Source organism: Anser anser (assembly GCF_964211835.1).
Source record: "Anser anser genome assembly, chromosome: 4".
NCBI lineage: Eukaryota > Metazoa > Chordata > Aves > Anseriformes > Anatidae > Anser > Anser anser.
Genome location: NC_139724.1, coordinates 78,080,069 through 78,350,068, shown reverse-complemented (window position 1 = coordinate 78,350,068; position 270,000 = coordinate 78,080,069). Strand labels below are relative to the sequence as shown.

The 270,000-nt window shown below is 60.0% G+C and overlaps 9 protein-coding genes and 1 long non-coding RNA gene across 38 annotated transcripts; 8 read left to right on the top strand and 2 right to left on the bottom strand.

The window, feature by feature from the left end:
- Window positions 1–4,417: 4,417 nt before the first annotated feature.
- On the top strand, window positions 4,418–21,070 carry SIGLEC1 (sialic acid binding Ig like lectin 1). The gene is made up of 23 exons (XM_083832791.1): window positions 4,418–4,676; window positions 6,182–6,311; window positions 6,769–7,125; window positions 7,206–7,502; window positions 7,858–8,121; window positions 8,429–8,628; window positions 8,710–8,764; window positions 9,328–9,627; window positions 10,486–10,737; window positions 11,221–11,523; window positions 12,342–12,596; window positions 13,238–13,537; window positions 14,227–14,487; window positions 15,130–15,432; window positions 15,986–16,240; window positions 17,094–17,381; window positions 17,502–17,753; window positions 18,149–18,442; window positions 18,531–18,785; window positions 18,975–19,271; window positions 19,989–20,088; window positions 20,171–20,243; window positions 20,674–21,070. Exons 2-23 carry the CDS (start codon window positions 6,251–6,253, stop codon window positions 20,689–20,691), a joined length of 5,040 nt encoding a protein of 1,679 aa, XP_083688917.1. The 5' UTR covers window positions 4,418–4,676; window positions 6,182–6,250; the 3' UTR covers window positions 20,692–21,070.
- Window positions 21,071–28,775: 7,705 nt separating this feature from the next.
- ATP6V1B1 (ATPase H+ transporting V1 subunit B1) lies at window positions 28,776–69,263 on the top strand. 10 transcript variants are annotated; one of them, XM_083832824.1, is made up of 15 exons: window positions 28,776–28,793; window positions 52,780–52,970; window positions 60,431–60,486; window positions 61,752–61,850; window positions 63,675–63,768; window positions 65,138–65,215; window positions 65,428–65,567; window positions 66,578–66,679; window positions 66,801–66,898; window positions 67,046–67,169; window positions 67,287–67,437; window positions 67,912–67,994; window positions 68,152–68,256; window positions 68,772–68,901; window positions 68,976–69,263. In XM_083832824.1, the coding sequence occupies exons 2-15, from the start codon at window positions 52,892–52,894 to the stop codon at window positions 69,140–69,142; spliced, it is 1,506 nt and encodes a 501-aa protein (XP_083688950.1). In that variant the 5' UTR covers window positions 28,776–28,793; window positions 52,780–52,891; the 3' UTR covers window positions 69,143–69,263. The 10 variants fall into 10 exon arrangements, with proteins under 10 accessions (XP_083688950.1, XP_083688942.1, XP_083688944.1 ...); XM_083832816.1 differs by lacking the exon at window positions 28,776–28,793 and adding an exon at window positions 52,455–52,693 and having other exon boundaries at window positions 52,765–52,970; XM_083832818.1 differs by lacking the exon at window positions 28,776–28,793 and adding an exon at window positions 52,465–52,711.
- Window positions 31,681–52,155, top strand: VAX2 (ventral anterior homeobox 2). Of its 3 annotated transcripts, XM_083832836.1 has the most exons (4): window positions 31,681–32,317; window positions 37,202–37,389; window positions 47,875–47,904; window positions 48,651–52,155. In XM_083832836.1, exons 1-4 carry the CDS (start codon window positions 32,038–32,040, stop codon window positions 49,149–49,151), a joined length of 999 nt encoding a protein of 332 aa, XP_083688962.1. In that variant the 5' UTR covers window positions 31,681–32,037; the 3' UTR covers window positions 49,152–52,155. The 3 variants fall into 3 exon arrangements, with proteins under 3 accessions (XP_083688962.1, XP_083688963.1, XP_083688964.1); XM_083832837.1 differs by lacking the exon at window positions 47,875–47,904; XM_083832838.1 differs by lacking the exon at window positions 48,651–52,155 and having other exon boundaries at window positions 47,875–48,642.
- Window positions 69,264–69,409: 146 nt separating the features above from the next.
- On the top strand, window positions 69,410–78,044 carry LOC310898216 (shootin-1-like). Its single transcript, XM_083832810.1, has 16 exons — window positions 69,410–69,997; window positions 71,414–71,532; window positions 71,750–71,801; window positions 72,086–72,180; window positions 72,754–72,889; window positions 73,496–73,593; window positions 73,875–73,956; window positions 74,188–74,282; window positions 74,555–74,701; window positions 74,899–75,052; window positions 75,167–75,272; window positions 75,667–75,716; window positions 75,966–76,075; window positions 76,461–76,508; window positions 76,669–76,840; window positions 77,021–78,044. The coding sequence occupies exons 1-16, from the start codon at window positions 69,961–69,963 to the stop codon at window positions 77,260–77,262; spliced, it is 1,743 nt and encodes a 580-aa protein (XP_083688936.1). The 5' UTR covers window positions 69,410–69,960; the 3' UTR covers window positions 77,263–78,044.
- A 2,846-nt stretch (window positions 78,045–80,890) lies between these two features.
- TEX261 (testis expressed 261) lies at window positions 80,891–86,459 on the bottom strand. Its single transcript, XM_083832790.1, has 6 exons — window positions 86,272–86,459; window positions 85,704–85,783; window positions 85,238–85,391; window positions 83,233–83,300; window positions 82,209–82,311; window positions 80,891–81,838 (listed from the first exon to the last, which is right to left on the bottom strand). The coding sequence occupies exons 1-6, from the start codon at window positions 86,339–86,341 to the stop codon at window positions 81,723–81,725; spliced, it is 591 nt and encodes a 196-aa protein (XP_083688916.1). The 5' UTR covers window positions 86,342–86,459; the 3' UTR covers window positions 80,891–81,722.
- Window positions 86,460–96,207: 9,748 nt separating this feature from the next.
- Window positions 96,208–99,131, top strand: NAGK (N-acetylglucosamine kinase). 2 transcript variants are annotated; one of them, XM_083832788.1, is made up of 10 exons: window positions 96,208–96,277; window positions 96,691–96,775; window positions 96,925–97,023; window positions 97,095–97,236; window positions 97,343–97,453; window positions 97,540–97,652; window positions 97,763–97,850; window positions 98,156–98,253; window positions 98,538–98,616; window positions 98,831–99,131. In XM_083832788.1, exons 1-10 carry the CDS (start codon window positions 96,249–96,251, stop codon window positions 99,016–99,018), a joined length of 1,032 nt encoding a protein of 343 aa, XP_083688914.1. In that variant the 5' UTR covers window positions 96,208–96,248; the 3' UTR covers window positions 99,019–99,131. The 2 variants fall into 2 exon arrangements, with proteins under 2 accessions (XP_083688914.1, XP_083688915.1); XM_083832789.1 differs by lacking the exon at window positions 97,095–97,236 and having other exon boundaries at window positions 96,230–96,278.
- Window positions 99,132–100,758: 1,627 nt separating this feature from the next.
- Window positions 100,759–111,677, bottom strand: PAIP2B (poly(A) binding protein interacting protein 2B). The gene is made up of 4 exons (XM_083832787.1): window positions 111,582–111,677; window positions 105,843–105,997; window positions 103,290–103,466; window positions 100,759–102,527 (listed from the first exon to the last, which is right to left on the bottom strand). Exons 2-4 carry the CDS (start codon window positions 105,987–105,989, stop codon window positions 102,471–102,473), a joined length of 381 nt encoding a protein of 126 aa, XP_083688913.1. The 5' UTR covers window positions 105,990–105,997; window positions 111,582–111,677; the 3' UTR covers window positions 100,759–102,470.
- A 650-nt stretch (window positions 111,678–112,327) lies between these two features.
- Window positions 112,328–167,004, top strand: ZNF638 (zinc finger protein 638). 3 transcript variants are annotated; one of them, XM_083835011.1, is made up of 26 exons: window positions 112,328–112,491; window positions 126,149–127,766; window positions 133,702–133,763; window positions 134,044–134,082; window positions 136,591–136,895; window positions 138,343–138,683; window positions 139,688–139,834; window positions 140,205–140,336; window positions 140,639–140,697; window positions 140,865–140,908; window positions 142,080–142,151; window positions 142,953–143,129; window positions 143,222–143,293; window positions 144,278–144,330; window positions 145,056–145,187; window positions 145,348–145,476; window positions 145,799–145,840; window positions 147,538–147,678; window positions 148,749–148,874; window positions 152,848–152,897; window positions 156,802–158,221; window positions 158,850–158,915; window positions 161,462–162,461; window positions 164,920–165,012; window positions 165,781–165,899; window positions 166,696–167,004. In XM_083835011.1, exons 1-26 carry the CDS (start codon window positions 112,385–112,387, stop codon window positions 166,753–166,755), a joined length of 6,606 nt encoding a protein of 2,201 aa, XP_083691137.1. In that variant the 5' UTR covers window positions 112,328–112,384; the 3' UTR covers window positions 166,756–167,004. The 3 variants fall into 3 exon arrangements, with proteins under 3 accessions (XP_083691137.1, XP_083691136.1, XP_083691135.1); XM_083835010.1 differs by lacking the exon at window positions 112,328–112,491 and adding an exon at window positions 115,571–118,539 and having other exon boundaries at window positions 138,484–138,683; XM_083835009.1 differs by lacking the exon at window positions 112,328–112,491 and adding an exon at window positions 115,571–118,539.
- On the top strand, window positions 121,629–126,142 carry LOC310899064. Of its 2 annotated transcripts, XR_014583959.1 has the most exons (4): window positions 121,629–124,337; window positions 124,469–124,625; window positions 124,762–124,817; window positions 124,952–126,142. It is a non-coding gene; the product is annotated as an uncharacterized lncRNA (long non-coding RNA). The 2 variants fall into 2 exon arrangements; XR_014583960.1 differs by having other exon boundaries at window positions 124,762–126,142.
- A 2,845-nt stretch (window positions 167,005–169,849) lies between the features above and the next one.
- Window positions 169,850–264,391, top strand: DYSF (dysferlin). 14 transcript variants are annotated; one of them, XM_083832785.1, is made up of 57 exons: window positions 169,850–169,984; window positions 175,950–176,005; window positions 176,474–176,565; window positions 178,003–178,108; window positions 178,560–178,674; window positions 178,771–178,964; window positions 179,134–179,262; window positions 179,550–179,612; window positions 179,736–179,786; window positions 179,883–179,913; window positions 181,061–181,176; window positions 181,350–181,476; window positions 181,648–181,751; window positions 182,671–182,739; window positions 182,823–182,866; window positions 183,091–183,173; window positions 184,314–184,355; window positions 184,868–184,983; window positions 185,269–185,382; window positions 185,840–186,017; window positions 186,568–186,692; window positions 187,373–187,479; window positions 189,880–190,072; window positions 190,474–190,629; window positions 191,559–191,690; window positions 192,098–192,264; window positions 192,566–192,680; window positions 192,960–193,065; window positions 193,555–193,697; window positions 194,673–194,846; window positions 198,728–198,821; window positions 199,048–199,125; window positions 203,572–203,753; window positions 204,841–204,981; window positions 206,214–206,243; window positions 206,803–206,829; window positions 207,658–207,699; window positions 210,675–210,776; window positions 211,350–211,511; window positions 211,679–211,844; window positions 212,167–212,240; window positions 218,418–218,480; window positions 226,515–226,613; window positions 227,332–227,460; window positions 228,188–228,343; window positions 230,600–230,691; window positions 232,767–232,937; window positions 233,509–233,651; window positions 236,091–236,230; window positions 238,209–238,297; window positions 238,568–238,663; window positions 242,261–242,402; window positions 252,343–252,442; window positions 254,243–254,421; window positions 255,110–255,219; window positions 255,569–255,716; window positions 261,371–264,391. In XM_083832785.1, the coding sequence occupies exons 1-57, from the start codon at window positions 169,897–169,899 to the stop codon at window positions 261,407–261,409; spliced, it is 6,330 nt and encodes a 2,109-aa protein (XP_083688911.1). In that variant the 5' UTR covers window positions 169,850–169,896; the 3' UTR covers window positions 261,410–264,391. The 14 variants fall into 14 exon arrangements, with proteins under 14 accessions (XP_083688911.1, XP_083688912.1, XP_083688910.1 ...); XM_083832782.1 differs by lacking the exon at window positions 169,850–169,984 and adding an exon at window positions 173,502–173,877; XM_083832786.1 differs by lacking the exon at window positions 184,314–184,355.
- Window positions 264,392–270,000: the final 5,609 nt, after the last annotated feature.

Genomic DNA, 270,000 nt, shown 5'->3' with positions numbered 1-270,000 from the left:
ACGTTTCGTTGCCAACAGTTTTGGCAGAAACTGCCTCCTCGCCTCCAGAAATCCGAAAGAATCCCCAGATCGGAGTGTTTCAGTGCAAAGCTGCTGATGTTCACAGAACCCCACGTGCACAGGGAGCAGCTCCTCGCCCACCGGGGCTCTCAGCAGGCACAAGCCCCCTCTGGGGGTCTCACCTGCTCCTGCGCAGCCCCCTTGGGCTGCAGTTTTGGGGCTGACACGGGGCGCCGAGTTTCCTCGGTGCGTTTTGGGCAGCGGTGCTGGCAGGGGGGCCTGGAGTGAGCCTGCTGCGTGCCGAGTGCTGCTCCCCGGGAGCCACGGCTGGGGCAGGGCTCGGAGCAAAGCCCCCCGGCAGCCCCTCGCCGTGTGGGCTCCGTGCCGCGGCCCCGCTCCCCGAGGAAGGAGACTTTTGGAGTCACGTGCGCGGCAGCCCGGGGACGAGGCTGCGGTTCCCTCTTCCCCTTTCCGCCCTCCCCCCTGCCACCCACTCGTCCCCCCCCAGCCCTGTCCCCTGCAGACTGTCCCCTCCGCCCCCTGCGATGCCGCAGCTCCCCGTGAGCGGGGCTCAGCACCCTGCTGCCAGCACCAACGCTTCTGGCCCGGGGAAATCGTGGTTGCGGGTGCCTCGGCAGGGCCGTCCCTTCGGGCTGGGACAGGCTCGGTTTGCAGCGACACCGTCCCTCCCTCTGCCACAGAAGGTGCTGCCAGACCTCAGGGCAAGGGCTGGCGGTCCCCACGCATGGGGAACAAGCTCCTGGTCCTCAGGGCTCTGCCCGGGGCCTGTCCCGGTGTCACCTGGGGCTCCTCCAGCGCTGCCTCCGTGCCGGTGACCAGCCCGGCAGGGTCCGGTGCTTTTGGGCACCTCCTCAGCCCCACCACAGCCTGGCAGCAGAGCGGTGCCAGCAGGCAAGGACCCCTGTCCCCGTTACCACCCCCGTGTGCACAAACCCCACGTTTTGGCCCCGGTTTTAGGCTGAGCCAGGCTTTGGGTCCGCCCCAGGAGGGGCTGTGTTGGTGACCTGCGCTCCCCAGCCACCCCTCGCCTGGCCCGGCGGCGGCGGGGACGAGCGAGGTGCCGGCAGAGCTCCCGCAGCGCAGCGCGTGCCACATCACATCGCGTCGGACTTGATTGCTCCTCGTGTCGCAGGAATTATTTAAGTCTTTTTTCTCGTCTGTTTCTGCAGCAGCCCTGTCTGGCGCTCGAGCTAATGAAGCTTCTGGGATCGGTGACTCGCAGCGCCGAAACCGCTTCAGCCCGGCGTCTCCAAAATGTACAAGTTGGATTTGTGCATTCGAAATTGATTTTGCACTTGAAAGCCTGCTTTGCTTCTACATGTGTGCACGTCCAGATCTCCTGGAATCCAAACCCAAACACTTCTGCTCCGACAAGCCCAGCTCCCAGGGCCGGCCGAGCAGCACGCTGCTTTCAGCAGGCTGCGTGCGCCCCTAAGCAGGGGCGCATGGGGGGGCTGCTCTGCCTGCAGGGGGGCTCCCAGCCCCGCAGCAGCCCCGGTCCTCACCCCCACACACACTGTGCAGGGTCCGTCCTGCCCCTCCCCACCTCTACCCTGGCCCTGGGTCCCTTCGTCCCCAGCTCCGCAGCCCTGTCGCTGTCCCTCCCAGGGCCCCTGCACCCGCCTCCGGCTGGGGGCTCGCATCCCCCCTCCCCAGGACTGCTCAGCAGAGCCTGGCCCAGAGCCTGGGGGCCGCTGAGGGCCCCGAGCCGTCGCACCCACCCTGCTGCCAAGGAAAGCACGTCCCCGTGGGGCCCCCAGTGTCCCTGTGGGGCGCCCAGTGCCCCTCTGGCTGCAGGGGGAGGGCAGGGTCCTGGAGCTGCCCCGGCCCCCCCAGAAGGCAGCCCCATGCCCCCAGCAGCCCCGGCCCCCCGCTCTCCCTCCCCCAGGACAAACAGTGCCTGCTGACTCAGGTGCCAGCACCGTGCCGGCTGTGCCCGTGCTGCAGCCTGTCCCCCGTGGCAGAGCTGGTTGGTGTCTGTGCTCTGAGCCACTTGGGTTTTTTTGTGTTTTTCTTCCCATTTCTCCCCCCAGGACGTTCAGCGTGACTCCCGGGGGGCTCGCAGCGGGCCTTGAGCCCGTCCTGCCTGCGCTGCCTCCTCTCCCCCTGCTCCCCAAGCACCCAGCAATGGCCTGCGGGCAGACGGGCACAAGGCACATTTTTCGTGGGGAATTTCTCCCCCCCCCATTCCCAACACTGCCAGCGGGGGCTGCAGCCCCCCCCGCACGTCACTGCTGCTGATTTATGCTCGTTCTTCCCCGGTGTTTTCCTCTCTCCCTCCCGACACCTCACACCCCAAATTCCTGGGATGCCCCTGGGCAGCCCCTTATCGCTCTGGTATGCCGGCCCGTCCCGCATTCCTCTGGGGAGTAGGAGCGGGCTGCCTCCGGCCGCCCATTTCCAGGCTCCCCCTCACTTTTTGCCTGGGCAGCTTTAGGGAGCACCCAGCCCGCAGCCCAACCCTTCCCCGGGGCTGTGCACCCTCCGTCTGCACAGGGTTTGGGGTGCAGCGTCCAGCACCGTGGGAGCCCTGCTCCCCTGCAGCGTGTGAAGCAGGGACGGGGGCTCCCCCATGCCCTGTGCCCACCCTGACCCCCCACGAGCCCACGGCCAGTGGCAGGGGCAAGGAGCTGGTGCTGAGCATGGTGCCCCTTGCCCCAGCCACTTGTCCCCAGCCCTGCACCCCTAGGAGAGCACCCGCCTGGGTGCTGGTCCCCAGGCCACCACCGCTGCTCCTCTGCCCCTGTGCGCGGGGCACGGCTTTGCTGGCACAGTGCAGACTTTCACTCATTGCCTTCATTTGTTTCGGTTTCCCCTGGAGGTTCCCCTTTCCAGACGGACACCACCCTCGGGGAACATGTCTTGGGACCTGGAAAGAGGAACCGGAGGGGCTCCGGCCTGGATGCTGCCCGCTGCCCACATGAAGGCTCGGTGCCGAGCGCTCCCGCAGGCAGGCACCCTCTGCGTGCCCAGCGCCGCGCGGGGAAATCGAGCCCCGCTGCTGGGACACGGCTCAGGGGGAGCCCCTGGGTACCTGCGGCCCGGGGGGGGTCCGAAATGTCCAGAAAGGAGCCATCTCCGCTGGGGCAGGGGGATCGCAGCGCTGGGCAGCTGGGGAGGCCTTGCTCAGCCGTGGGGATGGGTTTAGGATGAGGCTGCGGCGCGGCGAGGGGCGCATCCAGCCCCAGCACTGCCCAGAGCCGGGCGAGTGGAGCCGTGGTGTGTGGGGGCTGCAGAGCCCCAGCAGAAGTGGTGAGGGAGGGCAGCAGAGGTGCAAGGAGCCCACACAGAGGGGCTGGAGCTGGGGCTGTGTGGGGGCCGCGTGGTCAGGGCTGGCTCCTCACAGAGCTCCTGGCGCTGGCTGGCCCCAGCCCAGGCGCCCCTGGCTGCGTTTGCCCAAGTCAGGGACCATGGCTCAAACCCGGCTGGAAACACACGGTGCCCGATGCAGGGAGGTCCCTGCAGGTCCCTGGGGGCAGCAGCCCCGCTCCCTGCCTGCCTGCCCCCTCGGGAGCCATTTCCCCAGGGCGTTTTGGCAGGGGGCTGTGCAGCTGTGGCGCCGGCTCTGCACCCGCACCGTGCTGAGCCCAGCCTGGCACCGGCACGGGGCCGCTGTGCGGGGTGCTATGGGGTGCTGCGGGGTGCTGCAGGGAGCTGCGGGGAGCTGTGGGGTGCTGCAGGGCGCTGCAGGGCGCAGTGGGGAGCTGTAGGGAGCTGTGGGGAGCTGTAGGGAGCTGTGGGGAGCTGTAGGGAGCTGTGGGGAGCTGTGGTGTGCGGCACGGTGAACGCAGAACCCAGGGCTCGGTGGGCAGCTCGGTGGGCAGCTTACAGTTCTCGCGTTCCCAGCCCTTTTGCACAAAATCAAGCCTCGACTCTGAGTCCTCAAGCCCCAGTTTCACCCGGTGCACAGAGTGCCCGTGTTCCCTTAGATCCAGGCACCTGCAGCAGAGGCCGGACCTGGGCCCTATCCCGGAGCAGCCCAGGACCAGGTCCCCACGTGCTGCAGCACTGGCACAGGCAGCGAACGGCCGCGCTGATTTCTTTGGGACACTGCCTGTGCGGGGCCCCAGGTTGGCTCTGGGGGCGGCTGGCCCCCAAAAGCTGGCACGGGGAGCCCAGGGTTGTAGGGAGGCTGCGCCTGCCCCAGGGGCTCTTCGTCAGGCTCGCCCCACTGCGGGGTCAGCAGCACAGAGCAGGGGCACCCAGTGGGGCCCTTAAACTGGAGCCCATCGGGGCAGTGCCCAGTGGGTTGGTGCCTCCTGTGCCCTAATTTGGGCTGGGAACAGCACAAGGATGACGAAGGGGTGCAAAAGCATTCACCCCCCCCCAAATAGGACTGGGGGCCTGGACCCCTGCAAAATCCTCCCATGCGGACCACCTTAGCGCCCGCCCCAAAAGAACCCCCGTTAGTAAAAGGCAAGAAATAGCTGACAGTGTCAGCCACTTCCCAAAACCGGAGGCAGGGACAAACCCCTAAACGGGGAAGTGATGTGAATTTTGGCTCCTTACTCCCGCAGCAGATAAATAGCTCGCCCCCAGCCACACGGGGCAGGCGCTGTTGTGGAGGCACAGCCGGGTGCCCGCTGGGGGACACGGGGACCGCCAGGGGACACGGGGACCACCAGGGGAACACAGACCGTCCCTGCCACGCCGAGGTAATGCTGCTGCCCCCGAGGTGCGGAGGGTCTGGGAAGGGGACGCTGGGGGCCGAGGTTTGCCATGGGGGTGCTGCCGTGGGTGCTCCGCGGCCTCCTGGGCTGGGGCAGGACCAGTACCGGGGGGTGCTGAGCAGTTTCCCCGTGCCCCTCCTGGTGCTCAGCCCCACGGGTGAGTTCCACCAGCACCTGAAGGAGCTGGCGATCTGTCTGGCATTGCCTGCGTGCATGGGAGCCCCCGTAGGGATTTTGGAGGCTGTCCTGCAGAGACAGGTTCGTGTGGGTGCAGAGAACACGGTTACAGGCTCCTTCCCCAGGCAGTCACCCCATTTTCCCTTTTTCCAGCGCCATCCAGGTACTGTCCTGTCGGTGTCAGGGTGGCGACGCACAGCCCTGCTGCTCCGTCCCACACCTCCCCGTGTCGCACGTGTGCGCGCACACAGCTTATCGATGGCAGCTGAACACATCCGAGCTTTGGGTTTGCGGAGCTGCCGTGCCCCAGGCTCCCCCCGTGCCCCCACTCGTCTGCTCACGGGACCCCGGCCCCGCCGCCAGAAAACGAAACTGGGAGGGGAGGCAGAGAAACGAAACCGGGCGGCGAGCAGGGGCCGCGGCGCTTCCTTCCCCTCGATTAATAAATCCCAGCCCGTAGAGAACAAAATACTGATGGAAGGAGCACAAAAAGGGGGAAGTGCTGCTGCTGTTTAATCCCGACCGCTGCCGGCGCGCCGGGGCTGTGCGGTGGCTGCTGGGGACAGCAGCGGGCTGGCCGTGTGGGGTCACCTCGTGGTGACCCCACAGCGCCGGGTGAGGAGGTGATGGGACCAGAAGATGACGAGGTGACATGTCCTGCTCAGCAGAGAGGGGACACCTGGCTGCTGTGCCGTGCGTCCCTCTGTCCTTTGTCCCCACGTCACCAGCATTCGCACCACTCTGTGCCCACGCCATGCACGGTCCCCATGTCCGTATTACTTCATTATTCACTTGCTCCCCGCATTGCACAACGCAGGGAGCCCGTGAATAAACCTGTCCACCTCTCACTGTGTGACCTGCACTTGGTCCTTGACCTCCCCAGGGTCCTTGACCTCCCCAGCTCACTGTGGGTAACGCTGGGGCAGTGAGCGCCCAGGAGGAGCCTTCGGCAGGGCCAGGGCTCTCCCTCACCGTCCTCCTCCTCCCCAGCCCCAAGAAGCGCCTGCGCCCGTTGCTCCACGTCGGTGACCGTGCCGCTGCCATGAGGCAGCCACCTGCAGCCGGAGCGGTGCTGCCGGAGGCAGGATTTGTGCCGCGTGGCTCCACCAACATGTTCTGCTGACAGTGCATGACGGGCACGAGCTGGGACATGGCCTTCCCCGCTCAGTCCCCCTGCAGGAGGGATCGCTTTTGGCCAAACACCTGCGGGATGCCTTGGCTGGCAGAGCCCTGGGGGCGGTGTGATGCAGGGTGAAGCGGGGCTGGGTGGATTAACGTGGTTCTGGGGCCTTTGGCCACCTTCCTGCCATCAGGGGCTGCTGCACAACCACCAGCCACCTCCTGCCAGTGTGTGCCCGAGCCTGCCCTCTGCTGCCTGCCCCATGGCTGTGGCCACATCCCAGCTGCAGTGGCTCGTCCTCCTGGCCAGCCTTGTCCCCCCAGGTAAGGTGCCACCACACCAGCCCGCTGCCCCCTGCATCCCCCCAGCCCATGGACCAGGATGGGATGGGGTGGGATGGCGGTGGGACAGCCAGGGCATGGAGAAAGGACAAGGAGACAGGGAGAGGGGCAAGGAAACGAGCTCCCGAAGGGCTCAGAGGGCAAATCTCCCCTTTTCTTACTGGTGATTTAGGCCTTTGCTCTTTGAGTCCAGCTGGTGCTTTTTGCCGGCTGGAAGCCCAGCTGGGAGCATTGCCCCCGCCCGGACTCTTCCCTATTTATCTCCACCTCCATGCTTTCTCCTGGAGGGTTTAGCTCGCCTCTCCCAAACCCTCCCTGCCCACCGTGGCCCTGGCTGGATGGGTAGAGGAGCAGTGGCACAGGGCTCACAGGATGGTGCAGGGGAGCTGGGCACCAGCGGCCACCCCCCATGACCCAGACCTTGCCTTCCCTCTGACAGCCCACGGCTCCTGGGGTGTCACCTACCCCCGTGAGCTGTGGAGCATCACGGGCTCCTGCGTGGTGTTTCCCTGCATGCTGAGCTTCCCCGACAGCATCTCGGCCAGCAAAGGCATCGTGGCCATCTGGTACAAGGACTTCAGCACCCAAAAGACCGTGGTGTACCACTCGGAGGGCCAGGAGGTGGACGCCAGGTTCTTGGGCCGAACCCAGCTCCTGGGGGACCCGACTGCTCACAACTGCACCCTGCTGCTGCGGGGGGTGACGCCGGAGGACAGCGGGTCCTATAAGTTCCGCTTCGAGATCGTCGATGGAGACCGGTGGTCGGCTGAGCAGGACGTGGTGCTGAGCGTTTCGGGTGGGTACGGCGGCGATCCCCCCCGGTCCCGCGCTCTCCCGTCCCGTGGGGACGTCCCACCCTCGGCTCTCCATCCCCAGATGTCCTGGAGCGCCCCAACATTGCCGCCAGCGAGGAGGTGTCCGAGGGGACGGAGGTCACCTTCCAGTGCTCCACGCCCTACGTCTGCCCGCTGAGCGACGCGGCCCTGCGCTGGGCGGGCTACGATGAGCGCGTCTCCTCCGTGTCCGGCCGCGTCCAGCTGGACACCAGCGGGGTCGGCCGCCACCTGAGCCTCGTCACCTCCTTCTCCTGGAAGGACCACTCCAGGGCGCTCTTCTGCGAAGTTCTCCACGGCTCCCAGAAGGCGAGCGGGGAGCTGGTCCTGCGGGTGAGACGTACGTGGGGCGGCTCGGAGCACGGCACGGGGACACCTCTCCCGCTGCCGGGCCACCCCCGAGGTCCCTCGCAGAAAGCCAGGGCAGAGTGTCCCCAGCTCCTCCCTCCCTGCTCCTCCACGGCTCTCGTGGCCAGGGCCCGTGCAGGTCCCACAAACATCCTGCGGTGCTCCTCCCTGCCCTCTCTGCCGCCACTGTCACAGCTTTGTCCCCTTTTCCCTGCTCCTTTCCTCTGGGCAGAGCCTCTCAGGGCTCCCTTCCCTGCCATACAACCAGCAGGAAGCTCTGCGGCAGCGCCCCCAGGGCCCTGCCCGGCTTCCCCTCCGCCACCACATCTGTCTGTCCCCCCCTGCAGACGCCCCGAAAGGCACCAGGGTGTCGATCACCCCCTCGACGCAGAACATCCGCGTGGGGGACACGGTGTCCCTCAGCTGCCTGGTGAACAGCAGCTACCCGCCGGTCTCCGCGTACCAGTGGTACAAGGACGGCGCCGCCGTGGGCAGCGAGCCCACCCTGACCCTGCGGGGCGTGCGGCGGGCGGACCACGGGCAGTACCGCTGCGAAGCCCACAACGCCCTCGGGGCCGGCGCGGCGCCCGCCGTGATGCTCTATGTCTTCTGTAAGTGCCGGGGGGCTGTGCCCTGGGATGGTGCTGGCTGGGAGGGGGGCACCCAGTCTGAAACGGGCAATTCCCCAAGGGATCCAGGCTGGCTGTGATGGGACCGGGTGGGAAAGCATCTCCCCTGGGCTGGGGCACCTTGGGCGGGCTCTGCGTGTACCCGAGCACAGGTCCTAGTGACACGGGGCGCTGCTGCACAAGCATAGGATTTTGCCCCGGGGAATATTGCATTAAATTCAGAAACTGCCCCCTGGCCAGCCTCCTGGGGGTCTCCTGCCCGCCCTGAGCGTGCTCCCGTCTCCGCCAGCCGCCGAGATCTCCGTGAGCCCTGCGGCCGAGGTGCAGGAGGGGACGAGCGCCGAGCTGTCCTGTGACGTGCCCAGCAGGGAGGGCCAGGACCTGAACTACACGTGGTACAAGAACAGCGCCTGGCTGCAGGACGGCCCCGCGCACACCCTGCTCTTCCACCGCCTGGCCGCCAGCGACGCCGGCTTCTACTCCTGCAAGGTGAGGTTGGACTCGGTGATCTCGGAGGTCTCTTCCAACTTGGATGACCCTGTGATTCTGTGATTCTGTGATTCTGTGAAGGTGACCAACGACCGGGGCAGCACCGCGTCCCAGCCCGTCAGCCTGAGCGTGACATGTGAGTGCTCGTGGCCCTGGCCATCACCCTGCGGGGACGGGGGGGTCCCCACGGGCGAGCTCCCTTGGTGCCAGGGGCCGTGCAAGCCCCAGGCTGCCCCAGGCACTATCAGTCTGGCTGGGAAGGGGGGTTCAGCCTCGCCGGGTGAGACCCAGGCAGGAGATGCTGCAGAAGCAGCAGTTCCTGGCCGTGAGCCCCGTGAAGGCGGCAGTGGGTGAGCTCCCCGCACCAGGCGCCCGTCCGCTCACTTCAGCACCTCCCGCCCCTCCGATGCACGCCATAAACTCCGCTCGGAGGTTACTAACCCAGGAGCCAGCGGTGATAATAACAGCTCAAGAGCTTTTGCAAGTCAGGGGAAAAATAAAATAGCCCTGGGTTTGGCTCTGACATTTCTGTTCATAAATATAACCCGCTTACGTCAGTGGGAAAGCAGCTCCGAGGAGCAGCTGTGCTCGCTGGCAGGGCCGGCTGGACGTGACGTGTGTGCGGCCGCCCAGGTACGGCCGTGATGCCGGGGCCTCCCGGGGCCAGCACGGCCGCTGACCCCTCTCCCCGTGCCGCAGACCCCCCAAGGACCCCCTCCCTGACGCTGCTGCAGGAGCCGCAGGGCGGCGGGCTGGCTGTCGTGCACTGCACGGTGGACAGCATCCCGCCGGCCACCCTGGCGCTGTACCGCGACGGCGACCTCGTGGCCACCAGCGGCTCGCAGGCGGCCCCCAGCCAGCGGCTCGCCGTCACCGCCACCCGCAACGCCCTGCGCCTGGAGATCCGCGGCGTGCGGCCGCAGGACGGCGGGCAGTACCGCTGCACCGCCACCAACGCCCTGGGGAATGCCAGCGCCACGCAGCCCTTCGTCACCCACAGTGAGTCCTGCCGTGCCCTGCCTGCTCCTGTCCCCGGGGCCGGGGGCGCGGCACCTCCTCCAGCACGGACCCGGGGGTGTCGGGGGGTTTCTGTGTGGCTGTGGGTCCTGCCATGTTCCCGGGTACCGGGGTTGGTGCTCGTGGTGCCGTCCCCTGTGGCCCTTCCCCACCCCAGGAGGTTTCACAGCTGGAGGTGGTTTGGAGCTTTGCAATTCAAAGTCTGCAGCAGAGCTTGTCCAAGCCCGTTCCTCCCGGTGCAGGTAGCGTGGGGCGGGAGCAGCACCCGGGCATGGAGGGGGTCCCCTGCTCCTCTCATCACACCCTGCCGCTCCCCCCGCTTTGGAGAGCTGGGGTGGAAGGGAAGCAGCAATGAAAGGGGAGGAGGGGAAAGCCCCCAAAAACACATCCAGGGGAATCCTTAGGACGTCGAAAGAAACCAGGCTGGACCTCAGGGTTCCAAAGGAAATAACGCTGCTCTGGGTGGCGCTGTTAGCTGGGCTTGTTTCCGAGAGCCTGAGGTGGCTCCATCCGAGCCCCTCACCTCCTCCCCAGCCCCTTTCCTGGCCCAGTTCCTCTCACCAAACACGGGGGCCTGGTGGGAGCAAAGTGAATTCTCCAGAAGGCACCCGTGGGTGCTGGTGGCAGAGGAGTGGTGAGAATGGCTGGGGACATCCCGGGTGGCTGCCAGCTCCCTCGAGCGTCCCCCCAGCTCCGCGAGCCCTTGGCTGGGGGCTGCCCGGATCCGTGCGCTGGAGGGCGGTGGTGTGGGGGGATTTGAACAGGCGGATCCACTGCGAGGGCAAAGGTTTAGCAGCAGAGGTTTCCCTGACAGCCCAGCCTCTCCTTTCCCTCCTCCAGCTGCCAGAGTCCTGATCCAGCCCTCGGCGGAGGTGCGGGAGGGGGAAGCCGTCACCCTGAGCTGCGAGGTGCTGGGCGACGCGGGGCCGGCCACGTTCACCTGGTACAGGAACGGCCGGTGGCTGCGGGAGGGCGCGGAGCCGGCGCTGAGCTTCCCGGCCGTCCGCAGCGCCGACGCCGGCGCCTTCCAGTGCCTGGCACAGGGCAGTGGCCACAGGCACACCTCGGCGGCCGTCCCGCTCCGCGTGCTCTGTGAGTGCCGTGGGTGAACCATTCCGGGGGGGGGGGGGAAGTCCAGAAAAGCCCCTAATTCCCAGGAAACAAAGGACTTGAAAACATCCCGTGATATTAATTTATATTTCTCAGAGCACGAAATGAGCCCAAGTTGCCCTGTGAAAAATATATCCCGGTTTGATTTCGCCTTCCAAATATTTCGTGCTGGGAAAAAATAAAAATAAAAATCTTCCCTGATAGCAAACAACGGAAACGCAACTGGGAAGGCTCAGTGCTGAGGAAGGCGTGGGTTTTTGTAGTCGTGGTAGGGAATGTGCCTCACCCCAGGGCAGAGCAGTGCCCTCGGAGGTGCTGGGGACACGCAGGTCCCTTGTGGAGAGCGGGTGGACGTGGGACCCTCTGCCCTGGGTGAATGCAGGCAGGAGGGCAGGGATCCCCCAGCTTCAGGGGGTCCCCTAACCCCACGGTCCCGTTCTCACCCACGCTGCTTTGTCCCTGCAGTCCCACCCCGGCAGCCGGTGATGAGCTCCCTCCTGGAGACCCAGGGCGGGCAGCTGGGCATCATCCAGTGCACCGTCGAGAGCGACCCGGAGGCCAACCTGACCCTGTGGAGAGGAGACGAGGCACTGGCTTGCACGCAGGGCTGCCCCCCGGCCCCCAGCCCCCGGCTGCAGGCGACGGCCTCGTACAACAGCCTGAGGCTGGAGCTGCGGGACGTGGTGCTGGAGGACGAGGGCACCTACGTGTGCCGGGCTGGGAACACTCAGGGCAACGCCAGCACCTCCATGGCCTTCAGTGCCGAGAGTGAGTGTGGTGCTGGGGGGGTGGGAGGGTGCCCGGGGCCTGAGCCCCCAGGGTCTGAGCGCTGGGGAAGTCCTGGGACAAGGGAGGGTGGAGAGGGGCGCCGGAGCAGGAGGAGCTGGGTACTGCTTGTGTAAAGGCAGAGCCAGCGTCGGTAGCAGACGTGCACACGAAACCCAGAGCATCAGGGTAGCAAACAGCATCGGTCTCAAAATGTGTGCACAGGGTGCTGGGGTGGGCCACGAGCAGGATTACAGTGGGTGCTGCAATGGGAGGGTGCAGCCACCGGCCCTTCCCGACCCTCCTGGGCTCCCAGCAGGGCTCACCGCTCGTCCTGTGCGGGACCTGGGTGCTGGGCACACCGTGCAGAGTCCCAGGGGGCAGTCTGAGAAGCCTTCTGGCTCCAGTTCTGGCACTGTGAGCGAGCTAGGAAAATCAGACCTGGCTTCCCACGAGTGGGAGAAACAGCAAATATTTTGGGTGTCACACGTGGTGGCAGCGGGGAGCAGGGGGGCTGCCGGCTGGAGAGCCAGCGTGGGGTGACACCCGGCGTGGGGTGACAGCGTGGGGTGACACCCGGCGTGGGGTGACAGCCTGGGCTGCTGCCTTGCAGCCCCAGTAGGGTTTTGCACGCTAGTGCTGTGCACGCTGCGTTGCCTTCTGGTGCCATACCTGCAGAGGTGCCTGCAGGCTCCCTCCCGCAGCGGTGCCACTCACGGCGTGGTGGTGCAGGGCCAGGCATCCTGCCTTGCAGCCCCACAGCCCCCCCTGAGGCTCTGGGCGCTGCAGCTGAGCCCCTCCTGCCTCCGCCCTGCCCTCAGCTGCCCGTGCCGTGGTGTCCCCGTCCTCCCGCGTGCTGGAAGGCAGCGCCGCCAACCTGACCTGCCAGGTGAGCAGTGACTCCCGGACCCTGCCCAACGTCACCTGGTACAGGAACGGGCAGCGGCTCCCCCAGGGCCCCGACGCATCCCTGGTGCTTCTGCGGGTGGCGAGCGGGGACGCGGGGCTCTACCACTGCACCGCCGCCACCGAGAGGAGCAGCCGGAGCTCTGCTGCCGTCCTGCTGGATGTGCTGTGTGAGTGCGGGGTGCTGGGCATGTTGGGGTGCTGGGGATGTTGGGGTGCTGGGCATGTTTGGGGTGCTGGGCATGTTTTGGGGGCTGTCAGGTGCTGCAGGAGCAGCTTTTTGGCTGCCCCTGCTCTTCTCTGGGCAGGGGCTGCCCTTGGGCTGGTGCAGGGGGTCCGTGCCATTGCACACAAGGGTGGGCACACGGCACATCTGTGTGCGGCTGCATACGGAGATGTGAACGCAAACCACTTTGTTGTCATCTTGGGGTTGGTAGCCTTACACGTAGCCTACATCCAGGTGTGCACGCTTCTGCTCAGACACGTGGCCCCCATGGGCATGCCCGTGGGCAATCCAGCGTGGGTGCAGGTGCACGTGTTTGAATGCCTCTGTGTGCCCTGGTGCCTCCTCCCATGGGGATCTGTCCCCCTGTGCCACCCGGAGGTCACACTGGCAGCCCGTGGAGGTGTGCTCCAGCTGCAGCCCCATGCACCAATGCCCCTGAACGTGAGCTGGGCTGGTCGGGCAGTGTCTGCAGGAGCACAGCCAGCAGCTTCCCTTCCCATCCTGTCCTGTCCCGTCCCATCCTGCCCCTTCCCGAGGTGGAGCTGGGGACAGGTAGCCGTGCAATGGCTGTGCTGTCCCACGCAGACCCCCCGAGGGACCCGCAGCTCACCGCCTTCCTGGAGACCCAGCGGGGCCGGCTGGCCATCTTCGAGGGCTCGGTGGCGAGCAACCCGCCCGCCCAGCTGGCCCTGTACAGGGGCGAGGAGCTGGTGGCCTCCAGCAGCGCAGGGCACAGCACCAACCCGAGGGTCAGCGCCACGGCCGCCCCCAACGCCCTCCGGGTGGAGGTCCGGGACGTCACGCTGGCAGATGAGGGCACCTACCGCCTCGCCGCCACCAACGCGCATGGCACCGTGTCCCAGCACCTCTACTTCCGTGTGCAGGGTGAGCACGGGCGTGCAGCACGGGCGTTGTGTGTGTCCTGCATGGGCTGGTCCCGGTGGGTGGGAATCGCCGTGGGTTGGGGCTGGGTGAGAGCCAGCGCAGGCTGTGACCTTTTCTGCATTGCTCCTGCCTCTGCACGGCCGTCTGATGGGAAGAGATAATGGTCCCGGCTGTCCCATGGGGACAGCGGGGCAGAGAAATGTCACTGAGCATCTCAGGCTGTGGCCAGACAGCAGAACGCGGCCGAGCTTCTGCAGGGGCTGTGCTTCTGCTCCCCCCAGGGCGCAGCAGGAAGAGCTGTTTGTGCTAAAACCCCGTGCGCAGCAGCAGCTGGGCAGGGCCTGGCATGGGTTGCTCCCCAGCTCAGCCCCCGGTGCTCAGGACCGGTCACTTCTGTGGGGAAAGGCCAGAGCATCCCCCTGGGGACGGTGCTGGGTCCCTCCTGGGCTCTGGCTGCTGCTCCGCAGGTCCCGGCTCACGTCACCCACCCTGCATGGGCCGCATTTGAACAGCTCAGCTCCAGCACTGGTGAACACAACCAGAGGAGCCCCGCGGGTGTTTCAGCTAAGGGAAGCAGGGAGCAATGCGTTGTCCTTCATATAAGCACCGAGCACCAGCCTCGGGCTGCAGCAGGAGCATCAACGCGATGCGAGGCGTTGTGTCCACCACGCGCTGTTCTCCTCCCTCAGCCGCCCGCGTCCTCGTCACGCCATCGGCGGAGGTGCTGGAAGGGGACGACGTCTCCCTGACGTGCGAGGTGCTGGGGGAGCTGCAGGCAGACGCCGTCTTCTCCTGGTACAAGGACAGCAAGCACGTGCAGGACAGCCCCGGCCGCGTCCTCGAGTTGCCGCACGTCACCAGCGATGCCGCGGGCTCCTACCACTGCAAAGCCCACGGCCCCGCGGGGACCGGTGCCAGCGTCTCCCCGGCCGTCAGCCTGCGCGTCCTCTGTGAGTGGGGCGAGGGGACAGCGTCCCTGGGGACACGTAGTGGCAGTGGGGACATGGCACGTGGGGTGGGACGTGGCACGGGGCCACAGCTGGCGCACAGCGGGGCACGGCACGGCCCCTGCTGCCGGCACCGTCCCCGGATGGCCCCCGTGCAGAGAGAGGCTGGGGTTTAACAACAGCTCCGCACGTTCACTAAAGGAGCATGGTCTGCCCTGAGAAAAGGCCAGAATGTTAAAAGCAGGGTGTTGGTGGGAACGTAGCTCCTCGATAAGGCCATACAGAAGCCACCTCACCCGCAGGCGTCCCCGTTCAGGCAGGGCTGTCTGGTGGAAGCGCTGTGGCCACCCCGGGGACCCCGCTGCCTGCTCTCAGTTAAAAAAGGGGGGAGAAATGCAATAACCAGTGCTTTGGTTCTGTTAAACCAACACATTTTGACTGACCTAATTACTTACACTTTTCAAGACTTGAGTTTTGGAGAAATGTCGTCCTTCTGGGACAGAGGGGGAAACTCCTGGCAAGGAAAAAGCTGCCGGTGCTTTGCTGCAAGTGTGCTGTGCCACCATGCGGGTGCTCCCTGAGGGGTACCCAAAAAGCTCCCGAAGGCACAGCCTTGCTCACACCCGGCCACATCTCGCCCTGCAGATCCCCCCCGGGTGCCGGTGCTCAGCTCCTTCCTGGAGACGCCAGGGGGGCGGCGGGGCGTGCTGCAGTGCCGGGTGGACAGCAGCCCCCCGGCGCAGCTGGAGCTCTTCAAGGATGGCGCGTTGGTGGCCTCCAGCGCGCTGCCAGCACCCGCCACCTCCCTGCGGCTCAGCGTCACCGCGGCCACCAACAGCCTGCGGGTGAGCATCGGCGACGTGCTGCTGGAGGACGAGGGCGAGTACGTGTGCGCCGCCAGCAACGCCTACGGCAACGAGAGCACCGCGGCGAACTTCACGGCAGGGAGTGAGTGCGGTGGGCACGGGGTGGGCATGGGGTGGGCACGGCGCTCAGACAGGCACCAGCTGTGTGCCACCAGGAGGGATGGGTGCTGGGGGCTGCGGTGGAGGTGTGGGTGGAGGCAGACACGAGCTGGAGGATGCCCATGGAGAAAGGAGGCGGGGAGAGAGGTAGAATAAAATGGGCAGCACAGAAACGGGGAATAAATGGTGGAAACTGCAGGTTTATGGGGATGGAGGGTTACTGGGGGGAGTGCGCACATGGAGCAGGAGCTGCAGCTCCCTCTCCAAGGGGACGTGTCGCTGTAGGAAGCTCCCATGGCATCTGTCCACAGCTCTGTCGTGGCTGGGCTTGCCCAGCTGCCATCACCCTGCGCTGTGCTGCTGCAGGGCAGGGAGAGGAATTAGTGGTGGCTGAAGTGTCTCCATCACTTCTTGCCTGGAACTGCAGGGAGGGAGCCCAGAGAACAGTCCCAGGTGGTAGAGCCATAAGCACAGAACCATAACGTGCTGGAGCCCAGAGTTCATTTCCCTGACCGTCTCTTCTCCCCCCATCGCAGCTGCCCGGGTCTGGATCTCGCCCTCCCCGGACGTCCGTGAAGGGGACGCCGTGACCCTGACCTGTGCGGTGGACAGTGCCGCCCAGGAGGCTCTGACCTACACCTGGTACAAGAACAAGGTCTGGCTCAGCAGCGGCACGGCCCCGCACATCGTCTTCCCCAGCGTGGTGGCCGCCGACGCCGCCTCCTACCACTGCGCCGTGCAGAGCCCCGCCGGCACCCGCAGCGTGGCCCCCAGCACCCTCAGCGTCCTCTGTGAGTTCGGGGGGCTTCGGAGCCCCCATCCCTTTCCCTGGGCTGGAAAACCCCCTGGGCATGGCCTGCAGTGCCCAGGGGGTTTTCCAGTTTTTCCAAGTTTTTTTTTTCAAGTTTTCTTTACATTTTGAACCAAAACTGAAACAGAGAAATTTTTGGCTTTTGGGGAAGATCACAGGATATTTTTTTTTTCTTTCCTGCTTTGGCAAATTGAAACCAGACTTTGTTTAAAAAACGATGCGCAAAAACCGTAGCTGCAAGTCAGAATAGATTTTCCTTTTTAGTAGAAAAAGATGGCTTTAACTTATAAGTCTGCTGCGAGGAGTGACTGCCGAGGGGCTCTCCTGGAAATGTCCTCCACAGAGCCTCAAAAATGTGTCACGTCTCTCCCTGCTCCCGGTTTTGGATGGGGAATGCGGGATGGGTGCTGCTAACACCACCTTGGCGTCCTGGGCCTGAATTACAGCCCAGGTTTTTGCTGCCGTTTCGCCAGCCCTGGTGTTTCCAGCAGAGGGGAGTTTGCTGGGCAGGGTGCGAGCGGAGACTCAGGGGCCAAGCTGTGAGCAGGCTGCAGGTGGGAACGGGCTCCGAGCGTCGCTTTGTGGTGTGCTGAGCTGTGCTTTGGTTCGAGCACGGCGCAGGGAATCCAGGCAGCGCTGCCAGGCAGAGCAGCTGCTGCAGGCGGTGCAGCAGGTCCTGGCCGGAGGCATCGCCGCTCAGCTCACGGCGTGGTGGAGGCGAGAGATCACCGGTGAAGACGGAGCATCGCTGGCGTGGGAGCTGCCCCTCGGCAGCCGTTTCCCTCCCGGTGAGATGGCGCTCGGCCCACAGCCCCCTCCCCTCTCGTTTCCAGACCCCCCCCGGAACATGCAGCTGAAGGCCTTCGCGGAGAGCGGCGGGGGGAGAGCCGTCATCCTGCTCTGCACCGTCGAGAGCATCCCCCCGGCCGAGGTCAGCCTGCACAGGGAGGGGCAGCTGGTGGCCTCCAGCGTGGCTGCGGCCGCCGGCCACCGCTCGCCCTCTCCCAACGCGCTGCGCCTGGAGCTGCCGGCCGCCGCGGCGCAGGACGAGGGCGAATATGAGTGCCGGGCACGCAGCCCCCTCGGCAGCACCCGCACATCCCTGCCTCTCCGCGTGCAAGGTGAGCGTGGCACAGGGGGGCTCGGGGCTCGGTGCCCCCTCCGAGCCTCGCCGTGGGCACGGAGGGGGGGTCCCGCGGCCCTGCCACCCACCGGCACCCCCATCCCCGTGTCTCTGGCAGCCGTCAGGGTGGTGGTGCGGCCGGGCACCGAGGTGCACGAGGGCACGGCGGTGACGCTGAGCTGCGAGGACGCGGGGGCCCAGCCGGGCACCGTCTACACCTGGTTCAAGAACGGGCGCTGGGTGCAGGAGGGCCCCGGCGCCGCGCTCCTGCTCCACGCCGCGCGCAGCAGCGACGCGGGCGCCTACAGCTGCCAGGCGCGCACGGGGGCGCGCAGCCGCCGGGCCCCCCCCGCAGCCCTGCGGGTGCTGTGTGAGTGCGGGGGGGGCTGCGGGGGCTGCCCCGCAGCGGGGCGAGCTGCCGGGGAGGGAAGCGCGGGCTGTGTCGCCATCTGGTGACCGCCGGTCCCCTCCCGAGGGTGTCCGAGCCGCTGTTCCAAAGGGGGGGTTGGAAGGAGAAAATTTGGTGTTAAAACGGTTTAAAACCCCGTGGGGCGGTGCAGGGGAAGGGCTGCAGTGGAGAGCACGCTGCTCTCCTACCGGGGGGGCGCTTGCTTTGGCCGATGGATGCTTCCCCACCCTCACCGTGCCCCATCTCCCCAGCCTGAGCCAGCAACAAACGCATAAAACCCCCCAGGCCAGAGGGGGGACGTGTTCCCCCGAGGCCAGCCGGAGCCAGGAGGCGAAGTGCTGTCCTTGTCGTTGCAGACGCGCCCCGGGACCTGTCCTTCGTGTCCCTGGTGGAGCCGTGGGGCGGGCGGCAGGCCGAGCTGCTCTGCACGGTGGACAGCCACCCGCCCGCCGACATCGCGCTGCTGCGGGGTCTCACGCTCCTCGCCTCCACCCGGGGCCCCTCCGACCCCCGCGTCTCCTTCCAGGCCGAGCCCAACGCCCTGCGGGTGCGGATGGCGGCGCTGGGCCCGGGGGACGCGGGGCTCTACGTCTGCTCGGCCAACAACAGCTTCGGCACCGCGACCGCCTCCCTGCTCCTCGCGGCGAGCGGTGAGCGCCGTGCTGCCCGGAGCTGGCCGTGGGGCGTCCCCGTGTGCCTCGTGCCGCGCCGGCTGCACGGCCCTTTCCTCCTCCTCAGGCGTCCGAGTCACGGTGGAGCCCTCGCCAGAAGTCCCCGAAGGTGCCACGGCCACCATGAACTGCTCGGCGGTGCCCTGGGTGGGCGACGAGGCCAACTACACGTGGTACAAGAACAGCCGGTGGCTGCGGGAGGGACCGGCCAGCGCCCTCATCCTCGGACCCGTCTCCAGCACCGACGCCGGCTTCTACCACTGCCGGGCGAGCGGCGTGCGGGGCAGCGCGGCCTCGGCCCCGCTCAGCCTCAGCGTGCTCTGTGAGTGTCCCCCAGCCCCGCGGGGACAGGGCAGGCTGCCACACGTGTCCCGTCTGCACGGTCCTGCCGCAGGGGACGTGGCCCTTCCTCCTCCTCTTCTTCCCCCTCTCCCTGCCCCGCTCCTCTCCCTGTAGCCCGGGAAGGGGTTCCCTGCGCCACGGCCCACCCAGCCCCCTTCCCTCCATGCAGACGCCCCGCGGGCCGTGGCCGTCAGCACCTTCCTGGAGAACCGCAGCGGGCGCGTGGGCATCGTGCTGTGCGCGGCCGATAGCCACCCGCCCGCCGCCCTCGCCCTGTACCGCCGCGGCCACCTCCTGGCCTCCAGCCTGGCCACAGCCTCCGCCCCGGGGCTGCGTGCAGCCGCCTCCCGCAACGCGCTGCGCCTGGAGATCGCGGCCGTGGGGCCCGAGGACTCGGCCGAGTACAGCTGCGTGGCCAGCAACGCGCTGGGCAACGCCACGGCCAGCGCCTACTTCGACACCCGCAGTGAGTGGGGCCGGACCCCGCGGGGATGCTCTGCCCGGGGCGGGGGCCGTGGGATTTCAGGTTTTAGGGTGGTGGGGGATGACCGGCAGAAGTTTGAGTTTTTTGGTGGAAAGGCGAAGAGGGTTTCACTGCCAAAGCATGCGTTTTGTTCTTGAATTCGATATTTTGTTCCAAGGAGCTTTTCTCCTGCAGCATCCCAGGCTGGGGGCGGAAGGATGCTTTGTAAGGGCTACAACACCCCCCACAAGCAGAAAATTGAGTTGAATGCTAAAGCTTGATCAAAAAAGTGAGCAGAAATGGGCTAGGGCAGGGTTCAGTGGAAGGCAAAGCATGCTCATGCTGTCTGCTGCTGTGCGTGGCCCCCAGCCCCACGTGTTGGCAAAGGGTATGGGGGGGCAGGACAGCACCCAGCGGGGGGGCACACAGTGATGTGCCAGCCTGTCCCACCTGGGTGCAGGGGCAGCGACACGGGCAGGGGCACACCAGCACCAGTGTCCCCGTGAGGTCCCCGCCGTGCTGTGCCGCACTGCGCCCCCCCACCCGTGGCACATCTGTGATCCACTGGATCCCACGGGGGGCGAGGCACAGACCCCACGCCATGGCCATGCTGCGGCTGCAGGCACAGGGAAGGGGCCTGGAGGAGGAGGCTCCCCAAAGCCCCTCCAGCCCGGCCCCAGCCCCTGGCACCGATGGGACCCCCCCCTCCTGTTCCCGCAGCGCTCTCCCACCTCCTGGTGTTCACCATCCTGGCCGGGCTGCTCCTCGCCCTGCTCTGCGTGGCTCTCCTGGCCCTCCTGGCCATGAGGCTGTGGCCCAGGTAACGTCCCCTGGCTGGGACGGGGACGTGGGGACACGTGGGCAGGGGGCAGCGGGTGGCAGCTGCCTCTCCTTCTGCCCAGGCTGCGGAAGATTTGGGGCTTGCCGCGGGCTGAGGACACCTTCGAGCTGAGCAGGAAGCAGGAGCAGCTGCAGGTAGGAGTCAGGGGTGCTGGGGCTGGCTTCGAGGACCCTGCCCCGAGCTCCCATCATCGGGTGTCCGTGGGGAGCAGCGTGCTGGAGCACCCACGGGCTCCCTGCAACCTGCCCTTGCCTGCCCACAGCCCTCTTCCCCCATTTTCTCTCTGCTCCACCAACTCTGAGGGGTCCTGAATGTCCCCAGCCCCACCAAGGCCATGGGGCACGGTGCTGGGGGATGGCTGGGGTCGGGGTCTGGCTCTCATGGGGGTCTGGGCGGATGGGCACTGGGGGTCCGGGCTGCAGCCCAGCACCCCCTGAAGGGCCTCGTGAGGGTCAGGTTCATTCCCGCAGGCTGCTCCTGGGGGGGTTTCACGTGGGTGCTCCCCGGGGCGCGGTGGGTGCTGCCCTGGGCAGTGCCTCTCCAGCCAGCCCTGAACCTTTGCAGGTGGATGGAGCATCCTAAGCCGCTGGCTCTTTGGCCCAGGAGCGACTGTAGCAGCTGGAAACCGCACAGCCCCGGAGAGGGGGGCCCAGAGCCACCCTGGGGCAGCCCAGCCCCATCCTGACAGCCCCTCCAAGCCCCCCCTGCCTCCCTCCCTCCCCTGCTGCACGTGGGCACAGCTCTGTGCTGGGCACAGTGCCCGTGGTGCTCCGGCTGCGCGCGGTGCGCCGCAGTCTGTGGCTGCTCAGAGCTGCCGAAAGCCCAAGATCCCCCCCCCGGGGGGGGTGCGAGCCTGGTGTCGGCCTCTCCAGCACCACCATCCTCCCCCCCCTGACTGAGCCACTGCCCCCGGGGGGCTGCGTGCTACTCACCTGTCTGGAAATAAAGCACGGAGCAGCGAGCAGCGCGTGTCTGTGCGGGGGGCTGGGACGGTGCTCAGCACCCTGGGGGGCTGCTTTGAGAACTGGGGGAGCTCAGAGGGAGCTGGGGGGCAGGCAGGGCTGGTTCCCACAGGGCCCCCCGTGCTGCTGGGTGCTGCTCTCTCCTGCTTTATCCCCTGTGGTTTGCCTGTGGCCACCACGGAGCAGCCGGTGACCGCCTGTCCTGCGGACGTGGCTCCGAGGCGCACACAACATCGGGGACGCGATGCTCGGGGCCAGCCCCACGGTCACAGCACCCCATTTGCCCGGCACAGCAGGCCGGTGGCTCTGTCAGGGGCTCACCGGGGGGGTTTGCTTGCAGCACCTCGTGCCCTGTCCCCTCCCGGCTCGCCGCCGTTAGATGTCACCCTGAGGCCACCCGTGCCGGAGCCGGCTCTGCTGTGGGTGCCCACGCGTTGGGGTGGCGGCGGCGGGGGCGATGCCCGCCCACGTGGGCGCTTAATCCTGCGTTATCCGGCTGCTTTGCTGCTCTTGTTTATTTACTGCGGGAGCGTGCTGCGGCTGGCGCAGGGCATGGGGCAGCGCCCACCCCCCCCATCTGATCCCATTGCCTCTCCTGCCTTTCCCGAGCATCCCTCTGCCCCACCGCCTCTCCACACCCAAACCCCGTAGGATCATCGCATGGTTTGGGTTGGAAGGGGCCTTAAAGATTGGCTGTTTCCAACATTTCTAGCTAATCTGCTCGCCCAGCTGGCACACACAGACCCACGTCCCCGTGCCAGCGCTCAGGCTGTCCCCACAGCACCTATCCGCTCTGGGACCCCCGGTGCCACAAACTGGAGCTAGCGGCGGTCCCCGAGGGCAGCACAGTGACAGGAGCAAAGGACACAAGTCACAGAAATAGCAAGTCTGATTTGATAAAGCAGAATTAATCCTTCACTATGGGACAGATTAAGGAGGGAGCCAGGGTCTGTAGGTGCTGTGGGAATCCCCGGAGAGAGGCACGCTTGGCAGGACAAGGGCCTGGGCAAGCTGGTGGGGCTTTGGGGTCTGCTCTTGGTGCAGAGGTGGGGGCTGAGACCTGTTGTGGGGGACACACACAGTGACCGGGGGGGCCCTGAGCTCCCCAAGCGAGGGGCTGGCTTTGCTCCCATGGCTGCAGGTTGTGTCTGTGAGTGCTGAGGGAGGGATGCGACGGGAGCAGAGCGGAGCCTGTGGGGGCAGCAGGGACCCCCCCAGCCTCCTGCTGAGACCCCCCCCGCATCCAGCAGCGGCGAGGTTAAACCTCCGTCGTCTGCTAAGCTGCATGCCCAGGCAGACGAGTCCAGGTGGAGCTGGGGTGACTTGGGCAGGTCCCCCCCTCCGGCTGGACATCACCTTTTCAAGGCATCTCCGTGCCAGAGCCCTCTCTGTCCTCCCCAAGCACCCGCTCGCCGCGCTGCTCCCGACAGAGCCCCGGGCTCCGAGGAGGGGCCCCGTGCTCTTCAGCTGCCTCCCTCCGCATCTCACAAGGCTGAAGTTCATTAATTCTCGCCCGAAGCCCCCCCGGGTGGCCCAGCTGCTCCAGCTGGCCCCTGCTGCCCACCGTGCCCAGCCGCTCGCTGGGGGGCCGGGGCAGATGCTGGCGGGTGCTCGTGGCAGCTGCGGACCCTTCCCAGCACCGCGACCGCTGCAGCCTGCTCCGGGGGGGCACCGGGAGGTGGCAGCTGCTGAGGGACCCTCAGAGGGGCTGCGGGCACGGGGTGGCACCGTGGGAGAGCTGAGTGCTTGCTGTGGTTGTGCCGAAGCTCTGCTAAAAGCCTGCACAGGGCGGGCAGGGAGACCCGGGGAGCTGCAGGGCTTGGGAGAGGACCGGGGTGCGCTCCCTGCTTAATCCAGAGCCGGCGCTACGGGAGCCAGCGATTACCTCCGGTCCCTCTGAGCTCCTTCTCCTCCTTTCCTTCTGGAGCGACACACGTTAAGCCAAATCCTCCCGTCACATGGTTTAAAGGCAGAGCAAGGGAATAAGGGCAGGTCAGAAGGTGAACTGGAGGCCACGGATTTGCCATCAGGCAGAGGACCTTGCAGAAATGTGCGAGGCATTTCTCCTCGGATAAATTAGCGCACGCTTTGATTTGTTGTTTGCAATAATCCTCGGGCCGGCTGAAGCGCGCACGGCGCTCGTTCCGGGGGTGATCTGGGGGCACGCGGAGGGCTCGGCTCGCTCACGTCGCTTTGTGCTCGGGGAGCTGTCCACAAGTGTCACCCAGCCGTGCCTCGGTGCACCAGTGACGCTGATGACTGCTGCAATTATCGTCGCTGGCCTGCCGGGCTCAGAGGCGTAAGGAGGCCCCGCTCGGCCAGGAAATGAGCCCCGTGGGAGCAGAGGCGTGACGGCCCCGTGCAGATGTGTCCCTCGCCCTGCCCTCTGCCCTGCTGCCCGGCGGGGGGGCTTTGAGCTGCACAAACCGGCGGCTCGGTGCAGGCCTGGCGGGGCGATGGGCGCTGCCGCGTGTCCACAAGGGCGAGAGGTGCGGGGCGACGCCGTGCTGCCTCCCCTGCGCTCTGTGCCCCCAGGATTTACCCCTCAGCCCACAATAAACCACCAGCAGCACCCCCCCGCTGCCTCCCCAGCCCGGGCTCGGGCTGCTCTGCTCCAGCTCCGGTCCTGTCTGCGGTCACCTCTCCTCCATCCCAGCGCTGGCGCCTGTCACGTCCTCCTCCACCCCTCTGCGCCCTCGGTAACATCTGCTGAGCCCGTCCCGCTTCTTCCTCCCCTTCGTCATCAATTATCTGCAGGTCACCCATAGCATAGGGGGCCAGGTGGCGGCTGGGGGGGGGCAAGGAGCTCTGGTGGGGTGGGGGGGTTGTGGGACACCCCCTGCCCCTGTCCCAATGCAGCCCCCAGCCCTGGGTTTCCAGCACGTGGCTGCACCTCATGGCAGCTCATGTGGGGGCTGGAGGGGGTGGCAGGATTGTGCTCCCCAGCTCTTGTTGAGCCCCACGGGGGTGGCTTCCCTTAACCCCCACCAACACCCATCCCTGTTCCCGGCCCCGCATGCTGTGAAATCCCTGAAGCTCATGGGCAGTAGCTCAGCACCAAGCTCTGCACCTCCGTGGCCCTGGGCACCTCCGTGGCTGCTCCATAAACCCACGGGACACCATGGGCGCTGCAGGAGCATCCCCGGTACAGAGCCCCCGTGCCGGCCTCAGGGGACCTCGCTGCTCCTGCTGCCCACAGAGGGGCTTATTGGGATTTGTTGGGGCCCTCCTGGTACCCCAGGATCACCAAGGCCACTGCCGAAACCCACGTGCCCGGCAGCACCCTCGGGCTCCACGGATGAGGAGTGACAAGGCCCCCCCACCCCGTTAATTTGATGCTCATTAACTGGAATTGCCTCTGCGTGGCAGTGATGGGTGCCTGCAGAAGGCACCGTGCTTTGGAGCCATTTCGGCCCCCTGAGGAAGCAGCCCATGGGGGGGGGGGCACAGGGGGCTGCCCGCTGCAGAGCCCAGGGCTGGCTGCAGAGCCCAGGCAGTGGGAGGGGGGGGGCAATATAGGGGGGTGCAGGAGGACAGGGTCCCAAGCAGAGCAGGGGGGCTGGAAAATGGGAAAGGTGGAGACAATGAGAGGGTGGCTCCTCACACCTGGTAGCATGGGGTGCGAGCAGCCGCCTGTCACCCCCAGGTCACCCCAGCCCAGCACCGGTGTGCGGCCCTGGGGACGCTCGGGATGTGCAGGGAGAAACATCGGCCAGAGGCCAGCCTGCGAAACGCAGGGCGGCTTCTTCCAGGGCAAAACAACCCGCGAGGGGCTTCGGCAAGCTGAGCCCTGAGGTTTGTGCACGCTCCTTCCCCCTGCCCCGTGGCGGGCTGGGGTCCCCGTGCCCAGGTGCCTCTTCACAGCTGCTGTCACCGTGTCCCCTGCCGTGGGTATTTGTGGGGATGTGCACATCTGGAGAGGGGAAACTGAGGCACCGTTAACACAGCCCCTGTGTGTGGGGGGTTGTTGGGTTTGGGGACAGAGCCAAGCATTGCACAGCACCGGGCCAGCACCGGGCTAGACCCAAGCCATGGTCTGGGGGCTCACCCTGCCCCGTGGGGACATGGGGGGCCGTGGGGACCTGCTGCGTGTGTGCGTGTTTGTGGCAGGGCTGCACTCTGCCCCAAGTCCCTCGGCTTTTCTGCCACCCCCTCCCAGGGACTGTTTTTGCAGTTGTCTGGATCCGGAGCTCTGGTGTGTCACGGAGCGGGCTGGGGGCGGACAGGTCTCTGCGGGGACACCGCACCCCAGTGCTGGGGGGATGTGTGGGGGGGCAATGGGATTGCCCGGACCCCAGGCAGAGATCCCAGCAGTGAGGGACCAGGAACCCATGGAGCGGGGACCCCAGAAGCGGGGGTTCCCAGAACCAGGGTGCGGGGGGAGAGGACGCCCGGGGCGGGTCCCAGCAGCGGGGGGGGGACCTGGGCACCCCGGACCCCACCGCTGCCCGGCTCGGGGCGGCCCCACCGCCGAGGACTCGTTTGGGACGCGGAGCCCCGCAGCTGCCCGGGCCGGGATGGGCGCACGGGGAGCCCCGGGGCAGGGGCTCGGCGGTGCGGGGCCGGGAGCCGCCGGGGCGGGGACGGCTGCGGCAGCGGGCTCCGTGATTTCGTTTGATTTCCACTGATTTCGTTTCACCGGGGCCGGGCGGTCGGGCCGGGCCGGGCCGGGCCGGGGCAACGCGTCCCGCCCGCGGGGCTGCGGGGCGGCGGGGCCCGGCGGGGAACGGCCCGGGCCGGACAGGGGGCTCCCCCCGCCCCGAAAACCCCGGGGCCGCCCCGGTTGCCCGGGGCCGGCGGGGTCCCGCAAACGAAATAAGCTCTGCCGGGGTGCCGGGGTGGGGGGCGCGGCGGGGCTGGGCACCGCGCAGCGGGCCCCGGGACGGGGGCGACGTCGGGGGGGCCCCGGGGGTCCCAGCGCCCCCACCCGCTCCTGGGCGCTGCCCCCGGGGCAGAAACCGGGGCCCGTGCGGGCGGAGCCGCCGAGGCCTCCCGGGACTTTCCCGTACCGGGCAGTGGCACCGACCCCGGGGGTGGCCCCGGGGCTGCGACCCCCGTCCGGCTGCGGAGAAAGTGCCCGGCACCGGGCGGGCGGCACGGGAAGCGCCCCCCGCCTCCCCGTGGGCACGCACCGCCGCCTGGGACCTCGCCCGCTGGGCCCCCACCGTGGCACCGCGCACCGGCACCTCTCTGCTCCGGGCACACGCGGTCCGTGCACGCTGCCCCGCCCGGGCACGGGCACGCTGGGTGCCGCCCGTCCGCCGTGTGTGCGCGCCCGCCGCGTGTCCTGAAAAACAACCCCAGAAATCAACGAAAGCACCGAACGAAAAGCGGCCCCCGGCAGCAGGCACGCACCCGGCCGAACCAATTCCCGAACAAACAAAAGCAAAAAAGGAAAAGAACGAGAGAAAAAGGAGAAAGCCCCCAGCACCAGCCAGCGGGGAGCGGTGCGCAGCTGCACAGCACCCACCCACGCGCGGCCGCCCCGTGTCCGTGCCGAGCGGCGCCGTGCCCGTGCAGCTCCCCGTGGCCGTGCCCAGCCGTGCCCAGCCGTGCCCAGCCGTGCCCAGCCGTGCCCAGCCACCCGCCCCGTGCACACTCACGGCGTCTCCGTGCAGTCGCCTCGAGTCGCTGTGAAGCCCTGCGCACTCACACCTTGCACACTCACCCCGTGTCCGTGCACGCTTACAGCGACAGTGCACACCGGCACCGTGTCCGTGCACGCTTACAGGGTGTCCGTGCACACCGGCACCGTGCCCCTGCACACTTACACCGTGTCTTTTCACACTTACACTGCCCGTGCACACCGACATCGTGCCCGTGCACTGAGCCCGTGTCCGTTTACCCCGTGCAGTTGCCCCGTGTCGTGCACGCTCCCAGCGTGTCCGTGCACGCTCACACCGTGTCCTTGCACGTTTCCCGTGCCCATCCACTGTTCGCACAGTCACCGGGGACCGGGCACACCGACGCCGTGGCCGTGCACAGCCGCAGCACACGCGCGTCCCCCGGATTTCCCCCGTGTCCCCCCGCGGCCAGGCACGCTTTCTGTCCGGGCACGTTTACCCGGTGGCCGTGCACATTTGTCGCGTGGCCGTGCACCTTCCCCCGTGTTCGTGCTCGGTTCCCTCGTGTTCGTGCACATTTTCCCATGTCCGTGCGCGGTGTCCGTGTCCGTGCACAGTTCCCCAGTGGCCGTGCAAGGCCCCCGTGGTCGTGCACGTTTTCCCCGTGTTCGTGCACGGTCCCCATATTCATGCACAGTTCCCCCGTGTCCGTGCAGAGTTCCCCCGTGCCTGTGCCCGGTCCCCGTGTTTGTGCAGTTTCCACGTGTCCATGCACGGTTCCCATGCCCGTGCACAGTTCTCCCGTGTTTGTGCACGGTTCCCTCGTATCCGTGCACGGTCCCCGTTTTTGTGCACGGTTCCCTCGGGTCTGTGCACAGTCCCCGGGGCCGTGCACCCATTCCCCGCTTCCGTGCACAGTTCTCCCGTACCCGTGCACGATCCCCGTGTTTGTGCACAGTTCCGCCGTGTCCATGGACGGTCCCCGTGTTCACGCACAGTTCCTCCATGTCCAAGCACATTTATTCCGGGGCCATGCACGCTTCCCCCGTGTCTGTGAACGGTCCCCGCGTTCATGCACAGTTTCCCCGTGTCCGTGCACCTTTCCCCCGTGTCCGTGCACGGTCCCCGTATTCATACACAGTTTCCCCGTGTCCGTGCACGGTCCTCGTGTCCACGCACAGTTCCCCCGTGTCCATGCACAGTTCCCCCATCCATGTCCACGCACAGTTCCCCCATGTCCAAGCACATTTATTCCGGGGCCGTGCACCTTTCCCCCTTGCACGTGTCCGATCTCCTTATTTTTGCACAGTTCCCTCACGTCCGTGCCCGGTCCCCGTGTCCATGTACAATTCCCCCATGCACTGCACAGTTCCCCCACGTCCACGCACATTTATTCCGGGGCCGTGCACGATCCCCGTGTCCGTGCACCTTTCCCCCGTGTCCAAGCACATTTATTCCGGGGCCGAGCACCTTTTCCCTGTGTCCATGCCCGGTCCTCGTGTCCATGCACAGTTCCCCCATCCACGTCCATGTACAATTCCTCCATGCACTGCACAATTCCCCCATGTCCACGCACATTTATTTCGGGGCCGTGCACGATCCCCGTGTCCGTGAACCTTTCCCCCGTGTCCGTGCACGGTCCCCGTGTCCATGCAGTTCCCCCGTGTCCATGCCCAGTTCCCCCATCCACGTCCATGCACGGTTCCCCCATGTCCAAGCACATTTATTCCGGGGCTGTGCACCTTTCCCCCCTGCCCTCCCGCCGCCCCCCGCCCGCGCCCCGCTCCCTGGCTGCCTCCGGCCGCGATTTCGTTCCCCCGGCCCCGAGCACGGCGCGGGGGTGCTGGGGACCCGGGGCTGTGCTCGGGGTGCCCCGGAGCCCCCAGCCGCCTCCCGGCCCCGCGGTTCCCGAGGGGATCGGGCCGGGCTTCTTCCCGGGAGAGAGCCTTTGTTTACGGGGAGGGGACGGGGAAGGGCCCCCCCTGTTTCCCGGCCAGACCCGGCGGCTCCCCGACAAAGCCGGACCGGGGGGACCGGGGGTCCGCGGGGCTCCGATCCCCGGCAGCATCCACACCCGTAGGCCGCCCGCGCGGGCAGTGGGCCCGGAGAAGCGCGGCCACGCCGAGCCAAGCCTTGCCGTGCCGAGCCGAGCCGGGCCGTGCCGAGCCGTGCCGTGCCGAGCCGGGCCCGCAAGAAGCGGCCGTGCCCGCCGCCGGCTCCGCGTTACCTTCATTTCCAGCGGGGCCGGGGCTGCGCCGTTCCCGCAGCCCCCCGGGCCTGGCGAGCTGCGGGCGGGAGGCCGGGCACCTCCGCCGAGCTGTAAAACGGAAAACCGAGGGAATTTTTCCCCCCTTCCCGGAGCGGCTCGGGGGAGCCCCGGGGCCGCAGCGCGGAGCAGCCGGGCTCGGCGGCCCCTCGGCGGGGTGGGAGCCGGCGGGGGCCGAGCGGAGCCGCCCGGCACGGCCCTGCCCCGGGCTCGGTCCCGGTTCCCGAGCGAGCCGTGAAGCAGCGGGCGCGGCGATAACAATACCGGCACCGCCGGCAGCAATCAGGCGGTGAAACTAAACCGGCAAGAGCAACGATCTAATAATAATGATACTCCGCATAGTTTATTATAATGGGAACTGCTGTTATTTATGATTACGAGCCGGAGCAGCCCCGCGCTCGCCGCGGCTCCTCTCAGCCCTGCGCAGCCCGCGGAGCGGAGCGGATCCGCTCGCCTCCTGCGCCCGGGAACGGCGGAGCCGGCTCGGCTCCAGGCGGGTATTTCCCTTCCTCGGCTGCTCCGCGCACCGTGACCGAGGCAGAGCAAACGCCGGGCGGTTCGTGCGAGCGATAGCAACGGCAACCCCGATAAGAGCAGCAGCAAGGGCGAGGGTGGGCGGCGGGGCTGCGCCGGGGGTGTTTTCCGTGGGGGCTGCGCGGCCCCGAACTGCCTCTGGCTCGGCCCGGGGCTCGGTGCGGTGCCGGGGCTCGGTGCGGAGCCGGGGCTCGGTGCTGGCGGCTCTGCCCTCCGCGCTCCCCGGTGGGAACGGGCCCGGAGCCCTCCCCACGCATCTCCCCCGGGAGCGGCCGGGGCAGGGCGGAGGGACCGGGGTGGCGGCTGTTTCCCTGCGTTTCGTTAGGGTTTGCTTGTGGGGGTTTTGTTTGCTTTTTATTTGTTTGTTTTATTTTTTTTTTCCGCTCGGCCCCGGCACGACGCGAGCCCCCTCGCCAGCCGGGCCCGGCGGCGGGGACAGGGGAGCGCGGCCCCGGCCCGGCCTTGCCGCAGCGCCGGGACCTGGAACGGGCAACCGGGAGCCGGGAGCTGAGCACCGCGGGCAGCTCCGGCCGCCGGCTCCGTCCCGCCGCGATGCCCCGTTTGCCCCCCCCGGCCCCTCCGAGCCGAGGTGCGGAGCGGGGCGCAGCGGCCCTCCCTGCGCGCCTGCCTCCTTCGCGCGCCGCGCTTTGCCTTTTTCTTTTTATTTCTTTCTATTTTCTTTATTTTTAATTTTCTCTTTCCTTTCTCTTCCCCTCAATCCGTTTCTATTCGCTCCGCGCCGTCTCCGCCGGTTCCCGTTATTCGGGGGCCGGACGCAGGTTGCCGCAGACACCGAGCGGCGGCTCGGGGCCCACCGCAGCCCGGCGGCACATTTGGAGGCCTCGCACTCCCCGTCCCCGGGGAATCCCGGAGCTCCCGCCCCGGCCGTGCCCAGGCCCCTCGGCGGCCACGATTGCCGCAGCCCCGGGGGACGCCCGGTGCCGGGCTGCGGAGCCCCGCTGCGGCGTCGGGGGGCACGGAGCCCTCGCGGTGTCCTTCGCCGGGGATTGAGCTCTCGGGGATGCTGGGCTCCCGGCAATTGGATTAACAGCTAATTTATTTATTTTTAATCCACCGTCATTACAACCGCTTCGATTTGAGGGGATTCAGTGCGCGGCGAAGAGGGGTCCCGCTCGCAGCCCGTCCTGCGGGCAGCGGCAGGAGGTGAAGCAGCGCCGGGTCCCGCTTGCCCACGGGTTTTGCCCCGCCGCAGGGAGCTCCAAACGGAGCCGTGGGTGGGGGGCAGCTGCCCGGGACCCCCGGCCCGGAGGCCCCGGCCGGGCTCGGTGCGAGCCGCTCGGGGCGGGCACGAGGCTGCGCTCGCCTCGGGGCTGGCAGAGGCCGCGCCGGGCCCCGGGGTTTCAGCGGGGACCAACGCGAGGTCTCGGGGAGGCGGCGGGGGTGTCTCCGGTGGCACCGGGAAGCCTCCGTTACCGGCCACCGGCCCGGGGCTGCCGGGCGGAGCCGCCACCGGGGGAAGGAGCGGAGCGGCCCCGAGCCCCCCGACCCGAAACCGGGCAGGCGGGGGGGCAGAGCCTGGTCGGGGCCCGCTTCTCGCTTTATTCCTTCCACCCCGGAGCGCTTCGCCGCCGCTGCATCCCGGCCCGGAGGGGGGGGGGGGGGGTGCGGCTGGACCCGGCCCTGCCGCCGCTCCCCCCGCGTTCCCGGGGCCGGGCAGCGGCCGCCGAGGGGCTCTTTGTTTGCCCACCGCTCTCACGGGCCGGGAGGGCAGGAAATTGCGTGCGTGCCGGGCAGCCGGCTTAAAACCGCTGCTTCTCTCCCCGCGCCTCCCCCGCGCCGCCGCCGCCGCCGCCGCGGGGCCGGGGATGCGCAGCGCAGAGCGGCGGCGCGGGGGAGGGCCGGGCCGGAGCAGCAGCGCCCGTCCTCCCGCCGCCACCCCGCCCGCTTCCTCCGCAGCTCCCTCCCCGCCGCCTCCCCTTCCCCTCCGTGCCCCCCAGCCGCCCCCCTCCCGGTATTGACTTCCCCGCACGCGGATCGGCGGCCGGTGCCCGGCGCGGCGCGGCCCCGCCGCCTCCGCCGCCGCCTCCGCCGCCGCCCCCCCCCCGCCGCCGCCGCCGCCGGTCCTCGGCGGGGCCGGGCCGGGAGCTCCATGGGCGGGCAGCGCGGCGCCGGGGGCAGCCGGAGCGCCTGAAGTTTGCCCGGAGCGAGGTGCCGCGGGAGGTGGAGCTGGGGAGGGCGCGGGGGGGGGACACCCGGGGGGCGGCGGGGGGGGGGGGGGGGCTGTCAAAGTTTGTAACTCCCGTTCGGCCCCGGAACCCCCCCCCCCGTGGGGTGCCCTGCCGGGGGTGGGGGGCACCCCGCCGTCCCCGTCTCCGTCCCCCCCCGGAGCGGGGAGGGGGCGAGCTTTAAATGCCAGCCCCGGGGCCGGCTCCGCCGCCCGCAGGCGGGAGGGCGACGGCCGCCGGCGGGCCGCGGCCATGGGGGCGAGCGGGGCGCCGAGCCCCCGGCTCTGCCAGGGCGCCGAGCCCCGGGGGGGCCGGGAGGGGCGGGGAGGGGCAGGGGTCTGGGGAGGGGGGGCTGCCCTCCCCCCGCCTAGTCTTGCCTCCTCTCTCCCTCTCTCCGTCTCTCTCTCTCCCTCCTGATGTTTGATCCCGCCGCGGCGCCCGCAGGGATGAGCGATGGAGGGGCCGAGCCTGGCAGGAGCCCCGTGCTGCTGGCCGAGCCCGGAGCCGCCGGCCGGGCCCGAGAGAAGGCACCGACCCGGGCGGAGCTGGAGAGCGCGCTGCGCGGCGGCGGCGGCTTCAAGGACATCCCGGGAACGTCGGCGGTCGGCCCCGGCTCCTCCAAGGAGTGCGCCCCGGACACCGAGAGCCCGTCGGGACCCGGCGAGGCGGACTACTGCCGCCGCATCCTGGTGCGAGGTACGGCCCCGGCCCCGGTACCCCCCCGGCAGCGCTTCCCCGCTCCTGCCCGCGGCTCCGGCTGCCAGCGGCGGGCGGCGCGCACCCGCCCGGCCCCGCTCCCGGTGCTCCCGGTGCGGCCCCGCCGCCGGCCGGCCGCGGGCTCCGGCCTCCCGGCCCCGCCGCCGCTGCCCCCGGTTCGGCTCCGCGCGGCGGGCACGGGGCCGCTCTCCCCGCGGTCCCGGGAGCGGGGCCGGGGCCGCAGCAGGGCTCTGCCCGGCCGGGGCGGGGGGTGCAGCGGGGGTCCACGACCCCTGCCCGGCCCTGCCCCGCTCGGGGGACGCGCACGCAGCGGGAGAAGGGCGAGCGGAGCAGCTTCGCTTTTAAACCGGTGTCGCAGGAGAAAAGCGTCACGGAGCGGCGGCGAGTTAGGGGCTATTTCTTTTTTTTTTTTTTTTTTTCCCTTTATAATATCACTCGCCCGGCTGGGGCTGGGGGCGCGCGGCGGGCTCGGCTCGGCTCTGCCCGGGCAGCGGGCGGCGGGCAGCAGGCAGCGGGCAGCCGAGCATCCCTCCCCGCCGCCGGCCCGCGGCTCCCGGCACCGGCCGGAGGCGAACCCCGAAAGTTTGGGGCTCCGGGGCGGGCGGTGCCCGGCGCTCGGCGGCCCCGTGCTCCCGGCCGGCAGCGCCGCGTCCTCCCGGGCTGCGGGCACCGCGACCCCGCCGCCGGGAGCCGGGGCTCGGAGGCCGCTGGGCGAGCAGGGCCGGGGCCGCCCGGGCTCTGCCCCGGTCCCTTCCCCGGTCCCTTCCCCAGCGCTCGGGGCGCGGCGGCAGCCGGAGCCCCGGTCCCGGCACGGCCGCGTCCCCTTCCCGGCTTTAGCCGCGTCTCCGCTGGCTCCCAGGAGCGGGCCCGGCTCGGCGCGGCTCGGCTCGAGCAGCCGTGGCCCGGCGGAGGCTCGGTGGCGCTTGGCAGCCGTGAGCCGCGGATGCTCCGCGGGACGCGCCCGGGCTGCAGGGAGCCGCGCTCGGGGCTCGCCGCGCAGCGAGGCCCTTCCCGCATGTCGCGATAGGCGCCTGTCGGGAGACCTCTCCCGGGGCAGCCCGAGCCCCCCCCGGCGGCCCCGGTGCCCCGGGTGGGAGCGGGTGGGAGCCCGGGGCCGGTGGCTGCGGGACGCGCCCGGGGCACCCCCGGTTGGCCGCCGAGGCCGGCGGGGGTCAGGCCGGGGTCAGGCCCGGCTCTGCCCGGGCTCGGCCGCGGTCCCGGCGGGGCCGGGCTGGGAGCGGCCCGGGGGCGGCCCGGGGCTCGGGGGGGTGCCCCCGGTTCTCCCCGGCCCCGGTTCTCCCCGGGCAGCGGCCGGTCGCACCATCTTGCTGCAGCCGCCATGGCGCGGACAAAATGGTGGCGGGGAGGAAGGGCGCAAACCGGCGGAGTTCAGCGGGCAGCGAGCGGGGCCCTGGCGGGGAGCCCCCGGCCCTGAGGAACGGCCCCGGGGGCACCTGCGGCGGCGGGGCCGGCCCGGGACCCGCTCCCGGTGAAGGGCTCGGTGCCAAGCACCGGGCAGCGCCAGGGAAGCCGCTCGGCGTTGATTTCCCAGAAAGTGATTTTGTTTTCCCCTCTGCTCCAGCTCCCTCCCGGTGTTTTACTTCCCCCACACCAGGGATGGATCGCGGCGGGGTGCACCCGGGCCCGCTGTCCCCCACCTCGCCCCCATCCTCCAGCCGTGTCCCCAGGCCTGGGCGGGGGATCCCAGCAGCGCTTTGCTGTTTCAGGGCTGGGCATGGAGGGGCTGCAACGTCCTGGGGGAACGAGGCCGCATCTCCCCGTGTGCTGCTCCCAGCACGGGCCCTGTTCCCGACCTGGGGGCTCACGTTCCCCCTGGCTGGGGGCTGTGCACTCCGGGAGCCCCGGCGGCTCGGCCAGGCTGAGCCCATGCACTGGGACCTGCGCCGTACCGGAGCCAGCAGACGCCGCTGTGCCCACGGGTGCGGCTGCCCGGGGTGCTCCCCGCTTCTCCCGTTCTCCTCTTCCTGGGGCATGGGGGGCTGCAGCAGCCCCGTGCGCGTACTGGGGGCTGGCGAGGCGCTGTGAGCCCCAGGGGTGTCCCGGCAGCTGTGTCAGTGCACATGGGTGTGCGCGGTGTGAGCTGGTGTGTACCGGGGGAGTGCCCCGCACGCCCGCTGTGTGTGCGGTGTCCCCGAGGCTGGGTCTGGCACTGCTGTGTTGCAGTGCGTGATGTGTCCCTTATGTGCCGGGGGAGCCCATGTGTGATGCGCTGCACAGCGTGTGCTTGCTGTAAAATCGCTGTTTGCCAGCGCCGAGGTCGGCTGCCCAAAGCTGCTGCCTGCTCTCCGTTCCCTCCTACTGCCAGCCCTGTCTGGCTGTAGGGCCTCATCGTGTTTAGCCGCCAAGGCAGAGGACCAGTCCCTTTGGCACCAGCCCTCTTTCCAGGGATTTCAGTCCCAAATTTTGTCTTGGATGTGCTGCCATCAGCGCTCCCGGTCCCCAAGAGCAGACCGACTCACTACAACCGCACCAGGGAGGCTGCAAAGCTGCCGTGGCAGGACCTGGGGGCTCTTTGGGGTCTGTAATCCCCTAGTGGGATTTCTGCCCTTCCTGGCACCGGGGGCTGGCTGCAGGCCCCCCAGACCTGTGCGGGTGGGCACCTCGCAGCCCTGCTGTGAGCGCTGCAGGGCTGGGGCACGGGGCCCTGCCGAGCTGGCGCGGCGTGCTGCGGCTCTGCACGCATCGCACCCAGCCCGCTCCCCCTCCCTGCACCCAGCTGGCGGGGGAAATAACAATTAATAATACCGCTAATAATGCCAGCAGGGCCGTGCGGAGCGGCGAGGGCGGAGGGGCACGTTGTTGCAGCTGCGGCTGGGCAGCGTGGAGGTCTCTGCTGGCTGCTCCTTGCTTACAGCCCCGGCTGTTGTTGTGCTGGGGGACCTCGGCGTGGCTGTGGAGTGCGGACGTGGTCTGGGCGCCATCCCAGCTAATGCTCTGCCCCTTGCAAAACGGTTCCCAGACCAGCGTCCTAATCCTGCTGGAGATACCCTGAGGCAGAGGGCACCTTCCCTGCCTGGCCAGAGGCTCCTTGCCTCCCCCAGACCGTCTTTTCCCCCCCGGCCCTCCCCATGCGCTCTGCGGTCCCAGCGCCTCCTGCAGTGCCGTGCTTCATCCTGGGTCGGGCTCCGGCCGCCAGGATGGTGCCGCTGCCACGCACCACGGCTTGATGGTAGGAAAACAGCTTCAGGACTTGGGTACCCCTCCCAAGCCCGTGCTTGCTCCCCGCTCCCGTCGTCCCCCTGCCAGCTCCATCGCCCCCTCCCTGTCTCCTCCTCGCTGTTTCCCCCTTCCTGCCCCAGCAGCTTTATAATCCTTTCACGCCTGAGTCAGCCAGAAAGAGAAAGCAACTTACCTCCAGCCGGGGCTGCTGGAGCCCTTGGGTCCCGCGGGGCCGGGGAGCCCTGAAGCCAGGGGCTGGGAAGCGGGCTGCCTGCAGCGGCCTCGCCGTGGTTTCCGCGAGTGGTTTTTACCCTGCACGTTGCAGGAAAGGTGCTTGGCAGAACCGGGGGCTTTTGCAGCCAGGCTTTGCTTCAACGGGGCTCTACCAGTGTTGCTGGTGATTAGCGCTGTGCCTGTGGTGTTTAAGGAAAGGCAGCGCAAAGGACGGCAAGCACGAGGGGTTTGTGCTCTGGGAGTGCTGGAGGAACCCAGCAGGGAGTTTGCAAGGGCAATTTTTAATGCCCAGACCCCTCGGTAGCTAGCAGGGCGAGCACCCCGTCAGTGCAAAGTAATGCTGGGGCTCCTTGGGACGGGCTGCAGGCAGCATCCTGCAGCATGGAAGGGGCCGGTGTGGGTAACGTGGGAGCCGAATCCCCCTGTGTTTCCCCGAGGAAGGCTTTGGGCAGCAGCAGTCCCAGCCTGGTGCAATCTGCAGCCTCTGCAGCGGGGCAGCTGGGAACCCCCCCCGGCTGCAAAGCCGCTGCGGGTCTCGTTGCTCTCCACGTGCAACAGTTTTTTTCTTAACAAAAGCCTCCTTTACCCTGGAGTATTCAAACGCAGCCCTGAGACCCCCCAGTTGCTCCAGTGTGACTGGTCGTGGTGGTTTTGCCCCATGGTGAAGCATTCAGAAGGTGCAGGCGCTGCGCAGCCGGTGGGGCCGGGCACGCTGGGGCTGGCAGCGCTCGGTGGTGCCGTGCCGTTTTGGTCCCAGCCCTGTCCCACCAGCACCCCCCGAGCCTGTCCTCCGGGGCTCGGGAGCATCCCGAGGCACACAGCACATCCAGAAGGGGCTCAATGAGAGAGAACTGCCCCAGAAGTGGGGGCTGCTGGCTTGTAATGAGAGTATTCCTGCAGTGAGAATACCTTTATGAAAAGGGAATTTCAACAGGGATTTTTTCCCCCCAATATCCTAAAGGCAGGACATAAACAAAAAATGAAATTTCTTTTTAATTAAAATTCAGTTTAATTTGAACTCTTTCTTGGTATACAACTCTCTTCTGCTTCTGGCTTTCAGATACTGTTTTATCTGTGACCAAACGCTTCGTTTTCCTTAAGGAGTTTTTTGGTTTCTATTTTCCATTTTGAAAAAAAAATGCCTGTTTTCATGAAGAACTGTTAACACTCCCTGGAGACTTATAAATGCGTAGCATTTGGGGCCGGAGGGGACAATTGAACTATGCGGTGTCACCTCTCCTAGCCACGGCTCGGGCGATTTCTCAGAGTTACTCCTGCATTGAACCCAGGAACAAAACCGCCCCCCGGCCCTCGTTGTGCAGCCCTATTTAAGGAAGATTTTCCTCCCCCTGTAGCGGGTGCTTCGGACCAGTTCCCCCAGACCCCAGCCAAGCTTTTTCCCCCCGCGGAGGCTCCCCCCCTGACGGCCCCTCTCCCCGTTCCCCCTAGATGCCAAAGGGACGATTCGGGAGATCGTCCTCCCCAAGGGCCTGGACCTGGACCGGCCCAAGCGCACGCGGACGTCCTTCACGGCGGAGCAGCTCTACCGCCTGGAGCTGGAGTTCCAGCGCTGCCAGTACGTGGTGGGCCGCGAGCGGACCGAGCTAGCGCGGCAGCTCAACCTCTCCGAGACGCAGGTAAGGGGCCAGCCGCCGTCCTGCTGCCATCCCCGGCTCCCCTGGGCCTCCCCGGGGACGTGGGGAGGGGGAAGGTGGGCGCAGGGGAGGGGGAGAGCTGTCCCGGTGCAGAGCCTGCGGCTGACCCCAGCCCACAGCTCCAGCCCCCAAGGAGGGGCTCGGTGCGTGCCGGGGTGGCCGGGTGCTCGCTCGCGTTTCGGTCTGGAGCTGGGAGAAGCGTGCACGGTGCTGTGTGCATGGTGCTGTGTGCGAGGTGCCCTCGCCCTATTTCTTTTTGAGCCAAGGAGTGGTCAGTTTGCCCGTTAAGGGGGGGCCGAGCACCCACGTGGGGTCTGCAGGGAGCATCCCCGGTGCCGTGGCGCTGCCCCAAAACTCTCGGTGCTGCCCCAAAACGCTCACGGCAGTGCCCGCGGCACAGCGTGGTCGGGCAGGAGCGCACGGTGCTGCCGGGAGCAGGCTGCATGCGGGCGGTCCAGGTCTGCTCTGTGGTGGTTAACCCACGCCATAAACCCAGGGCGTGCACGCACCCTGCCCCGGCACAGCTCTGCCGAGGTCTGCGGGGCGCGGGGAGAGCTGCGCTGGGCTGCGCGGTCCGGGCGAGCGGAGGTGGGAGTTTGTGCCGTGCTCAGGGGGTTGTGGTGACGTCTGCTAAGCAGGAGTGCGTCTGCTGGGGTTGCAGTGGTTTTGGTTCGAAAATAAATGCAAAAATAATTGTAACAATAAATTTAATGAAGACGCCAGTGCCAAACAGCACAGCTGGGAACTACCAAAATAACTCCGCCTGCTCCGTCTGGCCGGTAAGGCACGTTTGGAGACAGCTACGAGTTCTCCCACATTCAGATTGGAAATAATCTCATTTTTTCCTAAATTATCACAGAACAAAATTTCCCTTGCTGCCAGCATCCCGGCCCCTGGCTTCAGGCTCCTGCCGCGTGCCGTGCTGGGGGTCTGGCTGCGGGGAGACCCCCACGGCATCCCCCTTCTGGCCGCTGCGCTGCCCTGCGAGGGGAGCAGGAGGAGCAGAGCCCCCCCACACAACCCCAACACCCCCTCGCCCTGCCGGTGGCAGGGAGCAGGTTTCTGACCGCGGGACGCATCCCGGGAGCTGCTGGCGGCACGGCTGAGCGCGGTGAGGAGCGAAGTACCCCGGGTCCTGCGCTCGGGGTCTGCTCCCCGCGGTGCCAGCCCTGGGGACGCAGCCGGTGCCAGCAGCACGGCGCTGGCGGGGCCGTGCTGGGGACGAGCAGGGGAGGGCAGCGGGGCCGGGCGGGCGCTGGCTGCCGCAGCCCGGGGCTGGCAGGAGGGGAGGCGCAGCCTTCGTGTCGGGGCCCAGCGTCTGGTTGCTTGGTGCCTCGGTGCTGCGTTCGTCGCTCGGTGAGAAAATTCACACCCTGTAGGCCACGGCTGTCTCTTCTCCTCTTCTCTTCTCCTTCCCGCATCCTCTTTTCCCCATCGCTCTCCTTCATCTCTGTCTTCTTAAATCCCCTTCTGTGCTTTTCACGGCCTTTCTTCCCCTGCAGCCAGTTCCCAGTGGCAGCTCCATGCCCCCCGCCGTCCCTCCCCGGCCCCGCTCTCGCTGGCGAGGTGGGGGCCCCTGGGTCGGCGCCGCGGGCTCTCTGCACACCCAGGCGTTGCTGTCTGTGGTGGGGAGGTTTTGTGGCAGCAGCTTGGTGATGCCCCCCTGGCTGGGGGACGTATCCGTGCTGCACGGCCCACGCTCCACGCTTCCCCCCCTGAGATGTGGCCCAGAGCTGGGGGTTCGGCACCAGCCACTCCTGTCCCACGGGGCTCCCCTGTGCCCATTGCCTCAGGCAGGGAAAATCCAATTTTTGCAATAATTACTGCATTTCTCATGCTTTGGGTGGTTTCCGTCCCAGTGAGCTATCCAGCCCCCAGGACCCAGGGCAGTCCGTGGGGTGACTGCTCCATCCGATGTTTTGTGCAGTTTCCAGCCACCAGCGTCCTGTGGCTCGCTCTTGGTCGAATTCGGCATTGTGCCAGTGACTGGGACCGTGGGGCAGACCCTTTGCGCTCCCTCCTTGATTTCACCTCGAATTGCACCCGTGGCGGGACCCCCCATGTCGCCCCACGCACACAGGGCCAGCACTGCCCGGGTGGGCTCTGCCCCTGCCAGCAGTCGGGGAGGGAAGGATCCGTCCCTGCGTAAGGAGAGGGCGCAGGCAGCGTGACGAGGTGGGAAGGGACACGGCGGCGTCACAGCTGGGGGGCCGCAGCCAGGCTGCCCCTCGGTGTGGCCCCGAGGGATCCTGACTCAGAAAACAGGCGTCTTTGGGGTCCTGTTTTACTTCCCCAGCATCTGGTCCTGCTTTTCGGTGGTCCTGGAGGAAGGAGGCAACTGCAGCGCATTGCAGGGAAGCCGGAGCAGCTCACCTCTGTTTTGGGCAGCCGGGATCTTCTGGGTTTCTCCTCTCTGGCCCCAGCCCTGGGGTGGGGGCTCACCGAGGATGGGGGAGCACCCAGGACACCGCCACCGGTGTCTCCCCTTGCTCCAGGCCACCTTGCACCCCCCTGTGCCTTGTCCCCATGTCCGTCTGCTGGGCTGGGCCGGCTCTGCCTTCCCCAGGGGAGTTGGGGGACTGCTGGGCACCGGGCGAGGGCCGGGGGGGCACCTCCAGGCAGGAGGCCCAGCGCCTGCTCTGCCTGCCGGCCGCTGCGCTGGCCCCAGCCCAGTGCCGTTTGCGTTCTTTCTTTCTAATTAATCCGTGGAAATGGCAGTTTAGTGCTAAGCGAGTTTAATTAGCCCGGAGAGTGCTTCCATTAGCTTGTAAAGCAGAGGCTTGGAAATGCATCCCTGCCCTCTGGGATGTCCTGGTGGGCTCCCTCGTCCCCAGTGGGACATCCCGGTGGGCTCCCATGTCCCATCTTGGCACGGGGACATCCCCGTGGGCTCCCTCATCCCATCTCAGCATGGGGACATCCCGGTGGGTTCCCTCATCTTGTCCTGGCACGGGGACATCCCAGTGGGCTCTCTCATCCCATTTCATCCCGGGGCGGTGCGTGGGGGCTGCCCGAGCCCCCCCAGCAGCAGCCCCTCTCCCCGCACCAGGCTGTCTCCAGGCAGCGCATCCCTACCCCAAGGCGTTAGGGCAAGGTGCCCCTTCTTAGGGTTGTTCCGGGATGGAAAAGCCAAGCAGCGAGGCGGCGGCGAGGCAGAACGACCCCAGGGGGATGTCGCGGGGAGGATAATTCCTACAAATCCCCAGGCGGGAGGCGAGGAGGGGTGGGCTGGCTGGGGGGATTTGCCTGGGCCAGGAGGCTTTGCTTTCTGGGTCAGGAGTTCAATGCCAGGCTCAGGTTCAAGTGACCCGCTGCCTTTGCCAGCTCTTCCTATGTCATGGGGGTGAGGACAGAGGTGGCACACGTTCACCCCAGGTTCCTTTTGCGTGCGGGGCACCCGGGATGCCCGAGGGGCTGAGGACCGGGCTTGCTGTGCCGGATGCTCTCCGTGCGGTGCCCAGCTCCAAGCCCGCTCCCTCCTCCAAACGCAGGAGCCCCCTTGGGGGACGGGGGTGGCCGTGGGGGGCGAGGCCGTGTCCTGGAGCACTGCTGGCGGGCCTCGGACCGTGCACCTCCGGGGAGACCTCAGTGAGCTTTTGGGCTCCCCTGTAGCATCTGGACACCCCCTGTAGAGCGATGGTGGGGCGCGGAGAGGAGAGGTCCCAGCACCACGCTGCGTGCCCCGCAGCGGGTCCGGCTGGCAGAGCCTGCTCAGGACAGGGTCCTGGGCCATGCTCAGCCCCACAGCCCGACCCCCGAGCATCCTCCGTGGTGGGGGGTACCCCCCGCACAAGGCTTCCAGGACTTTTCCCCCTGACTCCGAGCAAAACAGACGTGAGAAAGCAGCCGAGCCAGGGGAGGGGCGGGCAGGTCTATTTATAGCACGACAATTAAGATGACGCTGTTAAAAATTAATCGCACCTCCAGTCATTAACAACTATCGGCCCCTGCATCGAGAGAACAATGAAACAACGGTCTGCTGGCCTCTTGCGTGGAGAACCACAGGAAAGCTGCGGTCCGGAGGGGGTGAGAGCCATCCAGAGCCCCAGGTGGGATCTGTGGGTCAGAGCCACCCCGAAGCGTAAGGGGCAGGTAGGGCCACCAGGCTGGGCCTCGTGCCATGGGGCAGAGCACTCGTCGTCCTTGGGGTCTCTGCAGTCCTCAGCATGTGGGGAAGACAAATTTCCAAAGCTTTGTTGGAAATCCCTTTTCCCGACCATGCAGAATAGATAGTTGTCAGAGCCAAGTACGTTCTTTCCTGAGGAGGCATCCACCCATCCATCCATCCTCCTGTCCATCCTCCCATCCATCCACCCATCCATCTTCCCGTCCATCCTCCCACCCATCCACCACCCAAAATTCACCTATTTTTGGAGTTTTTGTGAGACAGCTGCTCTAGAGATGGTTTAGGGGGTAATCCAAAAGGCTTGGGTGCTCCTATAGTCCCCCAAACTCAGCTGGCGCTAAGCAAAATGGTCAGTGTAAATAAAGGTGGAAAATTTAACTGAGGTTCGTATCATTGGGCACTTCCAATTGCAAATGGAAGATAATCCCAGAGTTTGTGACTGAAGGCTGTGGTTCTGAAATGTGAGAGGGCGCTGGGTGTTCTCCGAACAAGCTCCACTGATCGCAGTGGGTGCAATTATGGGGAAGGAGTTTCCTAAAAGTGCCGCTTTCTGATGGAAAGCGGTTCTGATGGGAGTTCCGGGGGCCGGCTCTGATGCCACCCCATTTTCTGGTGCCGCTGGCGCAGGGAACCCCAACCCTGCAGCCCGAACCCGGGTGCTGCCTGGGGCTCCCACCACACAGCTCCCCGCCCACCTCCAGGCCTGTCTCCTCCCACGCAGCACTTTTGGGAACCCGGAGAATTTTATAGATGGGGAAAACGTCCCACAGCCTTGCCGGAGCCTCAGAGGAGACTTGAGGTCGTCCCCACCTGGTTTCGGCACTCGCTGGCTGTCTGCCCCCTGCGAGAGACGGCGGGGCCGGGTGGAGGAGGGCGCTGCTCCCACCCAGCCGTGCCCAGCCCCGTCTCACACAGCCCTGCCGGGGCGTTACAGCATCCTGCGCTGCTCTTGGCAAGCTGGAATGGTCCTGAGCTGCAGGGCACAGGGAGGCTGAGGGCTGGTGTCTGCCTTCCGCCCGGCAGCAGTGCCGGGGCAGAGAGGGGCTCGGAGCACAGTGTGGTGGGGAGGGCTCCCAGTGCTTGTTGCAGACGCGCTCTGTCGTGTGTTGTAGGCACAGCCATGGCCCGGAGCACGTCCATCCCGGGCATTTCGGAGGGCTCGGTGTGGGTGCTGCACCACGGCACTCTCGGGGCTGGGGGTGGGTGCTCAGCGCCAGCTCCCATCACCGCTGGGGCTGGCGAGAAGGCAGCGTCTGCGCGGCCACCGCGCGGTTACAAAACCTCTTGGGCAGGCAGCCCGCCGGCTTACGCAACGCGCGAGGGCTCTGCCGGCTGTGGTGCAAGGAGGAGGAGGAAGAGGAGGAGGAAGGGCAGCCGGGTGCGCTTGGAGCTGGGACTGCGGCAGGCTGCCTTCCACCTTCCCCGCGCCACGGTGGGCGCAGCGGCGGGGAGCTAACCCCGGGCGGCCAGCACCGGTGGCGAAATGGCCTCGTTTGGCGCTGCGAAGCGCCCGGCTGCCCGGTGCGACGGAGGCGCACGGCGCGGAGCGCGTCACAGCACCGGGGTCACTGCCGGGGCAGGGCTGTTAAATAACAAACGGCGTTAAAAAAAAACAGGCGAGCCCCCCCCCCCGCCCGGCCCACACCCAGCCCCGCGTCCCCCACGTGGCGAGGCCCAAGGGCTCCAGCGCCAGGGGATGGGGAGCTCCAAACCGTGGGGCGCGGAGGTGCCGGTGGGCTGGGGAGGTTCGGTGCCTTCCCAACGGGGAGCGCGGAGAAGGGCAGGGCGGCTGGGAGGAGATGGCGAGGGCGAGCGTGCGCGTCTGCGCGAGTGTGTGCGCGCCGGCACGGCTTAGTGAGCAGGGCTGAGGGCACGCGACCTGGGTGGGCAGCGGCGGCGGCTTCGGGCTCTGCTCGGCTCCTCCAGTGAACTGTGACCACACGGAGAAATGTCGTGCCACCGCTCAGCCTCCTGCCGGTGCCACGCGTTTGCTGGGTGCCCTGTGACATGGAAAATGGGTGTGCAGGGAGGAGGGCAGTGCCCAGGGGCCGTATCCGGCTAGGTGGGGACCAGCGTGGGGAGGGAAATGTTGTGGGACCTTTCGCAGGGCCTGGGGCAGCGACGGGCGAGCGGAGCAGGGGGGGACTGCAGCCAAAACGCTTCGTTGGGCTCCGAGATGCTCCAAATGCCCCAGGGCGATGCGGGCTCCTGCCCTGCAATGTGGGCTCCCTCCCCGTGGTTTGGGCTTCCTCCCCGTGGTTTGGGCTCCCTCCCCACAATTTGGGCTCCCTCCCCACCATGTGGGCTCCCTCCCCACCCCAGCCACGGGCTCCGTCCACCTTCCCACCCCGGAGTGGCACGGGGAGCTTGGCCCGCCGGCTGGGGGCCTTAATCGGGGTTAATCATTTGGAAATCGTTTCTTTTGTAGCTGAGAGGTGTCGGGCGGAAGGCAGGGATCCGAGCAGGGTCCCGGCGGCCGCTCCCAGCACTGCAGCCCCGGCTCAGCCACGGAAGGAGGCGGCGGGGGGCAAAGGCTTTGGGGACCAACTCCCCCCCTGCAGGGCTCGTGTGGGCTCCTGCTCCTGGTGCCCCACGCTGCCCGCAGCCGTGTGAGAGCCGTGCTCATGGCACAGGGCCCTGTGCCCGTTCCTGACGCTGCAGCAGCTCGGGCTCAGCCAGGAGGAGCCTGCCCAGGGCTGCCCGCACGTGCTGCAGCCGCTGCTCCGTGCAGCAGCATCCCCGCTGCCCGGCCTTGTTCCCCCGGGGGGGCCGTGCCCCCAGCCCTGCTTCTACCCTCGGGGGAGACGTGGCCCCATGGCTGGCTGCGAGCAGGATGCTGCCGAGGGTGCGAGCGTGCGCACGTGGTGCAGCCCGTGCCAGCGCACACGTGTGGGCAGGAGCGCGCGTGGATCACAGCACGCGCGTGTGCGCAGTGTGTGGGCGCGCGGGGCCGTGCCAGAAGGCAGCCGCTGTGCACAGCTCCCTGCAGGGGACCCCTGGGGGGGCTCCTGGTGCCCTCCTCCTGCCCCAGCCCCCCCAGTCCCCTGGTGGTTTTGCGCACCCCAAATCCTGGCTGCCCCTCGGGCGGCTTTTCCACTGGCAGTGCAGAGAAGTGGGTGCAGTGACTGTTTGGTTTGGGGGATGCTTTAAAGCACTCGGTGTTGCTGGCACATGCTGGTGAAGTCTCTCGTGTAGAATCTTCCCACCCAGATGCGGGCACTTGCGCCTTGCTGGGCAGCCTGCGCATGGGGAGAGCCCATGTGTCCGTCCCACTGCTTGGCAGGCGGACAGACGGACAGAGTGACTTCTCGGAGCATCCCCACAGCGGAGCCCTGGGAAGCTCCGGTGCTCGGTGGCATTTTGAGTCGTTCTCCCAGTGCAGGGGAGCTGGTGGCACCGAGCACGCGGCTCTGCTGCTCGGCTGCCAAGCGGGGAGCCGGGGGGGGCGGTCGGAGACGTCGCTGCTGTGACGTATGGGGGGACAGGGGGGCTGGTGGTGCTCAGCCTGGCCTCGGAGGTGGGCTGGAGGGGGATGGGGGGACAGGGGGACAGTGTTTGGCAGCAGCTTTGCTCAGAGAGGAAGGGAATCGGCCACTCTCCACCTCAGGGCACTGCCCCATTGGGCTCACCCCGCTCCTCCCAGTGACCCTTTTCCCCCATCAGAGCAGGATGGAGGCAGGAATCCAGCCTCCTCCAGCCCGAGGAATCTTTAATTCCTCTCCCTGCAGCCCCCATGCGCTGCAGGATGCTGGGGGGGGGGGGGGGGCAGCACCAGCACAGGGTGCGGCGCGAGGGGGCCCATGGAGAAACCATGAGACAACGTGGGGGCTGCCAGGGGGTCCCGGGGGGCCTCTGGCAGTGAGCTCGCAGGGGACGAACCCTTCCCCATGTGAGGGAAGCCTCGTGCAGGGAAATGCCCAGCAGCTGGGTGCTCCTGGCTGTGCCCCTGCCGGTCTGGCTGCTCGCTTTGGCACAGGGCAGGCACTGGGCGGGTGTGCATTTAAAGGAAAGTAAACAAAAATATTAATATATAAAATTAATATGTTAAACTAACTAATAAAATAAAATAAAACCATTAAGTTGAATTAAATGAAGCTGGCTGCCCAAGCCCCGCAGACGTGGGGAGCTCACATGCTGCCTCCGGCGCGGCACGTCCCAGCTCCCGGGCGTGCGGTTTCGGGGCTGGCTGTGACCCTGGGGACCTCCCGCAGCAGCAGGAGCTGCTTGGGAGGGGAGGGAATCGCAGCCCTGTCTTCACGCGGCGCTCAGCGCTCCTCCTGCGCTTCCCTTACCCTTCTGCTGGGAGCGGCTCTGCTCGTTCTGGTGCAGGCAGGGGTGGGAAGCGCGTGCCCGCGTCCCAGCTGGGCACCCTTGGACCTGGCCGTGTGGCGCGGTAACTGCCTGTCCCCAGCACCAGGACTCCTCCAAACGCTCGCAGATTTGTAAGCCTCAGCCCGTGCCTGTCCTCACACCTGCAGCACCACGCCGAGAGCTCTTGCCAGGCTTCTTGGGAGCCGTATCCCCTCGGGCTCACCTCTGTGCCACCCGCCTCCTCTGTGCCGGCACCCGGGGGGGCAGGAGGCGGCTTTTTGCCAGGACAAAATGAAGGCGCTGCCTCCGGATAAGACCTTGGCAAAGCTCTGGCTGCGGCGAGAACCGTATGAGAGGGGAGGTGGGGACGGATACTGCTGGAAGACGAAGGGCTGGAGGGGAATTACTCATGGACTCATCGAGGACCGGGTCTGGCTGAGCTTATTTACATCTCCGGCGAGAGAGACGCAGCCCTTGATCGTAATGGAGGATGAAAAGGACATGGATCTACTAATTAGCAACAAGCTGGGTATGAACTTTAGCCACGAGGGCAAATGTGATCCTGCTCATCGGGTACGGCACCCGCGCAGACGGGAGGAGCCCCTGCCGGGCAGGGGGCGCGAGGACGAGGAGCCCAGCGCTGGGCTGGGGCGCAGGGTGCAGAGGGCAGCGGCGCAGGTGCCGACCCAAGCCCCGACCTGGAAACCCCCCTTGGTGCCTCTTGGTTCTCGTCTTAGGAAAAATACCGGTGAGGGGACGCCGTCCGCCTCGCCTGCCCCCGCTGTGCTGCTGTGGGTGCGCTGCACGGGCCTCGTCCCCTGGGGCTCGCTCGTCCCACGTGCAGGACACGCTGGTGCCTTTTGTCCTTCTCTGCGCGCGGTGACGGGGCTGTGCCTCCACTCAGGTGCTTGCTCCAAAGTCCCTCAGCACAGTAATGCCCTGCCCTGGCTGGTGCTGCTCAGCACGGCATCCCACCCTGCTGGGATCCGGGGTACTTTGCAATGCAATGAGCTCCTCAGGGGCTGTCCGTGCCTCGGTTTCCCTTTGCACCAAAAGCTGATGGGTCTGTGAGACCCCCCCGGCACTCCAGGGCACGGGGAGGTGACGTGCTCAGACTGGGAGAGCACGGACAGGGGTGAAAACTGGTGCTGGGGATGTGGGGCTGAAGGAAACAGATGGGGCTGGGCTCGAAGCACATGGGCTGGAGCTGCGCATTTCTGCCTGGCTGCTGTCCCCGAGCAGCCCCCGGAGCAGCAGCAGGACCCGTGCTGGCCTGGGAACTGTCCTCCCCGGCCCTCTTCTCGCAGCGCTGCTGCTGGGCATCCCAAGGAGGACCAGGTTAAGCCGGTGGCTCACTGCCCCCTCCCCGGAGAACGGGGCCGCCCTGCGGAGTGCCCACCAAAAGAGCCGGGGGCTGCGAACCCCGTGGTGGGATGCTGTGCCCCAGGATGCAGGGCGGTGGAGGTGTGTGGCCTGTCCTGCTCACCGATGTGGAGGGAGGGATGGGGGCAGTGAGAAGGGGACATCAGCTTTGGGGACCCCAGTGGCAAGGAGGGACCCAGGGCCCCTTGGGGTGGAGGTGGGCGGTCATGCAGGGCCCCCCCCTTGGGAACGGGTGTGGGCAGGACGTGGGCTGGCGCTGGCGCGTGGTCCAGCAGGCTCAGGTGCTGGATGTTGGTCCTGGTGTCCCTGCTCCTCCCCGAGCAGCCCCAGCCCGCGGCCGGCTTCGCGCAGACATCTGCGTTGTTATTCCCCCGGAAAGGGGCCGGGGGCTGCGACCTCCTCCAGCCCATGGTCCATTAGCTTTGCACTGTGGGTCTATTGTGCCGGGGGACGCGCGAGGGCTGTGCCGCTCGGTGGCCGTCCTGGGGTGATGCTGCAGCGGCCCCAAGGGTGCCAGTCCCTCCTGCCAGGCGCTAACACGAATGTCTTCCCACCCGTCTCCTTCCCTCACCTGCCTCTGCCTGTCCGTCTGTCCCTCCTTCCCCTCTCTGTCTCTTTCTGCTTCTCCTACCCCTCTGCTCTGCCAGGGAGGGACAGAAGCGTGGCGATGCCACCAGGTTAGGGGTGCCGGGGCAGCCCCAACCCGCAGGCTGAGCCCTGAGCCGGCCCCAGCACGGAGGGCGGCCGTGGGACAAGGGACATGCGGGGCAGGGGGCCGGGGGCTCGTCCCACCCGGGCACTCAGGTGCTCGAGCTCCAGTTTTGGAGTTCCTGCGGGCCGGAGGATGGATGGAGGGGCTGGAGCAGGGATTGCTCGAGGCAGCCTGGGGAGGGGATGCCTGCCCCGTTCCCTGTGGCTTCACGCCTGGAAGCGGCTCTGCCTTCAGATGTTCAGGGCCACCAGAGCCGTGCTGTCCCCGAAGGTGACCCCAGCACCGTAGCACGGCTGGGGACACCCCTGCTGCTTGGGCAGGGCGGCAGAGCCTCAGCTGGGGTTTAGGGGCACCACAGGGGATGCCCAGCGCCCGTAGCTCAGCTGCCCCAGGAGAGCACCCGTGGGCACGGGCAGCACCATGGGAAGCAGGCCCTGGCCCCGCGTCCCCCTCGCAGGCACAGAGCTTTGCTGTTTCAGAGCTTTGCTGTTCCAGAAATTTGCTGTTTCTCTGGAAATGGCAGCGGGCTGGGCTCCCCGCAGCCCCTCTGCGGGGGCACGGGGCTCGGGCGTTTGTTTTAACACGTCTGTCTCTCTCGCATCTCTCACTCTCTCCTGGTTCTTGTCTCTCTGTCCCTGCCCTCCCCGTGCTGTCTTTCTGTCCGTGCCTTTCTGTCCCCCCCCTGCCCCGTCCCCCCGCTCCCCTCCCCAGGTCAAGGTCTGGTTCCAGAACCGGCGCACCAAGCAGAAGAAGGACCAGAGCAGGGACTCTGAGAAACGCTCCACCTCCACCTCCGAGTCCTTCGCCACCTGCAACATCCTCCGGCTGCTGGAGCAAGGCCGGCTCCTCTCCGTCCCGGCCCCCCCCAGCCTCCTGTCCCCCACCTCCCACCCCGTCGGGAGTCCTGCGGGCAGCGGGTCTGGCGTGGCCACCCCGGGAACCACCTCACCGGGGCTGGGCGGCCGCAGCAGCCCCCCCGGCACCGGAGCCTTCAGCCTGCAGGTCCCTGCCCTCGCCGCCTCCTCCTCCTCATCCTCCTCCTCCTCTTCCTCGGCCAGGCTGCCCGCGGCCCCGCTGTGCTTCGGGGCGCCGCTGCTGGGCAGCCTGCACGACCTCCCGAGCGCTTACGGACTGGGCAGCTCCGCTTTTGAGCCTTACACGCGGCTGGAAAGGAAAGACAATTCTATACCCAGCAAGAAGCCGAGCCCTTAAATGAAAACGAGTGTCAAAAGGCGTCCTGCCCCCCCCTCCGTCCCCACGCACCCTGCGCCCCACACGGGGCTTGTTTCGCGAGTGGGGTTTGAAAGACTTTACCAAATGTCCGGTTGCTGTGCGTGTGTGTGTGCGTGCACGCCCGGCCCCCTCCCTAGGAACTAAGATCCCACCGAGGACTACACCGCCCACCTCCTCTCGCTAGGGCTGACACCGAGCCTGGTCACCACTGCCTGGGTTCCCGGGTGTCCCGTGTCACCGGCACCGCCGCGTCCCCTTCCCACGCCGCTGGATCCACCGGGGCCACCTCCCCTTCCAGGTACCCCTGGGCAGGGCTTGCAGGACGATGCTGTGGTCTCTGCCGTGGGAGAGGAGCAGCCCCCGGGGGTGGGCAGGGGGTGCTGATGCCCTGTGGACGTCTCCTGCTGTTTGCTCACGTGCCACGGAGCGGCACGGGTGAAACCGCAGAGCCCTGGTCCCTGCGGGCTGTCACCCGAAGTGCTGGGGTCACCATGTCCCTGGGGCTGGGGACAGGCGGGAGGGCAACCCGAAAGGGAGAGCGCAGGGCAGGACCAGGCCGTGTCTCTGCCTGTTCTTGGGCAAGCGTCTGGGCCTCAGTTTCCCCACCTGCTAAGGGCTTTGAGCGCTGGCTGAGGTTCTCTTGAAGCGTCCCGGTGGCCATAGGGTCCCGGTGCCAGTCCTGCTCCCGCTGCTGGGCAGGAGCAGGGCTCAGCCCCGGCAGTGGTGGGGATGGCGGCTTCCCGCTGGGCAGGACTCAGCCTGTGTGCGGTGCTGGGGCTGCTCCTGGGCGGCACCGTGCGGGCAGGATCCTGGGCTGGCACCTCCTGGGCAGGATGCTCCGGTGGCATCCCCTTGGCAGGACACCCTGGGGAGGCATCGCCCTGGCAGGACGCCCTGCAGTGGCATTATTCCCCATCAGGATGCCCTGCAGTGGCATTATTCCCGGCAGGATGCCCTGCAGTGGCATTATTCCCCATCAGGACGCCCTGCAGTGGCATTATTCCCCATCAGGATGCCCTGCAGTGGCATTATTCCCGGCAGGACGCCCTGCAGTGGCATTATTCCCATCAGGACGCCCTGCAGTGGCATTATTCCCAGCAGGACGCCCTGCAGTGGCATTATTCCCATCAGGACGCCCTGCAGTGGCATTATTCCCAGCAGGACGCCCTGCAGAGCGCCCCTGGCTCGCCCTGCGGACGGGGCCGTGCGTTCGGGTGCAGAGGCTTCCTGGGAAGCCCATGGCGAAACCCCGCGGGCTGCTCTGCTCCGCAGGGGTTGCAGGGACCAAACCACTCACACCCAACGTCTGCTGCGGGTGGGGGAAGCTCTGCAGATTTCTGCCCGGGAAAAGGAAAAGAGGAAAAGCAGGAGCTGGAACTAGAGCCAGCCTTGTAAGCACTGAGCGAAAGCCAGCTTTAAGAGTCTCACATTCTGCTTTTTCCAACAGAACTAATGTGTTTGGGGAAGAGAGGCAGAAAGAAGTTCGAAATAACACCAGAAACCTCCTAGCAAAGGTCCCTGCCCAGGGTAAAGCAAATCCCTGAGGGTGTGTGCAGGCAGACGTGGGACCCCGCGTCCTCCGCTGCCCGTGCAGCTCGGTGCCGGGAGCAGGAACCGCAGGCAGCGGTGCCCGAGCCTGCCCCTGCTGCGGGAGGACGCGGCCCCAGCCACAGTGCAGGGAAATATTTAAAAGAAATGATTTTATGGAAAGGTCCCAGTGACTATTTTTCCTTTAAATCAAGCGTTTCTATGACACAGCAGTTGTCGGTCACTCACACCTGGAGCACTTTATGGGAGCTGCTCAGGAGGGGTCCGTGCCCAGAGCGTGGGTGGGGAAACTGAGGCAGGACGGGGGCTGGCAGGAGGCAGGGACAGAGCTGGGGGCACAGAGGATGCTCCCCGCTCCTGCTCGGCTCAGACCACAGCTCACTGCCCTACCGGGGCTGCAGGCAGATGCCCTTGTTCCCAAGTGTGGCACGTGCTCGCGGTGGCCCCGGTGCCCACTCCTGCCCCCCTGTCCTCCCTCCCCTCCCGTCCGCACCAGCACCCGCTGCCGCGCTCCAAACATCGACGTCGCGATGCTGTGTTTGACTGAGGTTTTGGATGTCGGCAGGACGAGGACCTTCCCCCTCCCCACGCCACTTAATTTATATTTATATCGCCGTTCTTCATCCTCCCCGGTCTGCAGACTCGGTATTTAAGAGCGAGCGGCGGGCTGGCAGCGGGCTGGCGCTGGGTCCCGCAGGCAGGACCTGCTGACGGATCCGGGGCTTGCCCGGTTTTGCTTCTCCCTCTTCCCCAAGCAGCCACCTCCCCGGGGGAGCTGTGCCCCCAGCGTTTCCTGAGAGTTTCAGCCTGGTTCCTCCCCTCCTGGCTGAACCGGGAGGAAACTCGGGGCAGCTTGGTACAGAAGTGACCCCCTCGCCCTGACACGGTCGGGGATGTTTGGGCTCACTTCGGAGAGAGCCAGGCCCAGGTTTGGTTCCCAAAGAGTCCCCGAAGCCTGGGATGCTCCAAGGACGCCCCGTGGGACCCCTGCTCCTGCTGCTCGGCGGCGAGGGCGGCAGGGAAGGCGGAGGCTGCCCCGCAGCGTAACGGCGAGCACCTTCGGCAGGCTAAACCCGGGTAAAGCTTCCACAAACCCGCCCCAAGCTGCTGCTGCCCCAAAACCAAGCCGGGGGGCTCAGGAGGGTCCCGCTCACGGGGCGCTCGCCCCAGCCCTGCTCGTCGCCAGCCGCTCGCCCTGACCTGTGAAGTTGGAACAAAAGAAAAAGAAAAATGTACTGGATGTAAAACTTTAATCAATAACGTGGTTTCTTATGGTTTCTAACGGTTAATAAAAGTTACGTCCCGCCGCCCGCCTGCCGCCTCCTCCTTCGCCCTCGGTGGCCAAGCTGCCCTCCCGGCTACACTACCCTTCCCCTACACCGCCCCGTCCTTACCCCGACCCCGACCCTGACCCTCTCCCTTCCCTTACCCTTACCCCTACCCCCACCCCAAGCCCCCTGGTTACCCCAGCCCCCTGCCAAAATGCCCCCCACCTGACCCCAGCGCTGCCCTCAGCCCTCCCCACGTCCCTAACGCTCCTGATGTACCTGACCTTCACTCCAAACCCGAAATCCACTTTTACCCCGAGCCTCCCCCGACCCAACCCCCACCCTTACCTATCACCCCCCTGCCCCTACCCCTACCCCTGCCCCTGCCCTTGCCCCACTGCCCCTGGGTTTCCCCACCCCACTCCCCGCCCCTGCCTCCCCTCTGTTTACAGCCAACACAGGGCAGTGTTGCTGCAGGCGGGGCAGCCGTGCCGTGCCCAGCCGTGCCGTGCCGAGCCGAGCCGAGCCGAGCCGAGCCGAGCCGTGCCGTGCCGAGCCGTGCCGTGCCGAGCCGAGCCGAGCCGAGCCGAGCCGAGCCGAGCCGTGCCGAGCCGTGCCGTGCCGAGCCGTGCCGAGCCGTGCCGAGCCGAGCCGAGCCGTGCCGAGCCGAGCCGTGCCGTGCCGTGCCGTGCCCAGCCGAGCCGAGCCGAGCCGAGCCGAGCCGTGCCGTGCCCAGCCGAGCCGAGCCGAGCCGAGCCGTGCCGTGCCGTGCCCAGCCGAGCCGAGCCGAGCCGAGCCGTACAAAGCCGTGCCGAGCCGAGCCGTGCCGTACCGAGCCGTGCCGAGCCGTACCGTGCCGTGCCCAGCCGTGCCGTGCCGTGCCGAGGGTCCAAGTCCCGGTCCATGGCGGTCCAGGTGCAGGCAGCAGCCCGGGAGCACGCCCTCGCCGTCACCCGCGACTTCAGCAGCAGCCCCCGGCTGAGTGAGTGCGGGGCAGGGCTCGGGGGGGGCTCCGGGGGCTGGGGCTGGGGGGGCTCCGCCACCCTGCGGGGTGCCTGCAGGGGCCGGTGTCGCGGCCACCCCCCTGCCAAGGTCAGGTGCAGCCGTGCTGGGGGGCGCGGGGGCTCCTCCAGGGGATGGAGCCGGGGTGGCCCACTGTAATGGTGGGCTCTGCCCCCCCCCAGGACAACGTGCCGGAGCGCGGCACCCACTCGTGTCACTGCTCCCAGACCCTCCCGGCCCCAAAACTGCCGGGTGCGGGCGCAGCCCTGCCGGGGGGCCCTGGGCTCACCGTGCATGAGCCGGGCAGGGAGACCCCGCACACCTCCGGGGGGCCAGGGGCAGCCGGGGCCGTCACCGTGCCTCCCCCTGCCCGGGCTCGGTGGGGTCGGAGGCGTCAAGGGCGTTGGAGGCCGTCGGAGGCCCGCGGGGGGCCGGGAGGGCTGCGTGCCGCCGGCTCTGCCCGGTGTTTGCTGTCAACACGGGGCAGGAGCAGCACCCGCCGGGGCCCGGCTGCGGGCGGCTTCTCCCCGGTTGGCGCTGGGTGAGGGCAGCCTTTGGCCTCAGGAGGGGCAGGGAGGGCAGCGAGGGCAGTGCGAGGGGCTGAGGCTGTGCCTCCTCCCGCTGGAGGCAGCTCCTGCCCTCCCCGGAGAGCCCCAGACGGATCCTGCAGGCACCAGCTCTCGCCGCCGTGGCGTTGTGCACCCATGGGTGACGGTTTGATGGAACGGGGCAGCAGCCCCCCCGTCCAGCAGCCCCCGTGATGCACGAGGCAAGGAGTGCAGGGGTGCAGCGGGGTGGTGGCGATGCTTGTAGGAACAAGGACACGTTGCCCTGGGGGGCTGCGTTGGCTCTGGGGGCCGTGTGTCAGGGAATGTTCCCAGCCTCACATGGGCACGAGCGAGCCTTGCGCCTTCCCCCACTGCTGTGGGGAGGACTCGGAGAGGAGGGTCCTGGAGCTGGGGAGCCCTTGGGACCCCCAGAATGGGGGTGGTAGGAAGGGGAGGGTGGGAGCAGGGCGGGAGGCTGGTGCTGTCCCTGTAGGGCGCACCTGAGAGTGGCGTTTGGAAGGGTTGGGGGGACTTTTATGAGGGTCCCCTGCATGCGAGGCTGAGCACAGTGGAGTGCCGCTTCTGGACGGTCCTGTGGGCGCTGCCTGGCAGCTCCGGGTTTGTGCACGGGGTCTCCAACACGTGGGACCCCATCAGCTGCCAGCCCCACGGCTGGGTGGCAGTGGCACGGGGTGCCCAGCGGTGGGGGGTCCCTACGGGGCGCTGCCTGTGGGAGCAGCCACGCGGCCCCAGCTTCAGCCTGGCACTGGGCTGTCACCCGGAGCCGTCCCCCTCAGGGACACGTCCCCGGCGCTGGCTGGCGGAGAGGACTGAGCCTGCCCTGCCCGCGCGGCTCTGCTGGGGCCGGCTCTCCTGAGAGCCAGGAGGTATTAGCAGCTGCTGGCGAGCGCTGCGAATCCATTAGCACAAGCGGGTGGCAGAAGCACTTATCACCTCCTGGCCTTTGGCTTGACCCATCTTTACGAAAAACAACATGGCGAGCGATGCTGCCACCCGCACGTGGACCCGGGGCTGCCCGTGCAACGCGCAGCGCCCAGCCCTGCCCTGCAAACGCTGCCTGGAGGGGGCCCGAGGGCTGCAAGGGGGTGGGGGGTGCAGGGGGGGGGAAGGCAGTGAGCCTGGTGGCTGGGTTATGTGGCAGCATCGGGTTGTCCCTGTCCCCCTGCTTGGTGCCAGGGGGACGCAGAGCTGGGGCTGGGGCTCTGTCCCACGGGATGCAGCCGGGGGGTGCAGGCTGCCCCGCGCACCCCGAGCACCGGTCCTCGTCCCCCCCAGCCTGGGCGGCAGCTGGGGTCGTGCAGGAGAGTCGGGGGGAGAAGCAAGGAGCTCGGGGGGCTCTGCTCGGAGCAGGGAGGAGGCACGTTGCCTTGCCTGGCCTCTGATTTACACCGCCCTGACTAATCGCTGCCGTGCCCGGCGACTTGCAATCAGCGTAAGACCTGAGAGAGCTCGCTGGGAGCGTGACACTGAGTCACAGCCAGCCAGAGGCACGGAGCAGGAATCCAAATTTAGCTACCTGAAAGCCTCGCGGAGAATTCCCGGGAGCTGTGGCCGTGCGGTGACGGCGGCCACGGCAGAGCTGCGGGCGTGCGAGCCCCTGGCGCCCCTTCCTACACGAATTTGGGCAGCCGTCGGCACGTGGTGGGACCTCCCCTGCTCGCTGGGGAGGTGGGGGCAAGCAGAAAGCCCAGAGCACCGGGTGCTGCCTGGGAGGGGACCCGGTGCTCGAGGTGGGCACCGCTGCACTGTGCCTCCACGGGGCCGGGCTGTCCCTGGGCACTGGGGGGCTGCTGGTGACGGGGAGCTGGCGTCCTGCTCCTGCTGCCGCTGCCCAGCTCCTGCCTGCCCGGCCCTTGGGGTGCCTTTGCTGCTGCAGGCGGGGGGGCGCGGGTGGTGCTTGGGGGCCTGGAGAGGTGCCGGAGCAGCAGGGCTGAGCCCGGAAAGGGGAGCCCACAAAGGGGTCTTGTTTCAGAGCGGTGAGAAAAGGATTTGGGGGGGGGTTAAGGAAAGCTGCCTGGGTGCAGAGCCCATCCCGAGCCCCTCTGCCATGCCCGGAGCGCCCACTCCGCGCCCGCGAGCGGGCACCAGCACCCCCGGAGGGGTTACCAGCAGCTTGCGGGCAGGCAGGGATGCCTCTTGCATCTCAGCCCCGCAGTCCTGCGAGGGCACTTGGCCCAGCTGGTGCCTGCTCTGCCCCCCCGGGACGGGGTCCTGCAGCCCCGCTCCTGCCTCCACCCCCAGCCCTGTTTTGTCTGATAGAAATGTGACAGCAAGCCCAGCGCTTTTTTTTTTCCTTTTTTTTTTTTCTTTCTCTCCGGGCTGGTTGTTTGGTTCACGCTTGGCTGGTGCTGCCATTCTTTGCCCTCCCTCACATGACCGTGCAGGTGTGTATGGGAACCCTCGGCCGGCGGCCCTAATTAGTGGCATAGTGTGTGACCCCCCGCCGGGCTTTTCACGGGCTCCGCTGGGCTTGGGCAGCCCCGCGCGTTTGACAGCGCTGCACAAACTGACACATCGCACAATGGGCAGGTTGCGAGGGGGAGAGCGGTCACTTAGGGACTGTCGGAAAAGTTTGAGGAGCGGCCGCGGGGCTCGGCACGCGCGGCTCGGGGCGGCCAAGGCACGGGCAGGGCCAGGGCTTGGTGCCGAAAGCCGCCGTCGGGGCACCAGCACGGATCCGTGCCCCGGCTTGGGACCTGTGCCGTGCCCAGCATCGGCCTCGCTAGGAGTTTTGGTTAAAATTCGGGTGTGAAACCATCAGGTGGGGAGGTCAGCACGGGGCTGGGTGGGTGCCCTCGGCTCCGTGCGGGGTGACCCCGGCTCCGTCCCCTCGCTCCCTGTGCTCGGGGCCGGGAGCAGGGCTGGGCGCGTTGTAGGGCTGTTTGCTGGGCACCTGCCCTGTCTGCGCCAGCTCCTGCTCGCTTTCCCTGCCCCAGCGCTTCGCTTCACGCCTGGGGCCGGAGGTGTTGGGAGGCTCAGGGGGCACCGAGAGCTGCAGTCGGTGCTCGGGGAGGTGGCTGGGGGCCGTGGGACCCCCCCCGGGCAGCGCTGAGCCTCACACGAGTCCTGGGCACCAACCCAGCTGCTGCGGCAGCCCTTCACAGCTTTGTCACCCAAATCAGCCCGAACCCGGCCTCGACCCAGCCTCCGGTGAGCCCGTCACCCAGGGGTGTCTGTGCCAGCCTCTGCCCCGCGTCCAGGGCCCCGTGGAGCGGGACGAGCAGCGGCACGGGGACACCTCCGCCACCTCCAGCGCCAGGCTCAGCCGAGGCGCAGGATGCGGCCCCCCCCCGGCAGCAGGATGAGGATGAGGATGAGGAAGAGGAGGGCCAGGCAGCGAGGCTCTTTGGAGCAGAGCCCTAAGCTGTCCGGCCGAGCAGCCACCCAGCGCTGCCGGGGCAGGGGCCGAGGGCCGGAGGGCAGGGCGGCTGAGCGGCACCAATTAGCGGGGTGGGGGCCGCTTTGGCAGCGGGCCGTGCCTGCGCCCCCCCCTCCACCCCGGCCGCCCTCCGCCGCTGGAGTTAATAGTGCGTGAGCGGCCGGCTAACGGAGATGGCATCTGACAGCGGCTGTGAATTTGGGGAGGGGGCGTGCAAGGGCCAGGTTGCCAGACTTTGCTTTCCCAGTCCCGCTCTGCCTGCAGGTTGGGCCCCCCCTGGCCCCTCTCCCCCCCCTCCCCACCCCCCCGCCCAGCCCACCCACCCCGCCGCTCCGGGGCTGGGTTTTTCATAACGGCTCAACGTCTTAATTATCTGAATTAGTGCTTTCCGGTAGCGGGGGCTCTCCCCCCCGACCTCCGCCCCGCTCCGGCACTCCCCCACCTTCCTCCTCCCCCTGCTCTCGGCGGTTTCCCTTCCTCCCCGCTCGCCCCCAACCCCGTCACGGCATCGCCCCGCGCCTGCCGAGCGGCCGTCGGTGCTGTCGCGATATGTCGCGATATGCTCTTACGTCGAGGTAGGGCCCAGAGAGCACCGGCTGGGAGCTGCCCCCGTCCCCTGGTGTGACACACGTAGGGGCAGGTGCCCCAGCTGGGGGTGTCCCTGAATTCTGGGGGGAACGTCCCCGCGTGGTGACTCTCGGGTGCCTCGTGGCTTGCAGCAAGCTGAGCTGCGCTCCCAGGAGCGTTCCTGCTCCCATTCACTCCTTGCGTTGAAGGAAATGAGGAATTTTGCAGGAGAATCCCTCGCGGGTGATTAAGGTTTCCGTAAGGTCGGCCCCAGCAGGGGCAGGCCGGGTGAACCCCCAGAAACCCCCCCAGGACGAGGCGAGCTCCCTCGGAGGGTTTTGTGCCGGGCTTTTCAGCGGAACCGGTGAAGAGCAGCGACGTGCGAGCGAGGCCTTCACCCGCACGAAGCACCCCTGCGCCTTTCTCCAGACCCGTGGTCGGGTCTGTCTGTCAGTCCGTCCTCCTGCCCACCTATCTCTGGGGGCCCAGCCCCCCCGATCTCCTCCTGGGCACTGCAGAAGCTGCCCGGGGAGGCTCCCCATGGGCTCCCCACCCCGGCTCCAGGTGACCCGGTGGCCCCAGCGGTCCCTGCCCGCATTGGTGGTGCCGCGATGCTGAGAGCAAGCCCGGGGTGATGCTGTGGGGCCCTGTGTGGCCGAGCCCTGGGGCTGGGTGCCTCCATCTGCCCCGCGTCCCTCGGGAACACCTCCATCAGCCTCCTGCCTGCGCCCTCCGGAGGGCATGGAGATGTTTGGGTTGTGTGAAGGCGGCGGGCAGGCGGGGAGCTTGGCGGGCAAGGGGGGGACCGAGCGGTGCAGCCGGCGGCTCTGATGCCCTCGGTGGGCGAGGATGTCCTGGAGGGGCCGGCGGGCGGGGGGGAGCCTGCAGACCACCGTGGGGTGGGGAGAAGGCCGAGCCCGTGGGGTGCCCCCACGTGGGTGGCTCCGGTGGCGGAGGGAAGCGGGAGAGAAGAAAAGAGCCCAACAAAACCTCCCGAGGGAAGGGAAGCGGGTGGATATTTGTGACGGGGCTGGAAGGGGAAATAAAAGGCAGAATGGTCACTTTGGGAATAAAGGAGACAAAAGCGGGGAGATTGGCGGCTGGGTCCCCCGGCGCGCCAGCCCCCCAGGCTGCTGAATGGGCGGCGGGGCTGCCGGGCAGGAGCGGGGCGTAATTGGGTAACGAGGAGACGGCTAATTGCAAAAGTGGCTGGAATTAACACCGGGGTGCGAGGGTGGGCGCACGGAGAGGGCCCAGGAGGGACGGGGCAGCTCCCCGTGCCCCACTCGGCTCTGGGGCCAGATCCTGCCCACGCACGTGCCGTGGTGATGCCGGCACCGGGCAGCCCTGGCTGCGGGGACGCTGCGGCGAGGGTCCCCCGTCCCCTGCAGACCACCCATCCCCGCAGCTGGAGGGAGGGAGGGAGGGGGCCGCGAGCTCGCCAGCTGGCCCGGCCTCTCCAATCCTATTAGGATCACGAGTAAATCAGAGAGCCCGGTGTGAGAGGAGAGGGCAGGGGGCTGAAAGGGCCCTGCGGGGTCAGCAAAGCCAGGCCCCGCCATGGCAGGCGTTCCGGCGTTTGACACATCGGGGAAATGATCAAGGAGCAGCTTAGAGCCGGATCAGTTCCCCAGCACCTGCACCCGCCTGGGAGCCGCTCCCGGCCCCGCTCCCCCTTCCTCGGGCACCGTCCCCCTCTTGCGGGGTTTGGGAACCCATGTGTACCCACTGCGGTCCCTGCGCTCAGCCCCACGGGTGCTCCCTGCCTTTGGGTCACTTTGGAGAGGTCCTGTCCCCTGGGACCCCCGCCTCGTCCCGAGCCACCCCCTGCTGGCCGTGCCCCCGGGTCCTCTCCTCACCCTGCACCTCCTGGAGCCAAGGGGTGCAGAGCCCCAGCCCCACAGGGTGCTGGCACCTCCGGTGGCCCCCGGAGCCGGTCCCATGCTTGGTGGGATCCAGCTCCCGCTGCCCATCCCGGGGGATTTGCTGGGGCAATCTGTGACCCCCGGGTTGTGGCAGGGGCTTGGGCAGCAGAGGACCCGCTGGGAGCCAGGTCCCACCGGGGTCCCCCCTGCAGCAAGGCCCAAAAACAGGCTCAGAGCTGGGTGCTTGGAGGGGGCTGCGTCCCCAAATGGGGCTGGGGACTCAGGCTTGCCCCAGGGCCCCCCCCATTGCAGGACCCCGCGATGCTGGGGTGCGGGGGCACCTCTGGGGGGCGAGGCTGTCAGCGTGCGTGATGGCAGCGAAGCCGCTGTGGAGCCACCGCCATCCCTTGGGGGGCATGGGCCCCATCCTGCCCGCGTTACCCTTCCCTGGTCCAAGGAGCTCCTGTGGGTTGTTTCTGTGTTTATTTCCGCCAGCGGGTTCCGTGTTGCCTTTTCTCAAGCCCCGGCCTCGGTGTAATGCAAACCTGCCCTTGGAAAACATCGACTCGCACAAAAGCTTTCCGTTTGCTGGCAAGAGGTGCTGGAGCGAAAGCTCCCGGCCGGGTCGGGGCAGGCTGTCGGCGCTGACTCACTTCGGGCTCTAAATGTCGTTTTGTTTCCATTCTCTGCTGCGTGCCGGGGCGCACCGCGAGCGGCCCGCTGCAGAAGCGCTCCAGTGACAGCTTCGGCGTCCGTTTGGCTGCGCACGCAGCGTATTTGGAGGCTGCCGATTGCCTCTCTTTCTGCGAATTATATTCTATTTAAATATTTTAACGCGAACTGAGATGAAACTCACTGGGTGAAAGGGATGTTTCCTATGGGCTGTTTCCAGCAGCCGAGGTCAAAGCTGGCACCCGGGGCACAGCAGGGCCGTGTCGGTGTCCTGGGACCCCTCTCTGCCATGCCCGCGGTGCCCCTGGGCTGGGGGTGGCGATGCGGGGAGCGGGCTGGGAGCACCCCCGTGGTCCCCGGGTACTGACTGTGTGTCCTTGTCCCACAGCCTACCGGACGGTGTGCGGCGTCAACGGGCCCCTCGTGGTGCTGGACAATGTGAAGGTAAGAGCCCCCTCCTCGGTCCCAAGGGGCTGGAAGGGGGACAGCATCGTCCCACCATGGCATGGATGTCCCCAGCAGAGGTGTCACCTTTCGTGGGGACACACGGCCCCGGCACGCCTTTGGCCACCCGCTCACGTGCTGGCCGTGCCAGTGGTGGGAGAGAGCCTCCTTTGCCAAGTGGTGACCCCCTCGGCCGTGTCACTTGGGGCTGGGGGGGACCACCGTGCTGTCCCCACCTTGGCCTGGCTGCCAGCCCCCTCTTGGGGCAGGGAGTGGGCAATGGGGCAGTGTGACCCCCGTCCCCTGGGCTGCCCCCTGTCCCTGGGGCTGTCCCCTGCTCTGGGGGTCCGTGAGCCGTCCCTGAGCTCCCTCCTCTGGACGCAGCCAGCAGCAGAGCCCGGCGAGCAGCCGTGGCTGGGGGTGTGAGCGTGCACACGTGTGTGTGTGCGCAGCACGTGCTCTCCGCATGCAGACGGGTGACCGGGTGCACGCTCTGCCCGGCTCCTGCAGGCGCCCCAAGTCCTGTGCCAGCCGCCTGCCCCGATGGCACCACGCACCCCGTCCCCAGCACCGGGCCGGGGGCACCCCGGTGGTGTCCCTGCTCCTGCGGCCGGGTTTGGGTGGGCGCAGCCGGGTGTCACAGCATCCCCCAGCTGGGAGCCCACGAGGGTCCTGTGGGGCCGGGATGCGTGGTCGAGGCTTTGTTGGCTCCTTTCTATGGCCCCTTTCACGCCGATCCTGGCAGGATGGAAATTAATAAGCTCAATTAAAGAGCTAGGCTGCGGCGGGTGTTTCCTTCGCTTTGTTGTTGTCCTTTATGCAAAGGTCTTTGCAGGAGAATTAAAGTCCAAAGTTCGCAGCGGCGGAGCCAGCCCCGGCGGCTGAGCACGAGCTGGGGATTCATGGGGAGGAGGAGGAGGAGGAGGAGGAAGAGCAGGAGGAAAAAGGGGAGAGGAGAGAGCAGGGCTGGGCAGGCTCTCATGGAGTGAACCCCCTCGGGCGTTGTCCCCAGAGCAGGACATGGCTTGGCTTCCCCTCCCGGGGGGCACAGGGGCTGCGGCACAGCCTGGAGAAGCTGAGGGCAGTGCTGCACCCGGGCACGCTCTAGGATGGGGCTGGCGAGGCAGCACCTTCCCCTCGCTCTTCCTCCTCCTCCTCCTCCCTGGACCCCTGGGCAGGAGGGCGATGTGTGGGGAGGCGCGGGGGGCTGCGACGTGTTCCCTGCCGTCCCACCCTGACCTCCTGCCTCTGCTTGTCCCCCCCAGTTCGCCCAGTATGCCGAGATCGTGAACTTCACGCTGCCCAACGGCACCAGCCGCAGCGGGCAGGTGCTGGAGGTGGTGGGCTCCAAAGCCATCGTCCAGGTGAGCGCGGCGCGGCGGGCAGGGACTGCACGGCACCGCACGGCACCGCACGGCACGGCCCGGGGCTCTGTCCTGGGGCTCTGTCCCCCTCCAGTGGCTGCTGTCCCAGCCCGCAGGGCGCTGGTGGCCGCGGCTCCGTGTCCCCGGACACGCAGCAGCTGCGGTGCTGGCCCACGGCCCAGCAGCTTGAGCGTGGGGTCGCATTGTGGCACGTGTGGGGCCGGGGCCGGCACCCAGCTGGCTGACAGCAGCGGCGTCTGGGTGCCAAATTCCAAACAGGAAAATCTGCAGAAGTTCAGCAGGATGCAGGGGGCAGGCGTGGGCACAGCCCCACAATTGGCCTCTGGTCCTCGTGTGTCCCCCTGTCCCCTCTCTCAGCCGTCACCCGCTGTCCCCGCTGGGGCAAGCTGGCCGAGTGATGCCACAGCCACCTCAGGACCCCTGTCCCTTGTCCCCATGTCCTCCTGTTCCCTCCCTGCTCTGCCTTCCTGCGCATCCTGGCAGGAACATTGTGACCCCCCCCCGCTGTCACCCCACGGCCACCAGCCCTCTGCCCTGATCCACCCCACGGGCAGGTGGTTGGGACTGGGGGCTCCCAAGAGCCGGGGGGGGGGGCGGTTCTCCATGAGCATCGGGGCCCTCTGTAGGCAAAGGGACCATCCTGCCCAGGTGGCCCCAGTCCTTGCTCACCACCACCATCACCATCATCATCGTCACCAAGCCAGCGCAGTCTGTGGCTTGGTTTGGCGAACCGAGGTGGCTGTGGGGGCGACCTGTGCGGGACCTCGCTGGCGAGCTGCCGAACTTCGCCCCTCTAATGCTGCCCAGACCTTTGCAGCGCCCTCTTAATCCTATTAGGGAGTCAGCCTCAAAAGGGAAAAAAAAAAGAAAAAAAGGGAAAAAAGAAAAAAAAAAAAAGGCTCCTCTGGCAGGAGCAGCTCAGTGCTTTGGCAGGCAGACCCGCGGGCACGCACCCGCAGGCACCGCGCCGTCACCCAGCTGCGTGCCCCGGCTTTCCCAAGGCAGCCCTTCTCTGAGGGGGCCCCCGGCTCTAATTAAAGCAGCGGCCTGGAGGTTAATTAATACAAATGGTGTCAAATATTATACGGATGAAAGTGCCTTGGGTTTCCCTTCCCTGCTAGGGGCAGCGCCGCGATGGGGTCTCGCTGTGGGGCTGCTGCACTCCCTGCTGTAACGAGCACCTCGTCCCCCCCGGGGGTGCTTCGGCAGCCACCCAGGGGCCTGAAAGCACAGGGTGCCTCTGCAGGCCCCTAGCACTTATTTACTGCGTGTGAGCAGGAGCTGGCGCCACCAGTTTGGGGATTTGTTGCAGTGATGCTTTACAGGTGGGGAAATATTTACCCAGGCGCACCAACGTGAACGCAGCCGTGCACGCCTTCATGCGTGCCAGTTTAGGGACAGCTGCCGTGCAGTGTGACCCAGGGAATGCCCAGAGCCAGTGCTGGGTGCCAGCACCCCTCCTGCACCTCCCTGCGTCCCCAGGGATGCCTTTAAGGGCACCTCGTGTGTCCCGAGCCCGTGCTCCCCGAGGGAAGGCGCAGCTGGGGCTGGCAGCGGGAGCGATGACCTGGAGCATCGCCGCTGCTGCGCTCTGAGCCAGCGCCTCTCGGGGCAGACCTCTTAACCCTGGGATTTCTCCCTCTCTTTTATCACCTCTCCCTGGTGCATTTTTCCCATGAGGGCAAATCGAGTAACCTCGCTGATGAAACCCAGCCCCACGGTGCGCTTGAGTCCCCCTGCCCCTCTCTGCCCGCTAGTCCCTGCCAACTGCCGCTAGCTGGACTCTTGCCCCGCTCCCTGCAGGTGTTTGAAGGAACGTCGGGCATCGATGCCAAGAAAACCTCCTGCGAGTTTACCGGGGACATCCTGCGGACGCCGGTGTCTGAGGACATGCTCGGTAAGCCCGGCTCGGCCGAGCCCTGGCTCGTCTCAGTGCCCGGCTGGCCCAGGACCCGGAGCCTGGCATGGACCAGAAGGGTTTTCCCACCAGAACAGCCCAGCTCCGGCCCCAGGTCCTATTATTGTCAGCACAATCTCCTGACCCCGACCAGGGTTGCATGGGGTGAAGGGATGCAGGGCACCGCTCCCCACTCGTGGCTGCCTGTCTCCTGCCATCTCCTTCCCAGCTCGCGGGGAGCGGGGCCAGCGCCCTGCCTGCAAAGGGCAGCGGTAAAGGGCAGGGGGCGCGGTGCTGAGCGCCACGGCTGCGTGCGGTGCTGGCCGCACGGGTCCCGGCCGGGGTCTCCCCATCCCCTGCAGGGTGTGGGCAGGGGGGGTGCAGGGTCTGTCCCCCCCCCCGTGGTGCTCTTCAGGTGCTTTGCTTTATTGACCTTGGTGCCACCGGGACCGGCGGCGGTGAGGGAAATGGTCAATAAAGCAAAACAAAGGGAAAAGCGCTCAATAAAGCAAAGCAAAGGGAAAAATGGTCAATAAAGCAAAGCTCCCCCGCCTCTCCTCGTGCTCCAGCAATGAATCAGACGGCCCCGTGCCACCGCTGCCTGCGTGCCCAGCCAGCACCAAGCCTGCTGACCTTTCATGCTCCGCGCTCCCTCGCCCCGTTCCCATCCCCGCCGTGATCTTTATGTGCTCTGACACCCGCAATGCTGCCCTGGCCCCTATAGTCCTATAGGGGCGGCAGGTGGGGGGGGGACCGGAGACACGCTGGCTTTGGAGCTATCGATCCCCGGCGGAGCCGCTCGATGAGGAGGCTGAGCACGAGCTGAAGTGCAGGAGCTGTTCGGGAGCCCTCTGGCACCCCCCGGAGCCAGTTTGGGGATGCGGGGTGCCTCGGTGTCACCCAAGCCTGGGGACCCCACAGAGAAGGTGGCGTGGGTGGCATCAGGAGGGCTGCGGGGACCTGGCCCCGCGTCCTGGCGTCTTGCTGCCGGGGTGCCGTGGGGTTGTGCATGTCACCCAGCCCTCGCGTGCCTTGCTCCCTGCCCACACCCCGTCGCACCCTTGGGTGCTCCCCATTTCCGTTTCCACGCCCAGCAGCGTCGCAGAGCCTTGAGCTGCCGCCTGGGGCAGACGTTTCAATGCTTCGCGCTGGGAATGGCCCCGCAGGGGTTGGGGCTGGGTGCACCCTCTGGGCACCCAAAGCGCTGCTTTTCCACGAAGGCGCAGCTCGGCCTCAGCGGCCTCTCACCCCGGTGCCCGAATGCACCTGGCAGCGCTGCCGGGGGCTGGGGGGGCGCAGCCAGACCCGTCCCCTCCTGTCCCCGGGGCCGTGCAGCTGCCCGTGGGCACCAGCAGCCCTCTCCTTGCAGGTCGTGTCTTCAACGGCTCCGCCAAGCCCATCGACAGCGGCCCCCCGGTGATGGCCGAGGACTTTCTGGACATCAACGGTAACGGGCGCGGGCACCGGGGCTGGGGTGGGGCTGCTGAGCCCAGGCCCCCCACCCACTGTGGGGCTGGGTGGCCGCACGGGTCCGAAGAGGGCTTCTTATTAGTTATTCTGTACTATATTAATTATTACAGTTATTATTCTATTAGTGTTTTGCATCATCTGGGGCATCCCCACCACTTCGGGGTGCCCCATCGGCCTCTCCTCCTCCAGGCCAGCCCATCAACCCCCACGGGCGCATCTACCCCGAGGAGATGATCCAGACCGGCATCTCGCCCATCGACGTGATGAACAGCATCGCCCGCGGCCAGAAGATTCCCATCTTCTCCGCCGCCGGCCTCCCCCACAACGAGGTGGGTGCCTTCGTGCCCGCGGGGCAGAGTGGGACCGCGAGCCCTCAACACGAGGACGCGAGGGGGATTTAGGATCCTGGCTCCTGCCTGCGTCTGCTCCTTGCCCCCTGCTCTGGCTCTGCGTGGTGCTGGGCTCTGCCACATCCACGCCGTGCAGGGTGGGTGCCAGGCGCACCGCTGGGGTGCACGCGGGGAGGGCGTTACCCCGTGCCTCAGTTTCCCCATCTGCAGTTCCCCCTCTGCTACCCCATTATGCCAAGAGCCGCACCGGGGGCAGAGATTTTGGAGGTTAAGAAGCGTTTGGACCGTGCACTGAGTCACATGGTCTGAATTTTTGGGTAGTGCCAGGAGTTGGACTCGATGATCCTCGTGGGTCCCTTCCAGCTCGGGATATTCTGTGATTCTCTATAAGATGAGATGTGGGGTTTTCTGATGAGGGGTGCCCCAAATGTGGGGTGCCCCGAGCACGGGGTGGGGACTGCAGTGCCCCCCCAGTGTCCCCTGAGTCACGGGCGCCGCACCAAAACCACCAAGCTCGGGTGGCTGGGGACAGGGATGGGGACAGGGATGGGGACAGGGACAGGGTCAGGGAGCGCAGCCCCTCGCTCCCCCGGCAGCAGCGGCACGGCGCAGCGCCAGACGGTGATGCAGTGGGACAGAAAAACGTCCCTGATGGATCGGGAGTGACAGGGGAGAGTTCACGCGGCCGAGCCGGGGCTCGGTGCGAAGGGCACGGCGGCACGGCCATGGGGCACAGCTGCCTGTCCACCCCCTGGCCCCTCGGGTCCCAACCTCTGCGGGGCACCTGGGGACAGCGGGGACGGCCGCGGGGTGGGCGGCTGGGGATGCTGGTGCCCGGGGATGCTTCCTCCTTCGCTGTCTGTGCCCTGGAGGCACCCCCTGCCCCTCGCTGGGGTCTGGCCGTGCCGTGGGGCCGTGGTGTGGTCCCGGCGTGGTCGTGGCCCCTGCGGCACGGCCCCGCGCTGCACGCCTGCCCCGTCCCGCTGCAGATCGCCGCGCAGATCTGCCGGCAGGCCGGCCTGGTGAAGAAGTCCAAGGACGTGATGGACTACCACGAGGACAACTTCGCCATCGTCTTCGCGGCCATGGGGGTGAGTCGGGCCCGGGAGGGGACCTCGGCAAAGCCAAACTGCGTGGGGCACGCCGCTCTCCTGCCTCTGCCTCCCCGTGCACGGAGCCGCCACGTGCCCGCTGAGCGGCCTCACCCCGCAGGTGAACATGGAGACGGCTCGCTTCTTCAAGTCGGACTTCGAGGAGAATGGCTCCATGGAGAACGTCTGCCTCTTCCTCAACCTGGCCAACGACCCCACGTGAGTCACCCGGGGGCTCCGGCACACAGCTCTCCTCCTCCTCCTCCTCCTCCTCCTCCTCCTCCTCCTCCTCCTCCTGGGAGGCTCTGCAGGCGCTGGGCGCTTCCCGCTGCAGCCCCCCGGCAGCGCCAGCCCCTCTCCCCGCAGGATCGAGCGCATCATCACCCCGCGCCTGGCGCTGACCACGGCCGAGTTCCTGGCGTACCAGTGTGAGAAGCACGTGCTGGTCATCCTGACGGACATGAGCTCCTATGCCGAGGCCCTGCGGGAGGTCGGTGCCGCCCGCAGCCCCCACCCAGCTCCCCATCCCCATGTCCCCACGTCCCCAGGCCCCCTCTGCTCGCCCCGCTGCCCCCTCCAGCACCGACTGCACCCCCCCGTCCCGCAGGTGTCGGCAGCCAGGGAGGAGGTGCCCGGGCGCCGCGGCTTCCCCGGCTACATGTACACCGACCTGGCCACCATCTACGAGCGGGCCGGGCGCGTGGAGGGCAGGAACGGCTCCATCACGCAGATCCCCATCCTCACCATGCCCAACGACGGTGAGCGTCGCCCCGGGGTGCGTGGGGACACCAGGGCAGGGGAAACCACAGGGCTGGGAAATGCCAAACTCTTTTATTCAAACGGGCGTGGGGGAGCTTGTAGGATCTGCCATGGCTTTGTTCAAGGCGCTTTGTAGCAAAACTTGCTCGGTTTCTTTTTCGTTCTCTTTTTTTCCCCAGTGTCCCCCTGCGCCTCCCCAGGCAGAGCAGTACGGAGGCGCATGGCGTCACACTCCTGCCAGAGCGTGGTTGGGGTGGGCACGGGACTGGGGGTGCACGTGTGCATGGGGAACCCCTGGGGGTGTGCACACACACATAGGTCTACACCTGGTGCTTGCTTGCCCTGTGGTGTGGGACCCGCTTTCGCTCCCAGCTGCGTCCTCCAGTGGCACTGCTCCATCTGCCCTGGGCTGGTGGCCGGTGCTGTGCCCGTGCCCACGGAGCAGCCGTGCTCACGCCACCTGCTTTCCCCAGACATCACCCACCCCATCCCCGACCTGACGGGCTTCATCACCGAGGGGCAGATCTACGTGGACCGGCAGCTCCACAACCGGCAGGTTTGTTCCTGGCACCGCCCCGGGGATGGATCCGGATCCACGCCTGTGGGCTGGGGAGCACAGCGATGCCGAGTGCACCAAGGCTTGTGGGGGGAACTGGGGGGCCAAGGGCAGTCACTGGGGCTGGCAGTGTGGGACCGTGCCTGTCTCCCCGCAGATCTACCCCCCCATCAACGTGCTGCCCTCCCTCTCCCGCCTGATGAAGTCGGCCATCGGGGAGGGCATGACCAGGAAGGACCACGGCGATGTCTCCAACCAGCTGGTAAGGGCTGGGTGGGAGGGAAGCGGCACCGTTTGTCGCTGCAGCCCCCTCCTCCCCTGGCTGTGGGCTGAGATCTTGCTCATCGTGGGCTGGAGCCCTTAGTTTCGGCACCCAGCCTCTCCTGGAGGTGAGGAGGAGCTGGGGTGTCTGGCCTGGGAAGCTGGAAGTCCCGGGGGCGCAAAGTCCCAGCGGGGCACAGGGGATGCACGGCTGTGGCTTGCCCTGCTGCAGGAGCGAGACGCAGCCAGCGGGACGTTGGTCACGCAGCACTAATTGGTGGTTGTTGGTGCTGCAGGGTCCTGGGGGGGTCAAAAAACGCCCACAAGTTCCAGCTGCCCAGCCCCAACGCAGGCGCACAGGCCCTGCTCGGGGTGTCCCCAGGCATGCCACGAGCAGGGGGCAGGCAGCCAAGCCCAGGCTGGCATTTTCCCGAGCCGGGCAGCCGCCAGCTGCGCTGCTCCTGCCGGGGCCGCACGGGGGGTCCGGCTGTCCTGAGGGCACCCCCTGCCCCGCAGTACGCCTGCTACGCCATCGGCAAGGACGTGCAGGCGATGAAGGCGGTGGTTGGGGAGGAGGCGCTGTCGGCCGACGACCTGCTGTACCTGGAGTTCCTGCAGAAGTTCGAGAAGCAGTTCATCACCCAGGGTAGGGCTGCGTGGGACGGGGCAGAGCCCGGCGCCACCCAGCCCCTGCACTGCCCTCGCCTGCTTCTCCCCCAGGCCCCTACGAGAACCGGAGCATCTTCGAGTCGCTGGACATCGGCTGGCAGCTGCTGCGCATCTTCCCCAAGCAGCTGCTGAAGCGCATCCCCGAGACCATCCTGGCCGAGTACTACCCGCGCGAGGCCAAGGCTGCGGGCCAGCAGACGGCCAGCACGGCGCTGTGAACACCCCGGGGGGGTCGGCACCGGGCTGCTGCTGCCCAGAAACCTCCGTTTCCAACCCAAATGAAAAGGAAAGTGCAAGAAACCTCCGACCCTTGCTCAATAAAGCAGTGCGACCTCTAAACCCGGGCTGTGCGCTGGTGCTTCCCACCCCGGCTCTGAGCTCCTCCTGCCCCGTGCCTCCCCACGGCACTGCCCCGTGGCAGCCTGGCGCTGCTGTCCCACCTTGTCCCCCCCCAGGGACGTGGGCCAGGCCCTGCCCCATGCTGCCGCTGCCCCGCAGCCAGCCCCACGGGCCCCAGCAGCCAGCCCGGCTCTGTGCTTGGCTGCAGAAAGCTGCCCGGGCTGTGCACAGCTGGCGTCTCGTTAAACTACGGCTCCTTTTCTTTTTTGAGAGGACCCAGGGGGCTTAAAGCCCCCGAGAAGGTGTCTTTGTTGCAAATCTGCACGGAGAAGGCGCAGCCCTGAGGGAACTGGGACTTGCAGCTGGGGCAGAGCGAGTTTCGGTTCCCGCTGCCTTTTTGCAGCAGCGCATCTCCCCGGCACGTTCCCGCTGCAAAAAGCCCTGCTGCCGGGGCTCCCGCCGTGCTCCCCGCCACGTCCCCCCCGAACCAGCACCCCCAGGGCTGCAGCAGCAGCAGGAAAATCCCCGCCGGGATGCGGGTGCTCGGCCCCGAGCTGCTGCTGCTGCACACCGAGGGGCGGCCGCTGGGCCCGCACCGGGGTTTCACTTCCCTGCGGCGGGCGGGCGAGCGCCGGGGCGTTGGGAGCAGGCGGCCCCAGCACCCGGGGGACCGGGGGACACCGGCACCGCTGCCGCCATGGACTGGGCTGGGGAAGGCGCCGGGCAGCTGGCAGGTGAGGCTCGGGGGGGGGTCTGGGGTCCCGGTCCCTTCCCGGAGGCTCAGGGGTAGCCGGGGGTGCCGGCACGTCCCGAGGGAAGGGTGGTGGGGCCGTGCCCGCGGCCGTCCCCATGGTTTCTGGGTGCCCTGGGCTCCCCGAGGTGCTCTGCAGGGCAGAGCCAGCCCCTGGGGGCTGCAGGGGGGGGGTCTGTGCAGCGCAGCCCTGTGTAGGGGAGGGAGGGATGATGTGGGGCTGCATTTAGATGCGTCCGCCAGACCCCAGACGTGGGGGGGGTGTCTGTGTGTCTGTCCGCTTGTCTCTCTGTCCATCCTCTGTCCGTCCGTCTGGGCCGTGGGAGGCACACCGCAAAATCTGCCCAAATCTGTGCGCTCTGACGGCGTGGGGTGGGTCAAAGAGCAAAACCGGGAGCGATGAGGTGCAGCGGGGTGGCTTGCGAGCACAGCTGGCGCGGGTCCCGTGGGACCACCGGCCCCTGCAGGTGGCTGCGGGTCCTGGTGGCGGAGGGTGGATTAAAAAGGGGGGATTTGGATTCCGGAGCACATTCCCCACCAGATTAGGGCTGTTATGAAAAGGGTCAGAGGCAGGTGCCGGATTCCTGCCCCGCAGCCCGTGACGCACCGCGGCCCCTGCCTGCTTTGGGAGCTGGTCCAGGGAGGGGCTGATGCAGGAAAATGGGGGCGCACGGGGGTCCTGGGTCCCCCCCGGGAGCCCAGCTCGCCCCCCTGCCACTTGCTGCCTCGAGGGGTCCCCCCAGGACCCTCCATGGTGCCCAGCCAGCCGGGGACAGCAGCGGCTCCATCCCTGGAGCTGCGGTCGGTGTCGGCCTCCCGCCGTGCTCCTGCTTTCCCCAGGGACCCCTCCCCGAGCACCCCCTTTGCTCCAGGGTCTCTCTGGTCCCATGGCCGAGCTGCCTCCCCTAAGAAACTTGTTGGTGTTGGCTCTGGCTTTTGCAACCTGTTCCTCGATCCTTTTTTTGTCACCTCACTGCCTTCTTCATGAAGCCATGGCTGCAGCAGCGCCTGGCAGCCGTGGCCCACCCGTATCCCGTGGTTTTATGGGGCAGGGAGGGCAGTGCGTTTCTCAGGGGTCTCCGGGCTGTCCCTGTGCAAGGTTTGGCGAGCAGGGAGGAAACCGGGGACCAGTGGGAAACTGGTCATGCTGAAATCGGGACGGGTGAGCGCGGGGTGCTGGCGCCTTCACTGATTTTCAGCAGCAAAATTCGGCTCCGCCGCCGGCCCTGCTGCAGGTCCCTGTCCCCAGCCCGACCACCCCGGTCCCCCGGGGCTGAGCACCCGCAGCCCTACTCCTGGTGCCTGGGGGGGCTGCTGAGCACCGAGCCACAGGGGTGGCAGCGCAAACACCTTCCCACCTGCGCTGGTAACCTCCGGCCCTGTTTCGCTTCCCCTGCAGCCATCGTGGAGTCAGACAGCAATGAGGAGGAGGAGGAGAAAGAGAAGGAGGAGGAAGAGGAGGAAGAGGAGGAAGAGGAGGACGAAGACGAGGAGGAAGAAGAGGCAGCCATGGTCCAGGTATCACTCATGGGCTCATTCTCTGCTTTATTTCCATCTTCCCCATGCAATCCAGAGGGGACAAGAGGGTCCCCTGCCCGCTGGCCCTGCTGTGCCCCGGGGACCCCGGGACGCCGCCGCCGGGCTGTTCCCATCCCAGCGGCCCCATGGAATTGGGGGCTTGGGGCTCACGCGGGGGGGAGCATGGCGCTGAGCGCTGCCTTGCCCCCCCCCCCAGACCCTCACCGAGGAAGACGAAGCGAGAGCGTGGCTGGACGACTTCCAGCAGGGTGAGTGCAGCGGCCGCATCCTGCCGAGCATCGCTGGTACCACGCCGTGACCCCGGGCTGGGGCTGGGGGCTGCTCGCCCCCATCTCCAAGCACCTCGATGGGGATGGAGGAGGTGGGATCGGCCCGGGAAGGGCAGCCCAAACGCACGTCCCGGTGCGGACCCTGGCCCACTTTCTCCGCAGCACCCCAAGCACTGGGGTGGGCGCGGGGTGCCAGGAGGAGGGCAGGGACCGCGGGCAGATGTGGCCGTGCTGGTGCTGAGCCCCGGTCCCCGTCCCGGCAGCCTCACAGGCGCTGCTGGCCGAGCTCTCAGCGCTGGAGGCAGAGTGTGAGATCGAGAGGACGTGCCGCCAGCAAGCCGAGGCGTACGCGGCACAGGTAGGGACCCCGCGCCCGCGGGAGCGGGGCGGTGCTGGGCACCCCTCTGCCGTCCCTCTGGCTTCGTTTTTGGGCTGGTTTCAGGGAAACGGGCAGCGCTGTGGGCACAGCTCCCTCCTGGGCTGTGTCCCCTGCCACTGCCCGAAGCCAGGCGCTGCAAGGTGGCATCACGGGGGGGTGGCAGCAGCAGGGACACGGGTCACAGCAGGAGCAGGGGCAGGGCTGCCGTGCCCCCCGGGGACGTCAGCAGCAGTGCCGTGCAGAAAGGCTTCAATTTCTGGCCCCTGACTGGGGCTGGAGTTGGCATTTTTGCTGTGCAGGGAAACAAATAGGAAAACGGGGCAAATTCCCACCATTTCCGACGATGTTTCCTGCAATGGGAGAAGCCCCCTCTGTTCTGTGCCCCCGGCCGGCTGCACCTGGCGGGGGGGTCAGGATTTACCAGCGGGGCCAGGACCCTGCTGGCACCCTGCTGGCACCCTGCTGGCACCCTGCCTGCCCTGGGGACCCACGGAGCAGCCCCGGGCAGGGCTCCAGCAGCGACCCCCGGCCCCGGCCCCGGCCTCTCCGCAGGTGCAGAAGGAGAACACGAAGCTGAAGCGGCTCAGCCTGGCCCTGCCGCCCGGTGTGGGCGCAGGGGACGGGGACCTGCCCGAGGAGGGGGACGCCAGCCCCGACCCTGCCCAGCGCCACGGGCAGGAGCTCAAGGGTGAGCCGGGCCCCTCTATTTTTGCCTCTCCCCGCATTGCTCCCACGGCACCCAGGGGTGAATTCTGCCCCAGCTGCGCTCGCTCCTGGTGCGAGCCACAGACCCCGGCCGTTCCCGTAGTGGTGTTCTCAAAATTAGCTAATTAGCGGCAAGCACGTCGTACCCCAAAGTCGCATTAATTGGTGCTGAGCCCACGGGTCCCTGTCCCCTGCCCGGCTGCATCCCTCGGTGCCACCCACGCGGTGTTTGTCCTGCGGCTCTCCCTCGTGCCTCATTCCGGGAAAGGACGAGGGAGCGCTGCTGGGACAAGTGAAAAAGGCGAAACGAAAACGCTGCAGCCCCGCTTCCTCCTCCTCCCTTCTGTTTTCCCATGCTCGAGATTTCGGTTGCGTTTGTGGCCTGGAGCTTGTTTCGCCTGCCCGTGCTGGGGGGCGGGGGGGGTGGGGATGCTGTGCTTAGGGGTGCTGTGCTCAGGGGTGCTGTGCTCAGGGGTGCTGCGCTCCAGCCTCCAGCGGGGTCATTGGTGACGCAGCCAGGACGGGTGCCACCTGGGGAGGGGGCTGCTGTCCCCTTGGCCACCCCGTGCCCCCCCCCTTTTCGCTCCAGGTCTGCAGGAGAAGCTCTCCTGGCTGCTGGTGGAGAAGAAGGAGCTCAGCATCCAGGTCCAGGAGCTGCAGAGGCAGAACCGGGACCTGCAGGAGCAGGTACGGGGGCAGCCCCCCTCCCACCCGGCCGTGCCCCCTCCCCAGGTGCCCCTCGGCCCCCCCCGATGTGCTCAGAGCCCCCTCAGCACCTTCCCTTTTCCCCACCTTCCCCAGCTCCTGCTCGTCCTTGCAGCTCCTTGCTGAGCTGGGGATGGGCTTTGGGGGGGGGCTGAAGGACCCCTCCATGTGCAGCCCCTCTCCCTGACGCTGGGGGGGGGGGGCAGGCTGGGGGCAGCAGGACCCAAGCCCGGGGTGCCAACGAGGGGCTTGTCCTGCTGCAGCTGGAGAAGGAGAAGCTGGAGAGGCAGAGCCTGCGGGCGGCCCTGGATTCATCCCAGCGGACGCTCAAATCCTTCAAGAGAGGTGAGGGGGGTGCTGGGCCCCCCCGGCACCGCTCCCGGCCCCGCTGCACCCCACCAGGGAGGTGCCGGCTGGCTCCCCAGTGCCACCAGTGCCCCCAGCGCCACCAGCCCGGTGACCCAGCTGAGGGGAGCCAGCGGGAACCAGAGGCGATGCCGCAGCCCCAGCGCGGGGATTTGGGCGTCCCGAGGGGGTTTGTGCCCCCCGCCCCAAGCTGAGCCCCCGCTGTGGCAGTGTCCCAGGTCGTCACCCAGGACTACTGCGAGGCGCTGCAGAAGCTGGAGCTGGAGCAGGACCTGCGCCTGCACGCCGAGGCCTTTGCCCACAAGGTGCGGGCGGGCTGGGGGGGGGCACCCTGGGGTCCTGGGGGGGGTGCAGGTGCCCTACGGGACATTGGGGGGCAGGGGCGTCAGCGCCCCTCAGTGCACTGCTGGCTTCGCCCCAAATCCCAAGGGGAAGCGGCGGCTCCCCGGTGCCCATCGCAGCACCCGCGGATGCTGCCCCGCAGGGCACAGTTTGGTTTTTGGGATTTTTGGCCGCGGCACGGCGAGGGGCTGAGCGCCAGCCTCCGCCCCTCCCCGACCCCCGGCCCCTCGGGCAGATGCTGGTGGCGAAGAAGGAGGCGAGCAGGCAGAGCAGCATCCTGCTGCAGAGCGCGGGGCCCAGCGCCCAGCTGCTGCGGGCGCTGCAGGAGGTGGGAAGCCTCACCCGGGCGCTGGAGGAGGCGCGGCAGCAGCACCAGCAGCAGGTGAGAGCCGCGGGGTACGGCACTGGGTGGCTCCAGACCTCCGCATCCCTCGCCGCGCACCGCCTGCTGTCGCCCGGAGAGGGTTTCCCTCCGTGGATTTCCACCGCCACGCTGTGGAAGCCCGGGGAGGGCTCCCGGGGCTGGGCTGGCGCTTGGTGGGACCCCCCCTGCCCTGCCCCACGCGTGTCCGCCCGCAGGTGAAGGAGCTGGAGGAGCAGCTGGGCGCGAGGCCGCGGCAGGAGGAGCTGGAGCTGGCCCGGGCTGCGCTGGCTGCGGCCGAGGAGGGGAGGCAGGAGCTGAGGGCGCAGCTGCAGGAGGCGCGCGGGCGGCTGGTGGAGCTGGAGGTGGCCGGTGGGTGCCTCGCCCCGACCCCCGGCCTGGGGGCTTCGGCTCAGTGGGGGGAACCAGCCCCAGAACGGGCACCCCCCCACCCCACCCCGAGCCCTAAATGTGGCCCCACCGCAGCGCGGTCGCAGCAGGAGAAGCAGGAGGGGGACCTGGCACGGAGCGAGCCCGCGCCGCCACCGCCACCGCCGCCGCTGCCACCGCCTGCGCCCGCCGTCCCCTTGGAGTAAGTGGCACGGCACCAGGGGACTTCAGGCCTGTGTGGGCCGCGGGGACCCGAACCCTTCTCCGTCCCACACGGGCTGCTTGTCCTGTGGGGCTGTGCCTTGTCCCCGGGCTGTCCCCGGGGTGCTGTGGGTGCCAGGAGGGCAGGGAGCAGACGGGGCGCGGTGCCGGGGGGCCCTGGCTGGGCACTGGGGTGGGTGAGGCAGGGACGGCGCTGAGCAGGGACCTGGGGGGGTCTGGCCGGGTCCTGACCAGGGCTGCGGGTGGAGCAGGGGATGCGGGCAGGCCGGGCTGTGCGTTTGGCCGCTCGCTGCTTTTTGCTGTGTTTGCAGCAGGGAGCGGGGAGCAGGGAGCAGCTCCGGCAGGCTCTCAGCCCCGCTCCCCCCCCCCCGCAGCCCCCTCTTGGCGCTCAGGCAGAGGAAGGGGCAGGCAAACCCGCAGCACCGTAAGTCCGAGAGCGTGGCCCCAAGCTCCTGCCCTCCCCTCCTGCGCCTCCCCCTGCGCGGGGGCACCCTGGCACCCCCCAATTCCCAGGGGAGTGCCGGCGATGCTCCCGACATGGACGGAGCGCCTGCCCTGCGTGGGGGGGGCGAGCACCCCCCAGCCAGGCACGGGACGTCCCGTGGTGGGGCTGGAGGGGGCAGCTCCCCGCTGCCGCGGTGCGTGGGGTCCCAGCAGGGTGCTCCCCGCGCAGGCAAGCCAGGAGCCAGCGATGCCAAAGCCCAGGCCGTGCAGGAGATGATGGAGCGGATAAAGAACGGGGTGGTGCTGAGGCCCGCGAAGGAGCGGGTGCCCCTGGGCCAGGTAGGAGATGTGGGGCTGGTCGCCTCCGGACCCTGTCCCGTGGGGGAATGGCCCCGGGGCTGGCACTCGGGGTGCCTTTGGGGAGCACCAGCTCCTGCGCGCCTCTGCTGGGTGCACACAAAAGGGAACGTGAAAGGGGGCCGGGGCCCCCTGGGCCAGGTCTGTGGGACCGCTGCTCCCGAGCCAGGGCAGCACTGATGGGGACAGGCAGGGGAGCCGGAGCCTTACCCCGAGGGTACCTGCCTGGCCTGGCCTGTCCCTTCCTGAGAAACCCTGGGCTCCCCAGCCCCAGTGCCTGCGTCGCCCTGGGGACCATGGGCACGGGGGGGCTGCGGGGCCGAGGGGACAGTGGGACGTGGTCCCATCTCCTCCCGTCCTCCCGCAGTCAGCCAGCAAGCGGCGGAGCAGGGCGCTGGAGCTGCGGGGCATCCTGGTGAGCAGCTCTGTCCCCAGCGGGGGGGGGGAAACCCCTTCCCAGGGTGCAGGGAGGTGGCAGCACGGGGTGACCCAGCTGGAGCTGGGGAGCGCCCCGTGGGTCCCCCCCCCCCGGGGGCTGTTCCCGTAGCTCCCCGGCTCGGCGCGCTCTCTCCTAGGGCGCCATGCGCAGGGCGAGCAGGAGGGCGAGCGGGCGCAGGAGCAGCGTGCGGGGCCAGGACAGCCAGCTGGAGGCCATCCTGCAGCGGCGCCGCCGGGCGATCGATGCCCCCGCGTCCCCCCCGCAGCCGGACAGCACCGGCCCCGGGGCTGGGGGCAGGACGGAGCCTGGTAAGGGCCGGGGCTGGGCGCAGAGGGGCTGCGGGGCTTGGTTCAGGGGCTCGGGTTGGGCTGTGCCGCCCGCATGGTGGCACAGGTCCATCATACAGGGCCTGCTCTCGCTGGCCCCGTGCTCGCAGCATCCCGTTGTGACTCTGACGACCCCCTCTGCCCGTCTGTCTCTCTCCCCAGGGCACGAGGACGCTGGCAGGGCTGCCTCCCCCGGCCGCTGGCACGGGGACGGGGACCCGGTCCAGTTCCGACCGCGGGCAGTGGGAGGCATCTCCCGGAGCCGGCCCTGCGCCTGGCTGGCCGGGGGGGGAGAGACGGCGGAGAGGGGGCAGCCCGAAACCCAGCTCAGCCCTGCCCGGAGCGGGGCGGCCGGAGGGGAGCAGAGCTGTCCGTCTGTCCAGTCATCCGTCCGTCCCGCTTAGGGGGAAGAAGCAGCCACCAGCCGTGTCCCCAGGGCCACCAGCACGCAGCTGCTGGCTGGGGCACGGCAGCGCGGGAGCAGAAGTCTGCCCCAAACCGGGGAAACACCGCTGGGCTGGGGGCGATGCTGGGGGCAGCGGGGGGGGGATGAGAAGGGGCAGGGTCTGAGGTCACGGCAGGGCCACGCCTGGCAAGAAGTGACAGACGCAGACGGACCCGGCGGACAAGGCCATTCACCGCTAGCTTTGTGCTCATTTCCTAGCAGCCTGTACCCTCCTGTGCTTTAATTAAAGGCGAGGCGGCACCGGGTTCCCCCAGGCTCCTTCGCAGACCCTCTCGTGCTGGGGGCTCGGGCACAGAGCGAAGCCCCCCGCACGGTGGCACCGCGGGGGCTCGCCCTTGGCCGCGGCACAGTGCAGGGGCTGCGGACCCCCCGGGTGCTCCAGCGCATCCAAGCAGCACGGGGCAGGGACGTAGGGGCTCGGTTCTGGCTGCCGGAGGAGCTGGAGGTGGCCAGGGATGGGCACAGCACCGGGGGGACTTCGGTCTCCATCAGCCACTGCTGTTCCCCCCCGAACAGCCGGAGGACGGCAGCGCTCTCCAGCCGCTCGGAGCACCAGCTGTGCTGCACCCAGGGCATCAGCTGCAAGGTTTTGGGGCCAGAGCTCCCCCAGCAGACTCTGAGTGGCAGAAAAGGGGCAGGGTCCCCAGCTGGGCCAGCCAGGGCTGCCCAGCCCCAACGCTGCAAACCCACCCAGGCTTGCTTCTATGCCTGCAGGGAAAAAAAAATTTTCCTGCAGGGAAAAAAAAATACTAACTAGGGCTGGGAGCATCATCTCGGGGGCTGCTCAACCCACGGGGTGGCTCCTTGTGCACATCTCCTTTTCTAAACAGCTCTGCTGGTGAAGGCAAAGGAGGGAAAAGCTGCATGTCCGAGCCATGGGACGGGCAGGGCAGGGCTGTCGCTGCGCCCGAGCTGCCCTCTTGGGCTGGCGGGGAGCCACGCGCCTCGGTGCGGGAGTTAAATTATTCTCCCCGTTAAAAACTTACGCCTTTTTCATAGGCCGGATTGGTGTAGCTTCCCCTTGCTGCCAGCGATCTGATGGTGCCTCGTTGTGCTAATTAGGGAGCCGGCCGGCAGCAGGGCGAGGGGCCCGCGGGGACGCGGCCGTGCCACGCGGTGCGGGTGGTGGCACAGCGAGGGGACACGGCCCCGGGGACAGCCAGCACCACTTCCAGCACTGCCTCACCTCTGCGCATTTTCTTTCGCATCGTGGAAGACAGAGACGGATTTAAGTAAATATTTAGGCGAGCAGCTCACTTTTCTGATTACCGGGCACTTCTTGTCCCGCTCCTTCGGTTCTCAGGCACCTGGAGGGTGCCATGGGGAAACCAGGCAGGGCCACGCTGCCGTGGGAGGCAGGAGCTCAGCCCGAGGGGCAGGACGGCAGCGTGGGGAGCTGAGCAGCTCCTCTGGGGCAGGAGGTGACAGCCACAGGGACCCCGGCCCCGGGGACGTCCCAGCCCCGCGGGTGACTCGGCAGCCTGCCCTTCCCGCCCGCCGCCGCGCTCCGGCGAGCTGATTCCTCTCCCCTGAGCGCACCCTCCGCACACCCACGAAAATCGATGCCCGCTTCCCGGCTCTGCTCCCGGGGGACAGGAGAGCCCCCGCGGTGCTGGCCAGCCAGGCTGTGGCAGCGAGAGCAGAGGCGCCTGGGCACGCGCGACCCTTAAATCCTCACCCAAAGCGGTAATTCGCTCTGGGGTTCGATGTAGGCAGGCAGAAGCTCTGCGGGAGGACGCTGGCACGTTGCTGCTCGGCCGGGGAGGATGAGGGCGCGCTGCCTTCCTCCCCAGGGGGCTGGCGGGGGCAGCACCCAGCGAGCACAGCATTTTCCAGCTGCAGCCCCCCCGGGTGCACTGGTTTTGTCCCTGCCCACGGCAGGAGCTGGGAGCCCACGCCGGGCCCGGTGCCGCGCTCGCCCTGCACGTGCAGCACCGTGCGCTCGCGGCCCTGCAGCGTTTCCGTCCCCGCAGCCGCCCGCATGGCTTTGTCTGACGCTCGCCTTTGAAATATTGACGGGGCTGTGCTCGCTACCATCCCGTTGTGTGGCTCCTCCGAATCCGCCCCGGCTCAGCCCAACGGGTCGTGAACATCCTAAATACCCGGGAAGCATCACGAGGAGCTGGGGAAAGCATCCTGAGAAGGCACAGCACCCTGCCCCGGCTCAGCGACAGGACAAGGGGCACCGAAAAGGCCCCCTGGAAGGGGTATAAAAGCCACCGACCTTTCCTGTTGGTCCCTGGCACAGCAGCCATGGCCCCCAAAGGGCTCCTGGCCGACTCCTCCTTCCCCTGCAGCACGGTCAGAGGAATTTGAATTAAAAATCTGAACCTGAGGGTGCTGAGCTGCCCTGCTGCGCCCAGCCTCAACCCAAGGGCCTCGCCTGCCCCTGTCCCCGTCCCTGCTGCCACCACGCAGCGCCCGCTCCGGCCCATCTGGCGGTGCCTGAGGCGGTGGAAACTGTTAGAGACACTTCGGAGCAGAGCTGTGAAGACGTGGCTGGAAGGAGCCGTCCCCCCGCGTGTCTCCTCCCGCTGTCCCCGTCCCCGAGGTGCCGCCACCGCAGCAGCCGGCTTCCCCTCCCTCCTCCTGCCACCAGGCTCTCCCACCTCCTGCAGAAAATCTTGTTTTCAGCACGAATCTCAGCGAGCCTCACCCCCTGCCTCGAGCAGGAGCACCCGGAGCTGCGGCGAGGGATTTGGAGCCCCGCTGGGCTCCGGTCACCGGATCCGGGCGCCGGTGGTGCTGTAACCGCACAAAGGGTGCACCGCGGGCACCCATCGCTGCCGAGCCCGTCCTGACACCCGCACGGGCCCGCACGCTGCAGCCTTGGGACAAAACCACAGCAGGATCCTGAGAGCACCCCCAGGAGCTCCCCGCAGCACGGGCAGCAACCGCTCGCCTCCCGTCCCGTCCCTCCTCCTCGCCACACGCCTCCGTGCCACCACCCGGCGTGCTTTCCGCTGCCGACCGCTCTGCTTTGCTCTTGGTGCTTCCACTTCCACCCCTCGTGCCCCAGGAAAGGCCCAGGGCATCCCCCAGAGCCTCCCTGACCGAAGCTGCCTTCCTCACCGCGCCCTCGCAGCGCGCGGCCTGCAGGGCTCCGCAGCGCCGGGTGGCCCCGGGGACGTGCCCCTTCTTCTCCCCGCTGCTTCTCTAGAAACGAAAACCAACCATCAGCACGCACAGGCGGTGTCCTCAGGGGATGCCATCCGAGGTGGGGGCTGCAGGGGCGCCGCTGCACCCAGCTTCTCAGGTAATGAGGCAAACGTCACCGCCGTCGAGCTGACGAGCAGCTCTCGAACAGAAACCACGCTTCTGTTCCACTCGGTGTAAAGGCGCAGCAGTGTCAGTGGGACCGAGCAGCCCCGGGGACAAGCAGCGCGACGCAGACCGAGGCTGTGCGCGACGGGGCTTCAGCCAGAACCGGCCACGAGACAAAACGAGCCGTTTTCTCAGAAACTCCTTAAAAACCATCCCAGACCTGCAGGACCCTGCGTTCCTGGTGAGCCTGGGGAAACTCGGCTCTGCCGCGGGCCGAAGCTGACCACGAACAAAGCACAAAAGGGAAAAAAAGATTGTTTTAATGATCATAGGAAGGAACAAAGGGTTCGCACCTCCTCCTCAGCAGGATCATCTAGTTTTGTTTTTTTTTAAAATTGGAAATCAGGGAGGCCTGCCGGGTTTAGTAGCACAGAAGATGTCGAGCAGAGACCCGCGGAGGCTGAGCACCTCGGCCAGACCCCCGCTGCCCGGCACGGAGCAAACGCGGCTCCCGGGGCCTCGCTCCCACGGCCAGCAGCTTCCAGGCCCCTCAGGAAGGCTTCCAGCAAAACCAGAGAAAAGTGGAGATCTCCAACATTAAATCAAACAAAAAAAAACGCGCTCCTTCCAGGCCACCCCCTGCTGTCTCGGGGTGCTCCCCGTGCCGACGCGCGCCGCGCCGCCAGCATCCTCCAGCGCCAGCAGGCGGGGACACGGGGCTCGGCAAGAGGTTGGTTGCTTTTTTTTTTTTTTTTTAATTAATGGCTCCGTGTAAACCTCAGTTAGACGTCAACGGTCTGCTGCTACGCCAAGGGAACGCGTGCCCGCAGCCAAACTACATCACACGAACTCCAGACTTCCACCGAGAGCGGGCGACGGTGCCTGGCAGGTCTCTGCGTGGGGCGCGCGGCTGCGGCCGGATCCTCCTCACCCTCCTCCTCCTCGCAGACAGTCCCAGGACGTCAGCGGAGCCCGTCCAGTGCCGCTGCCGCCTGCAGCCCCCACGTATCCACGCGTTCCCAGCAGGATCCCGGCCGCAGGCATCGAGGAGGGCTCCAGCGAGGCGTGGGGACCGCGCTGCCCCGCAGCCCTCGGCACAGTTTGGGTCCGCCCGGCACCGGCTGCCTGCAGGGCTCAGTAAATCTTCTGCCGGCTGGGCAGGATGGCCTCCTTGATGAAGGAGAAGATGAGGAGGATGCCAGAGCGCTTGCCCCTCTTTCCCTTGGTGAAGTAGTTGGAGACGACGTCATCTGCGCAGAGAAGGGAAGAGGAATCAAAATCAGCGATTGCTGGGACAGGTCCTCTGATTTCAGGGCAGCACACAAGCAGGACAGTTCCTGGTTTGCTCACATCTGGGCTGTTCCAGGCCTACGGGCAGCCCAGATCCGCCAGTTCTGAGACTGGAGCATGAGGGGAGAGCCCACCGAGAGCTCCAGGGCGCCAGGACAGAGCGAAGCAGCCCCATGAGCCCAGGAGCTGACACAAGGCCAGAGCAGCCTCGCTCTGCCCCTCCCCAGGTAGGCGTTGCTGGATCGTTCCCTTCCGCCCTGGCTTTGGGAAGGATTTGGGAAGGATTTGGGAAGGATTTCCCCCCCACAAGAGGGAACGAGGAGCACTGACCTCCAGGCTGCACTGTGGACGGCAGGATGTTCTCTCCGGCCGACAAGGAGACAAAAAAAGCAAAGGGGATCAACCACAGGCAGAAGGTGAAGTAGGCGAGGACCTGCGGGCAGAACAAAGTGGTGAGAGCCGGGTCAGGGCACGTCCTCTGCAACACGACAGCCCCCCCTCGCTCCAGCGTGGCGCTGGGTTTCTGCCTGAACCCCCTGAGGGAAAGGGCACTGAGAGGGGAGATCCCGCAACTCCTTACCCTCAGACGCTGAGCCTGCAGAGCCAACACGGGGACGAGGAATCCCCCGGCTACCTCCAGAGAAGGGCAGGGCAGAGGACGCCCTCACTCCTGAAAACCTTCGCTGCTCCCAGAACTTTAAAGAGCGCGATTAGCCAACCAGGAAATCGGCCACGCTGCTGTAACTAAACCCTCCTGGTACCTTGCGGGGACGAAGAGGAACTGGCGCACCAGGGTTTGCTGCTCCTGCCCCGAGGCTTGGAGCCAGAGCCCCAGGGGGTGCCCCCACGCCGCGGGCTGCAGCGCTGACCAGCTCCGCGGCACTGCAGGAGCGTTACATTTCACCAAGTTTCTTTGTTTGCTTGGTTTTTCGGTTTCACAAGAAGTTTTCTGCGGGGTTTAAGGAGGCCCCGTTGTGAATCTGGGCCTCCACCTCCCCAGCAGCTGTGAGGGCGGCAGGACAGAGGAATCAGCGTGTCTGAGGCATAAAACGAGGAGCAATTATTCCAAGAAGGAGGTAGTTCGTGTTTAGCTTGCAAAAAAAAAATTAAAAAGTAGTATTTTTTCTACTTCTCCTAGCTTTTAGCACCGAAGAAAAAAAAATCCACCCTCTGCACTGAAGATACAGCATTCCTTCCTGCCCTTCACTGGCTAAGAAAGCCCCAAGGCCGTGCCCGAGGGGTCTGGAAGAGAAGCTGTGGCTTTCCGGGTGCCTTCGGGGACCGAGCAGGGCCCCCAGAGGCCCGAGGAGCGTTGCCCTCTGCCCCCTCCCGCCGCGCCCCCGCGGCCCCTCACCTCGGAGAAGAGGTAGTACTCCTCCGCGAAGTACTGGAAGGCCAGGTAGTGGTTCAGGACGACCAGCACTGCCGAGGGAACACACAGCAGGGTCAGCCTCCAGCCTGAGGACAGCGCCACGGCTCCCCCCAGGACAAACCCCTCTCCGACCGCCCGTCCCCATCCCCGCAGCCCATCCCCACCTGCAGCCTCGCTGTCGCCCAAGGAATTTCGGATTGTGCGTGAACCCGGTGAGAAACTGTCTGGGTCCCCAGACCCCATCCCCGTTTGTCTCCCCGCGCAGCCTCCGAGGAGCCCGAGCCCCTTCTCGTCCCGAGCCAGAGGGCGCCCGGAGCCCAGCCTGCGAGCGCAGCACGGCCCCGAGGGGATGGGAAAAACCCCGCACGCACGGCAGCTGCCGAGGGGCTCTGCGGCCAGACGTAAAGCGACTCAAGCTGAAACGGGCTCACGCAGTCCTCGGCAGAGAAAAACACCGCTTGGCCCCCGGGGAGCTCGCTGGTGCCTTTTATCCGAGGCGCTAGGACAGCTCCTCCAGCCCAGCTCGGGGTCAGCACAGCCCTGGGCACGAGGCAGCCCCGAGGCGAAGTGCTTCGTCCTGCGCTGCCCCTCGGCTCCGCCAGCTGAGGAACGCGACCAAAACCCAGAGAACTCTGCAAGGTGAGAGCCCGGGCCTGCCAGGAAACACAGCCCCTGACCTACGCGCCACGGGAGAGCCGCACTCATTTTCAGGCAGCAGACGAAATCCTGCCTACTGGAATCCTTTGAGGAGCGAAGGTATGTCAGTCACACGCGGCGAGCACCCTAAAATATGCATGGCGACTCCAGAAAATGTGCATAACAACTCCAGAACTCCAGTTCTGCCCGCTCAGGACTGAAGGTGTCACTCCGAATCACTCAGAGCAGAGACCTGAAGTCACATCCACGCACAGGACGCTTCAGCACGCAGGAGGCTCGGAGCAAAAACCAAAATAAAGCCGTTCCACCGACTCCGAGCTACCACGAGCCATCCTGACGGCGCTCCCAGCCCATCACCTGCAGCGTGCCTCGTCCCTGCCGTGCTCCCCTGTACACCCACCACCCGAGCAGGACAGACAGACAGGACGGAAGGACACCCACGCAGCTGGGGAGGCACCTGCACCGGTTGGCCCAGCGCTGCCCCACGGGCACCGCGGTCTCGCGGCGCCCCACGCAGGCACTGCTGGCAGTGTCTGCAGGCTGTGAGATGTCGCTGCTTGGGGCAGAAACCTCTGCTCGCCTGCAGCACGAGCCCACGGCAGCCCCTCGGCAGGACGGGAGCGTCTCGGTGCCACCGTCCTGCCAGGACTTGGCCCAGGAGGCCGGGAGCCTGCAGGCGCCGGGGATGGAACTGAGACGGCCACAGCAGTGGGGCTGCAGGAAAGGGGTCAGCACGGGAAAAAAAATCCCCCGTCTAAAAGCATTAAAGCTCTTTTCTACCTGCACTTTTTGCAGTAACCGTGATGGATTTCCATCTATGTATAACCACAGACGTTTATTTTAAAGCTTTCCTTTCTCTAAGCAGCTCCTCATAACGATACACACGCAGTGCCTCCCGCAGCGCAGCGCCGCATCAGGCTGTAATTATCCACGTGGGGTTTTGTAGCTCGCTTCAGATCCCTCCCTGCTCTGTACCAAGACACAACGAACGCTGGTGGCAGCCTCCACACAACCTGGGGCAGGAACCTGGCTCAGAAACCCCGGGCAGGAACCCGGGGCAGGAACCCAGCCCTGCCGCTCTTCACACCGGCTCCCGGCGGCCCAGGACAAACGAGCACAGAGGCTGCAGCTGTCCCACGCGCACCATAAAGCGAGATTAAGGCGCACGGTACAAAGCTCGAAGTCCTGGGGCCTCCCTAACGCCCTGGCAGCTGCAGTGCAACGCCCGAGCCCTCATCAACGCCCAGCTGGAGCTCAGGCTCCTGCTGCCCTGTGCCACCCTGCGCCGCCCCCTGCCACCCCGCACTGCCCCGTGCCACCCCGCGCTCACCGCAGGACAGGATGAAGTTGGAGGAGGTCAGCACGATGAAGGGGAAGGTCTGCAGCAAACCGAAGTAGACCAGGTTGGTGAAGAGCCCCACGCCCACCATGAAGCCGGGGAAGTGCTCGAAGAGGTAGAGGCCGATGAGCACCGCCGTGGAGAACTGGAAGAGAGGAGCGGGGTGTCACAGCCCTGCCTGGGGTGACACGGGGGTCCTGGGGGGGGGAACCAGGCAGGGCTGAGCCTCCCCTGGCTCCTGCACAGAAGGACTGCAGTGCGTGCAGAGGAAATACAGCTCTTGAGCTGCTTTTATTCAGCTACGGAGGCAAAACCCGGCTGTGGTCACAGCAGGGAGCCTGCTGTCACCAGGGCCACCCCTCGCAGGGAGCATCCGTGTCCCCGGCGCCCCGAGGAGGGGACAGGATGACGTCCCGTGCCATCCCCAGGCAGGACGCGGTGGCGTTTCGGCACTCACCCAGATCATGTACTTGATGATCCTCCTGGTGACAACCGTGTACTCCTCGATCAGCTCCGCCAGGTAGTAGAGGCCGGCGGCTGCGGGAGGAACGCTCGGCTCAGCCCCGCCGCCGTGGGGGCAGGATGGGGGCACCGGGGTGGGGGGGGGGTCCCGGGGGGCTGCAGGAGCGGCGCAAACGGGGGCACCCAGCGGGACCCCAACCCTGGGGCACCCCCAGGACCTCGGGGGCACCCTGGTGACCTTGGTGGCACCCGGCTTGTGTGGCACCGGGTGGCCTCGGGACCCTGGGGACCCCAACCCCCTGGGCACCCCCACCCCCTGGGGACCCCCATCCCCATGGGGACCCCCATCCCCTGGGGACCCCCCAACCCCTTGGAGACCCCCACCCCCCTGGGGACCTCCACGCCCTGGGGACCCCCACCCCCTGCGGCACCGAGGGGACCCCCGGGGGACCCCAACCCAGCGGCACCCGGGGACAAAAAGGGGACCGGGGGACAAGCGGGGACCCCCACCCCGGGGCACGGCCGCCCCCCAGCCCCGCTCCCCGGGGGTCCCGGAGCCTCACCGATGGCCAGGGTGACGAAGGCGACCTGCAGCAGCAGGGACAGCCAGCTCAGCGCGTACAGGAACCACATGGCCGGGCCGAGCCGAACCGGGCCGGGCCCCGCCGCTCCGAACGGGACCGCACCGGGCCGGGAGCGGGGCCGGGCCCCGCCGCTGCCCACGCGGCGCCGGAACCAGCGAGCGGCCCGGCCCGGCCCGGCCCCGCCGCCGCGCCCTCTGCAGGCCCGGAGGGCCTCACCCGGGGCGGGGGAGGGCCCGGCACCGGGTGCGGGGCCTGCAGCCCCCCCAGGGGTCCCGGTGTGCCCCCCCACCCCTCCCCCGGTCCGCACGGGGGTCCTGACAGCGCACGGAGCGCCCCCCGCAGTGTCACGGGGCTCCCCTGAGGCCTGCGGGGAGCCCGGACCGTGCGGGGGTCCCCAAATTGTGCGGGGGTCCCCCGGAATTTACGGGGACCCCAAACCGCAGAGGGGGTCCCAAGAGCGCAGAGGGACCCCGAGACGGCACGGAGAGCCCCCGGGGGCACGGGGAGCCCCCCGAAGGGTGTCGGGGCTCCCCCAAAACACGCAGGGGCACCCCCTGAACCTGCGCAGGGGGACACTGAAGAGCCCCCCCCCTGCACCCATTTAGGGACCCCCTACACTCATTATAGGGACCCCCTACACTCACACAGGGACCCCAGCACCCCTATAGGGGCCCCCTTCTCCTCTACAGGAACCGCTGCACCCATATTGGGTCCCAGAACCCCTATAGGGACCCCAAGCTGGCAACACATAGGTGCCCCTGTGTCCATACAGAAACCCTGTGCCCCTGTAGGGACCCCCTGCATCCATACAGGGCCCCCTATGTCTGCCTACATCTCCCCTATAGGGCCCCCTCTGCCTATATGGGAATCCTCTGCATCCATATGGGGACCCTCAGCACCCCTATAGGACCCCGACACCCACATGGGGGCTCAGGCTGGGCACCCCTGCGCCCCAAACCGGCACCCCTGGGCTGGGACCCCTCTTCCAAGGTGTGGACTCCAGGGAGAGACCCCAAAGGGGGGACTGTGGGGTTGGGGTGGTCCCAGGCTGAGCCCCCAGATTCCACAGCCCCAAAGCAGGGACCCACCCCAGCTCCCGGGCCGAATCCTGCCCCGTGGTGTGCCCACGGTCTCCCCACAGCTTGGGGACACAGAGGGGGGTCCTCAGCCCCGTCCTGCCCCTGCAGCCACACCGGGTGTCACTGGGTGTCACTGGTTTGCACTGGTCTGCACTGGGCGGGGTGTTGAGATCCTGGCTCTGGCTGGAGCCGTCCCCTCCTTCCCCTACACCGGGCACAGGGGACGGGGTCGCATGGTGCCCCCAGCACCGCCTCCCGGCCGTGCCTCAGTTTCCCCATGGACGGACAGGGTAACCTCACCCCCCCCAGCACAGGGAGCCCCATGCAGCCCCACAGGGTGGTTTGTGGGGTGCCCAGGTGGAAGTCCTCGCTGTGGGGTGCTCGGGTCCTCGCCGTGGGGTCCCCAGCTGCTCCTTGCCTGGTGCCAGCAACAGGGGACAGGCAGGATACGATGATGGCCACCATGCACCCCCCATACACATGCGCATGAAGGTGTGCACACTGTGCCCCCTCCCGTCTGCACCCCCCCGGCACCCCCAACTCAGCTGGGGTGAGGGTGGGGGACACCCCATGACCGAGTCCCTCTCCACCTCCCCCAGGTTCCCCCTTCAGGGCAGGGTGCTGGGACCCCTTGGGGGTGACCTTTGTGTCCCAGCAGGGAGCAGTGCCCGGTGCTCAGCACCCGAAAGGACAGGGGGACAGGGGGACAGGGGACATGGGGACACAGGGACAGGGGGAAAAGGGGACAGAGATATGGGGCCATAGGGACAGAGGGACATGGGGACAGAGAGATAGGGGGACAGGGGAATATGGGGACACAGGGACAGAGGGACATGGGGACACAGAAACATGGGGACCCAGGGACAGGGAAATACGGGGACACAGGGACAGGGGGACTTGGGGACGTATGGACAGGGGGACATAGGGACAGGGAGACACAGGGACAGGGGGATGCAGGGATATGGGACCAGGGGGACAGGGGGACATGGGGACGTGGGGGCACCAGCACAGGGCAGGCAGGAGCCCAGCGGGGCTGGGGGCAGGCTGGGCGAAGGGGGCCATAGGGGAAAGGTCCCCGCTTCTGCCTGCAGCACGTGGGCACCGTGGGGCCGCACGAGCACCGTGCCCCAGCCGCTGCTGGGGGCTGTGTGGGCAGCGGGGTATGTACCCGCTCTGCTGCGGTGGGGTCGTGTGCCCCGAGCTGTTTGTGCGGGGCTGCGCAAGCACAGGCTGGCGTATCCCGGCTGTTCCTGTAGGGTTGCCCCCCCCGGCACCGCAGGGTTGTGCCTGCAATCCAGAAGCAGCCTGTTGTTGTTGCTTTTTTTTTTTTTTCCCCCCGTGTTTCCACCAAAAACGCACGTGGTCCCACGGGGCCGCGGCTCCCAGCAAGCAGCGGGGTGAGCCCGTGGGGGCAGACGGACAGACGGATGGACGGACGGACATCCCGGCGGCACGAGCTGGGCGCAGAGCAGCCCGTTTCCCTTCTCCATCTTTTCTCTCCCAGGGGGGTTGGATTTTCCCCTTGAATCCCCCCCCCCCCCATTTCTCTCCCCCAGGAGGGCGATGCCGCAGGGTTCGCTCCCTCGCTGCGCAGCTCCCGGTGTGCAAAGCGGCCGTTTGGGGCCGGACGTGGCGGCGGCGAGCACCGGCCCCAGCCGTGCCGATGCAAACTGGGCTGCACTGGGGGCTGCGGGGGGGCTGGCGCCGCACCCGGCTGTGCCACACCCGGGCGCATCAGCACCGCTCGCCAACCGCTGCGTGCTGCACCTCGGGCACCCGGCGCGTCCTGGGCACCCCGGGCACCCCTGGCACCTCGAGCACCCCAAGCATCTCAGGCACCCCGAGCACCCCAAGCACCCCGAGCACCCCGAGCACCCTGAGCACCCGAGCAGGGCGTTCCCCAGCCCAGGACAGATCCCGCGTCGCAGCCACCCGGTGCCGGGTGCTCTCGGCGAGGTGCTGGGGCAGCGTGCGGGCACGGAGCTCTCCGTTCCCATGGCGCGTTTCCATCGGCTGCGGGGCTGGGCTGGGTTGGTTTCTTTTTTCCTCGTGTTTTTTTAGTTTTCAATTTTTTTTTCTCCTTTTTTTTTTTTTTCTCCCCTTTTTCCAGTTCAAGCCAACAACAAAATGGCTGCGAAGCTGCCTCCGCGCTCGCTGGGGACTTGGCTTGCAGCGCTCTCGCTGCCGGGGAAGCCAAGCAAAAGTAATGTGCAAGTTCACCCGGGGAAGGAGGAGGAGGCCCCACCGGCCTCCCCCCTCCGCTTTGCCAGCTCTTTATGTGTTTGACAGAGCTTTTTGCTGCTTCTCCCCCCCCCCCCGCCCCCCCGCTCACCACCTGCCACGGCGCTGGGCACCCCTGGCGTGGGGCTGCGGGGGAGTTATGGGGCTGGGGGTGCAGCATCCCAAACGCTGCCCCAATTCCGGCTCCCCTGGGCCTCATTGTCCCCGTGGAGAGGGGGCTGCCACCCCCTGTCACCCCCCGATGTACCTGCGCACCCCCAGGTATTTGGGTTTCTCCTCCCCACCCCTTGGACCCCACGGACCGGGGCTTGTCACCCCCCTGCATGTCCCCCCCAGCAGGATATTTTTGCTTCCCCCCCCTCCCCAAGCCCCCGTGCATCCCCACGGGGGGGTTTCTGTGCCCCCCCCAGCCCTGTGCATCCCCACAGAGGGGTTTCTGTGCCCCCCCCCCAGCCCTGTGCCTCCCCACGGAGGGGTTTCTGTGCCTCCCCCAGCCCTGTGCATCCCCATGGGGGGGTTTCTGTTCCCCCCCCCAGCCCTGTGCATCCCCATGGGGGGGTTTCTGTTCCCCCCCCCAGCCCTGTGCATCCCCACGGGGGGGTTTCTGTGCCCCCCCCAGCCCCATGCGTCCCCATGGAGGGGTTTCTGTGCCCCCCCCAGCCCTGTGCATCCCCACGGGGGGGTTTCTGTGCCCCCCCCAGCCCCATGCGTCCCCATGGAGGGGTTTCTGTGCCCCCCCCAGCCCTGTGCATCCCCACGGAGGGATTTCTGTGCCCCCCAGCCCTGTGCATCCCCACGGAGGGGTTTCTGTTCCCCCCCCCCCAGCCCCGTGCATCCCCACGGGGGGGTTTCTGTTCCCCCCCCCAGCCCCGTGCATCCCCACGGGGGGGTTTCTGTTCCCCCCCCCAGCCCCGTGCATCCCCACGGGGGAGGTTCTGTGCCCCCCCCCCAGCCCCGTGCATCCCCACGGCTGGGATTTTGCCCCCCCGTCCCCGTGCCCCCACCCACGCCATGGTGCCACCCAGCCCCACGCGCCCCACCCGGCGGTGCCGCCCCCACCCCACGCGTGCCCCCCCCGCTCCATCCCTTATGCATCCGTGCCCTGATGCAGCCTGACAGCCCGGCTGCGCCCGCTGCCCGGCGCGCAGGCGATGCAAGCGCCGTGCTATTTTGGTTGACGATAATTTGCTCTGTGTTGGGCGGCGGTTCACGCTCCGGTCAGCCCTGCCCGATACTATCTTCCCGTTTGTTCCAGGAAAGGTTTTCCTGTCAGCTCCCCTTAGCCTTGACATGCTCCCCGAACTGTGAATGCAACGCAGTTTGGGACCGCGCCACGTGAGCCTGTCGGCTCCGCTCGCCGGCCGGCGCGGGGGCACCCCGGGGTGGGGGCACCCCGGTCCCGCTCCCCGAAACCGCCGCGGGCCGGGGCCAGCAGCCCCGGCGGGAAGGGGGCCGCACGGGGATGTGGGGGGGGTGTAGGCACCGGTGCGATGTACCCCCGCCCCGTGTGGGAACCTGCCCCCCGGTCCCAGCACCACCCATCACCCCCCCAGCCTGTCCCCAATGGCCTTGGGGTGCTCGCCCACCCCTGGGGCGCTCCCCAGCCCCCTCCCTCTGCTCCGTCCCCTGCCCCTCTCCCTGCTGCCCATGGGGGGGGGGGGTGTCCCTGCCACCCCCCTCAGCCGGGGGTCTCTGGGGTCCCCTCCGCAGCCCGGTTGCGGAGCCGGGGCTCCCCCCGGCCTTTGTCTCCCGAGCCCGGTGTGCCCCCTGGTTCTCCCGCGCACCCAGGCGCACAGCGGGAGCGCTGCAGGAGGATTTCCCCAGGACCCCCCCGCCCCGTGATGGGGGGTGCAAGCGGCTTCCCCGAGCCCGCTGTGGCTCCTGGGCACGGCGCAGGGGCACCGGCCCCACCAGCTCCCCCCCAGAGACCCCGCTGGGGAGGGGACCCCCACACTGCCCCGCTGCACCCGGGGACTGGGGGTCACCCTGAGCCTGGGGAGCCCCCGGCACCCAGCCCTGGGGAAGCAGCGGGGGCAGCGGGTGGCGGGGATCTGGGTGCCCTGGGAGCCCCTTGGCACCCGCACGGCACCCACCCAGCACCCACCCAGGGGGCTGGCAGTGACCCCACATCCCCGCAGGTGTCCCCAGCCCTCAGGTGCCAGCGTGGCGGCGGCCGGGGACCCAGGGGGGGTGGCCGGGGGCCACGGGCTGGGGCTGGGGCTGCGTCAGCGGGGGATTAGCGGCGCTGGATCCTCTTAGCGCCTGCCAGGCGCCTGCCAAGGCTTAGCGGCCCCTGACGCCACCGCAGCCGTCCCAGGGTCCCCAGGGTGCGGGGGGACACGGGGACAGACGGGGACAAGCAGCAGAGCTCGGGCTGACCCCAAACCCTCCCCGTGCCGGGTGCCGGGGTCCCCGGCTGCAGGGTGGCTCCCCGGGTACGGCGCGGGGTCTGCGGCCACCAGGAGCCTTTGGGGAGCGTCCAGAAGTACCGGGGAGGCCAGGGGCAGCCCGGCGACACCAGCGCGGCTCGAAATCCCCTCCCGTGCGCTGGGAAGCGGCCCCCCAGCCCCTGCCCACTTCATTAACTCACTTTCCAGCCTGGCCCCCGGCAGCCGGGCGGACGCCGGCGCTAAATAGGTCAGGCGTGCTGCGCTGATGCGGCACGGTGGGCGCCCTGACCCCTGCCCTGCCCGGCCCCAGCACCCCCTCCCCGTGTGTACCCCCCCCATGCACACCTCCCTGCACCCCCCGTGCGCACACACACACACACGTGTGCCCTTCCCACAGGTGGGGAAACTGAGGCACGGCCCCGAACCGAACCCCGTGCAGCTGCGGGGTGCAATAGGGCCGGGGGGGTGGAACTCCTGGGGGCGAAGCTCGGGGCTGGGAAGGGGATTTCCTCTCCGATTTGGGTGAAGGTGGCGGGTTTTTAGCCAAATCCTCACCTGGAAGCCGGCTGGGGCTGGGCTTGGGGGGGGAGCGCACGGCCCGGGGGCGCAGCCAGGGGGCTTTGGGCAGCAGCGCCCGCCCCAGGCAGAGCAGCGGCATGAGCCTGGCCCCCCCATGACACCTCCCTGTGCCCCCCTGTGCCACCACTCTGTGTCCCCCCTGCCACCTCCCCGTGTCCCCTGTGCCACCTCCCTGCGTCCCCCCCTTACACCTCCCCATGCCCCCTTACCTCCCCATGCCCCCTGCCACCTCCCCATGGCCCCCATCACCTCCCCATGCCCCCCATCACTTCCCTACGCCCCCCATCACCTCCCCATGCCCCCCATCACCTCCCCACGCCCCCCCCGGGCCCTTTCAGCGTTCACCTCCGTGTCCCCTTCTCAAGTGTCTCGGTGGCGGGCACGTCTCCAGCAAACGCCACCGCACCTGCCGGCGGTGCCGTGACCGTGCCGGGGCCGTGCGGTCACCCCAAGCTCCCAAGGTCCCTCCGGTGGGTCCCAAAAAGCTGGGGACCCCCCCTGCCGCCCCAAATACCCGCTCGGGCCCGTCGGCACCCCCGGTGTCACCAGCCCGTGTCACCGGCCCGGGGCAGGGGAAGCCCAGGCTGGGGGGCGCTGCACTGCCTGGTGGCCCCGCGCTGAGCCCGAGCTCCTGGACAATGAGGGGTGGGAATGGGGGGCGGGGGGGGGGGTGGAAAAGGTGGGGGGGGGCACAGGGGGGTGGGTGAATGGAGGAATGGATGGGGGGTGGATGGGTGGATGGGTGGATGGGTGGGTGGAGGGAGGGAGGGAGGGAGGGAGGGAGGGATGGGTGGGTGGGTGGGCAGATGGAAGGATGGGCGGATGGATGGAGGGATGGATGGAGGGATGGGTGATGGATGGATGATGGAGGGGTGGGTGATGGAGGGGTGGGTGTTGGAGGGGTGGGTGATGGAGGGATGGGCGATGGCAGGATGGGTGTTGGAGGGGTGGGTGATGAAGGGATGGGTGTTGGAGGGGCAGCAGGATGGAGGAAAGGTGCCCGGAGGGAAGCCCGGAGGGCTGGGTGGGTGCCACAGTGGGAGCGGAGCGGTGCCCGCAGCACAGGCGCGACCTCTGGGAGCGGGGAGAGGCTGGGCAGGCAGGGGACGGCTGCTGGTGGAAGGACGGACGGATGGACAGACGGACGGACAGACAGACGGACGGACAGACGGACAGGGCCCAGCTCACCTGCGTTCCCGCGGCTCTGCGGGGAGCTCAGCCCGCCGCTGCCTCGTCCCGCTGCTCCCCTGCCCGCTGTGCTGGGATCGGCTCCGCCGCGGGGTGGGCGCTCCCCGGACGCGTGTGCCCAAATCCAGCCCCTCCGCGCCCCGCTTCGGGGCCCCGCCGGTGCCCCACACGGAGGAGCTGGGGTCCACCGAGCCCTTCGCACGGCCGGGGCAGGATCACTTCTCTGCTAATCTTCCTCCTCCTCCTCCTCCTCCTCCGTGCGGGGTGTCCGCAGCCGGGACCCGCTCCAGCCCCCTCCAAGCACGCGGGCGAAGCGGCCGCCCCCGCGCACCGACCCCCCCGGACCCCTGGCCCCTCCAGGAGCAGCACTTCCCTGTGCAACGAAGCCGCCAGGCCTCCCTCCGCGTCGGTGCCGCGTCCCACGTGGCCCTGGGGGGCTCTCCCGGAGGCGAGGGTGACCCCGGCACCTGTGGGTGCCCAAAAAATAACGAAGCGAGGGCTGGGTGCGGGCTAACGAAGGGTCCCCGTGCTCGGCGAGGTGTCCCCTCTCCATCTGGGTGCCCGCACCCACCCCATGCCCGTCTGGTGAGGTGACCCGCGGGGCTTTGGGGCCGGGAGGTGATGGAGTGCATGGGGGGGGTTGCTGACACCCCAAAACTGCCACGTCTCACCCCGAGCCGTGCGGGGCCACGTGCTCCCACGCGCCCAGGCTTTGGTCCCCCGGCTCCGGTGTGAGACGGGGCGAGCTGAATGCACGGGGATGGGAACTGGGGTTGGGGACGGGGTTGGGGACGGGGCTGGGGACAGGGCTTGAGGTCCTGGCCACGCTGCGCTGCGTGGGGACAGCTCCAGCCATCCCCATCCCTGCCCCTGCCACCCCCGCTGCCCGCGCCCAGCGCCCCGATCCCCTTCCCAGCACCCAGGGCAGCCCCCAGCCCGCGCGGGGTCAGCGCCCTCCGTCCCCACGGGCCCGGGGGGCACCCGCGGACTCACCCCGCAGCTCCCGGACCCTCGGCAGCGGCTGTCGGCTCGGCTCCAACTTTGCCACAAGTTCAGACAAAGGCAGCGGCCCCCAGCCCCGTCCCCAGCACCGTCCCCAGCCCTGTCCCCAGGCCCGTCCCCGTCTGCGTCCCGGCCCCGCCAGGGCAGACAGCCTGGTGCCACCAGGGCTTAATGAGGGCGCGAGGGCGGTGGGCCGGGGGGCTGCACGCTCGCCCACACTCACCCCCCCCTTGGTGGGACTGCTGCTTAACCCTTCCCCTGCTGCTTAACCTATCCTTGGGGGCAGCTGGGAGGATTTGGGGAGGGGTCCCCTGCTCGCACACAGCTCCCCGCACCAGGTACTGGGGGGGTCTGGCTGCAGGTCCCCCCTCCGGGTCCCCCCTCCCTGGAAAAGTGCTTGGGAAGGAGCCAGGCAGGGACTCCAAACTAAGTGCCCCCCAAACATCTCCGCACCCCCAAATATCTCTGCCCCCCTCCAAATATCTCTGCCCCCCCAGCACCTCCATCCCCGTGCAGAGCAGGGTGGCCGTGGTCCCCATCCCACCGGTCCCACGGCACCATGCTGGGGGCGCAGCACATCCCCCCCCCCCCCAGAAGGAGCTCGCCCTCGCTGGGAACCCCCCCAGGTCCCCGACACCTCCCACCCCCTGTGCGTGCCCCACGGGTGCTGCAGGTGAACCCCCAGCTGGGGGGGACCCCGGCCACTGCCCGGCCGGCCCCGGTGCTGGGCTGGGTGCTCCGCCCGGTGCCCCCCGTGTCTGTGGGACCCCCCCCAGGTGCAGCACTGCTGGGCCACGCGCGTGGTGCAGAGGGGTGCAGAGGGTCTCCAGCCAACGAGCCCCCTCCCCACGCTGGGCCACTGCCCCCGGGCACCAGTCGCCGCCTTCTCCACCTCCTCCTCCCTGCCCCATTTCCTTGCGCATCCTCTTTCCGTTCTGATGTGCCCCCCATGCATCCGTCCATCTGTCCACATGTCCATCCATCCCTCCATCCCTCCCTCCATCCATCCGTCTGTCCGTCCATCCATCCATGCATCCCATTATCCATCCCCCCCTCCATCCCATTATCTGTCTGTCCATCCCTCCTTCCATCCATCCCAACGCCCCCATCCTGCAGTGGCCGCAGCACCCCCAGGGCTGGGCCGGGTGCCGGGGGGGGGCTGCCCCTGCCCCTGCCCCTGCCCCTGCCCCTGTCCCTGCCCCTGCCCCTGCCCCCGTTCCTGCCGGGGGGGGGGCGCTGCCGGGCGCCGGGGGCACGGGACCGGGGGGCGCCAACGGGGGCGGTGCCGCTGGGGGGCCCCCAGCCCGGGGGGGCCCCCCCTTGTGCTGCGATCCGAGCCGGGGGGGGGTCGGGGGGGGCCGTGGGGCCGCGGCCCGGCCCCGCCGTGTCCCAGCGCCGCCCCCCCCCCGCCTCCCGGGCGCGGCTTCCCGCGGGGGGGGCGGAGCGGGGCGGGGGGGGGCACGGGGGGGCCGCCGCCATGGCCGCGCTGTTCGGCGGCGTGGAGGGGTGAGGGGCCGCGCCGGGGGGGGGGGGGACGGAGCCCAGCATGGGGGGGTGGGGGGAGCGCCTGCAGACCCCCCCCCCCAGCACCCCCAGCCCGGGTGGGGGCCGCTTCCGCGCCCCCAGGCCTCTCCTCACCCCCCCCCGGTGTTTGCCCCACCCCTCGCTGCTTGCCCCCCCCGGCTGCTTGCCCCCCCCCCCCCCGTGCGCCCCCGTGTCCCCCCCCCACCCCCAGGTGCCCCTTTGGGGGGGGGGGGATCGTGGTGCAGAGTCCCGGGGGGGGTAAAAGCAGGGTCCGTAGCCCCCACCCTAGGGATCCCCACTTGGGGGGGGTCCGGGGAGGGCACCTGGGGGGGCCCGGGGGGGGTCCGGCAGCGCAGGGCCCGGCAGTGACCCCCCCCCCCGCCTTGTCCCCGCAGGGGGGGCACCCGCTCCCGGGCGGTGCTGGTGGCCGGGGATGGCCGGATCCTGGCCGAGGCGGAGGGGCCCTGCACCAACCACTGGGTAAGCACCGGGGGGGGGGTCCCCAAACCCCGAGGCGACACCGCCGGTGATGGTGGCGGAGCTGGGGGCCCGCGGGGTGCCCCCCCCCCCCACCCCGAGGGGTGCTGGCGGGGGGGGGAGGCTCAGCACCGCTCCCCGGGGTGCCCCAGCTGGTCGGCGCCGCCACGTGCGCGGAGAGGATCCGGGAGCTGGTGAGCGAGGCCAAGCGCGAGGCCGGCGTGGACCCGGCTGTGCCCCTTCGCTCGCTGGTGAGCCCCCGTCCTCGTGCCCCCCCCCCCCAAACCCCCCTGCCCCGGGTGACGTCCCCCCGCGGTGGCAGGGCCTGTCCCTGAGCGGGGGGGACCAGGAGGCCGCCATCGCCCTGCTGCTGGAGGAGCTGCGGCGCCGCTCCCCGCGCCTGAGCGAGAGTTACCGCCTCACCTCCGACGCCGTCGGGGCCATGGCCACCGCCACCGACCGCGGTACGGGGACGGCCCCGGGGGGGGGAGCGAGGAAGGTCCCCGGGGGGGTGTTGTTGTAGGGGGTGCGGGGTGCCCGGCGGTGTCCCCGAACGCTGTCGCCCCGCAGGTGGCATCGTGCTGATCTCGGGCACCGGCTCCAACTGCAAGCTCATCAACCCCGACGGCTCGGAGACGGGCTGCGGCGGGTGGGGGCACATGATGGGCGACGAAGGCTCCGGTGAGGATGAGGAGGGTGGGGAAGGGGTTTTGGTTTGGGGGGGGGTGGTGGTGGGGGGTGTCTCACGTTGGTTCCGCGCCCCGCAGCCTACTGGATCGCGCACCAGGCGGTGAAGACGGTCTTCGACTGCATGGACAACCTGGAGGTGCCGCCGCACGACGTTGGGCACGTCAAGCAGGCCATGTTCGAGTACTTCCAGGTGCCAAACGGGGAGGGGGGGGGGGTTCGGGGGGGGGCCCAGCATCGCGCAGGGCTCATGGCGGGGGGGGCCCAGCGTCGCGCAGGGCTCACCGCGGGGCCCTCTCCCAGGTCTCGGACAGGATGGGGCTCCTGACCCATCTCTACCGCACCTTCGAGAAGGCCAAGTTTGCGGGGTTTTGCCAGAAGCTGGCAGCGGGTAGGGCACCGTGCACGTCTGGGGTCGGGACCCAAAGAAGGTGGTGGCGGTCCTGGGGGGGGGGCGGTCGGGGCTGCCACGCCGGGTGCCCGCCGGGGACCGCCCCGCATCTCTCGCTTCTGGCCGCTTTGCCCCCCTCAGCCCCCAGCACCCCAACTCCCCATCCTCTCGCTGCCCTTCGACCCGAACGCCCTCCGCCCCCTCGAGCGATGGGGAGCGGCCGTCGGGGTGGGGACGGGCACCCGTGAGCACGGGGACACCGCGAGCGGTCCCCGTCCCCATCCCGCCGCCCCTCTCGGAACCAGGTGCCCAGGCTGGGGACCCGCTGTGCTGCCACATCTTCAACAAGGCCGGGGAGGTGCTGGCTCGCCACGTGGTCGCCGTGCTGCCCAAAATCGATGAGGTGAGAGGTGGGGGACGGGGACGTCCCCCGCTCCTGTCCCTGGGGTCCTTGGTGGGGCTGTCCTGACCCGGGGATGTGGGACCCCCTGCTCCCGATGCGCCACTGGGATGGTGCCGAGGAAGCTGCTCGGAGCAGGAGTCTCCTGGTTCCCTGGGGGTCTCCTGGTCCTAGGGGGTCTCTAGGTCCTGGGATCTCCTGGCCCTGGGGGTTTTGGGGCCCCGGGGGTCTCCTGGCCCCGCTCCCCACCACGGTGGGGGCTCAGCCGCCGCCTGCTCCCCGCGCAGAGCCTGTTCCAGGGGGAGCTGGGGCTCCCCATCGTCTGCGTGGGCTCCGTCTGGAACAGCTGGGAGATGATGAGGGAAGGTGAGCGGGGGGACGGGGGGCGCCCCACGCCCTGTGGGAGCTCCGCGTGTCCTCCTGCGCTCCCCCCGAGCCCCCTGGTGACAGTGGGGCGGGCTGGGCCCCCTCCCCAGGGGATCCCAGGGGACGCTCATCTCGCTGCTCACCCCCCACCCCGGGGGTCCCGGTGGCTCCCGCTGCCCCCACACCTCTGTCCCCCCCCCCCCGCCCCCCGCAGGATTTGTCCGGGTGCTGGCACAGGCCTGGGGGGAGCGTCCCGGGGGCCCCTTCACCCACTTCAGCCTCCTGAAGCTGAGGCACTCGTCGGCGCTGGGGGCGGCCAGCCTGGGGGCGAAGAGCATCGGCCAGGCGCTGCCCCTGGACTACGCCAGCAACGCAGACGTCTTCTACAGCCACCGCTTCTAGCCGGGGCAGCCGCCGCCGCCGCGCTGGGGCCCGGTGCCTGCTGCGCACGGAGGAGTCGGGGTTTTGTACGAGTGCGCCCCGGAGTGCCGCAATAAAAGGAAGGGAGGGGCAGAGCTGCTGGCTGCGCGGTGCTTTGGGTGCTGGGGCCAAGGGGGAGGAGGAAGGAGGAGGAGGAGGAAGAGGAAGGCTCCCGATGGCCACAACGCGCTCCAGCCGCAAGGTGCCATCGGTGGCCACCAGCTCCGAGCTGGGGTGGTCCCCGTGTCACCGTGGTCCTGGTCCCAGCGCCCTGCAGCAGGTGCATGGGGACGGTCGCGGTCAGCTCCCCTGAGGAAGGGACCACACCACGAGGAAGGGACCACGAGGAAGGGACCACGAGGAAGGGATCCACGAGGAAGGGATCCACGAGGAAGGGATCCACGAGGAAGGGATCCACGAGGAAGGGATCCACGAGGAAGGGACGTGGGGCTATGGGGCCACCGGGCCGTGGTGCCCACGAGCCCTGGGCTCGCTCCCGGCAGGGAGGTTGTGGCCGGGCACGTGGCGTCAGCTGGGGCTGGGGTAAGGGCTGGGCTTGGGCTGAAGGAGGAAGGAGAGAAGAAAAAGGGGGGGGAGAGAGAGGAGGGGAGGAAGGTGGGAGGAGAAAAGGGGAGGAAATGAAAATAAAGGGGACAAACGAAAATTGAAGGAAATGAAAGAAAAGGGGGAGAGAGAGCAAAGGGGAAAAGGGATAAGAGGAAAAGGGGAAGCAAGAAAAGAGGACAAAGGGGGAAGAAAACAGGGAAAAAAAGGAGGAAGAAAAAAAAACGCTGCCCATTTTGCTTCTTTGTGTTTGAAGTAAGCAGCACGGGCTCGTGCCTGAACTTACAGCACCAGACCAGGCTGCCGCTGCCTTCCAGGACAAACGGCTGCGATCAGCACTTCTCCAGCTCTTAACCGAGGTGAAGGGGGGAGAAACAAATCCCCAGGCCTCCCAGCGCTGCTGCCCTGCAGTGGCCGTGCCTCGGGTCCCGTGGATTTCGGACGGGCCGGGCAGGAATCGGCCCCTCCAGGCTGGACGGGAGGTGCAGGCGCTCTCCGTGGGGCTCGTCCTGCTCCGGCAGCCGTCCCGTCGGGTTGCTCTGCACAGACGTCCCTGTCCAGCAGCAGGACGAGCCCCGGGCAAGTAGTCCTGGAGGAAGGCACAGCCCAAGGGGGCTGCCCTCTGCCCGCTTCCGCGCTGGGAATCGTCTCCCCTGCCTTCCCCAGCTGGGTTCCTGGTTTGGTTTGTTTTTGGTTTGGTTTGGTTTGGTTTGGTTTGGTTTGGTTTGGTTTGGTTTTCCCCTGGTGCCAATTCCTGGCCAGTCCCAGCCTGGAGCCGGGTCCTGCTCCGCTCCTGAGCCGCCTCCAGCAGAGGATGCTGAAGCCAGCGCTGCGGAGCGGGTCCAGGGGAGGGAATTTAACGCCGCGGGGCCGGTGGAGGGGGAAGCAGCGGCCAGGAGCGAGAGGAGAAAAACCCTCTGAGCATGTCGAGCCGCCTCGCTGCTCCACGCAAGCAAAGTAATCACGGGCGCGTGGCTCCAGCCCAGCTCCAGCAGCACTTCGCAAGTGGCGAGCTCATCACCACTGCTGCAGGTCTCGGATCTGCTGACGGTGAGAAGCAAATCCTCGTGGGGACGGGCGGTGCTGGGCCGAGGCGTGTGATGGAGCTGGCGCTGGGCAGCGAGCTTACCCAGCCTCCAGGGAAGATTTCTGCACTGCTCGATTCAAAAAAGAGTTTATTTTTAATAATGCGTTGTCCGAAATTTACAGCACGTCATCGGAAGGTCATTTTGTTCTTTGCCTTTTTTTTTTTTTTTAAGAAATCAAACAGAAACCAGAAAAAAGGTAGGGGGCAAACACCGAGCCACAGCTCCAACAGAAGGCTGCGCCCACCCGCCCTTCCGACACCCCCCCTGCAAGCGGCTCCGGCCCCGCGGCGCTGCGGACACCAGAACGCAGCGAGTGGAGCAATGCCTCCGGCAGCGGTGCTCAGCTCCAGGCAGCGGTGCTCAGCTCCAGGCAGCGGTGCTCAGCTCCGTACCGCCGTGGGGACAGCGGGGCCGAGCACCCCGAGCTGCGCCCGCCGTCCAGCTGTGCGCTGAGCGGTGCTGAGCTGCCCGGGGGGACCAGCCGCCCGCTGCAGCTAAGGCCATTAGCTTCCATCTCTGCAGCCCCCGAGGGATCGGTAATCCCCCCCCCCCCCCCAATTAACCGGTCTGTTTAATTAAAGGGAATACTGGAAGTAGCTGCACCTGGGACAGCCCGGCCGGAGCAAGCCCCCAGCGGTGCGGTTGCCTCGAATGCCAGCCTACGGGCACTGCGGGCAGCACGGGGACGCTGCCCTCACCCCCTGCCTGGAGCTGTGTCCTCACCTCCAGCCCCAGAAGCAGGCTCAGCCCTCCCTCGACCCCAAAACTGAGCCCTGGAGGAGGCGATCTGCTCTCCGAGGGGCAGCGGGGGGGGGGAAAGGGTCCTGGGAGATAAAAGCCCATGGCTGGCACCCGTGGAGCCTGCAGGTGATGGAGGGGTCCTCCCCGTTACAGGGGGTCCTCCACGTTACGGGGGGTCCTCCCCTTTACAGGGGGGTCCTCTCCTTTCCAGGGGGGTCCTCTCCTTTCCCAGGGAGGCTGCTTGAGACCAGCTCAGTGCCGGCCCGCTCTGCCACACGCCTGAGAAGGGGCTGCGCTCAGTTCTTTTTGGATTTATTTCGACGAGAAACGAAGGTAGAGACGCTTCAGGGCCGCGGCTTGTAATGCTGGGTAAGCTCAAGGGTCGGGGGGGGACATTCTTCAAGGAGAACGTGTTGTATGGCAGAAGCGCTTCCCCCCGAAGGCGGGCGGGGGCCGGGGCACCGGGTTTCCCCCCCGCAGGGGCGCCCAGGACCCTCCAAGCAGGCAGGATGCTGCCACCTCCGCGCAGCAGTGCACCGAGGAGCGCTCAGCACCTCTCCGAGAGCTGGGGCAGCCCGCTGCTCGCAGGGAGTCGGGGCGTGCAGCCTTGTAACGCTTCACCCGTCCTTTAGCTAAAGAAATCCCGTCGAACGGAAACACGAGGAGCCCGCGTGGCTCCTGGCCTCGGGCGGGCAGGGACCCCCGAATTGTACCCAGCGAGGGGCCGGGCTCCCCGCCGGCGGGGCCGCAGCAGGCGGCACGGTTGGCCTCTGGAGCAGGAGGGGCGCCGGGCTCCAGGACAGACCTAAGGGCCGCAAGCCCTATAAGCAAAAACCGCCAGAAAAAGTGCTAGGAAGAGTTAAAAAAAAAAAAAAAAAAAGGGAAAAGAAGGAACTGGAAGCGTGGAGCGAGATCCCGCCACGGGGCAGCAGCTCCGCGGCGCCGCAGAGCGCGGTCGCGCCCCGTCCCTCCCGGCCCCCAGCGCCGTCCCCACCGGAGCCGGGGACACGGGGACCCAGTCTGTCCGAAGGCAGCCCCCCGTCAGTACTTCACACCGGGCACGAACTCCTTGGCGTCTGGATTCAAGTTGCTTTTGCTCTGCAAGAGAAGCAAGACGGGGGGCTGTCCACGGCCACAAACGGCGGCGCCCCCCTGGTGAGCGTTGCATCCCCCCGCAGACCCGACCCCGTTTGCAGGGGTGCTGCCGCGGGTTCCCACGCGGACGAAGCCTCCGGGGGCGCAGAGCACCCCGCGGGGCCTCCCCAGCCCACCCTCGCCCCTCGAGGTGCTGTTTAAGGGGCGCCAGCTCCGACGGGTCTGCTCCCAGGCAGGGTTTGGGGGGGGGGATACAGGGGACCCCTCTGCTCCAGCCTCAGCACGGAGCTGCCGGCGCAGGCTGCGAGGTGCCAGCAGCTGCACTGAGCGCCGCCGGCAGCAGAGGGAGGCAAAACAGCTCCAGCAGCAGCTGCACGGCAGCTTTATGTTCCATAAACACGGGTACACCATCGGGTGCTCGGTGCCTGGGCTCCCTCTGGGCGCCCCAAAGAGCCCCAGCTCCGGCCAAAAGGCAGGGACGGACCCAGCGTGCCCGGGGAGCAGGGAACAACCCCGCGGGCGCGAAGCCGCAGCCCCATTCCCACCGCTAAGGGATGAGGAGCTGGGATGTTCGTGTCTTCAGGATATGCCCCGAAACGGGTGCCCCCGTGGCAGTAAGCTCCAAAAAGCACCGCTACCAGCACATCGCCACCAGCCCCTGCACAGACGCCCCGTGGGGAAAACCCCAAGGGAAATCCCCCCCTGCCCAGGACGGGGCTCTGCTCTTCGCCAGGCCTCGCAGCAAGCCCTCTGAGGCCCTCTTACCAGAATGTCCTCCGAAGCGTGGCCGTCGCCGACGGAGAGCCCGTTCAGCTGCTGCTGCAGCTGCCCCATGCCCTGGGGCAGGTCTCGCGAGGGGATGAACCAGTCCTGGTCTTCTTCGTCCAGCATCTCCTGGAAGCAGCGGTCCAGGAACTCCTGCTCCTGCAGCTCCTCCTCCACCTGCCCAAAGAGAGCCGTCAGCAAACTCCCGGGCCTGGCGTGTCCCCTGTGCCAGCCCCGCCTGGCAGAAGCCGACTGCATCGGGACGCGTTCCCCTGCCTGGGGACCCAGCGGTGCCCCGGGGGCAGCCAGAGCAGGCGAGTCCCGAGGGGACAAAACGCTCCGAAAAGCTAAAAGCTCTCCGCGTAGCGCCAAGGCAGCAGAAACTACAACCAAAGTCCTGCCGGGAGAGGCGAGCTCCGTCCCTGCCACAACGTGGAGCAGCCCCGGCCCGTGCCACCCGCCCCTGCCAGAGCCTGCCCGTACGGGATGGCTGGGAAGGCAACCCCAGCAAACCACCCAGCCCTGCCCTCCCCGGCCAGTCCCTTTTTATTGCTTTAAATTACAGCCGGTACGGACAGGGAGCGAGGCAGGGCAGGGGCTGCGCACAGAGCGCCCCGAACGCAGCCCGAGCCCGGGGCAGGAGCGGATTTCGGTGCCGTGGAGCCACCCCTTCAACTCTTCGCTTGGAGCTGGGACAGATTCCCTACAGGAGGTGTTAAAAGCTCTCGCGAGCAAGCGAAGAAGCCCCGAAAGCTGCCTCCAGCCCGAACTGCCGGAGAGCCTCCCTGCACCAGCCTCAGGAGCCAGTTCTGGCCAGGAACGCCCCCCCCACGGCCCCCACCAAGCCACCCCATAACTACCCGCAGCTGGGTTTCCAGCGGCCATCCTGGAAAATGCATTTTCTGCTCACCGAGCGGAGAGAACCCCCCGAACCCACGGCTCTGCCGCCTCCTGCTGCAGGTTGGGCTGCACTAGCAGCCCACCCGCTGCCGGCACAGCTGCTCCTCGCAGCCTGAGCCCACCGCTCCCTTTTTTGCCCTCCGGGCTCTGCTGGCTCCCCGGGAAAGGGAACCTCGGGAGCACGAGCAGGGGAGGGCTGTGCCAGGAAGCCCCGGGGGTTGGCAGCCGCCTGCCCGCTCCGCTTCCCCAGCGCCTGACCCGAGGGAAGCCGTGCGGAGGAGGTGAGGACGAAGCGCGGAGAGCTGTGAGGCGATGGGAAAGTGGCTCCGGGGACAGGCGGCTCTGGGGACAGGCGGCTCTGGGGACAGGCGGCTCCGGGGACAGGCGGCTCTGGGGACAGGCAGCTCCAGCCCCGGGTGGCCCTGGCAGGTACGCGTCCCCTCTCTGCTGCTGCAAGCGCCGTGCCTGCTGTGTCCCCTGCTCCTGCTGGGGGCTGCGCCCAGGCTGGGCTCCGGAGGCACCTCCGGGCGCTCTGGGGGAAGCAGAGGCGCTGTGACCCCCCTGCCTCTCTTTGCAATGCCCTGGGGGCTGCCTGCGGCCCTGTGCCGGCTCAGGAAGCCCCCCCCAGCCCCAACCCCAGCCCCTCCAGGGTGCCTGCCCACGCCCCCCCTGCCCTGTGCTCCCCCAGGACCTGCCGTCCCGCGGGGCGCAGGAGGACAGCGGTGCGCCGGGCCGTCTGATTCCATCACGGCAGCGCTTTCCGAACACGAGCCAAGGAATCTCGCGCGTTTCCACCAGCGCCACTGCTGGTGGGGGCCGGCTGCCGCTGCCCGGCCCCGGCACCAAAAACGCGGGGCCCTGAGTCACAGCCCGGCACGGGGCAGAGCCGCGGGACCAGACGGAGCATCGCCACATGGAGATTTGCTGCTGAGAGCGCTGGCAGAGGGCTGACGAAATCCTGCCTCGGTCACCGGGGGTGTGGCGGGGCCACGAGACGGGGCCTCGCTCCCTCCCTCCCTGCCTGCGTTTTACCAAGGCTCCAGCTTCCCTCCCCGCACCCGGGGGTCTGCAGCCAGAGCTCGAGGGGACGTTTTGGGGGGGGACGCTTCATGGAGGGGACATTTCAGGGAGGGGACGAGGGCTCTGCCTGCCCGCAGCGTGGCTCCTTGTCAGACCCCTCCCCACCACGGACCAGAGCCCCCCGAGCCTGCCCAGCTTGCCCGAAGCACCGGGTGGGCAGCTCTCCTGCCAGGTGCCTGCTCCCAGAGCATCGGGACCACCGCACCGAGACGGGGGCTCCTCCTGCAGTGACATTACCGGCTGCAAGAGCTCGGTGCCGGGGGAGCAAAGCCACGAGCGCCTGCAGGTTCAGAGCCCCGGTTTTACACCGGTTCCCTCTGAGCACGCGGAGGGTGAGCCGCAAGGTACAAAAGGGGTGCACGGTGCTATTGCCGGCCCCGAGACAGAGCCAGCGGGGCCGGCGGCATCGTGGGGTTTTCTGCCCTGCAGCTGGACCCCTGCCCGACACCAAGCAAGGGGGAGAGCTGGGGGGGCAGCCGGGGGGAGAGCTGGGGGGGAGCTTCTCCTCTGCTCTGCCCTCGCCCCCCCTTCACCCCCACAAACGCAGGGCCGGCGCCGCCCTCCCGCTCTCACCTGCCTGTTGAAGTCCTCCTCGTTCTCCATCCACATGTACTCGGCGAAGGGGTTCTTCTCCTTCTCATCGTGGCCGTTCACGACCTGCTCCTCCTTGGATTTGGGGCTGGGCGTCGTGGTGCTGGCGACGTCGGAGCCATTCATCATTCCTGCCTCTGGGAGGAAAGGCACCAGGGGTGGGGGTGAGCCGGGTCCCGCGCCCCCCGAGCGGCTCGCAGGCGGCACGCTTGCCACGAGCCACGTCGGCCGAGAGCGAACGGGGCAAGCGCAGCAGAAACCCCCCTGCTCCAAGGTGAACCCCCCCTGCTCCAAGGCCACGTTTTTCCAGCAGAGGCACGGCGCCGTTCCCAGAGCCTCGCCCGGAAAGCGCTGGGAGCAGCTCCGGGGTCTGACGGTCCGAGCGCACTCGGACACGGCTTCGCGCGAAGGTCCCACCCGCCCGGAGGGTCCCAAAGGGGGGCTGCAGGCGCATAACGTGGGCGTTCTTTCGGGGGAACAGCAGCGAGAGGCAGCAGCCGGCACCCTGCGGGACTCGGGCTGCTCTCCCTGCGCGGCTGGATCCCCGCGCTCCGGCTCGGGGCCGCCCGGCGCCCTCCCTCCCCGTGAGCGCCTCGGTACCCGCGGGCACCCGTCGCTGTCGGAGCAGCCCCCGCACACTCCCGCCGCGACAGCAACCCGCGGGTAGCTGGCCGTTCGGCACGGACGGCCTGACCTCTCCGCCAGCCCGCAGGAAGCAGGCCAAGCCACCCAGCCCTCAGTTATTTATTCGAGACGCACCCCAAGAGACCAGAAGCGGGTTGGCGTCGCGGCCGGGGTTCCAGCAGCACGAAGCAGACCGCCCCCTGGGCCAAACGCTTTGGAGGAGCGCACGTGCGGGGTCTGCGTCCCTGCGCCTGTGCTGTAGGTTTTTATTTTTTGGAGGGCATTTCACAGAAGCTGGCGAGTCAGCCTTCAGTGACGCCTTCAGACACACCAAACGCCCAAACCTTCTGGTTTCAGACGCCCAAACCTTCTGGCAGTCCCAGCGCTCGGTGCCAGCGAGGAGCTCGGCCTCTGGAGGTCCGCAGGGTGCCAACGCGGTGCCGAGACCGAGCGCAGGGTGCGCGGGAGCAGCAGGCGAGCCCAGACGAAGGGCCAGCGTGACGGTGCCGAGAGGCGCCCCGGCAGCGGGGAATTCCTCCCCGGGTTGTGTTTTCCCCTGCCCCGGTGAAGGCCGTGCCCGGAGCCAGGCCGGGGGCAGGCGGGGAGCAGCCAGCGCCCTCCCGGCAGGAGCGCTTCGATCAGCCCAGGGGAGGAGCTGGGCGGGCAGCAGAAATCCGCTCTCTTGTCCTTGCGGATACGGAGGGGTTTGGTTTTTTTTTTTTTCCAGCAGAAATCGGGTCTGGAGGAGGGCGACGGAGACCACCAGCGACGGTGGGAACAAACGCTTTGCAGAGGAGACGTGCTTCTCCCCCCCCGAGAGCCAGGAACGGTTTCTGAGGAGCACCACAGGTGCTCCAGGCACGCTTCATCCTGGTTCAGGACTGTGGGGACGAAGCAGGCGACCTCGCTGAGCCTCCCCGCGTGGCCGGAGAGGCGGAAGAGCAAGGAGGAGCCCAGGTCGGGGCCCCCGTTTGATGCCGAGCTCCTGCCCCCGGCTCGACCGCACCAGTTCGTGCGCTCCCACCTAGGCACCTGCTGCCGAGCACCGCACTACGGTCCCCGCACGCCGTCCCGGACTGGCTGTGTCCCCTTTTAAATGACGCGGCCCCCTTGTTTCGACCCGCGTCGCAGCTGGCGTCGGGTCTGCGCCCCGACAGCTCCGCAGCCCCGGGGAGCAGCGACCCCACCTCGCCCACCAGCGGCAGCCGGGCGGGACACGAAGCACCGCGGGTGCCGCAGCCGCCTCGCGCTGCTCCCGCCGGAGGGCAAACCCTGCCGCCGGCACAGCCCTAAACCGAGCCTCGGTGCCCGGGAGGGGCCCAGCTTTACGGCGGGGGCTCCCGGCAGGACGGGAGGCGCAGCGGGGCCCCCAGCCCCCGGGGGATCCCCGTGGAGCCACCTTTACCCTCAGAGGAGGGAGAAGGGCTCCGTATCCAGCAGGAAAACGACGCCGAGGCCGACGCGATGGCTGCGCCTTGTTAAGGGAGGGCTCGCGCACAGCGGGCAGCCAGGCCTGGCGAGGGGTGGATGGAAAAAACTGAGCCGCAGAGCGAGCGGGGAGGCGCTCGGGTGTCAGGGCAGCGGCTCTCCCCCTCTCCGTGCCGGGAGCGCAGACCCTGCCGGTGCCCGGGGCCGGGCTCTCCGCAGAGAACGCGCAGCTGGAGGAGTGGCACAAGGGAGGAGGCTTTTTGTTGGGTTTATTTGCAGGGTTTTTTTTTTTCCTGAGGAAAAAGAAAAAGCTCCCTCTCCCTCCCCAGCAGCCCCACGCGCAGGCTCCTCCGTAATTTCTGGCCGCAGGAAGGGACCCGGCCCCGGGCAGGGCTCGCGGCTGCGCCACGCGGGGTGCAGGAGGGCGGCGGGGGGGCTGCTCCCTGCCTCGGCAGGCACCAGAGGCGCGGGGCTCGGCGGAGACCTACAAAAAGTGGCGCTTCTGGGACCCTCTGGCGGTGCCGAACGGTGCCCGAAGAGGCTGGGACCGAAGCAGCGTGGCCTCTCGTCACGTCCCGCGGAGGCACACTGGGGAGCAGAGGGCTGGGCGGCCCCACGGGGAGGCGACCTGGGCTTCGTCTCCCTGCCAGGCTTGCAGGGAACCACGAGGGCTTTCGTCAGAGCCGCCCTCAGCAGGACAGGTTTTTCAGGAGGACGGGGAGAAGCGAAGCCGACAGCTCGCAGCATAAACAGATCTTAACAGCAGAGCAGCCGCACGGCGCCGGCGCGCTCCGGCCCCTTCCACCCCAGGCAGGTTTCGCACACCCAAACGCGGTCGAAAGCCCCGTTTCCAGCCCCTCCACCAGCCTCGAAGCCCCCCCCGTGGCTTCACCGCGGAAGTTTCGGAGATCCCCGGGGGCCCGGAGCCACGCCGAGGTGCTCTGCTTCGCTCCGGAGAGGGGCAGGCGGCCGGCGGCGGCCCCGCAGACGCGTTCGGCTTCGGAGCCCCCGCGCCGGGCTGCGAGCGGAGGCGATTTGCTCGCCGGCCACCCCGTGGCCTGCTCGAGGCAGGGAACAGCCCCTCGGAGGCACTGTGGGCGCTCGGTGAACAGCAGGCGAGGCTTTGCGGCGGCGCTGCTCCCAGGCTCGGCCACGCAGAGCCCCGGGGGGGCTCCGGCCTGGGGGTCCCGCTGCCCCCGCGGGGCTCCGGCAGGGACAGGGGCTCCCACCGAGCAGCGCCGTGCCCAGCGCCGTGCCCAGCGCCGTGCCCAGCGCCGTGCCCAGCGCCGTGCCCAGCGCCGTGCCGCCTTCCCGGGGCACTTTTCCAGGCAGGCTCGGCGCGTGCGTTGGGCCGCGGGCTGTTTACCCGAGCGCAGCCGTCCCCCGTTGACACTCGCCCAAGTTATGCGCGGCGCCGCCGCCGCCAGCTCGCTGCTCCCAGCCCTGCTGCTGCTCCATTACAGGGGGAAAAAAAAAAATAAAAAAATCGAAAATCTGTGCTCTTGGATAGCTTTTTTTTTTTTTTTCCCTTGGAAAATGAAGTCGATTTCACAGACGCAGCCACGAGCCCGGGCCCCGGGAGCTCCCGAGGCGCACTCAGAGCACGCGGGGCGCCCGCGGAGAGCTGGGGCCGTGCCCCAGGACGGGGGGCGCCGGGCCCGGGAGCCGCGTGGCGGGGGCCGGGTGCTCCCCTGGCGCGCCCCCGCTCCGCTTCGGTTTCTTCTCCTCGCGGCCCGGAGCTGGGGCGGAGGCCAGGCGAGCTCCTTTCCTTTTGGGAGAGGCACTCGGACGGACACGGGCTGGGAAACCGGAGCTCTGCCGCCTCGCGGGGGGCTCGGCGCCTCGGTGCCAGCTCTGCCCCCCCCGGAGCCGTCCTCCCCGCCGGCCGAGGGGCGAGGGGGGCGGCGGAGGAGGGACGGCGAGGTGCCGCAGCCCCCCGGGGTGCTCTCCGAGGCGTCCCGGTGCCGGCGCGCCTGGCCCTGGCGCCCCGCGAGCCGGCAGCTTCGCCCCCTGCGCGGGGGAGGCCGCCCGGTGCGCGTAACGCACCTGCCCCAGCTCCGGCAGCACCCAAAGGTGACCGATTTCTTCCTTTTTTTTTTTTTTTTGAGGATAACGAAGCGGAGACCAGGCAGGAGGCAGCAGCGCACGGGAGAGCCCCGGCCAGGGCCCGGCCCCGTAACGCTCCCCAGAGCTCAATGCCCCCCGTTTTCCTGAATCCCCCCCCCCCAAGTTTGGCTCAAATCCCGCCATTTTTGGGGCATTTTACACGCGGCTCGGCCACGGCGCTGAGCTCGGCGGGAACAACGCGGGACGGCCGCCTTGGGAAAACCAAAAAAAAACCTCAGCGGTGGTTAAAGGAGAGGGGAAATTCCTGCCCGGGACCGGGACCGGGGCACGGGGCAGGGCTCCGGGGGCCGACACGCGGGGCTGGGGCACGGCCCGGCCCGGGGAGCCTCGCCCCGAGCCGAAACCCGGCCGGAGCGGGACGAGGAGAGGGGGAGGCGGTGGGGAGCTGGGGCCGGGCTGGATGCGGCCGTCCCCGGGGGCATGGGGCTGGTATTACCGGGGCTCCGCGCAGGGGTACCCGCTCCGTCCCGGCGGCCCTCACGAGCCGCGAGGAGCCACCACCCGCTACCCGCCACCCGCCGGGGTCCCGCGCCGTCCCCGTCCCCCCCAGCCTCTGCTCCCGGTGCCCGGCACCGCTCCTGCCCCGCAGCGGTTCCCCCCACGGGGACCGCGTCCCGTTCCCGTCCCCAACCCCGGGGACAACCCCGCCGGCACGGCTCCCTCCCGAGCAAGGAGTCCCCAAACCCCCCGGCCCCGGGATTAACAGCGCAACGCCCCGCAGCGGGGACACCGCGTCCCAGTGCCACACGTCCCATAGACGCTGCTTATGGGGCCGCTGCGGTCCTCTGCCCCTTATGGGGTCCTTGGGGTCCTCTGCCCCTTATGGGGCCATTTGGGTTCTCTGCTCTTTATGGGGCCACTGGGGGTTCCCTGCCCCTCATGGGGCCGTCGGGGCCCTGTACCGGTTCTTTACGGAGCCGCCATGGTCCCAGAACCCCCCCAGCCCACCCCCCCCCGGGACACCGCTCAGCCCCCGCTGCCCCCCCGTGTCCCCAAACCCAAACCCGGTGCTCCCGGGGGGGCGAACGGAGCCGACCCCGCACGGCGCGGCCGTACCGGGGGGGGGGCCTTTATCCCCCCCCGGCCGTGATGCCGAACCCCTGGGCAGGCACGGGGGGGGGCCGGGGAACGCCCAACACCGGGCGCTGCAGCCCCGGGGGCACCGGTCCCGGCCCCGGGACGGCCTCCGACGATGGCTCCCGGGAGGTGACGGCACCGGGGGGGGCACCGGGAGGGCACCGGGAGGGGGGGGCTAAGGACTTTTTTGGGGGGGTTTTGGACGGACGTACCGACAGACCTCCCGTTACCGGCGCCGTTAGCACCGGGAGGGCCCCGGGGACCGGGACCGGGAACCAAGACCGAGAACCGGGACCGGGACGGCAACCGGGACCAGGGGACGGCAAGCGGGAACCGGGACCGAGAACCAGGACCGAGAACCGGGACCGAGAACCGGGATCGGGATCGGGATCGGGATCGGGACCGGGACCGGGACCGGGACCGGGACCCCCCGGACGCGGCACCCCCTGCCCCCCCCCCCCGTACCTGCGGGGCCGCCGCCGCCGTCCGCCGCCGCCGCCGCCACCGGGACCCCCTCGCCCCGCCCCTCCGCGCGCTCATTGGTCCGCCTCCGCGCCGCCCGGCCAATGAGGGTAAGGCGAGGGGGCGGTGCTTAGGGAGCGAGGGGCGGAGTCAAGTCGCCGCTCGATGCGATTGGTCAGCGGGGCGCCGAGGGGGCGGGGCGGCGGGGGGACTCCTGCTCGCCGCGCCAGCCGCCCCGCCTCCCGCCTGTGCCGCCGCGCGATTGGGCGCGCGGATTCGCGTCCTGGCCTATGGGGAGGAGAGGCGGCGAAGCGCTGCGGCTGATTGGCCGAGCGCGCGGCGCCCGATTGGCTGCCCGCACGCGCGCGCCCCACGTGGGGCTCCGGGAGGACGGCGGGGCGTGACCGAGGGCAATGTAAATAACGCCCCGCCGCCCTGATTGGCGGGGGGGCGGCGCCCAATGGCAGGAGCCGTTACAAAATATCCGCGGGGCGGACCTGTTAGCGAGCCGCCGGTTGGCGGGCAGCGGGTAAACACGGCGGGGCGGGGCGGGGCGGGGGCTGCCGGTGGCGGCGGCTGTCACGTGGCGGGCGCGTGGCACCGGGGCTGCCCCCCCCCGCCCTCCCCGGGGGTCGCCCCCCCCCGAGGGGGTGACCCCCGTGGGGGGGGGGCAGCCCCTTCCCCGGTACCCCTCCGGTACCCTCCCGGTAACCCCCCCCCGGTGCCCCCCCCCCCCGTCCCCAAGGCGGAGCCAAGCCCCTCTCGGCGGCGCTGCCGCCCGCGGGCCCCCGTTGCTCCCCTCCGAGATGCCGGCGGCGGGCGGCGGAGGCTCCGCGTCCCGGCAGCGGGGGCCCGGGACCCCCCCGGTTCCCCTCCCGGTTCCCCTCCCGGTGCCCCTCGACCCGTTCCGGCGGTGAGTGGGAGGGGACCGGAACGACCCCGGAGCGGAGCGGGGCGGGGGGGGGGAGGGCGCAAATTCCATCCCCGCTGCACGTCCCCGGGGGGTCCTGGGGGTTTACCGGGGGGTCCTGGTGGTATACCGGGGGGCACCGGGGGATGGGGATTATCGGGGGGGGGGCACCGGGGGATGAGGTTTACCGGGGGGGGGGACCCCCGTAGGAAAGGGTTCACCCCGTGGGGGTTCGCAGCACCGGCTCCGGACCCCCCAGCCCCGTGCTGTGCCTGCCCCCGGTATCGGCCCCCGGTGCCCCGTGGTATCCCGGGGGGGGCGGCACCGGGGGATGGGGTTTACCGGGGGCGTGGGGGGGACCCCCGTGGGGACGGAGTCACCCCCCCGGGGGGCTCACAGCACCGGACCCCTTGCCCCGTGCTGTGCCTGCCCCCGGTATCATCCCCCGGTATCATCCCCCGGTACCCGGTAGGGGTCCGGGGGGGGGGCGAGGTGCCCGCCCCCCCTCCGCTGCCCCCCCCCCGAGGTGGCACCGGGGGCACCGGGGGCAGTCCCGGGGTGCCTGAGGGCTCCTTCTATGGCCGGGCGGCTGCTGCGGGCCGGTAAAAATAACCGCGGGGCCCCAACCGGGGCGGCACCGGGGCGCTGACACCGGGGGGTCCGTGGGTACCGGGTGTCCCCCCCCCTCCCCGCCGTGTCCCACCGGTGGGGCTTTGCTGCCGCGGCATCCCCCCCCCCCCCCCCCCGGCTCCCCATTTCTCCCCGCAGCCCCGTGGGTGCCGGCGTGAGCCTGGGGGACCGGAGGGGCCCATCCCCGCGCCGCGGGGTTACCGGCAGCCCCCCAAGGTCAGCGAAGGCCGGCGGGGGCCTGGCCGAGGCCCGGGAATGTCACCAATGCGCCGGGGACACGGGGACACGGGGACGGCTCGTCCCGGCCCCAGCTGCAGCCGCAGGAATTTTAAATACAGCCCCCGGGGACGCCATGGGGACACCGGGGGCCCCGTCCCGCGGGGGTGGCAGCCGGCAGCCCCCCGCGCCCCGTCCCCTGCCCGCCGCCTCCTCCCGGTTCCTGCTTGGGGCCGCTGGCCCCGGCTTCGGGTGCGCCTCGCTCCTCTCCCCTCCCCGTCCCGCTGGCGTTTTGGGGTGGGTTTGCGCCGCTTTGGGGTCCGCCTGGGCCCCCGTTTCGGGTTGGGACCTCGCCACGCTGAGCGCTGGCTGCGGAGCAGGCCCCGAGCTGTCGGCCCTTCCAAAACGTCCCTTTTAGTCCCCAGACGTTCCCCTGCGCCACTCCTGACTGCACCGAGCAGGATCAGGCCCTTGGCCCCGGCCGCTCTGCTCCCGGGGGGGCACCGGGGCTGTGGGGCACGCGGGGAGGGGGGCGCGGCGGCCGTTTGGGATCGCTGGGAGGAAATTGGGGCGTCCCTTGGAGCTGCTGGGCGGGCGATAATCCCGGCGCCCGGCTCCGCAGCGGCGTGGCCGTCGTCCAAGCCCTTTTGGGACGCGCGCGAGCTGCTCTCCCCCGGGGCCGGAGCGGTGCCAGAGGTGGCACTCGGGGGGCAGGACGTGGCACCCGAGCTGCTGGTGGCGTGTGGCTGGGCGGGCAGCGCCGGCACCAGTGCTCCCAGTGCTCCCAGCGCTCCCAGCGCTCCCAGCACCCGCCTGCTGGCACCAGCCGCCGGCCTCGCGCCCCTCCGCGGGCCACGCCACTGAGTTCATGCCGATGGATTGGTGCCGGGGGCAGCAGGTGCCGGGGCCGTCCCGCGTCTCCTGTTGCAGCCACGGCCGTGCCCTGGGGTGCAGCAGGGGGCACAGAGCCCGGGGCTGGCCCCGTGGCGCTCGGGGCAGGAGCTCGGCCGCTCTGCGTGGGGAGGACGGGGCGAGGACGGGTGCTGCGTGTGGCAAAACCCAGCCGCAGCCCTGGGAAAACCCCTGGGGGGTTGGGGGCGGGCGGTTCGCTCCTCTCCTGGGGCAGCCGCCCCGCTTCCCGCTGTGACCGTGGAAGCGAGGTGAGCTCCCGGCGCTGGATTGATGCCCTGGCAGCATCAGCAAACCCCCCTCTGCCTGCTGCTGCTGCCGGCGCTGCTCGCACCTGAACCAGGCTTTCATCTCCTCGCAACCCCAGCTATCTCAGTTTGTTCCCATTGCCCTGTTTGCGCGCGTGGCTTCGCCTGTGCAGGCTGCGGGGCTGCTCCTGGGTGCCCTTTCTCCGGGCATTGCTGCCTGAGGCCACAGGAAGGGCTCAGGATCCCTTGGCAGCCGTGCCGCCACCGGCACGTCGCAGTGACCAAGACGCAGTGCGGCACGTCTCTGGCGAGAGGTTTTGAGGCTCGGTACCCGAAGCGAGCAGAGCATCTCCAGCAGGAGCCAGGGGGCAGGTGCGGCAGGAGCAGATCGAAGCGGATCCACCTCGGTCCCACGGATGATCCGTCCCCGAGAGGCTGCGAGGCGCTGGCTCGGCCGTGCAGGATCCGTCCCGTCTGCGGCGCTCCCAGCTCAGAGGCACCATCTGCTGGGAAACCTCCCAGCCCGGAGCCACAGCTGCTGCGGGGCGCAGGAGCCAGCCGAGACCGGAGGAAGCGCGTCTCCCCCAAAACAGGCTGGTTTTGCCCCAGAGATCGGGCCGGGAAAGCACCACCCCGCTGCTGGGGCCAGGAGCAGCTGCAGCACCCGTACAGACCCGGGCTCCCAGCCCCGTGGAGCTCCCCTCCCCAGGCTCGCTCCTGCCAGTTTTCAGGAGGAGCGCTCCCGCGAGCTCCTTTTGCAGCCTTTTGGGTGGTTTTCAGCGGCGGGGGGAGTGCGGGGACCCGAGGAGGCTGCGGTGGGGTCTGCGGGTCCCCTCGATGTGGTCTCCCCCATCCGCTGGGGATTTTGGCACCCCGGTGTGCGTGGCACCCGCTCCTGCCAGCCTCCTTTTTGCTGCGGGTGCACCGCGGGTGCTCCTGGCGGTGCAGGTGGTGGCCAGAGCTCCGTGAGCCCCAGCACCACCGTGCCCGGGCTGTGGTTATCCCACCCCGCTGCCCCCAGCCCTGGCTCTCAGCCCTTTCCCGCACGGTGTGATGACAAACGGCCCACCCGCGGGCACACCGCTTGCCTCAGAGGGATCGGACCTTGAGGGGAAGCCCCCGAATTCCTGCCCCCCCCCTGCACAGCCCCTGCAGGACAGCCAGAAGCAAAACCAATCGCTCCCGGTCCTGTCCCACGCTGCTGGTGTCAGCCCAGCGGCTGGGAAACACGGACACGGGGCCAGGCTTCGCCGCGTGGCGGTGACGGGGGAGCAGCTGGGAGCCGGAGGATTTTGTCCCCCTGCCAGATCCCGGCCTGACAGCAGGAGTGATGAAGGCAGCTTGGGGTTACGTGGAAGGGAGGGAGATTCCTCGTCGTGCTTGCACACGCACACCCCTTGTCTGTGCTTTCAGTGTTCAGGATGAGCGTTTATATGCTCGTCAGCCGTGTCACCTCGCGGTTGAAGCGATCAAACCCACTTCCAAGGGTGAGGCCTGGGAAAACGTCCACGCTGCCCTGAACTTGAGGTTATTCAGCGTTATACGCACCTCCCTGTTTGCAGGGGCAGCGTCTGAGACGTAGCTGTGGCCAGGACAGGGTCAGACTTGTCTGAAACTCCCGCAGAGCCGTAAGACTTGTGTCCCTTTGCCTCCTGCGCTTTGCATCTCACGAATTTCGCAGCAAGCAGAGCCCTGCGGGTGGCGGCGCCCCTGGCAGGAGCGGAGCTGCTGGGGACGCGGCCGGAGCTGGTGTCAGCACGGCAGGGGATGGCAGACAGGTTCGGGTTGTGTAAGCAGCCTACGTGTTTACATTCCCAAAGGTCCCGGTGCTTATTTAATGTTACCCTCTTAATGATGCCTTTTAAGACCACGCTTCTGTAATTGCCACTGGATGTTGAGCAGAGGCTGTGGCTGTCAGCCAGGCCCAGCGTGCCTGGTGGCTGGCTGTGCACCCGCAGGGACGGGGCACCCCTCTGCAGACTGCTCCCCACGCTCACCCCACACAACCAGGCACAGAAATCATCCTTTTCTGCGTGTTTTCCTCTCATCACACCCCCTCTTGGTGCTTAATCCGCGCCTCCTCTCGCCCTGTTCCTCCCTGCAAAATCTCTTGGCCTCTCTCCGAGGAAGATCCCCTCAGCTAGGAAGGCTTTCAGGTGATGGAGGCGAAAAGAATTTGGCTCTCAGAGCCCTGCCTCCTTTGTGCTCGGAGCTCAGCGTGTTGTGACTCAAATTCAATTTCTTATTTTTGGCTGTAATGTTTTACAGCTGTCACGGCAGCACCATCCACAGGAGCAGCACAGCAGTGCTGTGCAGGCTGAGCGTTCATCTCGTCTTTTGTTTATAGAGCATTTGACCCAAACGGTTCTTTCCCAGCAAGATGTTTCAGCCTCCCAGCAGGTTCTGGGCAGAGTCTGCCTTTGGGAGGCTCCTAAAACCACAGACAACTCTGGCAGAGCCCAGTGGTCTCGCCGTAAAAGCTGAACCTCTCTTCTAGTCGACAACCAGTTTCCCCTCCCAGAGGACTTTCTCAGTGAGGACCATCGTGCTGGCCTGGGAATGGCAGAACAGACGCAGGCACACGTCGAGTAATTTAGCTGCAAATTCGATTCCCAAGCTTAGGAATTACGGCTTCCACCTCCCCCAAACGATGCCGTGTTTTTCCACTGCCTCGCTGTGCTGCGGTGGGAGTAAGGAATGCCTGTGGTCTGTAGAAGGCACGGGCTGCAGGGCTGGATGGCTCCAGGCGCGTTGCAAAAGCCAAGAACATTTGGAAGCCTGACCTTTAAAGGTTTCCAAGCCTGATGTGCTGGAGAGGAGCTGAACAGGTTTGGAGACAAAGACCAGCGAGCCATTTCTGTGTCAGCCCAGCTTTGTCAGGAAGCCCAGCGCCGGTGAATCATTCCCGGTGGCTGCACGCAAGGCTCCTGTGCTGTCCTGAACTCAAGTGATGAGCCGGGTGGGCGGCTGCCGGCTGCCACAGGCTCCGTGTGAGCAGACGGCGTGGTTTTGGGCAGGGCTGGTCCCATGCCTGCTTTGTACCGTGCGTGCTTGGTTGGGTACGGTCACCGTGACGCAGCAGCAGCGTTTCTGGCTGCCCCTGTGGTTAGGTTTGGCATCTGATGTGGTGTTTTTGGGACGTAACGTGGCAGCTCTCGCAGGCACCCTGCCTCCTCAGAGCTCCCTGCGCCCAGACCTCGCCAGGCTGCCCCCAGCGATGGGCCCTTTTGGGCTGTGCGGTCAGCACCAAAGCTACAGGTTGTGGTTGGTTAATTGGGCTTGGTTAATTGTGTTTGGGTAATCGCGCTTGGCTAATTGTGCTTAGCAAACAATGCTTGGTTAATTACGTTTGGGGAAGCGAGTGTATTAGAGGCTCCAGCCTGCTCCCAACTACCAGGCATTAACGCTGCTGCTGCTGCAAAAAGGAAGCACACAGCCCAGGGAGCCTGGGTGAGTCAGAGCCTCAGAAGCCTCAGGCTCTGTGCCTGTGTTTATTAGGAAAATAAGGACAGGCACTGACTCCTCATCGCACCCAGGGCACCTCACGAGCGCCTCACGGCCGCTTGGCGCCGCCACCGCGCACTAAGATGGCGGCCGCGGCGTGCCGCTTAAATAGGGAGGAGCCCTCCCGGCATGCCCTGCGGCACCAAAGGCGGGTCCCCCCCCCCAGCCACGCTTGGCACATGCGCACTCCTCCTCAGGCTGCGGGAGCGCGGCCGCACATGCGCACTGCGGGCGCCATGCCCTCACCGAGCGGCCGGCCGCTCCGCGGCCTCGTGTGCGCTGTGCGCATGCGTGCCCGAACTAGCGGCCGCGCTCTGCGCCTGCGCAGAGCCGCAACGGGAGCGGGGGGGGGGCAGTGCGCAGGCGCAGTGCGCAGCGCCCGCCGCTTCCCGGCCCGCGGTGCGTCCCCGGTGCGGCCCGGCCCGGTGCGGCCCAGCCCGGCCCGGCCTGGTTCGGCCCGGCCCGGCCCGGGGCGGCGGCGGGAGGAGCGGGGAGCGGCGCGGAGCCGAGCCGAGCGGCGCGGCTGGGTTGCGGCCTGCCGGAGGTAGGCGCTCGGCCCCCGGCCGCCCCCGGGCTGAGGGGAGGCACAAAATGGCGGCGGGGGGGGGGCGGGGGGAGGACCGGGGCCGGTCAGGGCCTCCTGGGGCCTCCTGGGGCATGCCCGAGGCGCCCCCAGGCGGGCGGCAGGGCCCCGGCGTTCGTCTGCCTGCGGCCGGGGTCCCGGCACGGCGGCTCCGTTGCGTTACCGGGCTCAGTGGTGCAGCCCGGGTTTATTTACCTCACGGGTGTTACCGGGGGAAGGGCTCCGGGCGGTGCGCTGCTGCCCTTCGCCTGCTCCCGCCCCGGTGGGGTGGGTTTCGGTGGGAGTTCAGGCCGCGAGCTGAGCCCCTACGGGCAGCGCTCTTAAAATAAACCAAGGAGAAGCTGGCGTTGGGTTCGGGGACAGGGGCTGTGGTGTAACAAGCGGCCCCTGAATGAGGGAACGCGCCCGCTGGGTAACAAAAGAGGTCGGTTTTCGGTGCCAGGTCCCTGGGGAGCCCAGACCGCAAGGTTCACGTCTTCTGGCACCGCACGCCGAGGTGCTGGGAGCCAGCTTCACCGGCCCTCCTCTTGTGAGTGATTTATCGGCTTTGAAGGAGATAAGGGTTGCTTGGAACTGGTAAAAAGAGATGAAAAAACAACTAAATTCTTTCCATTTCAGGCACCAGTGTAATCTCTTATGTAGGAAGCTCCAGATGTTTGGAGATCTGACTGTTTTTGAAGCTTAGACACGTCCCACTTCAGTGTGTGTGCCCAGTTCCAATAGAACGTGCACCCAGTTACAACTTTAATACAGCAGTGTAATACTGTTCAATTTTTAATTTATTTTTCTCCAGGGTCATTTAAAAAACTATCTAAACGAGTCATTAAAATCTATTGTGTTTTAAACCAATGTGGGCGACTGTTGTTTTCTTTTGTAGCCCATTCCTGACAGTGAAACACGGGGCCAGCTTTGGGCTGTGTTCTCCCCCCATATGGGATCGGTCGTTGGGCGTTTTGGATGTGAGGTCTCGGAGGTTGTGAGCTCTTGAAGAGGGTGGATATAGGAGTGAGGTAATTATTTTCCCTATTGAAAAGGCGCTCCTCAAGGGCAATGAGCATCTTTGATTGCTTTTTTGTCCAGTTTTAAAAGAAAAATCTGCCAGAACTAACGGAACAATCGTGCAGTTTTGAAGGGCGGAGGACATAAGGGGCAGACTGATGTCTCTCCTTTTCCAACTCGTACAACAAGTGATACAACCGAGCGGTGTTTGTCCAGGGGTGGGGTTCCAAGTGGCTGCAAACCCTGCTGCTCCCTGCTGCACGGCTGGATTGCTCTTCCTTCTTCTTTTTCCCCAAATATCTTACCGTTTGTGTTGGGGCTGAGTTCAGTGGCCCTAACGTACCCACGCTAACGTGCACAGAAGAGCTCCGCGTTCTGGTATGAGCCGGGGAGAACACCGGAACGTTTTCCCAGTGTTTCAGATTTAAAGGCAAATAAAATATCTCATTTCTTCGCCATCAAGTTAATTATTTTGTGTGGAGAGGTTTTTAAAAAGAAGGTCTAGGCAGAAGTGTTCCTGTTTGCTCTGTGTCTAGGGGACTCCCCGTCAGGTGTGCAGAGCTCCGTGTGCCTCAGGGCTGGTGCACGTGTGTCGATGTCTGTGCGGAGAAAACAGCGTGCAGGGGTTGTGGTGCTCGGAAATTTGATGTAGAAAGTAAAAAAAACTCCCAAAGGCCGGTACTTTGCTGCTGCCAATATTCAATAAAGGTGCTGGAATGACCTTTTTTTGGCTTCTTTTAAGAATTACTTGGCGAAACCCTTGCGCAGATTTATTTATTTAATTTTTTGTCTGTGTTTGGTGCACTGAACCTGAGGAAGGCTGGGACGGAACCTTTTGGGCAGGTTTCAGTGAGCGGTGCTGTGCGTGGCGCTGCGTCCGGCCGGGCTGCAGCTCCTCCTGGGCTGTTTTTTGGCTTCCCGTGGCCGTTGTTCGGAGCCTGGCTGTGCGTGAGCCTGCCTGCGGGAGCTGACCGGGAAACGCCTTGGCTTCGCTGGTGCTTTTTTCCCCCTCTTTCCTTCACCTCCTAGACTGCTTTTCCCTTCTGGCCCCTGTGGCCAGGGCCCACGCAGCGCAGTCCTGGTGGTCGCCAGCCTTCTTCCAGCCGCCCCTCGGCTTTTTGAACGTCCAGGTGTGGCTGAAGGGTTCGCCCCGGGGCTGAGCCTGCCTGGCACCTTGTTCCTGACGGCGCCGGCAGCGCCTCCGCCGCATCCCGCTGAGCCCAGCGGCGCAGGTCCGGCTCCCAGCGGATCCTCCGCCCTCCAGCAGCTGGGGATGCGCAGCAATGTGCCCCGAGGCGGCCGGCTCCTGGGTGGCACGGTGCGCGGGAGGGCTCGGGCAGGAGCCCGGGGAGGTTTTCACCTCCTTCGGCCTGGAAGGTGCTGCCAGAAGAGGCGTGGGGTGGGCTGAGGGGGCAGAGCACCCGGCGGGGGGTGCCTTGTGCCTGCCAGAAAGAGGGCACGGCTCCCGACGGGACGCTGACGGCGTCGTGTGGGGCAACAGAGCGGAGGGGGTGTTCGAGGAGGGAAAGGAATAACCCGGACCCTCTGGGAGGCTGCTGTCGGTGTGAAACTGCGAGAGCAGGGGGCCTGCATGAGGGCTCTGGCTCTGGAGGCTGCAGGGGAAGGGTGGGTGGGTGTCATCACGTCCCCGCGGGTCTGCCGCGGCCTCGCCAGGTGAAAAGGAAGGAACAGCAGCTTTCCTCGCCTTGTCGGTGTCTGGGGAGCTCGTGTCCGGGGATGTGACCGGCTCGTGAGCCCTCTCTGTTCCGTCAGCCCCCAGGGAGCTGGTTCAGGTGGGCTCGCAGCTCGTGGCCCAGCAGGAGGTGCGTCGTGCCCTTGGCCAGGGCGGGCGGCGCAGCCTCCCGGGGGCGTTTTATCAGCGAGCTGTGTTAGTGAGCGCTGTGGGGCCTGGCTGGGGCAGCGCTCGGGGTGCTCGCCGCAGTCGCACGGGGCTACGCGAGGGTCACGGGGAAGCGCTTGGCGGCCTCAGGGCTCTCCTCCCAGCTGGGGGTGGCCGGGAGGCTGGGAGGGGACGGCCGGCACAGCCAACGCGGCGGCCCGGGGGCTGCAACTACCGCGGGACAGCTCGGCCATAAAACCGGGGCAGAGGAGCACGGAGCGGGGGCTGCTTTGCGGCTGCCGAGGTCGGGTGCGCTGGAGCCCGGCTGAGCGGCCGCCTTGCCGCGGCAGGAGGTGGGTGAGCGCCGCTGCTCTGCTTGTGTTTGTTTTCCTCTCTTACCGCTACTGCTGCCCTGTGGCTTGCTCCTTGTGTGCTCCAGGCGTCCTCCTCCCGTTCAGGATCGCTGCCGCAGCTGGCCGTGGGGCACACCCTGGGGGCACTCGTTTCAATCCCGTGTGCTCTGGGTGACCACCGGGGCTGCGCGGCGCTGGCCCCGTGGGCAGCGGGGAGCTGTGCCCTGGCGCCGGATTCACCCTGGGGGCCAGGACAGACACGGTGAGCGCAGGAGGGGGGGCACCAAGCTGTGGCTTGCGCGGGAGGAGCGAGAACACCGCAATTGACCGGAGCTGGGGCAGGCTGCCCGCGGGCTCGCTTCCCAGTGCTGCCGAAGAGGAAAACACAGAGGCAGGAGCGGATCTCAGGTTAGCGCCTCAGGTTTCCGCAGCCTGTTCCTGAATGCGTTTGGGAGGACGTGTGTTAGGGCAGAGGTTGGACTCGGTGACCTCGGAGGTCTCTTCCGACCCAGGCGGTTCTGGGCTTCTGTTCCGTGTGCTCCTCGGTAGGTGTGTGGTGGTGCCGCCTGGGTGCGGCGGGCAGCGTGGCGCAGAGCCGCGTTCCTCTCGCGGGGCAGCGGCCGTTTCGGTACGGGCGCGTAGCTCTGGAGCAAAGCAAGCACCAAAAGCCGAGTTTGATCTTTAGGCTGTTACCGTGCCCGCGGTTGGTTCGGTGTTTCTAGGGCAGCAGACTGACTTGGGCCAAACTCGAATTCCTCCCGTTTGGGGTTTGTTTGATCCAATGCAGCCGGACCAGCAGAGGTGGAGGGCTCCAGTTCCGACGCAGTTCGGGTGGCGCTCCGCGTGCTGCTCGGTGCGCTTGCAAGGAGATGGGGGCGTTGCTTTCGTTTATTTTCCCTCCGGTGCTGGCTCCCTGCTACCCCGTGTACCCGTGTGTTCACCCGGGTGCGTGCCGCTCCAGCCGTGCGGGACGCCGTGCTCGGCACCACCTGCCCGTGGGAGGTGGTGAGCGAGTGGCCGCCTTTGCTCTGCCCCCCTTCACCTCTCGTGTCTATCTCAAGCCCTCATCTCTCGCTTCTGCCCTTCCTCTCGCGCCGGGGAGCGAGCGCGTGGGCGCTCGGCTGCTTGCCGGGGTCAGCCCCCCACGCGCTTCCAGCGCCCCGCTGCTGGGGCAGGCGTGCGGCCCTCTGGTGCTCTGTAGCTAGCGCGTACCCAGGAAATTCGGTGCCGTTGACAGAGACAAAGCAGCAGAAAGTTGTCCTTGCAGTGGCTGTGCTAGACTGAATCTCCTGACAAAGCCTCTCCTGTGGCTAGAGGGAAGAGCAGCCGCCACGATCTTCGTGAGGTCCCACTGCCAAACCTGCAGCTTCAGCCTCGTGCTGTCTGGGATCGATTTTTGTGTTGCACGGCTGGCCTGGAGATGTTGCCGCTGTCCACAGCTGACCACTGAAACGGCTTCAAGATGTACGCACCTTTTTTTTCCCCCCACCTTTGACACTAAGAGCTTGACCGTGGCAGTGCTGAGGGATTGCAGTGGTGCTGCATTTCCCTTTTTCTTCCCGGCAGCGCTGCTGGTACGTGCCTCCGGCTGGTGCGCCCTGTGCCCTGGCACTGCAATTTTCTGCCTCTCGTTATCGGCTTGACTCCAGGTTGGTTTAGTAAATTGTCGCCTTCGTTAACATCCCTGCCTGGTTCGCTTCGCTTGGGTGGCTTTAGCCACGCACGGAGAGTCTGTGAGCAGGCTGGAGAGCTGAAAAAGGGAAGCGGTGAGTTATCGCTGAACGTGCGCTGAGGCTGGGGAGATGGAACAAGGCGCGGCTGGGCTCCTGGCTGCTGCCGCCACGGGAAGGGCTCCTCGCCCGGAAGGTCGCTTCTGGTGTGGTTCTGTTTTGGAGGCTAAGGTAGCGGGTCCGGGGTTAGCAAGCCCTGAACGGCGTGCAGGATTTTGCGTGTTGCTTCTGGGGAAAGTCTCATTTTCACCATCTTGCTCAGTTAACACCTCTGGTCTGGTACGCTCAGCAAGGCCACTCTTATGCTTTTAGCATGCTAAACGAAGGGCCTCCAGTCACTTTGGAGTACTATCGCTAAAACAAAGTCGGAAGAGGTTATTCTCACATTGAGCTGTAGAATGCTTGCTGAAAAGCAAACTAAACTCAAGCTGTTTTGCTTTAAAATGTTTTATTGCAGTAGTGCTCCACGGGGTGAAGCGAGCCTGCGCCCGTTTCCCCATTGCGCACAGCCCTGTGCCTTAGGAGTTTTCTGGAGCGATAACTTTAAAAATTGTCCCAAAGCAGAAGCCGCCTCCTCCTGGCATTTGCTGCCAGACTGACCGTGCATTATAGCAGTTGGCTTTTGCTACCTGCCGCTTCCCAGATCCTCGTTTGTGGCTCAGTTAATTGCCTGCTGAGGGCCGAGAGGTGTGTGCAGCCACGTCACGCCGCGAGGTAGCGGCGTGGGAGCGTGCCGGGGCTGAAGCCTGCAGCGCCTGGAAGTCGCAGTGACGGGAATTCCGTTCTCGTGAGCTCCTGGACATCTCCCCTGGGAGCTTCCCGACCCACCGAACTCAGGTTCAGTTTGCAAAGCTGCACGTTTATTTTTAAAATGTTCCCTGTCCTTGTTCTGGGCGGCTCTGATATTGTTCTCTCCAACTGCTTTCCAAATCAATTTGCTGAGAGGTTGTTTTGTTCTTGCCCTGCAGTGACGAGAGTTCCAGAGGAGAGCAAACTGAAAGGCAGGAGGTGACTTCGGGGTTGTTTGCGTAATGCTCTGTTTTGAAATGGTCTCAAACGGACTTGGCGGGCCCAGCGGCTACCACTGAACTGCGGTGCAGTTTGCTGCGGGAGGGGGAAGATTTGGTAAGGAGCGGGGGATGAGAGGCCCCGGCTCTGGGGTTGCTGTCTGGTGGGGGTGGGCTCCTTCACGTGTTTCGTGGTGGAGAAGGGACGTAGCTAATGGTCCTGTAGCTGCTGTTTCTTCTTGGTCTGACTTCAGGTTTTCCTTGGTTGAAGTGAAATAGCGGGATGGAGCGTGAAACAGTGAACGTACAGGTAGGGACAGGTCGCAGGAATTCATCCTCAGAACGTGAAACTTGCTGCTCGTGCGTGGCTCACCTCTCCCAGCCTCCAGCTACGTGCGGGTTTTGAGTTGGGCTTCTCACACTCCACACCTGCCGTCCTTGCAGAGAGCAGTCCTGAGAGAGGCGCCTCCGTTCCCTTGGAAAACTGCCGTCAGGAGTCAGCTCAGGGCAGGTTTCGCCTCAAGGCCCGTGGAGGAGGTGGTGTGGGCGACACCAGGGCCTCGACGCGGAGCGCGGGGTTAGGGCTGGCTGCGCCTGCGTGCCCGGCGCTCCTCTGCTTAGTGACAAGCTGCTGCTGGAACTCGAACCGAGCGCGCTGCTGCAAGGCAGCGGGTTAGCCGGGGCTGGGGGGCTGCGCGCTGACAAGGGCTGGAGCGAGGACTTCTTGGGATCGATTCTGCCGTTTGGGGGGCTGCGAACGCAGGCAGAACCGGCAGGTGAGGCACCTGGTGCTGATGAGCGCGTGTCCGGAAGGCAAAGCCCTGCGGTGTGTCAGCTTCTGTTAGACTGGCGTCGCTTTGTCCTGTGCTCCCTACTTTTGTGCGTGCCTTACTGCTTTACAGGATCGAGTCCTCGGTGCTTGCAGCTGAAATAGAAGGAGGTGGTTCCCACTGCCACTCTGCTGGTTTTATTCTTGAGCACAGCTTCAGTTCTGAAACGACTCTGCACCTTTTTCTTTTGAGTTGTTTCGGTATAAGATCGTGCCTTTAACATCTGCGAAATGGAAATCTTCCAGACACACAGCTCAGACGCTGTCACACCCGCTGAATGCTTGCAGGATATTGTAGTTTGCCCGTGGGGATCGCTGTGGGAGTGTCCCCCTGAACGCTGTTCTGCTGTCTTCAGCTTGATCCCACAATAACCAGACGCCCAAGCTGTAACCGCTTTGAATTCTCCACATAATGATTTCACTTACAAGTCATACTTGGTAAACATTGGGAGAGGGTTTTAAGACTTTGGCTTACTGCTCCTAATGTAGCTCCAAATTTAAATAGATGCAAACTGTTCTCAGCTGCGGTGTCAAGTCTTAGACAATGCTGTTGAAAGAATGTCCTCGCTAGGTGCGTTATCTGTGACATGGCACTCCTTGGGTACAGCTCGTTTGCTTAACGGCTGTCTGTTGGGTAAGACTGTGCAGCAAAAGGTTTTGTGCAACAGGATTTCGCGTTCAGAGAGTACCACTTAAAGTGTCCTTAAAGTGCTGTTGTGTGAGCTCCCTTGCTTTTCTCCCTGGTTATAGAACCCACTGCGTGAAGCAGGTGAAAAGATGAAACAATCTAATGCTTGTCTTTTAACTTTCAGCTTTGTGTTGTTCTTGGAAAGTTTCGCACCACTTGTGAATTCCTTGAACCTTGGCATTGCGAGCCCACTTCTGTTGGGCCCTCCTCCTTTACAGCTTGCCCAAATTAAGACGCAGTTGGCTCTCCAGCAATTGACCTCAGTTGCTACCGGCCGCTCCGCACCTCCTTATGCTTGGTTCAATCAGGCATTTCTGAAAAGCGCCATGTTTAGCCCTCGAGGAGCGCTGCCTCAGAGGCCGAGAGGACCCAATCCGTCCGGCGCAAAGCCTCCGGGATCCTTTAGGGGAGGAGGCGCAGCGGGTCTGCAGAGAAAGCCTGCGCCGGGGACGCCTCAGGGAGCGGCGCAGAGATTTTCGGGACAGGAAAGCTTCCAGTGGACGGGCTCGCAGAGGATAAACGTTCGGGTGACTCTGCACAGGGCTGATCCAAGGCAGGTAAAGGTGAAGACGAACCTCCACCAGGAGCAAAAGGGAGAGGCGCGCACCAGTCGCTGGGATAGCAACCCCTGCTCGGCTGGGGCCGCCGCGCAGAAGCCGCCCCCCCCGGCCCGGATCCCGGAGCAGAGTACGAACGCCCAGAACCGCTACACGCCCGAGAGCGCGTCCAGTATTCTGGCGAGCTTTGGGCTCTCCAACGAAGACTTGGAGGAACTCAGTCGCTACCCAGACGACCAGCTGACGCCCGAAAACATGCCCCTCATCCTGAGAGAAATACGGATCCGTAAGATGGGTCATTCTTTATCGGGTCTGCATCCTCCGAGCCGAGGAGAAGAAACGATGGGCGCAACGAGCGGTGCAGCGGTCAAGGGTAAAGTGATTGATTATGGGCACGCGAGCAAATACGGTTACACCGAAGATCCCCTCGAAGTGCGTGCTTACAATACCGAAGTACTGAACGAAGATCCCCTCGAATCACGCGTCTATAACCCTGAAGCATCGAGCGGAGAGAACAGGGAAGACTTCCAGCGAGAGCAGAACGTGGCGATGGGCGTCCCGCCACCTGGCGTGACGTGTAACCCGGTGTTCCCGGTTCAGGATTTAATGAAGCCGGCGGGTTTCCAGAACGACTCCTCAAACTCGCGATCGTTTTTTCCAGCCGAGGCTACGGGCAAGGTGTCCGGCTTGTGCGCAGCGCCCGCTGGGCTCCCCGTGGTGAAGCCGGTGTCGCAGCCCACGGGGCCGCCCGTCATGCCGCCCATGATGCCGCCCCTGATGCCGCCCCTGGCGCAGCCCATGATGCCGCCCGTCATGCCGCCCCTCGTCCAGCCGCCCGTGAGCCAGCACGTGATGCCGCCTCTGGCCCAGCCGCCCTTTTCGGCTGAGCTTCTTGCAGCCGTAAGCCAGCACGAAAGAATTCAGCACGAGTCTGGGACGAGCCAGCCGGCCGCGCAGAGCGGCTCGGCGGCGGGACAGAAGCCCTTCCAGCCGCAGGCCGAGGGGCCCGTGAAGTCTCCTTTTGGCATCGTGAAAGCATCGTGGCTCCCGGTGTTTCTGCAGTCCGATGCCCAGAAGATAAAAAGACTGCCCACGCCGTCAATGATGAATGACTACTATGCTACGTCTCCGAGAATATTCCCCCATATGTGTTCTCTCTGTAACATAGAATGCACTCATATGAAGGTGAGTGTCTTTCAAAGATTATTGCCTAAGTTGTACTCAGCACCTTACCTGCTGCACTGTTTCATGAACTAATTTTTTATCGTGCGTTAAATGAATTGTGATGCTGTTCGCCAGTTTAAGTGCTTACGTGCTAATTGCAAACTGCTAGAAACCAGGCTAGTAAATCCTTATAACTTTGCTGCACGGCGTGTTCTCTCTCAAACTGCATTTCAGAATGGCCATGCACATTATTCTTGTTTCTTTTAATGTCGAAAATGATTTACGCCTTCTGCGATGGATTTTAAGTGACAGAGCAAACCCTTTACCAGTAGGGTCAAATACATCATCTGGGGGACTAAAAGGCGTGCAGAAATTGGGTGCTGGATCTCAGCAGGGTGGCTGAGATGTTCATGTATGCAGCCCCAGTCCTGCAAAGTCTGCGTTAAAACAAAGCAGCCTATTTATCTGCAAAAATGTAATCTTCCAAATGTGGTCTGTGTGACATTGGCTATTCCAGAGACTGAAGGCCAGCTCTGACGAGTACACAAAAATGCTTTCATTCATCCGACCTAGCGTTCGGTTATGAAGCAAGTAACAGTTCCAGCTCCCGACAGAAGGAACTGGGGAATATTGGGAGAGAGAAAACCCCGAAAGCTGTGGATTTTTCGTGAAGGTCCTAAGCTGGATATGTCAAAAATACAGGAGATTGTAATTTAAAATGAAATGGTTTGTTTTTAGTGTAATGTTTAAAGACTAAATAGTCTTCAACAAGCACGGGAAGCCCGTGGGGGACTATTCTCCGCAGTTTGGCAGAACCGCGCAGGACTGCAGGCCCTATTTGTGCTGCGTATTAAAAAAGGGAGCGAACAATTAAGATGGAGACAGCTGTATTGGGGACTTCAGAGTAAAAATAAGTGTTCGAGCACTTTCACATTGGAAGCGCTGACGGCCAGGAAGAAATGCAGCTGCTCGGGCAGATTACAAAACTTAAAGGGAAGCGTGATGTAAGATAAAAACGACTAAAATTGAACAGGGCAACAAATCTGCGTTTGTGTTCATAATTGGGCACAGTACTTTGGAAAAGTGCCATCTGTTTAAATGTGAATTATTCAGTAGCTTGCTTACTGGTTCTTGCTAAAACCCAGTAAATGTTTTTACTAAAAACTTACTGACAAATCAGCTCATTTTTTGGGGGGAGACTTAGATCTATAACTCCTCGTTTTAATGGCACTCGGTGTAGCTGTGTTCTCCAGGCTCCCTGAGCCGGCTGCACCTTTTCTCCTTCTCATGACAGCTTCTAGCTCCAGCATACGTTAACTTGATTCTGAATATTTTTTAGTAATGTACACGAGCTGCTGAGTACGCAGTACACACCGGTTTGGGACAAGCCACATTCAAACAATGATGTTTCGAAATAACAAGATGCATTAGTGGTTTTTTTTTCTTCCCATACTGCAAAAAAAATAAGTCTGTTCGAGAACTGTTAGCGTTGTACATTTGTGAATTCTAAAGAATGAAAAAGTCCTCCCGCGTTCAGTTTTACGGTTTGGGTTTACAAATAAAGCTGCTGTCCGCTGTGTGTCGGTTACGTGGCTGGAGGTGACCTTAGACGCTCGGTTTTGCCTTTACGCTTGTGCTGGGTGGTGCAGAGGAAGCGGTGAAGAAGCCCCTTGGAACTGGAAGGTGAGCGATGGTGAAGCGATGGAGGAGAAACCTACAGCCTCGCGTGGCGTGAGCTGCGCTAGGACAGGGGTGTTCCACGGGGGACAGAGAGGTGGTTTGCCACGATGTCGTCAAAGGTTAGTTCAAAAATAACGGGATAAATTCGCAGAGGCCGTCTTCCGAGGGCCGTGCCTCTGATGGCTCCAGAAGTCCCGGCCTGCAGCCGCCTGTACGCGGGAGGTGAGTTCTGGGCAGGCGGCTCCGCTGTGCCTGCTCCTCCTGCCGGCCGCTGCCGCGAGCCCTGCGAGAAGAGGCACTCGGTGAGCGAGGCTGCCTTTGGTCTCGTCTCCCCAGCACGCCTTGGGGGGAACCTGCGCCTTCAGGAGCTGTGCTAGGCCGGAACGGTGAGGCACGGGGACGGCCCAGCTGTGGCGGGCGGTTTGGGAGCGCTGCATTACAAACAGATGCCTTTGTACAGTGGCAAATTGGAAAGATTGGACGTCTTCGGGAAGGAAGGAGACGAGCGAAGAGGATAGCTTGAAACAAGGGTGGATGACGAGTTACGAAGAGGATGAAAGATGAAGAAAACCTTGACTTTATCCAACGCTTGAAGGGACTGAACATCTGAAAACCAGACTGTGGTGTTAAGATAATGGATTTCACAGCCAGAGTGTTCATGTGATGCGCTGTCTCTTTTTTTTTTTTATTTGTAGATTCTTTTAATCCAGCCTTGTGCAGAAGTACAGACTCGGCTAGGGTTCGTTTTCTTGCCAAGGCTGACACAGAAGCTGCGCTGCCTCTCGGAAGAGAACTCGAGCGGGTTACCTGATGTCGCGTTACTGGACTGACAGAACTGCAGCTGGCTGCCGGCCCCGGCTGCTGCTCCTGGAGGGGCTGCGGGGCTGCAGGGGCTGTCGGTGGCTCAGGCGTGCTGTCTGCATCATCTCAGCCCTCTCGCCCTCGTTCTTCCAGCGTGCCTCTCCCATAACGGTAGTGAAACTCAGCCAGGGCTTTGTTTTGGCTTGGAGTCGAAAAATGCTTCTGCTGTTCCCCAAAGCATCCGATCAGTTCTCCCTGTGGTTTTTATTATATATTTAACTTTGCTTAATTAGTGAGGTCTGATGGAATAAAGCTGAAACGGCCTTGAGAGGTCTGCGGTGTTCCAAAATCATCTAGGGTTGTGCGCTGAGTGCAGCTCATACCGCTCAGCCTGTACGTGCATTTTATAGTTCTTTTGTAATCCGAGAAGAACCCTGCACACCTCTTCGGCAGCGCTATTTATATGGATTTGAAGGTGGCGTTGTGCTGAGGCTCTGCTCAGAAGTCAGGAGTTACAACGTCTTCCATCTGCGTGGCACAGCCACTGAGGTTGCTGTTGGAAAAAGCATTTCATAAGCCCTGCAGCGTTGTCAGAAGGCATGTGCTGGAGAAGGTGGGCCTTTTGGCTTTAAAAATGGATTTGGCAAGTCAGTTGATTCTGAGACGACTTGTGGACCCGGGAGGTGTTTTTAGAAGTGTGTGTGTGTCCTGCGGTGGTTTTTCAGGGAAGAATTATTTTGTCCTTGGTTAGATGCGATCTCACCTCGGTGTTCTCTGCTTTCAAATGTATTTCCAACCTCCCCGACGCATGAAAACGTTCTGTGAATACTTCACAGAGCAGCTTCGCTTTCAGCTGGAAATTGTGGTTGTACTGCAGCAGTAAGGTGTGGTTTCTCTGTCTTCAAACACGTTCTTTTGGAACAGAGCACGGCTGTGACGGTAGCGGCAGCAGGGATCGCGTTTACTGGAAGCCCTGTGCCGATGAGTAGAGCACCACGTTACAGGGTTGCTCTCCAGCTGAAACAGATTTAAAGCGAGGGTCCTGGACCAGACGACTTCCAGAGGTCCCCTCCGCCCTTAACCGGTCTGTGTAGCGGTGCCTTGGGCTTTAACTTGCGTACGGTCCTGCGGGCTCGGGGTTCCCCACAACGGGAGTTGGGCTTGTGGTTACATTGCTGATGTGGAGGGACAAAACACGGTCCCGGTCCCTTTTGCTCCGGGTGTTTCTGTAACTGGTGCTGGGCTGGCACAAGTACCCTGAGACCTGCGGGTCCCGCAGTGCGCCCCCAGAGCAGAGCTGTGCGCCCCCAGCCAGCGTGGCTTCGTGGTGCAGCGCTGCTGCTGTACGAAGCTGGCTGAGGGCTTCCTCGTGCCGGGGAAGGATCCGTCCGGTGGGACGGGCTCGCCAGAGGGACCGGAATCTTTCCGAAGACTGAGAAGGGCGAGGAATTAATCAAGGAGGAGGAATATGCATAAATCGAGGCTGCTGCGATTATACGAAACGCAAGAGGGCATTGGCATAATGAAGACTTGAAGAAGAGAAGAATGTAGGTTTTGTGAGGGAGAATATCTCGTTGTAGGCCTGCCAACCTCCTTAGTGCCCGCTGGACCGGGAGCTAAAGACCCGGGGAAGCAGAACGGCCTCCGCCGGCCCTCGCGGGCACTGGGTGCGCTTTCTTCCTTTGGGACCGCGGAAGCGGGGCATCTGAAGCCTCATTGCCTTTTGTTTCCGGCAGCTGATTTGTTTCAGCCCTTAAGTGACAGTTTTTCCAATCTAACTTTAAGACTGTGGACAAATAGCATTCTTACGGATGGCATCGCTCAGTAATAGCGTGTTACGAGGACGCAAATAGCTCGTCGTGGGGAATTGCTTGCTCTTTTCACTCGCACGCGTGCCGTGTGCTTCCTGCGCACGCAGCTCTGCAGCTGCGTTGTCCTAGAGCCTGCAAGGTGTTTTAGCTGCACTTAAACTCTTTGTTTGCCGTGGTCCAACTAGGGAGGCTGCTGCAGAAGGGCTTGTGAGTAACGTCTTCTGCCGGTACTCGGACAGCGGGAATGTTTGTGGTGTCCTGAGATGGTTAAGCAGTGTGTCTGTTCCTTCAGGACGTGGAAATAAGTCTTGTGCTTCAAATAGGTTGTATTTTCTGTAAAAACGTGTGCAGAATAAATAGTTGGGGTAGCTCTCTTGTAGCAGATTTTAGTGCGGGCAGGCTGGGGGTGTAAGCGCAAGGAGCGGCTGTTTTCACCGTGTCCTCTGGGCTGGCAAAACGCACAAAGCTAACCGTGGCCGCATTAATTCCTCCCACCACACGTGCTGTGAGTAAGCCATCACCAGCTTTTCTTTGAACCACTGCGTTCAGCGTTTTTTCCAATAAACAAGAGATACTGCTCGCTAAATGTTTTATAACCTTTTATGTTATAAACCAGCACGTGCTTTCAAAAGGATCATGTAATTTCAGAACAGCAAGGTGTTTTATAAAGCTTGGCCTCTCAGTTGCATTGTTCAGCCATTATTGTATCTGAAATACTGAAGCAGCAGGAAGTCGGCCCTTAGGGAGCCTTAGTGATTGTCACAACGATGTGGTACCCTACTGACACGCTCCCTACCGGCGTGGTACCGCACCATTTCAGAGCAGTCAGTAGCTCTTGAAGAGCAAGCTAACCGGAGCAGTTGCTTCCACTCGTGCATCAGTTTAGTCCAGTATTACTCGTGTGACTGTGAGAACAGCCTTGGTGCATAGCTTCCTGTAGGGGAGCTAAGTTTGTGGTTGCCCTTAACCCTGTGCGTAAGCAATTCTCGGGTCTGAGGTCTCGCGTTGTACTTGTGGATCAGTCTAATGCCCGTCCCATCAGCTGTTCCCCAAATAAGGCTTCCGTTAGGCTTTTTGGGTGTAGAAATTCACGGCGGGTGACGAGATTCATTGGGCTTTTGAATGACCTTTAGTTGTAACGTGCTATTAGGAGTGATTGTGCTCGAAGCACTGGTAAGTCGTGCTTCCATGGAAATGATACTTGGCTTGCAGATGCCACGTTATGTCAGGTTCTCTGCTTTATTCAGCTTAATTTGCTGTGTGCGTGTTCATGCAGCCTGACAACTCGTGAAGACCGCTAATGGCTTTCCTGTTTTCGAGTATAGCCAGCTCCTGGATCAACCCTTTGTGTTAGAGATGTGGTGCCAGTGGCGCAGGGTGTTGATGGAAGTAACAGATTAATGTAATGCGATGCATTTTGTACAGTTTCCACTTAAATTCATCCATGTTCTGTAGCAGCCTTCCATAATCATTAAGCATTTCCATCGTTTGTGTAAGGAGCGGTAATCTGAAGTGAGAAATGTGACCTCGACAGCAGATAATTTGTTAGTACCGTTTGCTAGCAATGGAAGGTAAAGTATGACAGCACTGCAGTACGGGTTGTGGTCAAATGCTAACGTTTTCCGTGCTAATCGAACTTCTGTGGCTGTCTTCTCTCCAACTAGGACTGGATTCTGCACCAGAACACCCCTTCCCACATTGAGAGCTGCCGCCAGTTGCGTCAACAGTAAGGAATTTGTTTAAAAAGTTCATTTAGTCTAAAAAGTGCTTTCTGTGCATGCACGCGGTCCCTCAAACCATGCTGGCTGGATTTCCGTGGTTCGGATTGTCAGTATCTGAGCGCTGTTCTAAATTCGTTTTAGACTATTAGGTGAAAGAAAGTGGCACGCGGTGCTGCTGGTGTCCTGAACGGGAGCTTAGCTCTGTAACAGCTGCTGCGTGTTAGACCAGAGCTGTGCCCAGATGTAGCTCTCTTCACTGACAGTCGTGTTTTTCACATTTAACAGATACCCCGACTGGAACCCCGAGTCTCGTTCTTCGAAGAGGTAACTGCTTTTTGGCTACAGCTTGTGTTTAATTTGTTACTTTTATAAGTATTTGGTAATTAATGCGATTGATTTTCCTGCTTTGTTCACTGACAAGCCGTATTGGCGGCCTCCTTGCCTTTTTGTTGTAAAATGGTGTGGGGCGTTGGCGTGGTTTTTGCCCTAAATTCTTTGAGAAGGTGAGTGGCACGGTGTCCCGAGTTCTTTCACAAGAATGAGAGCAAGCTGTAGGGAAGTGGGAAGGCTGGCACTGTCAGCAGCGTCGCCGTGGGCATTTCTCATAGCCATGCCTCAGTCGGTCGTGATCAAACTGAGGGATTTCCAACTTGTAGACTTAAGCTTTTTTTCCAGTTAAGCCACTCCTGTTAGCAGCTTGAAGTCTATTTGACAGTAGGCTTGCCCGTGCTGGCTCCTTATTCCCCAGACTTTTTCGCCCATAGATCCCTTGGGAAGCTATGGGATCCCAGGCTGAAAAAGCAGTGGAATTGATGAACTCACGTCTCTTCTGCTTAAAACTTTTTCTGTTTATGTTTTTTAAAAACACACCCTGCAGACTAATTCTGCTTGAATCTCAGCGAGATTAAATTATTTTATTGCTTCAATGTTTGTACCTACTCCAACTTTAACACAAACAGGAATGATAGGACTTTCATTTTTGCTGGCTTGTCCTGTGACTCCCCATTAATTAGACATACTTCGTGGGAAGCTGACTATTAGCTGGAAGAAAAGAAAGCTGAAAATGTAGGTCAGGTTAATTTGCGGAGTGTATCCAAGGTCACTCCATGTTAATAAACAAAGAGCAGTATAATGTTAGAGGGAATAAAACAAACTTTTGAAGCTTTCATGGAGAGTAATTATATTTTAAAACTTCCAACTGAAATTGCTGCAGAGCTGCAAGTGCTGCTGCTGTTGTACGCACCGGGGATAAAGGGAACTGCCCCGAACTGGAGGAGCTCAATAAACCGGGCAAACATTTCCTAGCACTTCGAGAGTGATCTGTGCTTGCAGGTGGGGCAAGAGTTGGCTTTTTGGGTGGTGCTTCCTTGAGTCCTTGCTGATGACAGCATGTCTGCAGCTGCAGAGTCAGAGCACAGCTGCAGGCACCGACGGCCGGGCTGCGGGAGCAGGCTCAGGGCAAGGCGGATGAGCTCGCTCGGTGCCGTAACCCCCCGGTAGACGGCTTTGCGCTGTTTTATTTTTATAAATGGCTTTGTTTTGCTAATGCATTCAACCATTTCTATTGAGCACAGGAGTAACAGGATTAATGTGGCTTTTTCATGGTGTTTGAAGGTTGCTAATTAAATACCGCTGTCGGACGTGCCGTGCAGGACGCGTTGGAGCATCATTTAGGGGACTGGAGGTTTTTCAGCCGACCTCAGCTAGCTGCTGGCCAGGGGGGTCTTGTCGGCCCCTTCTCCAGTCTGCCAGGGGCAGCCCTCTCTCCTGAACCTGTTCCATCTCAGAGGAACTTGGCCTCTAAAGCAGTGATAGTAAGGCTGGGCGTGGTGACTCAGTAAGTGCTCTTGCCCTAGCTTGCCTTTAACAAGATTAGGAGCCCGTCAGTTGGCATGTGTTGGTCATGTTGTGCTAAGACTTCTGCGTTTTGGTTGACCAGCATATTCTCTTCCCAGTGGGTCTAGGTGTGCTGGGCATGCACGCCATGTCAGTCATTTCCCGCTGTGTCTCTTAGTTTTGGTGCTGAAATTACCGGTGGGATTCTGCTGTTTGTTCTGAGCTGAAGGGCGTGCTACATCAGCGACTTTTTGTAACGTGAGATCTCTCGGGCACCGTCTGCTCTACCTGGCTTTGAGTTCTGGGGCAGGCGGGGGATGTTTGTCATCGCAGGGTTCAGTACGGGCTGAAAAATTGCCAAGTGGCAGGCCAGCATGCTACAGCCGAGCACTTATCCTAGCTTACCTTAAGTGTTTTGGATAATTTAGAATATACTCAGCGCGTTTTCAAGGTTTTCTCTTTTACTCCTGTGATCTGTTCAGTCCTGTAAGAGGACGGTTGCTGCGATGGATCTCATCCCATGTTCTTTGTCAGCTTGACGTCTCTCGATAGCAGAAGGATGCATTAGATGTGTATTTAAGTAGTTCCGTGGAACCCGTCTTTCAGTCTCAATCAGTCTTACAGATGTCACGGTGCAAGGTTGCTACCTTCCCAAGTAAATTTGGAAGAAGCAGGGAAAGTGTCTTTCTTCATTACTCTTTTATGTATTCTTTTCCTATTTCTGTTCATTTTTCATAACTCTGATGTTACAAGCTGCAGGGCTTTCTTTACAGCTTTCTCTCCATGCAGGTATTTCTCTCCCACTCACTTCTTTTCAGTTCTGTCTATTTAATATTGGTGACGTGGTTACTACAGAAATAGAAGCATGTTTGTTAATAAATTAGGCTCTAAGCATTGTTGATTTTTTTTTAATTTCTCCAGAAAGCCTGTTTGAACAGACTGAGGTTATTTATTTTCTGCTGTGTCGGAACTCATTGAATGCCTTTATTCTGATAGAAACGCTGGTGACAGAAAAGAAAACCAGACCCCGAAGCGCCGCTCCAACTCTGCCAGTCCCAGCCCCAGGCGATCGAGGGTCGCAGGCTCCAGCTATGTTCTCCGGCGGTCGCGATCGCGATCCAGGAGCCCCGGCCGCTTCAGGCCAACAAGACCGAGAAGTCGAAGCCCACGGCAGATGCGACGGCTCAGCCCTAGACACAGGTCAAGGTCACCACAGCGGTCAAGAAATCTGCTGAGAACAAGCCCGCGACCTCCGAGGTCTTCCAGTAATGACTGGTCCAGGAGGGCAACCCGATCTCAAGGTACAGGGTGGATGCCACTTATTTAAATGCAATGTTACGCATTCACATTGAAGCTTCCTTTAATTTCAGGAAGACAGAGTTGATTTCTAGAGGTTTATCTGTCATTTTTCACAGCAAATTTCTGTTTTTAAAAACGACTTCTCCTTTTGCTGTTGCTTTGTGAGGAGTGTGCTTAGCAGAAAACAGGCATTCAGAAAGATACAAAGTCTTCCTTGCCTAGCGTCAGAAACTGTTTAACGGTTCCAAATCACTGCTGAACAACTCTCTTTTCTGAGTGTTTGCTCAGTTTTTAAGCCAGTAAAGATAGTTAAGAATTGAAAACAAGTGAGGATGCTTTCTTGTTCAGCATCAAAAAAAGAAATTTTGCAAACGTGCAGTATAGATATGGAGAAAGAAAAACAGATGCTCAGAAACTGCATTGAATGGAGGTGGAATTTACGAGGAAAAGGTGAAGTTTTCATAAATAATTTAGTTGACATAAGGGCGTGGTACCTGAAAGCCTTTCAGTGAAACATACTTCATAACATTTTGTTGTACCACTTTGTGACTCTTCAGTCAGCTCATTTCCTCCAGTTTGGTGTTCTAGGAAATTTTGAGTAAACTCAGTTCCTTGTAATTAATTCTGAGTTCAGTCTCTGCCTGAAATACAAGTATGTTTGGAGGGTTTTGTTCCTTTTTAAATTTTGAAGAGAGAAACAAAGGAATTTTAAAGGGTCCATTCTTTTTTCTTTGATCTGTGTACTGTGCTTTTGTTGTTTGTGTGCTTTAAGGAAATTAAGAGCAAGGGAGCTCTTATGGGAAGGAAGCTAGGTGAAGAGTTGTGAAGGGACAGGCATTTTCAAAGAGATATTTATAACAGTAAAATACCATTCTAATGTAGTAGAATAGGTAGAAGAGGCAATTGATAACCAAAATATAAATTTTTCACTGATCTCCGCAAAAAGAAAGCATATGGGAAATTAAAAGTTGTATCAGATTGTTAAAGAGCAATTCAAAACAGCACATTCATCTGTAGGACAAAGTGATAAAGAGCAAGACAGTAAAGGATACTGAGTTTAGCAGAGGGCATCAATCCAAAAAGCACTGCAGTGCATCAGTATGTGAAAGATCAAAGACTTGAAAAGTTGTTTTCTTTTTTTACGTTCCCTGACATGCAAAATTATGCAGTCGTTCCTCGCTCAGCCATTAGGCTTCTTGCAGATGATATTGCCGATGTCACGCCAGCCTAACTAAAAATGTCAGGTTATACAACAGCGCAGTGAAAATAGTACAGAGGTTTATTATTTATAGGCCACCTCTGCTAGAGTGTGGGTAAGGTTCTCTGACTTCAGCAGGTTGCAGGATTGAGTCAGGAATAGGTAATGAAACTGTAGAAACCAGAACAGCAGTGTAGGTAAGGGCTCTTAAAAACAAACGAAAACGGGTTTGTTTTCCCTTCCCCTCACAGACAGAAAGGCAGCTTTGGAGGCAGTAGTGAAAAGTTTAGGACCTGGCTTTGTAGCGGAGTTCAATAAGCATAAATCACTTCAAGCAGCTGGGCTAGGATCCTCGGGATCGGGAAAATCACCACCCTCTCATGGACTCCTAGGGAAGATGCCTGGAAATATGAAGAAGCCACTGAAAACAAGTGTTTCACCGAAGGCTGCGAAGAAGGACATGCTTTCTCTGCCTGGGTCAAGTTCGTCATCTCCTGAAAGTGACGATTCGCCCCAAGACAAAGAAATGGAAGAGGATGAGGAAGACTTACCTGCAGGAAGCAGCGGGCCTCGTCCTTCTCCTTACAATAGGGTGAGTTTCTCAGTATTTTTCTCTGATTGTAAGTGTTTGCTTTGTTATCTCATTGCGGGGGGATCGTGTGTAGAAGGATTAACCGTTCTCTTTGCTGATCCTGTGCAATAGGGAGTGCTGTGTTAACGCAGCTTCGTGCTAAGTACCACAGCAAGCACTTGGTAACAGATGGGAAGCGCTACAGAAGGGTTGGTTACAGCAGCAGAAAGAAATTCCAATTAAGCTTGGGGCCTTGTGCTGCTGTGCACATGTTTGTATAAATGGTGCGTGATGAGCTCTGCTGGAAGGTGCTACCGTGTAAGTATAAGCAAAGGATAGGAGGCAGAAAGTATTCATTTTCCTGTCGTGCACAGAAGGTGAGGCAGGGGAACTTCTTACTCCTCTTGTGAGAAGAATCTTAAGCCAGTGTCGACCTAGTCCATCGTATTGACCATTGGGATCTCTCGGACACGCTGCGCCTATAAACCAGGATATGCTGCGCCTATAAACCAGACTTTTGTTCTAGTTACTGTTGGGTATCTGTGGTAGAGGCAGTTGTCCTTGGAAGCTCCTAGCCTCTAAATGATAAGGGAAGAGAACACTGCCTGCTGGTACTGAAGGCTAATAGCATTGAAAGGAAGGTGGTGGAGTTGGGCAACTCTTTACCCATATAGCCTAGACAGCTGGAGTTACGCAGATTTTTAATACTTAGTAAAGACAAGACGGTTGTACACTGTTACTTGATAATCCTCTGCGACGGCACCTAATAATCTGAAGGTTATTTTTGTCTCTGCTCGTGGTAGGGGGTCGGAACTAGATGATCTTTAAGGGCCCTTCCAACTCGGGCCATTCTGTGATTGGAATTACGGATCTGCCCTTGTGTTAAAGAGCAAAAGCCTCAAAACACCTCAGTGAGCTAAGCAGTCGGTCTACTCTGGGGCAGTTTCTATTGCAGATTGTCTTTCCTTCGTTGTACTGGACTTAACATGGAAGTTGTTTATTTTTGTTCTATTTTTAATTTGTAGCTGTTGAGGGAGGAATTGCTGAACTGTGGGACAGTCCTTCAAATATCTGATTTACCTGATGATGGCTTTTCTGATCAGGATATTAAAAAAATTGTTCAGCCATTTGGCAAAGTTAGCGATCTCATTGTACTTCGCTCTAGGAACGAGGTAAGTTTTCCAGTAGAACGTGTTTGTGTGAGAATGCAAAAGAAATTGTCAAGCAATAAAACCTGTAGTACCTGTAACCGCAACTTGTCCTTTTGGATAAGGCTTCCTAAGCAGGTTGTCGTTAAAGATCACATAAGTAACCTTGGAATAGCTGGGAGTGTTAATTTTATAATGCTACCTGAGTCTTAATTGTTCGAGGAGCTAGGTTCCCTTTTATGTAATACTGCAGTCTAAACTTTTCTGCCAAATTCCCGTGAACTTAGGGAGCACACACAGTTCTGTCGTGAGCAGATTTTCTAAAGAAAAATTGCAGAAAATTGCATCTTGTACCTACAATACAAGTAAAGACTGAAAGTGCCGTTTATTTTAGGCCTACTTGGAAATGAACTACAAAGAAGCAGTGATAGCAGCTGTGAAATATGGTGAAACTGTGCCAGTGCTGGTGAATGGGAAACGGGTGAAAATAAGCATAGCAGAAAAGCCAAAAGTATCTCCTGGCCAGGTAAGCAGTATGTTGGTGAATAACATATTTTGTGTGTAGCTTGGAATTTTAATCCAAAAACCAATGTTCTTAAAGAAAAATATTTAGTTGTTTTAGTTGATAATTTTTTAATTGCTTTTCATAAACACAAGTCAAAATACATATGAAAATCCCCTTGTGAATTTCAGATTTGAGCTTTCTGTTTTTCTTGGTTCAGATTGCTAACTGTGAATGGTATCAGTTTAACAAACAGTGAAAGATGCGACCTATCCAATACAAAGTGGAAGTGATGCAATAAAAGTTCTTCTTTCTGTCTGCTTTAGGCCAAAATGAACATCAAAAAAAGGACTCGGATTGTTAAAAAAGTTGCTCCGAGTACAAAGTAAGTGCTGCCATTACATCCCTTAATGTCACTGATAACCATTGGAAACCAGATGTGCTCATACCTGTGTGTTCTACTGGTATGGAACTTTTTAAGCTATTTTGATATCCGTGAATTGTCTTTGAATCTGATTTTTCTTTATTTTTTTCCCCATCTGCTCATAATAGGAAACATCAGAACACCACCACTAAGACAACTAAATCCATTACAGGTGAGGCTTTGACTACTTTGTATCTGATGATACCTTCACTATTGCCTTTGCTCTTCATTCCCATTTCTTTGTTTTTATGAGTGCTTTATTTAATAGTGACCAAAAGCAAGTCCAGAGAGGTATGAGAAAGCAATGAGCTTTTTGTGGTCTTTTTCATGTAACCTGGCTGCCTTGAGAAACACCCGTCAAGCAGCAATAATAATAATAATAAAGACCCATGCTGATACTCTGTAATTTTAAATGTTTGCCCCTATCTATTCATGATACGTGTGGTGTTTTATCCTCCATGAAATTTGTGTAATTCTTTTAGTTGCCTTTGATATAATACATTTAACATTGCCTTTTGCAGTTAGTGCTAGTGCTTCTCAGTGTCTTATTATCCTTATACGTTCAAGTTGCTTTTAAATTTATGCCCTGGTCATCTGAGGATCCAGACAGAAATTATTTCAGTTAGTATTGTTACTTAGTCTGGCAGAAACACCTGTATGTCACGCTTTTTAGTACTTTACTGAAAAAAAGGACAGACTGTGGCAAATACATGAGAAGCCAACGAGATTTTACATTTTACATTTACAATTTACGAGATTTTGGCGTTACTAACACACTGAAAATGAAAGCCAAATCATTTTTGTTGTTTATTTTTTGGCTTTTTTGGGCACTTGTTTTGAACGTAATTAGGGACCAGTCACTAGTTTTTTTGTTTTGCTGGGAAAATTCAAATCAGCTAAAACTTACGAGAATGGTGCTGTTTGAAGTTTTTTTCATTTGTTGGTGTGGTCACTTCTGAATCCAGTTGGTAGAAATAGAATTAAAATTCATAGAGCAGTGCTTTTCAGAGCTGTCTCAGGTGGAAACAGTGAATTGCTTACAGGCATTTAAGAGAAAGAGGAAATGAACTTTTTTACAGGAGTAGGGTTGTGTCACCAGAATCCTAAATAAATTCATGAAGCGGAGTAACTTTTGTGACTTTCATTCAAGCTTGTTGTTGAATTAACTGATTTTTTGGGTTTTGGTGCTTTTTTGTCATACCAGTTGAATTGCTGCAGATCAAATGATTTCCATACAGATTTTCATACTCTTTACTCTTTTTTTTTTTTCTTTTACTCTTACACAAATGTAAGACTTAAGAAAGAAGCATTTCTGCTGACTTGTCTTTGGATATTTTACGTAGGTAAAAAAGAAAAAACTAAGAAATCCGTGGTGACAAGAGATAGTAAGATCAAGAAAACTTCGACTACTGCAGGTAAGACAAATGAGAACTTTCACTCTCTCCTTGGACCACACACACAATCACAGAATGGTTTGGGTTGGAAAGGACCTTAAGGATCACCTGGTTCCACTCCCCTGCAGCGGGCAGGGCCCCCTCCCTGACCCGGAGCCCTGGTTGCCCCCAGCCCCATCCAGCCCGGCCTTGGGCACTGCCAGGGATGGGACAGCCACAGCTCCTCGGGGCAGCCTGGCCCGGGGCCTCACCACCCTCACAGTGAAGAATTTATTCCGAATATCTAATCTAAATCTACCCGTGTTTAGTTTTAAACCGTTACTCCTTGTCCTATCACTACAATCCCTGATGAGGAGTCTCTCCAGCTTTTTTGTAGGTCCCCTTTAGGTACTGCTGTCAGTACAGGTGCTGTTCTGCTGCCCTCCACTTCCCAGATGAGATGTTTAAGGTAGTGGGTCCAAACCTTTCACACCTTCCACTGAGTTTGCCAATGCAGTAGACTGTTAGATAGGCGTGCACCTGTCTAACTTCTTGCACCTTGTGACTTTGCTAAGAGTGATAATCAATGCTGCTAGTAGGTCTGGAATAGTAAAGAACCAGGGAAAGGAGATGATTTTGAGGAAGCAAAATCATCTTACCCCTTCATGTAAAGACAGCTGCAGAGTTGTTTTGGCGAAGCTGGAACGAGCTGGTCCCATGTACACATTTTCTGCTCATTTGTGGCAGGAGGTCTCTGCCAGAAACTTTTACAGTGCTGTTGCAAATTAGTTACTGCAATCCATCAAACAGAAAAAAAAGCTTTATTTTGCCATTACCTTCCAGCAAATTCAGTAGAAAATAAGTCTGAAGATCTTCAGATCTCAACAGAAGCTGAAATGGAAGCTGGGGAAGTTGAGCTGTCCAACCCAAAGAGCGTTACGGAAGCAGACAAGGTTACAGAGCCTGTGAAGATGGTGGAGACTCCGTCCAAAGGAACTGATAACCCTGCGTCTTTACAAGGTAATTCTGATACGATAATGCTGTTTTAAAGTTACTTTGCTAGTTGTAAGTTACATGAATTTGACATTGTGATATCTTGAAATTTTTTGTAGAGAAACTTGCAGAGATACCTCAGGTGGCGGCAGTGGACTTGGATGAAATTAAGGAGGCTTTAATTGATCAAGGTAAATTACAAACTGACAGTGTTTTTTCATTTCTGTTCTAATCCTCTCTGCTATTTTGAATTACGTCAGAATAGTGTCGAGGCCAGGAACTCTTCAGAAACGAAGATGACACAGGATATCAGAGAAGGAAATTGGTTAGCTTCACTGACCAAAACATAAAAGAACAGTTTTATGGGACTGGGACTGAAGAAGAGTGGCCAAAAAACCCTCAAAATTCACATATTTTTAGCTAGCATGGTATTTTTGCCTAGACCTTTTCAGTGCAACATGGAATTTTGTTTGCAACTCATCAGAGGAAAGGAGTAAGGTCGTCTGTGTATTCTGTTTACAGCCTCACCACTAAATCTTTTAATCTCGTTGCTTTACAGTACATGCTTAGGAGCTGGTTCAGTAGATCCTATTTTTCCAATATTTGTAACTGATGAGTAACAGAATTTGTTTTAAACATGGTGTATCTTAATTCTCAGTTATTATGCACATGATAGTGGTGGATATAAGCATTTTACAGTAGAAGGGATTCTCCTTTAACTGCTCTGATTGGTGTTTCTCTGTTTCCTGCTGTTCATGTTCTTCTGAGTCTCTAAGATTTTTCTGTGGACTTGTCCCAGGGAAAAGAAAAGAGAAACAGTTTGGGCACATGCTGGGCACCTACATTATCCCAGAATGCCCATAAAGAAATACAGTGGTTGCGATTATTCAGCTGATAAGGCCTTAATGTCAGCAAAGTGTTTGAGTGTTAAACAAAGGATTTAAATTTTTAAAAAAATCTTACTGAAGACCATTCTTTTTGAAATCTTTTACAGAGCACTGCATGCATCTCACCAATGTAATTTGTCTCTGTGAATTAAATGATTATATCATTTTTCACCCCTACAGTAGTGATAAAGCATATGGATAGCGCAAGGAGTTCGTAAAGCTCTACAGCATCTAAAGAAAGCTGCTGAACTACTAAATTAACAACCCCTACTTTTTTTTTTTTAATAGAAGCTACTGTAGCGACTGTGAAGAGCGAAGAATCAACAGAACCAATTAGCAAGGTCAGTCTAAAAGTGCTTGAATCTGTGGATGCTGTAGGTAGAGATTTGGTGCAGGTTTCCAAGTGATGGTTCTGCTGTCTGAAAACCTCCGGTTTTAAATCCTTTGTCTGTTAATTTCTTCTGGGAAACAGTGACTAGTTTATTTTCTCTGTGCTGTTTTTGATTTGATAGACTTCTGGCTTTTTTCCTCATAGTTTGTTCACTCTTCATTTACACCAAAACTACTTTTTATACTGTTCATTGCCCTTCTGTGGATTTTTTCTAACTCTCTTATTTTCTCGAGATGTAGGAATTGCATGTACAGACCTGCAGTGTTTGACATGTGGGCATATCATGGATATAAAGTAATGGCATAATTACAGGGGGTTTTGGTTTGGTTTGAATTTTTGGTGAGATGGCAAGAGAGAGACCAAGGTTTGTACAGAATTAGTTTAACCTGGATACATCCACAATTAGGCGATCACAATTTAAGGTGATTACATGACATAATTATGGAGAGGGGTTAAAAAAAATGTATAATGTGCTTTGCTACTAAATCCTAAGAAGGTTTAAATATTCTTTGGTTTTGGGGTAATTGCATGTATAAATACATGCTTTTAAGCAAGTGTTTCATTCAGTTTAATGGTGGTTTGACACAGTAAAAATAAATGCCCTCTTTAGTCATATAGCAGTTTTGGTTTAGAGTTGAAGAAAGAACAGTAATACTTCCTTTCATTTGTTTACAGGAACCTGATGATATATGTGTGGTTCTTATTTCAAACTTGCCTGAGAAAGGATATTCTGTTGAAGAAGTTTCCAACCTAGCAAAGCCATTTGGAGGACTGAGAGATGTGTTAATTTTGTCATCTCATAAAAAGGTATTCCAGTGTGTATCTAGCAGTGTTTCTACCTGGAGAAGCAGTAAATATGCTTCTAACAAATGTAAATGTGATAATGCAATGTAGCAAACGTTGATAGGATTTGTTTTTGCTAAATTAGGATTTCTTTTTTATTGTTTTATTTTCTTTATTTTAAAAGGCGTATATTGAAATAAACAGAAAATCTGCAGATTCCATGGTTAAATTTTACACCTGCTTTCCAATGTCACTGGATGGGAATCAGCTCTGCATCAATATGGTGCCTCAGTATAAGACTATAAAAGATGAAGTAAGTAATAAAATATATTGATATTCTATGATATGTGTTTCAGTACAGAGCAGGATTTTGTTTCTAGGCTGACTTTTATACACTGCCTGTTCTGTACATTCTGATAGCATGCCCTATTGAGGACTCGTTATGTTAAATGTCTTTTGGGGTCCTGGTCTGATACCAGAATAACACAGATGTCAGAAGTGCTCAGGCTATCACTTTTACTAATAAAGCAGGAAAAAAAGTTGTCATTTCAATTAGGGAGTCTGTGATTCCCAATTAGCTAATCAAACTGTATTTTGCTGTTTAAATCTTAAAACTTTTTAATTTTTTTCCCCAGGAATCAATATTTACTGCTATCATCAAAGAATCTGACCCTAAGGTAAGTTGCTGACAATCAAACTTTTCTTCAAAATACTACCAAAATACATTAATATAAATTGGAATCAGCTTCCTTCATGGTGAAATAATAGCTAATTGAGTTATCTAAGCTTGCTCTTGAATTAAATGTTTATATATGTATTCATGGGTGAATAAGCACGGAATAAAACGAGTAAATGATTGCTTAGTTTAGCTCCATGATGCATGAAGGGCAAGGAATTAAACATTCAGTAGGAGTCCTCAGGGAGCCTCTCCTTCTGTCAGGGCTTTTTCACATTCTAACAGCGTGCTTGTGACCACTGTAGCTTGGAGAATGCGAGCGTTTGCCTGTGTATAGTGGCGCCCGTTTTTCTAGTATGCTTTATAGAAAGGTTTCTCTTTTTTTAATTTAACTGTCAAAACTACTCCTGCTGTTCAGCGTAGAGCGTCTCCCTTCTTGTCCCTCCTGTTCCTTCACACCTTTCTTGGTGCCTGCCGGCAATTGACATGCAAAGCTTTTTCATGCAGTGTAGGCTCAGAGAGGCCTTTTCTGCAGGTAGAGGCTAATGGAATAACAGCCTTTATTATGTGAGGGAGGGCAGGTTCTGTTTCTAAAAGACACGCAGCTTTCAAGTATTTAAAGGTAAGACTTGCTTAAGATTTCAGAAGTCTACTAGTACCTTTGGACTTTGTGCCCCAGGGCCATTTCCTTGGATGTGGTACAAAATAATTAGTGCCAGGCATCCTTATATCTTTCTTCCAGTAAAACATGGCTGAGGTTAGCTTTCCGTTTGCAGTCAGCCCGCTCTTATGTTCTGCACCAGAATCCTTCCTGGTAGGAAGAGGCTTCCAGGTCTCTTCTGACACCTTGTCCCCATGGTGGTGGTGATAAAGGAACCTTCACCAGCAAGAAAAACTTTCCAATTAGAGTTGAATATCCCGTTACAGCAAAGGCTCTGTTGCAAGAAGCGTACGAGCCTACCACGTTGTGACTGAAGTGCTGCCCTGGGGAGGACATTCATCCTGGGGACACCAGGTTAGCGGGGACGCCTCCCTGCCTCTGTAGCAGGGTTGGAGCTATTCAGCCACTTGCTCTGTGTGTTTTGGATGGATATGTAATTAAATCTTCGTAGCATCTCACTATCAAAATTTGTTCAAATTGTAGTCTGACTGAAATCACAGGTTCTTAATCTGCGCAGGGATTCCGTAAGACTGTTTGGAAATCGACAAACTGAAGAAATTATATTTGTCCAAGGATCTTTTTGTCATTATAAACTGTTCAAATAAATCAAACTCTAACTTAAAAACCATAATCATATACTCTTTCAGGTGGGTTTCTGTGCCTTGACTGGTTTGCGATCTGACTAGATAATAAGCTTTTCAAAATACCAAATCTCATTTGAACTTCAGCAGTATTTTGTAGTGTTCCTTAGAGGGACTTTTATTGCGTTGTTTAAAAAATTAAATGATAATTTAAAATAAAACACTCGACATTTTTAAGTTCATTATTCTTTACTAGGAGTTATATCAAATTCTTTTTATGTGCTGCATAGAAAGCTGGAAAATCTGGTGTGAATCTGAAAATTTGAACATTGGATGCATGTGAATGCTCTTCTTGGGGATCTGAGTGATCTGGACGCTTCCTGCGGCGCTTTCCTAACCTAGTTCAGTAGATGCTTATAAAGAATGCTGGAAAGTTAAGTCATCGCTTTTCTTTAGGTAAATACCGAAGCTATACATCATCAGTTTGTGCATCTTGGAAACTTACCAGATGATGGATACAGAGAATTTGAAGTAGTTTGTGTGGGACTTCGATTTGGAAAAGTTGATCATTATGTTGTGCTGAAGAACAAAAACAAGGTAAGTACTATTTTTCCCTAGTGCACAGTACCATGTTAAAATAAAAAATTAAGCTTTTAACCTCCCAGTACCAACAGTGTTCTGCTAATGAGAGATCAGAGTTCCTGAACTGAATGTAGGCTTTCTTTCCCACTCACCCTGTACAAGAAAATAGCTTATCTTATTTGCTGGGGGCTGCAGGGAAGGAAAAAAACAAACAAAACAAACTTTAGGCTGTTATCTAGCCTGAACAATACAAGAACAGTTTAAGGTCTGAAAGTAAAGCTTCCCAAATGGCTGGAAAATATATTAACCTTTGACATTAGAAAGGTATAAGTGGTGGAGGGCGGAACGAATTCCCATTTAGTAGGAAGCTTGGGAAAAAAATTAGTTTGGGAAAATGTCAGAATTGTACTATTTTTTTTTTATTCATTAAATACTTTGTGATCTGATTTTCAGTGGACAGAAACCTTTTTAATTTTTACAGAAAGATGAGGGATAATGTACATAGGTTTGCTTAAAAAAAAAAACACAACTCTTTAAAACACAACTTGAATTGAAGGTGGAAGACTCATGTCCCATTGTATTCGATAGCTTAAAGGTAAAGAAGTGAGAGATTTCCAGTACAGTGTATAAACTTCTGAATTTAGTTCATTTTTACCATTTTCTTTATATAACGTTACTTTTTTTTCTATGGCCATGCACTTCCCCTAGCAGCTTATGGGAAGATGCTCATCAATTGCAGCAGAATCAAAGCTGGATGTGTCTGGGAACCAGAAGGCTGGACACGGGGGTAGGAAAGCTCCAGGCTCCCCTGTTCTGTGACACAGTTCTTTGCTTGCTTCCACAGATAATTCCAACACAAGATTTCTTCCCTCAGCCTCACAGAAAGAAGAGAGTCCACTGTTCTCCATATCCAGAGCAGTGTTTCATCAAAAATGCTGCTTTTAGCAAATTTAAAATCAGGATGTTGAAGCCCTCAGAAACTAAATATCCCCTGCTATGCCAACTTAATTTATTAAACTTGTTCTGCAGTAAAGAAGCAAGATAGAAGTAACAATTATTAGAAGCTTGTGCTTTCTTCATTTTAGGCAATTCTACAGCTGGAGAGTCCCAAGGCAGCTAGATCAATGTACTGCTTCCTGAAACAATATCCCTACAAGATGGGTGAGCATACGTTGAGCTGTATGTTGTCACCTAATGGAGAGTATGCTGAAGTAAGATTTCTTCTTTTTCAACAGTACATTTCTGTGCAATAGTACAAACTTCCTGTAAGGGCAGTCGGTGGGGATAACGTCAGCATTTCCTTCAGTATTTGCTGTTGTGGATGAGAGTGAAAACTGTGTAACTGTGGGGTGCTGAATGAACTCGCCTGAACTCTGGAATGTGACATACGTGTGAAAAAGTATGGGTTGCTGTATGGCTTTCTTTTAAATCTCTCTCTATTTTACAAATCTTATGGAATCTCTTTCAGCTGATAAAAGTTTTCCATAATAAAAGATGAAAAGGAAGAAAAGTAGCTGTTTAGTACTGGTTAGAAAAGAATTTATGACTGAAATGATTAGAGAAACTCTATTAGAGTTGATTTGTCTTTTAACAGTTCATCTACTTCAGTCCTTTTTTGGTTCCAGACCCAGTTGCTGTGTCAGCAGTGATCTGTGGGCCTACAGCTGCTGCTGTTTTATCGCCTGCAGATGAAATTACTTGCAGCATTGAACAGCTCCCTGCTAACTTCTGGTGATCTGCTGAAAGAACAGTAAACTGCAGCAGCTGAATGCCAGAGAGAGGGAAGTTTAGTGTGTATTGCACTGGGTAAAGAGCTCTGAGCAAGAAATCTGAACTATCTGCCCAGTGGCAGACTCTCCATCTCTTTGCTGCATCTTCCACATTGTGTTTATCATAGGGGGATATAGGTTGGCTTTTGTTCATCTGAATTTCAAATAGGTTTGCTCTTTGTAGCTTACATACAACTGCAAGAGCACGGACCAGCTAAGCAGTTCAGTCTGAACTGTTTTCTGTCAAGATACAGACTACAAGCTGTACGGTTATCTTAAGCTGAATTCTGTGCTTGTGAGATAGGTAAAGCCCTTACAAGGGGTTATCCATGTGAATTCCATCGTTGGAGCTCTCGTTCCCTGGGTGTTCCTGTTCATTTTCAATGACGTGACTTTGAGATACTGCTCAAACAAGAGGATTTGCTGGAGGGGCAGGGTATCCCTTCACTGTTATTCACCACCAGGTAGAGGTTTAACTTCAGGTGCCTAATAACAAGGGCATCAGTCTGTTAACTTCAACACAGGGAAGTCAAATATATATAAAAATGACTCAGATGCATACTTCTTGCTGTGCTGACCAAGCTGTCAGTGTTCTCGCCAATCACCACAATGATTTTTTGTATATTCTTAATTTTATTTTTTTGAGAACAGGTTGGGTACTGATCATTGACATGGATTATAGTTTGTTCTCTATTGCATTGGCAATTTCTTGTGCTTTGTTGAAAAGCATCCTTATTTACAAAGTTTGTAGGGTAGCTGTATGGTGTTTGGGATTCACATTTTAAAATACGTAGTGCGGCAATAGATTTTAGGTGTCCGTGTTTGGTAGGGCTCTCTTGCAGTTAAGTTGCATCTCTGATGGTATAGGACGTAGGGTGCACAACCACACGTGCTCTGGGCATGCGGATGTTTCTGAGCGGATTCATTGTGTCCCTATTAGATTGGACATTAGCAGATGCTGTGCATGTGTAGAGTCCAGTCTAAGATCAGTTCCCTGTTTCCTGCTCTGTAAGAGTGACTCTGAAATGTCCGCAGGGAGCCTGTGGTCAGCTTGGCTTCCCAGCTCTTCCCGTCCGTACCTTCTGGGCATTCACCTGCGATTCAGCACAAGAACGGTGAAAATGCCTTTTAATTCCATAATTGATTCAGAGGACTGGTTTAAATTTTGCTCTGAACGCTCCATCTCTACCGCACGAGCCTTTTGTTGTGGTACTGTCGGTGTGGTGCAGCCCCCAGGAGCCCTGCGGGCCGGGGGCCCCGCAGGTGATGCGCTGCTGGATGTGCTAAACCCAGGTGAGCTCTGCTGGATGCAGGAACCTGCATCAGATGTCCCCACGAGGTTTTCCTTTCTCTTCCCCACTGCAGGACGCTGATTCTTGTTGTGTGGGATAAAGAATGTTGTCTTCCGTGCCACTGTATTTTGTATTTTTTATGTAGTGAACTTGAGGTCTTTTTAAAGAACATAAGTTAAAGTTGTATCAGGTCGTCAGATGCATTTAAGTGTAATATTTTTTATTAGACTACCTGAGTAGCTGAAGAAAATAACAAAGTCTTCAGGCTTATAAGCTCTTTCCCGAGTCTAACAAAATGTAAGTAATAAGCTCTCTTAGCACTGGAAAACAAGCAAAATACCATAACTGAAGTGCTTCTGCTAAGGAACGCCTGGCAAGGATGCATCGCGGGAACGCTGAACCAAATCTGCTCGTTGTAGCCATTCCTCTACCTTGTGTTGGAGCAGCAGAATAACGTGCCTTTGTTGCTGGAAATGTTACATCAGATCAGAGTTCAGTGCCAACAAAGAATGGCATTCAGCTCTCTGTTTTCGAAGTAATATTTCTTCCCAGCTGTGCACTCCGGGGTGATTCGGGGTGCTCGCCTGACCTGGGGAGGTTGGGGACGATGGGGAGGTTGGGGACGTTGGCCAGCCAGCCAGCAGGGACTGATGCCAGCGGCGCAGTGGTGGAAGTAATGGAAGCGTTGCTTAATCACGTTACAGTTTTGTTTTTGCCATTTTGCTGATGATGTCTGAGTTTTAATATTGCTGAAGTAACAAAAGTACACCTGTGGGGAAACTCTTGTAACGGTGAATGTGCAGCTGGGTACAGAATCATTGCTACAAGTGGTGTAAGTGCTCCTCGTCAGTAAGACTGTCCCAGCCTTTCACACATCAATAGAAATCTGTACGCCGGAGCTGTGCTTCCCAGCTTTGTTTCTATCTCTATCTGAGAGGGGGAGGAAAACGCCTGTGCCGGTCCCCCTCTTAAAAGGGAAAACTGCATTTTTCCTTCATTTATTCTTCACTGTGCTTTGAGTCAGTGACCTCTGCGCGCTGCCCGTCTTCCTCGGCGGTGGGGCAGAATCTGGGTGCTGTGGCTAAGCACCAGAGGAGCGTTGAGCTCGGAGCCCCATTTGACCTAAGCTGTTTTCTCTCCTCTCTCTCAGAAGGCTCTCTGAAGGAAAAACAAAGCTATTTTTAATCTATTATAACATGCTCGGATGGTGCTTTGACACGCTATATCTGGAATGTGTGTTCTTAGAAAGGGAAAAGTAAAGGCTGCAGAAAAAAACACGTGCATAAATAAAAGAGTAACGTGAACTGTATGTGCATTGAATTAATCTGAAGTTCTTTTATTAGGGACAGTCTTCAAATGAGTTTGTAGAATGCCTTTAGAAAAGAAATTTCAACACAGTTTTAAAAGTTTTTGGATTGTTTGGACCTGTGCCATGAACTGTGATAGCCACAAAGCTGGGATAGTTGGTTTTCTTTCTTTTTTTTTTTTTCCAGAAGATGTTATTTCATTAAAATTATTCTGTATATCAGCAAATAGAGAGGCTTAGTTAGTCATATTTAAGCAATCGATACTACTTTAGCAGGTTTTAAGGAATAGAATCTGGCCTTGGATTTTCTGTAGATACTTGCCTAACTCGAAATGTGATTTGTCTTTCAAAAGGTGCGATGCTGTTGTTTCAGTACGGCACCTAGCTGTCAAGCTAGCTGCAGTTTACCTGAGCTCTGCAGCTCTTAGCGTCCTCCCCAGTATGGGAAAGAAGATGCTGTCTGGGAAAAGATGATTAACATCCTCTCTCCCCAAAATACATCACAGGCCCAAAGCTAATTCTGCTCAAAAACCCATCTTTGAAGATGAGGCGGGTGAAACCACGGGTGCTCTGCCACACGTTCTGTCTAGCGGCCTTCTGGTAAACCCTCTTACCCAGCCGTGTGCTTTTATTTGTTGGCTTAGGAAGTCCTTGTTCTGCTGTGAGCAGTTTTGGACTAGTTTTCTGACATTTGATCTTTCAGGTAATACATGCATAAAATCTGGGTTCATGGTGTTATTAATGAGCTGTCCTATGCAAACACTGTGCCGTTGCTTCTGCAAGTTGCAGATACTGAACCCTGACTTTTGCCTTTCAGGCTGAAGCTATTAAAAAAGATGTGAAGAAAGAGGAACCGAGCAAAGGAAGGTATGCCTCTCAGATATTTAAGATTTTTCTTATACGTATTGTTTATGGAATGCATATCCAACATTAAGCAGATGCTGAGCCATCTCTAACCAAGCATGATGAAAAGACGCGCTGCAGGATGCATCAACTGTTACTCGCTGTTACTTCTTTCAACCTTTTGTGTGTTCTGTGTGTGCAGGACGTGTGGTGTATTGCTGTAGAGCTGTAATGTTTGTGTTCACCTTGAAATCTGGGGCTTTAAAAGAACATGGAGAAACGGGGTGAAATCCTGTTTTCTGTGTAGTTCGTTGAGATGTTGTTGTTTTAATAATTATGGCCAGGATTTTACCACAGGTCCTGGAAAGTATGTTGGGATATACGTGTTGGTAAGACACTTTTTGTTGTGTTTAACCAGGAAGCGTTATACTTTATTTCGTCTTACAGTGCTTTCCTCTGTCGGAGCACCTGGCTCTATTGTTTCTGTTTCCAAATGCTAAAAATAAACTTGAACTTCCTTGTTTAACTTATTAACATTCACTTCATGCTGTGATACAGGTCCCTAAATTGATTTTAAAAATGTTTAGATGCTATATTAACATCAGAACCTAGAAATGGGAAATTGTGGTTTTGGTATGTTCCATTAAAAAAAAAAATTGCTTTACAGACATTGCTTGTGGTAAAATTTCTAATTGTGGAGTAACTATTTGTTGGTTTTTGTCTTGGTTATGTTTTGGGAGTACTTTTGTAAGTGGATAGATCATCATAAGGGTTCTTGTTAACAAATATTTAAAACACCTTCTGTGACTCAAATCCGTATTTCTGGATAAGATTTGTCATTTAAAAAAAAAAGCTACCTAATAATTGTCCTTAAATTTGAATTTCAAGTAATGACATTATATATACTGTTACGGACTGTTACTATATTTCCAAAAAACCTGTTTCTCTCAAAGCCAGACACCCCTAATTTCATGAAACTTCTCCTCACCCCCTGGTCAGATCGGAAAGCGTTAGTCTGTGCACTGGCTCTGAACCGCACGTGTGCAGACATGCAGGTAACCTTTTTGATCGCAGACTGGTGGGCTGTAGCTAGCAGTGATAGTTCAGCCAAAACAAGGCACTCTCGGGTGCATCCCAGCCCCTGCAGAGCATCCTGCCGAGGCTGGTGAGCAGGGGCAGAGCTGACATTTGCCCTGCAGATAAGGACGTGCGCATCCTCCCTGTGTGAGGCAACTCTCCTTGTCGGCCTCCGTGACCTGACCAATTTCTTGAGTTACATTTCCGAAGAGGCAGAACATAGCTTAAATATTGTTATATATACGGGAAGGCCTTGCCACGTTTTTCTGGGGAGGGAGGGAGCAGCAGAACTGGCGCAGCAGAAGGCAACGCCTCCTCCCTTGCCTTGGAGGTTGTGATGTCAAAAAAACCTTTGATAAGCTTTTTGAAGCTGGGTTTTTGCCCAAACTGGGTAGGGTATTCATCTAACTTTGTGGAGACTGACCCGCTTTTAGGAATGTTGATGCATTTTAGGAATGTTGATGCATTTCTGTTGAATGCTGATTTCATTTCTGTTCATTTGTTTTCTCAGCTAACAATAGCTGAAACTTTTCTTCACCGGGTTAAGGATCGAGGTCTGTCCTCCTGCTCCTCTTTAACCCCGAGCGACGTGTGGATGGCAGGTTGTGTCTGTTGTGACGCAGCCTCGGCTCTCTGTGCTGGCGCTTCCAGAACCGAACCTCTCCAGGTCTCCCTGGCTGACTCGGGCAGCGATGGCTGCGTGTGGCCGCTGCTGCGGGGACGTGCTGGGCAGGGACTTCGGTTCACCCTCTGTGCTGACTTCTGTACAGGACATCCATCTTGTGGGTCTGCGGGCTTCTCGCCCAGTGCCTGACAGATCTTTTAAGCGTCTTCAGGTACCTTGATGCTTCCTCATGCTCGCTCATCTTTATCTCTGCACGTTGCCAGCTTTACAGAGTTCTCCTTCCGTTGCTTCAGTCCGCTTTGAACCCATCAGGACGTATTCTGGAGGTCACCAGCGCTTTGTGCAAGGCACGGCGGGGGTGCTGGCAGGAGGGGAGGCACGAAGTCTGAGAATCCAGTGACTACTACCTCGTTTGAATCGTGTAGAGGATAACACGTGCGTGCTGCTTGCTGTAAGCCGTGTAGCTAGCATGTGGTTGCAGTGTTCACTGACATTTTTCCATTCCTTGCAGAAGTGCTCAAAGAGAGGCTAAGCAGGGCACAGCTTAGCGAGGTGCTAGAGCCTGTATTTAATCAAGCTTTCCATGCGTCAGTGGCACAGCTGGGCTCTGAGATATCCAGGTAATGTTTTGCTACACAGACACATGGGACCCAAAGCCCAGAGGTCTGTAGGACGCTCAGGTAGTGGAGGAAATGAACTGAAGCGTTTTTCGCTTTGGAATACTGTCAGTGTTTAACTGGTGTCAAAATCTCTTCCGTGCTGTGACTGAATAACCTGACACCACAGCCTAAAAAGCAGTTCAGCCCGGACTGCTTAAACACTCACACTGCTGGGGCCCACCCACGGGGCCGGGGCTGGGTGCAGGATGCGTGCCCTCCTCTTGTGCTGAGATGCCCGGTTACAGCTATGCCAGTTTTCACTTGGCTCTGTGAAAGAGCTTTGAAGCAGAATTCACATCCCTTCTTCTTTCTCCTCTCGCATTTTGGAGCAGCAGAGGACGGTGCCCTTGGGGCTGGAGGAAACCCTCGCGATTCCTGGTGGTTTCGTTGTGCTTCCACGGCACAGACTTTAGCTGAGTTTTGCCTGTTGTCATCGCTCTGGCTCCACGTGTTGTGTGCTCCTCTTGTTAGCCCTTCATCTGCCCCCCTCCAGACTTAGCATTCGTGCCAGCGCCAGGCCCCGTTCTATCTGTCCTCCCATTTTCTTGATGAGACTGTACTGAGGGTTACCAAAACGGCAAGCTTTCCTTACCTTTCTTACTTTTCTGAAGGTTAATACAAACGCACGCTCTTTATCCATGTGCCTAGGTTCAGAGAAACCATGGCACAGCCTGCTCCGTTGTGTGTAACCACGGAGCGGGTGTCTGATGCTTCTGTGTCTGCTTCGGCACCCAGCGAGATGGTCAATATTGGTGCTTCGACGCCCTTCCATCCTCAGAGGCAGGTGGTCTGAGGATGCTCATTTTCTTGAGCCTTGTGGGAGAAGGGGCACAGACATCTCTGGTTTTAAAGTCTCCCGAGATCATTTTTGCAGGATTCTTTCTTTCAGAGAAACGTGTTTGTAACTGGCGTTCTCTGAAAGGCACCGTGCTCTGCGTGTCATCCTGGGCTTTGTGATTGTGGGAGCTGACAGTGGGATTATGTAGTGAAAACAGAGCCCGGCCAAAAGGAGCCTCTGTGCACGCATCGTTCCTCGCCGTTGTGTGAGGTCAGTGGAGCTTAAAAACAAAGTAATGCCTCCCTCCCCGAAACGAGAACAGGCTCAGCTCTTAGCTGCCGGAGGAGGTCCCTAGCTTAGTGACTGCAGAGCCTTCAGACATAACAGAACTGCTGTAACAGAGCTGGTAATGCACAGGGAGGGTGAGGCTTTGGTTTATGTGCTTTCGCAGTCTGCCTTTTATCAGGGGATCTAAATTTTAGGAGCTCACATCAGCAGCGAGGTCACAGGGCACAGCAGTACCGAGTACTACCTCGAGAGGTCTGACGACAAGTAATGTAACTCAAAGCCTAAGAGTCTTGCAGTACTGAGGCGGATTGAGCAGAAGCATAAAACTAATCAGCTGTCCGCCTCAGTATTTTTAACCGTTTTAACACTGATAGGCCAGATTTCCAAATGCTAAGCACTAATGCATCAGGAAATCACCCACCATTGGCGTCAAGAGGTTACTGGTAACTGTAGAATTCTCAACATAGTTTGATTTCTTCTGTTTTTTTTAAATGCATTTAGCTCTGGCTTGAAAAAATATCCAGAGGGATCAGGAGTGGTGCAAACAGCAGCTGCTAATCCTCCAGTAGAGCCTAGTGTGGCAAAGAAAGAACCCATTTCCATCTCTAATGTCAAAGACGAGATGTCAGCAGTACAGATAGCGCCCTCTGAGTCCCACCTTGAAAGAGCAATAAGGGAGTCTGCTCCGAGGCTGGCAGAAGCGCCCGTGGAGAAGGAGGAAGTTGAACTTGGTGTCGCACCCGTCAGCTCGGCTGATACTGAACTACCTGGAGCAAAGGCAGGAGAGCTGCTGCTGCCTCCTTCCAGCCTGGAGAAAGAGGAGGCAGTTACAGACGACGCTAAACTGGAGTTGGGCAAGTCTGCTGTTCTGTCTGCGTCGGAGAAGGAAATAAAAGCGAGAGCTGAAGAGCTGTCTGCTCCTGCCACTGAGCCCCCAGAAGAATCGCCCGACGTGGGGAAGGTGGAAGATGTGCCGTCAGGCTCTGCTCTGAAGCTGCCAGGAGGGAGAAAAGCAGGGGCTGCCCCTGAAGCCGTGCCCCCCGATTTGGATGCAGCGTCAACGGAGACGGTCTCGTCTGCTGTCACACAAACAAACAAAAAGTTGGAGGCTCTTGAAAAAAATGGTGTTTCTGATGCTGTGAATACCGACTGTGAAAAGCCTGTGACTCAGATAACGGAGAAGAAACCTGCACTTCAAACTGGGGTGGCCGTGGAGAGGAAAGTGGATGTAGCCGGAGCAGCCACCGAGAGGAAGCCAGAGGAGTCTGCGCTCAAAGCTGGAACAGCCGTGGAGGAGACCCCCGAAAAGCTTTGGGGCAAGACTGGGGCAGAGCCAGAGAAGAAACTTGAAAAATCTGTGGCCAAGGTTGGGGCGTCTGTGGAAAACGCTGAAAAAAATGTGAATGAAAAGAATGAGGGGAGTTTAATCAAAGCACCTCAAAATAAGGGAACAGGACCAGCAAAAGCTGATGAAACCTGCAAAGCACTTCCAGTAAACTCCTCTTTATCTGTCAAAGAATCTTCCTCTGTTGGTAAAGCGATTTTAAAAGCCGTGGTGTCTCTTCCTGATGTATCCAAGCCAAGGGTTCCAGTGTGGAGAAACGAGCCTTCCCCGTGTAAAGGAGAGGAGCAGAAAGCTGCCTCGAAACCTGAGCCCCGAGGACAAGTGGTGGCGGAGAAGAAAATTGCACCGAAAGAAGTGGGTCCTCCGAGAGCTGCCAGCAGCCGAGCGAGCCTGGGAGACGGCAGCGGCAAGCCTAAAGTGAGCAGAAGTTCTGTGGTTGGTGGAAAGGGAGGCACTGGGAGGAATTCATCTCAGCAAGAGAAGGACTCGCGAGTGGAATCTAGGGCTAGTTCAAAACAGTCTCAAGAGGGAGAGAGTAGATCATCCAGCACGAAGAAAGACAACAGCAGCAATAAGGTGAGGAGGGCAGGAAGGCCGGTTCAGTGTGCCCGATCGGTAACTAACTCCATGCTTCTCTCAGATGTTGAGTATGGGACAAGGAGAGTATGTTCCCCTTCCCCTTCCCGTAAATCACTCAGCTGGTCTGGGCCAACAGACGAGTTGGAATAGCAAGATGGTGGGCAACCAGTTGCTTGTAGCTGCACTGTGTGTAATGCAAGGATGTAACTGGTTTGAAAATGCTACTTGGATAAAATTGCAGGAAGGTATTTTTTTTTGAAGCGAGTCTTTACTGAGTGTTATAACGTTATGTTCTTGGATTAGTTCTGAATGGGAATCGATAAGCTTTCTGTCCTTTTGTGAGCTGATATTTGCTTTGTCAAGTCCTGCACAGACACTGGTTACTGGAAAGAGGTTCCTAAGCGAGGTGCTACCTGTGACTTGTTGCTAGAGACTGTATGCCTGGACTCTACCGCTGACGGTTGGCGTAGCTCTGTACTTGCCAAGCATGTGATCAGAAGCAGCAATCTGGACAATTAAAAAAAAAATCATTAAGGGAAAAGTTCGTGTTTTTTTATTTTTATTTTCCTTGTGGACAGGTTAGATGCCTTAACTGATCTCTTGTCTACTTCTGTCTGACTTGCAGGCTTCTGTTGGCGGCAATACTAGACCTTCGAAAAGTGGCAGTAGCAGCAGTGCAAAACAAAAGGAGGTAAGGCTCTAACTGTAACTGTGCTTAAAATACAGATTGTCTTGACAATGTGTGTACTGAGAATCTTCAGCGTTCTTCCTAGGGAATTCTTGGGACTACTATTCTTGTTATTACTAGTTGTTAGACAACAGCTGTAAAGTCAAGTCATCTGGGAGAGAAGCTTACTTCAGGAAGTGAGTGTTAAAAGGAGCTGGTTCTTGGTCTTGGATATCGCCTGTTTGGGAGAGAAAGAATTAATTAACTGGATCCTTAGTTAGCTACGTAACATCTTTATCCATCATCGCACTTGTGAGAAGAGGAAGGAAGGTTGAGGTCCTCTAGCTCTTGATAAACGACTTTGTATAACAGCAGGTAGTCAGAATTTCTCCATCCACCGTGTCTCTTGCATGCAAAGGGATTTTCCATGGGTTGTTCAGCAGATTACTGTATGTTTTTGTTGACTTGTTGGTTTGAAGAAGAGCTTTGGAGCTATAGGCTCAACTACAAAAGAGTATCTCTCTTTGATAGCTTGGTCTTTAGGAAAGAAAATCAGACAAAAGGTAATAAAAACACATGCTGATGAGGTTGTGGAAGTAGTGTTACAGGATCAAAGCAAAGATCTACTGGGTCAGTAGTGGGTTGCTACGGAAAAAGGCTTCCTGACCTGGAGTTGACAACCTGGATGCTTTTATTAATCCACGTAAAGTTCTGGCCTGACCAGAATGGTGCGTTTGTGGAGTTGTGGCAGTAATGGTAGTAGATAACACTTGTATGATGCTCCAGATGCCTTTTTTTAATCCCCAAGAGCAAATTCTTCAGCATTTGAAAAAAGGTTTTGGAATGTCTTTTACTATTTAGAGCTTTATTCTTCACTGCTGTACAGCTGATAAGAACCAGTATCTTTGTACTTCTTTTCACAGAAGAAAAAATCCAATAACATTTGGTTTAAGTGGAAACATAACCACATTTTCTTGGGTTTACTTCACTGTGCCCACTTTGCATTAAATATTCCTAAACTTTCTGCATCAGGATGCAGGTGGAGACACATGCTGTCCCTACCATTTGTTAGCTTTAAAGCAAAGAGGGGGAGGAATGTAGCCTTTTAGTTTCAGCTTTTTTTTCTGGAGGTCTGTTTCTAGTATTTCTTAGCCGTGCAGTCTTACTCATTGACATAGGAAAGTTCATCTTGCCTTGGCCTTAAAATTCTGCATTAACAACTATTTTTCCCTCTTCTTGTGTTGGACACCAACCAGTATTTGACAGTAAGACAGACAGTTTTACAAAAAAAATAAATCAGAATCATTCATTGAAGAAATAGAATTAATAATATGGGACTGTGGATATATGGATGTGTTTTACTGTCTAGAATTAATTTACCTTAATTGCCTTCAAGTACACATCTTATACATCTTACCCACCTTATGCTATTGTTCTGATTATAAAAGCAGAGCCATTTTATAGTGAACAAAGCGTAACGCTCTATTCCAAAAACATTACTCTGTCTACTGAAATAGCCTAAAAGTAATTTGGGTTAATTCAGTCTTTCATTAAATTCCACATTTGACCATTCATCCACCTCCAGATGTTCTCAGCTGCAAATGGCATTAAATCGCTGCTAATTCTTTCCAGTAGTCCCAGAATAAATTGCACGAGCCACGATGGAAGGCAGCACGGTCAAACTGCAGGGTAGTAGGAGTTTTGGATACGTGACACGTTGCAGGAGGATGCTGTGCCTCCAAGCGGGGAGAAATGGGGGTCAGTTGCTGTCGTTGTACCAAAAGAATATGGTAATGCGTTCGCCAGAGGGCTGGAGCTTGTCTTCCTGCCCCTTACAAAGCACGGTGGGCACGGGAGGAGCAGCAAGTCTGCCAGGGAGCACGTCTGGGGGGCTAGGCAGACCTCAATGGGAAGGACAAAATGGTCTTGTGCATGTTATCTATAGAGGAACAGGGGCAGGTTTCAGTCCTGGGAGCCCTCTCCTAGGCTGGGGCGTAGGGCTGTCTGAGAACCTCTCTGGAGCTGAGATGTTAGTAGGGTGAAACCCAAGAGACGAGATAAAACAGTAAGGAGTCATCGGGACAAAGAAGACTTTGCTGGATCATCTACTGCAGTATCCTCTGTCGAAGCAGTGCTAACAGCATCTGCTTAGGGAGGAGACTGAGATCTGATGCAAGAAAATAGGGGTCTTGAAGGATACTCTGGAGTTATTTGGATTTTCAGTAGACTTCCTGCAGGTGAATGCAAAAATGTGCACAAGCATTCAGGGTGTTGGCCCGGTTCTTTTAATAGATGTAAAGATTGGCTGCTCATCCAGCTGTGCGTTCGAAAAAATCCTTCGGATTTCTGAGCTAATATCCGCTTAATGCAAATGGTGAAGTAACGAAAACTGTTCCGTGTGAGGTGGAAGGCCTGAGCATTTTTTTCTACCTTCGAGTTGAATTTTCTTTCCCTTCATCCGGCTTCTGTGTGTGTCGTATTTTTCATGAGGCACCCTGTGGACGGAGGTAAGTGTGTGTTATGTTAAGCTGGATGTTAAACTGTTCTGCTCGCGTTCTTACACTCCGTAGGAAGAAGAGCTGTTTCCGTTCAACCTGGATGAATTTGTTACTGTGGATGAGGTGGTGGAGGAGAGCGAGTCTCCTGTTAAAACACGGCGAAATCCACCCAGGGGAAAGAGGAAAGACGGCGCTAAAAATAACTCTTCCTCTGAACCAAGTTCTAAGAGAAGAAAAGGGAAGAGCTCCGTGGCACGCATCGCTGAAAGCGAGCTGTCTTTTGTCACTTTGGATGAGATCGGCGAGGAGGAGGATGGGCCCGCGCAGCTGGTGGGAGATGCTAACCTAGAAGCACTCAGCGACCCGCAGGGCCTGGTGGTGGTGGATGAAGTGATTGAGGAGGAAGAGCTGATGGCAGAAGTGGTAAAGGATCCGCAGTCGCTTGTGACTTTGGATGAGATATCTGAGCAGGAGGACCTTGGCTCCCATAAGGACGTCCCCGGGTCGGTTTTTGAGGAGCAGGATTTGAAAACTGAACCCTTGGTAACTGTAGATGAAATTGGTGAAGTAGAGGAGCTGCCGCTGAATGAGCCCGCACATCTGAACGTCGAGTATGTGCTGAAACAGAAGGAGGACGATAAAGGGACTGCTGAGGATTCTGGAGATTTTGTTGCCTCTCAGGTGCCTGACGATCCCAGTGCTTTAGTGACGGTGGATGAAATACAGGAGGACAATGAAGACAACCCGCTGGTGACGTTGGATGAAGTTAATGAAGATGAAGATGATTTTCTGGCTGATTTCAATCGCCTAAAAGAGGAACTAAACTTTGTTACAGTAGATGAAGTTGGAGAGGAGGATGAGGAAGAAGAAAATACTTTCCTAGGGAAAAATCTGAACGAAGATGAAGATGATGAGGACATTGTTGCTGTTGCAGGACCAGAAGAAGAAATCGCTGCCATTGCAGGACCAGAAGAGGAGGATATTGTTGCTATTGCAGGACCAGAAGAAATGGAAATTCTAGGAGACATGAGTCCAGAAGACGAAGATATTATTGCAATCTCAAAGTCGAAAGGTAAGGAACCTCTCGTAGCTTCCATAGGGGAAATAGAAAATAAGATGCTTGTAACCATTGCACAGGGAATGGACAAAGGCATCCTTGTAGCAAATAGAGGAAACTGGAAAAAAAACAAACCCAAATCTTCCACAAAGTCAATAATTGAGTTACTAGGAAGGAAATGAAGACTGGTAGCGAAGAGCAGTCTGAAGGTAGGATATTACATTAATGCAGTTTAGGATGTAGCCTTTTCTCTTGATGTAAAATTAAGCAGCATATTCTTTTGAAATGTTCATTTGGTGTTTATGATGGCTAAAATTGGGGAAATGGTTTCTCTCCCAGCCTCTAATGCAAAGCTCGGTAAACTACCTAACACTAAAGATTATTTGTAGTCTTTGATTACAGAACCGAACATTATTAAAATGGGAGAGTCAAATGAAATAGACACGCACATGCAAAGAAGTAAGAGCTTCCAAGCTGGATCTAGAGGGAAAAACATAGGAGCATATGGTAGTATGGAGTAAGGAGAGGGTTAAGAAATGCCCAGCAGAACCAAGTAGGGAGAGCTAGATACAACCTGCACACAGGAAGACTTTTGGCCAAAGTGTGGGTGGGAGGCTCCACGTGACGCAGTCCACAAATATCGAGATTTTCTGTCTCTGCTGATGCAGCTGAATGCTGACAGCAGCGCCTTTTGTTCTGCTGTTCTGGGAGAGCTTTTGTTCATCTTGCTCTTACTGCGTAGCGGAGGCAACCCGAGTAAGTGCAGATTTGGAGGAGTTGCAGAAGCGAGAGCTATCGTGCTTAAAACGGTATTTTGAAGTTTAGTTTCTGCGAACAGTAGGAAACAGGTTAGTTGACTGTGTACACACCAATAAATATTGAAATGCTAAACCATGTTGTAATATTGTTATAGAATGTAAACTTCCGTGTGATTAACAAAAGCATTTATTGAAAATATTTTCTGTTCTGTAAGCAAGGAAGTTGTAAAAAGACCTCTTAAAATATCCGAGCGCTTGAGTTGGTTTCTGATCTAGGTGGTAGTGCCAAATTATAAAAACGCTTGAGACACAGTAAGTGATTTTAGCTCTACTCCATGCAGTAAAAATCTCAGGAAAAACAGGTGGGCGTAGAAAAGTTCTTCCTGAGTTTGAGAAGCTGAGCAAGGAAGCTGGGAAGGAGAGGTTAAAGCAGGTTGACCGGTGTCACTGCGAGTCTTGAAATCTGATTCCAGCAGCAAAATAGGAAACGGGTTCTCAGCTGCTGCAAGGCGAGCAGGGTAAGTGACGGCGCTCGGGCTGCAGCTTGTAAAGAGCTACGTCAGGTCTGAATCGGGCTTGGTGCAGTGTGCTGAAAACTCCTGGGCACGCAGCAGGCTGCTGCCGTCCGGTGCGTTCCTTCAGCAGCTTCCTGGTTTTCGTTAGTAGGGCCCAAGGCTTCGTTGCGTTAACCTTGCTTAAGGCGGGTTGGCGTTGAAGTTACTTGAACGCAGAACTGGAAAGAAAGCAGCTGTTGTTGATGTGGGTCTTTGCCGGATGAACTGTTCAGATAAGCACGTTGTTTGGGTTTTAGCCTATCTTCTAGGAGAGACTGTCAAGCTCCCTGGCTCCAGAAGAATCCTAAAATGATAATTTAGATACTGCCTTGGAGCTGGTTCATCTGGTGACCAGGTCTTGGTTCGGGTTGGCTCTGTAACAAAGCTGTGTTCTGCAGTGGCCACGAAACTGGCAACGTAGTGAGTGCCCCTTATTAAAGCCAGGTGGCTTCTCCCGTGTTACGCTCTAGTTCCGGTGAGCCAAAATCACTGGAGAGAGTTAATTTTGCTAAAAGCTTTTGTTCTTTAACTCCTTTTCAGTTTTCTCTGATTTCATCAGTTTAATTATCTTCACGGGGAAGTGGAATCTGGTAATAAATGCTGTTCAGGCTGTTGGATAGAGAGGCAGGATAGCAGCAGAAGGCTGGGGCAGTTCACAGAAAGAAGGTGAATGCTTTGGAAGTGAGCTTCGTTCCGTGCTGGAACAACTTGCTGAATGCGATGGGTGTGCTGTTGAGGGCATTTTTTTAAAACAACAATTTGTTTTGTTGTGTTTAGATCGAAATCCTGTTGTTGGACCTTGAGGTAGTTTAATTCAAGGAAGTCTGGTAGCTTGCCTTACGAAGATAATCACAAAGTTAGCGTGAAGTCGCTGGTGAGAGCTCTGGAGCAGAGCAGCTGAGAGCAGCGGCGGTGCAGCTGCGAAGTGCAGGGCTTTTGGCCTCCCCAGCACACCAGTACCGTAACTGGGAGCCTTGTCCTCGGGGCTGGTGCCAGGAGTTCCTGAAAATTGTTCTGTGCAGAGACCAAACCGAGTAGTGGAGAAAGCAGTGAGGGCCATACAGATCGTTTTTGTTTCAAGCAGTAACGAACCATTTAAGCTAGGTCCGGGACGCTCTAAACTAGTGGCTGTCTGTGTTAATGTGCATTTCTGGCCTCCAGGAGATCAGCTGGGATCAGGACGGAAAGAACCAGAGCCTAAGCAGAAGAAAATGGCTTCTTTGGATGCATCAAAGGTGCAAAGTGCTCCGAAAGGTAACAACAAAACTAGCCCAAATGCTCCGTACTGTTCTGGTGTGATTCATGGCCCAGAATCTCTCTCACGAATGCAAGTTTAACATGTTTCTGCTGTTGGTTTCGTAGCAGCAGCAAGGTTAAAAGTTCATTTTACTAACATTTAATTTACAAAGACAGACTAATGTATTTCTAATTAGCACAGTTAATTGTGCTGGGATTAGAGCAGTAAGGAAACATTACAAGTTCTGCTACCACCGTTCTCTCAATGTATACAAATGAGGGAACTGCGTACATCATAATAAAAAAAATGTGTGTGTGTATATACACACCGGGATTTTCACCTAAAATGCTTTTTAGACAAAACCATTGAAAGCATTTGAACTGCAGAAGAAGTTGCTAGGAACACATGGATCGTTGCCTGGTGGCTTGTGCAATGTTTTTGTGACAGAAAATGTTCACCTCGCGTGCTGTAGGACAGAGGTTAAGCTTGGCGAATGGGTTATATCTGAAATGCTTTATGTAGGGCTGAAAGACGTTAGGGTGCTTTCAGATCCAGAAGTCAGCTGTGCTTTTCACAGACAAGTACAAGAACGTGCCCTTCTCCGTTTATTGGCAGTAGGGCAGGGGAGCAGCTCAGATTAGAAGCATCGTTTTCTAAATGCTGAAAAAATGTAGCCAACATCCCGCCAGTAATAACAAGTTATGCGGATTTGGCTAAAGGAATCTGATCTTTTATTTTTTTTTAGCTGTGTTTTGTTAACATTGTGTGCTCTCTCTCTCTGTCAGATTTAGATTACCTGGTTCCGAAGGCTGGCTTTTTCTGTCAGATCTGCTCTTTGTTCTACGCGGATGAAACGTCTGTGAAAAATCACTGCAAGACACCGCTCCATCAGCAAAACATGGAGGTAATGCTGAAGCTTCTCCAAACGCGTAGGGGTTAAAAAAATACAGTTTTTAAGATGTGTGCTTCAGCGAGTGCTAACAGTCTCCTGGTTGGCATATGGGGCTCGTGTTAATACTTCAAGGGGTTTTCATTTTAAACTCAGACACAAATATAACTCAGTTAACAAATATATTGTTAATATGTTAGAAGTTAACAAATATACAGTATAATATATATATTATATAAATACATATAATATATATATATTTATATATATTTATATATATATATAAAAATAAAATACTGTATGTAAATATATATTATAAGCTAACAAATTTATTGTTAACTCCTGAAATTAGCCAAATTTATCATCTACGTGAGGCCTTCCTCACCTAGGATGTTGTGGGGAGGTGCTCGTGTGTGCACGAAGAGCAGAAAAGTGGGAGGGTATTTGTCAACGTAGGCTTTTCTGTGCTGGGCAGAATGAATACAAACGCAACCTGTGGTGAACTCTGAATTGCTATTTTCTATCTGATGGGCAGAGTAAGGTACCCAGCATCACGTGAACCCCCGATCCCTAATGTTTTGCTCTCTGCCCCGTGAAAATTCCATTCATCACCCTTCGGTGATGGTGTGTGTGTCTCCAGGGGTGGAGGGTGCGTATTGTTTGGTGCAGATGGCACAGTGCCACCTCCAGGAGTTTGCTGACATTTGGCTGATGCTTTTTTGAAATCTGCACTGTATTTAGAGCATGATCTTATTGTAGCCTGAGGAATGATAGAGGAGCATCTTTTCACTGGCTCTCCTTTTTTCTGCAGAAATTCATGGCCAAGCAGAAGGACGAGGGTAACAGTGGGGAAGAACGGAGTTCAAGGTGATCAGAGGAAAGAAGAGTTGTTTCAGCAAATTAAACTTAGGGTCCAGTCAATTTTGTGTATTTTGTTATGATTTAATTTGTAATTTTGTTTCAGAAGCAAGCATTCATGTTGTATAAATTTGAGCTCAGTATAGACGGACTAAAAAATGTATGGTGGCTTTGATTTGTATATCAAATCATCTGACTCGCAAGAGATTTCTTTTACAAGTGTTGACATGAAATAAATGTTCTTATTGTATAGTTAACACCAGGGGATGGTGTTTGGTGTGATTTATTGTGATCCACAGGGCTAACGAAACACAGCAGAGTGGGGAATTCACTCCAGAGATCTCTCTGGTGCCGCTTTACAGATGACATTTCACATTCTTCGTGTGCTCCAGTCGTTCACCTTCCTGCCCCAAGTCAGCGACCATCATGGTAAAGATTTCAGTGATAACAAGAGGGGCTCGATCGTGCTGGGCTTTCTCTATCGATTTTTTTCCTACGGCCTCCGAAGTCTCACGGTGAAGCAGGACTCCAAGACTGAAACCATCAGGTGGAGCAAAGCCTGTAGCAGCGCCGCAGGAACGTGTCATGCCTGCGGTCAGCCAGGGACGTCACTGTCCCTTGCTCTGTCCCTGGTGAATGAGTTGCCTGTTTGTGTTGGGTTGTTCTTTTTCCCCTGCTTGTTCCAGTCTGGGGGTAGAAGCATGTGGAGCGCTCTGCAGCACGGCTGAACTTTGTAACCTGCCCTTGAATGTTGCTCTCTGATCACTCTGGGTCTCTGATTCAGCATTAACAGCACGCCAACCCAAGTCTGGATCAAAATTATCTTTGCTTTGAGCTTGCATTTTTCACCTAGCCTCTTGAAATTTGTCAAAGAGTGTTGGCGTTTTTTTTTTTTTAATTCACTGTTGTCACTGCCACTCCTTCCAACGTTGGATCGGTGCCTTTGGCTGAATTCGCTCCCTGGCGGTGAAGTGTTCTGCTCCTGCATGTCCAAGGCGAGTGAGGCAGCCTCTGGTTCTAGGTGACAGCGATGTTACAGGCCGTGCTTGTACCACAGCTGGTACAAACCTCTCGTGTTCAGACCTCTGGTCAGTAAAGCACCACAATAAACAACTTTATAGGGAGCACCCACAGGCAGCTGATGTGCAACACGTTCCTGTATGGGAGGTGATTCCATGAAGTCCCTTGGATTTGCTGGACCTTGCTGCTTCGAGATAAGCACGTGCAGGAAGAGGTGTGAGTAGGCACTTGTATCTCATGCACAGAGGCTGTTGAATGGTGCCGAGCAGCCCCTGAAGCCAGCAGCGGTGTGCGCGCAGAGGACAAAGCTCCGCTCTCCACGCTCCAAGCCGAGGACCCGGCTTCGGGCTGCTCCCGGAGCAGGGGTGCTGTGTGCCACGCGGGTTACCTTTGCAGACCGTGGACTTCTGTTCGTGACTTCAGTTACTGTCGGTTGGGATTTTTTTTTTTTTTGCTTGGGTCCCTCGGTGAAGAAAGCAGCCGTGGGCGAGCTCGCTGCCTGACGTGCTGCTGAACCGCGAGATTGCTGCGTCCTGGCAGGTGCAGAGAGCCCCCTGAAAAGATGAGTCTCAAAAATGCACAGGAGGGAGTTAGACAATCAAATCCTTGGCAGGCCAGGGAGCGTGATTCGGGGTAAGAAAAGCCCACGCGTCTGCTGCCTCCTTTTCTCTCTCCCTTGGATGCCGGCAGGGGCTCTGCTCATTCCAAGCAGGAGCAGCGCAGCCGAGGCCGGCGTGGTGCTGTTTAACTCCAGACTTACCGGGTGATTGCCGCCCTTTATCGGTGACTGTTGGTTGTATGGTTCATTTGTAAGAGAACTGCAAATTTCTGCCTGAAATAATGGGACACAAACTGGAATTCAGTGGGAAGAGCCTGTAACAAGCAGCTTTCAGCGCCGGGCTCCCCACGGCTGGGTCCGGCAGAGCTGTCCCAGTGAGCGGCCCCCGGGGCTGCTGTTTGGGGTGGGGGCCGGCCCCTTCGGCCACGTCTCCGCAGTGCTGTTGCATTTCTTCTCTGACTTCTCTGCTCGATGCTGATGCCCCGAGCTGTGCAGTGAGTCCCTGAGGCCGTGCTCGGCTGGGGGGGGAACGGGCTGCCCCCCCTGCAACCCTGGTATCCGCTGCTGTGCTCCCGGTTCTGCTCCGCGTCCCCTTTGCCTCCCTTCGTGCCCCCCGCGTTTGTGCCTGGCCCTTTCCTTCCTTCCAGCCCCCAGCACCTAGCGCACAGCCCGCCAAGCGCTGCGGCTGCCCACGATCACACGCTGCTTAATCCAGGAACGTCGGGAAAATAACATTTTGTCCCCCCCCCCCCCCGCGGTGGTGCGGAAAAAGGGAAAACGGGTTAAAAACTGCCTGCGTCTCGCCGAGGGAGCCGTTACTTTCCCAACATTGCCCCCAAAACCGCTCCTCGGCTCGTCCTGCGGCGAGCAGCGTCTCGGAGGCAGGGGCTTTATTTCAGACCTGCTGTTTGGGGGGGGCTCCCCGTGCCCCCCTCCCCTGGGCACAGCTCTGGGGCCGCAGCCGCAGGCTCCTGGCACTTTTGGGTGAAATCCACGGGCTTTTAGCGAAGTTCCCGGGTGTTTAGCTTGGCCTGCGCGCGGCCCCCAGCCCCGCAGTGCCAGGGGTGGGGGTCCCAGCTCCTTCCTGGGGGCTCTCGCAAAAGGGGCGAGGGCTGAGCGGGGGCCTGGGGGGCTCCCGGGGGGGCGCAGGGACAAACCAGCCCCCCCCCAACCCCCAAAAGGGAACAAAGCGGGGTGCGAAGGGGACAAAGCAGCTTTTGGGGTGGTGGCCTCTGGGTGAAGCCCAAGGCACAAACTGGGGGGGTTCTTGGGGCACGGGAACGGGGCAGCCCCTGCCGGGGGGGGGCATCGCGGGGGGGGGTCCTGCCCGTGCCGGGAGGGACCCCCCCGAGCCTCCCGCTGGGCGACCCGGCCCCAAACAGCCCGGCTCCGAGAAGGGGCGGGGGCCGTGGGCGCCCCCGGCTGGGGAAACCGAGGCGGCCCCGGGCTCCCTTCGCCTTTAAGGGGCGGGGGGGGGGGAACCTGGAGGGGGGGGGGCCGCGCTGCCGCAGTGCGAGGGCGGCGGGGGGGGGCCCGGGGCCGGTACCGGGGCCGGTAGCGGGGGTTAACGGGGCGATGCTGCGCGTCTTCGTGCTGCACGCCGAGAACCTCCGCACGCCCGACGCCGACATCAGCGATGCCTACTGCGGGCTCGTCTTCCAAGGTGGGGGGGGCCGGGGGGGGCCGGGGTTGGTGTCTGCAGCCCCCCCCCCCCACCCCATGCTGGGCGTGCCCGGGGGAACGGCCGGGGCCTGCTGGGAGCGGGGGTCCCGCTACGGGGGGGGGGGTGTGGGGGGGTCCCATTATGGGGGGGGGGGTCCTGGTATGGGGGGGTGTGGGTGTGGGGGGGTCCCGGTATGGGGGGGTGTCCCCTTATGGGGGTCCTGTGAATGTATGGGGGTTCCAGCATGGGGGGGCGTGGATGTACGGGGTTCCCCCTATATGGGCAGGGGGCTATTATGGGGGTCCCGTGCATGTATGGGGGTCCCAGTATGGGGGGGGCATGGATGTTCAGGGTTCCCAGTATATGGGGGGGGTCCCATTATGGGGGGCCATGTGCATGTGGGTTCCCAGTATATGGGGGGGTCCTATTATGGGGGTCCCGTGCGTGTGCGGGGGTCCTAGTATGGGGGGGCATGGATGTACAGGGTTCCCAGTATATGGGGGGGGTCCTATTATGGGGGTCCTGTGCACATGCGGGGGTCCCAGTACGGGGGGGGGCATGGATGTGTGGAGTTCCCGGCACGGGGGGGTCCCATTAAGGGGGTTCTGTGCGTGTGCAGGGGTCCCACTATAGGGGTGGGTGTGGATGTGTGGGGTTCCCAGTACGGGGGGGGGGTCCCCACAAGGGGGTCCCGTGCATGTGTGGGGGTCCCGGTGCCGGCTCCTGTCAGCGTGCAGGGCCCTAACGCAGGGGGCCCAGCACGGGACTGCTGCGGGGCCTTCCCGGTTCGTGCGGGGCTCCCAGTACGGGCCTGCCTCGGGCCTCCAGCCCCCCCCAGCTGCCTGTCCGGGTGTCACAGAGCCACCCACAGCCCCCCCTACCCCCCCGCGAGGGGGGCTCGGGGGGGGGCCGGGGGCACATAGCTGAGCGGTGACCGCAGCGCAGCACCGGGGCTATTTCTGGGCCCTGCGGCTCTCGCGGGACGGCGCTGCCCGGGGGACGATGGCCATGGGCCTGCGGGGTCCCAAATGTCCCCCCCCGAGGGGTGACGGGAGAAATGAGGGGGTGTGCGATGCGTTACGCCTGGTTCGCCATGCCCTGGGTGTCTTTGGGGTGAAAAAATGCCTTTTTATGGCTTGCTGGAGAGGGGGGAGCGTGTGTCAGCGCTCGTGTGCCTGTGTCCTGCAGCTGTGCCGGGCTCTGCGGCCGGGGGGGGACTTCGAGGGGGGACCTTCCAGTGGCAGGAGGTCCCCGTCCCGCTGTCACGGTGCCCAGTCGTGGGAACCCCCCCGCCTGCAGGGCTCAGCTCCAGCTTTTTCTTCTTTTTCCCTTCCGCCCACCCTCGTCCCGCTGGCAGCGCGCAGGGGCTGTGACGAGGGGACACCCCCTCTGCTCTAGGGGTGGGGGTGGCAGCGGGGATGTGCTCCCCCCACACTGGTGCGTGCTGGGCAGGGGGCTCGGGGCAGGGGCTGCCTGCGTCTCACCCCGTGGGCAGGGTTATGCTTGGGGACCCCCTGCCTCAGGGCACTCCGAGCCCCCAGCCAGCAGCGAGACCCCCCCAGCAGCTCCGGTGCTGGTGCGTCCCCATGGATGTCACAGCGTCCCCAGCTGTGTGGCACCCCCAGGTCCCTGATGCAGGGAACAACCCCGGCTTGCTCCATCCCCGGGGTCCCCATGCTCTGCATTCGGGGGGTGTCACCCCTGGGGTCTGGGCACGTGGCATCCTCCGTACCCCGAGGGCTGCTGCCCCGGCATCCCCGTGGCTCCCGGCACCCCCAGGTGTCCCGGTGCTCGGTCTCCTGCAGCATTTCCAGGTCCCGGGGCTGTGGCATCTCCAGGGTTTGTAGCATTCCTAGGGCCCGGTGCTTTGTCATGCCTCTCGCTTGCGACATCCCCAGGTCCTTCCGCTCGGTTCTCCTTGCAGCTTGCAGCAGCCCTGGCTTGCTGAACTCCCTGTCCTGCTACTCCAGCATCCTCAGAGCTTGCAGCATCATCCCCGGCGCTCGGACACCCCTAGCTCACAGCAGCCCTCTGCTTGGGCATCCCTGGGGCTTGCAGCATCCCCAGCTCACAACATCCCTGATCCTGGTGATTTGCTGTCCTCTGGGTTTGCAGCGTCCCCAGCCCTTAACAACCCCAGGATCCTGGGGCTTGAAGCACCGCCGGTGCTTGCGGCATTCACCGGGTCCTTGTGCCCAGTTATCCCCCAGTGCTCTGTTATCCCAGTGCCTGCAGCACCCTGGGGTCCCAGTGCTCCGTTATCCCTGGTGTGTTCTTATGCTGGAGCTTGCAGCATCCGGGGATCCTGGTGCACCTCTATCCCTGGAGGTTGCTTATCCCAGAGCTTGCAGCAGCCCCGGTCCCTGTGCTCTCTTGTCCTAGGGTGTGTAGCACCCTTGGGTCCTGGTGCTCCATTATCCCCGGTGCTCTGTTATCACGGAGCCTGCAGCACCCTTGGGTCCCGGTGCTCTCTTATCACGGTACCTGCAGCACCCTTGGGTCCCGGGTGCGTGCAGCACCCTGGGGTCCCATTGCGTGCTGTTGCAGGACGTGCAGCATCCTGGGGTCCCGGTGCTCCTTTATCCCCAGTGCTTGCTGTCCCGGGGTGTGCAGCACCCTTAGGTCCTGGTGCCCACTGTCCCGGTACGTGCAGCACCGTAGGGTCCCGGTGCTCTGTTATAACGGTGCCTGCAGCACCCTTGGGTCCTGGTGCTCCGTTATCCCTGGTGTTTCCTTATCCTGGAGCTTGCAGCATCCGTGGATCCTGATGCGCCTCTATCCCCGGTGCCCGTTGTCCTGGGGTGTGCAGCACCCTTGGGTCCCGGGGCGTGCAGCACCCTGGGGTCCCGTTGCCTGCTGTTCCAGGATGTGCAGCATCCTCGGGTCCCGGTGCTCCGTTATCCCCGGTGCTCTGTTATCACGGTGCCTGCGGTCCCGGTGCTCCGTTATCCCGGTGCCTTCTTGTCTCGAGGCGTGCAGCACCGTGGGGTCCCGGTGCTCCTTTATACCCGGTGCTCTCTTATCCCGGGGCATGCAGCACCCTTGGGTCCCGGTGCCCTCTGTACTGGGGCGGGCAGCACCCTGGGGTCCCGGTGCTCCGTTATCCCCGGTGCCCTCTGTCCCAGGGCATGCAGCACCCTTGGGTCCCGGTGCCCTCTGTCCCGGGGCGTGCAGCACCCTTGGGTCCCAGTGCCCTCTGTCCCGGGGCGGGCAGCACCCTGGGGTCCCGGGGCTCCGTTATCCCCGGTGCCCTCTGTCCCGGGGCGTGCAGCACCCTTGGGTCCCGGTGCCCTCTGTCCCGGGGCGTGCAGCACCCTTGGGTCCCGGTGCCCTCTGTACTGGGGCGGGCAGCACCCTGGGGTCCCGGTGCTCCGTTATCCCCGGTGCCCTCTGTCCCAGGGCATGCAGCACCCTTGGGTCCCGGTGCTCCGTTATCCCCGGTACTCTCTTATCCCAGGGCATGCAGCACCCTTGGGTCCCGGTGCTCCGTTATCCCCGGTGCTCTCTTATCCCGGGGCATGCAGCACCCTTGGGTCCCGGTGCCCTCTGTACTGGGGCGGGCAGCACCCTGGGGTCCCGGTGCTCCGTTATCCCCGGTGCCCTCCGTCCCGGTGCTCGCAGCCCCCCATCCCCTGCACCCCCCGCCGCCGCCGCACCGAGGCGCTCCGTGGCACCGCCCGGGCGCCTCCTCCAGCGGCCGGGGAGGGCCGGGGCGGGGGCCGGGACCGGGACCGGGGCCGGATCCTGCCCGGTGCGGGGCCCGGCCTGGCCTCTCGGTGCCCTGCTCGGCCTCCCAGCCATGCTGCGCTGCGTGCTCCAGCGAGCCAGCCACCTCCCCAACCTCGAGAAGGGGGACAGGCAGAGCGACCCGGTGGCCAGCCTGACTTTCCGAGGTGAGGGCACCCCAAATCTGCCCTTCGGGGCTTGGGGCGGGGGTGTGTGTGGGGGGCAGGATCATTGCTTTGCCTGCATCGAGTTATCCCCGTCTGCAAACTTTTTTCTGCAAAGCCCGGGGTCCGCGGGGTGCCCGGACAGGACGTACGTCCTGTCCGGGCACCCCGCGGACCCCGGGCTTTGCAAAGCTCCGTCCTTGCCCCAGATCCTTGTGAAATTCCCAGGGGATCCCCACGCGCTCCCCACTACCACGTTGACGTTGATCCCCTCCATCCCCATCCTCCAGCACATCCCGGTGCCTTGCTCACTTGCGTTGCACGTCTGCTGAGGACGGGGGTCCCTGGGGTGGGATCTTCCCCCAGGCTTTCGGGGTGTGCAAAGGGGGGGGAGTGAAAAATCCCATTGAAAAATCCCGTTGCTTTGGTGGTAGCGGGGATTTTCCCCCGGGGAGGACCTGGGGACGGTCGTTCGGCGCCGTCCCCAGCTTGTGGCACAGCGGGGTGACCCCATGGGGCGAGCACCGGCAAAAAGCGGGGCGGTGCTGCAGGGCGCTGCGCCCTTGGGTGCCCTCTTGGTTGCTTTCGTGCTTTGCTCTGATTAAAGGCTTTTAATTGCTAGTACGGGATTTGTGGTAAATAAATAAATAACCCCGTGTCTCGGGGTTCGTCCCGTTGCTGTTGGAACGGAGGTGATGCTCAGAGGCTTTCCTTCGGCCGCGCCGGGGCAGCGGGGCGATGCCTCTGCACCTCGAAAGCGCACGTTGGGAGGATGTTGTTTCTTTGGCACCCGCTTCCTGGCGGTGGAAAATGTCCATTTTTAGAAAAAAAATAAGGAAAGGAAAGGGATGATGAGTGGCTCCTGACCAAGCCTTTCCTGTGCTGTGCTGTCGGTGGGGGGAGCGCGGAGCTCCGAGGTCCCGGGGGTTCCCTGGGGTGGGCTCCATCCGATGCAGAAAACAGCTCACGGCCAGACCCTGGGGGCACGGGGGAATTGCAGGGCTGTGCGCAGCCCCGTGTCTGCGGGACGCACTGAAAGCAGGAGCCGTGCCTGACACGAGGGATGTTCAACGTCTCCGAGGGATGTTCAGCGTCTCCGGTGCTTGAGGATGTTCCCCAGGGCTGGGCACCGTGCAGGGACGCGTCCCGTGGGGCTGCCTGCCAGCGCACGGAGCCCTCCCTCCTCCCGCTGGCTTAGCTCGGGGCCGGAAGGTGTAGCAGTGGCTCTTTAAAATCTGAAATAGGAAAAGATTAATTTGGCAATGCTTTAAAAAAAAAAAAAAACACAAAAAAAAAAACAACCGGGGGGCTGTTCTGAGTGCGTGGTCTGGGCTCCCCGCCGGCATCGCGGTACCTCTCTGTGCGCACATGGCACCACACGGCGGGACAGGGCCGGCGGCCACCCGGGGTCCCGCGGGCTTTGAGTCACCGCTATTGTTCTCGTGCTCTTCCTTTTCCTCTTCCCCTGGGCTCGCGGCCGTCCCTCGGGGCCGAGCTGGCGTGCGTGCCGCCGCCTTCGGTGTGAACCCAAGGCTCCGGGTTTGGGCGGGGGGCACCGCGGGCTCTCGGCGCTGGGCTGCGCTCAGCCGCTGCCGCCTGGCTCCGCGGGGACAGGACGGCTCCGTGGGGACGGGGTGGCAGCGTCCCTGCCCCCGCCTCCTGGGGGTGTCTGTGCCACCCCCCCCCGGTGGAGCCCATGAGCTTTGCCCCTGTGCTGTGCGGTGTGGGGGCTCCGGGTCCCGGCTGGGGCAGGAGCGAGGTGCAGCGAGGGGCTGTCCCGCTCTCCGTGGTGCTCTCCAGCCCAAAAATTCTCCCCGGAGCATTTACAAAGGGCGGCAGAGCCTCCTCCCTGCCCTGCCGAGGGGAAACTGAGGCACGGCACAGCGAGAGGGTTGCCCGGGGTCTTCCTGGGGTTCACGGGGCAGTCCCAGAGCCCAGCCTGTGCGCAAGGTTTGGCCTGATCCTGCCCCCGGGAGCCTCTCACCCCCTCTGCTATTCCCCCACACACACATTGGGGGGGGGGATCTGAATTTTGGGGCCGTTCCCCTCAGACCCATGCGCGTTGCTCCCCACAGGCCTGAAGAAGAAGACAAAGGTCATCAAGAACAACGTGAACCCAGTATGGAACGAGGTGAGCACGGCTCCATCCCCGGCCCCGTGAGCCCGGGGCTGTCTCGGTTCCACGAGGACGCAGGAACGGTGCGGGACACATCCTGCCGGGGGCGAGGAGAGCCGCGAGCTGGCTCCGCACGGCCCTTTGCTCCAACCTCTTCCCCTTCCATCAAGATCTTATCAGGGCCAAGCACGCAGATTAAAAGAAACCGTATAAAAATACAGCAGCTCGCAGGGAAAACAAGTGGTTTACGCATCAGCCTGGCCCAGGGGAGGATATTTTTTCCTTCTAACCCTGACCCCTGTGGGTCAGGGTTAAAAAAATGGCTTTTGGCGAGCGAGCAGTAACGCAGTTTCGGTGCAGAAACGCTGCGTGCCAGCTCCCGTCGGTTTTCTCCTTTGCTTTTTAACCCGTAGCAAAAACCTGGGCCGGGTTTTCTTCCTGCAAAGGCAGCTGATGCCCGCTCCCCTTTTCCTCCCCCCGCAGGGCTTCGAGTGGGACCTGAAGGGCACGGCGCTGGACCCTGGGTCCGAGCTCAGCGTCGTCGTGAAAGACCACGAGACCGTGGGGAGAAACCGGTAGGAAAAGCACCGGGGGCGAGCCCCACGCCTGCCTCCCCGACTCCGTTTTGCAAAGCCTCGGGCGTGCACGGAGTGCACGCCCAAGGCTTTGCAAATCGGAGTCGGGGGGGGGTTGTGTGTGTGATATCCAGGCGCTGAGGATGCTGGTGGGAGGTGAGCGCCGCATTGCTGGGCTGCTTTGCACGACATTTGGGGAGAAAAAAAGCTGCTCGGGGCACGGAGCACACACACAGGGACCCTTGTGCCGGCCGCCTCTGCTCGTGGCGATGCTGGTGCCGCGAGGCCACGGTGATGGGGCGCAAGGCCGAGGAGGTGCCACGGCTCTTTTTGGCCGGGATTTGACCGGGCTCCTTTTGGCCAGGCTCTTTTTGGCTGCTTACAGGGGGGAAAAAAAAAAAAAAAAAAAGGTTGGAATCGATTGATTTGTGGGCAGCCCGTGGTGGGAAACGCAGCTCTGCAGCCTCTGGGACGGGGAGGACGGCCCTGGCGCGACCGATTCCTGCTTCCAGCGCCGGTGCTGATGCTGGATCTGCTGGAAATTGGGCTCGGTCCAGCTCGGTGGCTTCGTGTGCTTCTATAAATAGAGGGGGGCAGAGGGGAGGAGGCTCCGGCCCTGGTGCAGGCAGTTCTTGGCTGCCTGCGGGGGGGTGCAGCCGCTCCTCTGCGCGCCCACGGAGCCCCCGTGCGGAGCCTCTCCTGTTCGCTGACCCCTTCCCCGCTGCCTTTTTGCCTTCCCTTCCCTACGGAGACGGCACCGAGCTGCCCCTCTGCCGGGGCGCTGCCCCAACGGGGGCGATCAGCGGCGACCCCGCTCCTCTTGGGGGGCGCAGCCCTGTTTCCGTGACTGTCTGCAGAGGAAATGGAAGGAGACGGGGAGGGGAAGACGGTCCTCTCCCTGTGGGAGAAGCGTTCGGCCTCTCGAGCCCTCCTGAAGTGGTGGGGAAGGAAACGGGGAGCGGGAGAGGGGGCGGCGGCAGCGGCTGTGGAGCAGCAGAGCTGGGCTGGGCTGACCGAAGCAGCCACTGCGAGAGAATCCAGCTTGATAGGGGAAACTTGATACATCCAACTTGATAGGGGAAACTGGCTCCCGCGGTGGTTTAAAATCCGCCTGGGTATCACGGGGAACAGAAGCCCGTGGAGAGCTTTGATTTTGTGGACTCCCCTGCCCTGCTGAAGCCCCCCGAGCCATTTCTTTCTCCCTTTTTATTCTGGGTGCAGCTGGCACAGAAAGTCCATCCAAGGAGCTGACAGCTCCCCACTCCTCAGAGCGGCCTTCCCGGTGCTTTTTTTGTGCTAAAAAGGGCACAGAGTCCCCCGAAGTCCCCACGTTGTCTGAGCAGGGCAGGCAGCCCCGAGGCTCCGAGCATCCTCCCCGGCAGCGTCCAGGTTCCTCGGCCCCTTCCCGCGCTGACCGCCGGTGCTGTCGCCCCCCAGGTTTTTGGGAGAAGCCCGCGTGCCCCTGCGCGATGTCCTGTCCTCCCCCAGCCTGGCGGCCTCCTACAACGTCCCCTTGCTGGACACCAAGAAGCAGACCACCGGGGTGAGTCCCTGCCTGGGGGCGGCCGTGCCATCGCTGCCATCGCTCCCCCTTAAGCTGCCCCCTTGGTACGAAGTCAGAAGCAGCCTCTTCCCCCCCCCCCGGGGCTGCGGGGAGAACCGACCTCAGGTGTTCCCATGTGGGCAGCGGCTTTTTGCCCTGCCAGCCCCCCCCGGGGCCATCGATAACCCCGTGGCCCTGGCCCCCAGCCTGGCAGGGCCCCAGTTCGGGACCAGTTTCCCCATCCTGGTCCCTTCAGCTTCGGTTCACCTTCCCACGAGCTCGGGGAGGGGGGCAGCAGGAGGACACCCCGCTTGCACGGGGGCTTGCACGGGGACCCCGTGAGCTGTGCCGGGGGCTCGCCCCCCGCATCCCACGTGGGACCCCCTCCTCTGTGCCTTGCAGGCTGGCTGGGGAGAGCTCTGTGACACCTCTCCTCTTATTTTTTCCCCAGGCTTTCCTCGTCCTGCAGGTGTCCTACACCCCCCCTCCGGGCGCTGCTCCCCTCTTCCCTCCTCCGTCCCCCCCTGAGCCATCGCCGGGGGCTGCCGAGCCCGACACGGTCACCGGTAATGAGAGCGCCCCGCGTGCGGCACGGGGGGACGCGTCCCCTATAGCCCACCCGAAGGCCCCTCAGCAACCTCCCCGCCTCCCGCCCCGCGCAGAGGCGCCCACCGAGGAGGAGGAGGCTGAGGACCGGGCGGCGACGGGGGACGAGACGGAGCCCGTGTCCTCGGGGCCGGTGGGGTCCGAGCCGCCCTCGCTGCCCCGCAAGCCCCCGGTGCACCACGTCCACGGGGTGAGGCGGAGGAGGAGCTCGCCCAAAAAGCCCCTGTCCAACAAGCCGCAGGACTTCCAGGTGAGGCACGGCCGGGTCTTGGTGCATCCCTCTTGGGGGACCCGGGTCCTGGTGCATCCCCCGTGGGGGTCCCAGGTCCTGGTGCATCCCCCATGGGGGACCCGGGCAGCACCCAGTGCCCACCCCGGCTGCCCGCTGAGCCCCTGCCCTTTCTCCCCTCCTGCCGCAGATCCGGGTGCGGGTGATCGAGGGCCGGCAGCTGCCCGGGGTTAACATCAAGCCCGTGGTGAAGGTGACGGCCGCGGGGCAGACCAGGAGGACCAGGATACGCAAAGGCAACAGCCCCTTCTTCGACGAGGTGAGGCCCTGGGGGGGTGTCGGGAGAGGCTGGGGGGAGCTTTGGGGGTCGGGACCCGAACGGAGGCACCGGCACAGCTCAGGGGCTGGGGTTTGGCTACCAGGGGCTGCAGCCCAAGCTGCAGCAAGAAGATGCTTTGGCTGGCCGAGCGTCCCCTGGCTCCGTGCAGGGCCCACCCTGGCCGCCTCCCCGAGGTGTCCCAGAGCCCCATGTCCCGGCAGGGCAGCACGGCTGGGTGCACGGGATGGCGGCGCTCAGCCCTTTGCCATGCTCCCTCTGCCCTGCAGACCTTCTTCTTCAACGTCTTCGAGTCGCCGGCCGAGCTGTTCGACGCGCCCATCTTCATCACGGTGAGCTGCTCCGGTTCCTCCTGGGGGGGAACACTCGCCCTGTCCCCTCCCCGCTCTGCCCGGGGACCCGTCCCTGTTCCCAGCTCGGTGCTGCGCTCAGTGCTGTGCCTTCTCCTCCCGCAGGTGGTGGACTCCCGGTCCTTCCGGGCGGACTCGGTGATCGGGGAGTTTCGGGTAAGGGCGCGCTCACGCCTCTTCCCCCCGCCCCCGTCCCAGCCTCTCGGGCTCGCAGCACGGGGCGAGCGCTTGCTTTTGTCCTGTTGTTCACAGATGGATGTCGAGACCATTTATTTGGAGCCGAGTGAGTTCAGCGGCTGGGGTCGCCTGCTGCGGTGGGGGTTGATCTCTCTGGGTGACATTTTTTTGGGGTCAAACATAGGGGAAATGCACGCAGCCATCCCAGTTATCCCTGGATGCCTGTACCAGAGGGGCAGGGGGGGGGTCATGAAGGAAGGATAAAGTGATGCTTATCAAAAACTTCCCACCCAAATCCCTGCAGAGAAAAGTGGGATAGTTAGCCACACAGAGCTAAGACCTACAAGGCAGATAAAGGGAAGTGCGGGGTGCTGAAGGGGCAGCCTCATCCTCCCCCAAAATCCGTAGCAGCTTCCCAGCAGGCTCAGAGGGAGCAGGGCTCCGACAGACTGCCTCCTGCAGGTGTCCTGGCCTCTGGAGGGGTGCTGAGTGGCACTGACTGGTCACCAGAGGACCAAGGCAACCCCTCTGGTTGTTCCCGGGGGCACGAACACTGCACCACCAGTGGCACGAGCTTTTTAGGGTACACGTGTCTGCTCCCTAGTGACTCGGGGGGAGCCTGTGCGGGCTGTGCTGCCAGCCTGGAAGATCGCTCCCCTTCCCCTGCTGTAGCTCAAACAGCTCATTTGAGCCCTGTCCTGAGGCTGTGCCCCAAGACAGATCCATCTTGTGCTGCCTAAACACGGCTGTGGTGGCTGGGTCGGGGGTAACGCACCTACCTGGACACCCCTGGGGCTTGGTGTGACAGCACGAGCAGACCCGTGTGTCACCTACACTGTGCAAACCCGTACAAATCTCACCAGCGTTGGGCAAGCCCAGTACAAACGCCTTGGACAAGCCCTGACCCCCCCGGGTCACTTGTAAGGGCCTGCAGGGGGTGACCGATGGGTGACCAAGGCACAGCCACGCACTGATCTGTGGAGTAAAGCACAAAAACGCTATGGTGGCTGCCGTCTTCCTTGATATTGGAGAGCATCTTCGTTATACTGAAAGAGAAGACGTGGAAACGATGCCGTTTCTTCCCTCCACAAAGCCAGTCAAATCACACCTCTGTAAGGCTGTTCGTCTACCAACTGCTTTGTTACACCCATTTGTTGTTTTTTAAAAACCAACCCAAACCACAAAAGCACCCTTGAGGCCTCCCCCTGCTCCTGAGGCCCAGCAGTGAGTGTTAATTCATTCCCCCCCCCCAGAGCACGCCTTCCTCAGGAAGTGGCTGCTGCTCTCCGACCCCGAGGACTTCTCCGCGGGGGCCAAGGGCTACCTGAAGGTCAGCCTGTTCGTGCTGGGGCCCGGAGACGAAGCTCCCGTGAGTATCGGTGTGGGACGGACGGACTGCCCGGGGCTGCTGAGCCCAGGGGAGCCGCGGCCTCGACCCGCCCCGGTCTCAGGTGCTGGGCTTCGAGCTGCGTGTGGGGTTTTGCTGCTCCTATCGGGGCTTTGCGGAATGACTTGTTGGGTTTTCCTCCTGTTGCCCCACAGCTGGAGAAGAAGGAGGTCTCTGAGGACAAGGAGGACATTGAAGGGAACCTCCTGCGTCCCACCGGGGTCACCCTGAGAGGGGCTCACTTCTGCCTGAAGATCTTCAAAGCTGAGGACTTGCCCCAGAGTAAGTGTTTCCTCGTGGCAGACCCATCCCATGGCGTTGTGGAGAGGAGCAAGGTGCCGATGAGGAAGCTTCGCCCTCAGCCTTGTCCCCGGGACCTCGCCGACGTGGTGCACGGGGAGACGGGTGTCCCCGCGGGCTCGCAGCCCTCCCAGCCCCTCTTTCCCCCCGCAGTGGATGACGCCGTCATGGACAACGTCCGGCAGGTCTTCGGCTTCGAGAGCAACAAGAAGAACCTGGTCGACCCCTTCGTGGAAGTCAGCTTCGCGGGCAAGATGGTGAGCGGCTGGAGAGGGGTCCCCCGGGCTGGGGACATGGGGTGTGCGTGGCACGCCGTGGTGGCAGGGCCGTGGGGTGTGTGGCACGCCGTGGTGGGTCGTGGCACACCGGGTGCACCGTGGTGCTGTCTCCGCCGGGCTCTTCGTGGTGCTGTTGTGTTAGAAATGAAGGTGCTGAGGCTGTGCTGGGGGGAAGGGGATAACGCAGCAGCAAGCTCCCAGCCGGGGGTTTTCTGCTGCTCGAGCGGGTGCTGGCTGTCCCCACGTCCCCCTGCCACCAGCCGGGATGTGGAGGTGGCTCCGAAGGCTTCGCAGGGCCCCGTCCCGCTCCCTTTGCTGCTCCAGACAAACCCAAACTGGTGCCTTCACGTCCCGGAGCCACTCTCGGGCTGCAATCTGCAGCAGCAGCGAGGGGCTGAAAGCCTCTGCCCTGCCCTGGAGGGGCTGGGGTCTCACCTAGTACAGGGGCAGGGGGTGGCTTTTTGGGGGTCCTGGGGCGAGACCCCCGAGCAGCTCATTGCACCCTCTGCCTCCTGCGCAGACGGGGTTTACCTGCCCAATGCAGAGCCCCACGGGCCGGAGCCATTGAAGGGAACCTTTATTTTGGGGATGTGAGACTTCCCAGCTCCGCGGGGAGAAAAAGGCACCGAGCGGCTCCAGGGATGGAGTGCAGGGAGCTGGGGGGCTCCCTTGGCGTGGGGCTGGGTCGGGGGGGGACCTGCAAAGGCCTGGGCAGGGAGATGGTGCCCGAGGGAGGGACCCAGCCTGGTGGAGGAGCTGAGGTGTCCTGGTGGATGGGGCACCCGGGAGTTCTGCTTTCCTTAAGGAAAAGGAAGAGTTCCCGGGGGGCCGTTAGCCAGAAGCAGAAACGCTGCGGCTGCCTGGTGGCCCTGACCCCATCCTGCTCCCCCACCTCCAGCTCTACTCGAGGATCCTGGAGAAGAACGCCAACCCCCAGTGGAACCAGTGCCTGACGCTGCCGGCGATGGTGAGCGCCGTGCCCGCTCCCGGCTGCCCCCCAGTGCCCCCCAGGGCCCCCGGCCGCCGCTCACCGCTCCGCTCTCTTCCCAGTTCCCTTCCATGTGCGAGAAGATGCGGATCCGGGTGACCGACTGGTGAGTGGGGACGTGGTCCCAGGACGGGGACAGGGTGCGTGAGGGCGGTGGAGGGGGCACCAGATTCCCTTAAAACCAGGGAGGATCTGTGGGGGTGGAGATGCACTCACGGAGCAGGGGATGCTTGGCACGGGCCGTGTTTGGGACGAGACGTGGGATGTTTTTGGGATGTGGCCGTGTTTGGGACGAGACGTGGCCGTGTTTGAGACGTGGCCGTGTTTCAGGGACCGTCTCACGCACAACGACATCATCGGCACCACCTACCTCTGCATGTCCAAGATCTCGGCGCCCGGCGGGGAGCTGGAGGGTAAGGGCGGGCGGCAGGATGTGGCCCACGGTGCATGACCACGAAGGAGTGCTGCATGCTCGTGGCTGAGGTTGGCGTTGGCTTGGAGGAAGGAGCAGCCAGGAAGGTCTCTGCCAGGTCACCGGGGCTGGGGGAGAAGCAGGGGGACGTGGGCAGGGTGCTGGTGGTGGCTCCGTGCTGTGGCCTGCTGGACGTGGTCCCTCCTGCTTGGTGGCCCTACAGATCTTCAGGTCCTTCTGGGGCCGTGGGGAGGGGTGGCTGTGGTGCAGCTGGGGTTTTGCGTCCTCTCTTGTGACCAGAGGTGACTGCAGGTGGTGACAGCGGTGTCGCTGGCGCAGGAAGATGCCACCCGTGCGTGCTCCCACTGATGGCTCCTCCTTAGGTGGCATTTAGGGGCTGTTGGGGTGGGGGCTGAGGTGCGGCCTGTGCTGAGAGCAGTGCTCGAGGTGCCAGGAGCCTCCCCGAGCGAAGGGCCACCGCGGAGGTGCTGGCAGGGACCGGGTGGGTGATGCTGACCGTGTCACTTGTGCTGAGCAGGGAGGGACGCGGGATGCGCTCGTGGCGATTTCTCTGCTCGCAGGGCTGCTGCGAGCCACGGCGAGGCTGGGGCAGAGGCTGCCCTAACGTGCACGAGTGCCTTGCTGCTAATGAGCCTGGTGGCGCCTGCTGGCCTCCTGGGCCCTCGCTCTGCTCCCTGCAGCAGCCCGGCACGGCGAGCCTGCGCCGCAGCATCCCCAAGCTGTGCACGTGCACATGCTCCCCGCGCTTTCCCACTTTGAAGTGCGGCTCCCGGGCTGGTTTGGAGACGGAAGGGGGGCCCGGGGAGGGAGAGGAGGAGGCTGGAAGGGGTCTGTGGGACTGGCAGCCCCCAGCTGAACCCTCTCCCTGCCCCTCAGCTCCATCTAGCTTCTGCAACGCATGGAGCATCCTTCAGGAGCATCCTTCATCCCTCGGGGCTTTCACACGCGCCCTGCAGCCCCCAACCAGCCTCCCCCTTTCTCTTTCTCTGTTGGCACCGAGAGCCCACGGCAGTGCCGCCTCCTCCTCCTCTTCCTCCTCCTCCACCTCCTCCTCCTCTGTAACCCGCCGCCCTCCCGTGTGCTCCCCCTCCTAACCTCTCTCCATTTCTTTGTGCTTCAGATGAGTTTCCTGCTCTCGTGAAGCCTCTGAAAGCCGCAGACCGTACGTCCCCTTAGCCTCTCGGTTTGCAATCGCCGCCCTGGTAATTTCTTTTCACGCTGTCGTTGCCGTCATTAGGGCCGGAGCGTTGGCCAGAGCTGGGAGAGCAGCGGCTGCGCCGTGCCCGAGCACCTTGATGGGGGGACCTCCTGCCCTGCGGAGCGGGGCAGGGCTCCGGTGTCCTCCCCTTGGGGGCTTTGGGGCGTCCCCACGGGGCAGCGATGGTTTTGTGGCAGTGTGTTGTGTGCTGAGCTTTTGGGGTCCAGCGTGGTGCTTGGGAGCTCGGAGCAGCACCACGCAAAGGGTTTCTGCTGCTCGTCTGCTTGAGGTGCCCTAAAATCGAGCGCTGCTCTTCCGAGCACTGTCCCATGGCCTGAGGCACCCCGGGGCTGCTGTAAGTCCCTGGCAGCTCCCAGGCTCGCAGGGCTCGCAGCGGACACAGCATTTCGGTGGCCACCGGGCACGGCCGCGAGGTGCCCGCGGGTCGCTGACGGCTCCTTCCCTGTGCCCTGCAGTGGACGACGGGCTGGGCTTCCTGCCGACCTTCGGGCCCTGCTACATCAACCTCTACGGCAGCCCCCGGGAGTTCACCGGCTTCCCCGACCCTTACGAGACGCTCAATTTGGGAAAGGTGAAGTCGGCTTCTTTCCAGCGCGGCCGGAAATAAGCTAACCTTCCTCCCTGCCAAAAGCAAGCTGCTGCTAACCCGAACCGGCTGCGTTACCGGGAGCCTGCCCCGGCTCCTCCCGCTGGCCGAGCCCTCCTGGTGTCGCTGCGCTGCCCACGCGCTCCCCGCCTCCGAAGCGCTGGCAGAATTGCTTTGCCCGATCTCGCCCCTCGGCAGCGAGGCTGAACAAGCGGAGAGGTGCCGGGGACGGGCTCCTGGGTGCTGACCCTGTCCCTGGTCTACCCCAAGGGCGAGGGCGTCGCGTATCGCGGCAGGGTGCTGGTGGAGCTGGAGACCAGGCTGGTGGAGCACGTGGAGCAGAAGGTGGAGGACATCTCCGCCGATGACATCCTGCGGGTGGAGGTAACGGGGTCTGCGTGGTCTGTCACCGGGTCCTGGCGAGGGCTGGGTGAGGGATGTGAGCAGTGCTGTGGTGTCCTGGAGGGTGGGTGTCCCCTGCTGTGTTTTCATCCCACGGTGTCCAGCTTGCTCTGAGCTGCTGCATGGTAGAGAGCACACCGCAGTGAGCACGGGTGGTGGGACATTTGCTTTAAAAGGACACCGGTCCCATCTCAGGCGCCGTTGCAGGCGTGTTCCTGCTGCTCATTTCTCTAGGATTAACATCCGTTCTCCACACGGAAAGCTCTAGCCTTCATCCTCTGTCAGGTCCTTCCCAAATCTCACCCCAAATTCCCTCGAAGCGCCGCGTCCTCATCCCTGCCATAACCTTTTCCATCTCGGAGGCCTTGCCGGGTTGGTGTGTGGGGGCGGTGGGGGTCTGTGTGTAGACCCCACGGCCCCGTCCCCGTGCCTGTTGCAGAAGTACCTGCGCCGACGCAAGTACTCCCTCTTTGCCGCCTTCTACTCGGCCACCATGCTCCAGGACGTGGACGACGCCATCCAGTTTGAGGTCAGCATCGGCAACTACGGCAACAAGTTCGACAACACCTGCCTGCCCTTGGCCTCCACCACGCAGTACAGCCGGGCCGTGTTCGACGGTGAGCTGGGGGGTCTCCATCCGCGGGGGGGCTTCGCGACCCGGCTGGACATGGACGACGTCTGGTGGGCCCTGCCTGAGCAAGGGCTGGGACCAGGAGGACCCCGGAGGTGCCTCCAGGCTCAGGCACTGTGTGAAGACACTGGTGCACGTGGAAGTGGGTGACCAGGGAGGCATGGGGAAGGCGGGACAGCTCTGGGCATGGAGCGCAGAGCAGTCCCCGGCCCTAATAGTGCCCGTTTAGGGTGGCCCTTCCTTGGCTGCTGCGGGGCTCTGGTGTGAGGTGTCCTCGCCACGCTGTGGTTGTTCCCCCGGAGCGGCAGCAGGGAGGTTCATCGCCTCCATTTGGCCCTCGCTGCCCACAGCTCTGCTGCTCATGGGTTCTGGGAGCAAGGTCCCCATCTTCCTGCTCCCGGAGCACCAACCGATGGGCTCCTGCCCACGGCCAGATGATGATGCGCTGCCCTCCTTCACCTCTGCTCTGGTCCCGAGCAGGGAGGTGCCCGTCACCGCGATGTCCCGAGCTCTCACCCGTGTGTTGTGCCCTCCAGGCTGCCAGTATTACTACCTGCCCTGGGGCAACGTGAAGCCCGTGGTGGTGTTGTCGTCCTACTGGGAAGATATCAGCGCCCGGACTGACGCTCAAAACCTTCTCCACCACGCGGCAGACAGGCTGGTGAGTGCCACAGGGACAGTCCTGTCTGCATCCCACCTGGGGGCACAGGGAGGGGACGGAGGCCATCTCCATGCTGGGTCAGGTTTGGGGTTTGCTGGGACATTGGGGTCCCAGGTGCCCTGCTCAGCCATGGAGTGAAGAGGGGAAAGGGAAATAAGTGTTGCTTGGAAAAGCCCTCGCCTGTGGAGCTGCCTCCGTTGGTGTCAGAGCCTTGGGGTGTGGGAGCCCCAGGATGAGGAGCTGCTGCAGGGGCCAGCGGTGCGGCAAGCCCTGGGCTCTGTGCTTGCCAAACCCCATCTGTTTCCTCTCCTTCCGTGGCTTCCAGCTGGTGCAGGGGTCAGCACGGTGCTGGATGGGAAGGGGGGGGCCACCCTCACCCCCGTGGGGTGACAGCGGGGTGCTTCGCTGTGCCACCCGCCGGGGAGCCAGCGCAGACGCAGGAGGCAGGGCTTCCTTCAGCTTCTGGGCTGTTTATGGGATTTCTTGCTGTGCTGCGCGGTCGTTTCCCCCGGGGAGCTCCAAGAGGAGCCAATCCGGGGGTGCTGAGCGCTGGCAGGGCCAGGTGGGAGTTCCTGAGTGGGGAGCAGCCCTGGGTGCTCGCCAGGAGGGTCCTGGAGCTGGGGAGGAGTGGGGTGCCGGGGGTCCCCCCGTGCTGCTCCTCACCCCACTGTGTCGTGCAGGAAGCCAACCTGGAGAAGGTCCAGCTCGCGCTGAAGGCCAAGTGCTCGCCGAGCGAGCTGGACTCCCTGGGCGCCCAGCTGCTGGCTGATATCATCGCCGACTGCAGGTATTTCTGCGAGCCTTTCCGTGCCGTTTATTGCGAGAGCGCTTATTTATCTTGGAAGGGACGACTTCTCCTTTTTAATTTTTTTTTTTAATGCTGAAAAAAGGCCGGTCATTTGCTAATGTTTACTTCAAAGGTTGCTGAGCCAAGGCACGGAGTTGAAAAGGTGACGGTTAAGGCAAGTCGTAAATCTCCAGCCCTCGCACGAGGGCTGCAGCCCGGCGCACATGAATGAGCCGCGTTGTGCCGCGGGGCCGGGGACGGAGCCCCCGCTCTGGGGGGGTCGCCAGGGCCAGGAGCCACCCCCTTGGTGGCTTCCCGAGGTGTTTTGTGTGTGCTGTGTGTGAAGCATCTCTGTGCGGCACCCGGGGGCTGTTGGGCTGTGCCCGTTGTGTGTCCGGTGGAGGGGATGGAGGTGTTGGAGACGTGGGGCTGGATGGTGTGGGTGTCCCGCTGCCCCCATGCCTCCACCTGGGGCAGATGCAGGACAGGCTGTCGTGGGGCTGAGCCCTGTTTTCATCTCCTGTGTGGGCTTCTGGGGTATCTCCAGGACTCTCCTCATCCCCAGAAGCCTCCCAGCCCCGCTGGCCCTTGCCTGCCCACGGGGGCACGTGAAGATGCTGAGTTCACACCTGCCCCGCACCACCACCGGGCTGCGCCCCGTTTGTGCCCCATTGGGGTGGCTTTTCTCCTTCAACCTGCCTGGTCCCCGCTGGCCACCAGCAAAACGTGTCCCTCTGGGGATGCTGAGGTGGTGTGGCGAGGAGCTTTGCCTTTCAAAGGCCTTGCCAAGCCCTTGCCAGTATCTCGAGGGAGGCTGGCGGGGAGCAGCTGGGCTGTGGCCAGCCCTGCACTGTGCCCCGGTGCCTCGCTGGGGACCCCAGCAGTGGGGGCAGGTGGTCCTCACTGTGCTCGTGGGGTGGCTCTTGGTGCTTCAGCTCAGCAGAGAGGGGAGAATTTGGTCCTCCCTGTGGTCCTTGAGGTCGCTGAACCTGCTGGGACCAGTGTCCCCCAGCTGTACGGGCAGCCTGCTGCACCCCGTGGTTTGTGCTGGTCACTGGAGGTTGGGGAGATGGTGCTGAGCCTGCTGCACCTGCCTGTGGCACCCCTTTGGGACTGGACACCTCTTCCCTTCAGCAAGGAGACCCTGAGCGGGCTGGCCCTGCTCGCAGACCTCTTGGAGGACACTGAAAAATCCCCACACTCGCAGGCCTCCCTGTTTATTTGCTTTTGAGCCTCATAAAGGAGATGGGTTTCGCCCCACACACACACGCTGGCTCCGCTGGAAAGGTCAGCGCCGTCCTCGGGCCGTAAATCCTCCCCGTGCGCGGGGCGTGACCTGAGGGATGAGCCACGGAGCTGGGTTTTCCCGAGGTGCTGCATCCTCCAAACCAAATTCAATTAACCGGGAGGGAGGGGAAGAACGTGGCAGCAAACCCCAGAAGCCTCGGCACGGCATTGCAGCCCGGCCCTTGGTGCCGACGCTCTGACCTGGAGCGTTAGGGGCTGCTCCTGGCTCCTGGCCTGTTTCCAGCACGGCGTTCATGTGCTGGCACGGCGATGGCCCCAGGGAGAGCGTTTGGCTCTTCCCTGGTGGTTTGTGTCCCAAGGGGCATCAGTGCAGGACCCATCGCTGGGCATGAACTCGATGCTCCCATTTATTTATTTATCTTTAATCTACTTCGTTGTGCTTTTACATTTCGCTTGATCGGGTCCATTGCCTTCCATTTTCCCATGGGAGCACAATTTAAGTCCCTGGAACCTCTGTGTTTTTTTTTTTTTAAATTTTTTTTAATTTTTATTTTTTTAGGGCTTCAATGCACTGCACACACCGCCAGTGACCAGGCGGCTGCAGAGCACTCACGCTGCCCACCGGGCTTAACCCGTTCTGCGGCTCCTTTTCACAGCTCTTTAACAAATTTCCTCCTTGCGTAGCTTTATAGTTTGTCTGTCTGAAATTGAATGCAACTGCAGTGGATATAGTTAGTTTGGGTTTATTTTATTTTCTCTGTCCCTCCACGTCGTGGTTTTGCGGTGTGCAGGGCAGGCGAGCAGCGTCCCTCCTGGCACCGTGGGGAGCAGCTCCACTTCATCGCCCCATTTTACATGAAAACCCCGAAATGGCCCCAGCCTCCTGAAACCTGTATGCAGCTGCTTGAATCAATTTCTATTCAAATGTCCAAGTAGTGTGCAGGGCGATGTGTGCAGCTTGGCCAGGCTCCATGTGGCCCCTTCCAGCGACGTCCTTGCTCTTAGCATCACCGTGCTCCCCAAATGCATCTTCAGGGGCTTGTTCATTCTTTTTGTAAACTGCTGAAAAATAAGGAGAAAAAAAAAAAAAAGAGAAGCCCCCAGCGAGGGTGAGGCTCCCAGGAGCTGCTGACGCCACGTCTCTGCCCACAGCCTGCCCCTGCCCGACGTGCTGGGGAAGCCGGCCAGCACCCACCTGGACCAGAACATGTACCGCTTCCGCAGCACCAACCTGGAGCAGATCGTGCAGGCGGCGCTGAAGCTCAAGCACGAGGACTCGGGCCTGCCCGCGGTGCTGGAGCAGGCGGAGGACTGGCTCTGCAGGCTGAAGGCCATGGCGGAGGAGGTAACGCGGTGACGCCCGCGGCGATGGATGCGAGCGATGCTGCGGTGCTGCTCTGGTGGGGAGCCGAGGCGATGCCTGGGTCCCCGTGCAAGGATCATCCTCATGCCCCCACCTCCCTTTTGTGCATTAGGAAGGTTTTGCAGACAGCCGTTGAGGTTTAGCCTGGCTCATGTCTGCGCGATGAAGCTTTGCCAAAAAATCCTCAGCCCAAGCTGCTGCAGGGGGCTGGGCTGGCTGCAGGCGCGGGGACACGCGGGGATGCTCTGCTCGGCCCCCAGGGCTCGGCTGGCAGCAGGGGGCCCGCATGCCACGTCCCCCCCACGGGGTTTTGGGCATCCCTGCGTCGGACACCTGTGCCTGTCCTTGTTCTGTGGTGCTCACCTGCCATCCATCCCTTGCAGCCGCAGAACAGCCTGCCCGACGTGGTGATCTGGATGCTGCAGGGCGACAAGCGCGTCGCCTACGCCCGCGTGCCAGCCCACGAGGTCCTCTTCTCCAAGAACATCCCCGGCTGCTGCGGCAAGAACTGCGGGAGGCTCCAGACCATATTCCTCAAGGTGCGTGGGCTTTTCATCTGTGTGCACGCGTGCCCTGATATATTTACTTTTAAAACTCATTTTCCTAAAAACCAAGCAGGGAGACCTGTAAGGAGGAAAACGTGAGTCAGTGCGGTCTGATTGCAGAGCCTGGGGCTTGTCCCCATCCCATGCGGGCTGCAAGGGCAAGGAGAGGCTCGGTGCCTTGCCCTGTCCTTGCCTGGTGGAGCCCCAGCCCCAGTGCAAAGCCGGGTTTCGGTCTGCCCTGGCCATGGCACCCCAGCACCGGGTAGGGTTAAGCTCTGTCTCGGAGCTTAAGCGAAGATGGGTGCAGTTTGGCCCAGACAGTGCATTTTAAAAAATATTTTAATATTTAAATTTGTAACGTTATTTAACGTTTTTTCAAAATTCCTGACCCTCTGCCACCCCACGAAATTTAAGCTGTGGCCTCCTCTGCCAGGCACTTACCGAGCTTCTCGCATCTCAAATGATATTTCTCTGGCCTTTTGCTGCCTGCCAGCTTGGGAGCAGACAATCAGTGCTGAACAAGCTCCGAAAAAATAAAGTGAAATAAAATAAACTGAACAAGCCCCAAAACCCCAAGCCCAGCTGGCAGCAGGAGGCAAACCAAAATATATTGCTTTTTTCTGCACTTTAGCTCTGGATGGAAAACTAGCATCAGTCGAGGGGAAAAAAAGTGACCGAGGGAGAGAGAAAGGGCAGCGAGACGTCACCCTCTTTGTTCTTTCTATTTTTGCCGGGCTCGGTGTCCTAGCCCTGTCCCCCCACGACGCAGCACCCTGACCCCATGCTGTGTTTGCAGGCTTCTGCTGCCCCAGCCAGGGCTGTGGGGGCTTTGTACCCCCAGCCCCGCAGATGTTGGCCTCCCATCCAGTGTCCCCCCGTGGGCGTCCTGCACGGGGACGTCAACGCGGCTCTGTCTTGTGCAGTACCCCCAGGAGGAGGCGATGGGACCGAGGATCCCAGCGCAGATCCGGGTGCAGCTCTGGTTCGGGCTGTCCGTCGACGAGAAGGAGTTCAACCAGTACGCCGAGGGGAAGCTCTCCGTCTTTGCCGAAACTGTGAGCGTCTCGGGGGGACCCTCCCAGCTCCGCAGCCTCGGGGGTTCCCCTCTTGCAGGGGTCCAGCACGGCGGGGAGGGAGGAGGGCTGGGGGGGACACACATCAGCCCCTTCTGACCTTGAAAAGAGCAAGCTGCTTCCACCAGCACCCAGCCTGAGCGAGGGAGGGGTTGGAAAGGAGCCGTGAAGCCCTCCTGCCCCGGGCCAAGGCTTCCTTCCCTCTGTCCTCCTGCTGGGGGGTGAAATTTGGGGGTACCCACAGCATGGGGGGGTCTGGGCTTTTCCCTGCAGGTCTGTCCTCAGGACGTGGGCGTTATTTGTTTGATTTCAAAGTCTTTCCTACCAGGGATCTGCGCTACCTGTCTCACCCCGCTAACACAGAAACCTTTCTGCTTCTGCCCCCTCAGTACGAGAACCAGACCAAGCTGGCGCTGGTGGGGAACTGGGGCACCACGGGCCTGACTTACCCCAAGTACTCGGATGTCACGGGCAAGATCAAACTGCCCAAGGACAGCTTTCGGCCCTCCACGGGCTGGACCTGGGCCGGCGACTGGTTCATCTGCCCGGAGAAAACGTAAGCGATGGTTTTCTGCGAAGCCACGGAGCTTGGGCGGGCTGTGCTGCTTCCCGGGCTCCCCAAAATGGGGCAGACTTAGTAAGGTGGTGGCACGGTCACCCAGAAGGGGGGAAGGAGGTTGCGGGTGTGAGGGGCAGGGCAGCCCTGGTCCCACGCTGCCGGCTCACCGCGGTGCTGTGCGAGTGAGCCTGGGATGGAGGGGCCCTGAAGGTGGGACGTGGGCCCGGTGCCACCGAGCTGGGTGCTCGTGGAGGGCAGGATGGGGGTGCCCTGACCGCTGCCGCTCCCCGGGGCGCAGGCTGCTGCACGAGGCGGACGCCGGGCACCTGAGCTTCGTGGAGGAGGTGTTTGAGAACCAGGTCCGGCTGCCCGGGGGGCAGTGGATCCACATGGCCGATGCCTACACCGACGTGGTAAGGACCGTGTGGGGCTGGTGGGCAGGGGCAGCGGCACTGAACGCCACGGCCTCATAGCGGGTCCCCGGGCAAGGCTGCAGCTGCAATCCCCTGGGCTGACCCCATTTGTGCTCACCAAATGCCTCCTCTGGGGGCTGCCCCGCAGCCTGGCCTGGAGCGGGTACAGCCAAGGGCCAAGGGAAGCTGGCACAGGGCAAAGTCCCAGGCTGCAGGGTCAGCGCGACCCTGGGGTTTGTTTTGGGACTGTTTGGTTGGGATCCCCGCTGTGTCCCGCAGAACGGGGAGAAGGTCCTGCACAAGGACGAGATCGAGTGTCCTCCGGGCTGGAAATGGGAAGACGTGGAGTGGGACACCGACCTCAACAGAGCCGTGGATGAGAAAGGTACAAGGAAGCAGGTTTGGGTGTCTGCAGTTTTCATCCCCTTGCTCTGTCTGTTGTGGTGTTCCCTTCCAGGGTCCCATCAGGTACCAGGGCTGGGGACTCACTGCTGGGGAAAGGCCAGGCTGTTCTTCACGGGGGGGTTTTGGGGCTGCTGGCTAGAGTGAGCTGGAAGGCACCAGGCCGGAGAGCAGCCACGGTGCTCACAGCGCTGGGGTTGGGGAAGGAAGGACAGAGGGGAGCATCCCCGAGCCGCGGCTGGGCCAAGGGCTGGTGGGACCCCACGAGCCCATCCCCTGGGCACCCCAGGGGGACCCCCCTTGGCAGCAGCACGAGCAGCTTGCCGATTGCACGGCCCAGCAAAGGGGAAAACCACCTTGTGTCTGCACAAAGCCTTGCTGTGAAAGCTGCTCCAACTCGGACGGGTGTGAAGAGAGGTGGGAGGCCGGCGGGGGGGGGCCTCTTCACCCCCGTGTCCCCTTTGTCCCCAAGGCTGGGAGTACGGCATCACCATCCCCCCGGACCGCAAGCCCAAGGCCTGGGTGCCGGCCGAGAAGATGTACCACACCAACCGGCGGCGGCGCTGGGTGCGGCTCCGCCGGCGGGACCTCGCGCAGATGGAGGCCATGAGGAAGGTAGGCTGGGGCTGGGGAGAAGGGGGTGGGAGCAGCTCGTGGCCACGTCCCCGTCCCCCCCATGTACATGCTTAGAGCCTCGTGGTGCTTTGGAGCCTGGCGGCCCCACGCTGGAGCAGGCAGCAGCCTCTGTGGTTTGCCCCTGGGGGTCAACATCTCCCAGGGGTGGAGGCCTCTCCGTGGGGTGGGACGGGGACCTCCAGTGCCATGAAGCCGCTCGGGGCAGAGCTGTGCTTGCAACCAGGGCTGGCACGGGTCCTAGTCAGCCCCGGTCCCAGTCCTGCTTCCCTCTAGGTGGTGCAGTTGGACCGCGGATGCCACCGCAGCGCTGCCGCTGCTCCCTCCCCGCAGCGAGGTCCCCGGAATATTTCCCCCCCGTTTTCTCTTTCTCTGGACAGCTTTGGATAGAAATCTTGGGGGGCTCCTGTCACCCCATTAGCCGAAGGGATGCAAATGTCCCGGGGAGGTGACACAGATCTGGGGAGAAAAAAACCTTCGTGTCCTTGTGACTGATGCCCTGGAGAGGAGGTCCCATGGCAGAGCCGTGGTGGCCGCAGCAGGGGTCAGAGGTGGTGGCACGGTGGGGGACAGGCTGGTATTAGGGAGGCCGTGGTGCTGCCCAGGGCTGGGCAGGATGCGGCCCTGTCCTTGCTCTGCTTGGGCAGCCCCCAGCCCAGCGAGGACCTTCTCCAGGTGGGATTCACCCAGCCGAGGGCCCTGAGCTCCTGGCAGGGACCTGGGCATAGCACAGCATGGGGACCCTGCAGCAGGCGGCAGCTGGAGGAGGCCGAGCTCTGGGCTTGGGTGGGCACAACCCTGACCCCGCAGAGCTCAGGACGGCCTCACACATGTGGGCATCGCCCGTCGGCCGGGCTGGGGTCCTGCTGTCACCTGCGGAGGGCCCTGGGGGCGGTGGGACCGAGCCACCCCACCCCAACCATCGGTGCTGAGCGCCTGCGGGGTCCTGTCCGGCAGCACAAGCAGGAGGAGCTGGACGGAGAGGGCTGGGAATACGCCTCGCTCTTCGGCTGGCGCTTCCACATGAAGCCCCGCCGCACCGACGCCTTCCGCCGCCGCCGCTGGAGGCGCAGGATGGAGCCCCTGGAGCGCACCGGTGCCGCCGCCGTCTTCGCCTTGGAGGGGGCCCTGGTAGGTACCCGCCCGCCGCCCGCACCGGCCGCTGTTTGTTTAGCTCATATTCTGGCTTCCCTCATACTCGGGATTTCATAATCCTTTGGCTTTTCCAATAGCTGAATGAAAACCAACCTCGGCAGCACAAAGCCCCTATTATTGGGCTTTTTTTTTTTCTTTCTTTTTTTTCTTTTCCCCTTTTGGCTCTTTTTTTTCCTCCCTCCGCTCCGTGCTGTCCTGCCCCCTGGCCAAGGGCTGAGCCGCGACCTGTCCGGGACGAGCTGCTCCGGGGCGTTCTCCTGCATCGGAGCTTGGCGTACATCAGCCATGTGCTCACGCTGGCCCCGTGCGGGGGGTCTCAGCTGCCACCCACCCCCGTGGGGACCGGCAGGACAGCTGATTTCGTCCTCAGGCCCATCCATCCCATTTTTGGCCAGACAAACCTCCTCCTGCATCGACTCCACCCTTTGCACGGGCACTCACGGGGGCTCTGGCTGGAAGACCCCATAACGTTTTAACCCCCCCGGCTGTGTTTATCCCACCCAGTGCTATGGGATGGGGGTGTCACTGGGCAGGGTCTGCCCCTCGCAGAGGGGCTGCTGGAGGACGCTCACCAGGCTGTGCCACTGCAGCGTGCCTGTGGCTCAATTTGGGGGGGGTCCAGGTGGGGGACATCTGATGGGGCTGCCTTGGGGCTGCTCCTATAGAGCATCATGGCCTCAGCACAGACATCCAATCCTCCTACACCAGTGCCTGAAGTGTAAATTTTCCCCACTTGAATCTCAGCAAAACGCAAGGAAAACCCTCAGCGGTGTCACCGGCGCCAGCAGGGTCCCAGGATTTTGCAGATTTGTGCCTTCCCGGCTCCTCTCACACCGGCACAACCGGCATATTTCACAGGGCGCTCCAGCCCACAGCAGTTCCTGATTTTGCACAGCAGGGATGAGGGTGCTGGGCCAAAGGGGTGCCGAGGGCGGGGAACATGTGGGGGCACTGGGGGCTGGGAACGATCAGTGCTGTTTTTTCTCTGTTTTCGGTGCTTTTTAAGTGCAGGCAGCAGGAGGCAGCTTCCCTCGGCTGAGGCGTGCAGGGTCCAAGGCTCGAAGCCCTTCTGCTGCCTCCTGATCCGAGCGCGCTGAAGCAGAGCAGGGATTTTGTCAGGAGAGGGAGCCCGGAGCCTCCCCGAGCTCAGATTTTACCCAGGCTGGGGACCGGGGCTGCCAGACGGTTCCTGGAGCCTCCAGCAGCCCCTCCTGCCTGCTTGCTTCTGTTTTCTGCCACCCTCTCGCCCACGTACCCGTGCCCTTCTGTGGTCGTGGCTGGGTTTGCCCGTACGTGGTGCAGGGAAACCAAAGCGGAGGGAGGATTAAAGTGCAAAGTCGGGCGGAACACACCAGCACCCGCTTCCCTGAGCTCTTCGTGAGGATTGTTTTCCAACAGGAAGATAACACTAAACACGACCAGAAGGAATGGGTCTTGGATGCAGGAATGTGCCTGGTACTCGGGGTTTCAGCAGGGAGCCTCAGCCTGCGGGGCTGAGAAGTCCTTGTCCTTGATATTGAGGCCCCGAGAGCTGGGGGTCAGCGGGACCAGGGGTGGGAGCACCCCCAGGGCAGCACCAGCCTGAGCCACGTTGGCCCAGAGCAGGGAGCAGAGGGGGAAGCACCGTGCTCAGAGGTTTCTGAGTGCCTTTTGGTGCTACCAAGGTCTCCTTTGGGGCTCTGAACTCGTGTTAATGTGAGCGTCTGTGCCCTGTCTGCGTCTCTGCTGCCTTTGCTTTCCCTTCTGCATGCACGTGTGCATGATTCCTCTCGCACGCTCGCGCCCTCCGCAAAGATGTGCTCACCCTGTTTTCGCTCAGAGGATTTCATTCCGCTGCTCACACGTGCTCTGTCCTTTCCCCAGTCCCCAGACCTGGGCATGCCCACGGGGCTGCCCACAAAGCAGCTGGGGCTTTTGCTTCTCACGGTGGGTCCGAGCTGAGGAGCGGGGAGCTCGAGACCAAGCAGCTGGTGGTGCAGGAGGCTTTTAGCACCTGAGCTGCTGAGCCGCTGTAACATCAACATTTGCAGTGCTGTGCTGTCGTTTCCAGCTCACGTGCTCCTCTCCAGCCCGTGTTTCACCCGTGCGCCCACCCCACAAAAACCGAGCATTCCTCCTTTCCCCCAGACGGGGTGTCTTGGCCCCCACCTCTGCCATATCAGCATATCATTCCCTCTCGGGGGTGATGTGTCCCAGCTTTTCTGGGACCTGCCGCCTAGCAGCTGGCTCGTCGCTGATGGTTACTGAAGGAGACGGACCGCAGCCACGGCGTCTGCCCTGGCTACGATTTCCCGGGAAGCCCCGAGCTGAGCTCTGCGGTTCGGGGCCGCCTCCAGTTTCGGATGGAAATCCCAGAGGCTGTCCCCCGGAGCTGCGAGCAGCCCTCCCAGCCCGCGAACCTCGTTTCCTCCGATCCTCCTCCGAGCATCAGCTGAGGGAAGCCTTTGGCTGGAGGAGGAGAGCTTTGGGGTTTCCATACCAGCCTGGAAAATCTTGTCTGTCTCCGCCGGTTTGTGCGTTTGCCCTGGCTTTGGCTCTGCACCAGGCGCAACCGAGCCCACGTGGCTGCTGCCCGGGCAGGTGGCAATGAGTTAAACCTGGGGGGACACCGAGGTGCGCAGTCCTGCTGCGGTGTGGTGACAGCAGGCTCCCAGTGCTGAAGCCTTGCGTTGGCTGCTCACACCTTGCACTGCATTTGGAAGCCGTGCAGGGATAGGAGGAAGGGGGGGAAGTCTTGAAGGTGCTGCATCCCGTGTGGAGACCCCAAACGACAGCCACGAGCCAGGTCTTTTTGCAGCTCGCCCTCTCCAAGGCGTGCTTTGGAGCCTGGAGCTGCCCAGTCCCTGCTCGCAAGCCCCTTGTCGACGGTGAACTGGGGAGGCTTTACCTCAGCTTGGGGAAATTTGGGTTAACCCGGTGGTCAAAGGGTGCTCCACGGTGGTTTAGGGTGGTGGGAACCCCCTTTTGCCCTGCTGCATGGATCTGGAGCATTTTGGAAAGGCAAAAAGGGCTCTGCGGACCACCTGAGCTCCTGACCTGTTTTTGGGACTGGGTGGCTCTGGGATCCAGAAACTCCATCCCGGACCTGCTTTTATTTTTCCTTTCCTTCCCTTCTCTTCTTTTTAAACACCCCTCCTGTCTCTCCCTAGCATCTGATAATTGAGAATACTCAAAGATCGGCTTTACGCTGGCTGGAAAGCCATCTTTATGCTCCTTTTCCTGCAACTAACTCTTTCAAGTCGAACGTGGCAATCAAGAGGTGCCAAACGGCTGGCGCTCCCGCGCGAAAACAAGAAGAGCGGTGGCCAAGGTCGGCCGAGGCTCCTTCCAAGCAGCGGCCGGGGCATTTCTGTGCCCTCGACACCAGCTGTATCGCTGTTAGCCGAGTTTATGCTCCATTCATTTTGCTCACAAGGGGACTTAGTGAAATTGCTGTAGCTGCTGCCCCAAGAAGAAGGGTGCTGTGCCTTACGGAGGGGCTTTGCTGAAATACCGGGGGGTGTTAGGGGAGCTGGGACCTGTTGGCTGTGGGTTGGGGTCCCTCAGACGCTGGGTGGGGAGGAAGAGGAGGAGGAAGAAGAGGAGGAGGAAGAAAGGCAGGGGAAGGTCTGATGCACACAAGCCCGAGGCCATCTGACTCAGTGGCTCTGGGGCTTTGTTGACCCATCCCATTAACTCCCAGCGTGGCATGGCTCAGGATCTGGGGGGCAGGAGAGCCCCAGGGTCACCCCATGGGTGCTGGGAGGTGAATGTCCAGGAGCCCGAAGTCCCCTCGGACGCCCCTGCGGACAAGCCCTGGGGCGTCGCACCCGGCGGGGGTCCCAGTGCAACCAGTCTCCCATTGCTTTCTCTTGCAGGGGGGGGTGACGGACGACAAGAGCGATGACGGCAAATCTGTCTCCACCCTCAGTTTCGGTGTCAACAGACCCACCATTTCCTGCATTTTTGACTGTGAGTCCTCAAAGGGAGGGCAAAATTTCCAGGAGCTGCAGCGTGGGGGCTCTGCTGTGGGCACCCCGTGGCCGGGCATCGCCCCAAATCTCCTCCAGTGCCGGCGGGTGGGGACGGGGCTGGGCACGGCTCCTGCATGGGAACACGGGCACGGAGTCGTGGTGCTGCCCGCGCTCACCCCAGGCTCTCCCCTCACCCGTTTCCCATTTCCCATTCCCCGTGGCAGATGGGAACAGATACCACCTGCGCTGCTACATGTACCAGGCTCGGGACCTGATCGCCATGGACAAGGACAGCTTTTCAGGTAAGCCCAGCTGCGTGCATCATCCGCACGTTCGCGCTCACGATTAGCGCTCTGATGAACGCCAGTAGGGTCGCTGAAGCAAATTGCTGGAGCTTTGGGGTGTTTATGGGGGTGCTGGGCAGCCGTGCCCCAAAGGCACGAGGCTTTCCCAAAGAGACCAGCCCTGTAGCTCGAGTCCCAACAGCAAGGAGTCGGAGATCCAAGGCCTGTTACGTGAGAGCCCAGCCAGAAACCACAGTCGCCCAGGTCAGCTGCGAGTCAGAGCTGTTTGCTTTGCTGGTGGCCCCTTCTCCTGACCCGAGGTGACGGTGGCACGGAAAGCTGGTGGCAAGGCTGGGTAGCAGGCGGCTCGGGGCACGACAGACACAAACAGAGGGAGGGCAGGGATGTTTACTGTGGCCCAGCGCCTCGAGCCAGCCTCCTGTGCGAGCTGTGGGAACGCAGAGAGGATGGAGGGCTTGGGGCTGAGATGGTGGAGCACGGGGCAGGAACCTCCCTGCGGCGCTCGTGGGAAAATTCAACAGGGTGCAGAGGTGCAGGGAGCACCTGGGAGCAGACAGGCGCCTTATCCCACATCCTCATGAGGTTTCTGCTGGGATTTGTGTGCCCTCGGGATCCAGCTTGCTCCCATCTGGATGATCCTGGCTGGCTTCTTGCCTGCCCTGGCAGTTCAGGGGCAGCAGCGTGGGTTTTGGGGTTTGTAGAGGGGATTTGCTGTGGGGTTTGGGGAAGGGATGGAGGCTGCCTGGGTTTTGTTCCCAGCTCTGCAAAGGGAACCGTGGTCAGCGGTGGGAGCTCGTCCCTGGCAGGGCAAGGCATGCAGGAAGCCTCATCTCCTCCTCTGAAGGACTCGTCCCTGCTTCTGCTGCTCTGGTGGAACCAGGGAGTTTTGGGGGAGGGAGGGAGAGGGGGATTTCTCCTCCAAGCTGAGCACAAGGGGCTCACGATTTTGGGCTCGCTGCAAACCCAGGGGCTCTGCTGAAGGAGAGAGACCCCATTTGTTAGGAAAGAAAAAGTTGTTTGGTTGTTGTTTCCAACCAGTTGTTCTGGTTGGAAAAGAAAACACCTGAGAGTGGCAGATGGGGGAGGTATTTCAGAAAATGGAATGAAATAGGAAATGAAGTTAGGATCAGGTGCGTCGTGCTGGAGGTCGATGGGTGTGGGTTGTTGGGGTGCCGAGGCTGCGGGCCTGCAGGTTGCTTGGTTTTAGGAGCGTTTTGTTTGCAGCAGGGGCAGAAGCGTGGCTGTGGAGGGGGGGACACGCTGGGGACTGTCCTGTGGAGCTCGGGCTGGGTGAGGACCGGCCCTGCAGCCGGGCGGCCCCACATCCTCATCCCCACAGCTCTTCGGTGCTTGTGACCGAAGCTGTCTCTGTGCACGGCCGTTAGTGCTTTGCGGTGTCATTTTGAGGTGGAAAAACAGCAAAGTGGGGATGTTGGTATTTATCCCTGAGTCAGAGCCGGGGCGATGCAAAAAGTCCCAAGTGCTGCGTGGTGGGGGCTGCGTCTGGGACATGAGCACCCCTCAGCACCCCCGCAGCACCCGCACCCTCTGCAGCGATGCCCGCGGCCGGGCGCATCCCGCATCCCCCCGAGGCCCTCGCTGTGGTCACCCCGCTGCGGGGATCCGCAAAGGGGCCGGGCGTGGGATTCCTTCTGGGGCTGACACGGAGGGGATGGACCTTGGGTGGCGCGCAGGGACAGTCCCCAGAAGTGGTGACCCGCCGCGGGGACATCCCCGTGCCAGGCAGCAGGACCGCGGTCCCGGGGGGGCTCGGGCTCCCCCCGCTATTTGGAAGCAGAGGGGTGCAAGGTAGGGGCACAAATGCCCCCGGGAGGTGCAGGGCACCCAAACAATCACCCAGTGTCTGCGCCCACCGAGGTCCCGTCTCCACAATGGGGTTGTTGTTCGAAACGGTGGGGACCGAGGTGATCTCATGGCCCCGATCGCGGAGCGGGGAGGGAGTCCCTTCCCTCGGAAAAACCCAGCCAAGGACAACATGAGTAACAACATGCCACAATGTGGAATTGTGATCTCCGCTGCCTTAACAAAGCATAAAGGAGTTCATTAAGGGGGCTTTACACAGTTATAAAAATAAACCTTCTGTGCACACGAGGGTCTAAACAAAGGGGCTTTATGGAGGCCTCCTTTAAAAAGAAGAAGAGGGGAAAAAAAAAAGAGCAAGAAAGCAAATCCAAACCCATGGTTTTTTTGTTTATTGTAACGCATTCTGCTTTCCTCTTACTGGAAAAAAGCGCGTAAGTGGAAAAGGTTCTTCCCAGCGTGAATAGTGCTCTCTCCAGCCGGCCACCTCGCAAACAGCCCGGCTCATTAAACACGTCTGCTGCGGTCCGGACGCCAAGAAGGAAAATACATCCCCCCGGCCCCCCCAGCCTCTGGCGGAGGGAGGGAGGTGGGGGATGCCTCCCTGCTCCGCCGGAGCCCGCTGCGGGGTGTTCGGGGCCGACCCGCATGCCCAGGGCACGCAGGGGCCGGCGTGCTCCAGTGTCAGCTCCCCGTGCTCTGCGTGGGGGGCACGAGAGCTCCTGTGGGGCCGGGGTCCCCTCCTGGGACTGGGGGTTTGTGCGGTGCCGAGCGTTCGTGGGGTGTGCCGTGCTCCTGGCCACCAGCGGCTCTCCTGGGACAGGCTTTGGGGTGTCCCGGGTGAGACCCCAGAGCGTGCTGGTGGCTCTCCGTGCGCTCTCTGGTGTACCTGTGTGTTGTGGTGGCACGTGAGGCTGGCTGCCGAGAGCAGGGGTGGCCCGTGTCCTTCTCCGAGGGCCCATCGGGTCTCCTGCCGCTGTGCCTTTGCAGGTACCCAGAGCCTCCTGTGGCTCAGGTGAGGCGCAGCCATCCCGGAGATCTCATCCTCGGCAGGGACCGGTAGGTGCTGCCAAATATAAAAGGGTCTTCAGTCCCCGTGGGGTCTTACAGCGTGACCCCATGGCACCATTTGAGCCTCGGTCCCGGTTCTGCCACGGCCGCCCTGCCTCCGTACCCGGCACCCCTCGGGTCCCCGCCTGCTCTTTGAGGCTGCCTGGAAGGGAAGGTGTCAGAGGGGAATCGGATTTCACGTTTCCGCCGCTAATTGATCTCAGGCTTCCTGTGTTAATTGCTTGGGCTGTTGAGGGAGGCCGCTCCTCACTGCTGCCGCTGGCGGCGTTGCCCCAGGTGAGGGTGAGGCCGTGGGCACAGCACCAAATGGTGCCCGAATGTGCCCAAAATCCGGGCTCTGTGGGGCACCTGCACGGGGCTGGTGGGTGCAAGGTCTCGGGGAGCCCCAGAGCCGCCCGGCCCAGCAGCTGGAGGCCTGGTGGGGCAACTGGGAGTGCTGGGAACCCACAGCCCTGCCCGGGACCTGGAGGATACCCAGGCTCGCGTGAAGCAGCTGAGGATGACTCCGGCTGGTCATGGGCTGTGTCTTCAGTTCCTGTCCCCTCTGGAGACCCCGGGGGGGAGGCAGTAACACCTCAGCCACCTTCTTCAGGGTCTGCTCTTCACGTCAGGGCCAGGCCTGAAGTCACTGCTCACCTGGATTATTTTTTTGGGAAAGAAAAAAAAAAACAAAAAAAACCAACATAAGCCAATAGATGAACTTTTTGTGCTTCCTTGCTCCTTGTGGACGGGGCTAGGAGTCATGAAAACAACCTGGACCAAGACAGACCAGGTCACACGGGGAGGAAATTTCTAATGCTACAGCAGCAGAGCGCTGGGAGATGGGGCCAGGGAAGGTCACAGCACCTTCACCAGCTGGAGGTATCGCCAGAGGACAGGGTTGTTCTGGTGTATGGGGTCTAAGGGGATATCTGGAAGGTTTCGGGCAAAATCCTTCATTAGAGGTTTTTAAGGAAGGGAAGCTGCATCGGACAAGAAGGAAGGCTTTTGCGTGGATTCTATGATTTTAGAATTGTTTCTGCGTAGATAAACCGCTAAGTTGTGTGCTACGTTGTGGTTGTCTTGCCCCAAAAAGAGCTGCAGTGAGCAGAGGTCTGGAATGGCCCTTTATGAGGAGCAGTTCCCACGGCTGAGACTTTTGAGCTTGAAAAGAGAGGATTTAGGCTCAGCAGGATAGAAACTTGCGGAACTCCAGGTGTCTTGGGTGGGTAGGGGTGGCCTGCTCCTCTCCTCGTGCAAGGCCTGGGGGGCCTCAGAGGGAGACAGTACTGCAAAAACCACGAGGGGATGGTTCCTCACGTCGTTTTGAGTCCTTGCCAGGTGACACCTAGCCTGCGAAGTGCCTCAGCTGAGGGTAACTGGTGTATAGAGGTAAGAGGTGGAGTTGCCTGGGACATGATAGGAATGTCATTGCTGTTCCTAAAAGACCCACAGCTCCCTCAGCCTGTTTGCGGTCTTCCCTGCACAGCTGCAGGTGCTTGTACGATGTGAATTCTCCTCCGGCTGGTAGCTGTGATTCAGCCTTCACCTCTTGCCCACCGTCCCTTGCAGATCCGTATGCCATTGTTTCCTTCCTCCACCAAAGCCAGAAGACGGTGGTGATCAAGAACACCCTGAACCCCACCTGGGACCAGACGCTCATCTTCTATGAGATAGAGATCTTCGGGGACCCCCAGAAGGTGTCCGACTCCCCTCCCAACATCGTGGTGGAAATATATGACCACGACACCTACGTAAGTGTACTGGCGTGAGCTGGGCCTTCGTGGTGTGAGTGTGCTGGGGTAGATGGGAGGAACGCACAGCACCATTCCTGCCCTGTGGGGTGCAAAGCTGTAGCATCTCCGGGCGGCTCGGACGCTGACCTGGACGCTCAGATGATAAAAATCCAGCAAGGGGATTTTAGGGTGCTGCTGATGTCCGTGGTGCCCTGCTCTAGTTACCAAGGCTGTATCGATGTTGCCGAGCATCTCAGTTAGCCGTGGTTCCTTGTGCAAAGAACTTGGGACAGGATTTAAAGCAGTCGTGGGAGTAGGGGGACTGTGCCCTGTTGTTTGCCCAGCTGCCCACAGTATCCAAAGTGCCTTGTAGTGATGGCATTTCGGGTGGGGAGATAACCCCGAATCCTCCCCAGACAAACGGGACTGTAGCCTGCCACGAGGGCAGGAGGGCTTTCAGACCCCGTGTAAGAGCAGTGCATGAATGCACGGCACGCACAACACCTTGGGAACGTCTCGGTGCGTCTCCCCCCTCCTCTCTTCCCCCCACGTGGGCTCTCGTGGTGGAGGTGGTGTCGTGCCCTGCCTGTGGCAGAGAGGGCCCTGACCTCACTGCTGACCCCAAGGTCCTGCTTCAATTCCTGTAGCTGCTGTGCTGGGACCTAAGATATCACGCTCTCTGTCACTCCTGGGAAAGCTGGAAGCTCCTCGGGGTGGCAGCGAGGGCAGCCGGAGGTCCAGCTGGGGATGGTGAATGGGCTCGTCGGGAGCTGCTGGTCCTGCTCCTGGGGTCAGCAGCTGGACTCGGTGATCCAGGGGGGTCCCTTCCAGCTCGGGATGCTCTGCCATTGTATTCTGTGATTCTGTGTCATGCTCCAAGCTCCTGTTCTGAAATTGTGCGATAGCAGAGGGAATCTCACCTCCCATTAAAGCCAAAATGCGCAAAAAGAGTGCGTTTCTACCCCTAGTAGTAACAGGGAGGAGGAGCTGGAAGACCTGGGTCTGTACGGGCATGCGAATCCTCTGTGGGTGGACGGGTTCCTCGTGGGTCAGACGCCGTGGCAGGTATCTGAGGTGGGCTCCCCGTCCCTCTGCTGCCTTCCAGGGCGCGGACGAGTTCATGGGGCGCTGCGTGTGCAAGCCCAGCCTGCAGCGCTCGCCGCGGCTCTCCTGGCACCCGGTCAGCAAGGGCAGCAGGAGCGTCGGGGAGCTGCTGGCGTCCTTCGAGCTGATTCAGAGGGAGAAGGTGAGCGCCCCGTCCTCTGACTGCAACGCTGGCTTCTTCCCTCTGTCTCAGCACTTTCCCAGCCTTTGCTCGGCACTGTTACCCCCGCTGGGCTCAGCGCCCCTCCGGGTGCCCCTCCGCAGCTTCCAGCCATGCGGTGGGATTAGCAGAGCGGTGGGAAGAGGCTCGGTGCCGGGTCCAAGCCTTGGCTGCCGGGGTGCTGGTTTGGGAGGTGCTGCGTGCATCCAGCCGGCCTGGCCAGGCTCACTTAGCTCCGAGCCTTGGCACCTCTGCACCGCGGGAAGAGCCCAGAGCATCCAGCCCCAGATCGCTGCCCTTTGCTCAGAGCAGAGTTAATTTCCGGAGGGGATTTATGAGAGCTGCGGTGGGCGGTTACTGCTGCAGCAAGCTGCCCGGCTCTGCTGGCTGCTGGCGTAACGAGCCGCAGGGGACGCAGGCTGCACCGCGGAGCCAGCCCGGGCTGGAGAGGCTGCTCTTCGTGCCCCGTGCGCTCTCGTTCCCTTTCCACCCTCCCCGTGCACGCACCACCCCCTCGCCTTTTTCATCCCTTGCTTTTCCACTGGCTGCAGCCCAGCTCTGCCTCCGTGCCAAGGGAAGTGGATGGAAGCCTACATCTCCCCCTCCTGCTTCCCCTTCCCGGCCCCCAGGTGCTAATTGGGAACGGGGTCCCGCAGCTCCCTCCTCTCTCCCCGCCATGTGGGTCCCAGCGCTGCTCCCGCAGGGATGCTGTGTGCTGCCTGCACGCTGCTGCCGCCGGGGATGTGCTGGGGCTCAGCCCTGCTCCACGTGCTGGGGCTGCTGGGGGGACCAGGGCTGTGCCCGTGCAGGGATGCTGACGTCGGCTGTGCACCAATTCTGGCTGCATGAGGCTGGGCAGGGTGGCAGCCACCAGTGGAATACGGGAGCTGATGCCCGGGGGAGGTGGCGAGGGGATGCTGTGTGCCACCGGGGAGGTCTCTGCTGCCAGGACGGGGCCGAGTCATCTGCACGCTGCCTCTGCTGCCTCCTCACCCCGTGCAGAAGCTGCAGGGCTGGGTGGGAAAGACTTTGGTCCTGTGCAAGGACCTTGCTTGATGCCAGCCGAAGGCAGCCTGGTGGCTGCAAAGCTCTGCTCGTGCCTCCTTGCTGGAGGCAGAGCCCTGCCCTCTCGCCCAGGATTTCGGAGCCCAGCTCCAAAATGTTTCTCATCGCCAGGAGTGCAAATGACAAGCGTGTGTTTTTCTTCTCCACAGCCGGCTGTCCATCACATCCCGGGCTTTGAGGTAATGCCTCCCTCCTGCTTGTAACTCCTCGGCCCTGCACCCCGAAGTGTCCCCTCCGCTCCCCTGCCCCAAATTGCTGCTGGCTCTCAGCAGAGGTTTGCAGTGGACCTTGCAGCCCTGGTCCTGCAGGCAGTTTGTCCATCCTGTCTTAGGCACCTCTCTTGAGATGGATGGATCCCCATGCGGGGGTGCTGATTTCCTTCAGCTGATGGCGGAGGGAGCTGGAGTGAGCGAGGCAGCTCGCTTTTGACCTCCAAGACAGAGCGAGCGTATCCCATTCTGGATATATGGAAGGATGTATTCCTGCCCTGAGAAAATGTCAGCATTTCCATTGCGAAGGGCTGTGCTTCCCAGCACGCTTCCTACCCAGAAGCCCAGCGAAGGCATTAACTGATGTTTCGGATGTTTTAAGTCATCTCCACTGATTTCTTCTCAAACTGAGCCAGGGGAGGCAGAGGCTTGGACAGCATCCTTTTCCCATTTGGTTATCTAAAAAGCCCTAGGATGGCTTATGGTTGGGAGTTGCTCTAACTCTACTTTCCTTCTCTTCTCCAAACAGAATGAGCTCTCCTCCAGCCTGGATGAGGTGAGTCTGTAAGATTTTTTTGTCTCCACATCTTGGAAATTGTTAAAATCGTGTCTCCACGGGGCAGCCACTTCATTTCAGATGGGTCAAATCCATTGCATCAGGGTTTTAGAAACGAGTGGTCACCAGCAGGCCGGGGCAGACGGCTCTGCCCTTACCTCAGGAAGGGCTCCCGAGGCAGGGCACGTCGGGTGGTATTTAATTAACCTTTGTGGGATGTGTGTGCATGAGGTCTGCTGATGTTCAACGTGGCCAAACAAAGCATGTGAAAGCCGAAATGCTGTGCTGACCTCTCACTGGACCTCAGCTGGAATCCCCCCTGAAAAGTTTGCGACTTTTTGGGGAGGGATTCACCATGAATTGTGGCATGCGCTGGTGTGCTCCATGTGCTCTAAATTAAATACATACAAAGCTGTACACCCTGCAGAGCCCGTCACTGGCTGAACTGAGCACTGCCAGGGTGGGCTGGCATCTTGGAAAGCCCAAGGCAGGGAGCTGAACGAGGGGCACCGCTGAGTGCTGTGGTGGCCCTCGGAGCCAGGTAACCCCAAAGTCTGGGAGACAAGTGATGAGGAACCTGGGGCATGGAAAGAGCTTGGCCACCCTCCATGAAGGATTGGACGGCATGAGCACATCTTTGCAAAATTAGTTTTTTCCACCCACAGTGGAAGTTTCGTTTCTTCCATCAGCCGTTCCTGGTGGTGCGGGAGGGCTCGCCTTCATGCTCCATGTGTGCTGAGATGGCCGAGCTCGTGTAAACATAACCATCTCTCTGCTCTTTCTCCTCCGTTTCTTGCCACTGCCATTTCTGGACTGGGCACTCCACAGCTCTGCACCCCCGCCTTGTTCTACGAGGGGCTCCTCCAATGGGTACCTTTTATGCTCGGACACTTGGCTCCCCTCTGTTCCTCTGCCCCTGTCCAGAAAGCAAATTCAGACGCAGGCTGGCCTCACCCCCCTGCCCTGCAGGAGCCCCCTCCAAACCAGGTCCCTGAGGTTGCATCCCAAAGAGCAATGCCAGCCTGGAGGCTCCAGTGCCCGTGGCAGTAAATAAACCCCTGGGGGCAGCCAGGCTCCCACACGCCTCAGATTCAGGTTCATGTTGTGTCTGGATGGCCGGGCTGGCACCAGACTTCCTTCTCCTGCCTTTCTGTTTGGTGGAAGTGGGAGCAGCCCTTTTAGGACACATCCCCTCCACGCGCTGGGATTTAACTTCCCCTTGAATTGCATCACCCAGCTGCGTGCTCAAAGAGGGAGAAGTTGCCAGTCATTGTTTCGGCTGGGCTGAGCTGCGTGGACTTTTGCTCACCTCTCTTCCACCGCTGTGTGAAAGGCAGGGTTGGGCAAGGTGGCCTCCAGAGCTCCCTTCCGCTCTGATTTCCCTGACTTGGCCCCACTCAAAAAAAAAATACAGCTTCCAGCTGACCCCACGGGCCTTTGCATGGATGTCTTGTCCTTCCTGCTGTGGCTGGGTTGAGAGCTGTGTCTGGGAATTGCTTGTTTCCCACTATGACCCTGAATCCTCCACGGTGCCTCCCTGTGTCCGCTCGTCCCAAGGACTCGCTGCCCCTTTCCGTCCCAGCTGGGGAAACCTCTGGTGCTCGTTCATCCAGCGGAGATCTGGGAGAAGCACAGCCCCAGCTGAAGGCGTTGCAGTGCTGGGAGCCAGACGGGTGCTGTTGCTGTCAGAGCTGCTGGTGGACCCAGCAGGACAGGGGGCAAGCAGGAGCTCTTTCCCTAAGGCTTTCCCCTTTTCCCTTACGGATTTGCCAGAGGACAGAAAACTTGAAATGATCTTTAGTCCAACGGCTATAAGGAAACGCAACACATGGCGTTTGTGCCAGTGGAAATTTAGGAGCTCTCTTAGAGGGGATAAGTACTCCCTTTTGGGGAGCAGACATCACATTTTGAGCCTTCTTCAGGGCTTGGAGGTGGGCTGGCTTCCCCAGCCGTGTCTCCGGTGAGCAGCTTAAATGCAACTTAAGCACAATTAAAGATAGAAACAACCTTTTTTCACCGAACAAGGACAGACTGAGGCTTGTCCTGCTTCAGCCCCTGCTTAGGCACCTTGAAGTGCTGTAAGTGCAGTGCAAGACAAACGAATCTGGGGACAGCTCTTCAAGGGCCGTGCAGTCCATTCTGCTGCCCCAGGCCAGACCCAGTGCGCACACAGTTCAATTCAGCAGCCACCGGCAGCTGCCGCTGCAAAGTAGAGCTTAACATCTAGTACATCCAACGTGCCACTATGGAAAATCCCTTCGTAGCGTAGTCATCTGCACATGCACATAAACCCCAACCAGTCCCATACTTGACATGCATACACCCACTTAATTTAATGCAATAATACTTTAGCCTGAAAAGAATGCCGGTCTCCTAAATTGGTTCCAACTGCCCTTGGTTGAAGGATGCATTTTTAGAGGTTTTGCTTTCATTCCTGCCTTCTCAGTGAGTCCGAACTCAAAGATCCAGGTCAAGAAGAACCCAAACCCTGGAAGGGCTCTGAGCCCATCCTCCGTCAGCAGCCAGGGAAGTCTGGCTCCCTCCTCCCTGCCCTGTGAAGGCAAATTTTGAGTCCCTCGCCCGCTGTCCAGACTTGAGCTCACGGTGGAGGAATCCTCCTTCTGTCTGCACCTGAGCCCTGTCCTGGGGCCGGCATCGTTCTCTTATGGGATCAGTGTTAAAATAGTACCTTAAATCTTATCACAAAAATCCCCACAAAAACATACTTTTTAGTGCTGAATTGCGATTACTCCTGCCATTAGTATCCTGGGAGTGCTTTATATCCAACCATTTTCAGTATTAAATCAGAACTGCCCTATTGTAGGGACAGCTGGTGGGCAACAAGTGGGTGTTCCACTGGATCCTTGCATTTACCAAAGCAGATGGACTGTTAGGGATTCTTAGGGTTAGTAATTAATTAATTTAGTACCAGCCATATAGCTCTTTAAACTGTGCTTTTTGTGAGTTGGTGGTATTCCTTTATTATTATATAAAACAAAATAACACATTTTCTTAAATTCCCTAGAATCCAACAGCACCAGTTGGATCAGGGCCTCACTGTGTTAGGATAAAAGTCAGCCCTAGCTGAGGAAAGCTTGCACTTACCTCAAGAGAAGATACAAGGTGGGAACACAGATGCAGAAGAATAACGTAAATTTATAAATCACACACAACATAGCAATAAAAATCCGATGCTTTCAGGCAATGGGTATCCCTGGCCTTGAATTAACAAGAGGTGGCAGAGGTGTTTTACCTTGAATGGTAACCTCTGATGGTTGGACTTCGTGGTCGTGAAGGTTTTTCCGAATCTAGACGATCTCTGATTGTATCGTGTGCCCCTTCCCGCGGCTGGGGGCGATGCCAGCCTGCTTCCCATCGTGCTGCCCCACCTCTGCCCGCCGGACCGTGGGCGCTGGCCGCAGCATCTCGCTGCCCAGCGCATGGAGCTAACGCCACTAATTCTCCCCCTGCTGCTGCTTCATCCGCTCTCTTCATCCCTCCCCGTAACTACCTCACTGCGGCCCTGGTCTGGGATAGATGTGGTTTCATCTCCTCCTCCCCCAAAGGGGACTGTGCCTCGGCGTGGGGCAGGAGATGCCTCCCAGTTCCCTCGGGAAGGCTCGGGCGTCGCTCTGAGCAAGAGGTGCTTGGTCTTTCCCGGGGTCAGATTAAAGGGAGAGAAATAGTTTGCAAGTACGTCCATTTCCCCCCGTCCGGGTGTCACGGACAGCGGGGAGGAGACGGCTTTAGCGGAGAGGAGGCTCTGGGGGACGTAGCGTAGGGAGGCGATGGGGCTGGTGGCCAGTCGTGTCCCCCCCTGATGCTATCACCCTTCCACCCCGCAGTCTGCAGACTCAGACCTGCCGTACCCGCCGCCCCAGCGGGAGCCCAACATCTACATGGTGCCCCAGGGGATCAAGCCGGTCCTGCAGCGCACGGCCATCGAGGTGAGTGGCCATCGAGGTGAGTGGCGGGGAGTGCACGGGGGTGAGACCCAGAAATGGGAGCCGAGCAGACTTGGTGGGCACAGGCTCCAGCCAGCGCTGGGAGCTGGTTCTGCCCAGCAGCCGTCAGCCACAAGTCTCCTCAAGCCATGATCCTGGCTCTGGGTTTGCTCTGCATGGAAAAAAAAACACAATTTCCTCCACTCCTGCTGCACGTACTTGCCTCAGTGGGCCAACGGGTTTCCATTTTGTCCTCCGGTCCCATCACCGTGCTGGCGCCAGGTCCGACTTCCCACCGGGGAAGCTGAACCTCACCAAGCCCTGGCCCAGGCCCACATTTGCTCTTTAGGCCGTTATCAGATGAGCAACGTGGACACAGGGCATGCTGTGCCCAGAGGGATGAATGCTCGCTGCATGGCCTGCCTTCTCCTCGCAGCACCTGGCCCACGTGGGGGATTTGGCTCTCCCTCACGGCGGGCCAACCTTTGGGTTTGCCTCCCTTGCTGAGATGCGCGGGGCAGACCCAGAGGGAGCAGTTTGGCTCAGTCTTTTCTGCCCGTCCCCCTCACCCTGCAGATCCTGGCCTGGGGGCTGAGGAACCTCAAGAGCTACCAGCTGGCCAGCGTCACCTCGCCCAGCCTGCTGGTGGAGTGCGGCGGGCAGCTCGTGCAGTCCTGCGTCATCAAGAACGTCAAGAAGAACCCCAACTTCGACGTCTGCGTGCTCTTCATGGAGGTGGTGAGGACCTCGGCCCCACGCGGCCGGCACGGGGAAGGGACCTCCGGGGGCCTATAAAACAACCCTGGGCCGGAGCTGATTCTGCCCTGCTCAGCCTCGCTTCCCTTCAGGCAGGTGCGGGGTGGGCGCTCTGTGTATTTACATGTGCCCCCCCCCTCTGCCCGCAGCGTTTGCCCAGCGAGAGCCTGTACAGCCCCCCCATCATCATCAAAATCATCGACAACAGGCCGTTCGGCCGCAGGCCCGTGGTGGGGCAGTGCACCGTCCGCTCGCTGGAGGACTTCTACTGCGACCCCTACCACGAGGAGGCTGACGGGCCCCAGGAGCACGCAGGTACCCGTGGCACCGAGCCCACCGCTGGCTGCCCCCCTCGCCCTCCCCCAGGAGGAGCTGTGGGTGGCTGTGTGCATGGCTTGTCGCTCAGCACAGCTGTAGGTCTGATGTAAAAGGCCCGGGAGGTGCCGAGGAGGAGTTTGGCTCTGGGGTCTGTTGGTGGGCTGTGTCGTGGCCAAGCCCCGTGAACGTGAGCTTTGGGTGGTGCGAGGGCTCTGGGCATGGCTGAAGCTGCTCCTGGAGCTTGATCTGGGGGTGGTTTGGTTGTGGGGTCCGTAACAGCTGGATGTCCTGCTCATGCCTGTGCTTGCTCCGATTGCAGATGATGTGAGCCTCACGCCCAGGGACGACGTCCTCATTGACATCGATGACAAAGAGCCCCTTCTTCCTACCCAGGTATGGAAAAAGTTGCTACGGGTTCTTAGTTTGCAAGTATTTCGATGTGGGGGAACTTGTCTGGGTGCAGGGCTGGGCAGATTGGTGCAAATGTGGGGTCATGTTTGGTCATAGCCTTCTTTTTGCATTTCCACCTGTTTTCACCTCCCTTTTCCCCCGTGCTACAACAAACAGCCACAAACTCATCCTTTTCCCATGTGTTTGATAAGAGGCGTCAGATTGATTTTCTGGGACAGCAGAACTGTGTCTGTGAGAGGCTCGTCCCTTTGGCGTCCCTTCCTTGACTGCGTGGTTTGGTTGAGGCTGGGAAAGGTTGGCACTCATCCCCGCGGTGCTCTGCTCTGCGGGATGCTGGAAATGGCCGTCAGTGCCCCAGGGAGCTGGCGGTCCTGCAGGGGCTTACACCGGCACTGGACTGGGTGACGTGGTGCAGGCAGGTGGGACGGTTTGCCCAGGGTCCCACCGGTGGGCTGTGACTCTGTCCGTACCACGAGCACAGGGCCAGGTCGCCTTGCCCCAGCGTTGCTCGTTGTTTGCAGCTCCGGTTCCTCGGCAGAGGGCCGTGGCAGGGACTGGGGCTGCTGGCTATCCCCTGGTGGCAACTGCGCATGCTTTAGCCGAGTTGATGAAGGAGGAATGTGTTGCTGCTGTTGCAGAAGGAAAACTTGGGTGTGCCGTGAGTCTGGGGGCTGCAGGACACGCGCCTCCCTCTGCATGCAGCTGTGCCCTGCAGGCGGGCAGTGCCCCTGGGGCTGCTATTGCTCCTTCCTAAAGCGTGGCTGGCAATGTCTGGCCGCACTGGTGGCACCGGCCGTGCTGGTGTTTCGCGTTCCTGTAGGTGGGCAGCCAGCAGCTGCGCCCTCTTTGAGGCAGAGACGTGTCAGTGCCGGTGCGTGCCTTGATGCACCGGGCTGTAGGCAAGCCGGGTTACTCAGAACAGCCAACAGCATTGCCAGAGGCGTTTGGTGGAGCTTCTCACCATCTCCTATTCCCTTTGGTGTATTTAGCGTGTTCTGGCATTTCACCCCCCCCCCTTTTTTTTAAGGGCTGTGGGTGCTGCAAGGTACCCTGGGCTAGAGAAGCCTGATGGGGAGCTGGAGCTGCACCTCCCTCCTCGCTGCATCCCTCCTGCCGGGCCATGCGTGCCGGCTGCGTGCCGTGCCAGCCCTCCCCGTGGCACAGCAGCACGCAGCACGTGCCGCAGCCTCTGCCCGCTTCACCTTGGGCTAAGGAACACGAAGACTTTGGTGGCCGGTGCTTGGCAAAAGCTGGGTGTGGGACCGGAGCCTGCTGCGGGCTGGCTGCAGCTGGCCCTCCTCTTCCTCACCTAGCCCAGGCTCCTCTGGGGGTGCCTCAGGAGCCGGTGGGGACCCGACAGAGCAGTCCAGAAACCCTGGCCCGAGCGCACAAGTGTCACTGAAAGGGAAAAGCAGCTCGAGAGAGAAAATAGAGCTGACGGCCTGATTGGCTTTCCGTGTCCTTGCCATTTGTGGCTTTGTCTTAACTGTTTCCAATTGTGCTTCATCTTGTATCAGGAAAGTAACTGGAGCATGTCTGTAAAAATCACAGCGAAACAAGGCTTGGAACGGGAACCTGTGCTGCTACAAATAAAAAAACAACACCTTTTCTAGCCCAGTGCAGAAAGCACTTGACAGAAAAGTGAGGGCACCACCGAATAACATGGGCAGGAGGGCTGGGACGTGGCTCATGACTTTACCCCTGGTTTGCTGGGTGATGCCGGGCAAGCGATGCCGCTTTGCGGCACGAGGAGGTGATGTGGTCAGGGCACTGGTGGCATTGGCAGGTTTCAGGAGGCTGCTGGCCCTCAGCCGTGCCCCGGGCTGGTGGCAGCAGGGGGAGGTTGGTGGCGTTTGTGGCACAGGACCTGGTGCTGCAGACGGAGTGCTGACGGTCGGTGTTGTAGCTGCAGCTCTGGAGAGCTGTGGCGACATCGCTTCTGATTTTTTAATGGAGAAATCTACCCAGCTTTTTTTTTTTTTTTTGGATGGATTATTTTTTTCTGGCGTGTTCTGAAATCTATAGCTAACCTTTTTTTTTTTTTTCCTCTCCTCTGAGAGAGCCGGGGCTGCTCAGCCTGCAAAGACACCTGCAAAGTCCCAAAAGAGAAATGCGATTCCCTCTGGGAACCTCTGTTTTTGCCCCAAAGATCCTTTACGGGCTTGGGTGGGCACAGCGGGGGCCGCAGTGGGTGCTCACCCCCCTGCATCCAGCTGGGGACCCCCATGCCAGGTCTCTCTCTTGGTCAATTTGTGCAGCACGTTGGTGCTCATTGGACAGGGGGCTCCCGTCTTGCACCATCCCCTCCTCTGCTGGTGCCTGGGCGTCACAGGGCAGCACCCTAGGGTGCCCCCACCCATGGCACAGCGCCGGGGGTTCCCCTGCTCTGCCGTGCCCACCAGCGCCCAGAATGCCCTGATCAGGACACGTGGGTTTTTAACGAAAAGGCATCTCTTTCTCGATGATTTCACGGATTTTTCTTTTCTTTGGACGCTTTCCTCGCTTTATTTTCTAGGGGGGAAAAATCAAGAGTGGTTTTCGTGTTAATTTTGCTGCAGTTCATTTTCTTACAGTCTCCCCCCTGAGACCCATTCACTGTTTTCCTGTTTTCCCCAAGTTTTGTTGCACCTGGAGGCGAGGGCAAGGAAGAAAGAGAAATGCAGGGCTCACACTCTTCAATTTGCACTCCAAAAATGGCACAATTTCAAATTCCGTTTGGCTTCCATGGCTTTTATTGCAGTTAGCTTGGATAAGAAAATGAAAAAAGACATCCTTTATTTTTTTTTTTTCCTGTCTTTTGACCAACGTTAACCGTGAAAGTGCTCGTTGGTGGCACGGGGCATGCGAGCCAGCAGCCATGGGTGCTGTGCAGACAGCGAAGGATCAGAGCTGTGGATGTGAGGCCCGGCCTTTCGCCGGCCGCCCTTGCTGGGGGAACAACCAGAGACATGGCCCTGGCGGCGCAGATCTCTCCCCACTGCTGCTGGTGCGAGTTTTCCGTGATCCCTGCGCCTCATCCCCTTTGCACCTGCACTTGGGGAGCCGGAGGAGGAACCACCATCCCGCCAGTCCTGTTCCGGGTGCTGCCTTCACTCGGGGCAGGACGGGGGGCTCCCCCCATGCCGGCTGCGATGGAAGGAAAGCAGCAGCTGCAGATCCCCCCCCAGCTCCCACCCTTTCCAAGGCTTTGCTCTGGATGCTTTCCCAAATGCGTGGTGCTCCTGCAGAGGCTGTGGGCACCATCTGGTCGCATGCCAGACCCAGGTCCCTCCATTTCTCTTTTGAATTACGCCCTGTCACCCACCCCCGCTGGGAAATTCATGTGTTTTCTATCCATAATCATGGGAAAACACTCGGTCCCTAGCTCTGATGTTTTTCCCCGAGACCTTAGGGTGCTGCTTGTCCTGGAGGAGACCCACACACCATGGCTTTGTTGTACATGGATCGAGATTTCATCCTCAGCATAGCTGGGTCTCTGTCCGCTACTCGCCTGGGAAATTAGGGGTGCCGCTGTGTCTGCAGCAGGGTGGGAGCCAGCGCAGGGTCCCGGTGTGCTCCCGGTGACTGAGTGCTGGAGCCGGGGGTGACCCGTGTCGGGTCTGCTGGGAGGAAGGGAGGTTTCCTACCTGGGTGACCCCGGGCACCCTCTGCTGCTTGCCGTGTGCTCCCGGGGCGGCTTTTGGCTGGGCTGCGCGGGAGTGAATTTGTCCATAGGAAAACGCAGCCCGCCTCCGCGTCCCGGCATCCAGGCCTCTTCACTGCGGGTCGCCCCGTTTGCTCGTTGCTCCCACAGTTAGCAAAGACAGCCAGGGCGATTCTGGGCCGTGGGGGCAGGGGATGGAGGTGAAGGACCCTCTGGCCTCCAAGCACCCCGTGCGCAGGAGAGGGGCTGCGGTGGCTGAGCCCAGGTCCCTCAGCCGGGGCGTGCGGAGCGAAGCGAGGCGAGCTCTTGTTCGTCTTGACTCCCCTTTAACCAAAATAAATGACAGCACCGCGTTATACCATTATTATTGGTTTTTTAATTTCCAGCAAAGGTCAGAAAAATGTGTCCCTAGCAGCGTCCCCAGACCTGGAGGCAGGGCCCTCGTCCCCCAGCACAGCGGCGAGCAGCAGCAGCGGCGCCTCGCTCCCCGGCCTGCCCTCGCAGAGCCAGCAGCACCAGACCCTGCTGCTCCTTTCTGTTAGCAGAGGCGGAGATTGCCGTTATCGTTCCAGCTGTGTGGGCTCAGGCAGGCGTTATGCTGGGGCCCCGTGCGGCTCCGCAATAGGTGCCTGTGCCCTGGGGCGCTTCTGGGCCCACCGAAAGCACCTGAGCCTCGGCCCAGCCCCGGGGCAGGTCGGGGCGGAGGCAGGCAGAGGGAGATGGCAACGCCAAGATGCTCGTTTTCAGCATTTTCAAAGCACAAGGCTTTGGCATTTCTTCACTGAAACAAACATTTCAGAAACAAAACGCCCTGCCGTGAACCGAATCGCTCTGGTTGACCCCAGATGGATTCTCCTCTGTTTGTTTGTTTGTCTTTCAATTCTGCCCTTTGTTTGCAAGCAGGGGAGGAGGCGGCTTGTTCCTGGAAAGCCAAAGCAGAATTCCCGCCATCTCCCTCCCCTAACCTCCAAATCCTGGCCCTGGCTGCCATCCCTCCCGTGCCCACCCCTGCCGGTGTCGGAGGTTGGGCGACCCACGCGCTGGTGGTCCGGCACCCGCAGCCACCGGCCGCCCCCGGGGATTTCTTCTCCTGGGGACGGTTCCCGGTGGCCAGCCCCTGCCCCTGCCTGCAGTCCTCGCAGCGCCGTGACCTTGGCCGTGGCAGCCGGGGCTGTTCCTGCCCGCGCATGTGTGCATGGGTGTGCTGCGTGTGGCTCCAGGGCCTCTCCCCGTCCCTGCCAAGCCTGGCCTCGGTCCCTCCCCTGATGGATGACCTGAACAAAGGATCGCTTTGTTGTCCTCATCTGAAAGAGAGCAAACAAACAGACACGAAACCCCTCCGCGCCGGGGCTGCCGAGCGCGCGTTGCCCACCTCGTCCAAGCGGGGTGGGAAGTTCAGCCCGAGGTCTGTTTGAAACGCGGCTGTGCACACGTGAGCTGGGAGGAACGTCGTGGTTACCGAACGCAAAGGAAAGAAGCTCCCAGGACTCACAGAAAGGCAGTTTTTCTGCGACAGAGTCTCCCAGGCTCTGCCTTTCGGGTTTGCCCCTCTGCGGGATGCACACGCAGTTCGGTTGTGCGAGCTCTGAGCGTGCACACGCGGCTGGGGCTCCCGGCGTGCCCCAGCCCCTCTGCCTGCCCGCAGCCCCCCCTTGTCCTCCCTGCTCTTCTCCTGGCTCCTGAACCCTGAGGCCCACCTGCAGAGCTTCTTTCTTCCGCTTGATAAGAGTCACAGAGCTGCCGTCTCCTGCACCAGCCTCTGACGGGCTCCCATTTTAATGGGAAATGAGCCCAGAGAAATCTTTCCCCCGTGGAGCAGCTGTAAGTTCAGCGTCTTCTGCTTGACCTGAGCTCCGCTGCACATCCATTTCGATGGGAAGGCGCCTCCTGGCAGCACGTGCCGTAACCCTCCGGGTGCCAGGGTCGAGAGCAGCACCCGGCTCCAGCGCTGCCTCCGGCGGCCTCGGGTGCTCTGAAGACTGGGCTGCAGCCAGGGCTTGGGGCTCTCAAAATGACCCTGAAGGAAATGTGGTGTTCAGCTGCAGGATGAGCCACATCTGTGCTGGGTGTTTTGTTTGTACCAAGACCTTGGTCCTGAGCTCCCCCAGCCCTGCTGCCTTACAGACACCCCGGGCAGATCCCTCCCGGCTCCAGGTGACGCTGGCCCTCGGTGTCCTTGTCCCGAGACACACGGACAGCTTAGCTTTCCCTGGTGGCTTTTCCGTCCTGTGTTTTTTTTTGCTGCAGTTTCCAGCCAAAGACTAGGATAACCCCCTGCTTGCAGGCACCCCGTGTGTTCCCTGCACCCACCCAAACCCTGTCCCACCTGACGAACGTTAAGGAGCGCTGTAACCCAGACCCCGCTCTCCTGCTGGGGGTGCTTGGGCCGGGGAGGGGGAGGGAAGGTGGAACACTTTGGGTTCATTCCTTTGATTTCTCCTAAAATGTGCTTTTGCTGATGTATGTTGAACATTGTTTCTCTAACCCCATTGATAACCAACCATTTTAATTTGTAGCTTGCGGAGGGTTTGACCAGCTCAGCACTAATTAACATGCCAGCTTCTCGGTCCGAACCTCATGTAGGTATTGCTTCGTTTCTAACTTTCTTGCTCGATTAATTGTTTTAATGAATGGTACATGTACATATATATGTATATATTTAAAGATCTGCCAGCAGGGACGTTTCAGTGAAGGATCCCAGAAGCAGGGCAGCTTCCCCTGCTTTGCCTCCTCGAGGCAAGGAGGCTGGGTTGGGTGGTGAGGCTGGGGACGCTGCCTCCCGCTCACCCTCATGGGGCCGGCAGGATCCCACGCGAGGTCGGGGGTCTTCTCCACAGCCTCTGCAGGGCCTGGCAGCTCGGTGGAGATGGGGAGAGCTGGTGCCTGTCCTGGGTGGCTGCCGTGGCATGGCTGGGGCCTTGGTGGGACCTCCGGGACCGCGGCAAGTCCTAGAGCAGCGTGAGCTGTCCTTAGGAGGCACTGCCTCCCCCCAGGAGGGGGGTTTCACTGCAGGAAGGTTTCAGCTCATCGGTAGGGTCAGTTGGTAGCACAGTCTTGGTCCGGCAGGTGTGCAGGATGGTGCCCTCAAAGCGTGGGGCTGGGATGAGCAGGGATGGGTTCCTCTTTGCACAGCATCTCCTGCTCCTTTCGTGTGCGATTCCTGAGAAAACCAGGCTTTGGGGATGTGAGAAGGGCAGCGAGGCTGCTCTGCTTTCTTAGGGCTGACAGTGCAGGGGAGCAATTCCTCTCCAAGTCCCAAATTCAGCCCCAGCAGGGCTGTTGCCCTGGGGCTCTTCACCCCTCTCAGATCACCCTTGATACCTGCCCACGAGTTTCAGGACAGAGGCTGCTCCTGCCAAAAGCCCTGCGTGCTCCTCCTGCATGTTCCAGGCCAGCGTTAATCGTGTTGCTTTCCACGTCCTTGCTGGAATAAAGAGGGACTCCTTCCCACTCACCCAACCCGGAGCAGTGCCGTGGGGGCACAAAGTGCCCGTGAAGGAGGTCAGCCTGGGGGCGATACTCATACCGTGGCACTGGTAGGAGCAGGCAGCCCTTGTGTCCCGGCCACGTGGGGTGGAAGGAAAGCTGAAAAGAGCAAAATCCAAGCTAGGAGAGCACCTGGGGTAAGAGACAGGTTGCAGCTTCTCACAGCAGCTATACCTTTTGCATGCAGAAGCCCCCCAGAGGCAGCTTGGTAGGTCTGGCACAGGGTCGGAGGCACGTTTACCTCCGGGCTGGCTCTCCGTACGGTACGGATGGGTGCTTGGTTGGCCCCACGTGCGCCTCTCCTGCGCCCCGGTCGCTCTCTGCGCCCTCCAAACGCTGCTCACCGCAGCGGCTCCCTTTGTGGTGCAGAGGGCAGCCGGGTGGCGGTGCTGGATGCCGAGCCTGGAAACAAAACGTCCATAAATAGCCTCCCCCCCCCCCGTTCATCAGCATTTTTAATTTACACAAATATGTTTTTATTTTACTTCAAATAAAAATTTGAAGGGGAAAAAAAAAAAAGCTGCAAACCATTAATTTAAAATAAAAGCTACGGAATATTAGGCAGTAATAAGCCCATTCTCCTGGCCTGCACCAGGACCCTCCAAGGATGTGATTAAATGTAATAAACCTCATGTTGTAGGGAGCAGCTGACGTTCCCGGGGGAAGCCGCGCCACCGAGCCGCCCGCGCGCGCCTTCCTTCCTGGCTCCTTCTCCTTTACAGCCGGGGATCTTCGCACGAAAGCAGCATCTTCCGTGGCTGCGGAGTGAGGCATAGGGACTGCAGCTGCTTAAATGCTAGGAAAAAAAAAGCTTTTACAGCCAAAAATTGCAGCCTGGTGTGGAGCGTGCGAGGGAGCTGACCGCGAGCGTGAATGCCCTGGGGCAGGGGCGGCGTGGTAGGACCGCATGGACCTGCAGACCAGGCTGCCCAGCCCCTCGCTGCGCTCCTCAGGAGCTTTTCCCCTTCATCTCGAGCACGTTGCTCAGCTCCTCCCCAGCAGCCTGGCTGCAGGGTGCTGGGCAAACCTTGAAAAACCTGAGAAAACCTTGAAAAACCACGAGAAAACCTTGAAGCCCCCCAGCCCCAGGCTCAGCACTGATGTCAGCTCAGGACTGCCAGAGCTGGAGCCTGCCCGAGTGCAAGCCCTGAGCCTGCACTTGTTTGTAACTGGGTTCATACCCCCCGATCTGGTCCCTCTTCACGCTCCTCTGCTACAACTAGCCAAAATTGAAGCACGGAGCCACAAAATCAGAAAATGCTGGGGCTGGAAGGGGCCTTAAGGACCATCTAATTCCCAAAGAGACTCACGACTTCCTAACACTTCATAACAAGCCCCAAGGTGAGCTGTTTTCCCCTCCCTGTAATTATCCAGAAATTCCCCTTTTCTTGCCCTGTGAATCCCCTGTTCGAGTTGTCAGAGCATCCCAAAACTGGACCAGTGCAGTTCCTACCTCGGGTCCTGTCCCGGGTGTCCCCGCAGCTCTGCGAGGATGGAGGTGCCACCTCCCTCCCTGCCTCTGCCCCCCAGAGCTGGCCCGACAGTGCTGGGGGTGAGACCCTGGCGTGGTTGGGTTGGGAAAGCACAGGGGGGCTATAGGGTGGGGGCAGCAGCCCCAGAAGCCCAGGAGCTGTGATATGCGCTGGGCTTGGCAGCCGAGCTGAGAGCAGGGCTCAGGCAGGCGTAGCAGAGGTGTCTGCACCAGAGCCGGTCGCCCTGGGACCCTGTTACAAACACAGGTGAAATGTAGGTGTCTGTGAAGCTCCCTCCTTTGGGTTGCTTTTGATATCTTGAGAGCAACACCGAAAATGGAACCGTCTGGGGCGTTTTCCCACCCCTCTCCTTTTCTTTCAACGCTTTTCCAGAGCACAGCACGGTGCCACGGGCTACAGCCTGCCCCGGCAGTGCTGTCCCCAGGGAAGGGTGCTGAGGAGGCACTGCCAAGAGCCAGAGGAAAACACAGGGATGCTTCTGAAGAACTGCTTTAAAATGTCGGCAGATACAGCTGTGAATTACCAGAAAGCTGATTGTGCCAGCAACAAATAAGCACGGTGTTTTGGGGAGGAAAAATTGCCCTTTGCCTGAAAGTGGAGGTTAAGGTTTCCCTTCGAGGGCGAAGTGGGGACGGCTGGGGGCAGCGGTCCCTGCGGGTGAAGGCTTATAGGGCCCATCAGCGGGTTTCCACCCCTGGCTTCCTGCCTGACCTCAGTGCAATCCTTTAAGCTGTCCTGGGCCCCGTTCCCTCATTTGTGCTGTTCAGACGCTGCCGTTCGCATGGTTTAATTTGCTTGTCCATGCTAATTAACCCGAAACGCATTCGGATTTTTGTGAGTTCATTTTATCCAGAAACCCTCGTTCTGCCGGCAGGGCTCTGCGGGGCTTCGTGCCCCGGGTGCCTCTCAGCTGCTTCTTGGGCTGTCCTGGTGCAGGTCATGCAGAGGCTTCTGCTCCTGGAGACGTGGCTTTTGCAATTCTTCAGCTCAGGGAAAATAGCTGCGGTTTTGGGCCACGTTTTATGTTAACCCTTCACGCCCCCGGGGTGAGGCTCACTGCTGGGCAAAGCGCCTGTTTGCCACCAATGGCTCCGAGGGCCCCGCTTCCCCTTGGCACCAGGTCCTCGTGCGTGTCTTCTCCACCCTGGTTGGGCTCGGGATCGAAGTGGCACAGGGTCCTCGGGGTACTTACAGGCTGGGCACTCACAAATGAGCCCTGATGTGGGTGGCAGGAGGTGGGAGCTGGGGCCCTGGTGTGCAGGAAAGCCATGGAGCACCCTTTGCAGGACAGTGCTCATCCCTCGGGCTGATGCCAATGCAGCTCCTGCCTTCCCCACGGTGCAGAGGTCCCCCCTCCAGCCTCAGCTTGCTGGACTTGGGCAGTTCGCGACCATTCCCAGAGGAGAGAAGCTCACAAGGAGCCCTCGGACATGGCTGAGCTGCAGCGAGGAGCCTCCACGCTCCCTTGCGAAGCACCACGAGGTGCTTTCTGTGCAGTTCTTCGTACCATTAGTTTGGCTTGCGATGCCTTGGTTGTAAGAAATACAAATAACCCATCAAATGGCAAGTTAGCAAAGCTAACCCAAGCCAAAAATAAAAATAATAATAAAAAAGAAGTCAGAATCTGTAAACTATTTGGAATAATTGGTTATTTGCTGTGTTTGCTAGTTCCAAATCAGAGCACATATTTTACGGCTTATCCTGTTACTGTTAGTTGGAAGGGCTCTGGGTGTTGGAGGTCTCCGGCTGAAAATGGGCGCCAATAGCCCCCGCTGCAGCCCAGCGTTGCCCCCGGCGTGCTCCGGCTGTCCTTGTCTCTCCTGGCCTTCTGTCCACGCGCCGGGGACAGCCCCTGGCACTGCCACATCCCTGGTGCAGCACGCGGGCTCTGGCCAGGAAGGCTGGTCCTGTCCTTGCCCAGCCCCAGGTGCTTGCTCCTTTGGATTTGAACAGGCTGGGAAGCAACAACAACAAAAACCTAACAAAAAACTCACACTGAAAACAGTTTTGCCCACTTCTGAGCAAAATGAACAGCAGGTTAAAAAAAAGAAAGCAGAAAGGTGACACGGCCAGAAGTGGGTAATTTCTCTTTATGAACATCTGAGAGCTCACACCTTAAGGGTTAACCGAAGGATGAGCCAAGTCATCTTGCAGCCTCCCGGGGTGGATGCGTGCGCTTTCCTCCTCCTCCCTCCAGCGCTGCAACAGGTGGGAGAGACGAGCTGGCAGGAGCAGGATAACCCAGGGAAAACCCAAAGCCAGGTCCCTCCTGGGGAACAGCTCGGAGGCCAAGGGCACGGGGAGGTGCTTTGCAGGGAAAAGGCTTCCCCAGCTCCCACGGTGCGGTGGGTGCGAGGTGCCAAGCCCGTGACCCTTGGTGTCCTGGCTGAGCGCATGAGGAGCACTAACGGGGTGCTCTCCAAGGCCGGGATGCAGGGTGTCATCTCCTGCAAAAGCAGGGTAACAGACAGCTTTTTTGGAGGTGCACCCATAAATGCCCAAGCTGTTTCTGCAGGGATCTTCGCATCCCAGCTGCGGAGCTTACTCACAGCAGGAAATCTGCCTCCCAGATGTGAGGCGTGAGTACGCTGGAGACCGAGGCAGTGGCTTAGCTTCTTTAGAGGCAATATTTATTAGTGCTGTAATTAGCTATATTCCCGCGGGGAAGAGTGTGTAATCATTAGAAGAGCAAAAATGACTATTAGGATTTCAGTTATCCCATGCCTGCTCTGCTCCTGGCTTTGCTGTCTGGCCGGTAGCCTGTCCATGCCTCAGTTTCCCCACCTGTGAGGTGGCTGAGTTTCACCAGGACTCATACACAAGCTCTCAGGTTCCCGCAGCTCCCTTGGCTCCAGATCAAAATGTCCTTTCCAATGCACTTTGTGAAAGCTGGGTTGCGTTGGACAGCCCCAACTTCCTCCTGTCCCCATCTGGGGATGCTTCTGGTGCCTGGGCTTGCAGGACGAGGGAACCCAGCGCTGGGGGAGAGAGTGGTGCTGGCTCAGCCCCCTGACAAAAATGAGGTCACAGCCGGTGCCTTGCCCCCGTATGGAAGAAAACGAGATTGAAAACATCCCGGCAGCCTCTGGGATGACACAGGTCTGCGTGTCGGGGTCTGGAGGAAGGAAGGATTTTAATGCCCTCAATAGCAAAGTACTTAGCCCCTGGGTAAAAGTCCTACACGGAGATCCGGCACAGCTTAAACCCCGCTATATCATCTGGAGGGGGTGAGTGCGACTGCTGCTGGCTCTGCTGAAGCCAAGGCCTGATCCAGAAAGCCCTTAAGGCTGCGTCTGAAGAGCCTCATTGACTTCAGAGGGATTTGCACACTCGGTTGAAGTTAAGCATGCGTCTGAGTGCTGCTGTTGTGTCCAAGCCACAATTCCAGAAATGCTTAAGAGGGAAGTTGCAGCATGCTGGTGAAGTTCTGGTTTTAAAGGCATTTTTTTTTTCAGTCCAAATGTCTTTATTTTTGGAAACGGCCATGCCTTTGCCCATAAGCCAATCCTGCCTGCAGGGATGCCCTGCTGGAAGGGGCTCTCTGCTGCCCTGGATGCTCATGGAGCCGCTGGGACACTGATGGGACGGTCCCGCTCAGGCTCTCTCCTGGTGAAACGGCCCCAGTTCCTTTTCCGCTGCTCCTGGGTTATAAAACGACTTCCCCATTTTAGCAGCAAATGCCGAAGCTGGGCACTCTGGAGCTCGAAAGGTCTTCTCTTTGTCCCTGCACCAAAGGGACAAGGGTCGCCATCCTGCCACCAGGCTCAGGGCACTCGGGGTGCAGCTCACAGTGCGGCGGTCCCTGCCCTGTGGGGGCAGCAGGTGGGGGGGAAGAGAGGGTGGATGGGGATGGGGAGAAAGCACATCTCCTGGTAAGCGTGGCTGCAGCTCACCACGGCTGAACGAGCTTCTTTCCCAGCCGAATTTGTAGGCTTCGGTCACTTGGTGTGAAACGGATCCAGCAGCGACGCTCGCCCCTGGGCTGTGCCCTGCTGAAGCCCCAGGGGAGCCCTGCAAGGCTTGGCGAGGGCACGCGGGGTCCTTGGGGTTTTACCCAGGCTCAGGCACAGCCCCCGACTCTGGGAGCGTCCCGTACCACATCCAGGACAAAACACCAGGGGTGCTGCTGGCTGTCGCTGATGGCTAAATGAAATCCCTGAATCCGTTGTTTGTGTGGTGGAGCCATCGATTCCCCGGCTTTTCCATTTGAAGGCAAATGGAATAATGTCCTTTGCTATTAATATTCCAGCTGCTCCCCTAGCCTCCTTTTTTTTTTTCTTTTTTTTTTCCCCTTTTTTAACAACAGTGGAAATCAGCAAAAATATCTAACCAAATTCTTTGTCTTGGGGCTGCAGAAGATACCATGGGTAAGTCACCAGATTCATTTGAGTGCTTTCCTTGTAACCCGGTACCTGTGGAATGCCGTAATAAAGCCACGATGGTCAGAGTGTAGCTTTTTAAACAATAAAACAGGGGAAGCGATGAAAGGCAACATTAAAAAAAAAAGAAAAAAAGAAAAAGGAGGCAGACGAGGCCTCAGAGTTAATTTATGTAATATTTCTATTAAAAACAATGTCTATTCAAGACAGCAATTTAGAGTCTGCACTGCTGGCTTAAAATATAAATCCAATAAACCTCTATTATGATTCCTCCATTAGGTCAGTGTGATGGAATTTTGTGGACTTCTAAAATAAGACATCATTATTTTTCAGGAATGTTTCATGAATCACAGTCAAAGCCCCTTCATCTTCGCTTGTATAAATTTCAGAAATGGTGCTCTTATAAAATGTATGCATTTTCTGAAGCCGGCAGCCGGCTTTCTTCTTGGAACAGCACCCCCAGAGCTGAAATCCAGTTTGCATAGCAGATGAGGCAAATGCACCTTAGTGGCGTTGTGGCCACTGGTTGTATGAGTTCTGCTCATTTCTGCGTGTAGGATCAATGAGAAGAGGGTTACGTTCTTCCCGGGAGATGTACAGCACCCGAGGACCATTATTTTATGTGGTAGTAGGATATATGCATTTATTTTTTTGTGCGTGTGGGGACGGGGACAGCTTGGGTGGGCAGCTGGATGATGCTGGGGCAATTCCCATCCCAGAAACCCAGCAACTTTCCGGGCAAAGCCTAAAGCAGGGTTGAGTTTAAGAGCAGCCCTCACATCCTCCTCCACTTCCAGGCTGTGAGGGCTGTTTTAACATGAGAGTGAATTCATCTCACCCCCTGCGTGCTCCTGCATGGAGGTCCTGGGCAGACCACCACCCAAAAGGTCCTCTGGGATAAAACCCCTCCGAATCTTTGTGGGCTCTGCCTCGCTCTCCCATGGAGAGCTGCCCTCCCTGCCGGCGGGTCTCGGCGCACAGCCGTGGCTGCAACAGCAGGGTTTGGGCTGGATGCGTCCCCAGGGACAGCAGGGAGCAAGGGGCTGCAGGCTGGTTCCTGACGGCTTCATCGCCTCTGCGGGGCACGGAGCCACCCGACACGGAGCCACCCAGCCCGAGCCGAGCTGCTGGGCAGTGTCGTGGGGTCGGTGTGCAAGGGGTACGCTCACCTCGAGCAGCTGTGGGAGGCGCTGCTGTCGCTGCTGGTTGGGGTTTGCTCGTGGAGGTGTATGACTTTGGCATCCCTCGCTGCCAGGAGGAAGAATTCATTGACTGGTGGAGCAAATTCTACGCTTCCACGGGAGAGAGGGAAAAATGTGGTTCCTACTTGGAGAAGGGCTTTGACACCCTGAAGGTAAGTGGCCTTGGCTGGCCCTGGCTCAGGGGTGGGAACTGTCTGCGATGTTTTTCCACTAGCTTTGGGTTGTTATTTATTTATTTATTTATTTATTTATTTATTTTGAGCGTTTAAGGCTTTCTTTCTTCCTAGGAGAAAAAAAAAAAAAATTTCCCCAGAGAGCAGGTAATTTTGTTTTTAAGAGTAGCTATTTATTCCCTTTTGAAAACTTGATTTTCTTTGCAAACTACTTTCTGGTAACTTTCCACTTTGCAGCCTTAAAGATATTGTCACTTTACCAAGTGGCGGAGGAGATGGGGAATTGCCACCCTGAAAGATCTTTGGGAAGAACAAGGAGAGCCAGAGACTGCTAAGGGAAGGGGGAGATTCAGGTGCCCTGTTACAGGAGGTGCCAGAAGTATGACAGGAGCCCAAGCAGGACTGAAGTGGGGAAAACGTTCCCTGGTTGTAAGGAAAATGCTCCCAGCAAGGAGCCCTCTGGCGGATGAAAAATGCTCTGGGAGACCTTGGCATGCTCTGGGTCTTCTCTGATGTGCTGCTACTTCTTATAGGGTTCCCAAAGGTCTGCTCTTCACCTGTCCTGGGGCAGCAAGGATGTCCCTGGGGGTGGCATTTCCTCCAGACGGGGAAGCTCGGCTCCGTCTTGCCCCATCTCTGCTGGGACACGCTGCCCGGGAGCAGTCCCTGCCCTTGCCCTCTGCTTCTCCTTCCCCAGGTCTACGAGACGGAGCTGGAGAACGTGGAGGACTTCGAGCATCTCTCCGACTTCTGCCACACCTTCAGGCTGTACCGCGGGCGGTCGCAGGACTCCAGCGACGACCCCTCGGTCGTGGGGGAGTTCAAGGTGTGGCAGCCGCTTCCAGCTGGGCCGTGGCCAGGGGCACACGCGGCCGGGTGCCCGGAGCTCTGCCGCTGCGGGCGTTTGTCCAGTGCAGGGCAGCAAGGGGAGCTCTGCTCTTTCTAACACGCTCGGAGCAGCCCTTAGCCTGCTTTCAGGAGAGGGATTTATTTTCTCTAGCTGGTTTTTTTTTTTCGGAATTCCTGTTTTTGCCCACCACTCTCTTCCCCCAGACAATACCCACCGACTGATTCCTGCCACTTGTCTGGGAAAAAAAAATCAGCTCTGGTGACTTGCAAAATTTTACATTTTCTCCCTCCTCCTCCCACCCCTCGCTGAGGACACAGCTGCCTCTCCCAGGGACCTTAAAGCTGTCCTGCAGCAAAAGCCTCGGCCTAAACCTTCTGGAGGGTGATTTGGGGGCAGCGAGGCTCCTTCACGCTTTTTCAGTGGCTCAAACAACAGTGAAGTAGAAGAGAGAGAGGGCAAGCAGGCTAGTGGGGCTCTGTGCGGGCTTATGACAGGGTTAGCATCACTGCTCAAGCACGGGACGAGCGTTGCAGGCAGCTTTCCTCCCTGCTTCTGTCGCCCTGCTCCATGAAGAGCCCCGCTCTGTCGTGGTAGCTCAGAGGGGGTCCGGGCCTGGGCCCTGTCCCCAGCCCGCAGCCACCCGGAGGAGTCGCCGCGAGCACGAGGCCCGTCCCAGCGTGGCTGAGCCCCTCTCTCCTTGCAGGGGTCGTTCCGAATTTACCCCCTGCCCGACGACCCGCGGGTCCCGGCGCCGCCTCGGCAGTTCCACCAGCTGCCGGCCAGAGGGCCCCAGGAGTGCCTCGTCCGGGTCTACATCGTCCGGGCCTTCGGCCTCCAGCCCAAGGACTCCAACGGGAAGGTAGGCTGATGGCTTGTGGGGTGGGCACGGGGTGGCTCGTCCTAAAATTTAGGAACGACGTTGACAGCAACAAGGGGAAAACATTCCCCTTCTTCCTGCCTCCGCTGCTGCATCCGGGAGTCCCAGGAGCCAACTCTTCATCCTCCATCCTGAGGGATGTTTCGGTAGGGCTAGTGGAAATAGCTAAATGATTTTTTTTTTTCTTTTTCTTTTTTTTTTTTTCCTCTTGTACCTCAGTGCCAAAGGAAACAAAATTAGGTCTCTCACATGACTGCTTTCTGCAGTGCCTTGCCAGTCTGAAAGAAAAATTCAGTGCAAAAAGAAAATTGTGTCGGTTCAAAAAGAAAATGTTCATCTTGTTTCAGTTTGAAAAAAAAAAAGAACCCTTAGGGAAAAATCCTTCTTAACTCTCTTTGCTCTGCTGGAAAATAGGGATTTTTTTTTTTTTTTAAAGAAAAAGGTAGGAAATATTTTGACACGAACAACTCCAAATTACTTTTTAATCTGCCTAGTTTTTGAAAATGGCCTTGAAATGAGGCTTTTCAATTTCTTAGAAATCTCCCATAAGAGACTCCTGAGAATGAAAAACAAGGAGCAGAAAAAATGCTTTTTTTTACACTGAAAACCGGAGCCAATCCTAGCTTGGCCCGCAGCCTTTCTCCCTGTGCCGTGGTGTCTCCTGAAGCTCCTCACAGTCGAGGGCAGACCAAAGGAGAGCCCAGCCCCTGCTTGTGCTGCTGACCTCCCCCAGGCACGGCCTTCTCTTAATTAATCTCCAAGTCAGAGAAAACAGAAAAGGAGCGTGCACTGGGTGTTTTTTCCAGACAGCATAAATCACCAATGTTTTTCCCAGTTTATTTTTTGTTTGTTTTTGACGTTATCTGAGTAAGATGCTGGGTCCCTCTAGGTGCTGGATTCAACCTACGTGAAAAGTTCTAGGTGATTTTTTTTCCCCTGGAGGAAATGATGACTCAGGTCAATTTAACCACTTTTCAGATTTATGTCGTTTTCCCTGAATCATGTTAGTTATGAGCGAGAAGCTAAAAAAATTAAAAAAAATAAAAATATCTGATATAATTTTGAGATGCACAATGAGGCTTTATGTTAAAGTATGCTTCCATTCTATTTTATTTTTTAAAGTTATTGCATCATATTGGGAAAAAAAAAACATTTCGAGCCATGTTTTTAATGAAACAAAATGTTTTTCCTTTGACATTTTGGTCTCCTGCATTCGTAAATATATTTTTTTGAGTAGACCCCAAAGTTAAAAAAAAAAAGGTGACCTCAGGGGAACCCTGAGGTTCAGAGAAGGTGACTCAGATGGGTGAACAGGAACATCCTGAGGAATCCAGAGCAAGCCCAGTCCATCAAACAAGCCCAAAATAGTTCCTTTCATGCTATTTCATTCCTTTTCCACCTCATGGGCCTCAGAGGGATCTGGACGCTTGTCCCACGCTGCTAACCGGCCCTTTGGTCGTCCCTGAAATGGAATTGCAGTGCAAATGGCCCTTGCCAATGGTGACAACCTACGATCAGACTGTTCTGTCCTCAAAATCGGGTGTTAATCGGGGGTAGTGGAAGATCCCGCTTGCCGGGAGAGGGGTGACGGAGTTACTCCTTTTCCATTAGTAAGAGGAGCGCAAGCCAACACGGCCGTGTGTTGGGGTGCGTCACCTTGTGTCACGGCGCATTCGGCTCCCTCGCCCCGGTGCTGTGCGTGGCTGTGGGCCCGCAGTGTGGAGGGGGTGCTGAGCTCCTGGGGGGGCACCCAAGGGCGACGTGGCTGCACCCGGCTGGAGGGCACGGCCTGCGAGGGGCGGCTGCGGGCGCTGCCTCGCCTGGTCGGGGGGCAGGAGGCTGAGGGGAGGGAAGCGCAGAGGGAACGTTTCCTCGCGGGACGTGAGGGAACATTTCTTCTCCCCGAGGGTGGGCAAACACCCGCAGTGGCCCCCTGGCGGGGTGGTGGATGCCCTGTGCCCGCAGCGCCCAGGCGCCGGGACGATGCCCTCAGGAACGCGCCTCGACTCCTGGTTAGCCCTGAGGTGCTCAGGTGTTGGGCTCGTGATCTCTGTAGGTCCTGTCCAACCAAACTGAACCAAACTGAACTGTTCTGTTCTGTTCTATCCCATCCCATCCCATCCCATCCCATCCCATCCCATCCCATCCCATCCTATCCTATCCTACCCTATCCTATCCTGTCCTCTCCTACTATTGCTGTGCAATGACTTTTACATTTATTTTTATGCCCATCTTTAGTGTGATCCCTACGTGAAGATTTCAGTGGGAAAGAAATCCATAAATGACCAAGAAAATTACCTCCCCTGTACACTGGAGCCTGTCTTCGGAAAGTAAGTTTTGGTTCACTCTGGATTCCCTGGGATTTTTATGCCATTTTGAGGGAACAGAATTGGGTTAGCCAGAGTTTCCTGTTCCCTTGGTGCACTCTTGGCTCACATCCAGCCTTGCTGAAGCGGGTCTGACCTTGGCTTGGTCACTGCCCTAACCCCCATGGTTCACGTTCATCTTCTCCCTGGGACTTCTGAACTATGAAGCATGGACTGGGTCTGCTCCGTCACCAGTGGAGTGTGAGGAGACATCAAGGGGGTTGTTTAGACCTGAGATCCCCCTGTGGAGGCTTCTGCCTCTTCCCACCGATAGCAGAGAGAGTTTGGGGCAATGCTGTTCCTCATTTAGGCACTTCAGTTAAACGTCTGAAGACAAGAGATGACACATGGAGGTCTGTATGACTGTACTGTGGCACGGGACGCCTCCAATCATATACCTTGAAAAAGAGTTATTTATAAAATTGATGTTGGCTGGTTGAGTTGTTTGCCCAACCGTAGGGCCACAAAGTTGGGATAAAAGGCAAAAGATAAGGTTGTCTTCAGAAAAGGGTACTCCTCGGGGCTGGAAAGCACCACAGGGACGAGGCAAAGCAGAGGGAGGCAGAGGAAAGCCTGGTGCTCAGCCTCCTCATGATGATCAGGGTTGGATCTCCTAGGCGAGCTGGGGCTAGATGTAGGGTGTTGTGCTCCAGGACGAACAGGGGTCAAGCCCTAAAGCATGTGAGGTCCTGCTGGTTTTCTTGGGGCCTCTCGCCAGCTCAGGCTCGCAGTGCTGGGACAGCTTCCCAAAAAAACAAGATGCAGAAGGAGATACACCATCTGCAAGGTTGGGCCAGAAGGGGTAAGGACGGCAAGGGTGATAGCGGTGAGGTCTCGGAGGACTGCGTGGATTAGGCAAGCTTTTTCCTCCTCTTCTGCCAAAACTCTGCCTTTCCTGTGGGGCAAAGGGGACGCTCCCCGTGGAGCACGAGGGAGCCCTGGTCTGCGGGGAGCTCCGCTCCCAGGGCAGGCCCCCTCTGCCAAACCTGGCTCCCGGCCAGCGGCTGTCTAGACAGCGCGCTGCACCTCCCACCCCGTCTTTAAAGCAAGACGTAAAACCGAGGTCCTGGCTGCTGGCGGGCTATTAAACCTCCCGTTTCACGAGCTTTTCCCTGGGCTGCTGGCTGCCCGCCAGCTTTAGCTAATTACTTTCTGCTGACCCCAGTTCCTCCTGCACTCTTAATTGGTGGCATAATCACTCACTTCCCCTCCTTAAAAGCTGCTGCGGGGTGGGTGCTGCTGGTGGAAATGGGCATCGTGTTTTGCGCCCGATTTGACGGTGTTTCAGCAGCAGGTGGCACTGGGTCAGACCCAGATGGTCCTGCTCACCCTACATCCCACCTTCAACATCTCTAACGTCCACGAGCACAGGCTTTGTCTGGATCAGGGTGTTGTGTTTTGGGAGGGTCTTGGTGCTTTGTCTCTTACTACCCTTTGTTTGAAGAGGTAGAGGAAGGTTTGCTCTTGTTTAATGTTCTGTCACTATGTAGACTGCAGTGTGAGGATGGCAGAGGGGACAGCACAAAACCCTGGTGCTTGGGACTGGCAGTGGAGGATGAGGAGGCTTTTGGGGGGTCAGTCTCATGCTGACCACAAGCTTGGCCTCTTATTTTGGATTTCTGCTCTTCGGGCTCAAAGGGCAGTTGGTTTTCCAAAGCTGTCATTTCTTCCCCTTTCTCACCCCATGGCAATGACGATTCCTGTCTCTCAATGCCTGCTTTTTTTACCCTGGGTACTCCAGTGACTGCTGTCACTTCCAATTAGCAGGTGGAGAAACTAAACAGGGCCAAAGTTTGCTCAAGGGTAATTCAGCCAGGCAACGGGAAACCCAGAGCGTGCTTACTTGGTGGCGTGTCTGTGAGCTAAGCCAGCACAGCACAGCACCAACAGAACTGTAGAGTCATCTAGGTTGGAAAACACCTTCAAGATCAAGTCCAACCATCAACCTGACCTGTAGTACTGTCCCAGCACAACAAAGATGTGCCATGGAACACTTAGCAGCCTGATCTCCACCTCATGGGCATCTCTTGGTTGCACAGGATGTTCGAGCTGAGCTGCACCCTGCCCCTGGAGAAGGACCTGAAGATCACGCTCTATGACTACGACCTCCTGTCGAAGGATGAGAAAATCGGGGAGACCGTCATAGACCTGGAGAACCGCTTCCTGTCAAAATACGGAGCTCGCTGTGGGCTTCCCCAAACCTACTGCGTGTAGGTATCCCTGTAGGCTTGGCCAGTGGGTCTGTGTAGCTGCCAGGGCTTTGCAGTGCCGAGGTGGCCATGGGGACCAGGGCAATGCCTCAGCCCAGCCCTGACCACGGGTCTGCAGTCCCAGGGGACCTGGCTGCTGCCGTGTTTCACTGCAGAGATTTGTCATGAGGGACAGATTCCTGCTGGAGAAGCTCCCCAGTTTATATACTTCCCCCAAGTCCTGGCTCTTCTCCAGCAGCTTCAAATAACATAAATCTCCTTGGAGAGATTTGCTACATCCCTGACACCTCTTGGGCACACCACAATGAGGGCACTGCCCATGCCTGGGACCAGCTGCAGGGTGATGCGGTGGGTCTGGGGGCTATCGGGGCACCCCAGCCCTTTGAGCTGGGGCTGAGCAGGGTGTGGGACACGCAGCCCCCTTCACCGGTGGGTCAAGGTGAGCACAGGGTCGGAGCTGGCTGCACCTCCCTCAGCACAGCCCTTTTTGGTGTAACACTGCTGTAGCCCCTTATTGTGGCTGGGCGTTGTTTTTTCCCGTGTTGAGCTGCTGTTTTCCCTCCCGTTTCAGTTCTGGACCCAACCAGTGGCGAGACCAACTCCGTCCTTCCCAGCTGCTTCACCTCTTCTCCCTGCAGCACAACTACAAGGCTCCCACCTACAAGTCCGACCGGGTCATCTTCCGGGAGCAGGAGTACATCCTCTCCGAACTGGGTAAGGGGCTGCTTCGGGGCTGCGGGTAGCTTCCCGTTATCCAGAGCAAGGGTTGGAGCTGGAGGCCATGAACACGTCGCGGGGGCTTTCTTGCCCAGCTCCTTTCTGTGTGAGTGGAGGCCAGGAGTGGGTGACGGGCACGTCGCCGTCCTCGCCTTGCTGCCCACCTGGCTGTGCACCTTCCCAAGGTCGGCTCTGCCCCACAGGCTGCAGGTTGCAGTTGGATCTGCTCCGAACCCTGAGGGTTGAACCCAAACCTGCAATCCAGGCACTTTAAGCACAGCCTCACCCTTCCCTTGCTGCTTGCAGCAAACCAAAGACATGCAGGTTGGGAGCAGCAAAGCCCAGCACAGCCGGGGAGGCTGCAGCCCGGCTTCCAGCTGCTGCTGGGCCTCGGAGCTCACGTCTCTGCGTTTCGGGGCTGGGGGCACTAGAGGGAGACAATATCATACGCACAGTGCCAGCACGGCCAGAGCGAGGTGTGCTGTAGCTGGAAAGGTCGGATCAGCCTGTGCCAGCAAGGAGGAACTATCACCGGGAGGTAGGGAGGCATTTTTTCATTTGTACAACCTTCCTCCCAAACACCACTCACACCTGAAGTTCCCTGCCCCCCTGATGGCATCCTTGGGGGCAGGAGCTGGCTTTTTAGAGGAAACTCTGCTTTAAAGCATTGAAGGGGGGTTTGGGCTCAGGGAGGAGGTGAAACCCCAGCACACGGGGCCCAGGAGCAGCAGTTTGGCTAATGAAGGCCACTGCAGGGACAGGAGCAGCCCAGGGCTGATGCCTGCCTGTGCTCTGGGGAGTCGAGGCACAAATTTGTGATACTCTCCTTGGGAGGAGGAGCGGGGAAGCCACAGCTCCTTCGCAGCCTCTTGTTATGCGAAAGGTTTTCAGCGAGGGCTGGAGAGGTGTTAAACCGAGCGGGGGCTTCCCCCCTCTCCCAGCCTCTGCCTTTCACCTTCCTCTGCTTTAATGGCAATCAGTTCAAAAAACAGAACAAAGTCTCATGCTTGACCTCAAGGAGATCTGGAAACCAGCTGTGTGCGCAGAGCAATGTCAGATCTGAACCTGGCGGTATAAAGTGAAGCTATTAAACACGAGAGCATGGGTTTTACAAGCACTGCACCCGGACCATTATTCCATAACCCCCACATTTGTTGTTTTCTGAGAGGGGCTTTTTCTTTTTCCTGTGCGCGCACACACACACGCACGCACACACGCCAGGTTTCCACTGCTTGGGAAATGGCCCATATGTCTGAAGTTAACCACTTCAAGACATTGCCAAGAAAGGAGCTGGGATATATCACCTGAAAGTTGCAGAGCTGTAATAATATTTATGGAGCGCATTTCATTTCAAAGGTCCTCGAAGGTGCACAGCCTTGAAACGACGTGGCTGCGAGGCAGCCGTGTGCCGGGGCGAGTCCTGCACAGCCCCGGCTCGGCCGCGGGGACGGGCAGGGAGCAGCAGCCGTGGCCGAGGCCCTCCACGTTTGGTGGGATGAGGGTCCCGAACGAGGGGCAGAGAGGGCAAAAACGTCCACTGCTAATTGGCTTTGTCCAGCAGTGCATTTGCGGAGGGGTTAGGGGCTGGTGTGGAGTGGGATGAGGATGTGGAGGTGGTTTCAGGGACCAGGACGGGCGATGGAGCTGTGCTGGCGGTGCCTGCGTGGGCCTCAGCTTCCTCTCATTTTCTGTCTTCCTCCCTGAACCCAGCAGAGAAGGAGCAGGACCCCGCAGGGAGCTCTCCCATTGCGCTTCTCTTTGCCCGGCCAAAGCTCCTGGCTGGTGTTAAGTTGTAGGATCACCAAGTGTTTGGTTTAGGTTGGCAAAGACACATGAGATCAACCATGCCTTAGCACTACCAAGTCCACCACTAAACCATCTCCCTAAGCACCGTGTCCACACGTCTCTGAAATACTTCCAGGATGAGACCCCACCACGTCCCTGGGCAGCCCGTTGCAGTGCCCGTTGGACAAACCTCTGCTGGGGATGGGAATGATGGAGCAGCAGCATGGGCTGCATGGCTGCTAGCCCCAGCTGCTGTAATTCTGGGGGTCCTGAGCCCTTGGAAGCACTGCAAGCTGAGTCAAACCCTAATTTCCCCTTTCCATGTGCTTCAACTTGCAATGTTTCACTCTCCTGGTGCTTGCTGTGGCTGGGGTGGGATTGAGTGAGACCCCCCCTGCACGTCCCTGTCCCACGGAGCAAGGGTTTGCCCACGTGTCCGACTGGGACCACGTTGCCCTGCGCCCTGGTGTGTCTGTGATGGTCGATTTGCAAACGGAGGCTGAGCTCCTCATGCTCGCTCCTGGCTGCTGCGAGGTCGGTGGGCTCCCGGTGCTCCCCCCGGAGCAGCAGCCCTTGCAGACCCCCCCCCGGGGCGATCAGCACCCTGCCCGTGATGTGGCGTGACGCTGTTCTTGCTCTGATCTGTTGCAGAGGACGGCAAACCCGTCAACCCCCACCTGGGGCCGGTGGAGGAGCGACTCGCCCTGTACGCGCTGCGGAAGCAAGGGCTGGTGCCGGAGCACGTGGAGACCAGGCCTCTCTACAGCCCCCTCCAGCCAGAGATCGAGCAGGTGAGTGGTGCTGCGTGCTCAGGACGAGGCCAGGAGCATCATCTCCCTTCTACCCAGCACTACCCAGGTGAGATGTTCGCCATGGCCTGGGCACACCCTTTGGAAGGTGGTGGCTCGCGGCAGGAGGAGACATTTCTCGGCGAGGTCCTGCTGCTCCCAGAGAGGTTCTGCTGGCTCTCGGAGAGGTGTGCAGCCGTGGCTGGCTTGCTGCAGTGCCGTGTGGGGTATATCTGCCCCAGGAGGTGGGCTTCCAGCGTACGGGGCAGAGCAGAGCACTTGCTGTCAAACACAGGCTGGAGCTCAGCTCCAGTGCTGGCTTATTCTGGGTGCTTGGGGAGATCGGCTCCAGCCTCCTGGAATAGGTGTTCACTTTCATCAGCGTTTGCTCACAAAAGCCTTTTTTTTTTTTTCTTTTTCTTTTTTTTTTTCTTTTTCTTTTTTTTTTTTGGGAAAGCCATTTCTGATCTGGAAGTGTTGATGTAGAATTTCTCTATAATGATAATGCTCCTGCAGGCTCCTTTGGCAATGCAGCACGATTTCTGCAGCAGGAACAAGTCCTTGGAGGCATAAAGTTTTAGTACTATTGCAGACTGGATATTTTTAAGCCAAACAAAAGCTAAACGGGCTTCTATCCAAAACCAATCAAAACCCAGGTATCTGTATTTCACCTAACCGCTTTTCTTTGATTAACACGTATGTGGCTTTATGCCTTTGGACCAAAAAGTGCTGCTTCCCGGAGAACACAGTGATTTGTCCTCATCTCTCTTACGTGTTCCAGTTGCACAGCAGAGGCAGTTCCGTGGGACTGGCTCTGCAGCTGGTGTAAATGTACACAGCCACTGAGCTTCACCACTGCAGCACCATTACCTTCCTGTGGTTTGTTTTTAACCGGTCCAGTGGAGTTGCTGGCAGAAGTAAATGCACTGCCAACGGCTCTAACACCTTTTCATGCAAATTCACCCCCTGAAGTTCGTGATTAGAGGCAGGAGGTGGCTGCTATCTGCCGACCAGTGGGTTTGTGCTGTTCTTACAGTGTCATGGTTTTGTTGGACCAGCCCTGGAGACTAGGAAGGGTGTTTCCTCCGTGTCTTGGGCTTGCATATGGGCAGAGCAATCGGGGTCTGCCCTGCTCTGGTGCTGCTAATCGGGAGTGTCCGTGGTGGTGATGCTGGGTTGGAGGGGATTAACCTGGCTGGCTCAGTAGGTGTTGCATTCGGCACAGCTCCCAAAAGCATGGCCCTGACCTGCTGCAAACCCATGGAACAGGCTGGCTCTATCGGGCTGTTTGCAGCAAGCTTAAAGGGTGGGTTTTTAAAGTTTTCTGCTGAAATGGAAGATTTTCTTGCCAAAAAACAAGCAAACCACAAAGCCCTCTGTGATGGGCTGATTGTCAAAAGATGTCTTTTTTTTTTCCTTTAGACCCTTGAGACTGTACAAGAAAATATTTTATTGGCACCCATTGGTGTTTTACAGTAAAAGGGACCACCTAAAAAATGACCCCCTGAGATTTCATCTGCATTTCTGCTGCTCTCTCCCTGGTAGGATTATGTGAGAGTGGAATTAGGTACTGCTCTCCTCATCCCATCCTCCACTGCCATGGTCAGAAACCCATAAACCAGCTGTTCAGCTGGTGGCAACTGGTGTGACACTATGGAAAATAAGTGAGCTGCTTGCTTCTCCGACACCTCCCATGGGCCCAGCCCTCAGTCTGGCCCTTTGTAAAGATACTCAGCCTTGGAGAACAAACCTAGAGTGCACCTTCAGCTAATTCACACTGACCTCTTATGTATCACAGGCCATTAATATATACCCCACTCTCACTAAAACACTCAGTGACACTTCTCCAGTAAAGAAACCTTGGTTTTCAACAAAGGAACTGTGGAGCACTTGATAATTTCTGTGCTGGGCCCTACTGAGGAGGTGAAGGTGACTCAGGCAGCAGGCTCACCAGGCTTCTCGTGTCTTTCTTTCCTTGCAGGGAAAACTACAGATGTGGGTGGATCTGTTTCCAAAATCTTTGGGTCAGCCCGGTCCCCCTTTCAACATCATGCCACGCAAAGCCAAGAGGTGACTTCTTTTTCCTTTCCGACTCGGTGCAGCGCTGGTTCCTGCGCCTTCTCTTTGGGGGGAAGAGGAGAGGGCTTGGAGATGCCGGGTGGGGAGGGATTCACCTGCTCAGCAGAGGGAAGTCTGAGCAGGCTTATCTTCAGGGGAAAAATGGCTCGTACCTGAGCTCCTCCAGCTAAATAGCTGAATAGCATGACCGGGCTGTTGGGTGGGCTCCTGACCAAGCTTTCCCCCCTCTCTCATGTCTCTCCTGTGTCCGGTGCCCTTCAGGTTCTACTTGCGCTGCATCATCTGGAACACCAAGGACGTCATCCTCGATGACCTCAGCATCACTGGGGAGAAGATGAGTGACATCTACGTCAAAGGGTAAGCCACCCCACTTCTGTGCCCTCCTGGTACCGCAGTCTGAAGGCACAAGAGCAGCAGTGAAGGAGTTAATGTGCATCAACACTGCTGCGGTAGCACGAAGCCCCCGTGGGCTGAAGGGGCCATTCACACCTCTCCAGCCATGGAGCCAGCTCCTTGGCAGACACCTCTCCGCCGGGCTTGTAATCGCTTCACCTTGTCAAGGTTTTCTTTGCATCTCTGACAGTCAGATGCTTGCGTTACAGTGTTTACATTTAGAGAGATGAGATCTGGGGAAGCAGCCTAGCCATTCGGGAGGGGGACGTACTCTGCATTTCCACCGCGCGGTTCTTTCCCGGCTCCTCTCCTGGGACGGCTGCGGGCTTGTTCCATATACATAGGTTGGCTTGTTTGGATAGCTGCTTTTTTTGGAATTCCCTTCTTTCCTTGAAACACACAAAAATGTGGCAACCAGCAGTAACTCCTCTGGCACATTCCCTTCTCTGCCTGACTCCATTTATGTTTTATCTTGTGTAAAATGGTGCAATCCCAGCCAAGGGACTTACTTATTTTGTGCGTTCTTTGGATTTATGGACAGGAAGAGGTAGGATTTTGAAACAGACTGTAAATCCCTTTTTTACAATCCCAATTTTCCTCCTGTAAATCCAGAATGCGCACTGCTTACCTGGTATTCACATCAAGTGCATTGTTATCAGCTCCAGCTAAGCCGCTCTGTGCACCTCGGGGCTCTGAAATAGCAGCGCTTGCAGGGGGTTACGGGAAAGAGAGAGCATCCAGCGCCTGGGGAGATCCCTCGCTGGGCTTTTATCACCCCCAGTGACCAAGCAAGTCTCGCAGTGCTGTAAATGAATTAAAAATCTTGCTTGACTCCTTCATCTTCCCCCTGCAAATGGCTGCATCATTCCCGTTTCTGGATAAGGCATAAATGACCCTGCGAGCAGAGGAGGCAATGGTCCTTCCGTGCGTAAGCGTCTGCCCCACAGACAGGGGCTGGTCCTGGCACCCTGTGGGCAGAGCAGCGTTCGCCACCACGGCATGGTGCAGCTTTGGTGGGGAGCCTGGGTTCGGGTGAACTCGATGGGTGAGAGGCTGTTACCCGGGGCTGTCCTCCAGGAGATCTCACAGCACTCCTCTGAGGAGGCTATCGGCAGCGTGATCCCCATTTTACAGAGAAATCACCCACTAGGCAATACCAGGACTGGAATCTCAGTGTCTTGGGCATTGTCTTTTACATAACGTGTAAACTGTTGCCTGCCAGTTAGGGAGGTAAATTAAATAGTCAATTTTCTATCACGAGTAAGACAGAAGTCACCACCCTTTTATTTTAATCAATTTAAAATGTTACTTATTGATGGTCTTAGAATAACATGAAAAGATCTCAACCAAGTTTAGGTCTGGTTGTGCAAGGCTGAGTGCAGAGAGACTCCTCTTCCCAAAGCCTTGTGCTGTAGGCAGACAGAGGAGTGTAGGGAAACCACATTCATTCAGAGCTGACGATGGTTTGGGGTTAAGAGCTCTGTCAGTCCCTGTCACAGGTGGGGGATATTTTTGTATTATTTTCATGGTCAAATTTCCAATGAAGTTTTACTTCACTGAGAGGATGGATCAGCCAGGTTTTGTGGGAGGTGGGAGGCTTTCACTCATCGTCCTGTGAGGTTTTCAAGATATTGTGAGACAAAACCAGGACTGCTCTGAGCAGGTTGGACCAGAAGTTTCCAGAGTCCCCTTCCAGCCAACCACCACTACTATGATTTATGTGATATTATTGAGTGCCTTTAAACCTCATCTTCATGCCTTTTGGGGTTCCTAAATAAAAGGATGCCCTTGGTCCTCCCAGGTCTTATGTGTGCTCTGAGCTCAGTGGGATGTGTGTGCTTCGAGAAGAAAGTCACCTCTTAAATCTAGGAACCCAACATTGCCTTTGGATATTGCAGATACTTTAAGGTGCGTGGACTCAAAAATTACTGGATGAATTAACAGACTGAAAATCCATCTGGTCCTGTTAAGCACAAAAACATTACCTACGTGCTCAGGAGGTCTCTGACCTGCAAGTCACTGCAGGCTGGAGAGGTGTTGGGAAGGTGTCGTGTTGGGAAGGTGTCATCTTTCGGGAAGATGTCATGATGTGCTTGCCCCGTTCCCATACTCATCCATGGATATCTGTGCTTGGCCCCAGTCAGAGGCAGGACACTGGGCAAGATGGGCCTTTGGTTGTTCACCGTGGCCATTCCAGCATGATGTTTTTAGCTCTGGGACATCGAGATTTGGATGCTTTTCATTTCTGGCAGTGGGGAGAGACCAAACAGTGCCAAAGAGGGATCTGAACCAGAGCGCTCCTTCGTCCTTTTGCTCGCCTGCAAGGAGAGGGCGCTCACACTGCATCCTCCGAGGGGCCCCGCCAAGCCTGGAGCGGCGTGGATAAACACACAGGCTGGCCATTTGCATCCAATCAGATCAAATCAAATAATCCGGCCACAATTTAAGTAATAGCGTAACCTCATCACACAATTCCCAGTGCCACCGAGCCCTCGCTGTCCGCGTAGCACATGCGCATGTGATCTGTAGGATGAACTCGAGCAGACCTTCCAGTCTCCCGCAACACATTTGGGGCAGAGCATGTGCTCCTCGCAGGCGCTGGAGAAGAGGAATCACTTGTATAGCTGGGCAAAAAACTTATTTTCAATTTAAGTGGAAAACAATCAAACGAGATAATTGGTTTCATTAGAAATGCCTGCTGAATCTTTTGGCTCCCCTCCAGAAGGGCTCCAAGTACACAAATGGCTGCGTTTTATTGTTTTGTTTAGTTTCATTGATTGCTGAAGACCAAAAAATTTTGGACGGGGAAAGAGAGCAGAATGAAAACCTGACACTTGCAAAACCTGCAGCTGGAAAAAAAAAAAAGTAGTTGCTGTGGAAAGTTTTCAGTTTGCCCCTGGGCTGGTTGTGGGCGGACCACAGCAAGCTCTTTTAGCACAGGAGGGGAACCGGGCTGCAAGGACCCCAGCAGGAGCAGCTGGGGACCCCCTGGCCACAGCAGGGTGAGGCCACTCTGGGATTTTCATGGGTATGAACTCCCTGGCCATTTACGACTTCCAATCATTTTCAAGGAACTGATAGAGAACAGAGGGAAAAAAATTGATCCTTGGACTTCAGTGTGTTGCCTCCATTGAGAGAACGGGTTTTAGAGGCCGCAAGGTCAGTTTGTTGGGGTGGCTGCAAAGGGGAAAGCAGCTCTCGACAAGGCAAATTAGAAGCTGACATGGGCTTATGGATGGGCAAGTGACAACTTTGAGCCAGAGCTGAGAGCTGTGCTGAGCCTTTAATATATCCACGAAGCTTAGGGGAGGGAGAGGAACAGGAGAGCTTCTCAGGCTGTTGCCACCAGCCCTAGTTCATCTCCCAGCACTGCAGGAACTGTTGTATTCTCTCTCAAGTCTCCTATGGGCTCCAGGTTATCCCTACAGAGAGCAGCCTAAAACATTCATGAGGTTGAGAGACATTTTGTCAATCGCTTGTGGCCTCAGAAACACTGAGTGAGCTGCTCCAAAGCCCTCGCTGTGCTTCCAGTTCCTCATGCAGTGTGTTTGCGTTTTGCAGCTGGCTGGTTGGCCATGAGGAGAACAAGCAGAAGACAGATGTGCACTACAGGTCCATGGGAGGAGAAGGCAACTTCAACTGGAGATTCATCTTCCCCTTTGACTATCTCCCTGCTGAGCAAATGTGTTACATTGCAAAAAAGGTGAGTGTCTCTGGACAGACGTTTTTACCTTCTGCTAGTATCTCTGCGCTGATCTGCCTGACCTAAGACCTGCAGAGCTGCAACACACTGGGGCTACACAAGGCTCAGCCTCAGCTTTGTGGTGTTTGAGACACAGGGTGGGGGACAGGTGGGAATATTGCCTTTAAATCACACTTTGAAGCAAAAGCCTGCTTAAAGGTGGTGGTGGTGCTGCCTCTTGCTTTAGCTTGCAGCCACGGAGGGCCTGTCCCCATGAAGGAGACCCCAACTGGAGGCTCCCTACGCAGCCCAGGGAAGATTTGAGACCCTCAGCAACCAGCACACAGCTGGGACGGGGCCAGCAGCTGTCCAGTGCCCCCCACCAGCCTGATCTGCACCTGGGCTGCAGGGATACCAGGGGGGAACGAGTCCCAGGCCTCACGCAGGGAGAAAAGACTGCAGTGCCCTCAGCTGGAGGACAGCAGGTCTCCTGCCTCCTGATGAAAGTCGGTGGCCAGCAAGTTGTTGTTGGAGTAGAAGGGAGCATCTGCCCCTTGTGGTCGTGTAGCTTTGTAGGGGAGCAGGGGGTTGGAATATGTCGCTGATGCAGAGACGGGAAGAAAAGCTTTGGTTTGGGATTCAGGAAGAATATGTTCTAAGTCAAAAACAGTTATGATTTTGGCCTCCTCGTTCCTACATCTGTAATTGAGTATTGCTTCTGGTATTTCTTAGGTAAGCTAGTGCAGTGCCATGGTGGCAAATGTGGACTGGGAGTTGCAGGGAGGGAAGAAAACAGAGGGATGGAGGTGGGGTGGATAAGTGGAATAATGCTGGGGCAAACTGGACTGGCTCGCAAGGAATGCTTTGGGGGGGGAGACTATTCGCTTAAACTTCCAGCTCAGATCACCTGGAGATATCAGGCGTGTCGTTGGGTCTGTGTGGACAGCAGGGACAATCCCTGCTTTGGAGACCTGGTCTTGTTCTGTGACACCTTCCTAAAGCTCAGACCCCTTCAACCACTCGGTCCCAGTGCTTGCAAAGACACCTCGTTGCGGTGAGACCATCTGCATCCGCACGGCTCACCTGGGACCTCCCTCCGAGATTTTTCTTTGCTGGTCCCAGCTTGGCCTGGGTTGGAACTGGCATGCCAGCGGGGAAGATGCTGAGCAAATTCCCAATCTCTTGAGCCAGACGATCCCTGCAAAGAGGCCTTGCTTCAAAATGAATTGCCGGATAGTTAAACTGATTGACAGAATCATAGCTGTACCCATTTCACGCTTCATGTTAAACAAATCAAAAGTACAGTGTGTACTACATTCAATTATCCCCCTTTGAAAAAGCAAAGACCCCCCTATAAACCGTTTAAGAAAATACATCCCACTGTGCTGATATTGATTCTCCTCCGACCACATGTCTGCCAACACTGTATCAGAAAATAAACAGCTTGTAAAACCTCTCTGTAAAGGAAAAAATAATGAATGAAAAGCCATGCTTTGTATTTGTGGGACACATTCCGCTCTGGCAATTTTTGATCTCGCCATGTGCTGTTTGAACTCCAGGTTCATTACTGCTGCTGTAAAAGCCCATGCACTGAACTTTAAACGCAGGCGATGGAAAGTGGAATTTAAATCAAAACGGTCAGATGGCAAATTCTGAGCTGCTAAAAGCCACCTGCACCCAGCCTGGCTGGTGTTGGCTCTCAGAGGGAGCACTGCCGGGAGAAAAGCAGCTTTCAGTTTGCTCTCCTTTGTTCGCTCCGCTCGCCTCCTCGCTGCTGGGGTTCCCTTTGGCAGTAGAGGATGGACTGTGGGATTGAATCACCCCAACCCAGATCGAGAAATCGTCTCCCAAAGGAGCAAGGATGCCCCTGAGCAGGGGAGTCCTCGTGATGTTTAGTTCTGGTGTGCAGACCTGGGGGGAGCTGGCGGCCCACAAACCCTGGGGAAAACCGGGTGCCATCTGATGGAGCCAGCCCCTGCAGCCTTGGGATGGCCAGCAGTAGCCAGGATTGTTCAGTCCTCGCCACAGCACTAGAAGTTTGGGGAATCTCATCCCCAAAGCTTCAGAGCTCTGGGATCCCTTGGGGTTTCACGGCTTTGATCTTCCCACTGCACCTCGAGGGAAAGTGGGAGCCTGTAAATCCCACAAACATCAATTCAACTTACGGATTGGAAGTGTGGGTTCCGGTCCCTGCTCTGAACTTTTTAGCCATCCCTGAATGTTTTTTCCACCCATATCTTCTCCCGATGTAGAAATGTTATAAAGATTTTGCTTCTGAGAAAGGAATTTACCCCATTCTGGATTTCAAAAAATTCTCCACAAAAGAGGAATTCAATCTTTGGGATAGCTCACATGAAAACATACAAATGCATGTTTCTTTAAGCATCCTCTGTGAGTATTTATTCAGAATTACCTTCTTCTGTTCCCCCTTCTCGTTTTGCCACCTTTCTGTAGCAGCCATGGGCAGGTCAGACCCTGCCGTTTGGGTTGCCACAGCACGCTTGCAGCTCTCTGCGTCCTGCAAGAGCCCAGCTTCGTAGGCTGCAAATCCTGCCATCGGTTTGGTGAAAGAGCCAGTACGCAGCGCATGTTGGGGCACCATTACATCGCAGGGGGAGCTAGGGGAGCAAATAGGTTCGGTGTCCCTGACGTCTGCATGAAATCGCAGATCAGTTCATGGAGGGGAGGCAGGGGCAGCCCCGGGTCCCAGACGAAGTACAAGCTTCTGCTGCCAGCCAGCAGAGAGCAGAGCAGATGTCTGCAGGATTTAAACCTTAGATCCCCAGGTCTAAGTCTGGCAGCTCTCGACTCTCGCAGACAATGTTATCAGATGGTCATGGTACAAGCAGAGTCTATGGAGAGCACTGCCGAGATGGGCTGGATGTGGCTCAGGTTTCTCTGGGCACCCAGTCAGAGAGGCGCTCAGCTCCCGCGTCTCGCAGGCGCTGTGGAGGTGGAAAATGCATGAAATTGATTTTGAAATGTTCAGCTTCAAGTGCCAATTACAGCGGTAGCTGCATAGAGCTGCCAAGTCTGAATTTGAGATGTCCTCCAGGGCAAAAAAAGCTTGACACTGAATGTCTAAGCAAATGTCATCTGCATAAATGAACACTCAGGGTAGAATTTCAAGAGCGTCTCAATATACGAGTTAAAAAATCATGGTGCTTGAGAGGACCTGGAAATAAACCATTAGGTTGGAGTTTCTAAGACCTGGCTGGGTGGTTCGTATGCCAGCTGAAATGTGTTGCATAAAAGAAATTCCAGGAGATGAACATAACGAATACGGGAACATTGTCAGCAATTTCAACCCCGTGCCATGCCATGTCACTGGCAGAAGCCAGACCAAAGCACAGAGCTGTTGTCTTCATTCTTGTTCTGCTACTAGTCTTTGGGGTTTGCTGTCAACAACAAAACGAAGAGCTAACGCCAGAGCAGAAATGTGCTGTTTTGTGAAGATGAAGAGCCGTTGGAAGAGGAAACATCCCACTGCTGTCAAGAAACTGCAAGCATCCGTCTGGTTTGTTCAGGCTGGGACAATTGTGGTGAGGCCGTGTTTCAGGGAGCTCTTGCCTTCATCTGATTTCTTCCACTGTGTGCTCTTAGCGAAAAGGGCCCATCTGAGGCTTAAGGAGATGAATTGCAACATACTTGGGCCCAAAAGCAAAGTGGCTTTAAGTTGGAGGTCTTTGGGCTGGCGTGGTCATGTAAAACGTAGGTTGGATTCCACCTCTCACTGGGCAGGCAATGCTTTCTTACTGTCATTTGGCCCAGGACATCTGGAGAGCCAGGTCCACCGCCCCGTCAAGATGGATTCTGCGAGCACAGAAGGCATGTACACCGGCTGGGGGCAGTGGGACAGACACACGGACATCTGTGGGGTTCCTGGACAGGAATGTGATGAGGGAGGCGTGAGGGTCGGTGAGCACTGCAGCCTGCCTTGCAGAGATGCCTGCTGGGCTTCACGCCACCTTCAGCCACAGGACTGGGAGATCAGTATGAATTGGTGGGGGTCAAAGCTCACCGGAGACGTCGGGGGTCACGCACAGAAGTGGCAGGGGAGGAAGAGGACTTTCGGTTAAGCTGAGTCAGCAGATGTCTGGAGTGAAATTTAGGTGGTTGAATGTGCTGTGCTGCCTGGGACACTGGAAAAAAAAAACAACACAAAAACTAACAAAAAAAACCCCAACATTATTCCAGGAGGTGAGGTCCAGGGGAATCTCTTCTTCCAGTTTGAACTGCTTCTTCAAGCAGAAGGAGTTGCTACAGTCAGCAGGTGCCTCAGGCATGGAAATGCTTGCTTGAAAATGCCCTGTTAATAATAAACAGCTCCAGGGACAGATCACGGTATGGAAGTGGCAGAAGTGATAATACCGAATAGATGTGATTCGTGTCCTCAGACAGCTGCGAAGCTGGAAAGTGGAGGGAACAGCAGGTTGTTGTGCTATTGGCCCTGTAACCCGGCAGGAAGACGCTTCCCTCCCCATCCTTTTTAAGAACTGATGCAGGACGTGTGAGTACCAGAGCAGGAGCAGCTGCCAGTGGTGGCAGCATGGCTGGAAAGAGCTGGTCCTGTAGGATAATCCTAGGAGCAGCCCTGTGGCTGTGAGATATTGGTGCTGCTTGCACATCTGGCTTTGAATAAGCGAGGTCCCATCTGTGTAAGGTGCAGCTACAACATGCTGTAGCCTCCACGTTTGCTGGCTTTGGATCTGAGTATGACAGCAAACATGACGTTTGGAAGGTCTTTTGTAAAAACTGGTCAGCTGGTGGCGTCCTAGAAATCATACCAGTGACAGGCTCCTCAGGAAAGAGGTAGGTTTGGGGTCTTAAACCTGCTTGGGAAAGGCAGGGCAGAAAGGGCAGTAACTCCCTGCTCCGAACGGTGCCGCGAATGGAGCTGAGAATAGATTCCTCGCTCCCTGGAGCTGCTGCTTTCCCAGCTCCGTCTGCTCTCATCCATTTTGCTTACTTTATCTGCGGACTCACTACAGCATCCTGACACCTTCTGGGCACTGACGGCTCGGATCTGCGCGGGGCCAGAGCCTCACCTGGGGCGGATCAGGCATGAGCAGAGGACGAGGGGATGGTGCCAGCACAGGGTCATGCAGGGACCTTGCTGTTGCAATTGATTTTGCACGGGGAAGGCTCCTGCTGGGCAGCAGCAGCTCCAAGTGCATGGCTGTGGGTCAGCTGAGAGCATGTGGGCAGCCTTGACTCGGCATAGCTGTCAGGGTGAGTTTAGCCCTGAGGTACGTGTGTGGCCTCTCCGTCGTTTAATTTTTATAAAAAAAAAATAGCCAGGAGTGTGAGGTTCCTGCAACTGAATTGCTGTGTTGTCTCCTTGTTCTGTTCTGTCACTGCCTCTCCAGGGTGTACCAAGAAGTCTCTGTGCCCTGGCTGGTTTTGGTTTGAAGTGTAGTGTATCGAGCACTGATTTTTATGAAAAATAGATAATATTTTGTTAGATTGAAATTTTCATTCCTCTTTGGTCTTGGAAAGTGAAAAGGAGGTTGCTGCTTTTGAATTTGGACTTTTTCTTTTCTTGGTTCCCATCCTGTGTCATGCCCTTCCCTGTTTTCTCAGGGACATTAAGCAAAGCAAAACATAGCATGTTCATTTTCTTTCAACATATAGCCAAAATGCAACACTTGAATGTGCTCCAAGTACTTATTTATTTATTTTTTTTTGGAGGAAGATGTAGTTACACAAGACAATCATAAATCAGGTATTTTAATGGGGCCGAAACCAGCAGATAGGATGACACAACAGCCAGTTCCGTAACGCGACGAGGGCAGCAGTCGTGTCCTGGGATGCACAGGCACCCTCTGTGACATGCCACTGGCAGTTACCACTCTAAATTTTGCTTTCCAATGGATGTGTGGAAAGGGATGAGCAAAGCGTGGCCGTGTGGAGAGCTGAAGGTCCAGCTGAAGGTTCACAGCCTGGCCAGGACCGGGGTGCAAAGCTTGGGGCATCCCTGGGTGGCAGCGGGATGGCCCCACGGCCCTGGAGAAGCCTGATCCGCTCTGGCAGAAGGACAGCACGTGGAGGCTGGGAAAGCAGCGCTGCACCGAGTGGTGCCAGGGACGGAAGGAGGAGTACGTGCCCCAAGGCAAATATTGTGACTATTTAACATTTACGGCGTGGTGACGCCCGGAGGTGTTGGCAAGGCTGCGCCCCAATGTGCAGCAGATCCTGTACGCTCGGGAGCCGGCTCAGCTGCTGGCCTGGTCGGGGAAGGAGGTAGAAAACCAAGTGCCAGGGAGCTGCGATGCAGTCGTGGGGCTGGCAGCAGCAGGGGGACCAAAGAGGCGAGCTGCTCTGGGAGCAGCGTGCTGCTGAGTGCGCTCAGCACCGCTCGTTAGGGACGGATGAAACATCCCAGAGGGGCGAGAGTCAGAGAATCGGCTTCTCAGTGCCTCGAAGGGTGGCCCTGCCCAGCTCCTGCAGGAGGAGAGGATGCTCTCGGCCAGCCTCCGAGGGGCTCCTGCGTGGCCGGGGGCTCCAGTTGCTGTGGGACCAGGACCTGGTGCTCTCCTGCACTGAAATGGGCCAGGCTTGCTTGGGCGCTAGTGCCTTCCCCCCTCCCCGAAAAAGTGGGGTTGCTCCTTACTTTGTATTCTGTAGAAACAAGCAGCCCAGAAGAAATGCAGCCCTGTCAACACTTTCCTAGTGATATGAGCTTTTTTTTTTTTCCCCTGCCTCCCCTGCTGCATTATTCAAGACCGTAAAATATTCGCCAGCCTCCCCTCTCCCCCCCCCCCCCCAGCAAAACAAACCCCCAAACAATAATTCAAGCCCCCTTCCTTCCCATGTCTTGCAAAAGGCTAGGAAATAAATTTCTGGCCACGGGTTGTTTTTATAGCGAACCTTCAGAGCTAGATTTAATCACGGAGGCAGATTTCACACTGCCTTGAAATGGACCCATAAACTTTGCTCAGCATCAAATTCCTCCTTCCCCAGCCCGCCCGCCCAGCTCCGCTCCGCCGTGTCCCCGGCTTCACGGGGCTCGGAGGAGGGAAGCTTCGCCACCAGCCAAACCGCATTTACAGGCTTTTTCCACAGGAAAGGCCAACGCGGTACGGATCGTGCTAGCGTTGTACCAGCTCTGCGTTGCCACCCGGGAAGGGGCTGATCCTGCCCGAGTCATCCTTCGTCGGGCAGGGAGGCCCTGGCAAGCCGGGGTGCTGCTCTCGGGGGTGGAGGTGGTGCTGGGGAGGCAAGAGAGCACAGCGAGGTAGGGGTTTCGTTTGCTTTGAGTGCGAACAAGCCCTTGGGCGTTGCAATGGGAAGGAGGGAAGGTGGAAAGCCAAAGTCCTGTGTGGTGGCCAGCAGCGGTCAGTCCTGGGGGCAGAGGCTTACCCGCTGTGCTTTGGTGCACGGGGGGTGCCTGTAAAGTGCTCAGCCGGCACCGCGGGCAGGGAGGGAGCCTGCCAGGAGCAGGGGATTGCTGCGGCAGCTCCAAGAGTGGGGCAGAAACGGGGGTCTCACAGCACCCCAGTCCTTTTCTGGGTTCCTGCTGTTTCCTCATCAGGGCTGGCATGGGAATGGGTCTTCCCAGGCAGAACCTTTACTGGGGAGCAAAGCTGCCCCCGGTGCCCCTGACTCTTGGAGGGGCTGCTCCGGTGCCGAGTTTCTCTCACATTTGACTCCGGGTGGATGGGGTGGTGCAGAGAGGAGGTCCAAGCTGTGCTCGTAGAGGTGCCTCAGCCGGCAGCAGCGTGGCGATGCCCTCGGAGCACGGACGCGGCTGACTGCTGCAGGTGGCGGTGGTGGAATCAGCCTCCGAGCCGGGGAGGGCAGCGCTGGAGAGGACGAGGCACCTGTAGGGTGTTTCGTCCTTTCCCAGGCTGAGCATATATGGGGTGCCTGGATTGCCCCTGCAAGGCCTTGTCCCTGGTCAGTGCCTCCTGGGGCACACCACGGGAGGTGTCCTCTGTCCCCCATCCTCTGTCCCCCATCCTCTGTCCCCCATCCTCTGTCCCCCATCCTCTGTCCCCCATCCTCTGTCTTTGCCCCCAGGGGAGCTCCTGGCCCCAGCGAGGCCATCTGGCTGCCTTCTGCTGGCACAGCTACCTGGTTCCTCGGGGCTTTCTTCTCCGGATGACTAACGGCCCTTCTGCAGAGCAGGACCCGACCAATATATGGGAAAAGGAAGAATCACCATAAGCTCTTTCCCTTTTTAGCAGTTTTAATTTAAAATGAGTTATTAGCTGGGAATACACGGCCCTCCCCCTCACTTGAGTAAACATACGTTTTAATACATCTCAGTGAGCAGTGGGGGAGAAATGGAAGTTTCCATTGACTTTATTTTATTTTTCTAGATTATAAAATATTTAAAATGCATAAATAAAATGCTCCGTTGCAAAAATGCTGGCGTGTTTTTCCTAAGCAAGGCTGGGAATGGAGCTAAATTGAAATATAACCGTTCAGGGTGATCTCTTAAAGTCAAACCAGTTTCAATGGGATTTAAGTGCCTCCCTCCACCCACAGTCTCCCTAGTTGAATATTTATGTTCTTATGGAGTGTGACACAGTCTTTTTTTTTGTTCCTTCATATATATATACATATATATATATTGCACGATATAATGAATCAGTCTTGTAGCCACAGCAGTGAATTTATAGTGCTACGTATGTGTCGTGAATAATGCCGAAGTTTCCTGGTTTTAATTAAATTTGTTCTGTTTGTGATACTGCCCTGTTGCAGGCGTGCAGCAGGAGGCCTTGCCCACAGGACACACCTCTGAGCGTGTGCTGCTGGTAGACACCGGTCGTGATGCCGCCTCCTCTTTGCATGCGTTGGCTGGAACCAGAAATAACAGGACCTCAGCTTTGTGTGCATCTCTGTCCCGCTCCCTCTGTCCTTGCACGTAGTCCTAACCTTCAGGCATCTTCTGGCATCCCAAAAACAATGTTAGATCCCCGTTGGGAAATGTTCCTGGTTGCAACCGCACAAATAGCAATTTTCGTGGGACAGACAAGGATCCGCCAGATGTTACGATGATGTGGCCGCAAGCCTGCAGTCACAGCGATGGGATTCCCCAACCTCCTTGTTAGAGAAATCTGATCGAAATGTTCCCCTCCGCCGGCATTTTGGGGTGTGATGCTCTGACTATCCAGAAGGCAGAAGGCAGAGCATCTGGCTGTAGTAACTGGGGCACTGAAGTTGCAAACTTCTCAAGGGTGCCGGCTGTTTTGTGAACCAGCTCCTCTCCACAAAGCAGAAATTACTCTCTCAGCCGATTTCTGAGCTCCCATTTGGATGCCGTCAGCCTTAGCGCTGTGGCTGAGTGGCAGAACTGGTGGATGATAGTCCTTGCACCGCACGAGGGCTTGGTAAATTGTGATAATTGCAAGGGATGATGCAAAATTCCAGTGCAATTTTCATTCCAGGTACTTTGCAAACAGGCGTCTGGGGCTGCTGCAAAACCTTTCCACGGGTTGGCACAGCAGCTCTAGTGGCAGAGAGCAGACAAAAAATGCCCATCGGATAGAAAAGAGAAGGGCGTATAGACAGTCACAGGCCTCACATTAGTAGGAGTGAAATTAGGTGTCACTGTGCCACCTTTTAGTTGCTTGTCCAGGGAGCCAGACTGGTCCCCTTGCCTCACTGGTGCTCTGAATCTCTCCTTGAACCTGGATGTCGTGATAGATGCGGCAAGCACACTGTGCAGCTTGACAGCAGCCCAGTGTGATAACAGCAGCAGAATTATGGGGGTACCGTGTCCAACTCTAACATCCGTTGGTCCTGACAACAGAAACCTTGTAGGTGAGCAGAAAAGATGAATCAAGTCATTTGAGAACTCAGGAACTCACCGCTCAGTGGGCTGATGCGGAAGCCTCGGTCTCGGTTATGTTACGGGATTTCCACCGCTGTGAGATGAGAGTAGCCTGGCTCTGCCCACTTCTGCTAATGAGCCTTTTGTTTTTCCCTGGTTTCTCTTCTGGCCTGATTTTAGGAGCACTTCTGGAGCTTGGACAAGACAGAAAATAAGATTCCGCCGCAGCTTATCTTCCAGATCTGGGACAATGACAAGTTCTCTTTTGATGACTACTTGGGTAAGTCAGGAGAGGTTTTGGGCTCCGTCCCCACTGAGGCAGACACAAAGGAAACAATTACTGAATAGTTTCAGGATACGAAGAATGTGCACAGGACCAATTTAAGCCACTGAGCAGGATCCGATGACAGCCTAGGCCCAGGACTGGTGATAACTGGTTCCTATCAGGCAGATTCCCAGTCTCTGCCTGCAGCAGCCTTTTCCTGGGCTGACCTGAGCTGTCGAGAGCATCACCAGCTCCAACAGGGCCCCAGCTTCCCGGGAGGCCGCAAGGAGAGATTTTACCCTTCTCAGTGGGGGCACTGAGAGGGTGGAGGAGGCTGCTGCCCCCTGCTACCAGAGGCTCCCCCACCAGAAACAGCAGCAGTGTTGTCTTCCTTTCCAAACCTCTCCTCGTTCTCTTTTAATATCTCTCTTTCCCTCATGATTCAGCTGAGTCTGTGCTGAAGTGTGCTCATCAGGGCTAACCTTGCACTTGAGCTGCGACCCCCGGGCAGGATCACTGTCCTGGCTAGCCTTACTCGGGTTAGACACGGACACAGCTTGATCTGTATGGCACTGCCAGCCTTGTTAATCATCCCCAGAAATCCAGGTTTAGGCCAACTGAAATAAAACAAAAACATCCAGTAGGAAAGATAGCAGAGCCATGCAGTAGATTACCCGTGCAGAAACTGGAGGCTCCAGCATTATTGTTTGTGTTTTTTTTTGGTTGGACATTGTTCTACTTTTATTTGTGCCACCCCAAAATTCAAACATCAAAGCTTCACCGAGGAAGTATGTGATGAAGATCATTTTAAATCCTCTCTTTGATTAATTACATAGGCTGAGTGCCAAAATAACCTTGCACAAGGTGTGTTTTCAGTTCTGGCTCTACTCACCGTGAGCTTTTGTTCTCTCACCCCTATGACTGCCAACAGTGAATTCTTTGCAAATTTCAGCAAACAAAAGTGGCCCTTGGCTTTTGGAAAGCGCATTTCATTAAAGGACCTCAAAAGCGTGTTTCACAACAAACCTGAGCTGTGCTGTTATTGTCATTAGTCACGAGAAACTGTGGCACAGAAAAGGTAAAATGCAAACAGGTTCCTGCCTGTGCCACCCAGCGTACAAGGCTGCTGTCCGTCAGCTGGGCACCAGGAACAGCCCCTGTGCTTGTCCCTGGCCCTTCCCAGCCGTAAGGTAAATTTGTGTAACACTGTGAATTAAATATTGGCACTTTCAGTTAACGCTTGAAGAATTGAGCTCAGATTTCGTAAAGGCTAGAAAAATGCGCTAATCGTGGGAGTGTTCTTTGTATGAGAAGGAAGCTGTCATTTTTGTGGGATATTATTCTTAGTCTGCTGCAGTTGCTAACCTCGATGTGGCAATAAAATAACCTGCCTAGAGATCCGTGAGCCTCCTGACCACTGTTCTTCTACTTGAGTGCCCTGTGGATGTGGACAATTTGAGTTTCACCTAAATCTCCTAGTCCTCTCTGAAAATCCTAGCCTGCCTTGTTGGCCTCAGTGCAAGTCAGCCAATGTTACAGCTGGGCACAGTCAGCAGATGTTTTGCAGTCTCTTCAAGGACTTCGTGGCTCAGGTCTTTGGAAGGGTGATGCTCCCACAACGGTGATGCTGAGTGCTCTCTTGTAGGCAGAGCCACAAGCTAAAACCAGTGCTGTGCTTAGAAAACAGAACCACATTGAGGCTGCTCTCTCCCATGCTGTGCGGGGGTCTGTCCGAGCTGCCAGAGGTCGGGAGGGTGCCACACTGGGTATTTCTTCAGGGGAGTAGTCCTTGGGTTAATGCTTTCCTCCTTGCAGGCTCCATTCAGATGGATCTCAACAAGATGCCCAAGCCTGCCAAGACTGCTGAGAAGTGCTCCCTTGAGCTTGTAGATGAGAGCTTGTCTTCAGGTCGCTTCGTGTCCCTCTTTGAGCAGAAAACGGTCAAGGGCTGGTGGCCCTGCGTTGCTGAGCAGGATCAGAAGAAGATCCTGGCGGTAAGGCCTTCGGCACCCTTGGGTGTCCTCTTTGTGCTTTCTCTTTGGGTACTCACTCAAAGTGTTGGCAGGCTGGGCAGGCACGTGGGGGAAGTCATGGTCAGGGCAGGAAACCCAGTCTTGGACTGCAGATTTTGCAAACCAGACCAAATCCAAACTGGATGTTTTCCAGGATTTGCTCAGCAACATGCAAATGCCTCAAAGTAAATTGTTTGTTCTGTTAGATTTTTGCTGCTGTTTTTGGAGCATGTCACCTCATTTGACTCTGCACCACAGCTATTCTTAATGCTACTGTCTTGTGACAAGTACAAGGGAAGGGGTTCAACTGTCAGACAAATACATGTAAACCCAAGTGTCTGGGCTCCAGTTGGAGTCAGTGGGGGCCATTTGATGCAGGTGAGGGAGGCCAGGCAGCAAATTAAGTCATTCACCACAGCTCCCCGAGTCAGTTGCCATTGTTGGCTGTCAGTGGTGTCTGAGAGGCAGTGGGATATCTGCTGAGATCAACGCACTGGGCAGGTGAGGGATCTGTATGTAATTTCTCTTACTGTGCTCCTCAAGGTCCCTGCTGGTAGTGGCTGTGCTACGGTCAAAGTACTTTTTCTTTCCCCCGTTAGTATTTTGCACCATACATTCGTTTCTCACCTTTCTGCTTATTTATATGCTTGTTTTTGTTTAACCCCGGCAGGGCAAATTGGAAATGACTTTGGAAATTGTGGCTGAACAAGAGCATGAAGAGCGGCCAGCTGGCATGGGTCGGGATGAACCAAACATGAACCCCAAGCTGGAGGACCCCAAGTAAGAGCATCTTCAATGGAAAAATAACCACCGGGGCACAGAGTTCTCAAGGAGGAAGCTGAAAAGCTGGGTTCCCAGTCTGAGGTCTGCCGTCTGCACGGGGCTTGCTCCCACGTAGGCTCCAATACCGGACTGCTGATGCTCAGATGTATGAGCCGAGACAGTCCAGGGTGACTGGGAGGCCAGTCTGAACCTCCAAGAAGGCCATTTGATGTAGTCCACACGGGGGGATGTGGGTTTCCAGGGGGAGCAGCCAGCTCTTGCAGGGAGGAGTGCTCCTGGGGTGGGGGATCCAGCAGGATGAAGGTACCACGAAGCTCAGCAGTGACCTCAATTTGTTTGGCTGCAGGCGCCCAGAGACCTCCTTCCTGTGGTTCACCTCCCCGTACAAGACCCTGAAGTACATCCTGTGGCGGCGGTACAAGTGGGTGGTCGTCCTGGCCATCGTGCTCTTCATTTTGCTGCTCTTCCTGGGGATCTTCATCTACGCCTTCCCGGTACGACGGGGCTGGGAGAGGAGAGGTGGGAGAGGAGAGGGGGGCTGAGCGAGGTCTCAGCTGCTCCCCCAGCTCTCCGAGGCTGCTGGGCTGCTGTGATGACAGAGGTCCTGCTGTGGGTGGCTGCAAAGTCCCCGGGAACAGGCCAGAAGGGCGTCTGCTCCTGCTGTCTGCTGCAGGCTCACCCCTGGGTGCTCACATCTTTGCGTTCCAGTACCGATGCCGAGGTTAACTGGTTGTTTCCATAGAGGTTTGAGCGGCCGGTGTTGGAAGCGTTGAGCGCTGGTGGGAAAATCCCGGACAAAAAAGCAGCCTAATTAGAAATACAGCCATTTTACAGGGCTGAGCAGTGGCAAAAAATGGATCGGTCTGTAATTGTTTAAAGATGCAGGGGAGTTTATAGGCATCCAGGCAGCCCCGTCTCTCATTATCAAGGCTTGCAGCACTTTATACCAACGTAACATCTGAAACGAGAAGGAGGGTTTTCACCTCATTAATCAAGAAAGTGGCTTTTTCTTGCCTCGCTGTCAGTTCCACTGGCAAAACAAAACAAATAAATAACGGAGCCCTGGCCTTCCCATTTGGCTTGGGATGGGTTTCTGTATCCTCCTCTGTTTCTACAGCACTGGCATAATTCATACCAGCTCTTGGATGCTCTTTCCCCTCCTCCCAGACTGATAAGAAGAATGACCTGCCTCGCTCCTTCCAGCACTTAACAAATTCTGCTCCATGTATATGATATTTTTTTTAAAGAAAATAACTCATTGGGGTAATTTATAACTCCGTGCGAGAGAACGTGGCTGCTTTCCGCAGATGGCTTTGTGTGCTTGCAACGCGCAGCCGAAGAGCGAGGTGTGGAATTTCTCCTCGCCATTGTAATCACTTTCAGATGAGCTGAAGTTGTGCATGCTTGGCTGTTCCCATCACGAAAAACGGGATGGGATTAGATCATAGCTCTCCCCGTATCCCTGTATCCTGGGGTACTTCTGCTGGAGAAACAATTCCTGAGGTGCTAAGTAGTGCGAAGGAGGAAATAATCGTACGAGTGCAGATTTCAGCTGCGTTGCGTTGCCCTTCCCTGCACTCCCAACCATTTGCCTGCCATGCAGCAGGAACCAAGCCTTTGTGACCACGAAGAACTCAGAAAACTTCAGTGTTTCCCTGAAGCTGCAAGTGGCTTTGCAGCCGTTCCAGTGGTATCATATAAAAACAATGTTGAGAGAAGCAAAAAATTCACAAACTATAAATATTGATTTACACTCATTATTACTTGGGATTTTTCCCTGTTTCCTGGCTAAGTGTTGTTGTATTTAATTTCATTTTGGTTGGGTCAATTTTTAGTCATATTTCGAATAAGTAAGGCCATGTTTCATGGAATTTTTCTGTTTTTATGTGTTTGGCCAGCTTCCCCTGGATTTTTGAGGTCACTTGGTTCTGTATCTACCCGGAGATTTAGTTGCTTTCCCATTTCATCAAGCAGTGCGTTTGGCAATAGTGCTGGTGGTGGTTCGCTGTGAAGGGTGCCCCTGGCACGCTGACCTTTGGCAGAGCTCACCGTTACATCCCTGATTAAACGCACCGAAAACCAAGCCCTCCTCACTTCTTTTCTGATTTGCATGCCGGTGGCACCGTCAGGCCCTGTTTAGAACCAGGGCCGTGCTCTGCTGGGTGCTGTCTGCGTGGTCCTGGCACCGTGCAGGCAGCTCTGGGGTCCCATGCTGCAGGTGGGGGGCTTTGCGTGCGCCCTGTCCCTCTCCAGCTGGGCGAGGGTGGTGGCAGGAAGACCTCAGGGGAATCCCATTAGGGCCCACGGACCCCAGAGGGCTGCTAAAGGGGCACGCAGAGGTGCAGGTACTGATTTTCTGCTTCTGCTATCCTTTTTGCTGTGACCTTGTGTGAAAAGCTCACCTGCAGCTTTCCGCTCGTTGGGACCTTCACCAGGACCTCCAGGGTCCTTCCAGTCCTTGCTTCTCAGGAGATGGTCCTCAGCTGGGCAGGAGTCTGGGAAATATATGCCCACGGTGTGCCCTGGGAAAATAGTGGCTGGGGGAGCAGCACTAACCCTGCGTGGTCCCTCTGCCGTCCCAGAGAGATGGGAACCTCACCTGAAAATGAACCCGGGGCATTTTCATTGGCTTCTGCTATAAAAATAAGATTTTTTTTTATTTTTATTTCTTCCTATTCCTCGTACAGCGATGAAAGCTTCAAGCCACAGTCCCAGCTGTGTGGTCAAAGTAGCTGGGAAGTCAGAGTGAGCGGCCTGTTTGAGAGCCACGTGCTCCCACCTGAAGCAGCGACGGGCTGTCTGTGGTCCCCGACAGTAGTTCCCAAAAAACGTGGGTCCCAAAAGCTCAGGTTTTTCTATGGCTATGAAGAAGCCGATATCTCGGTCTTGTTCAGAATAATCACTGAGCAGTGTTTTACACCCCCAGGAAGTATTTTGCCCGTTGAACAGAGAAACAAAATATTCTGCAAAATTTAGAGCTACTTCAGGGAGTTAGAAGCTTTTGAAGACGGTTTGTGCTTTGAATCACAGAATCATAGAGTATCCCGAGTTGAAGTGAGTGAAGAATATCCCGTGCAGAGGTGAGGAGGGTCTGGGGAGCTGCGGGGTGACGAGGAGGTTCACCAGGACCCATGGGGAGCAGGGAGTACCGCGGGACGGGAAATTTAGGCACAGGTTCCTAAGAAATCAGTCGTCATTAGTGCAGCTGTTTACAGAGCAGCTCCTCTGAGTGGGTGAGAGGCCATTTCCAGCTGAAGAGCCTTCTGGGTTTGGGTGGAAAACTGCGTGGTACTGCAAATTTCCATAAAAAATAAAAAAAAAAAGGTTGTCTTGTTTTACAAAAATGGGAAAAAATGTTGAAAATCCGATATTCTGAGGTTCTTCATTTTTAACTGGGGCTTTTCCACCCAGTCTTAGTGTCAGGTTTCTCGCCGGCTTGCCTTAGCTTTCTTTGCAGAGCGTTTGTCGTTGTGGTCTGTACGAGCTCGGGCACTGGGACTGGCATTCCCTGCATGTTTCCTACACGATTTCCTTAGGCGGGCCTTAGATTCAACTTGACATCAGGAGACTCTTTCAGCAACAGACAAAAGCATGACGCGATCCAGTAGCTGGATCTCGGTGTTAGAGGAGCTACTCCAGTGGAAATAGGAGGCTAATTTTTGAGACGAGCGTTAATTAGCCGTTGGAACGGTTTGCCAAAGGTGGTGGTAAACTCCTCATTGCTCGAGGCGTCCACGTGTGGGGATTGCATGTGTTTCTACCAGGCCTGCCCTAGTTCCACCCCATGCCCCTGTCCAACGGGACGTCTGTGGCACGATGGGGCCTTTTGGAGATGGCCGCTGGCTGCGGGGGGCTTTTCCTCCGGCGGTGCCACCACCGACGTGAGCCCTGCCTCCCTCTGGGGGAATGCTGAGTGAAAGTCTCGGGCCGGCGCTAGGCACAAAGTCGGAGGAAAAGGTTATAAAAGTCCAGCCTTGGCTTCTGCAGCCCTAACGCGCAGGGAGTGTTGCGGTGAAGTTATCTCCCCGGAGCAGGGATTATTGTAAAGATTTTAGTGGCTACCACCATAGAAAAATGTAGCGCTGCTTCCAGCTGGAGTCAGCTCTGTTTTGAAGCACCATGAAAATGTTTACTACCTTTTAAAGCTCTGTTTGTGTTCTGCGAGCCCAGTGTTGCTTCCATTGCCATTAATTCTAATTACAGCTTGCTTTCTTCGCTGATTGATAATCCTGCTTGGCTTTCAACACTTCGTTAATACAAATTCATAGCTGGACAGAAAACTTGCTACCCTCCAGAATGCAACCAGTCAAATCATAAAAAATAGAAGCGTTTTGGAGGACAGACTCCGAAAGACAAATGGATGGATAATTAATTCGAAGGTTATATTCCACTGGAGGCTTTTCTAATGACTTCTGGTAAACTGCCCTAAGTTTGCTTGCCTGATTTATGGCATTATTAGAAATCCTCAATTGGCAAACTGCCTCATAATTTGCTACACGTTGTAATTTATCAAGATGCTTTTGGTCAGGCTTTACTTCTGTTGTTTTTATTCTCTCCCCTCCTCCAAAGAGCTTGCTGGTAAACCAGCGTTATGCTTTGTTTCCAGATATTTTTTTTTTTTTAATTTTTTTTTTAAGGCACCAGAGTGATAGAACATCCTGTACCAATTAAGCTCAATATGCTTGGGAGGGCCTTCCAAGCTGGCTAGTATGTGGTCGCGGGTGTTTGAACCAGAGCTACTTTAAATATAGCTCTTTCCAAAGAGCCCAAGCATGTGTCTTTGTCTGTACTTTTTGCTGCGGTCTTGATAAGCAGCATTTACACAGCTTAGTCTTTCTTTACAACGTTGTCATCTTTCAAGGAAGGAATTACACGTGTAATAGGCTAAAATACTGGAACACCTCATTTTCCATGGCAGCCCCATGCTTCACTGCACAATAACAGGGACAGCAGAGATCCCAGGAGTGGTCACAGGAAGGTCTTGCCTGGGGTGTCTGCGCTCAGGAGCAAAACTGCACCGAGTGCTGGTGCTGAAACAGATGGCTGAGACGTTAAGGGACACAGGGCAGAGGAAAAAAAATCCAGCAATGGGTTCGCCTTCCTTGATTGCCTTTGGCAGGCTCCTTGGAGACGGGCCACGGACCCGCAGGCTAGGCTCGTACCGAGAAACGGGATCGGGATGGTGCAGGGCTGGAGGACCGTGCCCTCGCTGGCCAGGCTGGCTGATCGCTGGCGTGGTGCTGGGCTCGGCGCTCGGCCCGTGCAAAGCTGCGCTCCGCAGACGTCCCGGGGCAGATGCCTGGGGAGCGGGGCCAGGGCCCATTTCCAAGGGTCCACCCCAACGGGCAGGGCGGACGAGGTCACCCTCTTTTGGGGGGACAGCGAGCTGTGAGGATGTGAGGTCAGGGCCTGAGTAGTGAATGCAGCATCAGGGATTTTGGGGAGCAGCACAAAGGGAGGGCGGAGGGGAGGGGGAGCAGCAGGCAGGGGAGGGGGGGAGGCTGCAGCATCGCAGCACGAGTCCTCACCTGCAAGGAGGCAGCTGGGCACTGGGAGGGTGCCGGCGGGGGGGGTGGCAAGTTCCTGCAAGGAATGGAGATGGGGAAGTCGATCTTGCGGTTTTAAACTGCAAGAGGGAAGATTTAGATTGGGTATAGGGAAGAAATTATTTATGATGTGCATGGTGAGGCACTGGCACCGGCTGCCCCAAGGAGCTGCGGCTGCCCCATCCCTGGAAGCGTTCAAGGCCAGGCTGGATGGGGCTAGGGGCAGCCTGGGCTGGTGGAAGATGCCAGGGTTTGGACTCGATTTTGTTTAAAAGTCCCTTCTAACCCCAAACATTCTGTGATTCTATGATTCAGTGATCTTAAAAACTGGTGGAAGGGGCAATCAAAGTCCTGGTGCTCACTGCTTGTGACCAGCAGCCTTTACTGGACGAAAGAAAATCCTGTTTTCTCCTGTGCCGTGGGCATCCCTAGCAGGGGGGCTGTTTGCTGGGGATGGGAGTTCATCCCTCTCGCCTGTCCTGAGCACAGCCCCCCCCTGCAGTTCTGTGCCACGATCAAAAACATGCTTTGACGTCCACTTGCTGCCCTGCTCTACCTGCTTCAAATCAGCTTTTCCCTGCCTTGTTTTTCCGTTCCTCTAGAACTACGCTGCTATGAAACTGGTGAAACCTTTCCAGTGAAGCTGTGCTGGCAAACGCATGAAAGGTCCGGTGCCTGCCTGGGGATTTTGGAAGGAAGCTGCGGCTCTGCACTGGATCACAGCAGCAGATGGAGCTGGAGATGGGGCAGCCTCTCCCCAGCCCAGGCTGCTGCCAAATTGGACTTTCCCCAATGCAGAATACCACCTGCAGCGCTCACCTCGGAAGCAGTGCGTAAACAAGACCTACTCTGAGATATTTCTTATTTTCCTTCTTTTTTTTTCTTTTTTTTTTTTTTCAGTTAAATTGTTCTGATCTTTAAAGCTTGAGTACCAATGCAAAGCTGAAGAGGGTGGGTGAGAAAAGGACCTTTTCATGGATAGCCCGTGAGCATACAAAGATGCAGCAGACCTTAGTCGGGGAGTTTCGGGCTGCTGGCGCGAGCAGCGTGTGCCTGCTAAAGTCTCTCAGGTTCTGAGCACACTTTTCTTTGCACTCTGAACAAGCCTTAGTTTTCCTTTGCCGTGTAATGTGTATTATCTGGTTTATAATATATAAAGTCTACCAAAGATGAAATGTGCTGCACAGCCTGAAACCCTGGGCTCTTACGTTGCCTTCCCAAAGAGCAAAAGCCACGAGATAGACGACCCAGGGAAAAGGCTCCGAGATCCAAAACCAGGGTTGGTGGCAATTGCTAAATCAGAGCAATTGTTGAATTTTGCTCTCGTGAAGGGCCGCACACTGGCCCACGTGTTTTGGAGCTTGTTTGCCCCCTCAGTGGCTCTTTCCCCTCTGCAGTCCCACGTGCCTCCCTTCCGAGCCGGTGCTGCGGTGGCAGAGAGCGCAGAGCCAGGCTGAGCCCTGCCCCGAGAGCAGCCCCAGAGCAAAGCAGGGCACGGGGGCTTTGCTTCCCTGCTCCTCCCTGCCAAATGCAACCCCTGCAGCCGCGGCTCAGTGATGTATTGGTCTTTTTTCTCCTGTGCTCCCAAACACGCTTAAGCAAAACAGTACAAAAGCAGACTGCAGTGCAAGCTGTGAAACTCGCTGCTGCTGGGCGCTAACGGGGCAGATAACCCGCGGCTTTGGAAGCAGGCTTGTTTGCTTTATGCTTTGTGAACAAAATATTATAATACGTATCCTGCAGGTCTTGCCCTGCCACAGAGCAGCTATGACAGGGCTGGGATGGCAGCACTGGGACATTTCTGCTGTTTCCTATTCCCTCCTGTCCGTCTGTCTCTGCTCTGCAATCACATGGAGCGATGTGGACTAAGAGGGATTTCTAGTTATTAATAGCTCTGGCTCATGTCATGAGAGGATGCTCATCAAAACAGCATTACTCTTGAATTTTCATCCTGCATCCGCTTACCCTGCAAGGAACCATCTCCCAGAAAGGGGCCATCAAGTGTGAAAGCAAAAGTCCCTGTGCTGCTGCTCTGCCCCTGCTCAGTCCCCCTGCGGGACCCGCGTCTGCCTTCAGCAGGACGAGGCACGGCTGCCTCGGGTCCTTTTGACCCCTGAAGCTGCTGCTGCTCAGCACGACACGTGAGAACAAGTAGCGGTGAAAAGTGATCCTGGGGGATCAGAGTTCCTCAGGACAAACTGTGCTGGTGTAAGCTCCTGCCCCGCTCCAGCAAGGCACTTAAGCCTGCTCTTAGCAGAAGGCAGGGAAAAAGCACATGCCTAATTGCTTTGCTGGATGGGGATGCGATGCGTTGAGCATTAAATCCCTTGTTATTCAGTACTGTAACAGCACCCAGATTGTCCCGGGCAGCTCTCTGCCACGTGTGAAGACAGCATCTTTGACATGGAGAACATGCAGCTATAAAACCTGTCCTCGCTGCGGAGGTTTGGCTCATCCAGCATCCCCTTTCCAAAAGCAGCTGGTGCTCAGCTGGTGAAGTCGGCTCTGGGCTTTCCCACCCAAGGGTGGGTGTTTCATTTTACTGGCACAGTTAAATGCTTCGTTTTGGCATTTGTTCAGTTTTTTCCCAACCCTCATTCGCACCCACACCCCCATTTATTAGCCGCTGCCAGACTACCAGGTCTCGGTCATTTTTTCTGTGACGCTTCCCCCCTGAGGATCCGCTGAGCTGAGGGCAAACGTTGCTTGGGTTTGTGCCTTTCTGAACAAGCTGTAATTTAATGAAAATGCTGGTGCTGGTGTGGTTGGTCCTTGCGCCTCTTCCACCACGACCCAGCTCTGCCCGGGGGTCTGGGTATCTTGCCGCCTGCCTGCATGCCTTGCTCTCCCATCAGCAGTGGGAAATCAGGCCTGGTATTTCACTTCTTTGCTTTGCTTTGCGGAGTCTGTAAAGTTTCCCATCATGGCATTATTGCTCTATGACCCTCACCTGTTTCAGAAACACAGCCTTGGTGCCAAGACCCCCAAAGAGACGAGACAAGTTTGAATACGAAGCAGTGCTTGTACCTGGATGCTTGTCATCCATCTGGTCACAACCACCGCTGCCTGTCCCAGCACAGACAAGCAACCCTACCAAAACACACCCACGTGCCACCTCCCAGAGCCTCTCCCAGGACGAAACCTTATTTTATTTCCCAGACCTTACCAGCAGCTCTTCCCTGGCAAACCAGAATGGGTTGTCAGTGGTGGGAGACCAGGATCCAGGCCATCCAAACAGGTGGAAAAGGAAAGGGTTACATCCCCACATGCCATCCTCCGTGTTCCCAATCCAGGCTGCGGAGCCGATTTTCATGCCAAGAAGACTCCGTGGGCCTGTGGTGGGCAAAAGCAGGTCTGAGCATCTGACAACATCAGCTCAATCTCTTTTTCTTTGCTGCTTGAACAGCCACAGCCATCTGTTTGCCTGGCGGCGGGCCCTCTGTAGCTGGGTTATGTCTCCACCAAAGCCAGCCGGGGGTAAGAGCTGTGCAAAGTCTGTCCTGTGCCTCCCTGTTATTTGGGATTTGGGATGTCCGGACGATGTCTGTATCACCTGTCTATGCCTTATATACAATAACGCAAATTTCACTGTGGTTACAAATGAAATGCTCTGAAACCTTCTACCTCCTTGTGTGTTTTTTTTGGGTTGATGGAATTAGGGCACCTTCCCTCCCTGTTGTGGGGATGCAAAAATGCAGCTGGGAGGAACAGGATGGGGCGTGATGGTCGCGGTGCTCCTCTTTTCTCACCTCTTTGCTGCTGTTGCACAGGAACAGAAGCTCCCTTTGTTTATTAACCCGGACACCCAAAATCAGCCTGCTGAAAGCCAGCAGTGGCTGGGGAGAAGGTGGAGGGCTGGGGAAAGGGAGAGGGCAAGAGGCTCCCTGATTTCACCCTCCGGCAGCAGCGGGGAGGGCAGAAAGAGTTCACTGCCTTGGGCAGGTTTGGAGGGGAGAGGCTGGAGGGGGCAGAGACGCCCAAGGATTAATTCTGGGATGTTTTTTAGAGCTGTCTGTGTCAAGGAGATGCTCCAGATGTGCTGGGGAGTTGCTGATGAGACTGGGGCCATTTGGGAATCCCCAAATGCCTTGCCTTTCCCTGGCAGGGTGCAGATGGGTGCTGCCTGCTTTGGCAGGAGAGACGCCCTCCACAGCACCACATTTTGGGATGGTGCCTGGGATGGAGGGAGGCAGGGGATGGGGAGACCCAAATGTCCAAGGCTTCGTCTGAGGAAGATGCAGGGCTTTGGGCGGGCTCTCTGAGCCAGCATCGTCCCAGCCGCATCTCCCCAGCCCCACTGCAGCCTCTCACAGCCCACAAGTCCTGGAGGAGAAAGTCCAGGAGGTCCTGGAGGGGAAAGGGGACGTGTCACCCTGCTGAAGGCATGTGAGGGGGGGTCCTCACTGCGGCAGGAGACGGGGGGATGGATCTCGTGTCCCTGCCTGCGCCTGACCATCTGTGGGTGAGTGCAAAAGCGAACTGCAAAATGTTCCGTGTCTTAAATGTGTTTGTGCCGCTTGATTTTCTGTTATTTCCTCGGCCTTCAGCTCGATGCTGTGTGTAATTCAAGGCTGGAGACGGGAAATGCGAGAGCTCCTCTGGGGCGGCCCTGACAGCTCGTGGCCACGAGGTGAGGAGCGGGGGAGCTGCCACCCCGCACGGGGCTGAGCCCCGCTGACCTCCAGAAAAAGTGTAGAAAAAATGCTGAACTGTTTTTTTCTCCTCAATAATGATGATTCTGTATTAATCTCCCAGTCTAATTTGCTCAGAAGAGAGAGGTTTCCACCCGGAATGGGGGCTTGTGGTGAAGCTGTTTGAGTGGGCGGTGGTGCAGGCACAAGGGGCACCTGTAGAGATGATTGTTGTGGCCTCCTGGCCCCCAAAGCAATAAGCTTCAGAGAGGAGGGTGGAAATAGCCTTGGGTGACAAAACTCTTGGTTTTAGCTGAAGGTATAGCCCCTAAAATCACTCCTAGAGGGTGTTTGCTGGTCCTGGAATATCCTACCTGGTGGATGCAAGCACAGAGGGGGTTATGATGAGTATGAAGGCTGCTCTGTTGGCTCTGGAGCTCCTGGACAGACATCCTGAGTGTGCTAACCGCCTCCTCCATGGGCAGCACCGTGCCACTGCAGCTGGGGCAGCCGCCAGCCCCGTCCGTGTTGCTGTGATCTGGCTTCGTCCCAGGCAAGTCAAACTTCTTGCGCTTTGGAGGCGACCTGCAGAGATCTGTGCATCGACTGCTGGGCTCTGCTCCGCGCCGAGCGGGGATGGAGACGCTCGAGCAATGGGGCGTGAAACTGCCGTGTCCTCGTCTCCCCCGCGCATTAGCTTCCAGGAGGAAAATGAGCTTTATTCATCCCGTCTGCTTTTCCCATTCACCCAGCCTCCTCGAGTGAGCAATGCTTTAAGCACACCGTGCAGCCGGCCAGGCACAGCCCGAAACTCCCTGTGCCTCCGGGTGCAGCTCGGGCTCTCCGTTTGCCTTTGGCTTTGCTCCAGGGAGACCCCGGCTGCTCTGCTCCATGGCACTTGGTGGCTCCGTCCCTGCCTCGGAGCGGCGTCGGGGCTCCCTGTCCAGCGGGGAGGCACGGGTCATGCTGATAGGGGTGGGGATCCTGGCCCCAAATCCTGCAGCTCCTGGGATCTCAGCAGCCTGTGCATGTATGACGCTGCCCTCCAGCTCTGCTGGTGGAGCCGGTGCTTTGCTCAGCAGTGCGAAGCTGTGAGGTTGGCGTGGGGGTGAGAGCCGGCGATTGTTACGCTGTGAATGGCTTAACTCCATCACAGGGTAAAGTCTGGGGGTGAGAACCCACACCCAGCAGTGCCTTTGGGTCCTGCCCACATCCCCTGTGGGGTGAGGAGGCAGAAGTGTACCTCAACCTGCTTTTCTGCTGGAAAGCTCTGGGTAGGAGTTACCTGATGTGATAATTACTTGCTACTTACAAACATTTTTTTCAATTATTAATGCTGTGATAACAATAAAACAGTAATGCTGGAGTTGCTGGAGTTACCAGGGGCTCTGTCTGGAGTCAGGGATCTGTGGTGCCGGGAGCTTCCCACACTGCGTAAAAATGGTCACTGTCTCCATAAATGTGAAATAGTCTGTTTCCCTCAGGCAGTGATCTGAGTGAGGACTGGAACAAGACAAGGGCACAGCCGTGGCTCTCCCCCACGTGGGCATCAAGTTTTCCAGGTCTTTGCAGCTCAGTTTAATGTGAGCGTGCAGCGCTTGTCCCTCTTTCCGTGGGCACCTGCTCAGCCTGACATCTCCTGCAGCCCTACACATGTGATGGCTGTATGGTTTTTGTTCCAGACAATATGCACATCATCCGGACTGTGGGGTGATAAAGTAGCCCCCATTAGCGGGTGGCCGTGGCTGCTGCTGCTTTGCTGAACCAGAGGAGCCAGCACTGAAAGTCTGACACTGCCCCAACCCCGTCTCTTGCCCGGGGTGCAGGGCGCAGACAGGCTGTCTGCTCCCACGGCCCCCGGGGGAGGAAGGGGCATGGGGACCGTTCCCCCTCCTGGCAGCACTGGCAGCACTCGGCTGGTCCCGGATCAAGACATCAAAGCGTCTTGTCTTGCTTCACAGTCCTGGAGGAGTCGTTGTGTGTTCAGCCCCTAGGAGCTGATGGGACCCAGCTGAGATGTTTATCTGTGGTTGAGTGAATCCCATCAACAAGCCTGGAGAACATGGGCTGAAAATTTCTTATCCCCTCGAACCATGACTCTTGGATGCTGTGAGACACAACAACTGGGGAAGGAAGAAAACATGACTGTGGTCCCGGCTGGCATCCTTGTACCCTCCTGTGAACTTGGTGCCACGGAGCGAGGCAGAATCTTTGAGCAGACCCCGAGGGGGGCTGAGCGTTTCTGTGCAGAGCAGGGACTTTCCCTCACCAACTTGCAAATATAACGCTAAAAGACTGAAAAAAAAGACTGAAAAAAAAATTAAAAAATTATACAAAATAGTTAGTGCTGATGGCCATTAATACCCCATAACACCTCCCCCTCCTGCTGGATTGGAGGCAGAAGAGATCAAATGGTTGGAAGGTGCTGCCCTTGTGCTGTGTCGTGAAATGATTGTGCCAAGAAAACATGAAAGTTGACGAACGTAGGTCCCACACTTTGAAGTGAATCAGTGCCACACCAAGGAGAAGTGCCTTGTCCTGTGTTTCCAGCATGTCCACGGGTTTTTAAGGCATGGAAATGTCTCAGCTGCAGCCACCCAGCCTGCAGGCAAGAGACCGACGTGCTCCATGCCTCAGCTTCCCACAGCCGCAGTGCTCTGGTTTTCAGGCCCAGGCAACATTTTAGCAAGGGCCTGAAGGCAGATTGTAGACAGGGTGAGTCTACTCTGAGGGACAAGTGGGGACGTGGAAACAGAGGGACTTTCAAATCAGAGATCTGGTCATGACAACAGAAGTGTTCCTCTAAGTTGTGCGTGGCCACGCTATACCTTCCCTCTGCTTTCCCCCTCTCTTTGGTCTTTTCCCACTCTCTGCTCCATCCTCTCCTCCTTTTTCACTTGTGGTTTGCCGCCAGCTTGCATACAGACCTCATCAAAGGGCACCATCCCGGGAGGGGTGGAGAGTTAAAGCCCAGCCCTTGCAAAGCTGGCCGCCCTCTCCCACTTCGTCCTTTGTTTCAGAACATGTGTGAAAGAAATTAATCTGTTCTCCTGCCTCCTGATGATGGGACCTCTTGGTGGTTTTTTTTTTCTTTCTTTTTTTTTTTTTTTTTTCTTTCTGGAAATAGCATAATTCCATGTTTATGAAAACAGGAGGCCAGGGCACTTAAACTGGATCAAGTGCTAGGGGCTGGCCCTGCAGCCAGCGGAGGAGGCAGCATCCTCTTCGTCCTCCCCTTGTTTGGCCTTTGGAGCAGACTCAGGGTTGTACTTCTGTCTGAGGCAAATCCAGACAAATAGGATTTGGTGGATATGGAAAAGGGGAAAAAACCTGAACAATCAAGAGATTTATGGTTGTTGTTTGCCAACGAAAACACAGCGGGAAGAGTCATCTGCTTGCAATGTCGATGCCTGTAGGCTGGAAAACAAAGCCTGAATTGATTGTCCTCCTCTACAGTCCGCAGATAATAACTGGCACCTGCCAGGATGAGTCACTGCAGCTGAAGATGGGGTCTTGGAGTGGTGGGATGGATCTGTCCAGGGACTCTAGAGGGAGGGGAAGGTCGTCGGCGTGGCATTGCCATCTCTCTCTTCCGTGCTGGAAGTTTGGTAAGATGCCTCCCAGCCCAGATCTGGTGGAGCTTTCCTCACCACAGCATGCAGCAATCCATCCCTTCCTCATCACCCAGGGGCCCAAGAGCAATCTGGAGTCAGACTCCTCATAATTTATTTTAGAAGTTATGCAATCTGAAAAAAATAGAAAAAATAATATAAAGGCTGCTTTTTTTTTTTTCTTTTTTTTTCCCCTTTCTTTCCTAGCTGGCTGAATCATGGGGGATTTGAAATTCCAAGATTTTCTTTGCAAGTACAAATACTAAAAATACACATTTTTACACACAAGAACTGCCATTTTGACATCTCCTTCAACTCGAGCACCATTTCTTTTAAGAAACACCAGAAAACCCAAGTCTTGCAGGCAATGGATACAGCTGGTATCATCTTTCTCATGGCTTGAATGCAGGAAACCACACGGTAACGTTGGAGACCTTTACTAATCCCCAAATGGTTCATAAAGAATGAGACCCCGAAAGAGTAATCCCCTCCCTCCTGCCTCCCCTGGCCATTCCACCCGGGTGATGGGGGATTAGCTCAAAGCAGGGACTTGCCCCAGATTTAGCCCATCCTGGGCAGCTTCGGCCGTCCTGCAGAGCTGCTGGGAGGGAGTCAGGCAGGGACCTGGAGCAAACGCAGGGAACGGATACATGTGGGAGATCAGAGATTCCCTACAGGAAGAGATTAGAAGTTGTCACAAAGGCCTAGGTTTGTTTACCCAGCAAGAGGCAGATTCAGAGGACTCTGTCTGACAATCACAAAACCCACCAGAGTAAATCCCAACTGAGGAGACGAGCTAAAAGAAAATGTTGGCAGAAGGGAGAAAACAGAGTGGCAGTAGATAAATTCAGGCTTTTCTAGAGCATCATTTGAGGTCGTACTGGGCCTTGACCTCCCCTCAGGCCTAGGCCCTCCTCCATGCCTCATCTCCCCACGCCTCAGGCCTTTCACCACAGAGGGGGCATTGCGTTAGGCTCAGCTGTGACCTTC

Coding starts and splice junctions, on each gene's coding strand:
- TEX261 (XM_083832790.1), bottom strand. CDS start 86,341: ATGTGGTTCCTGTACGCGCTGAGCTGGCTGTCCCTGCTGCTGCAGGTC. Junction 85,784..86,271: donor CTTCGTCACCCTGGCCATCG/GTGAGGCTCCGG, acceptor TTCCTCCCGCAG/CCGCCGGCCTCTACTACCTG. Junction 82,312..83,232: donor AGTACTACCTCTTCTCCGAG/GTGAGGGGCCGC, acceptor TTCTGCCCGCAG/GTCCTCGCCTACTTCACCTT.
- SIGLEC1 (XM_083832791.1), top strand. CDS start 6,251: ATGGCTGTGGCCACATCCCAGCTGCAGTGGCTCGTCCTCCTGGCCAGC. Junction 6,312..6,768: donor GGCCAGCCTTGTCCCCCCAG/GTAAGGTGCCAC, acceptor TCCCTCTGACAG/CCCACGGCTCCTGGGGTGTC. Junction 8,629..8,709: donor CCGGCTTCTACTCCTGCAAG/GTGAGGTTGGAC, acceptor GATTCTGTGAAG/GTGACCAACGACCGGGGCAG.
- VAX2 (XM_083832836.1), top strand. CDS start 32,038: ATGTTTGATCCCGCCGCGGCGCCCGCAGGGATGAGCGATGGAGGGGCC. Junction 32,318..37,201: donor CCGCCGCATCCTGGTGCGAG/GTACGGCCCCGG, acceptor CGTTCCCCCTAG/ATGCCAAAGGGACGATTCGG. Junction 47,905..48,650: donor AAGCGTGGCGATGCCACCAG/GTTAGGGGTGCC, acceptor TCCCCTCCCCAG/GTCAAGGTCTGGTTCCAGAA.
- ATP6V1B1 (XM_083832824.1), top strand. CDS start 52,892: ATGGCGGTCCAGGTGCAGGCAGCAGCCCGGGAGCACGCCCTCGCCGTC. Junction 52,971..60,430: donor CAGCAGCAGCCCCCGGCTGA/GTGAGTGCGGGG, acceptor CTTGTCCCACAG/CCTACCGGACGGTGTGCGGC. Junction 63,769..65,137: donor GGTGTCTGAGGACATGCTCG/GTAAGCCCGGCT, acceptor CTCTCCTTGCAG/GTCGTGTCTTCAACGGCTCC.
- NAGK (XM_083832788.1), top strand. CDS start 96,249: ATGGCCGCGCTGTTCGGCGGCGTGGAGGG. Junction 96,278..96,690: donor CTGTTCGGCGGCGTGGAGGG/GTGAGGGGCCGC, acceptor TTGTCCCCGCAG/GGGGGGCACCCGCTCCCGGG. Junction 96,776..96,924: donor GGCCCTGCACCAACCACTGG/GTAAGCACCGGG, acceptor GGGGTGCCCCAG/CTGGTCGGCGCCGCCACGTG.
- PAIP2B (XM_083832787.1), bottom strand. CDS start 105,989: ATGATGAATGGCTCCGACGTCGCCAGCACCACGACGCCCAGCCCCAAA. Junction 103,467..105,842: donor AGGAGGACTTCAACAGGCAG/GTGAGAGCGGGA, acceptor CTCTTTGGGCAG/GTGGAGGAGGAGCTGCAGGA. Junction 102,528..103,289: donor ACGCTTCGGAGGACATTCTG/GTAAGAGGGCCT, acceptor CTTCTCTTGCAG/AGCAAAAGCAACTTGAATCC.
- LOC310898216 (XM_083832810.1), top strand. CDS start 69,961: ATGGACTGGGCTGGGGAAGGCGCCGGGCAGCTGGCAG. Junction 69,998..71,413: donor AGGCGCCGGGCAGCTGGCAG/GTGAGGCTCGGG, acceptor CTTCCCCTGCAG/CCATCGTGGAGTCAGACAGC. Junction 75,273..75,666: donor GCGCCCGCCGTCCCCTTGGA/GTAAGTGGCACG, acceptor CCCCCCCCGCAG/CCCCCTCTTGGCGCTCAGGC.
- DYSF (XM_083832773.1), top strand. CDS start 173,784: ATGCTGCGCTGCGTGCTCCAGCGAGCCAGCCACCTCCCCAACCTCGAG. Junction 190,630..191,558: donor TCCAGACCATATTCCTCAAG/GTGCGTGGGCTT, acceptor TGTCTTGTGCAG/TACCCCCAGGAGGAGGCGAT. Junction 227,461..228,187: donor CGGTCGTGGGGGAGTTCAAG/GTGTGGCAGCCG, acceptor CTCTCCTTGCAG/GGGTCGTTCCGAATTTACCC.
- ZNF638 (XM_083835009.1), top strand. CDS start 118,079: ATGGCGGCCGCGGCGTGCCGCTTAAATAGGGAGGAGCCCTCCCGGCAT. Junction 138,684..139,687: donor GTCCTTCTCCTTACAATAGG/GTGAGTTTCTCA, acceptor TTTAATTTGTAG/CTGTTGAGGGAGGAATTGCT. Junction 143,294..144,277: donor GGAGGCTTTAATTGATCAAG/GTAAATTACAAA, acceptor TTTTTTTAATAG/AAGCTACTGTAGCGACTGTG.